Here is a 264006-nt window from a genome sequence, read left to right on the forward strand (position 1 = left end):
TCAGTGTGATGCTGGCCTTTTAAATGAGTTTGGAAGTGTTTCCCCCTCTTCAGTTTTTTTAATAGGACTTTGAACATTTGGTAGAACTCACTGCTGCTGCTAAGTCACTTCAGTCATGTCCAACTCTGTGCGACCCCGTAGACGGCAGCCCACCAGGCTCCCCCGTCCCTGGGATTCTCCAGGCAAGAACACTGGAGTGGGTTGCCATTTCCTTCTCCAATGCGTGAAAGTGGAGTCGTTCAGTCGTGTCCGACTCCTAGCGACCCCATGGACTACAGCCCACCAGGCTCCTCCGTCCATGGGATTCTCCACTCAAGAGTACTGGAGTGGGGTGCCATTGAAGTTATCTGACTGTATCTGGTTGTGGACTTGGTTTTTGGGAGGTTTTTGATTACTAATTCCATCTCTGTTGAGATTTTGTGTTTTTTCCTGATTCAGTTTTGTTAGGTTGCATGTTTCTAGCAATTTATCTGTTTCTTCTAGGTTGTATAATTTTTTGCTATGTAATTGTTCATACTAGTCTCTCATGATCCTTTGTATTTCTGTGGTATCAGTTGTAATGTCTTTTCTTTTCTTCCTTTTTTTAAAACCTGTTGTTTGCGGGGGAGGTTGTTTTTATTTATTTTTTGGTTGTGATGGGTCTTTGTTGCTGCATGTGGCATTTTTCTAGTTGCAACAAGCGGAAGCTACTCTTCATTGTGGTTTACAGGCTTCTCATTGAGCTGGCTTCTCTTGTTGCAGAGCACAGGCTGTAGGAAACGGGCTTCAGTAGTTGCAGAGCACAGGCTAGGGAGTTGGGGCGTGCAGGCTCGGTGGTTGTGGCTCACGGGTCCTCGAGCACTCAGGCTTCAGTAGTTGTGGTGCAGGCTCCGTAATTGCAATTCTTGAGCTCTAGATGGCAGGTTCAGTAATTGTGGCACATGGACTTCAGTTGCTGGTAAGCATGTGGAATCTTCCCAGACAAGGGACTGAACTCATGTCCCTGGCATTGGCAGGCATATTCCCATCCACTGCACCACCAGGGAAGTCCCTTTTCTTTTATTTCTGATTTTATTTGAGTTCTCTCTTCTTGCTGAGTCTAACTAAAGACTTACCAGTTTTGTTTAGTGTTAAGAACAAAAAACATCTCTTCAGTTAGTTCAGTTCAGTCACTCAGTCATGTCTGACTCTTTGCGACCCCATGAATCGCAGCACGCCAGGCCTCCCTGTCCATCACCAACTCCTGCAGTTCACTCAGACTCACGTCCATCAAGTCAGTGATGCCATCCAGCCATCTCATCCTCTGTTGTCCCTTTCTCCTCCTGCCCCCAATCCCTCCCAGCATCAGAGTCTTTTCCAATGAGTCAACTCTTCGCATGAGGTGGCCAAAGGACTGGAATTTCAGCTTTAGCATCATTCATTGCAAAGAAATCCCAGGGCTGATCTCCTTCAGAATGGACTGGTTGGATCTCCTTCAGTCCAAGGGACTCTCAAGAGTCTTCTCCAACACCACAGTTCAAAAGCATCAATTCTTTGGCGCTCAGCTTTCTTCATAGTGCAGCTCTCACATCCATACATGACCACTGGAAAAACCATAGCCTTAATTAGACGGACCTTTGTTGGAAAAGTAATGTCTCTGCTTTTCAATATGCTATCTAGGTTGGTCATAACTTTTCTTCCAAGGAGTAAGCGTCTTTTAATTTCATGGCTGCAGTCACCATCTGCAGTGATTTTGGAGCCCCCAAAAATAAAGTCTGACACTGTTTCCCCATCTATTTCCCATGAAGTGATGGGACCAGATGCCATGATCTTAGTTTTCTGAATGTTGAGCTTTAAGCCAACTTTTTCACTCTCCTCTTTCACTTTCATCAAGAGGCTCTTTAGTTCTTCTTTACTTTCTGCCATAAGAGTGGTGTCATCTGCATATCTGAGGTTCTTGATATTTCTCCTGGCAATCTTGATTCCAGCTTGTGCTTCTTCCAGCCCAGTGTTTCTCATGATATACTCTGCATAGAAGTTAAATAAGCAGGGTGACAATATATAGCCTTGTCGTACTCCTTTTCCTATTTGGAACCAGTCTGTTGTTCCATGTCCAGTTCTAACTGTTGCTTCCTGACCTGCATACAGATTTCTCAAGAGGCAGGTCAGGTGGTCTGGTATTCCCATCTCTTTCAGAATTTTCCACAGTTTATTGTGATCCACATAGTCAAAGGCTTTGGCATAGTCAATAAAGCAGAAATAGATGTTTTTTCTGGAACTCTTTTGCTTTTCCGATGATCCAGCGGATGTTGGCAATTTGATCTCTGGTTCCTCTGCCTTTTCTAAAACCAGCTTGAACATCTGGAAGTTCACGGTTCACATATTGCTGAAGCCTGGCTTGGAGAATTTTGAGCATTACTTTGCTAGCATGTGAGATGAGTGCAATTGTGCAGTAGTTTGAGCATTCTTTGGCATTGCCTTTCTTTGGGATTGGAATGAAAACTGCCCTTTTCCAGTCCTGTGGCCACTGCTAAGTTTTCCAAATTTGCTGGCATATTGAGTGCAGCACTTTCACAGCATCATCTTTTAGGATTTGAGATAGCTCCACTGAAATTCCTTCACCTCCACTAGCTTTGTTCGTAGTGATGCTTCCTAAGGCCCACTTGACTTCACATTCCAGGATGTCTGGCTCTAGGTGAGTGATCACACCATCATGATTATCTGGGTCATGAAGATCTTTTTTGTACAGTTCTTCTGTGTATTCTTGCTACCTCTTCTTAATATCTTGCTTTTTTTAGGTCCATACCGTTTGTGTCCTTTATCGTGCCCATCTTTGCATGAAGTGTTCCCTTGGTATCTCTAATTTTCTTGACGAGATCTCTAGTCTTTCCCATTCTGTTTTCCTCTATTTCTTTGCATTGATCGCTGAGGAAGGCTTTCTTGTCTCTCCTTGCTGTTCTTTGTAACCCTGCATTCAGATGGATGTATCTTTCCTTTTCTCCTTTGCTTTCTGCTTCTCTTCTTTTCACAGCTATTTGTAAGACCTCCTCAGACAGCCATGTTGCTTAAAGCATAGAGCTACGTTGTTTATTTGAGCACTTTCTTGCTTCTTCATGCAGGCATTTATTGCTTCTAAGGACTTCCCTCTTAAAACTGCTTTTGCTGTATCCCATAAAGTTTGGTATGTTGTATTTCCATTTTTGTTTGTCTCAAGATGCTTTTTAATTTCTCCTTTAATTCCTTCTTTGATCCATTGCTTGTTGAGGAAAGCATTGTTTAACTTCCATGTGTTCATGAAGTTTTCGGTTTTCACTTGTTATTGTTTTCTGCTCTCATGCCATTGTGGTCAGAGAAGATACCTGGTGTGATTTCAGTCTTCTTGAATATAGATAAGACTTATTTTTTTTGCCTAACATATGGTCTGTCCTAGAAAATGTTCTGAGAAGTGTTTGTATTCTGCTGTTGTCAGATAGAACGTTCTTTCTCTCTAATACATATGTGTGTATAATGTATTAGAGATATGTAAGATATAATGTATATAATATACATATGCTGCTGCTGCTAAGTCACTTCAGTCGTGTCCGACTCTGTGCGACCTCATAGATGGCAGCCCACCAGACTCCCCTGTCCCTGGGATTCTTCAGGCAAGAATACTGGAGTGGGTTGCCATTTCCTTCTCCAATGCATGCATGCATGCTAAGTCGCTTCAGGCATGTCTGACTCTGTGCGACCCTATGAACAGCAGCCCACCAGGCTCCTCTGTCCATAGGATTCTCCAGGCAAGAGTACTGGAGTGGGTTGCCATTTCCTTCTCCCTATATATAAGATATAATATACAATTATATGTAATATATAAATAATATATATGAGATATAATGTATAATGTATATATATAATACACACACACACATATATATATAGTATAATTAGGCAGGTTCATTTGATCCTATTTAAATCTACTGTCTCCTTATTGATTCTGTCTGGATGATCCATCCAATAATGAAAATGGAGTATTAAAGTCCCCTGCTATTTTCATATTGCTTTCCATTTTCTCCTTTTAGATCTGTTAATATTTGCTTTATATATTTAGGTACTCCAATTTTGGGTGCATCAGTTCAGTACAGTCACTCAGTCATGTCTGACTCTCTGCGACCCCATGGACTGAAGCATGCCAGGCTTCTCCGTCCATCACCAACTCCTGGAGCTTGCTCAAACTCATGTCCATCAAGTCAGTGATGCCATCCAACCATCTCATACTCTGTCATCCCCTTCTCCTCCTGCCTTCAAGGTCTTCAAAGCATCAGGGTCTTTTCCAGTGAGCCAGCTCTTCGCATCAGGTGACCAATGTATTGGCGCTTCAGCATCAGTTCTTCCAATAAATATTCAGGACTGATTTCCTTTAGGATTGACTAGTTTGATCTCCTTGAGGTCCAAGAGACTCTCAAGAGTTTTCTCCAGCACCACAGTTCAAAAGCATCAATTCTTTGGCTCTTAGCTTTCTTTATGGTCCAAATCTCACATCCATACATGACTACTGGAGAAACCATAGCTTTGACTAGACGGACCTTTGTTGGCAAAGTAATGTTTCTGCTTTTAAATATGCTGTCTAGGTTGGTCATAGCTTTTCTTCCAAGGACAGATGTATTTTAATTTCATGGCTGCAGTCACCATCTGCAGTGATTTTGGAGCCCAAGAAAATAAAGTCTGTCACTGTTTCCATTGTTTCCCCATCTATTTGCCATGAAGTGATGGGACAGAGGTCATCATCTTAGGTTTTTGAATGTTGAGTTTTAAGCCAGGTTTTTCACTCTCCTCTTTCACTTTCATCAAAAGACTCTTTAGTTCCTCTTCAGTTTTGCCATAAAGGGTGGTGTCATCTGCATATGTGAAGTTATTGGTATTTCTCCCAGCAATCTTGATTCCACCTTGTGCTTCATCCAGCCTGGCATTTTGCATAATGTACTCTGCATATAAATTAAATAAACAAGGTGACAATATACAGCCTTGATGTACTCCTTTCTCAATTAAGAACCAGTCTGTTGTTCCATGTGCAGTTCTAACTGTTGCTTCTTGACCTGCATACAAATTTCTCAGGAGGCAGGTAAGGTGGTCTGGTATTCCCATCTCTTTAAAAATTTTCCACAGTTTGTTGTAATCCTACAGTCAAAGACTTTAGCATAGTCAATGAAGCAGAAGTAGATGTTCTTCTGGAATTCTCTTGCTTTTTCTATGATCCAGCAGATGTTGTTAATTTGATCTCTGGTTCCTCTACCTTTTCTAAATCCAGCTTGAACATCTGCAGTTCTCAGTTCACATACTGTTGAAGCCTAGCTCGGAGAATTTTCAACATTACTTTGCTAGCGTGTGAGATGAGTGCGGTTGTGCAGTAGTTTTTGAACATTCTTTGGCATTGCCTTTCTTTGGGCTTGAAATGAATTTTGGGTGCTTAAATATTTACAAATGTGTCTTCTTTTGGATCAACCCCTTTATCATTATGCAGTGACCTTCTTTGTCTCATTACAGACTTTGTTTTGAAAGTTACCTTGTCAGATTTCAGTATAGCTGTCCTCTCTTTCTTTTGGTTTCCATTTGCAAGGAGCATCTTTTTCCATCCATTCGCTTTCAGTTTGTGTGTGTCCTTAAATCTGAAGAGAGTCTCTTATAGGCTGCTTAGATTGGTGTTGCTTTTTTATCTAATCAGCCACTGTCTGTTCTTTGGTTGGAAAATTTGGTTCATTTACATTCAAAGTAATTATTGATAGATATGTACTTAATGCCATTTTGTTAATCACATTCTGTCTTTTTAAAAAATTCTTCATTTTTTTCTTCTTCTCTTGCTCTCTTCTTTTGTGATTGGATGGTTTTCTGTAGTAGTGTGCTTAGATTCCTTTATCTTTGGTGTATCTACTATGGATTTTTGCTTCCTGGTTATCATTACTCTTACATAAAATAACTAATTTTATTAATGACAGTCTGTTTCAAGTTGATAGCAACTTACATTTGAATGTATTCTAAAGATCTACATTTTTATTCCCCCGTGATTTATGTTTTTGATGTCACAATTTGTACCTTTTTTCTTGTGTATCCCTTAGCAAGTTATTGTAGTTATAGTTCTTTTTACTGCTTTTGCCTTTTATCCTATACTAGCTTTATAAGTGATTAACCAACCACCTTTCCAAGAATAAGTTATTTTAAATTTTACTGAATATTTACCTTTGAGGTGAGGTTTATACTTTCTTATGTTTTCTTATTATTAATTATACTCTTTCATTTCAGCTTAAAGAAGTCCCTTTAATATTTCTTATAAAGTCAGTTTGGCGATTATGAATTCTTTTAACTTCTGCATATCTGGAAAACTCTTTCTGTCTTCAGTTCTAAATGAAGACTTTGCTGAGTAGAGTATTCTTGGTTTGGCAGGGTTTTGTTTTTTTATTTTTTCTTTAGCACCTTTGAATGTAATGTGCCACTCCTTTCTGGCTTACAAGGTTTGTGCTGGAAAATCTAGTCATAGTCTTATGAGGATTCTGTTGTATGTATCAAGTTTTTCTCTTGCTGCTTTTAAGATTCTTTCATTGTCTTTAGCTTTTCATACTAATTACGTGTCTTGATGTGAATCTCTTTGGGTTGTTGTTCTTTGAAACTCTCTGGTCTTCTTGGAACTTGATGTCTGTTTCCTTCCCCAGGTTAGAAAAGTTCTTGGTCAATATTTCTTCAAATAAGTTTTCTCCTACTTTCTCTCTTCTCCCTCTGAGATCCTTATAAGGCAAATGCTGATCTGCTTGATGTTGTCATGTTAGTCCCTTAACAACTTCTTAAAAGTTGTCTTCACTTCTTCATTCTTTTTCCCCCTGCTCTTACTAGGTGAGTTCTACTGCCCTATCTTCAGGCTCACTGATCCTTTCTTCTGCTTCATCTGGTCTGTTGTTGGTCTCCTCTAGTATGTTTTTCAGTTTAGTTATTGTATTCTTCAGCTCTGCAACTTCCATTTGATATCTTCTTATATTTTCTACCTCTTTGGTGAAATTCTTACTTTGTTCATCCATTCTTTGTTCATCCTGAGATCAGTGAGAATCTTTGTGACCATTACTTTGAACTCTTTATCAGGGAAATCACTTGTCTCCACTTCCTTAAGATCTTTTTCTAATGTTGTGATCTTATTCTTTTGCTTGGAATATAATATATTCCTCTGAATCTTCATTTTTATTTACCCTCTGTGTTTTCTTCCCTTATGCATTAGGTAAAACAGCTACCTCTGCCAGTCTTGAAGGAGTGGCCTTATGGAGAGATGAAATTCATTGTTCAACTTTTTGCTCAAGTTCTTGGCTATCTCCCCAAACATTTGTGGTTGTCCAAGCAACCTACATTATTTTTAGTGGCTTCCTGTAGTTGAGGGACCTGCCAAGACCTATAACTGTCTCACATGGTAGGATCTCAGCACTTGATTCAAGCTGATTGGAAGTCAGGCCCTCAGGCAGCAGCTTTTAAAGTATGCAAATATATGCCGTCCTTTGGGACTGTGATTATTAAACCCCACTTGCTGCCAGAGCCAGCTGATCTAGACATGTCCCTGGGCAAAAGCTGTAAAAATTAGGGCGCCAGACAAGTGTACAAGCTCCTTTCTGAGAGATACTGGTGACCTAAAGTGAGGGAGAGGGAGGACATAAAGATACTGCCAGGTCTTCTCTGGTGGCTCAGTGGTAAAGAATCCACCTGACAATGCAGGAGACATGGGCTTGATTCCTGATCCGGGAAGGTCCCACACGCCACAGAGCAACTAAGCCTGTGCTGTAGAGCCCGGGAACTGCAGCTGCTGAGCCTACGTGCCACAACTGTTCCTGCACACCCTGGAGCCCATGCTCAGCAACAAAAGAAGCCACTGTGATGAGAAGCCCTTGCCCTGCAACTAGAGCGTATCCCTTGCTCGCCACAGCTAGAGAAAAGCCTGTGCAGCAGTGAAGACCCAGCATAGTCATAAATAAATAAATAAAATAAAATACATAAAAAGATACTATCAGACTTCCCTGGTGGTCCAGTGATTAAGAATCTGCCTGCCAATGCAGGGGGCAAAAGTTTGATCCCTGGATTGGGAAGATTCCACATGCCACAGAGTGTGTTGGCCAGATCCTGTAATTTTCAAGGAAGACCAGGAATCAGACTTTTCTGTGGGATTTTCCAGTTTTTAAAAGTTGGTGGTGGACTCCTTTTGCTTCCCAGCCTGCTCCCCGTCGTGACGCACATACAGAATGAGGGTGTATAGCACACGGTGGGCTCAGTGCACGGAAAGGCTGCCTGTGATCAGAGGCAACAGGCTGAGGGGCTTCGAGCACCCCAGACCCCGTCTGGCCATCACGAGTGCCCAGGGGACACATGTCTTGGCACCCTTGTAACCCATCTGTAGCTTCAGCGCTTGGCTGAGTGTAAATTTAAGTTAAAGCTAATTTAAACTTTTGACAAAACATTTGTGTTAGCCACTCAGTCACGTGTGACTCTTTGCAATGCTATGGACTGTAGCCCACCAGGCTTCTCTGTCCGTGGGGGTTCTCCAGGCAAGGATACTGGAGCGGGTTGCCATGCCCTTCTCCAAGGGATCTTCCCAAACCAGGGATCAAACCCTGGTCCCCCGCATTGCAGGCAGATTCTTTACCATCTGAGCCACTGGGGAAACACATAAGAAGAGGAGCCACTGGCAGTGAAAAGCCCACGCACCACAACTTGGGAGTGTCCCCCACCTGCTGCAACTAGAGAAAGCCTGCATACAGCAACAAAGACCCAACACAGCCCCCAAATAAATAATTTTTAAAATACTGTCCACCAGCCTTCACCCCAAGAGAGCACCTCAGCTGGCTCGTAGACATTTGCCAAACCAGAAGGTGTCCCTCGGGCCAAAGCTTCAGGAGAAGCAAATAGGCCTCTCTTCACAGACTGAAACTGGAGGACTGTTTCATTCTGCTCTCTGCACTGTGCCCTGGAAATGGTAGCTGCTCAAGAACTGTGTCTGATTGTTACAGTCCCATGGGACCCAGAAGCACAAGCCCCACTCCACTGGCCACCACAGCCAGATGATCCAGGCAGCAGCACAAAAACAGGGCACCCAGTATAAAATCGGGATCACCAGATGCATGTACAAGCTCTCCTCTGGGAAATACTGGCCCTCTGGGCATGGCAGAGAGAGAGCAGGAAGATAGTGCCCACCCTTTATGGTCTCTGGAGAAAACTGCAGCCAACCCTTAGGTGTGTGTTTAATAAGAAACTTGTCTCTCAGGCTATGAAGATAAACTAATAGACCTCTTTCACAGAAGGACTAAGTGCCTCAGTCTGTTGCCTCTCTCCTATGCCTTGGGGTATAGCTGATTAAGAACTCTTTAATCTGTTGTTACAGTCCTGTGGGATCCATGAGCATAAATCCCACTGGCCATCAGAGCCAGGCAACCTAGAGGTAACGCCTGGGTGGCAGCAGCAAAAATCATGGCACCAAATGAGGACATAAGCTGCTTTCTGGGAGTTACAGGCAGGCTGGAGCAAGGCAGGGGGAGATTGCAGACATGGTGCCCACCAGCATCTCTCTCTCGAGAATGTCTTGGTAAACCCCTCCATGTGTGTGAAATTAGATGCCTTTCTCTCCAGCCAGTGCTTTAAGATAAGCAAATAAGCCTCTCTCACAGAGTGTCTGGGTACTTTTGAATCAGCTGCCTCTATTAGGCCCTGGGGTGGGGGAGTCTGTGAATGTGAGCCCTTCGGGAACAATTTCTCAGTTTACTAAAGACTTGTGAGTCTCATGAAGGCAAGCCCAGTTGGCTTTCAAATTTCAGATTTTTGAAGGGCTCATCTGTCAGGTGCAGGTCTTAAATAGTGGAGGTGTTAGATGAGGGCTTCAAACCCTTCACTCCTCAGGGAAAAACTTGGCATTTTGAGATGCCTCCCAACTGTGGATTGCCAAGCCAAGGGTGAGGTTTATGGTAAGATTGTATCTCAGCCCCCTCTCTGCTTTAATGTGGGTTTTTTCTTGTTCACTTGATGTGTAGCCATTGCTCAGCTAGTTTTGGCTTTTTCCAGAGGAAACCGTTCTTTGTGTAGCTGTAGAATTGGTATACCTGTGGGAAGACACGAGTGCCGGACCCTCCTGCACTGCTGTCTTTTTACTATTTCCTCTCTTATTTCTGGCTGCACCGAGTCTTAGTTGTGGCACACGGGTCTTCACTGCAGCATGTGGGATCTTTCGTTGCTGTATGCTAGCTCAGTAGTTGCGGTCCCCAGGCTTAGTTGTCCCGTGGCCTGTGGGATCTTAGTTCCCCAGCCAGGCATCCAACCTGCATCCCCTGCATTGGAAAGCAGATTCTTAACTGCTGGACCACCAGCGAAGTCCCCTGCATTGCCATCTGGAACCAAACTCCAGTCAGATCTCTTTTGGAGCTTCACTTCAACCCGCTCTGTGTTCTGGCCTCCACCTTTTCTGGCGAGGTTAGTACTCATTCAAGTTGTTGTTCTCCTGTATGTAATGTGTCACTTTTTCTCTGACTGCTTTCAAGAATTTTTTTTATCTTTATTCTCAGTAGTTTGGCTATGATATGCCTGGAGATGGTTTTCTTCATATTTATTTTGCTTAAGATCTGCTGGCCTTGAATCTTTAAATTTACATCCTTCCCCAAATTTAGGGCAATATCAATCATTTCTGCAAATATTTTTCTGCCCCATGTCTGTCACCTCCATCTGGATATTGTCCTACTGGTCCCTGAGTCTCTGTTCATTTTTTTCCCTCATCTTTTTTCTCTCTGTCTTATTGGGTCATTTCTTTTACTGAGTCTTTCCTCTATTACCTCCACTGTGCTATTAACTCTATCCAGTGAATTTTTTACCTCAAATATTGTATTTTTTCAATTCTAGAATTTCTTTTTTAAAAATACTCATATAGTTATGTATAAAAATATACATATGTAAGTATATGTAGCTTCTTATTTTCTGCTATATTCTCCTAACTTTTCATTCATTGCAAATCTGTTTTACTTTATACCATTAAGTATTATTATAATAAACACTTTAAAAATCTCTGCTTGCAAATTTCAACATCTGGTCATCTTAAAATTGATTTCAATGGACTGTCTTTTCTCCAGAGAGTGGGTCACATTTCCCTGTTTCTTTGTATGTTAAGTAATTTAGAGAAGTATCCTGGATGTTCTGAAGGTCATATTGTAGACTAGATTCTGTTATAGTCTTCTGAAGAGTGGTAGTGGTGGTTTTAAGCAGACAATTAATTTGGTTGAATTCAAACTGTAAATTCTGTCTCCTGGACATCAGCTTACATCTCAGTTCAGTTTTTTTTATTCTTAGCTGGGCTGCTATTGGTTGGCCCTGTGTGTGCATGGTTCAGGGGTCAGTTAGAGTTTCGGCGAAGCTTACACACACAATCTGGGGCTTCCCCTCTCTCACACATTCCTTTCTGGGATACCCCCCTCCCCTCACTTTGCAGTCCAAAGTTTGTTCCCTGGTTTTTAAGGCCAAAAGACAGAATTTTCTTTCAGAGTTTGAGCTGGCTTACATAGTACCAGCTGCACCCTACCATCAGGCTGAAAGTCAGAAAAATTGGAAACTCATCTCATGCTATTCGCTTCTTTCAAGTTTCAACTCCCCTCTGATATATACCAGCTTTTATTGACTCTCCAGTGTCTTCTATTTTTCAAATTGGTCCATTGTTTCCATGATGACAGTTGTTACCTGTGAGAACATCAGATTTACTTATCATTCAGGTATATCAGCATACCCAGATGTTTTCCTCCTCCATCAGCTGGTGTAGAGATCCCCTTCTCCCCATGGAGCCCTAGGTATCAACTGAAGGAGCAGCATTAATGGGGCACAAAACTTATAGCCAAATCACTCAATAATGGATTGGAGCAGTATTCTCAAGTACAGCATGTGCCATCTCTGACCATGGAAGAGGACTGGCAAACACGGTGCTTGTTTCTTAGTATTAGGAGTCGCAGTGATAAGGTGTGATAAATAATGATTCCTGTGCCCTAAAGGGGATGTCCTGGCATAACATGCCCCGGATCATTAAGTACTAAAGAACTGTGCTGGCATACTAAGACTCTTATCTCCCAGCCTCTTGGAGTACATGGTCTTACTGGGACATCTAGAGTAATCGCCCTTTCTTGCTCATAGGGTACAGTTAACACTATGTATCCACATAATGCCCCAGTGTGATGATATATGGAAGGTCCAGGAAATCAGGGTTCATTTGGATTGTGTTTTGACAGAGAACAGAGTTCACAGGAGAGCCCTAAGTAAGATGTCAATGTATACTGTTGTCCATCCTAGGCAGATGCTTAATTCTTTCTGATCTTTCATTCTGTTGGAATGTTAGGTCAGTAATGACATGCTGTGTAAGAGAGGCCATGTTGCTTCCTTCCAGTACAGGTACCATGTCTAGCGTAGCAGTCGCAGTGTGGCTGCCACTTAGTTAAGTTTGCAGTAGTCCACTGTCATCTGCCAGACCTTTCTGGTTTTTGAAGGGACTAGGGGGTGCATGCTTAGTCGTGTCTGATTCTGTGCAACCGCATGGGCTGTAACCCACCAGGCTCCTCTGTCCATGCAATTTCCCAGGCAAGGATCCTGTAATGGGAAAGGTTAGTTTTCATTCTAATCCCAAAGAAGAGCAATGCCAAAGAACACTCAAACTACCATACGATTGTACTTATTTCAGATGCTAGCAAGGTTATGCTCAAAATCCTTCAAGCTAGGCTTCAGCAGTATATGAACCCAGAACTTCCAGATGTACAAGCTGGGTTTAGAAAAGGCAGAGGAACCAGAGATCAAATTGCCAATATTCACTGGCTCCTAGAGAAAGCAAGGGAATTCCAGAAAAACATCTATTTCTGCTTCATTGACTACACTAAAGCCTTTGACTGTATGTATCACAACAAACTGTAGAAAGTTCTTTAAGAGATGTGAATACCAGCCCACCTTACCTGTCTAGTGAATGCAGGTCAAGAAGCAACAGTTAGAACTGGACATGGAACAACTGACTGATTCCAAATTGGGAAAGGAGTATGACAAGGCTGTATATTGTTACCCTGCTTATTTAACTTCTATGCAGAGTACATCATGCAAAATGCCAGGCTGGATGACTCACAAGCTGGAATCAAGATTGCTGGGAGAAATATCAACAACCTCAGATATGCAAGACGATACCACTCCAGTGGCAGAAAGTGAAGAGGAACTGAAGAACCTCTTGATGAAAGTGAAAGGAGAGTGAAAGCTAGCTTAAAACTCAACATTCAAAAAACTAAGATCATGGCATCCTGTCCCAAGACTTCATGGCAAATAGTAGGGGGAAAAGTGGAAGCAGTGACAGATTTTATTTTCTTGGGCTCTCAAATCACTGCAGACGATGACTGCAGCCATGAAATTAAAAGACACGTGTTCCTTGGAAGGAAAGCTATGGCAAACCTAGACAGCCTATTAAAAAGCAAAGATTAAAAATCACTTTGCCAATGTATCGCCAAAGCTATGGTTTTTCCAGTAGTCTTGTGTGGATGTGAGAGTTGGACCATAAAGAAAACTGAGTGCTGAAGAATTGATGCTTTTGAACTGTGGTGTTGGAGAAGACTCTTGAGAGTCCCTTGGACAGCATGGAGATGAAACCAGTCAATCCTAAAGGAAATCAACCCTGAATATTCAATGGAAGGGCTGAAGCTGAAGCTCCAATACTTTGGCCACCTGATGTGAAGAGCTGGCTCATTGGAAAAGACCCTGATGCTAGGAGTGGACGACAGAGGATGAGATGGTTGGATGGCATCACTGAATCAATGGACAGGAATTTGAGCAAACTCCAAGAGATAGTGGAAGATAAAGGAGGCTGGCATGCTACAGTCCATGGAGTTGCAAAGAGTTGGACATGACTGAGCAACTGAACAACAGTTACCACCCTTGCATCCTTTAAGTTTTTTAGGTTAGCACAGCATTCCACCAAAGAAGCAATATTGTTTGCTTGTTTTTTTAATTTTTAGTGGAGGGTAGTTGATTTACAATGTTGTATTAGGTATGCAACATAGTAATTCAGTTACACATATACATAAATCCACTCTTTTTAGCTTCTTTTCCCCTATAGACCATTACAGAGTATTGAGTAGAGTTCCCTGTGCTATACCATAGGTCCTTATTAGTTATCTATTTTTGTATAGTAGTCTAAAGGCTCCCCTTCTGAACACAGACTGTGTCACATCTTTTAACCAATATCAGGAATTCTACTAACTGGAACAAAAGTTTTTTGTGCCGTAGGCTTAAACATTCTTCAAAACAAAGGCAAATCACTAACTTGTGAGTTTGTCAGTTCTGATTGTAAACCCAAGTTTCGAGCACGTTGAGTTAGAGACGTTGAATGAACATTAGGACCTGTGAGCAATAGTAACAATGTTGGCTATCATGGATTCTCTGCTGAGGCTGTATTGTTTGTGATTTATTATCTTAGCTGGGCTTCCCTGGTGGCTCAAATGGTAAAGAACCTGCCTGCAATGTGGGAGACCTGGGTTCGATCCCTGGGTTTGGAAGATCCCCTGGAGGAAGGCATGGCAACCCACTCCAGTATTCTTGCCTGGAGAACCCCCATGGATGGAGGGCCCTGGTGGGCTACAGTCCATGGGGTCACAAAGAGTCAGACATGACATAGTGACTAAGCACAACACATCTTAGCCAGATTTGAGGCGGTGGGGAGGAAGATAGCAGTTCAGGGGCTTTCCTTTGGCCTTTTCTACTACCATAGTCATTATTACATAGGTCAAGGAACTAGTATGAGGGTTCTTCCAGGTGCTGAGTATATACAGCCTGATTATACATTTAGATGTCAAGGAAATGATTACCGGGTGTGCCAGTGAAGACTTGTGGCCCACTGTAAGAAAGTCCAGAGCCAGGACTACATATATTACCTGACTTCCAGAATCCCTGCTCTAATGATGAGTCTTTGATGTGCTTTAGTTTGGGAACTTTTCATTCCTTCCTGGTCTGTCATGGTGGTTCCATCATAGTTCCTCATGTAATGTGGATTGGCTTCTCCAAGTATCTAAACACTATCTTACTATTAGGATCAGTTCCAAGGCCTCTTGTCAGGATATTACATATTGAGTCCTGGAAGAGTATCTCCATGTCAACAGGCACTCCGTTAACCACAGTAATATTCCAATACCCCTGACCCTGGTTCAGCAACCTCAGGGTGTATTTGCAAGCAAGCACTCCTGGCTTTTGCTGCTCTGTATTAGCCTGGTCCTGTCACTCCTTTGGTGAATAATTCTTCTCCATCCTTAACTGGCCAGAACTTCCCTGTGTGGGTCGTGCCGAGACATAACCCTAGTTATTGGCCTAGTGTCCAGGAGGGGACATGGAGGAAGATTTTGAGTAAGGCAGGTATTGTTTTGCAGAGGACATCTTACTCAGTTCAGGTCTTTGTGTAGTTACTGCAAGGAGGGGGGCCATTGTTGTCTTCTTGCAAGGGGAAGGGGTTCAGTCTTGCATGCCCAAAATGTTCAAATGGGTCTTATGGTTAAATATTCTCAAGTGCATCTTTCTGGATGTTTCTATCCCAAGTCTCAGGGTCCCACTTCTTCCTTATCAGGGGCCTGACATTGGTGTAGGAGACTTATAAAGGCTGTGAACTTAGCCGTTGCTGAAGTTCTCCTATTCTTACAGTAGTCTTGTGCCTGGCCTTTAGCACAATAAACATTACAGCTACAGTAGATGACAGTCTTTTTTAAAAGTTCCTAGAGAGACTTTTTGACTTTTACATCTTGCCTAACTGTCTGCTCTGAGCTTGTCATTTTCTCTCTTCCATTCATCAATAACATCCAGCAATAATGAACTAATTCCGTAGTCTTTTAAGTTATCACTTGCTCTGTATTGCACAAGACCATGCAACCCCTTGCAGCTGTTTCTGATTCCAGTTTCCCACAGGTACATATTTTAGTAATAGTAATGTTAGGGTGTACCAGCTGCTAATCACACTGTACTTAGCATTAGTGATAGCATCTGTATTGTCACCTAACCAGCGAGTGATCAGATTCCAAACTCTCGACTTTGTTGTCTGTTTCCTATGACCACTACTGATTCCAAATGTCTTAGGGTTTTTCAGAAATAACTATGAAGTGGGACTTTGCATGTAAGTAATTTATTTAGGAAATGCTCCCAGGAGAAACTGGAAATGAGTAGGAGAAGCAGGATACAGGAGGGGAAAAGCAAAGCGAAAGTGTGACTTCAAACAAAGTCCCATGGAGGGTGGCTTCAGCCTGGGGCCACAGGGAAGCTTTGGAGTATAAACTGTGCCTCAGAGTTTGTCCAGACTTGTTGCCAGGGGGCTGGCTTTCATACTGCCACGCCGGTCACTGGCTAAGGCCCATCTCTGGGTGGGACGATGTTAATTCCTGAGCACTTCCGACTCTGCTGTGGGCACAGTGGCTCCAGTAGCCCTTGAATAGGCCTTTGAAAAGTCTCAGATATGGCCTGGTAGAAGGCAAAGACACAGAAGCTGGGGAAGGAGCAAAGAGGGGCCTTTAAGGGCATCTAGTGGAGCGCCAAGAGTATCCACTGTGAGTGTCTTACCTCTCCTTCCCTCCTTAACTCCTTCTTCTCTCCTCCAACCCTGGAGTGAGTGGGGAAGAAGAGAACAGAGTGGCAGAAATGAGGAGGCAGCAGATAAATTGGAATAGGCTAGGTTATACTATAGTAGTAAACACCCCTCAAATCTCAGCTGCTTATCACAGTAAGTAATCTGTTTAGCGGCTTATGCCCCCTGGCCTGTGTGGATTGACAGAAGGCTGTGCTCCACATGGTCATTGGAGGCTACCATCTTGTTCTGCAGTATCTTAAACACACAGCTTCCTGGGTGGATTTTTTTTCTCTTTTAACTGAAGCATAGTTGATGCATAATATTATATAGTTACAAGTGTATAATATAGTGACTCACAGTTTTTAAAGGTTATACTCCATTTATAGTTATTATAAAATATTTGCTATATTCTCCATGTTGTATGAGCTTCCCAGGTGTGCTAGTGGTAAAGAACCCACCTGCCAACGCAGGAGACCTAAGAGATGCATGTTCAGTCCCTGGGTAAGATCCCCTGGAAGAGGGCACGGCAACCCACCCCAGTATTCTTGCCTGGAGAATCCCATGGACAGAGGAGCATGCTGGGCTACAGTCCGTGAGGTCACAGAGTTGGACACGACTGAAGCGACTGAGCACACACACACCGTGTTGTACAGTACATCCTCAGAGCTTATTTTATTCCTGAGAGTTTGTACCTCTTAATCCCCTGACCCAATATTGCCCCTCCCCCGTTCCTTCTCCCCACTGGTAACTCCTGGTCTGTTTTCTGTGCCTGTGAGTCTGCCTCTTTTGCTATATTCTCTAGTTTGCTGTATTTTTAATCCCATATGCTGAGTCTGTTTCCCTCTGTCTGATCACTTCACTTTAGCATCGTGCCCTCCAAGTCCCTCCATGTTACTGCAAATGACAGATTTAATTCTTTTCCATGGTGTGTGTGTGTGTGTAATTATACATATTTATGTAATTATATTTCTTACTATATATAGTTACACACACACACATTTTCCTTATCCATTTTCTTTAGCCACTCTGACAGGTGTGAGGTGATATTTCATTGTGGTTTTGATTTGCATTTCCATGATCATCAGTAGTGTTACGCGTCTTTTCATGTGCCTGTTGGTCATCTACATTTCCTCTTTGGAAAAATGTCTATTCATTTCTTCTGCCCATTTTTCAATCAGGTTGGGGTTTCTTGACATTTTATTAGCTGTTTATATATGTTGGCTAATAACCCCTATTGGTCATATCACTTGAAAATATTTGAAATACAGAGAATCAAATGATGCAGTTGGTGAGTATCATCCCAGTCATGCCTGTCTTTTTCACTACACACGTCTTAGTCTAGTTCAAGGTTGATTTGGCTGAAAAAAGTTTCAATTAAATGTGAAAGTAAAACTTAGTAACTAGATTTGCCCCCAAAATTTTAGGACTTCCCTCATAGCTCAGTCAGTAAAGAATCTGCCTGCAATGCAGGAGACTCGGGTTTGATTCCTGGGTTGGGAAGATCCCCTGGAAAAGGAAATGGCAACCCACTCGAGTATTGTTGCCTGGAGAATCCCATGGACAGAGGAGCCTGGCAGGCTACAGTCCATGAGGTCGCAAGAGTCATATGTGACTTAATGACTACACCACCGCCAAATAATTTTAGAAAATCATTGATATTTCCCAGAGATTTTTATCATCAAGGCAGGGGGAAGTGGTTTTACATAGTACAGAAGATAAACATTTATGTGAAAGAATTAAGGTTCCTAACATAAAACTGAAAAAAAGCCAAAATGCCAAACTGTATAATAGTGGTTAAGTAGATTATGTATTGATACATTCACAGGTGGGTAGGTTATTTAGCCATCTAAAGCTGTATTTACAGAGACCTTTCAGTTGTTAAAATGCTCATGATATAAGGGGGAAAGTCAGGATATACAACTGTATATGAGAAGTTGCCTCCCTACGTGGGTTACCATAAAGACCCTACCCATCATCCTCTGCTCCAGTACTTTTTGTTGCAGCAGTCACCTGTCTCCAGCACGAAGCTGCTGTCACACATGACCTTCAGGGTGAAACCTCTGTTTCTTTTTTATAGTTTACATATATCTTTTGGGGCTTCCCAGGTGGCTCAGCGGTAAAGAATCTGCTTGCCAATGCAGGAGACTGCAAGAGATGGGAGTTTGATGCCTGGGTCAGGAAGAACCCCTGGAGAAAGAAATGGCAACCCACCCCAGTATTCTTGCCTGGAAAATTCCATGGATCACGGAGCCTGATGAGCTACAGCTCATGGGGTTGCAAACAGTCAGACATTACTGAATGAGCCCTTTGGTCATACCTGTCTCTCCTACTTAATTTCTGTCAGCTACCCACTTCATACTCAAATTTATATCCCCAGCCCAGACATTTCCTCTGAACTCCAGACCCCAAGGACTGCAGCCTGCCAGGCTCCTCTGTCCATGGAATTTCACAGGTAAGAATACTAGAGTAGCTTGCCATTTCCTCCTCCAGGGGACCTTCCTAACCCAAGAATTGAATCTATATCTCCTGCATTGGCAGGTGGATTCTTTACATCTGAGCTACCTGAGAAGCCCCCTCAGAATATACTAGCTCCTAATTTATTTAGCAAGTCTCTTCTGAGGAGCAGCACAGGGCATTCTGGCATATACAAAAAGGAGTGTGTAATAATAATGGACCTGATTCCACAGGCAGGAGGAGATGTAAATCGCCTTGCCTTTGGCTGTCCATCAGCTATTGTCATAGTACAGTCATGGTTGGAGAGACCAGCTGGCCAAGTCAGAGTAGAACAGGCGGCACCAGTGTCTACAAGAAATTCAGTTCTCCTACCTGCCACATTCAGGGTGACCTGAGGCTCTATTTGAGAAAGGAGGATGAATCCAGTAGCATCCGGAGCCAGGGAGGCTCTTGGGCCTCACGAGTCAGTATGCAGATGTTCACGAGGAACTGGAGCTGGTCGAGATTGCCCCTCTAGTGTCCCATAGGAGGGCAGTCAGGCCATTCCCCTTGCAGTGCCCCTCCTTCTGATAAAAGGCACACTCGTTCAGGCCCAGTCAACTTCTTGTCATTCTGTCTAGCCTCCTCAGCCCTCCAGGGTCCCCTTGAGGTGGTGGGTGAGTCAGAGCAGCCGAAAGCTGTGTTTTATTAGCCTCTTATCTCTGGTGGCTCAGTTGGTAAAGGGTCCGCCTGCAATGCAGGAAACCTGGATTCGATCCCTGGGTTGGGAAGATCCCCTAGAGGAGGGCATGGCAACCCGCTTCAGTATTCTTGCCTGGAGAATCCCATGGACAGAGGAGCCTGGTGGGCTACAGTCCGTGGGGTTGCAGAGTTGGACACAACTGAGCAGCTAAGCACATATCCTTATTGGCCTCTTCCATTTAAGTCTTGGTGGTTATAGACCTTGAAGGCCCCCTCTACCAAGGTTGACAATGGGGTTTGAGCCCAGCCTCCAGCTTTTGTAATTTTCTCCTGACATCCTGAGTAACCTGGGTTCTAAAATGCATGGCCAGTAGTGTCTTTCCTTCTGCAGGCTCAGGGTCTGAATTGGTATACTTCCTGACTGCCTCTGTCACCTGGCTCAGGAAGCCTGCCTGAAACAAGAGGTGGCCACTTGTCACCCATGGGGAAGCTGCATTTGGTGGTCCTGGAGGCACTCAGGTCCCCTCCCAGGAAGGGGACTACCGCCCCACACTGGGCACCGTGCATCTGTCACCAACCCTGGTTCTTGGCCTTCCTTAATCAACAGAAACTAAGAGGCCAAACAAACGCAGGCAAGCCTTTATTGGTGGAGGAACGAGAACAAGTAACAGGTTCCCGTGCTCACTCCCTGGGGCGGAGGGGCGGGTTTGTGATCTGTGGTGAGGGTAGGAGTGTGTCCAGAGATCAGGTCAGAGGGATAGTTTGCATGCTCCTTAGCTGCTGGTGTGCGCAGGGGGCATGCTCATTGCCCTGCTTTTGCTCCCATCTCTTCAGAAGTGAGAATTGGGGGTTTGGTTTTGTTTTTTACCTTTTTGAATCTTGTCCACGATTTGCCCCAACTGCTCCTGCATAGTTATTTTTAGTTCCTTACAGTTTCTCTGTATTCTGTTGCTGGAGGAAAGGTTTGTCCAGGAACAAGCACTGCAGCAGAGGCTTCCAGGCCCCAGCCTGCCTCATGTTTAGTTCTATCAGTGTCATTTTTAACTGAAGACATACATGTTAATCAGACCTAGTGAAAACCCATGGTAGCAGAGTGAATGTACATCCGGTCTATAGCCTACAACCCTGCTGCACACTTTTTAAACCCTTTATCACATCTAAGTCTCTGGGTATCTAGGGGTCAGCTAAAGTCTTCCTCCCTGCCCTTATGGAGCCTACAGTATGCCCTTTCCTTCGTAAAGCCTCCAAGCTTCATGGGCCGATATTCCCATTTGATATTGTCTGTTCTTGGCTGATCTCTTGAGTTACCACACTCATGATGTCAAGTGTCTTTCCTCTGAGAAAACTCTTCCTTATCCTTCCTGCTCTCGGGAAGCAAAGGTCCCTGAGCCTGGCTTGCAAGTCTGGCCCTGTTCTTCAGTCAGCCTCATGGCCCCACAAATCATTCACCCTCAACTACAGCCCAATCTCTGAATGTGTGTGTTTTGACTACATACAAGCTTGTTTTCCTAGATACAGCATCACCTCCACAGGAAAGTCTTCCCTGATTCTCCCAGGCTACATCAGCCTGAACGAACATTCTGCCTCACCAGGACTGTTTCTCTGCAGGACAAACATTTTGAAGCCAGTGTCAGCTGCAGACAGGAAGGGCCAAGGCATTCCACAGAGTAGAAACCCCTTCTCAGGGTAACATTCGCAAGTGCACAGTGTAGAGCACACAGATGACAAGTGAAACTAACCATCAGGAAGCAGAGGTGTCAAAATACTAGAAAATGTGTGTATTATGTAGATATATATATAATATGTATATTTGTATCTCATTAAATAACAAAATCTAGTGATAGGTCCAGTAACTACTATAATTTCAAAATGATGAACAAAAATGATAATTGAAGATGTCTGCAACATCTCTAATGTGAGATGAAGTATCTGTGATTCCTACTGCTGACATAGTCACAAGTACTGCTGATAATATTAGTTTGTTGCCTATACCCATAAAGAAAAGAAATGCTGAAATTCAGTTAGAGCTTGAAACTACCTATCTTTCTCATTCAGGTACAATGATACCCTGAATTTTACCCATGGATCCCTTGTGTGCGTATAACAGGGGTCCATGAACTCCAGGTTAAGGACCCCTGAATGAGATTTCAGAAGCATGGCCATCACTTTCTATACGGCAGAGAAGCCAGTGGTTAATTGTGTGTGTCTCTTGCTTGAGTGTAATGCGTGCAGCTGGTGGGAGAGGAGCTGTGGAGAAGACCGTGGAGTTCAGACTTCTGAATTCCATGGGCATCACCTGGGCTGTGAGCTTTCACCTGACCTGCCCCTTACCCAGCGTGTTTCCTCATCTATAAAATGACAGTGCCTTCCTCACAGGTTGTTGAAAGGATTCAGTAAGTTAATGTGTGAAAAACTCTTAGGGGCCAAATGTTTGCTGTTAACTGAGAATGATATAAATGTCTGTAGAGAAAATACATCAAATGTAACTTCTTCAAGAACAGAAACCCCGAAGTCTGACCTGCTATACACCCTGGGACGCACTCAGTGTACTCAGACAATAGTAAACCGTTTCCTGGGTAAGTCTGCCCTGCTTTCCCCACCCCAATCCAAGAGAAAAAACCCAAATGCAAAGAGTTTCTCACCTTGTTATTTTATTAAAAGCATATTTACATTCTTGCAGTTAACTTTGCAGAGAACACTTCACAAAAGTTTTTTATATAAAGTTTGGAAACTACATAAAAATAACTTCTCCATAAAAGGGAAAATATAAGTTAGTTCTATTTACTCTGCTAAAAACTGACTGAAGAGAAACAGTTCCGTCTGTCCCTTCCAGAGAAAACATTAGCACAGAACACGAAGAATACTGCATGGGCTTCCTCAGTGAGGGGCGTCATACTGGCTTAACGGTGAGCCTGGGAGACCCAAGCGGACCCCATCCAGAAAGGACGGGGGAGCTAGTAGGGCTCAGGCGGTGCTGAACAGAAAGCGGCAACTCCTTGAATGAGATTCCAACGTGAAGGACTTCCTCCTCAACCATGAGACGGGCCTCTCTCCTAACACTCTCTCTCATACCCCAGGCTACAGAAGGCAGTGTTGTAAACAAAGCCCCCCCCCCAAAAAAAAAAACAAAACAAAGCCCAAATCAGCCCTGCCATCGGCCAACGCGAGACCCTTTGCCACTGCTGGCCTCGCCCGGTGGGACTGCGTCCGTGTCCTGTCGTTACACTGCTGCTAGTTCATGTTTCCCCAGCGCCCGTGCACCAGAGAGAGGCAAAGGGGATCATCATTTCCCTTATCTCACCTGTGGGAGACCTGAAAACTGTCCTTCTGGGTCAAATACTGAAGCAGGCAAGCCGAGCGCTCACTAACCTAAGAGAACCAGTGCCTTCCCATGGGCCTCGGGCATCTTCACCGCGTGTGTAAGTCTGTGGAACCGCAAGTCCCTTTTTCTATTGAATGGTTACCCTCCTTTCCCAAAATCCAGTTACAAGAGTACCCAGAAAACTCCAGGGACTTGCTGTAGAAAGACAGAACATCTAACCTTAACCTATAGGAGAGGAAGAAAGAGGAACTCTTCCCAGAGTGTTAACCACCCATCACCAGCAAACTCATGCCCAGAATCAGTACGCCCATTTGACTCGTCTCAGTCACCTTCATATTTTTCTGTTGTTGTTGTTTTTTATTTTTTTTTTTTAAAAAGCAGATGTTTTCCTAAGGAAGACATTCATTTATATCAAGTTAGACATAAAGATGGGAAAAAAAAGGTTTTCTTTGTAGATGAGTCGAATGCTGGGTTGAGCATTCGCTTTACCGGGTTATATACGCTCTAGCCTGTGGGGAGTGGAACCTCTGGGGGGCCGGCTGAGGCATCAAGGCCCAGGACTCCATCTGAGAGACAGAAGCTTTGCTTCTGTCTGGTTCCTGGGGGCAAGAAGCACTCCATATTTCTCCCTTATGTTTTTTCTCCCTGAACAGAAGGTGCAGTGCCTGTGAGCCTCTGTCTGAAGTGTGAGGCTGGACCCTGAAGTAGGAGGGAAGTGGCCTTCCTGGATCACCTGCAGACAGGATGGGCAACGAGAGACAGAGTGACTGGGCGGGGGAAGTCTATTCCTGAACATAGGATCCCTCTGTGGGGCCAAAAAGGCATCACAGACTGGCAACTCAGCCGGTACCGTCTGTGCCTCTGGGGCCAACACCCAGCACCCCCACCCCATACCAATGGCTCACCCTAACATGCTTTGTGGCATGGGCTCAGCCGGCAAGTACCTTCCAACACACCCAGCACAAGAGGCCCAGGGCAGAGGCAAGCCTGCGTAGCACCAGCGGGCCCTGTTCTGTGTGCATGGGAAGGGGGCGGGGACGTGCGTGCAGAAAGGGGGACCACAAGATGGCATGAAACCCCTGAGATCAAAATAAAGCGTTCAGGTTCTTCCCGTTCCACCACTGTGGAGGTGGTCTCAAGAGGAAAGCGAGCTGGGGGAACGGGGGTACCCCAAGCATCCGGCTGCAGACCAGGCTCTGCTGGAGCCAAAATGGCTATTATGAGCCCTGGTTCTTGTCTTCCACCGCAGGGAACGGCTGAAAAGCCCCCGAGAATTACAGGATGAATGAACCCACGGGGACCTCGGCGGCAGTGCTTCGAGCTCACAGACAGCACAAGTGCTGCTTTGGCAACAGGAGGGGCCTCGCGGCCACAGAACACCTGTTCCTCCTGGTCTGCCGCCCCACCGACAGCCCAGCTCACTGGGGCCCAAGTGGAGCACGCACAAGAGTCAGGCAGCCCGTCACGAAACCTCGCCCTCCACAGCAAGCGAGCACTCAGGGATGCCAGGGCCGTCAGGCACAGCTGAGGTGGCCTCAGCAAGGGGCTGGATTCGAGTGGCATGGAAGCAAGAAGGAAGGGGGTCCTGAGTTACTTGTTCACAGAGCAGCCCTGAGGGGCTGTTAAGAAGCAGCATCCGCAGAGCTGTAGGGGAAGAACTTGGTGACCTTGTTTGGGGAGGTGGGATTCGCACACTCTGACTCCTCGTTCATCTTGAAGAACATCTCCTGCTCTCGCTTTTTCTGGTTCAGATCTTCTTCCAGAGCCTAGGACAGAGGGCAGATGGAGCTCAGTCACATCACTTACTTAGGACACAAGTTCCCCCAACCACTGGACCACCAAAATGGTCTTCTCTGGAAATTTCTGCCCCCCTACCCCCCAGGCCTCAGTGCTCAGGTACCTCGATCTTCCCTCTTTCCTTTCCCAGAGCCCACCACCCAGAAGGTAAGTACCACCTCCTCCTTCCTACTGCCCCAACCATGCAGGAGTTGCCGGTGGGCCAAGAGTTCTGCTTTGGGAAAATGCCAGTCTAGACAGGGCATGAGGGAACAGCAGAAGTGAGTCTGCTGGCAGGGAGCAGACAGATGACTGGAGAAAAACCTGAGGCACTAATAGAAGATGGAGGAAGAGCTTTAACAAGAGCTGTCTGAACTACACAGTGTTCCTAACCAGACTGCTGTCCTGCCAAGGCAGGGGCCTTTTCAAAATCTAAGCGCAGTCGTGCCACCCCGAGATTCTGATTCTGAAAATCTACTGTAGGACAGGGCTTCTTGACACTGTAAAAGCATATCATGTAGCTCCGAGGGGAGCATCAGGCAGCTGGACACACGCAAGTTTGACAAGATAAATAGTGTCCTACCAGAAAAATGTATTACGTTCTCCAAAAATACACATCCAGTTAAGAAAGGAAGCATGGAAACATATACACTAACATATGTAAAATAGGGGAGAAGGCGGTGGCACCCCACTCCAGTACTCTTGCCTGGAAAATCCCATGGATGGAGGAGCCTGGAAGGCTGCAGTCCATGGGGTCGCTAAGAGTCGGACACAACTGAGTGACTTCATTTTCACTTTTCACTTTCATGTATTGGAGAAGGAAATGGCAACCCACTCCAGTGTTCTTGCCTGGAGAATCCCAGGGACGGGGGAGCCTGGTGGGCTGCCGTCTCTGGGGTTGCACAGAGTCGGACACGACTGAAGCGACTTAGCAGCAGCAGCATGTAAAACAGATAAAATAGACAGCCAGTGGGAATTTGCTGTATGACTCAGGGAACTCAAACTAGGGCTCTGTGACAAGCTAGAGGGGTGGGATGAGGTGCGATGTGGAAGGGAGGCTCCAGAGAGAGGGGACATATGTATACCTATGGCTGATTCATGTTGATGTATGGCAGAAACCAACACAACATTGTAATTATCCTTCCATTAAAAATTTTAAAAAGTTCCTCTAAAACTATCCAAGTATAACATTGAAATAATATTGCTGTGAGAAATATCAATGACCTCAGACATGCAGATGACACCACCCTTACGGCAGAAAGCAAAGAAGAACTAAAGAGCCTCTTGATGAAAGTAAAAGAGGAGAGTGAAAAAGTTGGCTTAAAGCTCAACATTCAGAAAACTAAGATCATGGCATCTGGACCCATCACTTCATGGCAAATAGATGGGGAAACAATGGCTGACTTTATTTTTGGGGGCTCCAAAATCACTGCAGATGATGATTGCAGCCATGAAATTAAAAGACACTTACTCCTTGGAAGGAAAGTTATGGCCAACCTAGACAGCATATTAAAAAGCAGAGACATTACTTTGCCAACAAAGGTCTTATCTAGTCAAGGCTGTGGTTTATCCAGTAGTCACGTATGGATGTGAGGGTTCGACTATAAAGAAAGGTGAGCGCCGAAGAACTGATGCTTTTGAACTGTGGTATTGGAGAAGACTCAGTCCACCCTAAAGGAGATCAGTCCTGGGTGTTTATTGGAAGGACTGATGTTGAAGCTGAAACTCCAATACTTTGGCCACCTGATGCGAAGAGCTGACTCATTTGAAAAGACCCTGATGCTGGGAAAGATTGAGGGCAGGAGGAGAAGGGGACGACAGAGGATGAGATGGTTGGATGGCATCACTGACTCAGTGGACATGGGTTTGGGTATACTCCGGGAGTTGGTGATGGACAGGGAGGCCTGGCGTGCTGCGGTTCATGGGGTCACAAAGAGTCGGACACGACTGAATGACTGAACTGAACTGATTTACAAATAAAGGAAATCATACCAGAAGACCAAAAAAAGAAAAAAAAAGGAAGCAGAGTGCAGAGGAAAAAAGCAGGGGTTTTACAGTCAAATGGGATTCAGCTCCATTAGCAGCTGGGTGGGCCTCTGCGTGTTCCGTTTTCTCCCCAGGTCTGTTTCCTCTAGTGTAAAATGGCAATCTCACTGTCTTCCTGGCAGGGCACTTGCAAAGACTAAATTAAAAACCAATGGGCTGGGATTTCCGCCTCATTGTCCAGTGGATAGGACTTCGCCTTCCAGTGCGGTGGGTGCGGGTCCAATCCCTGGTTGGACTTGCACGAGATCTTATGTGCCTTGAGGCCAAAAAACCAAAGCATAAAACAGAAGCAATACTGTAACAGAGTCAGTAAAGACTTTAAAAATGGTACACATAAAAAATATATATATATATATTTTTTTTTTAAATGAATGGGCTGTAACTACTGAGTACTTCTTGCGTGTCACACACTATGCTAAGTGTATTACAGCTTATTTAATCTTCACTCTATGAGATAGATACTATTATCCCCATCTTATAGATGGAGAAACTGAGGCTCAGAGAGTTTAGGTCACTTGCCCAAGGTCATTCAGCTACGTGGGGGCAGAAGCAAGACGGGTCTAACTTTAGAGTTCAGGCTCTGAAACGCTCCGCAAAGTCAGGCACACATGTGTTACTCAGTAAATGTGGGTTCATTATTGCTTGCATTACAGAAGTAACCATTCACAGGAATGGACCAGCATTCTGTCTCTTAAAACTATTCTCTGATGCCCTGAAATAGTCTCAGCAAACTTACCCCCTTAAGCTCACATTCCTTCAACAGTACTAAATTCTAGTGAGTTCTACCTTAAAGGAAAGATGGGGAAAGGACACTGTCTTCCCAGCTCCAGCTGATGGCTGTCATGTGGTAGGACGGGCCCAGTGTTGCTAGAGCTCCTAAGTTTTCAAAAGAAACTGGAAATCCAGGTTTTTATGTAAAATTTCCTTATACTTAAAAAATTGGTAACTCAAAAAAGTCTTTAAATTGCTGTCTGTTGGCCAAACCTCTCTGTAAGCCAGTTCCAGCCTGTAAGCCGTCAGCTTCCACTTTTATTTTAGCACAGAAAGGTTTAGTAACTGCCTAGGGTCTCACAGCTAGTAATGGGGGAGCAAAGACTTTCTCCCGTGTTTGTCTTACTTCAGAACCTATCCTCTTAAGCACTCCTCTCTTTTACCCCTATAGAAACTCTATGTCCTCTGTATAACCCAGGGCAGTCAGCAGTCCTTCTGTAAAGGGCCAGACTGTAAATATTCCAGCTTTGCAAACATTAAGGTCTCTGGTAAAACTGCTCAACCGCTGTTGTAGTAGAAAATCACCCACAGAGGATATGTAAATGAACGCGCATGGCTGTGCTCCAGTAAAACTTTATTTACAAATACAGGTGGTGGGCCACATTTGGCCCATGGGAACAGGCCTTAAAACACCTGTTTTAAGGGAAGAAATGTTATCTTCATCTTATAGCCGTAAAAAGCAAGGTTCAGGAGGAAAGGCTTGTCTGAGGCCACATTCTATGTTAACTATGACCCAAGCAACACCTTATTGAATTCACCAGACATTCTATACTTACTGAAAGAAAAAAATCTGAATTTTTCTAAAAATACTCCACAAGGTACCGTCATCTCCCCTGGCTCCCCCAACATGGGCCACAGCTCAAAGCTGCTGATGGAAATCCAAGAGTGTAAAAACATTTATTCTAGAATGAAAATCATCACCTCTGGGTCAGTGTTCCACCAACAACCCAGGTAAATGAAAACAAATAAAAGTGAAAAAAAAGGAGAGAATGCATCTACAAAGAATTCAGGAAAAGAGGCAGCCACCACCAGCAAAGTCCAATACCAGCTCACCAAACACACACTTGGAATACCTCCCTAAGTCCAGGCACCCCCCTGAAGCAGTCTGGGAACTGATGCAGTTGCTGGAGGCAATGTCACCGTTCACTTTCAGATTCTCTCAGGATGTGCAAAGCATACAGAACCACTGGGTAAGAGAACCAGGCAAACATTTACTTCTGATACCAGAGGGAACCTATGTCAGCAGTATTATTGATGTGAGTGTCAAGTATCACAAGTCCCAGCAGACCACATGTGGTTACAAGTAAGTGTGGACCTTTTAATCGGAAGGTCTGGGGCCTTGGCCAGCTTCCAGCCAGAAATCTCCATTAGCACAGGGAGGGAGGCCTCAACTCAAGGACTTCCAAGGCCACTCTGAGGCAGAGGTGGGCAGCCGCCTCCTGGCCAGACCTCAGTTAGAGCGTGTAGAGCTGAAGATGCCCGCAGAACAGACCTCAGGGCTTAAGGACAGAGAATCAAGGACAGTTAGGGCAGCTTCATCCTCAGAGTTTAGAATGGAAGGAGATGAGTCTGTCCCTGGCCTATACTGTGGCCTAGGGACTTTCCACGTAACACTATATGATATTCCTATCTTCACTTTATAGATAACCACACTGAGGCCCTGTAGAGATTAATTTATCTGTCAACTTGCCAAAGCCATGGTAACCAGCTGTTTGGTCAAACACCAGTCCAGATGGCACTGTGAAGAAATTTTTTAGATGTGATTAACATGTAACTCAGTAGACTCTGAACAGAGCAGCTTACCTGCCATAATGAAGGTGGGCCTCGGTCAGTCAGCTGCAGGCCTTAAGAGGCAAGCCTGAAGCCCCACTGAGGAGAGGACTGTGCTCTGGACTGCCCTGGTGCTCAGGACCACAGCATCAACTCCCTCTGGCTCTCCAGCCTGCAGTCTGCCCTGCAGGTTTCAGACTGACCAGCCCCAACCATCGGGTGAGCCAGTTCCTTAAAATGAACCCCCAAGTCTGTATCTCATCCATATCTGTATCTCCACCCGCACCCTAGGCAGACACCAGTGGTCCAATGAAGCAGAGCCCTCCACAGGCCCAGCAGCCCAGACATGGTTACCTTTTTGCGTGGCCGGAGCTTGTCCCGCCATTCCTTCAGGTTCTGGTTATGGCTTTCGTCCAGGGCCTTCAGCTTCTGGGTTTCGTGCTCTATCAGGAGGTGACACTTTTCATTCTGGAACACATTCCAGGCAGGACAGGTAAGAGGCGCAGAGGGCTGAGTCATACCATGAGGCACCAGCACCATGCACTTATGTCTTCTTGATTATAAACCCCATTTATACAAAACTATACACATGAATACAAATGCACCAAAAGGTGCCTGGAAGAATAGTCCAGAATATTAACATTAATAGATTTTATTGTGTAATAGGATCTGTAGCAGTTTTGCAGCTTTCTTTGTGCTTCCTGCATTGTTTGAATTTTTCAACGTGAACATTATGTCATTTTAACAAAACAATAAAACCATTAACAATAAATATGTGCCCTAATTGTACCACACAGAGGCAACCACTACAGAATTTTAGATATATTTCCTGTCAGGTTCTGTGCTGTGTGGTATTCGGCTCACCCTGTATATAAAATTCTGAAACGTGCCTCCCTCTTAACATTAGAATGTAAACAGTTCTACAAAGAATTAACGTTTTTTATAATCATGATATTTGATTCCTACAGAGTATCTTACAGTATGGCTTTATCTAATTTAAACATTCCTGTATTTTTGGCCAGCTTGGGTTGCTCTTAATCTTCACTGTTATAAATAGCATTGTCTTAAACATCTGTGCCGTATACTGAATTGTTTCTCCCTAAAATTCATTATGTTGAAAGTGTAATGTCCAATGTGATGGTATTTGGAGATATGGGGCCTCTGGGAGAGAAGGAGGTTTAGTGAGGCCAGGAGGACAGGGCCCTCGTGGTGGGGTGAGTCAGGAAGAGACCAGAGAGCTCACATGCTAAGTGCTCCATCCTATCTCCATCCCTCTTTCCCCTCCCCTCTCTCCCTCCTTTCCTCTCCTGTCTCTCTGCCACGTGAGGACACAGCAAGAAGGCATCCACTCCCCCGGAACCCAACCATGCTGCCCAAGCTGATCTCTGGATCCCAGGCTCCAAAACTGTAAGAAAATAAGCTCCTGTTGTTTAAGCCAGCCGGTCTCTGGTATTTTGTTACGGCAGCGTGAGATAAGATAATCTGTATGTATAAACATTTTGTATCTATGTAAGTTATATACTTTCTGTGTCACATACCATCCCTCCAGGAGAGATCTGTGACAAGGGATAAGGGCTGTGGACCTGCCTGAGGCTTGCCAACATCACTGCTGTCTCTCTGAGGCAAGTTATCTGCCTCACAAAACTGAACCTGGAACCTCCCACAGGGACAATTCCCTGTTGGCTCCTCACAGAGAATCAACCCTGCGGTTTATCACGCGTTTATAAAGCAGGGGGAAGGTGCCTTTATCCAGATACCTCCACCCTCCTGGACTGGAGTAGAACTGCTGGGGGATTTTTACCTGGGGTTTCAAGCTCTAGGGTTCTAGGAATTTAGAAACCGCCTTGTGGGAACAATACTCATAGCTGCCCTGAGTACTTGTGGCCTGCCCAGAGCTGGCTGCTAGCTCTCTACAGCTTCTCTCAGTTGATCCTCACAGTAACCCCATGAGGCAGGGGTGGGAACATAAATACAGAAGGTGAGCAGGCTGGCTAAAATTCACACGGCAACACGCAGCAGAGCCCCTGCCTGCCAGGATTCAACACCTGCAGTATTTCCTCCACACCCCTCTGCCCTTCCAGAAATTGCTGGGTGGGTCTCACAGCCTCAAGAGTTTCCTGAGGTCACAGATGCTTGTGTCAGTGCATCTGTCAGGCAGAGCAATGCCTCGCTCCACCACAAGGGGGCTCCAAGTACCAACTCCTGGGCAAGGGCCCTTAGGGTGAGGCAAACTTGACTGGGATTCGAGAAACTTGAAGAGGTCAAGGATCTCCCCAAGGAAGGGGGTCACACAGGGGCTTGGCAATATCGGGATTCCTTTTCCTGACTTTATGGGAAAATTTTGAGCTTCTTACCATCAAGGATAATGGTAGCTGTAGGTTTCTGTAGATACTCTTTATCAAGTTAAGGAAGTTCCCTTCTGCTAATTAACATAAGCAGGTGTCAGCCTCTGTCAAATGCGTTTTCTGTATCTACTGATGATATGATCATGTGATTTTTCTTCTTTAGCCTTCTGATGTCATGGATTACATTAACTCATTTTTGTATACTGCACCAACCCTGGGGGGTAAATCCCACCTGGTCATGGTATATACTTCTTTTTATGTATTTTTAAATTCTGTTTGCTAACATTTCATCGGGGATTTGTGCATCTGTGCTCATGAGAGATACTGATCCTTGTAATATGTCTGGTTTTGGTATTAGGGTTATTGGGACACCTTTTCCAAAGACACAGTGATGACCAAGAAAGCCAGCAACATGCCCAATGCCATGTCCTGGGCGTAGCACTTTTGGCCCAGCTCTGCCATCTCATTCACAAAGCCTCACTCCAGTTCTACAAAATAGGAGTGATTACCTTGCCCCACACCTGTTTTATAAATGTGGAACCTATGGCATGGGAGGGGGACATGATGTGACCAACATCACAGAGAACAGCAGGATGGAAACAGCTCCACCCAGAGCTCCCCTGTCTGTAGGGTCCCCCCAGAGAGCTGCGTGCCCCCGGGGAGACGGGGGCGAGCACGGCGGGGCAGGGGGCGGTACCTGCAGCTGCTGCAGCTCACTCATGTTGCTGTCACACTGGGCCAACATGTCCCGCATCTGGTTCTCATGTTTCTGCTGCTGCTGCAGCCGCTCTGCCTTCTGCCTCTTTTCTTCCTGCTGGGAGAACTGCAACCGAGAACAAGTGAAGTCGCTCCCTCAGGAGATGCCCCGAGGGGCCAGGATGTACACAGGCACAGTGTCCTGCGCCACTCAGGCAGGGCCCCCTGTGCGAAGTCCTCCCAGCCCCCGCCTTCAAGGAGCCCACAGACGGGCAGGACACTGAGACGTGCTAGGACAGTGTGTGGAGGAGGCAGGAAGCACAGGACTCCAGGGTCACCGACTCCATGCGCCCGAGCCACCTGGGTGACTCGTGAGTGGGGGTCTCAGGAGATGAAAAGGGTAGAAGCAGCTGCAGAATAGAAGCCCAGGAGTGACGGGGAGCGTGCATCAGAAAGCAACGCCAAGCCTCCTTCCTACCCACCAGAGGGGGTCAACATGAGGCTTCCAGTCCACTCCTCTCTCCAAGACTGCTGCATCTTATATTTTATATTCCCCTAAATGTGTAAGATTCAGGCCCCACCACAACTGGGTCTGGCCCCACTCCAGGACACCCCAGGCCCCCGACCTGCTTGATCTTCTCACGCTGCTCAGCGGCACTGCCCCCTCCGTTGATGTGGAGGCTCTTCTTGTACATGGCCATGCGCGTCTTGCCCTCGCTTCTCTGAATCTTGGGCAGCCGCGCCTTCTCCTGCTGCTGCCGCACCTTCAGCTGCTCGATCATGCGCTGGTTGTAGCGCTGCATCTGCTCGCGCTCCTGAGAGGGACACCCAGAGGGGACAAGGTCAGCTGCTGCTCCACACACACAGGTGTAGTCAGAGGTCAGGGCTGCCACACGCCCCTCAGGAGCCCAAGACCTGCGTGGTTCAGAATGCTCAGAACAAGGCTCGGCGTCATTTGACTTCTCTCTTAAGTAACATTTTCTATTTTCAATTTTAAAATTACCATTAACAATGTTTTAGAGTCTTACCTTCTGAATGCCTTCTCATTTAACCAATTGGTAGCATGCTATCCTGAGCTATTATCTCAGAGCAAAATGTACATTAATGGGATGGTTCCTCATTATTGATAGGTGTCAATTCATATTTTTTAAAGTCTTGATAAATTTGAATATTTTCCTTCACCTAACACTTGTATTTCAAAACTTGGCACAGGCATCACTTCTCCCAAGAAGCCTCCCCTAACTTTCTAGCCAGGTAGGGCATGCCACAGCCTTGGGCTGACTTCCAACACTGTACTTAGGTTAGGAGCTGTAATAACCCACACCAGATCTCAGTTTAACCTGTCTCTGTCCCCACTAAAAGGACTGAACCAAGACAATTGCACAGAAGTAGAGTGCTCCAGCCACACAGAAGGGGCCCTTCTCTGGGCTGGGGAGGTTAGGGAAAGCTTTCTGGCAGAAGCGGTATTTAAGTTGAGACTTAAACATATTTTGAAAGACTTCAGACAACAGTAGAAAGCTACAGTAATCAAAACTGCATGGTGCTGGGAAATCTATGGCAGTCCAGTGGTTAGGACTCCTGAGATTTCACTGCCAAGGGCCCGGTTTGATCCTTGGTCAGGAAACTAAGATCCCACAGGCTGTGAGATAAATAATAAAATAAATAAATAAAAAAAAACAAGTCTATCCAAAAAATAAAAAGGACAGTGTGGTATTGGTACAAAAACAGATATATGGATCAATGGAACAGAATAGAGCCCAGAAATAAACCTACACACCTACAATCAATCTTCAGAAATGCAAATCAAAACTACCATGAGGTACTACCTCACATTTGTCAGAACGGCCGTCATTAAAATGTCCACAAATAACAAATGCTAGACATGATGTGGAGGAAAGGGAGCGGTCCTGCACTGCTGGTGGGAATGAAAGTCAGTACAGCCACTATGGAGATCAGTACGGAAGCGCCTCAGAAAACTAAGCGCTACCGTATGATCCGTCAATCCCACTCTTGGGGAGACAACACTATAATTCAAAAAGATACATGCACCCCTATGTTCATAGCACCATTCCAGTAGTGAAGACGTGGAAGCAGCCTGCGTGTCCACTGACAGAGAACGGATAAAGAGATGTGCACACGTGTCCAGTGGAATACTACTCAGCCATAAAACACAAAGGGATGCCTGCAGCATGGATACACCTAGAGACTGCCACAGTGAGCGGAGTGACAGACAGACACCAGATGATGTCACTGACCTGTGGAATCCAAAATAACGGCACAAGTGAACCTGTCTACAAAACAGAAACGAACTCACAGAGAACAGGCCAGCTGCCAAGAGCAGGGTGGGGGTGGGGGATGGAGAGGGACCGACTGGGGTTGGGGTGGCAGATGCTAACTCTCACATTTGGAGCGTATAAACAACAAGGTCCTGCTGTACAGCACACGGACCTATATCCAATCTCCTGGGAGAAGCCATAATGGGAAAGCCTATTGAAAAAAGACTGTATATGTGTGTATATGTGTGTGAGTCACTTTGCTGTACAGCAGAAATTAACACAACATTGTAAATCAATTGTAACAAAAAAAAGTAAAAAGTATTCTGAGAGAATGCATGGGAAAGACAAAGTGAAAATGGAAAGGAGGGCAGGACAAAAGAAAGGAAAAAGGGGGTAAAAGTGAGACATATACGTCAGGCGTCAGGGTCAGGGAGGGAGCTTCCATGATTCCTGGCCCCTGGATCTGAGGCAGGACGTTGCCGAGAACCTCTCGAGCCTCCCTGTGGCCAATCGGCTCCTCTCAGACGTGCGGGGTGGCCTCCCGGCCTCCCAGTGGCAGCCTGGGAACCGCGGGCTCGGAGCCTCACCTTCTCATGCTTGCGCAGCAGCTCATGCCGCTGGAGGAAGTACTGGTCTTTGAGCTGCTGCTTCACCAGCTGGTGCCTCTCCTGCAGGTGATGCTCCTCCATCTCCCACAGCGCCGCCTCCCGGTCTGCAGCGGACACAGCACCCAGTGAGGTGCAGATGGCCAGAGCCCCCAGGCCCTCCCCTCCACTCCCGAGCCCGGTCTCCACACCGCAGCTGGCGATGGCGCCGCCTCCTCAGACTATGCTGGCTGAGCCACCAGCTAGGAATTTCCTCAGCACCTCAGGAAGAGAGCCCCCCCCCGCAGCATGGTACAGCGGGAGGTGTTTGGAGTGTCAGGACGTCAGGAGCCAGAGAAACCAGAGACCTAGGCTAGAACCCAGCCAAAAAGTCTGCTCCAGGCCCCATCTTCCACCCCTGCCAAATGGCACACCATGGAGGGAGGAATACCCTTGGAAGACACTATTACATTCTATCCGCACTGCGCCTGCGCTTCCCTAAGGGGCAGATGGGAAGCGCTCATGTGGAAACCTATGGAGAAGGTATGACACTTGTCACTACATCCTACTTTGAAAAATGGGTGGGACCCTCCGCATCCCATCTGTGCGTTTTGGAACGATACCTGGCATTTTATCACTGGAAGTCCATTAGTGCTACAGGGCAGGGAGGTGGGGTCAGATGGAGAACCTCATGCCCTGCAAGACGTAGCTGGTCCTGCTCAGCCCACTGTGAAAGTTCCGTTTATTTTGCTTCCCTCCCATCCCATGAAAGCCAGCATCTACCCACAGGACACCGAAACAGTGATTTGGCTTCCAAACCAATCAGAACCACAGTCCCACAAGTAGGATGGTTCTTACAGACCATCACGTGATAAGCAAAGGTAACAAGGGAAACGAACTTTTCCCAAACACCCGTGGCTCTGTTCAGGATGTCGGAATACCAAGGACTCCGTTTTGCTTGGTCCACATTAAGTACTGGGCTCACACCGTTTAACTGCCCTGGCCATCGGAGTCCTGGCTGCAGTCCCCGGTATAATAATGAGCCAGAAACAGTACTTGGGTATCAGTCCTGTTTACATCTTTACGACAGACGGGGACCATTAGGTCCACAGCCCACAGGCACCAAAGTCCAGTTTTCACTCAGCCAGCTGCTGTAAATGGAGTTCAGACCACAGAGTTCTAGCCAGTTGGAGCCTGCTTGCTTTCCATACTCCATAAAATTGTACCCAACATCTGCTGCTGCTGCTGCTGCTGCTAAGTTGCTTCAGTCGTGTCCGACTCTATTTGACCCCATAGACGGCAGCGCACCAGGCTCCCCCGTCCCTGGGATTCTCCAGGCAAGAACACTGGAGTGGGTTGCCATTTCCTTCTCCAATGCGTGAAAGTGAAGTCGCTCAGTCGTGTCCGACTCTAGCGACCCCATGGACTGCAGCCTACCAGGCTCCTCTGTCCGTGGGATTTTCCAGGCAAGAGTACTAGAGTGGGGTGCCATTGCCTTCTCTGGCCATAAATAAGACAGCCTGGGGGCTATATAAAGACCCCAAGCCCTGCGTCCTCCAGAGCGCCCTACCCAGAGCCTCCCCAGCAGAGCTCCCCACGCTGAAGGCCTTCGCCCAGACACGCGAGCTTGCCCCGCCAAGGCCCGTCTTCCAGGCACCCCTCTGCCCGCCGCCCCCGCACTGTTGTCTCTGGACAGTCCCGAGCTGGGAGGGGCCTGCCAGCACCAAACCTGCCCCAAACCCCACCCGCCGGGGACTGAAGGGCGTGGCTTCCAGAGAAGGTCTGCATCCAAGGCCCACTCGGCCGCTCGCGAGCGGTGCAACTCTGGCCAAAGCACAGCCGCCCTCCAAGCCTCGGCTTCCTCATCTCTAAAAACGGGCGTGATGAAGGTACAAGATGAAGGCACACGGCTTGGCAGAGGAGGCGTTCAACATGTGATATGGCTGCTCTGATGGGCTCTGGATTCTGTCCGCACCTCACCACCCCACTGACCGGCTCACTGATTCTTTAATACAGTTTCCACCCATTCTACGTCACTTCTTTTTCTCCTTCCTTCCTTGACGTGTGCCAGCATGTTAAATCGTGTTATTGATAATGGTATCTCTGCCTCAGTCTTGACTTCAGTGGGGGTTTTCCTCCTGTTTCGCCACGAGGCTGATGTCTGGTCTTAGGGTGGAGAAGTCTCAGCGTCCGTCCCGCCCAGGGCTGGGCCGTCCACTCAGGCCCGACGTGCACCCCTGCTCTCAGGCACCCACCTCGAAGGAGCTCCTGCTTCCTCATGAGGCACTCGCGCTCCTTGTCGCAGATCTCCCGCCTGTTGTCGGCCGTGATCCTCTTCATGGCCAGCTCCAGGTCTTCCTTCTGCTTGGCCACGAAGTCCCGGTCCTGTTAAGGTTGAGTATTTACAATTTTAGGGGTGAAAATTCCCTGGCGGTCCAGTGGCTAGGACTCCACTCTTCTCTCTGCCCAGGGCCAGGGTTCAATCCTGCTCAGGGAACTGAAATCCCACAAGACACATGGCACAGCCAAAAAAAAATGTTTCAATAAAAAAATTTATAAAATTTTAAGTGTGTTTTTGGTTTTGTTGTTCTTTTCTTAGAGATACATATTGAGGTACTTACAGATGAAATGATATGAGGTCTGGGATTCAATTCAAAATAATACAGTAGAGTGGGGAAGTGAGCAGATAGGGGTTGATAATTGCTGAGGTCAGGTGATCTGTATATGGGGTGGTTGTTCAGCCACACAGTCATATCCAACTCTTTACAGTTATTATATTATTATACCTATTTGTGCCAATGTTTTTAATTTTCCTTAATAGTAAAAGCTAAAATTTAAATTTAAAATTTTAGCTACTATATATGACGTAGATAACCAACAAGGACCCACTGTCTAGCACAGAGAACGATACTCAATATTTTGTAATAACCTGCAAGGGAAAAGAATCTGAAAAAGAATATATATATACACACACATATATATATCTGAATCACTATGCTGTATACCTAAAACCAATACAACATTGTATACTTCAATAAAAAATACTAAATTAAAAAATTTAAAACTTTAGGAAACATGTTAAGAAACTAAAATTTGCACTAATCTTACCACTCATTGCTAGCAGCTGGTTTTGGTACATTTATACAAATGTATCTACACCTGTTGTTTCAAAAATTACTTTTAAAGACTTGAAGAGATATTTATACACCCATATTCATGGCCCTATTATTCACAACAGCCAAGGGATTGGAAACAACTCAAGTGTCCATAAACAAATACAGATAAACACAGTGTGGTGTACACATACAGTGAGATCTTATTCAGGCTTTAAACGGCAGGAAATCCTTATACACGCTACAATGCAGATGAACCTTGAGGACGCGGTAAGTGAAGTAAACCAGACACAAAAGGATAAGTAATGTATAATTCCATTTGTATGAGGTCAAATTTGTAGAGACAGAAAGTAGAATGGTGGTCGTCAGGGACTGGAGGGAGGGTGTCGTGGGGAGTTCTTGTTTAATGGGTACAGAGCTTCTGTTGTGAAAGATAAAGAGTTCTGGAGATGGATCGTGGAGATGGTAATGCACAATGATGTTAATGTACTTAGAATCATTTAAACGTGGGTAAGATATCAAATTTTATGTCAATTTTACCACAATTTGTAAAAATTATTAAAAAGACCTTTCCATGTCATAATGTAACCTTCTATCAAAAATATATTTTAATGGCTGAATATATTTCATGGTATAACTACACCCTAACTTATCAAACCAATACATAACAGGTTGCTTATAGATTTTCTTTTAGATACTGCTGCTCTTCACATTCTGGTAGCTAAATGTCCTTGAGCCTCTGTGATAACTCATCTGTAAGATGAGCCCTCGTAGCAGAAAATCTAGGCCAAAGGATGGATTTGGGGGCTCTTAATACATTTTTGAGGCTCTTGATGCAATTGCCAGGTTTCCAAGGGCCAATCTGCTCTTGCTCTCAGGGGAGGAGGGCCTGTCTCCCCGCCACTCCCCAGCACTGCATTCTTCCTCTAGTCACAGCATCGAGGACAGGTTGGAGGAAAGCAGGAGAGTCTGGAGTCAGATTCAGTTTGAGGCCTGGGACCCCACTGTTAACTGTGCACCGTCAACCCTCCAAGCCCTAGTTTCTTCCTCTGTGAAGGGAAAAACAAGCAGCACCTATCCTGGTAAGCTGTGAACACTGAACTAGATAATATATTAACACAAATACATTTGTAATGGCAGACTCTAATGTTCTTTGCATGTGGGGACAGAGGAAGTGGGAGAAGATGGGAGCACGAAGTGGGAAGAAGGCTGGTGAGGCTGCAGCAGAGGGGACTGCGTTCGGCTGGGAGAGGCGGACAGGAACCAGACCTCCAGGGCCTTGAAAGCACACGAGAAGGCTGAACTGGTCAGATGAGTAAAGTGAAGGTTTATCTGTACGAGGGCTTAAAGGCCGGGATTTGGGGGGAGGGTGTCATGATCAGATCTGATCAGATTTGGAATTCGTGTTGATCACACCAACTGGTGTGTGAGAAAGAGCTGCAAGAGCTTCAGGGAAACCAGCTGGGAGGTTACTGAAGTAGTCCAGGCAAAAGACAACAAGCTCAGGGGTCACAGAGATGCTGACAACTTGATGGATCCAGAGAGAGTTTGGAGATTAAAAAAAAAAAATCCAAACTCTGAGAAGCAGTGACGAACTAAGGGGAAAGAGGCGCCAGGAATGACAAGGCCTGTGGTCTCACAGCACAATGGAGGACAGTGACCCCTCGGAACTAAGGGAACAGGCCAAGGTCTGGGGGACCTGGGCCTGATGTCTTTGAGACTCCAAGCAGGCAGATGGATATACTGGGTTGGTCAAGGAGATGTGATGTACAAACAACCATAAAACAAGGCAGGAGGTGCTAAAGGCTTCGGGAGAGATGGAAATAAATGTCTGTGGTGTCTCGCAGAGATGGGAGAGCTCACTTCCAGCTGGAGTGAGGGCTATCAAGGAAGGCTGCGTGGGAGAGGTGATGAAGGATAACCAGGATGATCTGGTTTAGAGGTTCAGAATAAGGGATAGGGGGGTCTCCCTAGTGGCTCAGTGGTTAAGAATCTGCCTGCCAAAGCTGGAGACTCAGGTTCAATCCCTGGATCGGAAAGATCCCCTGAGGAAATGGCAACCCACTCCAGCATTCTGGGAAATCCCATGAACCGAGGAGCCTGGCGGGCTACAGTCTATGGGGTTGCAAAAGAGTTGGACATGACTGAACACAAGCAAGAATAAGAGATAGGTGAATATTCAAGGGGCAGGGCACGGACACAGAGAAGTACTTGGGGCACCATTCGGGGTCTCAAACCTGGGACTCCCCAACCCCTCCAACCCCCCAACTCAGGGACAAGGACTCACGAGAAGCTGCTTTTTCTGAGTGTGCTCCTCCATCTTCTGCTTCATGCTCTCCTTCCGCTGCTGCCGGGGGAGCTTCTCCACCTCATTCTTCACCTGCACCAGCAACAGCAGAGAATTGCGGGGTCAGGGTACCCTCTCACACTTCATATCAAACAACCCTTCAATCCCAGAACTCCTGGGCCAGGGAGACTGAAGACAAGGCTCAGCTTTCTAGGCACTAGCCCCCACCCTACTCTCCACCCCAGTGACAGAGGGCACCCCCGGCCACCATTCTGCTGCTGGCTCCAGTTTCCAAGGCTCCGCCAGAGCAGATAAGTGCTGTTTTTGCTGTTTGGTATCCATGCCCCTTCTTTTGACGACAGTACCTCAGTTTCATTTAGGGCAGTGTTTCTCAACCTCCTTTTAAACTGTTGTCCCCTCAGAAGCCCTTCTCAACATTTTTTCATAGTTACCAACCTCCATGAAATGTTAATCCCACAAATAACACTGTCAATCTGTTAAACTATATATTATCTAAGATGTTTTTAATTCCTTGGGGGTGATATCACCCTGGCTGAGAACGCATGTCTTAAGTAGCTCCCATTCCGTGTCTGAGATTCAGGTATAACTGATGTCTCAACCCCAACTGACCCCAGGCTGAGCATAAGATCAAGGCTGTCTGTCAACATGTTCCATGCCTTGGCATCAGAGACTGGTTCAGAGATGAGCAAGCGGTCCTTGCAGGGCTAGTGAAGGCTTCAAGATGTTTGCTAAACTACTGGGGAAAGCCACTCTCTGCCCTTCGGGGTTGCTGATCTGGGAGGATGTAGGTCATGGTGGACCACTCTGGAGGGATCCGCCCGAGACAGAATCAACTCAGGGAAGCAATGTTAAGAGATGAGGAAGGTGACATTTCTGGCTTCCTGGTCAGAGGCTAACAGTATTTTCAAGCCAACCAGAAGTGGGTTTCTGTCTTTGATAACACAAGAAAGAGAAGCGATTCATGACACTTCTCTGTAAGGAACCTAGATTTCCTCAGACAGTTTTCTGTGAATAACTTATATCTTTACAGGCACCTGATATCTCAAAACATACACTCACTGACAGGTTCCTTAGGAGCAGCAAGTGAGGGTAAAAATACTGTGATTAAAAAAAGAGCATTCCGGGAGAGTTCTGCTTCTGACATAATGAGGTAAGTCAATACAACCTCTCTTTCCTGCTGAATACAGTGAAAAACTCTGGATAAAATACAAAAAGCAACTACCTGAGGACTCTGAAAAGTAAACAAAAGAAGGCGACTATGAAAGGGAGTCAAGACTTAGAGAAGGGCTGGTACTGGGGGTGAGTTTCCCTTTTTTCTTTTTCCTTTTGCTCTCCTAGCTTTGCCCCAATCCTGGACAGTGATGCTCTGAAAAAGTAGGTAAAACCCTAACAAACCTCATGTTTCTGGCCAGAGAACCAGGCAACAGTCAGTAAAATTAACAAACCTTTAGCCAGATTGACAAAGGAGGAGGAGGACGAGGAGAGGGAAAAGGAGGCAGGAGAGAAAGAGGCTACGACAACACAAACCACCACATGAGGAGCGAAAGAGCAACCACCACAGACCCCACGGCCACGGAAAGGGCGCCAAGGGAGCACCAGCAGCAGCCCAGCCCATTCGGCGAAACAGACAAATCCCTGGAAGGAAAGCACCCAAGCACATTCAAGAAGAAATGAAGAAAACCAGAGCAACATTAAAATAAAACCACAGACCGATATATTTTCAATGAATACAGACTCAAAAATCCTCACCAAAATAACAGCAAATTCAATCTAGTAATATATCAAAAGGAAAATACATAATGAGCAAATGGGCTTTATCCCAGGAATGTAAAGCTCATTCAATATGTGAGAATCAGTCAATATAATTCACAATATCAGTACACTAAAGAAAAAAAACTATATGATCATATCAATATAGGAAAACCGTTTGCTAAAATTCAATATCCACTCATGACAAAATCTATTAGTGAACTAGAAATAGAAGGGAATGTCCTTAATCTGAAAGACAGCATCTACAAAAACCCTAATGCTAACATCATACTTTACTAATGTTTCCCCCTGAAGACTGGGAACAAGGCAAAGTCGTCCACTGCACTGCTCCTGTTTAACATCCACTACAGGTCCCTGCCAGCACGATAAAGCAAGAAAAATAAACAAAAAATATATAGATTAGAAAGAAAGAAATATGATAAACAATAAGGTCCCACTGCACAGCACAGGGAACTACATTCAATATCCTGTGATAAACCGTGATAGGAAAGAATATGGACTTCCCCGGTGGCTCGGCTGGTGAAGAATCCGCCTGCAATGCGGGAGACCTGGGTTTGACCCCTGGGTTGGGAAGATCCCCTGGAGAAGGGAAAGGCTACCCACTCCAGTATTCTGGCCTGGAGAATCCATGGACTGTATAGTCCATGGGGTTGCAAAGAATATGAAAGAGAATATATATTTATGTATAACTGAGTCACTTTTATGTACAGCAGAAATTAACACAACATGCTAAATCAACTATACTTCAATAAAAAATTTTAAAATAAAAAGGAAGAAATAAAACTGTTTGCAAAATTGTTGTCTATGTAGAAAAATCCCAAGTCGATTTTTTTTCAAAAGTCCTAGAACTGATGAGTTTAAGCGTGATCAATATACGGGGCTCAATATACCAATATTTTCCTATACTCTAGCTTTGACATTAGAAATTGACATTAAAAAATAGTATCTTGTACAACAGCACAAATGAACTAAATATAATTCTTACAAAATATATGCTGAATTTGTATGCTGAAAACTATAAAACACTAAGGAAGGATGTTAACGAAGACCTAAATGAATGGATATATTATGTTCATAGAAAGGAAGGTTCAATATTGTTCTGATTCCATTCTCCCTAAATTGATCCATGAATTCAACTCAATCTCAATCAAGTATTCCAGCAGATATTTTTACAGAAATCAATAAGCTTATTCTAAGATATATATAGATGGGCAAAGGAACTAGAATAACCAAACTAATTTTGGAAACAAGGAATAAAGTTGGAGGACTCACACCACCTGATTTACTGTAAAAATATATTTATCAAGACATTGCAGAATTGGTGAAAGGTAGACAAACAGATCAATGGAACTGCATATAGTCCAGGTATAGACACACACAAATATATGGTCAATTGATTTTGCATAAAGATGCAAAGGCAGATCAATGGAGAAAGGACAGTCCTTTCAGCAAATGGTGCTAGAAAAGTGGACATCCATAGGCAGAAACCACACTAATAATGGTGAACCTCACCCACACGTTACACATCTAACATAGAACTTAAAACTGTAAAACATCTGAAAGAAAGCATGACCTTGAGCTATGCAAAGATATCTCAGATATGCCACTAAACACACAATCCGTAAAAGAAACAGTGGTAAAGTAGACTTCATCAGAGTAAGTGCTTCTGCTTCACGTAAGACACTGTTAGAAGAACCAAAAGACAAGCCACAGATGGGCAGCAAACATTTGCAAAATATATAACTGACAAAGGACTGTATCCAGGATGTAAAAAGAACTGTCAGAATTCAGTAATAAAAAAATAAAGAAATCACCCAGCTAATAAATGAGCAAAAGATTTAGACAGCTACCTTGTCAAAAAAGATATACAGACAGCAAATAAACACATGAAAAGATATTCAACATTAGTCATTAATGAAATGCAAATAAAAGTCACAATGCAATTTCACTTCCTATCAGAATGGCAAAAATAGAAAACATCAAACTGATGATACCAAGCACTGGTGATGATGTGGAGCGACTGGAACTCACGCATTGTTCTGGAGATGTAGAATAATACAGACTGTTTTGGAAAAGGTTGGCAGCCTCTCCTAAAGTTAAACATACACTTAACATATGACCCCAAAACCTACCAGTTATCCTTTATCGTCTCTTCTTTCAGTTCTCGGGTGTTTTCTTTCATGGCTTTAGGTTTGTAATCCAAATCCTGCCCCTGTATTCTTTAGCCTTCTTTAGTCTTAGATTAGGGTTTCTCAACCTTGGCACTATTGACTTTTGGAGCCAAATAATTCTTTGTTGTGGGGGTTTCCTATGCACTATAGAATGTTAATAGCATCTCTGACCCCTACCTACTAGATGCTATAACCAGTCCTTCTCCCCAGTCATGACAACCAAAAATGTTTCTAGATACTGCCAAATATCTACATGGGGATGGACAAAAAGAGTCCCTGCTTGAGAACTACTGTCTTAGACATCCTCATAAGATATCTCAAAAATTGCATTTGTGCCACTTCACCCTCCATATCCAAGGGCTCCCCTAGATATATGGTACATAATGATAATTTAGCACCTGTCTAGAGTTTGTCAAAATGCCACTGCCAGCCCCACTCAAGGCATCATACAGTTGAAAAGACCCACTAGCTTAGAAGGGTGCTTTTCAAGCTTGATGAAGTAGTTTTCCAGGACAGATGAGAAGCAGCAGTTTAGAAAGGGTCTGGAGGTTTCTGCTAAAGGCACTGAACACTGTGAGAAGTGTTACACCGCTCAATGGAGGGAGAGAGGAAAAGGCCATCCAGAGTCGAGCCGCATGGGGCTTGGCAAAGGGGCATTTGGACCTTCTTGTAAGAAGCCGCTGAGGGCAGGGATGTACCAGCACCACTCTGACTGAGGGCTATAAAGACAGGCTACCTACTCAATGTCAGAAATCCTGCTTTCTCATCCAACTGCCCATCTTTGGAACAGTCCCTGGACTTGTTTCCCATTCTCTCATCAGAAAAACTCATCTGGCTTTTAACTAAAATTTCCAGGGTCCTTCCAGGAGTATAATTCTGTGGCATTATAGAGATCCAGACTATTTAAGAAGTAGTTAAATCATGTTTAATGAGTTTTGCCTAGGAAGGCAAGGAAACAGGGTTCTGGAAAGATTCCCTTTAAGACTGAATCTGTTTTCACATTTAGGGGATCTAAGAAGTAAGCTACAATCGTCAACTGAGTTTCTCACAGATATTAAATGTACCGTGTGTATGGGCAATGAGAAGCATACCATCAATTCCATCCTCACAAAATATATTTATTATATTTCTATGCACAGACATACACAGTACTGGGTTTAATTATGTGAAACAAAAACGAAGAATAAATTTGTCCCCATTCAACTAGCTTACTAATAATGATTTTTCCTATATGCATACCTTCTAAGTGCAGGAAGGTCATTAGCATGATAAATATTTCATAATAATTGCTGTAACCTTGAGAGTCCCTTGGACTGCAAGGAGATCCAACCAGTCCATCCTAAAGGAGACCAGTCCTGGGTGTTCATTGGAAGGACTGATGCTGAAGCTGAAACTCCAATACTTTGGCCACCTCATGCAAAGAGTTGACTCATTGGAAAAGACTCTGTTGCTGGGGGGGATCGGGGGCAGGAGGAGAAGGGGACGACAGAGGATGAGATGGCTGGATGGAATCACTGACTCGATGGACGTGAGTCTGAGTGAACTCCGGGAGTTGGTGATGGACAGGGAGGCCTGGCGTGCTGCGATTCATGGGGTTGCAAAGAGTCGGACACGACTGAGCGACTGAACTGAACTGAACCATGAAAGAGGCCCCAGGAGGCATCTCAAGTTTTACCCTCTGTTATTTTTGTATGTCTTCTATGCCTGAGATCAAATCATGACCAGCTTTCTCACAATCAATGTGTGGTAGGGAAATGGACAGGGTGAACCCTGCCTTGCTCTGAACTGGTTAAAGAAAACTCCACACTGGGACTTCTCTGGTGGTCCAGTGATAAAGAATCCACGTGCCAATGCAGATTTGATGCCCAGTCTGGGAAGATCCCACATGCCGCGGGGCAACGAAGCTCGTGTGCCACAACTATGGAGTTGGTTGTCTAGAGCCGTGAGCCACAGCCACTGAGCCCACACGGTGCAACCACGGAAGCCCGCGCACCTGGACCCTGTGCTCTGCAACCGAGAACCCGCCACAAAGAGAAGCCCGTGCACCCAACGAGAGAGGAGCCCCACTCGTTGCAACTACAGAAAGCCCACGCACAGCAGCAAAGACCCAGCCAAAAAGAAAAGAAAGATATAAACTTGTTTAAAAAGTCCACACAGATCTGAGTATGGTGCCCCTCGCCAGCACCCACGTGTGGATTTCTCTGGTGCAGCGCTGGGCTGGCTAATGCACCCGCCGATATTTAAGTCTGCTCACCTGGGCATCCTACCCATTCCCACTTTCGTCCCTCACCCCTGCTGGTGCATCCTAACACCAATCCAAGGGCCATGGGCAGGCGGTCTCTACCCAAGCCGGCCATTCCTACTGGGCTTCACCTGCACAGAGGTGACCTTAGCAGTCAAAGAAGGCCTCTGACTATGAAGTAGGCCGTGGCAGGATACGGAACCTTTGGACACTTTGGGGGGTGTTCCGTGAAGCAGAGCCCTTCACTGGTCCCACCAGCAGGAATCCTTAGATATAACACGGATAATGGTAAGCATGACCCGAGGGGCCACCGTGCAGTAAGTGCTTACGAGGTGCCAGGTGCCTGGCGGGCACTCTGTCATTTAGTCTGCATCTAGAACAGCCTCCCGGGCGATCCTGTCATTACCTGCTTTCACATGTAATGACAGAGGCTTGGTGAGTTTAAGCAGCTTGCCTGAGTTCAGAGTCAGCATTCAAACCTGGGTCTCTGACCCCAGGCTCCACATAAGCACTCCTCATAACGCCATTCTAACAGGACTTGCTTTTCTCTTTACAAGCTGAAGAAACCATCACTCTCCTTTACGCCCTCAGATAGACATGTAGCACGTTCTCAAACTTCTTAGAACCATGTAACTCTTCCCATGTTGACAGCCTCTTACAACAAGGGCAAGTCCGAGGACAGGGGCTGTACATGATTTGCTCATCATTGCCAAAGAGTAGAAGCTTTAAAGATATATACGGATGAACAAAACCTCAGCAATTAGCTCTGGAAACCAGAAGCAAACGCCAGCCTATGCTTTGCCTGGCTCCACCATGAAGCCAATTGAAGCCAGCAGCTCTGTTCCTGCAGGCCAGGTCCTGTCCACAAGAGCGCTTCATGGAAGGACAGGGATAGGATCACAGTCTTACTAAACAGCAGAGGCCAAAGGCACAAAGACGTCAAGCTTTTTCTTTCTGTGAAAACTTTTTGAAGAAGAACACCCAGGAAATAAGAAAATTAAAAAAACTGAACCTGAGCAGAAGTGCAAGTATCAGACCCCACACACGGCCTCAGAATTTACTGACATAGTGCAGGGAGCTCAGCTCGGTGCGCCTAGAGGGGTGGGTGGGGCGATGGCGGTGGGAGGGAGGGGGTAAATGCACATGTACAGCTGAGCCACCTCGATGTACAGGAGAAACTAAAACAGCATTGGAAAGCAACTCTACCTTGATTTAGAAAAGAAAAAGGAATTCACTGACAGGCTGAGACCGCACCCCACCCCCTCCACCAAAATCCTGGCAGCAACAAGAATTTTCAACTTTGTTAAACATCAGTGCCAGCAAAGGGAAGGAACTGTGGCAACCTCCCACTCCTTCCCATCCCAGGCCCTGCCTCCGCAGCCAGCTCTTTTTCCCACTCTTAAATCCCCATGACTCCTTCCCCACCCACACACACAAAGGGTGTGCATACAGGGCAGAGTGAGGAGCCAGGAGGAAACTGGAATTTACCTACTTCTCACCGAATGCTCACAGCATCTGTGAGAAATGCACGGTTAATAGCAATGAATCAAATGCAAACTCCCGCTTAGGAGTCACGTCTGTGCATGATTTGGCCCCTACCTGATTTTATCCCACAGTCATCTCCCCAGCACTTCCAAGTCTCCTACCACCCTGACCATTTTTCAGCTCTTCGCACACCCCAAGCTCTTTGCCATACCTCAGGGCCTTTGCATATACTATTCTACCCTCCTGGAAGCATCCTCTTAACCAGAGGATGCTGGTTAACCAGCCTATTTGCTCTCACAGCAAGTATTACTATGTAACGGGCAACGGTTTTATTTATTTAATATTGTACTTTGTTTCTCTAGCTTCCCTGGAAATTAACAAACTCCTTGAGGAACCCTATCTATTTTGTTCATCACAGTGTCCCTGGTACCCCATTCAGTGCCACACAGGTAGGTACTCAACACAACCGTCCCTGAATAATTCTCACAGTGACAGAAGACAGCCAGAACTCAGGCCAGAACTTGGGAATATCATTGGTTTGGTTCCAGACACCCACAATAAGGTGAAGATTGCAATGAAGCAAGTCCCGTGAATTTACACTATACTGTAGTCTGTTAAGTGTGTGAAAGTGAAGTTGTTCAGTCGTGTCCGACTATTTGCAACCCCATGGACTGTAGCCTACCAGGGATTTCCAGGCAAGAGTACTGGAGTGGGTTGCCATTTCCTTCTCCGGGAGATCTTCCCAACCCAGGGATTGAACCCAGGTCTCCCGCATTGTAGGCAGATGCTTTACTGTCTGAGCCACCAGGGAAGTCTTTAAGTGTGTTATTATATGCATGTCTTAAAAAACTGTATATAAGGGAAACATGTTTTATTGCTAAAAAATGCTAGTCATCATCTCAGCCTTCAGCAAATTGTAGTCCTCCTGCAAAAATAACCATCACCAATCACCATGGCAAATATAAAGTCTGAAATAGTCGAGCATTACCAAAATGTGACAGAGACAGGAAGTGAGCAAATGCTGTTGGAAAAAATGGTACAGAAAGACTTGCTCATGGGAGGGTTGCTACAAACCTGCAACTTGTAAAAAGAAAGCACAACATCTGCTAAAGTGCAATAAAACACGGTCTGCCTGTAGCTTGTCCAAAGCCTAGCAGTTAGCTTTGAGCCACAGTGCCAAAGACTTAGAAACAAGCCTGCCTCCCAAGCCTGTGCTCCCAGCACTGGAGCTGCGATGTGTTTAGTACCAGCCCCTCCCCTCCCAACCCCACATATCTCAGCCCACAAGCCCATCTCTCAGCAGGAGGTTCAGGACCAGGGTAAGTCAAGGCCTTTGGAAGGAAAGCTATGACAAACCCAGACGGTGTTAAAAAGCAGAGACATCACTTTGCCAACAAAGGCCCATATAGTTAAAGCTGTGGTTTTTCTAGTAGTCATGCATGGATGTGAGAATTAGACCATAAAGGAGGCTGAGCACTGAAGAACTGATGCTTTCATACTGCAGCGCTGGAGAAGACTCTTGAGAGTCCTTGGACAGCAAGGAGACCAAACCAGTCCATCCTAAAGGAAATCAGTCTCGAATGTTCACTGGAAGGACGGATGCTGAAGCTGAAGCTCCAATACTTTGGCCACCTGATGTAAAGAACCGACTCACTGGAAAAGACCCTGATGCTGGGGAAAGATTGAAGGCAGGAGAAGGGGACAATAAAGGATGCGATGGTTGGATGGCATCACCTACTCAATGGACGTGAATCTGAACAAACTCCGCGAGATCATGGAGGACAGAGAAGACTGGTGTGCTACAGTCTGTGGAGTTGCAAAGAGTCGGACATGACTTAGTGACTAAACAACTCAAAAAGTGGAGGCACTCACCTCAGACACAAAGGAGCATATATACAATTTTAGAAACTCAAAATTCATGCCAAAGAAACCATGAACAAAATAGCAAAAACAGACAGGATCAAGTCCTATACTTGCAGGGCTCAGCCTCATTGCCTCACACTAATCCTGGCTCTATCAGATCCTGCCTTTATTTTAAATAGCTGATAATCTGTTCATCGTGAATTTTTTTTATTTTTGACCCACCATGTGGCTTGTGGGATCTTAGTTCTCCAACCAGGGATTGAACCTGGGCCCTCAGCAGTAAAAGTGCAGAATCTCACCGCTGGACTCCCAGGGAGTAACCTGTGATTAATATTTTACACTAATTTCTATTTTAAAACATTGCATCAGAATATTATTTGTCTTGATTTAGGAGTTTTACTGTACCTCCTTAAGTTTTGTGCCCTAGGCAAGTTGTCTCATCACAGCCAGTGGCCCCGATTCCCACAGGCAGCCACTGGATTCAGCACATGTCATGTCCGACACAGTAAAGTCTGGGCCCTGGGCTCTGCAGGCCCCGAAAAGCACCATGGGCCGCCCCTAGAAGCTGCTCCTCCCATTCCCACCTGGAGATCAAGAGCAGCCTGGATTGGTATGCCCTGCCCTAGGTTCTACCCTCCTCGCTCCCATCCTTTCTTCTGAGGGCTCAGGAAAGAAAGTCTGGCCCAGCCTCCAAGTGTCTGGCTCCATGGGGGAGGCGTGGGCTGCTCTCTAGGACTCAAATGCCCTGCCCTGGGGCAGGCCTCCCTTCCCTTGTCTCAGGACCGTTACCTCTTTGCCACTTCCCTTTCCAGCTGGGGAAAGAGGGAGAAGAGGCACGTGTGTCCAAGCAAGGGAGCTACTCTTCTAGGAGAAGGGGGAGTCAGGCATGGAGGATGTGTGTGCACCCACCCAGGACTCAGCTCTCCTCCTGGTGACAGCATCTCAGGTTTCCCTAAGCCGCCATCCCTTCCCTCCTCTCTGCTTTCTTCCAGCTCAGGCTGCTAAGCTGGGGGGATATACAGGAAGTTGCCTGAGGCCACAAGACAAGGGCCTGCCTGGAGCCAAGTCCACGCAGAGGAAGGCAGAGTCCAAAAGACGGAGAAGGGGCTCCTGATGGCACGGCTAGGGGATGCAGATCCAGACATCCCTGGACATGCACTTTTCAGGTACATAAGCTCCTCCAAATTCCCTCTATGGCTGAGGCAAGGCTGAGCTGGAGTTTTGGTCATTTGCAACTGAGAGGGCCCTCATCCTCCCAGGACGCCCTGCTTCCGCCCAGCACGTGTTCACCTCCTTCTTCATCAGCTTGAGCTGCTCCTGGAACTTGGCATAGTCCCGCTCCTGCTCCAGGCGAATCCGCTTGGCCTCCTCCCGGCGGCGCACCGCGTGGTCTTGCTCCATCTTCTCTACTTGTTGCTTTTGCTGACGCTCCAGGTTCTCCAGCTCTATGTCAAAGAACTTCTTCTTGGCCTAGAAAGAGCAGAAAGGGAAAGTTAGAAAAGTCACCTGCGAGGGAGGTGGGGAAAGCCCAGAGGCTGTGCTCACACCTGGGCTTGAATCCCAGCTCTACTACCTCGCTGTGTGACCTGAGACAAGTCACCTAACCTCTCTGTTTCCTCAGGTGCAAAAGAAAGACCAGCGTTGTTGCGTGGGGCTCAATAAAGGCTATGTCCACTCTAGAGGCCCTCCCGTGTGGCTGAGAGCAGCACTGTGACCCGCAGGTGACACTGCGCTTACAAGTCAATAACTAATGGCATCAGGAAACCAGAGGAACTGGGAAACTGCTGTGAATCATTTTCCATGCCCAATCATCCTCACTCAGCAACTTCTGCTTAAAGAAAATAAGGAGGCAAGAAGCCCTCTGGGGGCCCATCTTTCCTCATACTCACGTTGATTTCTTGTTCAAAACGCTTATGCATTTGCTCCAGCTGCAGCTCATGCTTGCTGCTCAGTTGGGTTTGATTCCGATGTTCTTCTTTCTGGAGCAGCCGAAGCTCTCGGAGTTCCTGGCGCCTGAAGGGTAGAAAGATGTGGACATTCCAGTCAGAAAGTGTCCTCAGTGGTCACATATGTCATAGCTAAGGACGCGGAAGGCAGGGGCATAGTGAGGCATCACATGGTCCAGGACAGAGGCGAGACAAGAACTTACAACTCACACTTTATTTGATATTGATTGACAGGCAAAACATTAATAATCTTGGTATATAAAGAGTGCTTACAAATCAATATGAAAAACAGGAATATCCTAATTTTAAAAAGCAGCACAGAGCATGAACAGACATGAAGCAAAAGACAAAAAGAACATTTTAAATCATCTATATGGGTATGAAATTCAAATGAAAAACAAATACATTTTCATGAAATAGGTAAGAATATAGGGGAAATTGATTTCTTCCTACATTGCTGATATGTATAAATTGACACATTTCTGGAGGGCAATTTGTCAGTAAGGTATGTCTTTTGACATAGGTCTACTTCTGGATACTGATTCTAAAGAGAGATTCATAGATATGTCCATTTCTGGATACTGATTCTAAAGAGAGATTCATAGATACACAGCAAAACTGAATAAGGATATTCACCCACTCCAATATCCTTGCCAGGAAAACCCCATGGACAGAGGAGCCTGGCAGGCTACCGTCCATGGGGTCACAAGAGTCGGACACAACAGTGACTAAACCACCACCCCGACTCTTCATGACAACGCTATTTATAATAGTACAAAGTTGGAAGCAACTTATGTGTCTGTCAATATAGATGTAATTAAATAAAATGTCTATCTGATATAATTTTATTCAATCATTAAAAATGAATTTCTAGAAGGTATCAAATTACATGGGGGGAAAAAATCTATGAAAAACGCAGCAGTTCTTTATAAACAGATAGGGACTGATCTCTAAGTGAAAAAAGCAAGCTATTAAAGAGTGGGTCTATTATGCTACTGACCACCTGCTTGAAAAACAAAAAGGACCATATATTTGTGTGCACATGGGCCTGTGCAAGTTTACTTTCCTGTTTAAACACTGTTTCTGGAAGGACTGCACTGTGAAATATTAACACAAGGAAGGGAGCCGGCGGCCAGCAGAGAGTGAGTGAGGGAGGCGTTGTACTTTCACCCTCTTTTCCGTTTCGAGTCTTGAACCGTGGCATTATATTACCTACTCAAAAGGTAAATACAATAAAAATTTGACCCAAACCACACAGTGTACCTTAACTTTGTAACACACTTATTGTCAACGTGTGTATGAGTGTACACCCAAAAATATACTTGTGGCATGCACGCATGCTCAGTCGTGTCTGACTTTTTGCAATCCCACGGACTAGAGCCCACCAGGCTCCTCTCTCCGTGGGATTTTCCCAGCAAGAAAACTGGAGTGTGTTGCCATTTCCTCCTCCAGGGGATCTTCCTGACCCAGGGATCGAACCTGAGTCTCCTGCGTTTCCTTCACTGGCAGGCAGATTCTTTACTACTGAGTCACCTGGGAAGCCCCCTGGTAGGATAAAGCCCAACTACCGTGTTTCTTTCTGGGCAAGTCCATTAAAAATTGGTATGTATCCTTTATATAATCAGAAAAGAAATTAAAATGATGGCAGAAAGAGCGTGGGCCTCCTGGCAGGGAATGGGGATCCCTTGGCAGCCTGTGCTCTGCTCTGGTCCAGCATCTGTGGGCGCATCATGGTCACCCCCACTGCGGGCCCACCTCCCAGCTCTGAGCAGGCAGAGCTCCCCAGGAACTGCCCACAGCAGCTGCTGGAGGGGAGGCCTCCTGCTCTCAGAGGTCAGAGAGGCCTTGTCTGAATCTCAGCTCAGCTCGTTTTCCAGCCAGGTGCCCTCAGGCAGTCGCTCAGTCTTTGCACGCTCTTTCCCTGCATCTGTAAAATGGGGAGATAATCTCTTCCTCACAGGTTCTTTAAGGTTAAATGAGGTGATACATGTAGCATCAGGTGATACTGTCTGACACATGGCAACCACTCCCCAAGTGGCAACTTCTCGAATGATAACGAGGAAGAAGAAGCAAAGGCCGCCCAATCTCTGGGAAAAGCCAGAGACGCTTTATACAGGTGTGTAAGGAAGCATCTCTGGGAGCCTCTGCATTTCGGGAAGAGAGGAGGCAGGAGGCGATTTCTGAGACATGGAAATCCTGACACAAGAGGAGCTAAGGCTCAGACAGCAACTGAAAAAACAGACAGAGTAAGGTAAGCAGCCAGCTTCTGACATCACCTCCTTGACCCACCAGAGTTCTCACAAGGGAGAGGCAGGCAGAGACAGGTCAAGAACCAGCTCCAGGAACTTTAGGGGAAACCAGAAAGAACTCTGACCCAGCAGCCCCCACCTGCATGAGTGACTATCCGGTGATACTGTTCAAAACCCTACGTGGGATCCAAGCCTCCGGAAACGCTAGGACCCAGGTTCAACCAGGGACGCGGCAGAGTCTGACAGCCCGCAGCCCGGCCGGACTCACAGGGCCTTCAGACACGGCAGGCAAACAAGGGAAGTCTCGTTCTTTGCAAGCACCTCTTCTCCACCTCGGCTAAATCTCACCTTTCAAACCTGGGCAGCACCCGCTCCTCTGCTGAGGAGGCAGGTGGGGGTCCCACCTCGGGGCCACTTTCAGATGCAGTGTGGTGGAGCTGGAATTTCACGCCCAGGAACCCAAACTGCCCAGAGGAGAGAGGACAGAATGGAAACCCAGCCCCTGAGTCTGAAGCTCGAGGAGTGACCGTGAGAACAGAAGGCCATGTCTTCAGCCGAGAGCAACCACGACCACCCCTCCCCTGACCCGAGCCTCCCCAGCACACACGGAGGACGTGTGTGTGTGTGTGTGTGTGTGTGTGTGTGCGCGCGCACACCCATACGCGTGTACACAGAAACTGCAGCCACCGGACGCAAACAGCTGACTCACTAGAAAAGACTCTGATGCTGGGAAAGACTGAAGGCAACAGGAGGAGGGGGCGGAAGAGGATGAGATGATTAGATGGTATTACTGACTCAATAGACATGAATTTAAGCCAACTCTGAGAGCCAGTGAAAGACAGGGAAGGCTGGCGTGCTGTAGTCCATGGGGTCGCAAAGACTCGGACACGACTGAGCGACTGAACAACTGAACAAGTAACGTCACCAGTGCAAAGTCTGCCTGTCATCCCCCTGGCTTCAAGAGGGGAGACGTGCCCTGACATCCAAAACTCCTTCTATCAGGCTTTGGAATGTCTGTGCTTTTTTAAGATAAGAATGTGTTTGATGTTTCAGAAGTGTCCTCCAAGCCAGTCATGAGTTGTTCCAGCAAAGGCCTGGCCTCACGGCAGCTTCGTGGCTCTGAGGCCTCTCTCCCTAGCTGCTAAGCCCCCACCTCCACCCCCGGGGAGCCCCCCAGAAAGCTTCCGGGTCCAGTGGAAACTGGTAGAATTCTCACACAGATAGATCTTCTCACCTGGGTGACCTGAGGCAAGCAAGTTCCCACCAGGAAACACTGTTTCCTCATCAACAGAACAGCCGAAATAGGGTCTCCCGAGACCCTTGGACTGCAAGGAGATCCAACCAGTCCATCCTAAAGGAGACCAGTCCTGGGTGTTTATTAGAAGGACTGATGCTGAGGCTGAAACTCCAATACTTTGGCCACCTCATGCGAAGAGTTGACTCATTGGAAAAAACCCTGATGCTGGGAGGGATTGGGGGCAGGAGGAGAAGGGGATGTCAGAGGATGAGATGGCTGGATGGCATCACTCATCACATGAGTTTGGGTGAACTCCAGGAGTTGGTGATGGACAGGGAAGCCTGGCATGCTGCGATTCATGGGGTCACAAAGAGTCAGACACAACTGAGCCACTGAACTGACTGGGGAGGGCTGTCAGGGTGCCTGGACGCCTTAAGAATGCAAAGATGACTCCGTGCAAACAACTCTACCTCACACCCTCCTGCCCACACCAGCCCCTCCCGTCTTCAGCTTTGCCTCCAGAATGCATGCTGAACCCAACCTGTCCGGCCACGCCTTCCCTATGTCTGGCCACCGTCCTGGCCAGGGTGTCCCTGCATCCCTGCTTCAGTCCTGCCCCCTCTATAGCCCAGACTTGGATGACAGCAAAGTCGGCTTTTAAAAGGGACATTACAGCTGGTCACTCTCCAGATGCTTCATTCCAGTTGTTTTTTTGTTGTAGAATCGCTACAAAGAGTCGTGTCTGACTCTTTGCGACCCCATGGACTGCAGCACACCAGGCTTCCCTGTCCTTAACCGTTTTCCAGAGTTTGCTCAAACTCGTCCATTGAGTCCGTGATGCCATCCAACCATCTCATCCCCTGTCGTCCCCTTCTCCTCCTGCCCTCAATCTTTCCCAGCATCAGGGTCTTTTCCAATGAGTCAGCTCTTCGCATCAGGTAGCCAAAGTATTGGAGCTTCAGCATCAGTCCCTCCACTGGGGATGAAACCTACGTTTCTCCACCCCTGCCCGTGGACTGACGTGACCTGGACCCTGTGGGCCCTGGGGATGACTCCGCATCCTCTCCCTCCAACTCCACACTCCAGCTCCGCCCTCTCAGGTCCCTGAACAAGCCTTGGCTTTGGAGTTCCTGCCATGGTCTCCCGGCTCTGCCACTGGCTGGCTCCTCTGAACCCTCTGCTCTGCTCAGGGGATTTCCTGCCAGGCAAGGCCCCCCACCCCTAGCCCAGTGGCCACTGCCCCATCAGCCATTATTCCCTCCACAGCATGAACTACAGTTGGGAATTATCTTGAGTGCTATTTGTGGGCCTATGAGGTGTAAGTTCTACAACAGCCACACCTCCATTATCTGGGTCATCAATGTGTCCCCCAACCTGGTGAGGGGGTGTGGATATATCAGTGAATGGATGGCTGGCTAGCTGGAGGGGAGGCTGGAGGAATGCGTGGATAGGGAGCTGAGTGGGTGCGTAGGTGATGGGTGGGTGGGTGACTAGAAGGATGGGTTAGAGGATGGAGGGACAGGTGTGTGGATGGACGGATGAATGAATGAGTGGGTAGAGGGGTGGGCTGATGAGTGGACAAGTAAATGGAGGGGGAGGGAAATGGATGAAGAGGTGGGTGGGTATATGGAGGAGGGAGGTGAGTTAGGGAATACAGGGTCTCGGACAAAGCCAGCTTCTTTTAGTGTCCCTGATTCCACACTTAATGCTATAGACAGACAGACAGTTCTTTTTTGGCAGCGTAGCAGGTGAGATCTTAGGTCCCTGACCATGGATTGAATCTGTGCCCGTACAGTTGGAGCACAGAGCCCGAAACACTGGACTGCCAGGGAAGTCTCAGTTCTTGCACCAGAAAGACCCAAATCTCCCGTCTCATCCCTACCCTGTTACGGCCGTCAGCAGCCCCTCCCAGCCTCACCTGAGGAATCGCATCTCCTCGTCCTTCTTCTCATCCTCACTGATGATCTTGGAGGTGGTAATGCTCACCTCCACGCCATCCACAACAAACTTGCGTGTCCTCTTCAGGGTCTTATTGTGCAGCCTTGAGTCCTGGCCAGGGAAGATCATTAGGCAAAGCTCAGCATTACAGCCATGAATCCATGGGTGGCCCAGTCTCAGCCCAGTCCAGGAAGGAGGTGACTGTCCATGGTTCCCCGCGTGCCTCAAGCTTCTCAACCTGGAGGCCTGAGTCTCTGAGGTTAGGCCTCTTCCTCTCCCTGACCTCACCCTTCGGACACTGCCCAGCCTCTGCCTGCTGACCACCAGCATTCTCTCACACACAGGGCGCAGCAGCCAAGCGAACTGGGTTCCGACTCTCCTTCTACACCTCCTGGCCCTGTGACCCTGGGCAAGCCCCTTGTCCTGCCCAAGCCTCAGCTTCCTCAACCTGTCAGAGGAGACAAGCAGTGCTTGCCCCCCAGGTTGTTCTGAAGATGCAGTGAAGCAGGGGCGGGTGGAATGCAACAGCACCTGGGTCATGACAAGGGCTCAACACTTGATATTTATTTCTGACAGTTGCTATTGCAGACCACAATCGCTTATCTTCAATGCCAAAATCCAAGGAGCCTGGAAAACCAGAGTTCAGAACTCTGTTGGCAGCCAAGCCTAACCTGACCTGAACTCCACAGGAGGCCACAGCCCTCTGGAGCCACCCTGAGATTACTCGTATCTTTGTCTTTACCTTTCCTATGCATAATCATGCCCCTCACCTGTGATCGCTTACACAGTGCTGCCAGAACTCCTGGAGGCATTTAAACACCCTTTGAACATACTCTATCCTGACTTAGATGAGCCTGTGGGTCTGCACTGGAGTCCTCACGGCATCTCCTTCTCCAACTCCTCCCCTGGCTCCAGAGGCCCTTCCTGGTGGAGCCCAGCCTGGCCTTTCCAGCATCTCCCTACGGCAGTCCCTCCTGTGCCCCAGGACTCAATTCAGGATGAGTCAGACTAGCAACCAGGAAGAGGCTAGCCGGAGATGGCAAGGGAGAAAGGCCTGGGGTCCCGGTCACAGGGCCTCTGCAAGGGGGTAACAGACTCCCTGTGAAACCAAGGGCGCTGACGCAGCCAGGCGCTCTTATCAGAGCAGCTGTGTTCCCTGACTCACTGCCAGCCCTCCAGTAAAGGGATCCTCTCAACACCCTCGAGGAGAGGCGAGGTGGACCAGACTTAAAAAAAAAAATTATCTTTTTTTTCCTAACCCTTAGTGTCTTTCCAAGAAGAGAAGGGACAGAAACCGTGTCCTAAGGCCCTGATGCTTCTTACACCTAAAAGCTGCTGCCCTTTCTGCTAGTCCTGTTCTATTTGTCTGATATTCTCACTTTAAAAAGTTAGCTTTTAGTTTTGTGCTTGCCTTTAATGTACTAGCTTTAAATGTAATATGATCTAATCTATTCAATTTTTTGGTGTGATTTCTCTCCCCCACTCCACCCCACCCCCCAAAAGAAAAAAGAAACGCGCTTTCTTTCTGTTCCCAAAGGCAACTGCAACAGCTGGCTGCTTCTCCTTTTTCCTTCTTTCATTTGGGCCAAAATTTTTGAGTCTCTGCTGTGTGGTTTTCAAACAAAAAGGCTGCAAAACGTTTCCTAAATTCAGCCTTGGTTCGGGGTGAGGTTCTTGGGGCGGCCAATCAGGTGACCAAAGGTGAGTTCGCGAACATCTCATGATCTGTGGGAGCGGGCCGGGGAAGGGTCAGGCCTCCCTGAGAGAAAGAGGCCACACAGCCAGCAGCCAGGACACTGTGACACGCGGGGTCCAGAGCGCAGAGGCTGGGGTCTGCCCAGCTCCCCACCTGCCACCTGAGGCTCTGTTTGCCGGGCTGTACTCAGCGATACGGCTCCTTTTAGGCATTTTGCAGCACAGGCCTTGCGTTGAGCTCTGAAGTGCAGTGGCTAGAGTCGCTCATAACGCCGCTCCCCCTCAGAACAGCCATGAGCCCACTCCCTTCCGCTGACTCTATCAGCAAATGGACCACACAGCCGGTCCACAAGTCAGAGAGCTTTCACTTCCAGAATTCTCTCTCCCTAGTTTGACCAAGGCCTTTAACCAAACCCAATTTAAATAGAACCCCAAACTGAAATTAAAACCCAAACCTACAGCCTGACACGACTTAACCCCAGACTGAACTCAAGATATCTGGGGGATTAAACAGCGATTCAAACAAAGGGCTCCTAAGAAAGAGAAATCTCATGAACCACTTAAAATGCAAGGCAGCCACCGGATGCTCTCACAACCCAACATTGAGCAGCAGCAACTTCTGCAGAATGCCTGCCCCGAGCCCGCAGCGCAAGAGGTGAGGTTACCTTGATGGACAGAGAGCCCGACTCCTTGTTCACGGACATGTCTGCTGACAGGGAGGTGCCGAAGTCCGTGCTCCCAGAGGTGGAGACGCTGCCACAATCCGAGTCCCTCTTGGAAAGGCTCTGTGCCCCCGGGGTGGGGAGCTCCAGACTGCCATTGGTCAGCTCGCTGCGCAAGGTCTCCAGGGCGCTGCTGTTGGGACGGCTCTGGCTTGCTTTCTGGGACCTGCTGGCCGCTGGACTGAGGTCTCCACCCTGGTCAGCGGCTTGCTTCTCCTCGGACACCTGAATTCTGGCACCCATGGACACCGGTCGGAACTTCCGGAGGGGCACAGGCACCGCCTGGCCGTTCTCGTTTCCAGGGGCCACATCCAGGGGGCTGGTGGCCGGGAGAGCCCCGTGCCCAGGGGGCTCGCTGGGCCCATTCGCACCATCCTGAGGCTGGCTGGGAGGTGGCGGGGTGAAAGGTGATTCTTTGAGAAGTTTGTCCGCATCAATGCTCAGCTGACTCACCTCGGAGGAGTCTCGAGTGTGGTTCTCCAGAGGCTAGGAAAAAACAGACAGTCAAGGCCACAGGCCTGTGTGTCTGAGCAACAGTCAGAGACGCAGCGAGGCTGGACAGTCAGACACCCACAAGGTTCGGAAGAGGGCCAGGGAGGTCTCATAGGTGCCTCTCTAGTGAGCCACAGTCCTCCCCACTCCCTGCTGCCCAGCCAACAATAAAATTACCACTTGCTTTCAAGAACAGGTATTCCTCCTAGGAGTGGAGGCAACCGCGGCCAGCTAGATAGCTCGGGTCCTGTCTAAAGCGGGCAGCAGCTACCATGCTCCAGCCAATCATGAAAGCCTGGAAAAACTGGGTCCCCTGAGCCCAGACCTTCCAATTTTTCAAGACAAGCTGGAATCTGGAGTTTTACATGCCATCTCCCAATTTTTAGATGGCAACTAATTCAAATTTTTTAAAAGTCACAGAAAGGCCAAGCCAAACTAATCCAGAGGCTAGATTTCCGTCTATTAACCACTATGTTTTCTATGTTTTGTTTTTGTGTTTTAGAGCTTTTGTGGGGTAGAAGTACTGAAAATGTTGTTACTGTGAAACAGAACAAGGATTTCTGCAGAGGAAACATAAACGTCCCCCTTAATGAATAAAGTAAACACCCACGTAGCCACCTTCCAGGTCAAGAGTGGGACACATCCCAGACCTGAGACCCTCCCCTTGTCCAGGAGGGTCTCCCTGTGTCCAGACTCCCCTTGACATTGTCCTGACCTTGACCTCTAAGTGTTATAGGTTAGTTATAGGATTTACACACCAGCTCCGGCTCCTCCCAGGAATGAACTGCACTTGAGGAAGTGCTATATAATCCTTCCCAAACAGACAGGTCTGGACAAGCCTTGCTAGGTCCACAGCACCACCTGGACACTAAGTCTCCCCTCCTGGAGGAAGCTGTCCCCAAATGACTAGACCAGGGATCCGAAAGTGGCAGTTCAGGACAGAATCCAGCCCACAGATGAGTTTTGTTTGGCTCAAATGTTTTGTAAAAATTTAAATTAGCTTTACGGCTCCCTGGTGGCTCAGAGGGCAAAGTATCTGCCGGCAATGCAGGAGACTCGATTTCAGTCCCTAGGTTGGGAAGACTCCCTGGAGAAGCGAAAGGGCAGTCCACTCCAGTATTCTTGCCTGGAGAATCCCAGGGTCAGAGGAGTCTCAAGGGCTACAAGTCCATGGGACTGCAAAGAGTCGGACATGACTGAGTGGCTAACACAAATGTTTTGTAAAAAGTTTAAGTTAGCTTTAATTTAAATTTACACTCAGCCAAGTGCCGAAGCTGCAGATGGGTTACAAGCGTGCCAAGACATGGGTCCCCTGGGCCCTCGCGATGGCCAGACGGGGTCTGGGGTGCTCGGAGCCCCTCGGCCTGTTGCCTCTGATCACAGGCAGCCTTTCCATGCACTGAGCCCACCGTGTGCTACACACATCCTCATTCCGTATGTGCGTCACGACAGGGAGCAGGCTGGGAAGCAAAAGGAGTCCACCACCAACTTTTAAAACCTGGAAAATCCCACAGAAAATTCCAATTCCGGGTCTTCCCTGAAAATTATAGGATTTGGCCAACACACCCTGCAGCCTCATCCCGGCCCTTGTGCTGTCTTACGTAACCGGTGGTGTGGGAGCCTGTGACCTCTGAGCTGGGAAAGAACAGAAAGGAACCTCTCCTGCGCCTCCCGGTGCCCTTCCGCCCCAGCTGAGGGATGCGGGGACCCCATCCCTCCCCAGTGCTCCCCGGCACTCCCTGATCTCCTTACAGAGGCAGCCTCCACCGCATCCTCCTCATCCCCCTCATCTCGGCCGTCTTCAATCTCCTCCATCACTTCAGCCTTGGCCTCGGCCACCAGCTCCCGCAGGGCCTTGTTGCTGGTGACGCTGCTGACGAAGGGATGCTGAGAAGGGCAAGACAGCTGGGTGAGAATCACAGCGGGCGAGGGCGGGGGTGGTGAGGAGGGGCACCCAAGGCCGGGGAAGGCGATCCCCCAGGCAGAGGAGGCTGGCAGCATCCCTCAGGGAGATGTGAACTTGAACTTGGTCAGGCAGACCCAGAGGCAGCTCAGAAAGTCCTGTGTGTGGTAAAAGAGGGCAAATGCCAGCTCCGCTGCTCACTAGCTGTGTGACCCTGAGCAGGTCCCTTTCCCTCTCTGAGTTTCGGGATCCTCACCTCTGCATGGAGAAAATCATAGCAAACCCACAGGGATGGTATGAGGGTGGAAGGAGATCAAGCACAGAGAGGAGTTTAGCCCAAAGTGGGAGCAAAAAATAATGTTTCAGGAGGGTTATTTGTGTTTGTTAATTTATTTTTCTTTTTTATTTTTTTGGCCATGCCATGTGGCTTGTGGGATTTCAGTTCCCTGACTAGGGATTGAACCTGGGCCCTCAGCAGTGAATGCATGGAATCTTAACCACTGGACTGCAGGGAATTCCCTGTTAATTTACTTCTTAAAAAGATTTTAAAGGTGTAGTTTTAAAAATATTGGCTTCCCTGGTGGCTCAGTCAGTAAAGAACTGCCTGCAATGCAGGAGACTGCTTGTAATGCAAGAAACCCAGTATATGCACATACAGAGTATAATATATAATATCTAGTATGCACACACAGAGTACAATATATAATATCTAGTGTGCACACACAGAGTACGATATATAATATCTAGCGTGCACACACAGAGTATGATATACAATATCCAGCATGCACACACAGAATACCATATACAATATCCAGCGTGCACACACAGAGTACCATATACAATATCCAGCGTGCACACACAGAGTACCATATATAATATCTAGTGTGCACACACAGAGTATAATATGTAATATACAATATAATATATAGTATGTACATACATATACACACACACACTTTATTGAGGAATTACACACAGGAAAGTTCACAAATCATTAAGTTCAGTGACTTTTTCCATATATACAGACTTAGTATAACCACCACCCAGCTCAAGACACAGAACATTTCCATCACTTCAGGAAAGTCCCCATCCCCCTTGCAGTCAAACCCACTGCCCTCAGCTGTCAAGCTCCAGAGACTAGTTTTGCTTGTTATTTACCTCCATCTGAACAGAATCCCCAAATACGTAGTCTTTTGTAGTTGGCTTTCTTCACTCAACACAACTAAGCTGAGACTATGAGATTCCCCTACCTTGTTGCATGTTAGTAAACGGTTCCTTTTCTAATTTTTTTAAAACTAATTTTATTTTTTCAAATTTTGTGGCCATAGCACGTGGTATGCAGGATCTTAGTTCCCCAACCAGGGATCAAATTCACGCCCCCTACAAGGGAAGCAAGGATTCCTAACCACTGGGATGACTGCCAGGGAAGTCTGACTGTTCCTTTTGGATTCCTGGGCAGCATTCTATCGCATGACAATGGCACAGCCCTTTATTCTTTCTGCGGCTGATGGCCGCTTCTGTTTTAATAAAGCTGCTATGGAAATGCTTGTATAGGTCTTGGGTTTTGCAAAATCTTGAGGCCAAGTGGTATATGTTATATTCTGAGGCATTTTCAGAAACGTCACATCTCTAAAAAGTGAAAGTTATTTCATGGTCCGTGGGATACACCCAAGCTTTTAAGGCCTCAGTAGATGGTAAACGAGCCTGAAGATCTCCCTACTGCAAGTCTGCACTGCATCAGGGTGTGGAAAGGGACGCGGGAGTCCTCAATTTCCCACACTCACCCAGGGCCGCTGAGAAAGGCACAGTGGCTCCCTGTGGTCCATGGCTAAGTCTCTGAGCTCCCAAAGCAGGGGGCCCAGGTTCGACCCCTGGTCAGGGAACTAGGTCCCACATAACACAACTAAAGGCCTGGCGCGGCCCAATAAATAAAAATAATTTTTTTAAAAAAAGAAAGGCATGTTAGGAGTGGTCATTAAATTGGAATCCGCTCATTTGAAATTTGCAGGAAGGCTCCAATGAAACTCACCGTTCTTACTGTCAGAAAATTTATCACTGGAGCAACAGTGTCAACAGGATTGCAGGGTAGTATCTAAATGACTAAAGAGAATAAATTGTCTAGCACCCTGAAAACACATTCACCACAGATAGGTCTACTACAGACCATTCTTATCTGCTTATTCGCTTTTATCTGTTTAGTTCATTTGTGAACGGCCAGAAGCAATACCTGTTCACCCGGGGACCTGACCCTGCACACCAGAAACCAACGCCACTCACTCCTGTTAGAGAGCTCTGGCGTTCAGATTGCTCTAAACCAGCTGGACTTCCTCCAGTTAGTACCAGCTTTGAAAGGCATGAAGAATTTAATTTCTCATCCTTCTCTCCCACACCCCTCTTCATTCGTCGATTCACGCCTCGGTCCCATGTTGAGGCCAGCGACGTGCCAGGTGCTGAAAAAGGCCAAACAAGCAGACAGGCAAGGTCCGTGGCCTCGGGAAAGACGATGGGCATGTCACCAGATGACAAGAACATTTTTCAGATCAGGTAAGAGGACAGTGTGAGGCTGGAGGAACATGGGCCTGGGCTGGGGTGCTGGGGGTGGGGTGGAGTCTGCTTAGGTCAGAGGGGCCCCCTTGGGAGGGGACACTCAAGGTGAGACCTGAGGGGATGTAAACGGGCCGCCGACCAGGGAAAGATCTGGGCACAGAGAATTCCAGGCAGGAGCATAAGCGAGTACAAAGGTACAGCAAAACAGTGCTGTAAACAGGGACCCTTCAGAGGCGTCACTCCAGCAGCCGAGCGGCTCGGAAAGGTCTTGAGTTGGATGTTAATAAGAGCTGACTCATTTGAAAAGACCGGGATGCTGGGAAAGATTGAGGGCAGGAGGAGAAGGGGACGACAGAGGATGAGATGGTTGGATGGTATCACTGACTCAATGATGCCATGGTTGGATGGCATCACTGACTCAGTGGACATGGGTTTGGGTGGACTCTGGGAGTTGGTGATGGACAGGGAGGCCTGGCGTGCTGTGGTTCATGGTGTCGCAGAGTCGGACACAGCTGAGCAACTGAACTGAGCTGAGGGAAGCAGGAGAGTATAGCAGTGAACACTGTGGGCTCTACACTTGAGACCAGGATGCCTGGGGTAAAATCCCACTTCCAACAACTTGGACAAGTCAACCTCTCAGAGCCTCAGTTTGCTTATCTGTACCCTAGGAATAATAGTATGGATGTTCTAAGCATTGTAGTAAGAGCTCAAAATATGGCTCAAAAAATCATCTGCATAAGCATCACCACCATCATCCTCATCTCCAGCACCATCACCACCACCACCATCACCACCATCACCACTATCATCACCACCATCACCACCATCATCACCACCACCACCACCATCATCACCACCACCACCATCACCACCATCACCACTATCATCACCACCACCACCACCATCACCACCACCACCACCACCACCATCACCACCACCACCACCACCACCATCACCACCATCACCACCACCACCACCATCACCACCACAACCACCATCACCACCATCACCACCACCACCACCACCACCATCACCACCATCATCACCACCATCACCACCACCATCACCACCATCATCACCACCATCACCACCACCATCATCACCACCACCACCACCACCACCATCACCACCACCACCACCATCATCACCACCACCACCACCATCACCACCACAACCACCATCATCACCATCACCACCACCACCACCACCACCATCACCATCACCACCACCATCACCACCACAACCACCATCATCACCATCACCACCACCACCACCACCATCACCACCACCATCATCACCACCATCACCACCATCACCACCATCATCACCACCACCACCACCACCACCATCATCACCACCACCACCACCACCATCACCACCATCATCACCACCACCACCACCATCATCACCACTACCACCACCATCACCACCACAACCACCATCATCACCATCACCACCACCACCACCACCACCACCACCATCACCACCACCACCACCACCACCACCACCATCATCACCATCACCACCATCAGGAGAACTACAATCAGAGAAGCCTGTTAGCGCCAGTCTGCCCTCCCAGCCATTCCCGTTCCCTCCTGCATCCCCACAGAGCACAGTGCTTCAGAACTGAGGATGAGAATCAGATCCCAAATGTTCCCAAGCTTCACATTGCACAACCTCACACATGTGAACTTGAGCAAGAAGCCACGGGACACTTCCCTGCAGTGGCTGAAGCAGATGCAGCAGAAACAAATAACGCAGACACAGGCTTCTGGAAATACCAGGTTTTCATCAAGCCACATCACATATTGACCAAATTAGTGGTTCTTCAGCTTGGCCAGAAGCTGTGTTTTCTTGAGGCTGAACATCTGCTCCATGGCCTCCCTTGAGTACCCCGGAGTCTTTAGGAAGTGGAGGGGGAACTGTGGGGAAGAAAGCTTCTGATGAGGGGCAGGCGAGCAGGGCCACTCCCCTGGACCCCAAGCTCCTGGAATCCCCGGGCAAGCGAGGCTGGCAGACGGAGCAGGCCCTCCTGTCTGATGAGGCCCAGAAGACTGCTTTGTAAACTGCTCTGGGACACAAAGCACACACACACCCCCGCCACTGACCCAGCTCTGTCACCTCCGGGATGTGTTTAAAAGGAGAGACAGCATGCAGCACTGGAAGGCGTGGGACCTTCCCCGACGGCCAGCACGCTGTGCACCACCTGGGGACAGGCTCATCTGGGCACAGGGTCCCTGGAAAGGTGCTCAGGTGCCCCCGAGAAAGACCTGGACCAGAGGGGACGCAGCAGTCTGCTCCTTCAGGACGAGGACAGCTACTCTGTGCTATCTCTGAGGCGAGCCCCATGATGCCGCAAAGCTTACCAACTGGCACCCAGCATCCAGCCAGGACCTCTGTTGCCATCTGCATAGTCAACCTTCGAAGACATTGAGCCCAGTTTTCCTCTGTGTACTTAAAAGTCATCAGCCGGGAACTTCCCTGGTCCAAGGGTTAAGACTCTGCCTTCAATGTAGGCAGCGTGGGTTAGATGCCTGGTCAGGGAACTAAGATCTCATATGCCAAACAGTGTGACCAAATAAAAAAAGAAAATTAAAACAAAAAAAGAAACCACCAACCGGGATATCCCACACTCCAAGACTAGCTTTAAAAAATGTCTAATAATACTTCCAAGTTTTCAGGCGTCGGTATTTTTCCTTCATTCTCCTTTCCCCACCTCCTAACTTTCCTCCTTCTCTTCTCTCTCTCCTTCATTCGTTCAGAGAGGCAGCTTACTAGAGTGGTCAAATGAACAGGTTTGGAACCAGATGACCAGAAATCAGCTCTGTCGCTTACATGCTGTGTGACCTTCTGCAGGCTACTTGACCTCTCTGTGCCTCAGTTTCTTATCATCTGTTTGATGGAGATCCAAACAATACCTACTTCACAGAGTTGTTACAAAGATTAAATGAGTTAACATTCGTAAACATTTAGAATCGAACCTGGCATGGGAAAAAGCTTACATAACAGTTTACTAAGTAAAAATAAATATATTTAGCAAATATTTAGTTGAAAGCCCTCTCATACCAGGCACTGTTCTGGATGACTGGGGCACACTGGTGAAAAAAAAAAAAAAAAAGCTGCTGTTCCCAGGGAGCTGACACGCTGGTCAGGGTGACCAACAATAAACCTGATACACAAGTTATATACTCTAAGTGCTATGTGCCACGGAGAACTAAAGTGGTGCAGGAAGACTGCCCTGGTGGTCCAGTGACGAGAATCCGCCTTCTAATGCAGCAGACACAGGTTCAGTTCCTGGTTGGGGAACCAAGACCCCACGTGCCTCAACTAAGACCCAATGCAGCGCCCCCTCCAAAAAAAAGGTTAGGGCACAGGAAGGAGAGTTAGGAACGTGAAGGGTGCGGGTGGTTTGCAGTTTTAAATAGAACACTGGGGGAGGCCTCACTGAGAAGCTGCCATGTGAGCAATGATTTGAAGAAAGGAAAGAGGTGGGGGTGTCTACGGGAAGAGCAGCCCAGGCATAGCGGACAGCCAGCGCAAAGGCCCTGAGGCGGGAGGGCACCTGGAGTGTCAGCAAGGAGGCTGGTTGGCTGGGGAAGAGGGAGGGGGTAAGAGAGAGACAGATCCGAGGGATCAAGGTGAGATGGGCAGACCATGCAGGACCCTGCAGGTCACTGAGACTCGGGATTTTATCCTGAGTAAGATGGAGTCTCAAGCGGCGTGGACTCAGGAGGTATAGGAGTTCCCTTGTGCTTTTCCCTCAGCTACAATGGAGGTGGTGAGAAGTGGTTGGATTCTGGGCATGTTCAGAAGGCAGGGATGATGGGACTCCCTGGTAGAATGGATACAGAGTGTGTGAGAAAGACCGGGTAATCCCTCTGAGAAGATGACTGCAAGGTTTGGGGCCTGACTGGGGCTGCCATCAACCGGGGTGGGAAAATCACTGCTAGAGCACATGTGGGGAAAGATCAGTGGCGGACCTGTTAAGTTTGAGATGCCTGTGGACACCTAAGGCGGATAGAGAATACTAAGGGGGGTGGAGGGAAACAATCGGACACAAGGGTCTGGGGTTGAGCAGGGCAGTCCGGGCTGCAGGCAAACTAGGCGAACCCATCGAGGTGATGGAGATGGAGGAAAAGGCCCTGGCAAACCTCATGTGAATCAGCTGGAGAAAGAGAACAGCCAAAACAGACAGGCTAGTGACCAGTGAGAAGGAAGGAAACCAAGAGGGCGTGGAGACCTGACATCAGGAACCGACAGCAGGAAGACACAGGTCGCCTGCGACCGCTGCTGGGGCCCGCAAAACCAGCGCTGCAGCCTGAGCTGACCATGACATCCAGAGGTGCCGACAACCTTGAAAAGTACGCTGTGCTAGAGCAGAGTAGGTTTAAGAGCAAATTCAACAAGTGTATACTATGCACCAGTGATGCTCCAGACGTCAGGTGGCCACAGACCTGCATCCACTCACACGCTTCTGTGATGTGAGCACGACCCACCTCCTGCAGAGGAGGAAACTGAGGCTCAGGGTGGGGACCACTCACATTCCTGGCGGGTGAGCCTCATTTCAGAGCCTGGGGTACCACCAAGTGATGTCAGTCCCCAACTAACATCCAGGCAAGCGAATGAATGGACCACAAGCCAGCAGGGGCAGAAGTCAGTCAGCTGAAGGCAGGATGCAGGGAACGATGCGGGCCAGGAGGAAACAGCAGTCAGGCAAGGGCTGAGGCGGGGGCGTGATCAGCTCTGGAGGAGGCGCTGGCTGGCAGCACGAGATCTGGGCTCGCATCTGGCCACTCAAAGCCAGATGACCTCAGGGGGCCTGTTCTGTTCCCTGAGCCTTGGGACCTCACCTACAGGGGTAACAATGCCTCACCCTCCCTAACTCAAGAGATAAATAGGCACATGGAAAAAGCTGACGGTAGCCTAAGCTCTGCAAGCAGTTTTATTTATGCAGAAGGATCTCTCTTTTCTTCTGCAACCCTTCTGTCTTAGCAAAGAGTCCTCTGGCAGGAAGGTTTTTTCCCCCAACTATGGAAAGGAAATTCCCGGCCCAGGCTGAGGCTCCCGGGCTGCCATGTGGGATGAGAGACAGCTGGTCTCTTCACGGCAGCGTCCCGGAGGCCGGATGTTCCAGGCCGGGAGGTGACTGTTCACAGGAAACAATCGGCCTGAGGAGCCGGGAGCTCTCGCATCTGACAATGACAGCAGGCCCACCCCACCCCCACCGCCGGCTGCCCAGACCATCCCTGCCCAAGGCCTCCCCACCTGACGCGTGAGGCCACCGTCACTCCAGCCACGTGACTGCAAACACAGTGCAGAAACCCACAAGGAACAATCGTGACCCCAAGCAGATAACCCCAGTCTGCATCCCCGTTTCTTTCCACTTTTAAACAATTTAATTCAAGGCATCAAACAGTCACTGAGCATAGCACTGCACAGTTTAGCTAAGCACTTTCCAGGATCTTCCACTTAACCCTCACAATGACCCTGTAAGGGGAGGGGGGCTGACTATTATCCCCACTTCAGAGTGGGAACAGGGTCACGGCAGGATGAAGCCCCTCAAGCAGGGTGCCACAGCCAGGAAGCGGCAGAGCTGTGATCTGAACCCAGGCCTTCCCACCCCCAGGCCACACACTTCACCACTGTGCACAGAGCCCAGAGGGACGCCCTAAGCGCCAGCCCAGCCCCAGTGCCTGACTCACAGGAAGTCAGCGCTGGGAAAAAGCGGCTGCATGTGAAGAGAGCCTCCAGGGCGCGGTGGGGCGCGGCCCCCTCTCCTCCCACCGCAGTCACAGGCGGTCACACAGGGGGAAGCACCAGAGTGGTGGACGGGCTGGAGGGCCAGCCCCTGCCTGACCCCAGGCTCGCTTCCTCTCCCTCTCCCAGCAGTGTTGGTGCTCCCAGGAACAGTGGCCAGGCGACCTGGAGACGGCCGGGCGAGTGGTGTGTGCAGGTTTCCAAAAACAGCTGCCAAGGCTCCAACACTCACCCCATCAGTTGCGGACACCAGGGCCTGAGGCATCGGCTCTTGACAAGGGTAGCTCACAGCTACCTCCAGTATTTCAAACAGCTTCAAGGAAGCCACCATCCACTTCCCCACCCAAAGGTCATTCAGCCAGCTAAGGGGATGCTCCCCGAGTCACCTGTCACCCTGGCTGGTCTCCCAGATGCCACGTCCAACAGCCAGAGAGACCTTTGTAAGAGTAACTCAGTGTTTCCCTCCAAACCTCACAGGTGCCCTGTCCCAAACAGGGTGAAGTACACGTCCTCCCAAGGCCCTATGTTACCCCCCGTGACCTGGTCCAGCTCTCCTTTGGAAGGCTGCTCCCATCATTAGCCCTTTTCTGGGAGCCTGGACTTGGAGAGGGTTCCCACCGTGAACTGATAAGAGGGGCTGACTCGCCTGCACTGTGCAAACGATGGAGTCCATGCGGACCACCTGCCCAGCCTTCCGGAGCCTGGAACTCTGGTCCGTGCCAGCAGAGGCTGCCCATGTGGTCAGCTGCCAGTGAAACCCCAGGCCCCGAGTTCTCCAACATGCTTCCCAGGAAAACAACACTTCCCATGTGCCACCAGAGAATACAGCTGGGGAACTCGGTGTGTCATCTGTGACTCCACAGGGAGGGGACTCTAGGCACTTCTGCCTGCCTTTCCCATGCGCCTTTTTCTCTGCATCCTTTTGCTATAATAGTCACAGTGGAGAGACTGACTAGATGCTTCGTACCCAGAGTCCTCTTGGGGAAGCACTGAGCCTGGGACTGGGCACACTCCGTGCAGCTCTGACCTTGTCTCCAGCCCACCCACCTCCCACACCCCTGTGCTCACCCCAGCCCCCGCACCCAGGCCTCCTGCCTCTGCCAGCTGCACCCATCATGCCCCCATCCCAGGCCTCCACCTCCACTCTCGAGCACCACGTGTGGCCCCCTCGCCTCCTCTGGGTGTTGGCTCACAGAGCCCCTCACGTCCTCCTTTTATAGGAGAGCAGCCCCTCCCCTGTGCTGCTCATCGGCCGCCTGTCCCCCTCCCCCAGAAGGTTAGTCCCGTGCAGACAGGACTCTGGTCTCCCTTCGCCCTCCCTGCACAAGGGCTGGCGGGTATGGGTGCCCAGGGCATGCTGGCTGGTGACTGCACGGCTGTGCACGACGCCCCCAGGTCAGGGTGAGGACGAACCCAGCTTCTGGGTCAAGGCGGGCAGCCACCTGGGAGGGGGGATCACTCACCTCCAGGAGCTGCGCAGCGCTGGGCCGTGTCTCTGGGTTCTTATCCAGGGCTGTCTTCAGGAAATCTCGGAACTCTGCAGACCTGGGAGGACAGACAGGTGGGGGAAGTGAGCTGGGAGCGGGGAAGAGCCGAGAACACTCCCGCATCAGGGACTCCACTCTCCTGAGAGTCCCGTGCTTCCCAAACACGCCCCTCAAAGGACAAAGGGCGCCTTTATAAGCGAGGCAGCGGAGGCGACCTCAGGACTGCCCTCTGGTCACTGACAGAGGGGATGCAGAATCAGAGAGGGGGCTTGCCCAAGGCCACATAGCGGAACACAGCCGTACTGGAGCTTTGAGTCCCAACTCCGAGCCTAGGGTTGCGCCGTGTGGCTGCAAGGGCTCATATGGGCTCTTATTCCTGCAGCGGGATCCGGCTTATTTGGGTTCCGCGGTCTGCGTGGACGGAGAGCTGATGCTCAGAGCACAGAGGGAGGAAGGAGCTCTGAGGGCCCAGGAGCTCAGAAAAAGCCTGCCGACCCCCAGGCCTGACTGCTCCCCCGCTGTGGGGCCAAGCAGGGACAGCAGAGCCCGGCACCCCGCCTCCCCTCACCCCACCTGCCCCGCCACCCAGGGCCGCTGGCCGCCCTGCAAACACCCCCGGGCAGGCCTCCAGGCTCCTTACCACTTAGAGGGCGAGAGCAGTGTGGGAGGGTCGGACTTGGCGATCTTGAGCAGCACCCGCATGGGGTTGAGCTCGTGGTGCGGGGGCTCGATCTGGGCCATCTCAATCAGCGTGATGCCCAGCGACCAGATGTCCGCCTTGTAGTCGTACGGGGTGTCCTTCATGGTCTCACACATCACCACCTCGGGGGCCATCCTGAACCGACCAGGGGACAACAGAGCGCTAAGACCCTGGCCTCCACAGGCGCCTCCTGGAGGCTCAGGGTCAAGGACCAGCGCGAGCACTCCCAGGACCTGAAGTGCGTTCCTTCCCACCCACTGTATTCCTTGGGACGGTTTCCTCACAAAAGGACGCCTTCCAAGCAGCTTCACAGCCCAGTCCTGCTGCAGCTCCGATTCCTACCAGAAGAGGGCAGCAGCAATCCAGAACACAGGGTCCTGGGGAAGGGGCGGGTGGGAGCAGGGCGGAGGGGACCCGGGGAGATCGGGGGCGGGAGGGTGGGGGGAAGAATACATCAGCACAGAGAGGGGCGGGAGAGAAAAGGAGGAAGAGGAATAAAGGGGGGGAGAGAGAGAGAGTGAGTAATAAGCAGGCAAAAAAGGAACCCAACTCCATGATGGGACGGAGTAAAACAGAAAGCAGTTAGGTGTGAAACTGAGAGAGGCTTTTTCTTTTTGGAAAAGAAGGAACCAAAACGGACTGGAAGAGTCTAGGGAGATTTCATATAAGCATAGCAACAGAGCTCATACCGCTCATCTTCCTGGCCCCAGCTCTAGCTCTGGGTCTGCCTGTCAATCTACACTTGTTGAATTCATCAAGAACCATTCTCCAGGGAATGTCAGTTCTTATCCGTGGAGCACTTTCTATATGCACCACCCCATTTAAGCCTCACAATACCACATTATATAGGCACCATTATACCCCTCATTTCACAGATGAGTAAACTGAGGCACAAAAAGCTGGGCAATATGGCCAAGGTCTCGGCGGGCGCAGGCTCAGACCCAGCAGGCTGACTCAGGAGCCCCTGCCTGTCCTCTCCCCTCCAGCCCAGCCAGGGGTCACCAAGGGGACATGGAGGTGTGACGTTCAGTCCACCATCCCATTTCCAGAGGCTACACGACTCACCAGTAAGGCGTTCCTATGAAGGAATCTCGCTTCTGCAAAGTTTTCAGATTCTTGGCAGACACACCGAAGTCAGCTGCAAGGCAAGAATCTCAGATAGAGGACTGGATGGACATTCCTCCACCCACGGCCCTGGGGTGTGGACGCAGAGATTCGCGTTCCAAACGCGATGCCATTTTCTGTCTAGCAAATTAGTGATCATTAAAAAATAATAACACCCACTGCTGTAAGAGGTATGCACCTTCCTACTTGCCAATAAGAATATAAATTGAAGAGGCTTTCAGGAAAGCAGTTTGGCAATAAATAGCAAGAACTTCTGAAATACCCATACTTGGGACATCCCTAGTGGTCCTGTGGTTAAGACTTTGAGCTCCCAATGCAAGGCGCATGGGTTTGATCCATGATTGGAGAATTAAGATCCCACATGCCGCACGGTCAGACTAAAAAGATGAATTAAATAAGACACCCATACTCTTCTGGCGCAGTAATCCAAATCTAGGGGTCTACCTTAATGAAATAATTTTCTTTCTTTTTTTTGGCACCACCTTTCAGCTTGGGGGATCTTAGTTCCCCAACCAGGCAGGGACTGAACCCAGGCCCTCAGCAACGAAAGCACAGAGTCCTAACCATTGCACCACCAGGGAATTCCCTGAAATAATCTTAAATATAAAAACATTATGGGTAATGATTGTTCACCAAAATGCCATTATCATAGATACAACTTAAAAACAATCATCATTGCTTAGCTTTCATGGAGGGATGTTTAAAATTCTTATGTGCAGTATATAATACATTCTGTCTTTTCTAAAAAGGATTTAAGATTATGTATCATATATACAAACGTACACACAAGAAAAATGAACTAGGATGTGAAGAGCTGAAACGTTAGAAAAGACCCTGATGCTGGGAAAGATTGAAGGCAGGAGGAGAAAGGGATGACAGAGGATGAGATGGTTGGGTGGCATCACTGACCCAATGGACATGAGTTTGAGCAGCTCCGGGAGATGGTGAAGGACAGGGAAGCCTGGCGTGCTGCAGTCCATGGGGTCACAAAGAGTTGGACATGACTGAGCGACTGACAACAACAATAAGAAAGAAGTATGTTAGTTGCTCAGTCGTGTCCGACTCGTTGCAACCCCATGGACTGTATTTTCACCAGGTTCCTCTGTCCATGGAACTCTCCAGGCAAGAATACTGGAGTAGGTTGCCATTTCCTTCTCCAGGCAATCTTCCCAACCCAGGGATTAAACCCAGGTCTCCTGTACTGCAGGCAGATTCTTCAGCATCTGAGCCACCAGGAAAACCAAGAAAGAAGGTAAAGACTAAATAACTGAACAGATTAAGTGTGATACACACACATATGGTGGAATATTTTATAGTCATTAAAGTTTTAAAATATCTTATTCAATATTTCAATACTGAATTGTACATAATATTCAACTTTAATATACACTTAATAATGATAATAGATGAGGGAGACTAAGAGGTACAAATTTCCAGTTATAAAATAAATGACTCCTAGGAATGAAATGTACAGCGTAGGGAATACAGTCAGTAATAATGTAATATCTTTGTGCGGCAATAGATGGTCTTATAGCGGTGATCATTTTATAATGTGTAGAAAAATCAACTTACTACGTTTTACACCAGGAGTCAATATAGTGTTGTCAACAAACAAACAAACTCACAGAAAAAGAGATCGGATCTATGGGGGGTTGGGGGAAGGAGAATTAGATGAAATTAGTCAAAAGGTACAAACTTGCAGTTATAAGATAAATAAGTACTAGGAATGTACTTAAATATGCTTAAATATAATTAAGCACAATAAATATATATATAAATAAATATAACATTACTATATGTTATATATGAGAGTTGTTAAGAGAGTAAATCCTAAGAGTTCTCGTCATAAGGAAAAAATTTTTTTCTTTTACTTTGTAACCACACAAATGGATATTCACTAAATTTATCGTGATAATCATTTCATGGTGTATGTAAGTCCAATCGTTATGATGTAACCTTAAACTGACATAGTGCTGAATGTCAATTATATCTGAATAAAAATGTAGGGGAGAATAAATTAAAATTTTAAAACACCATGTGTGCTAAGCCACTTCAATAGTGTCCAACTCTGTGTGACTCTGTGGACTATAACCCACCAGGCTCCTCTGTCCATGGGGTTCTCCAGGCAAGAATACTGGAGTGGGTTGCCATGCCCTTCTCCAGGGGACCTTCCCGACCCAGGGATCACACCCACATTTCTTACGTCTCCTGCATAGGCAGGCAGGCTCCTTACCACCAGTGCCACCTGGGAAGTCCTAACAAATACTGAAATATTCAATGTTTAATAGAATATGAAAATATTTTATTGGTATATTTATATAGGCTCAACAGGAAAGGGAAAGGATGCATATTTGAATATATTGTATGGTTGGAATTATACCCTACCTCCCCCCAAAAGAGCAAAACTACAGTTTGAATTATTGGAGGAAATGTACTAGCTTGCTTAAATCGTTGTCCATGGGCAGAGAGACGAGATGAGGTTTCTTCCACTTTTCTGAAGTTTGCCATTACAAAAGCATTTGACTTTCAGGACTAACAAAATAATACAATTTCTCTTTACACACATCCATCACCACCACCCATTGCTAAGGGAAGAAGCCAGCACCACAAAGAGGAATTTTCTCCAGTGCTCCAGCCTTCCGACGCCAAGCTCCACCTGGATTAAAAGCTGAACTCAAGAGGAAGCAACACACTGAGGGAACCACTGGAGTGGCAACAGCCAGCCGCCCTGAGAGCCGCCACCTGGGTCTGGAAGCCACGCTCGGCAGTTTCACTCAGACTCACACTTTCAAACCAGGAGCGGGTACGGCGCTGAGCTCAGCTACATGCTGAGCGACAGGCCTGAGCACGAGAGAGCGGGGCTCCAGGTTCACCCCTTCTGTGTCACTGCCTTCTTTCATCTATTCATTTAAGTTCATCTGGAACCACCCATGAGCTGGAGCAGAGAACACAGTGGGGAAAAAGCAAACTAAGTCCGTGCCCTCTGGCAACTCGAAGTTTAGTGGTGGAGGCAGCTGGCAATCCCATGAACACCAACTGTGTCTGTTCACAATTGTGTGACATGATGGGGAGACGGGGGTGCAGGACTCAAGAGACAAGGAAGGCGGGACCTGGAAGAAGTCCAGCTAAGGAAAAACCCAGAAGATTATTCGGCGTGGCCATCTCACATGCTTATGCGTCCTACAAAAAGCTAAATATTCTAGCAGTGCTGTAATGAGACGTTACATCCTACTGTTGATATATGTATGCTCTGGTATACAGATGTCATTTTGTTGTCACAGCACTACAGTGAAACACACAAATAAAAACTTAAATTCATAAAAAAAAATTTTTTTTTCATTTCCAGGCAGTTCATTCATTCAACAAATATCTATTATGTGCCAGGCACTGTTGTAGGCACAGAGAGGAAACAAAACCTTCACCCTCATTGGCCTGTTTTTCTAGTGGTAGAAACAGGCCCTCCACACCATGGGACTCCTGGTAATGGGAAGGGCCATGCAGGGATAAGGCAGAGACAGGGCTGGTGCGTGCAGTTTAGACAGGTCAAGGGCTAGGGGAACGTATTTCCAGGCATAGGAAACAAGCTGGCTGGAGGGCCCAGGATGGGCAGGGCAGCATGGCTGGAAGGGGTGGTCTTAGATAAGGGGAGAGACAGGCAGGGGCCAGGACAGTTACCAAGCCTCCAAGCCTCAGTGTCCCCGCAGTGACACGGGGTGAGACTGTAGAACTCACTCTGCAGAGCTGCAGTGAGGATGAAACGACACACCAAGGCACTCAGCTCCAAGCCCAGCTCGTGGTAAGTGCTCCATCATGATAGTGAGTATTCCATGGGGTACTTGAGCTGTACTCCCGAGAGTCTGAGGCGGGGACGAGGACGAGGCTGTACTGAGACCTCCTCCTGGGAATGGTCAGGACTGCTGGCCTCTGAGCCTTAGTCAGTGCTAACTGGACAAGAGCTACTTGGTCAGCTGAGGGAAGTGCTCACAGGACAGGCTGGCTACTGGGGCTGGAGAGCTGCTGCCTTTCAGGGTGGGAGCAGCAGCAGCTACAGGGTGAGATGCAAAGCCCAGGAAACCCAGGTGAGGGGCCAGCTCTGCCCTGTTGGCCTGGACACGTCACCACCCTTCTGGACCCAGGGGTGAGGACGGGCACCCACGTGGGCCTGGCTCCCCATATAAACACCAACAACGGCTGACATGCCATCCCAGAACACCTCTGAGGAAGAGGGACTGCCTCTCAGACCCAGGATGAGGCTTCCAGGAGAGACACTGGAGCTGGCTACTCCCATATCTCAGCACCCACTGGTCCCTTCCAAAGAAGGGAGTGGAAAAGCAGAAACCACCAACTTTCAAAATGACACACAGCTGGTCCCCAGGGTCCTCCCTAAAACAAGCGCCTGCCAGCTTCTTGGGTGGTTGCTACTTCCGCTTCTGGGGCCCAGGCTGGGGCGGGGGGGGTCGGCCCCTCCCCGAAGCCCAGGAACCTTGGGCTGTCCCTGGGCAGGGGGCAGGGGCCCCCAGCTGTTTGCTCCCTGAATGGACTTTATAAGCCATGTCCCCCGACAGGTAGACGGCTGCTCTCAGACAGTTCAAAGGGGATTTTCACCAGGCAGTCTCTGTGGTTGAAAACATTCCTCTCTCCCCTTCTCCTATTTTAAAACAAGAATCAGAGACAAAGCAGCAGACATGTGGGGACTCTATACACTATCACTTCCATAAGGAAAGAGGCCATTTCTGCTTTGTCCACAGCTGTACCTGATGCTGCATCTGCCACGTGAAACACTCAACAGGGCTATCAAATGAACAAGATAAATGAAAAAACAGGAAAAAAAAGACAAAACTGGGCCTTAAGACATATGTTTGCGGGCCTTCCCCCCCCAGTCCACGGGTAAAGACTCCATGCTCCCTGCATGCTGCAGCCAAAAACAAACAATGGAAAAAGAAAACATGTTTGACAATAATTCTACCTCTGGAAATAAACCCCAAACCGGACTTCAAATACACATGGAAGCTTCTAAAGCATTATTCAAAAGAGGGAAAGACTGGAAGTGACCTGAGCTGCCGCTGAACCCTGACTGGCGGACAGTTCAGGAAACTGAGGCTCACTCAGACCGTGGGCGGAGGAGCCTCGTAGGCTGCAGTCCATGGGGTCACTAGAGTCGGACACGACTAAGCGACTTCCCTTTCACTTTTCACTGTCATGCATTGGAGAAGGAAATGGCAACCCACTCCAGTGTTCTTGCCTGGAGAATCCCAGGGATGGGGAGCCTGGTGGGCTGCCGTCTGTGGGGTCGCACAGAGTTGGACACGACTGAAGCGACTTAGCAGCAGCAGCAGCAGCAGACCATGAAATCACACGCAGTTCGTAAAAAGGACGAGCTTGCCTTTGTGCTAATTTGGAAGCTGGTCCATAACACGCTATTCCCTCCAGGGTGCTGACAGCCCAATGCACAGTGTGAAATGGACAGTGTGGACTCCAGTTATATCTTAAGAAGAACGGCACGTGCATACTGTGAACACACAGACGTCCGTAAGCACAGAAAACGGTCTGGGAGGCCATCAGACTTAGTCGTGACCACCTCCCCGGGAGTGGGACTTTGGTGGGGGCAGTGTACGCCATGAGACTTAGTCGTGACCACCTCCCCGGGAGCGGGACTTTGGCGGGGGCAGTGTACTGAGGTGGCCTTACGTTTTTTACTGTGTACACTTCATAGAGAGTGTGCATTGCTTTTATGGTTTGAAAAGCTGAAATACATGTGGTAAGTTGCGGGGGTTGTTTTTGTTTTTAAGTAAAACCCGGTGGGGGCCAGGATGTGGTGAAAGAACTTCACACTCTGCGGGGGGGTGTGAACCGGCGCATCCAGCGTGAAGGGCACTCTGGCCTCAGGAATCAACGCCGCCTGACACACCACACCCACCCAACAGTCCTGCTTCTGAGCAGCCCTCTAAACGGTGAGATTACAGACGGAGACCCACAGACACAGACAGGCATGCCCGTCGCCACACCACCCAGAGGGTCGTGCGAGAAACCTCACGAGACGCCCAAATAGCCAACTTCGGGGGATTCATAAGTTAATCATGGTTTGCACAAGCGATGGAATGAAAGAAAAACATGAAGTAACCATGTTTCTAAGGAACGTTTAAGGATATGAGAGGTTATCTGATATTATTCAATTTTTTTAAAAAGCTGACTGGAAAAAATATATATATATTAATATAGGTATATATACCATGATCTCACTTAAAAAAAAAAACAACTACATGTTGATCTAATAAAAACTACTATTTACTGACAACTTATTGGGTGTGCTGCTGCTGCTGCTGCTAAGTCGCTTCAGTTGTGTCCGACTCTGTGACCCCATAGATGGCAGCCCACCAGGCTCCCCCGTCCCTGGGATTCTCCAGGCAAGAACACTGGAGTGGGTTGCCATTTCCTTCCCCAATGCATGAAAGGGAAAAGTGAAAGTGAAGTCACTCAGTCGTGTGCGACTATTAGCAACCCCATGGACTGCAGCCCACCAGGCGCCTCCGCCCATGGGACTTTCCAGGCAAGAGCACTGGAGTGGGGTGCCACTGCCTTCTCCAGCTGGGTGTGCAGCACTACCCAAAGAGGCTGACGTGTTATCATTTGCCTTCCTCTACATATCACCTTGCATCTCATCAGCATATATATTACTATATATTTATCATTTGTATCTATGACCCTTTGGGACAGGGAAAATTATTATCCTTATTTTACAGATGAGGACAATGACGTTTAGAGAGATTAAGTAACTTGTGGATGGTCGCCCAACATGAAGGACAGATGTGCCTCTAAGTCTGTGTGCTTTACCACTCTCTGGTCCCACTTTTCTGAGCAGAGAAAAAAGACTGGAAGGAAGCTGACAGTGGTACATTCCGGCAAGATCAGAAGGGACTTTAATTTCCTTCTTTGTGGGTCTTATTCCTAATTGTCTATAGGGCTATATCTACCTATATAGTCATTCTTAAATATATTTACTTACTACCAAGGCAATGCTGATTATCAAAAATTCAGACATTCACACAATAAAAAGTGTCCATAATCCTGGCAGTGATAAACACTTATGAAATTGTTGCATCTAGCTCTAGACTTATTGATATAAATAAAAATCACATATGTAAATAAAATCATAAAAAATTGTGTGTGTGTGTGTGTATATACACACACACACACATGCTGCTGTATAGTTGCTTCAGTCCTGTCTGACTCTTTGCAATCCTATGGACTGTAGCCCACCAGGCTCCTCTGTTCATGGAATTCTCCAGGCAAGAGTACTAGAGTGGGCTGCCATGCTCTCCTCCAGAGGATCTTCCCAACTCAGGGATCGGACCTGGGCCTCCTGAATCACAGGCAGACTCTTCACCACTGAGCGACCAGGGAAGCCCATACATATATGTATATGTATGTATGGGAAATGGCAACCCACTCCAGTATTCTTGCCTGGAGAATCCCATGGACAGAGAAGCCTGGTGGGCTGCAGTCTTGGGGTCGCGAAGAGTCGGACACAACTGAGCGAGTAAGCACAAATATATACATATATATAAAATGTTCAGGTATTTGCTGCTTTTAAAAGAATGAAATCGGATTAAACATACTATTTTGCAACTTGTTTTTTTCCCTTTCACAGTATGTACATACATCTTAACAAAAGATTATCATTTTCTACAACTTCATTTTCAATAACTGAAAAAGATTCTACTGTATGACATACCATAACTTATTCAAATAATCCTCTACCGGAGTAAACTGGATCACTTCTGATTTCTTGCTGTTACTAATACTGCTGCAGTGAATACCATTGTACATATCTTTCCATACATGTGTAAATTGCACACATAACTTTTACAATCAGAAAACTACATAACAGTATACATGCATTACATATCACGCTCTGTGCACACAGGGAGGCAGTGAACAGCATGAAGTTATACAGGAGACTCTCTCATCTGTCCCCTTAACTGCAGGCGACCACAAGAATCCAATATAAGAGCAGCCTTTTCCCAGACAATGCCAGGCCAGCTAGAGCCAGCCGCTGCCCAGCAGCCCTCCTCTCCTGGACCCTCCACCCCATGCCCAGGGGGTCCACAGTCCAGCTAGGTCAGGGCTTACCTGAGAGCTTTCCCGGTAGGCTTCAACCCAGGGTGGTGCCACCTGCCCCAGGAAGCATTTGGAAATAAATGGGCAGTCAGGCTGCCACAGCAAAGAACTGCTGCCGTTTAGTGAGCAAGAGCCAGGGATGCTGCCCTTCCTTACGTGGCAAAAACTGTCCCATCGAAAACGCTGGCAGTGACCCTGCGGGCAAACACTAGCCACAGGCCTCACGGTGCAGACAGAACAGTGAAGCCTCACCGAGGGTTTAGGACCTGCTAAAACTGGGGTAGGGATGGGAGAATCAAAGGCTTCCAGCACCCAGCCCTGGGAGCCCAGGGGCCTCCTTCCTCTGGATCAGGGCAGCCAGAGGCATGCCTGGGCTCAAAAGAAGGAGGTGTCTACCAATAACCCATAATCTCTCTCATAATAACTACCAGGACATCTGTCTTCCTAGGAATATCACGGAAACAGTACCAAGCAGGGAAGTGAAAAGATTCTACAGTGATTTGAGACAAACTATTTCTTGTTTCTGAGCCTCATTTTCTTCATCTAGTAAATGGGGTCATATCTTTTAAACTAATTAATTTTTGGCTGCATTGGATCTTCGCTGCTATGCACGAGTTGCAATTACCGGCTACTCTTGGTTGCAACGCCCAGGCTTCTCTTGTTACAGAGCACAGGCTCTAGGCACGAGGCTTCAGGAGTTGCAACACTCGGGCTCAGTCGTGACTCACAGGCTTACTTGTCCCTTGGCATGTGGAATCTTCCCAGACCAGGGATCGAACCCGTGTCCCGTGTCTCATCCACAGTACCACCAGGAAAAGTCCAATGGGGTCATATTATACAACCAAGTGTGAGACCGAAAGAACTGCTCTATTTTTCTATTTCCATTTTTGTTTTGTTTTTCAGGCAACTAGATACAGGGGACCCCTAATAAGGGCTTTGTTTTCCCATTTAGTCCCCTCTGTCTTCGGCCTCCTGCTCCTACTGCCTTCATCCTCTCTTCTCTCCCATAACTCTTCATTTTTCTAGTCGTTTCCCTTTCTCAAGTCAATTGCAAATTCAGTCCTTTGTTTTCCATCCACTTCCACCTCACTCACTCCCTTTTCTGGGTCGCTATTACTCCAACAGGCTGTGTCAGTCTAGAGTAGACAGCAGTTGTTTTTTTAGCAACTCCAAATCTTTTCTGCTTCTGGAAAACCATGTCCCCCACCCACAACCACACTGTTCTATGGTGGCAAGGGAGACTGTCATATTGATACATACGCCGGCCCAATTCTCACAGAGTGACTACAAGCCGGGCCAGTCAGAGAAGCCTGCTTGCTAGGCCTCCCCAGTTGGACCGGGAATCTGCATCTGAGCCACGCTGGGCCCATCAGAACTCTTCACTGGGATTATTGACTCTGAGATGTGAAATGCTGTGGCTCAGCTCACTCTGCAGGAGGTGGTACTGGGAAAAGTGAACACTTAGCCAGAAGCTGCGGAGAAGGCAATGGCACCTCACTCCAGTACTCTTGCCTGGAAAATCCCATGGACGGAGGAGCCTGGTAGGCTGCAGTCCACGGGGTCGCTAAGAGTCGGACACAACTGAGCAACTTCACTTTCACTTTTCACTTTCATGCATCGGAGAAGGAAACGGCAACCCACTCCAGTGTTCTTGCCTGGAGAATCCCAGGGATGGGGGAGCCTGATGGGCTGCCGTCTATGGGGTCGCACAGAGTCGGACACGACTGAAGCGACTTAGCAGCAGCAGCAGCAGCCAGAAGCTGTGGGTGAGGGCTTACACTGAGAGCCTAACCAACATGCACAGAAAGGCAGAAACCAGGGACATTCAGGGCAGCAATGTTTTCCAGGGTCCAACCACACATCTCCAGCTGCAAATATACAACTCGTATCTGTCCCAACAAGGTTCCGTATACCCTATACACACATTATCCTGTCTGCCTTAAGTCACATGAGACCAGCTTCTATCATCTGCCACCAGGAGAGTCTAAGGAGGGTAGTGGTTAAGCACTTGGGCTCTGAAGCCAGTTGTTCCTCAGACTAGCTTTGCGACCTTGGGTAAGTTAATTAACCTCTCTAGGTGCCAAATCCTTCCTCTGTAGAATGTTAGCAGTCATCTGTGAGGATTCAGTGAGTTACATATTAAACACTGGCTCAGTGCCTGGTCGCCATCATAAAAGAACCAGGACTCCAGCCTGCTGGCAGCAGCAAAAAGGGATTTGGGGTTAGGGTCCAGGTGGGAGTGAGAGGCAGGTGACTGGTCCCTGCCAGGCCCACCTGCTAGGGCTCCTGAATATCAGGGCGCTTTTGGGAACTAGGGATCCTGCAGTGTCATAGGCTGCTAAAGGAACGGCAGTGCTCGTTTCTACTACTTACTGAGCACCCACTATGTGTCGGGCTCTGTGTCGGGCACTCTGGTTTTTAGGGCAGTTCAGACCTCATCTTGGAACTTGAAAGATCCAAAAAGTTGTGAAATTCCACTCCCATCTTCAGAGAAGCGCCTCTGGGGAGAGGAACACGATTCTCTGGAGAATGAGGACCACTCCTCCTCACGACAACACTGAGTCATTCCTCAGCCCAGGAAAAAACTCAGCGTATGATAGGCCTCTCTGATGGGCTGGGCACCTATAGATGCTTTGCGTGTAGTGTCTCATTAAATCACCATACCAACTCATGAGGTAAGAACTATCAGCCCAGTCTGTCTGAGGACACTGTGGTTCAAAAGGGTTAGCTGACTCATCCAAGGCCAAGGACAGATCCAGGACAAAAACACAGATCTTTGGACCTCAGAGTCCTTACCCTACTTTATATCTGAACTGTCTCAGACAGCAGACACTCTTCCTTTCTCTCTCTGCACAAACGGATCCCCACCAGCCAGGGAAAACTTCTTCACACCCATCCAGAGCTGGAATGCCTGCTCTGCTTGGCGACTATCCAGTGAATCTCAGAGGAAGTTTGAAATCCTAGACAGAAGTAAACACTTAACACGAGGAAGAAACCAAATGCCTAGCAGCAAGAGGAACATTACCCTTAGCTTCCCTGTGATAGTTACTTTGTGCTTTAGCTCACAGGTCACAACTCTGCAGGGAGATTCTGTTGTTACACCCATTGCACAGATGAGAAGACTGAGGCCTGAATGGTTAAATGTGTTTATTCAGCTCAGAAGTGGCAGAACCAGGATCTGAACCAGGCTTGTCTGTGTCTAGGGCCCACACTTTGCTCAGTTCACTGTGCTCCTTTCCATTTATTCCCGTTCCACTGAGAAGCACAAACAGTGTCTCCAGTGAGGCCACATCCTTGCCTGGGAGGCAGAGCTACTGAGCAATTCTCTAACACAGCCCTGGGTTGCATAAGGCCATGCAGGGGAGTGGGGGTGCCTCCAGGGGCCCAAGAAGAGGCAGACAGACTGCCACCCCACCTCCCAAGCTTCCTCCACTGCTTGCCAGGCTGCAGATTTCCGGCCCCAGGGGGAAGGATGATTTTCCAAAACAGAACATTAGGTCTCAGCAGGCGTCCACACCACAGCTCCCAGGGCCCAGTGGTAACTGTGTAAATACTCGCACACTCAACTCCCCCTGAACGGTTCTTCCTCCTTAGTTGGCTTCCTGGTTTTCTCAGCGGCCTCTGCCAAGTCACTAGGAAAGCTGACGCCCCCATCTGCTTACGTCCCATCTCTGCTGGGTTCCAGGTGGGATTCTGGAGTCTGCTCGGGAAGTCAGTGCCCCCACCCCCCGGACAGCGGGGCCGTGGTGGGGGAAACAGCATGGGAAATGAGGCCCCACCGGGCACATCCTTGCCTGCTGTCTCCACCCTGAGCTTCCCCGCTGACCCCTCAGGCTGCTGCAGACCCAGGCTCTGTGTGTCCTGCCTTCTCTGTTTGACACGTTCTTGAAGGCTGAGCCGAAGGTTTGCCTTGAGTTCCCCAGGGCACATGAGACTCTCCCGTCCCAAGACTCTGCCTGACCTGGCCCTTCCTGCCTTCCCTCCACCTTTGACAGAGCCGGTCCACTAGCAGCCGGAGCCAGAGGGACGCGAGTCCAAACTCCGCTGCTTCTCGCCTCCGTGGACCGACCCTGAGCATCTCACGCTAGCATGGGCTTCGGTGCCACACCATGATGGGTACAGTTCCCTCCCCTCTCCCAAGTGTCCCCTGGAGTGCTGAGTAAATGAGATCACATCTAGAAAGCACTCTGTCTAATGGCTGGTGTCTAGATGATGCTTCAGAGACCCAACACATATGTGTTATTATTTTTACCATCACTCCCCACAAAATATACTACCGGGCCTCCTTACTCGGCGCCTCTGCCCACAAGGCTGGACCTCTCTGCCCAAGCTGGTTTACCTGGCAAGTACCTACCTGCCTTTTCACAACCCAGCTCAAACTATCCTCTCACCAAGTCTCTAGAATCATAAACACCCAACCCTCAGGCCCAAGTAGGGGAACAGGCCACCCCTCCCTGCACACCCGCACCCCAGCACTGGCTCCTTCCCCAGTCCCGATGCTCCCGTGTCTCCCCACTGGCCTGGGAAGCCTGCAGGAGGAGGACGGGGGTCTCTGTCCTGCCGTCCCCAGAGCCCAGCACAGGACAGGGCTTGGCACACACCAGACACGACAAAACAGCAGGAATTACAGCTGGCTTTTCTGGAGAGCTTACTCTATCTTCTTATAACCAGTATCACAAAGCTCTGGATGAGCCTTCATTGTCACTTCAGTTATACAGATGAGGAAGTCCACAGGCAGCAGGTGAGGTGACATGCATATCCAAGGTCAAAGAGCTGGGCGCAGACTTGGATCTGAACCCAGGTCTCCCTGGCCTTCCCTGGTGGCTCAAACAGTGAGGAACACGCCTGCAATGCAGGAGAACTGGGATCGATCCCTGGGTCGGGAAGACCCCCTGGAGGAGGACATGGCCACCCACTCCAGTATTCTGGCCTGGAGAATCCCATGGACAGAGGAGCCTAGTGGGCTACAGTCCATGGTCGCAAAGAGTCAGACATGACAGCGACTAAGCACACACACACTCTCAGGCTCCAGGGTGCAAGCTCTTAGCCTCTCCAGCTAAGAGGATGAAACAGGAGGAAGGACAGCCATAGCACATGGGGGCTGGGCCTCAGGGTCCCAAGGAGCCGTGTCTCCAGGAACAGAACCGAGTGTGGCCTCGCTCATGCCTGGTTATGAGAAGCCCTCTCACACAGCTCACTTCAAGAGAGCACCAACCCTACCCTCTTGGGGACAGAGAACTTCTAACAAGCTCCCAGGTAACGTTGATGCTACCACTGACCAGGCTTTGGTTCCTGAGGGTTCAGAGCTGAGGTTCTCCAAGTGTGGTCCCTCGGATCGGCAGCATCAGCTGGGAGCTTATGAGAAACGCAGGTTCTTTGGCCCCCTCCACAGACAGAAACCCCAAGAGATGTACCCAGCAAGCTGAGACTCAGAAGCCCACCAGGTGACCAAGAAGCACTAAATCTGAGAACCCACTGGTCTCGCATCGCTCGTGTAAGACCTCCAGCTCTCGGCTCCCAGTGGCCTGGGCTCGGCCCGCCTCTGTCCTCAGCAGGTCTGCGGCAGGCCCTCCCGTCTCTGAGCTCCGGAGTCCTCAAAGCGGGGATGGAGGAGCCGTGCCGTGTCTGTGCCAGTCCTGATTATCGCTGCGGTTCTCTATCACAGGGGCTCGCTGGTGCTGCAGGTTCTTATGGACATAACTAAAATGTTCCTTCAAGAGACGAAGGTAGGGACTTCCCTGAGGGTACAGTGGTTAAGAATCTGCCTTCCAATGCAGGGAACATGAGTTCAACCCCTACTCAGGGAACTAAGATTTCACATAACCCGGGGCAACCAAGCCCAAGCACTCCAACTACCGAGCCTGCCCACCCTGTGGCCTGTGCAACTCAACTAGAGGAGCCCGCACACCGCAACGAACACCCTGTGAGCCACAGCCAAGCCCCAGCACAGCCAGAAACAAAGAAGGACACGGAGGGAGCTGCTAGAGAAACCGCACACAATGACGCTTCTGAGTGAAAAGCTCAGGGCTGAGGAAGAGGAGCGGCTGCAGGTGAATGAACTATTTACTCTCAGAGGAGGATGTCAGTAGAAAGTAGGGGCAAATGTAGTTAAACGATTAACAAGAGATTGCCATCTCTCTACTGTTAATATCACCCCCTAAATCCTCTCTATCCGCACATCCTTCTACGGACAAGGCAGGCAGAGGTAACTCAGAGCCAAGGTCTGGAGGGTGAGACTGCACGCACTTTCTGACTTTCCCTTTAAACCTTCCTGCACTGTGCGCATTTTCTATAACAAACACACAGAGCTTTTTCATCAAACAATGAAAATCATTGCTCCAAAAAATAGCATTATAGGCATTTATACAACAATGAAGGAATAGATGCGGGAGGAGTTAAAAGCTATTGTCTCAGCGGTGGGGACAGGGAAAGGAGGTAGTAAAAGCAGAGGACACAGACGTGTGTTATTTTGGTTTAAAAACGTATTAAAAATACAAAGAAGTTATGACACATGCTACCACATGGATGGACCTTGAGGACATTGTGCTAAGAGAAATAAGCCAGTTACGAGAACACAAATGATTGCACTTGTAGAGAGACCTGGAGGAGAACGGTGGCTGGCGGGAGCCGGGTCAGAGAACGGGGAGGGACGCTGCTTAATGGGCACAGTTCGGGCAGATGACGAAGTCCCAGAGACGGGTGACGGTGGCGGCTGCACAGCGGTGTGGATGCATTTTGTGCCCCTGAACTAGACACTGACAAATAGCTAAAATGATAAATTTTATGTTATGAGGATTTTGTGTGTGTGCTCAGTTGCTCAGTGGAGTCCAACTCTTTGTGACCCCATGGATTGCAGCCTGCCAGGCTCCTCTGTCCATGGGGTTTTCCAGGCAAGAATACGGGAGTGGGTTTGCCATTTCCTCCTCCAGGGGATTTTCCTGACCCAGGGGTTGAGCCCACATCTCCTGCACTGGCAGGTGGATTCTTTACCACTGTGTCATCTGGTAACCCTATGTATATTTCACCGCAGTTGGAAAAAAAACGAAGAGAGGGGATCCATAATGAAAAAAAAAAATAAGGTTTCGATATATGCCCCTGATGTACTATTTTCCACCTGCAAATGGACCTCCATCTGTCACTTTCCCTCAAATTCTATCAAAAGCAGGAGCACAAGGGGCTGGACCAGCGCCTCCTTGAGGCACTGCCAGCCCGCGGACGAGATCATGGTTGGCAGCGAGGGGCTGACTGTGTGCTACAGGGTGCTGGGCCCCCATCACCTCCACAGACCAGGTTCCAGGGGTCTCTCCCCACCCCTAGTTGCAACAATCAGAGATGTCTCCAGACACCGCCAGTGTCCCTGGGGGATAAACTCTCCCTCAGTTGAGAACCCTGGGTTAGATGCAGCCACAATGGGAACTGTGCCCCGCTGGACGCGGACAGACTAGAAGGACCTCAGCATCCCATGGGAGTGCGGACTCACACTCCCTCCTGTCCACAGAGGCTGGGCCCAAACCTCAGGTGGGTAGTGCGGGGCTCTGCCTTCCCACCTCGCCCGAGATGCCCCTTACCCAGCCTGATGTCCCCCTCGAGGGTCATGAGCACGTTGCCGGCTTTCAGGTCCCGGTGGATGATCTTCTTGCCATGCAGGAAGGTGAGGGCTTCCAGCATCTGGCGGCAAACCACCTGAATCTGGGGCTCAGTGAGGCCTCTGTCCAGCTCTGCAAACAGAGAGGAGAACATGTCAGTTCAGCAAGCGTTCAGTGCAGGCCACTGCAAGTCAGGCTCCCGCAGGCACAGAAGCACACCAGCCGCCAACGTGCTTGAGCCCTTACTGTACACCAGGTACCCTGCCAAGCACTTTTTACGCCACCTACTTTGGGCTCACAGTAACCCTATGGGACAGGCACAGCTGTTACCCCATTTCACAGGTGAGACTGATGCTCAGAGAAGTCAAGTCACTTGCTCAGGGTCACACAGTAGGGTCACAGATCTGAGACTGAAAACAGCCAGCTGGGCTTCAGAACTCAGGTTCACAAACACAACGCTTCTGAAGGGCAGAGACCCATTCCGTGAGCAGGTCCTGAGTGTCAGGCTCCGTGCTGTGTGCAGGGTCTCAGAGAGGCATGGAAATGATGAGCAGTGCTGGGAACACAGTGGGCGTGGGGGCGAGGGAGGGCAGCAACCCCTTCTACCTGGGGAGGCAGGAGGCTCCCCAGAGGAAGAGGCTCTGAAAAACGGTAAACAGGCTGCTGGCGATGGTGGGGCACGAGATGTGGGAGGAGAGGGGCCATCGCCAAAAGCCTCTGGGGCACTAGCTGGAGCCGCAGATGCACTCACAGACACAACACACACAGACACACACACTCCACATACAACACAGTGTCCACTGAGAGACGGCAGGGCTGTCTTCTCTGAGCAGGTGGGGAGCACAAACAAGACTATTCCTGCAGGGGCAACAGCAAGTGCAAAGGACCCCCCCCCCCGCATGGAGAAGTGGAGGATACAGGTCGGCAGGAGATGTGGAGGCTGCGTTTTCTTTGAAATCCAATGGGCAGTGCAGGAGAGGTTCTGAGAGGGACAGAGATACAACCTGAGCTTTGCATTAAAAAATTCCTCCTGGCACAGCAAGTGAAGAGCTTGCAGGGGAACAAGAGTGGGCAGGGGCTTAGCTGGCAGCCACACGGTAGTCCAGGAGGGCTACGTGGTGGCCAAGGCTTCACAGAGGAAGGATTCCTGACAGGGAGGTGGGAATGACAGGGTGTGCGACTAGTGGGTGCAGTGGGAGGAAGGGCATGAGAAGAGCCAAGGATGATATCCCATGCTCATTGCTTTGTGAGCCATCATGATTATTTATTTCTTTTAAAAATATTTTGGGCATGCCAAGGGGCAAGTGGGTTCATAGAAACCCACACTCCTGCATTGGAAGCTTGGACTCTACTGCAGAACCACCAGAGCAATTCAGTTCAGTCGCTCAGTTGTGTCCAATTCTTTGCAACCCCATGGACTGCAGCATGCCAGGCCTCCCTGTTCATCACCAACTCCCAAAGCTTGCTCAAACTCAAGTCCATCGAGTCAGTGATGCCATCCAACCATCTCATCCTCTGTCGTCCCCTTCTCCTCCTGCCCTCAATCTTTCCCAGCATCAGGGTCTTTTCAAATGAGTCAGCTCTTCGCATCAGGTGGCCAAAGTACTGGAGTTTCAGCTTCAACATCAGTCCTTCCAGTGAACACCCAGGACTGATCTCCTTTAGGATGGACTGGTTGGATCTCCTTGCAGTCCAAGGGACTCTCAAGAGTCTTCTCCAACACCACAGTTCAAAAGCATCAATTCTCTGGCACTCAGCTTTCTTTATAGTCCAACTCTCACATCCATACATGACTACTGGAAAAACCATAGCCTTGACTAGATGGACCTTTGTTGGCAAAGTAATGTCTCTGCTTTTTAATAGTTAGTCATGGCTTTCCTTCCAAGGAGCATCTTTTAATTTCACGGCTGCAGTCACCATCTGCAGTGATTTTAGAGTCCCCAAAAATAGTCTCTCACTGTTTCCATTGTTTCCCTACCCATTGGCCATGAACTGATGGGACCAGATGCCATGGTCTTAGTTTTCTGAATGTTGAATTTTAAGCCAACTTTTTCACTCTCCTCTTTCACTTTCATTAAGAGGCTCTTTAGTTCTTCTTCGCTTTCTGCCATAAGGGTGATGTCATCTGCATATCTGAGGTTATTGATATTTCTCCCGGCAATCTTGATTCCAGCTTGTGCTTCCTCCAGCCCAGCGTTTCTCATGATGTACTCTGCATAGAAGTTAAACAAGCAGGGTGGCAGTATACAGCCTTGACGTACTCCTTTCCCGATTTGGAACCAATCTGTTGTTCCATGTCCAGTTCTAACTGTTGCTTCCTGACCTGCATACAGATTTTTCAGGAGGCAGGTCAGGTGGTCTGGTATTCCTATCTCTTTAAGAAATTTCCAGTTTGTTGTGATCCACACAGTCAAAGGCTTTGGTGTAGTCAATAAAGCAGAAGTAGATGTTTTTTCTGGAACTCTCTTGCTTTATCGATGATCCAAAGCATGTTGGCAATTTGATCTCTGGTTCCTCTGCCTTTTCTAAATCCATCTTGAACATCTGGAAGTTCACGGTTCATATACTACTGAAGCCTGGCTTGGAGAATTTTGAACATTACTTTGCTAGTGTATGAGATGAGTGCAATTGTGCGGTAGTTGGAACATTCTTTGGCATTGTCTTTCTTTGGGATTGGAATGAAAACTGACCTTTTCCAGTCCTGTGGCCACTGCTGAGTTTTCCAAATTTGCTGGCATATTGAGTGCAGCACTTCATAGCGTCATCTTTTAGGATTTGAAATAGCTCAACTGGGATTCTATCACCTCCACTAGCTTTGTTCGTAGTGATGCTTCCCTAAGGCCCACCTGACTTCACATTCCAGGATGTCTGACTCTAGGTGAGTGATCACACCATTGTGGTTTTCTGGGTCATGAGGATCTTTTTTGTATAGTTCTTCTGTGTATTCTTGCCACCTCTTCTCAATATCTTTTGCTTCTGTTAGGTCCATACCATTTCTGTCCTTTATTGTGCCCAACTTTGCATGAAATGTTCCCTTGGTATCTCTAATTTTCTTGAAGAGATCTCTAGTCTTTCCTATTCTGTTGTTTTCCTCTATTTCTTTGCACTGATCACTGAGGAAGGCCTTCCTATCTCTCCTTGCTATTCTTTGGAACTCCGCATTCAAATGGGTATATCTTTCCTTTTCTCCTTTGCCTTTAGCTTCTCTTCTTTTCTCAGCTATTTGTAAAGCCTCCTCAGACAACCATTTTGCCTTTTTGCATTTCTTTTTCTTAGAGATGGTCTTGATCACTGCCTTCTGTACAATGTCACGAAACTCCATCCATAGTTCTTCAGGCACTCTATCAGATCTAATCCCTTGAATCTATTTGTCACTTCCACTGTATAATCATAAGGGATTTGATTTAGGTCATACCTGAATGGTCTAGTGGCTTTCCCTACTTTCTTCAATTTAAGTCTGAATTTGGCAATAAGGAGTTCATGATCTGAGCCACAGTCAGCTCCCAGTCTTGTTTTTGCTGATTCTATAGAGCTTCTCCATCTTTGGCTGCAAAGAATATTATCAATCTGATTTCGGTGTTGACCATCTGGTGATGTCCATGTGTAGAGTCTTCTCTTGTGTTGTTGGAAGAGTGTGTTTGCTATGACCAGTGCATTCTCTTGGCAGAACTCTTATTAGCCTTTGCCCTGGTTCATTCTGTACTCCAAGGCCAAAGTCCTGTTATTCCAGGTATCTCTTGACTTCCTACTTTTGGATTCCAGTCCCCTATAGTGAAAAGGACATCTTTTGGGGTGTTAGTTCTAGAAGGTTTGTAGGTCTTCATAGAACTGTTCAACTTCAGCATCTTCAGCGTTACTGGTCAGGCCATAGACTTGGACTGCTGTGATATTGAATGGTTTGCCTTGAAAATGAACAGAGATCATTCTGTCGTCTTTGAGATTGCATCCAAGTACTGCATTTCGGACTCTTCTGTTTACTACGATGGCTACTCCATTTCTTCTAAGGGATTCCTGCCCACAGTAGTAGATATAATGGTCATCTGAGTTAAATTCACCCATTCCAGTCCATCTTAGTTCACCGATTCCTAAAACATCGATGTTCACACTCCTGCCATCTCCTGTTTGACCACTTCCAATTTGCCTTGATTCATGGACCTAACATTCCAGGTTCCTATGCAATATTGCTCTTTACAGCATCACACTTTACTTCCATCACCAGTCACATCCACAACTGGGTGTTATTTTTGCTTTGGCTCTGTCTCTTCATTCTTTCTGGAGTTATTTCTCCACTGATCTTCAGGAGCATATTGGGCACCTACTGACCTGGGGAGTTCATCTTTCAGTATCCTATCTTTTTGCCTTTTCATGCGGTTCATGGGGTTCTCAAGGCAAGAATACTGAAGTGGTTTGCCATTCCCTTCTCCAGTGGACCACGTTTTGTCAGAAGTCTCCACCATGACTCACGGTGTAGGGCCACCCAAGACAGACCAGGGCAGTCTGTGATTACTTAGTTCTTGCTCCTGCCCAAGCTCCCTGGGCTGAGGTCAGCCCTCAGGCTGAAGGCTCCCATGCTGGTGGGCAAGGGCACTGCACTGAGGCCTCCCTCTGGTTGGGGCTTCCAGGGTCCCCTGCAGTGCCTGGAGGAATCCCCACAGTCAGATCCCTCAGGCTCAGTAAAAACAAACATGCAAGCCAGGGTGGAGGCGCTGCCTGCAGTGTCCTGGGAAGCCCGGCTCCAGAGCAGGGCTCCTGAACCAGGGATCATTCTGGGTCCGTATCTCCTTCCCTGCAGCCTCGTCCTCAACCCCTGCATCTCCTCCAGCCGCGGTCCAAGATCAGAGTCTGTGAGGACTTCAGGGCCACACAGACTGCGCCTGAACTTGGGCACTGCCTCTTACTGGCCATGTGATTTCTGGCAATTCACTCTATCTCCCTGCATCTTCATTACTGGTCTGTAAAATGGAATGAGGAGGACATGAAGGCAGGGCTCAGAGATAAAGCATGTTAATGTCTCAGCATGGAACACAATCAAGAAAAGGTGATGACTATTATGCTGGTCCTGAGATTATGCTGGACTGTCTGTAGCAAATTTTTAAATGTCAAAAGTGTACCTGGCTCATGTCTGATTTACTTACATAGATGAAACAGGAAAAATCAAAGTGAGGAGGAGGAGGAGGATGACCTCAACACCACCATTTATTGAGCCTTTACAATGCACCAGCACAAGGATAAAGTGTTGGGTGCATCATTTCATGAAAGCTTTATAATAATCCAAAGAGGTAGATAGACATAACACAATTTAAAAAATTTTTTTTTGTTTTGATGTGGACCATTTTTTAAAGCCTTGTTATTAAATTTGTTACAATATTGCTTCTGTTTTATGTTTTGGTGTTTTTGGCCAGGAGCCATGTGAGATCTTGACTCCCCAACCAGAGATTGAACCGGAAGGTGAAGTCTTAAGCACTAGATGGCCAGGAAAGTCCCTATGACACATTTTTAAAGTCCAGTTTATTAAGATACAATTTACATACAGTAAAATTCGCCTTTTGGGGGGTACAGTTCTGTGAATTTTGGCAACTGTATGTGGTCACACCAACAGTCCCACAGTTTAGATACTGAATACATACTTCTATCACTCCCCAAAATTCCCCACTGTCCCCCTTCCACCCCCCAACTCTAGCCACGAAGCAATCACTAATTAGATCTGTTCCTATAGTTTCATCTTTTTCTAGAAAGGCATATAATTGGAATCACACAGCATGGTGAATTTTTAAGGTAAATTTTTGATTACATAGCAATACATGAATACTTTCTTCCTAGTAAAATAAAAGTTGCAACATTGCAGATGAGCCTAAGTCCCCTTTGAAACCACATCCCAACCTGCGCCTCATCCTTCTGCTCTGCAGGAGGGCTGAGAGCCAAAAATGTGTAACAGCTAGCAAGTCACGGCCAGCAGGATCAGAACGAGCACTGGCCTTAACAAACTAAAGCGGCCATATAGTGATGTGCTGGATGCATGCTCCCCCCATGCTATAAAGGGGCCAGCCCAGTGCCCACAGCCACCAAGCCAAGGAACCTGGGATGGCCCTCAGGAACCCTGGGCCCCGAGCCCAGGCTCATCCCTCTACACAGCTCTGCAAGGCGATGGGCGACAACCTGGGGCAGAAAGGCCCTCTGAGCAGGGCAGGCATTTGTGGGAGAGTCAACCCCTGGCCACAGAGCTGCAGCTGCAACCTGGCTCTCACTGGGCCAGCTCTCCCCATGCCAGCTTCTCTTATCCCACCTGGATTTCTAAAATAGTAATGGCACTGTTTCTTCAAGCTGCCACCAACAGAGAGCAAACCGTCTGGGGCTGGACCAGTTAGTTCCATCAGGAGAACTGAGAGAAAATGGGTGGAGATCCCCGCTTTTCAAAGAACCTCCCTCAGGGGTCTCATTTTCACCTCCTACAAGTGCTGTGGGGTTCGGCAAGGGGGCAGCGCACCTGTCTTACATCCAGACAGCTTGAGGGAGCCAGTGATCCACTCAAGGACATGTGGCTCTTTGAACGAGAAGTTTTGGTCTTCTGAGTATCCTGCATCCTCTCCAGTAACCCAACCCCTGCTCCCAGATGCGGACAGAGTGGGAAGGTACTCAACCAGGCCATGGGCATTACTGGGGTAGGGACGTGATGGATCTCAGTGCTCGACAGAGCCAACCCCGGCACCACTGCCCTGTATCAAGGAGGACTCACCCAGGGGCTTCCCTGGCCGTCCAGTGGTTAGGACTCCATGCTTCCACTGCAGGGGACACAGGTTCAATCCCTAGTTAGGGAACCAAGATCCTGCAAGCCCCTCAGAGAGGCCAAAAAAAAAAAAGAAATGACTCACCCAGCATGATGGCATCCACAGCTCCCCCAGGACAGAACTCGATCATAATCTGCAGAAAATACAAGGCAAAGTAACATGAGCAGCAGTGCCCAGCCCACGAATCGGGAGCCCCTCCAGGGCCGGCCCTGATCAGACAGGTCTGCTAGCACCTGACGCATTTGCTCTTCGGCCCCTCTCCCTCCTGCCCAGGGGTTTGTCCAGTCTGCCCCCACACTCCTGAAACCTGACATCAGTTCTTACAGGAGGCTCTCACACCCAGGAATTACTTGGGCACTTCACTTTTCAGGGGAAAAAAAAAACAAAACAAGTCACCATGGAAACCCACAGCTTCAGTGAACAGCCTTTTCAGCCGAGCCCACATCCTTCCCTTCTCCTCTGATCGGCCCTGTCTGCTCACTCACCCCCACCCGCCAGCCACCCTGCTTCTTACAATCCAAAGCCAGGTCTCAGAGGACACCTCCCAGCCACACACAAGCTGGCCAAGTCCTCCTGGGACTCCAGCACCTGTCTGTTGACTCTTCTCCATCACCCAGAGCCTGGAGTATCAGAACATCAGGTCCTTGAAGCCCAGCTCAGGTAGAGAAATCAAAGCCCAGAAAGGAGCTGTAATTGACCAAGGCCACACAGGTTGCCTAGTGGCTCCTGAATGGAAAGCAGGTTTTCCTAACCTCCAGGTCATTCATTCATTCACTCAGCACACATCCAACAGGTAGCAGGCCCTGGGAGAACCACCTGATACGGGCCTTCAGGGGCCAGCCCAGTGCAGCAAGTTGGAAAAGCCAATTAGAGCCACAAGTGCCGGGGTGCTGACACAGGCCCCTCCCTGGTCTACTCGCATCTTCACTCTTTCTGGCCCACTCTGGGCTCCTATCATATACAGGAAGACGCTTTCTCTTTTTTTTAAAGTGCAGGTAGAGATGGGTGGGGAAGGCAGAAGGTGACACAAACTTCAAGGCACTCCCAGCATCTCCTCCAGCTCAGGGTCAGACACAGTGCCTGAGGGGCGCTCAAGAAGGCCTGCCGCTCTAAATAGAAAAGAAAACCTCAGCTGTGACCTCACTGGGCCAGAGCCAGCTCTCCAGCCATAGGAGGGAGGAGCTGCTTCAGTGTTTGGACGAGGCCTCCTAACTTGTAGTTGACTTTCCAGAGGCTTCCTGGCGCTGTAAATATGAGGATGCGGTGATGCCTGGTTGGACCCAAGTCCCAAGCCCACCGCTCACTAGTTGTGGCCTTGGGCAAGTCATTTCAACCTTGTGAGCCTGTTTTCTCAACTGTAAGACGGAGCTGCTGATGCTGTTCCTCTTAGCTGGGCCCCACCTCTGAGCTATATTTAGGGTACAGGCCACCCCTGGAGGTCAAGCAGGGAGCTCTAAGCTGGGCCAGGGACACCAGAGAAAAGGGTAAAAGGGAGGGGAAGGCTGTGGTGCCCTCCCTCAGCCCAGGGCAGCAGACAGGCCTGCCACATGCTGGACAAGGCTACACGCCACGGGAGGGGGCCGGACAAAGGAGTGCCCACCCGCTCACATACCACCACCCACCAGGGAGGAAGCACAGGGCCTCTGATGCTCCCACAGTCACTCTGGTCCTGCCTGGCCATGAGAACGTCAGGCCTGCCCCAGCTCCCCTGGACTACTCTTTACCACCGTGCTGACTATCGTCCTAAATAAAAGTCATCAGAGATGCGTTAACATGCTGCAACCCAGTACACGAGGAAGCGGTCCTTCTTTCTTCCACTCACTCACTCGCTCGTGTGTTCACTGAACCAACCACCAACCAACCAGGCTTGTTCCCAGGGTCAGAGTGACCTGGACATGGGCATCAACCTCTTGAAGCTCTGCCTTTTAATAATGCTTGGCACTACAAAAGAGAACCCCAAATCCTACTAATTGCTAGAAAAAGCCAAGCCACAAGAGGCAGCAGTGGAAGAGAAGCCCAGCTCAGTCACCACACAAGTCACTTACGAGTACGTGGCCTGTAAGATGGTGGAATGGCATGCCCAGAGCCCACAGGAGCGACAGAGTCATCCAGGCCTTGATGGGCGACACGTAAGACTCAGTCAGTATGGACTGTTTCTAGGACTTCTTTCTTGAGCTCAGGGGTTCAGGGTTTTTTCTCGTTTTGTCTTGTGTTTTGAGACCCCATGAAAGCCACCCTCTCACCCCTCATATAGAAAAATGCAAATACAAACAAATGTTCGTGTGCAATTTCACTGACTTCTTCCATGCCCTCAAGTCCCACCACCAAACCCAGGTCAATGTTTTCACCAGCTACTGACTATGCAGCCTTGGCAATGACCTACCTCTCTGTGAAATGGGACGACACTACAGACGCCCCCAGAACCACTCTAAGGATCCGATGAGGTGGCAGCAAGCCCGAGCCTCACGCACACAGAGGCTCAGGGCAGGCTCAGCTGTCTCTTCCTCTACTAGGGGCAGCTGAAAAGGGAAAAGTGGTGGGCTTGGCCTCGAGGCCTGGCATGCGTGTGCTCAGTCACTTAGTCCTATTCAACCCTTTGCGACCCTTTGGACTGCAGCCTGCCAGACTCCTCTGTCCATGGGATTCTCCAGGCAAGGATGCTGGAGTGGGCTGCCAAGGCCTCCTCCAGGGGATCTTCCCCACCCAGGGATCAAACCCACGTCTCTATGTCTCCTGTACTGACAGGCAGGTTCTTTACCACTAGCACCACCTGGGAAGCCCTTCAAGTCAGCTTCCTCATTAGCTATGTGAACCTAGGTAAGTCACTTAAGGTCCCCATGCCTCGATTTCTTCATCTGAAAATGGTACTAATATTTTCTGCCCCCAGTGTCATCAGACAGCCAATGACATGTCCAATACAAAAGCCACAACAACGAATATGCACTTGGTGAATCCAGCAAAGGAAATCTCTAGGAAGATCACGCTTCAGTTCAGTTCAGTTCAGGTCAGTTGCTCAGTTGTGTCCGACTCTTTGCGACCCCATGAATCGCAGCACACCAGGCCTCCCTGTCCCTATTTAGGCTTTCTACAAAAACATGCCTTCCCAGAATTACAGTTCATCAACACTCCCACTGCCAGTATCAAAAGTCAATATGAGAAGTGGTCAAACCTGGGCGGTTCCTGCATCTTTCAGTGAAACTGTTCCTTACACAAGGCCCTTACACAAGGCCCTTACACAAGGCCCCCATGACCCCTCCCCTCCCAGGTCAGCACTAGGAAAGTTGAAGCAGTCTCCTAATCTGGTTTGCTTCCTCTTCTGCAATTTGAGACCTCCATGATGCCTTGCACTTCCCATATTTTTTTACTTTTTATTTTCTTTGAGGCAAGGAATATGACCTTATTTGGAAAGCCAGCAGACAGAGAAGATGGCAGACTAATATCTCAAAATAGACATCTTCCATTATCATTATTATTCTGCGCCAGCTACTGGGAAGCTCTGAGTTTAGCTTTGGTTTTACTCCTATGAATAAATGTACCAACTTTTCATTCTAAACCAGGATTAAATCTACAATTTTCTACAATTTGCATATGGACCCTAATGAAGTGTCTTTAGAAGATGACTGTCCTGGAATCCACACTTCAAAATGTGAAGCTCTTTTTGAAACAGCAGTCCTCATTTGGAGTTAATCATAGCCTATGTCAGAGTGATATTCTGTTGTATTAACTTTCTGTAATTTTGCCCAACTGTACTTTCATATGTGGCAAAATACAGTTTGGTTTTTCTTCTTCTCCTTTTTTTTTTTTTTTTGAAAGTGGCTTTTTTCGGCCCTTTTAGTTTAAAAAGTTTCATGTCTTGGTGCCTTTTATATGATATAAAACAGAAAAATAATGTCTCTCATGACATGGTTCACACTGGGTTCCATTACATGGGTCTTAACACTTCACATTTCAGCTCTCAATCACAGGGAGCTTATAACATGAATTTCGTAGTACTTTTATAGAAATGCATGAGGTTCAATTAATAAAATGATTATCTCAATAAATGTAATAATGACAATAAATAAAAAGAAAACAATCATCTGAATGCCTTAGGATATTACTAAATAGCCTGTTTAGAAAAGAGAATGGAAAAATTACATCAATACCCACAGAAGGTTTCAGTTCAGTTCAGTTGCTCAGTCGTGTCCAACTCTTTGCGACCCCATGAACCGCAGCACACCAGGCCTCCTTGTCCATCACCAACTCCTGAAGTTTACCCAAACTCATGTCCATTGAGTCGGTGATGCCATCCAACCATCACATCCTCTGTCATCCCCTTCTCCTCCTGCCCTCAATCTTTCCCAGCATCAGGGTCTTTTCAAATGAGTCAGCTCTTCACATCAGGTGGCCAAAGTATTGGACTTTCAGCTGCAACATCAGTCCTTCCAATGCACACCCAGGACTGATCTCCTTTAGAATAGACTGGTTGGATCTCCTTGCAGTCCAAGGGACTCTCAAGAGTCTTCTCCAACACCACAGTTCAAAAGCATCAATTCTTTGGTGCTCGACTTTCTTTATGGTCCAACTCTCACATCCATACATGACTACTGGAAAAACGAGAGCCTTGACTAGATGGACCTTTGTTGGCAAAGTAATGTCTCTGCTTTTTAATATGCTATCTAGGTTGGCCATAACTTTCCTTTCAAAGAGTAAGCATCTTTTAATTTCATGGCTGCAATCACCATCTGCAGTGATTTTGGAGCCCCAAAAAATAAAGTCAGCCACTGTTTCCCCATCTTGGTCTATTCTTGTATTTTCTACATTTTATTCAACTAATATGGTATAAAATTTCATATTAGAAGTACTGTTAACAAAAAGTACTGGCCTAAAATCACCCATGGCTACAGATGCATCTATTCATCTGGAAGGGGATAGGGCTGTGCCTATCCACAGTGAAAGTCCCAGGAGGACCATGCCCAGAACACCCTCTTTAGGGTTTTCTATGTATAAGAGCTTGTCATCTGCAAACAGAAATAATTGTACTTCTTCTTTGCAATTTGCATTTCTTTTATTTCTTTTTTCATAATTGTGCTAACTAGCGCTTTCAATACTATGCTGAAGAGAAGTGATGAAGGTAGGCATCTTTGCCTTATCTCAAATCTTAGAGTTTTTAGACTCTTACCATTGAATATGTTCACTGTGAGTTGCTCATATATGACCTTTATCATGTTTAGATACTTTTCTTCTATTGGTTTGTTAAATGTTTTTCTCATGGGAGTGTTGAATTTTGTCAAATACTTTTTCTTCATTAGCTGAGATGATCATGTGTTCTCCCACTTTTATTCTGCTAATGCAGTTTGATATATTCATTGATTTTCATATATTAAACCATCCTTGCTTCCAAGAATAAATTCCACCGGTCATGGTGTATAATCCTTTTAATAGGCTGCAGTGTAGCCAAAAAACCAACAACAAAAGCACGCTGGGCTTCTAGACACGAACAATGGACAATTCAGTAAAAGAAAATTAGGGAAACAATTCCATTTATAATAGCATCAAGAAGAAAATACTTAGGACTATCTAGGAAAAGGGAATAAGATTAAACCAAGAAGGTGGAAGATTTGTACACTGAAAAGTGCAAAACACTGCTGAAAGACATTAAAGATGACACAAATAAATCTAAAGACATCCTCTATGCATGACTGAAAGACTTTGTTAAGACATCAATACTACCCAACACAATCTACAAATTGAATGCAATCTCTATCAAATCCCCATGGCATCTTTTATAGAAACTGAAAAAGTTCATACTAAAATTCATATGGAATATCAAGGGAACCCAAGCACCAAAAGAACCTTGAAAAAGGACAGTTGGAAAAAATTGTTCGAAGAAAGTTGAAAGTCTCATACTTCTTGATTTCAAAACTTACTACAAAGCTACAATAATCAAAACAGCAAGGCACTAGCATAAAGACAGACATACAGACCAATGGAAGGAGATCCCAGAAATAAACCCTTGCATATATAGTCAGATGATTTTTAACAAAGGGGCCAAGACCATTCAGTGGAAAAAAAATAGTCTTTTCAACAAATTTTGTTGGGAAAACGGAATTACCAACATGCAAGAGAATGAAGATGGTCCCTTACATCATGTACCAAAATTTATTAAAAATGGATCAAAGACATAAATAGAAGAGCTAAAACTACAAAATTCTTAGAAGAAAAAAAAATGAGGGAAAAGTCATGACATTGAATTTAGCTATGATTTCTTGGTTTTGACACCAAAAGCACTGGCATCAACAACAAAAAAATTAAACTGGACTTTATCAAATATAATAACCTTTGGACATCAAAAAACACTATCAACATAGTGAAGAAGCAACCCACAGAATGTAAGTATATATGACACTTACAAATCATATATCTGATAAGTGACTACATCAAGAATATATTAAAGAAAATACTTTTACAACTCAATCTTGAATAGACACTTACAGATATACAAATAGCCAATAAATGCATGAAAATATGCTCAGCATTACTAATTAGAGAAATGCAAACCAAAACCACAATTTAGACCTAGAGGGGCAGGATAGGGTGGGAAGTGAGAGGGAGGTTCAAGAGGGAGGGGACAAATGCATACTTCTGGCTGATTCATGTTGATGTATGACAGAAACTGATACAATATTGTAAAGCAATTATCTTCCAATTAAAAATAAATAGGTTTTAAAAAACCACAACTAGATATCACTTTTCACCCATTGGGCTGGCTACTTTTAAGAAAACAGAAAACAAGCAAGGATGTACAGAAATGGGAACACGTGTATTGCTGGTGGGAATGCAAAATGCTGTGGCCACTGCAGAAGACATTATGGCAGTTCCTCAAAAATTTAAAACTAAAATCTTAAAAATTAAAAACAGAATTAAAAATGGAATTGCCTTATGAACTGGTTTTCCACTTCTGATTATATACCCAAAGAAATGAAAAGCAGAGTATCAAACAGATGTTTGTATACCAAAGCAGCATTATTCACAATAGTTAAAACTTGGAAACAACCCAAGAATACATCAAGAGATGAACAGAGAAACAAAACGTGGCACATCCACACAACGGAATATTATCCAGTCATTACAAAGGAATGAAGCATTGACACATATGAATGAATCTTGAAAATAATATGCTAAGTGAAAAAAACATCAGCCACAAAAAGCCACACATCTCTGATTCCATTTCTATGAAATGTCCAGAACAGGCAAATCCATGGTAGACAGAAGGAGATCTAACCAGTTAATCCTAAAGGAAATCAACCCTCAATATTCACTGGAAGAAGTGATCCTGAAGCCGAAGCTACTTTGTCCACCTGATGCGAAGAGCCAACTCACTGGGAAAGACCCTGATGCTGGGAAAGATTGAGGGCAGGAGGAGAAGGGGATGACAGAGTATGAGATGGTTGGATAGCATCGCTGACTCAATGGACATGAGTCTGAGCAGCTCCAGGAGATGGTGAAGGACCTGGTATGCTGCAGTCCATCCAGACGCAAAAAGTCAGACATGACTGAGCAACTGAACGACAACAACAATAGAGACAGAAAGATCAGTGATTGCAGAGGCTGGGGGAAGGCTCCCAGGGTGATAGACTGTGGGTCTTAAAATATGACCTAAATGCTTTTCAGCTCAGAAAAGTGCTGACGCTATATGCGAAGCCCTGGCCAAGGTCACCTATTCAGTCTCTCATTTAATCCTTACACATTTCTTTAAGATGAATACTGTTATTATCTCCATTTTCTAGGTCAAGGATCTCCTAAGTTTATCTGTAAAGAGCGTGCATGCTTACTCACTCAGTAATGTCTGACTCTGCAACCCCATGGACTGTAGCTTACCAGACTCCCCTTCCATGGGGAGTAAGAATACTGGAGTAGATTGCCATTTCCTTCTCCACAGGATCTTCCTAACCCGGGAATCAAACCCTCATCTCTTATACTACAGGAGGACTCTTTACCACTGAGCCATCAGGGAAACCTTTCCATGAAGAACCAGATAGTAAATAATTTTGGCTCTGCGGGGCTTTGACTCTGATGCTCCATCCTGAAAGCAGTGGTGGACATGACCTGATCAAATGAGTGTGGCTGTGTCCCAGCAAATCCCATGGGCCACGGTGCTGGGACTTCAGGGTGTGCAAGAAGGTGGCAGGCCAGATGTGGCCCGTGGGTGGCTCCCTAACACCTCTGTTCCAGATGAGAAAACGGAAGCAGAGAGCATTTCAGTAACTTGTCAAGGTCTCCAACTAATAAGAGATGAGGCCAGGATTTGAACCCAGGTGCTCTGATTCATGAGCTCATAGTCTGTCCTTGGGCTAGAGTTCTTCCCCAGTCATTTGGAGGACACTTAACACGTCACACCCATCCCTCATGGCACCGGAATATCTTTTTCATGAGGATTTAACCCCACCGGCCAGGTCGGAACTGCCCTCCCACCCAGTCTTGAGACCCACAGCAGGTACAGGCCGAGCTGAGATTTGATCCCAGGCTGCTCACACTAGCTGCCCTGCATGAGGAAGACAGGTCTGCCTGAGCCTGAATACAGGGAGCACACTCTAGGGCAGGAGGCGTTTGCTTTTCCTGGGCCCTCTTGCCAGGTGAGTAACCTCGGCACAGCTGGTCTCCCTAGTCAGCACTCACGAGCTTTTTGTGTCCCTGGAGACCTCAGCCCATAAACATGCTCAGAGGACGCCCAATGGGAGACAGCCTGCAGTCACTGAATTGGGACTGCCTGGCGCCCAAAAGAAACTGGAAACCTGTGTTCACCTGGACCCCCTATCAGTTTAGATTAAGCAGCTGTCATGGAGTGGCTTAAGGGTCACGGCCTTGCTACATGATCCTGGAGGGCCAGCTCACCTCCCCGATCACGCGTGCATTCATTCATCCGTGGACTGATTAGGCACCTACTCTATTCCTGCACTATCTCAGCCATGGGAATTTGGCCCTGCACCTGTGCAGGTACTCTCTCCCCACATGGGCAGTGTCCTCTCAGAGTTGCCCTGGAACTGGTGACGATTAAAATCTTCCTCGAAGCTGTTGCAAATAGAGAATCAGCTCAATAATCCTTTAGGACTGAGAGAGCAGAATTTAAAAGCTCTCTCCTCCACCTGATCAACTCTTCAGGACGAAACACTGACACCAGAGTCCTGTGCCAAGCTGATTTCTGCCCCAGTAAGTAACATATACACAAAACCCACCGCCCCCCACCCCCCCCCCGAGTTCACTGTCCCCCGTCGCAGTTTCACTCCATGCCCTCAACTTCCTTAGGACGTAAGCGGTTGCCTGATCAATTAACACAGGTCGGCCTCAGTTTCCCCATCACGACAAGTAACAGGAACTGAGAGTCTTATTCTGTGCCCGGCCCTATGCCAAGTGCTTTGCATAAATTATCTTACCATTTGAAGTGGGTATTCTAAAGAATGCCTCTGCCTCACAGGATCTATCGTGAGGATTAAAGGTAACAGGGGTTAAGGTAACAGATGCCTGGCTCTCAAAACATTACCTGGCAAACAGTAAGTAACTGCTTGACAAACGCTACCCGTTATTATCAGTATCTGGTGATGCTTTATTCCCATTTTATGTATGAGAAAACTGAGGCTCAGAGAAATTAAAGTCACAGAAATAGTAAGCACCAGAGCCAGGACCTGAACTGGGACCTCTCTGGGTGTCAGGTCAGCTGCACTCACCACCATGAAGGAAGAGACCTAGTGACCCCATGCCCCCATCCTTGTGCTTCAGGAAGGAAGCCAAAAAAGCTTGGGACATAGCCTCCCGGCGGTGGGGGAAAAGGCGCCTCTGCCTCCCTGCTCCAGCACTCGCTGGGCCCCAGGGGTCAGCTCACACATACCAAGTGAGCTTGCTCACCCGGAGATAAAGGGGCCAAGATGTCACAGCCCAGATAAGAGCAGGCTTGAACCACCCACGGGGTTTCGGACATTACCAACATGTACAGCCCGCAGGCAGCAGGACCAAGCCTGACCATCCTCAAGAGACAACTGAGGCATGCTCAAGCCATGCCCTGGAGACCGCACGGCACTCGAGGCCTGGCTCTCCTCCTTTCCCTGGCCCTCCCCAAGGCCAGCAGGAGCTCTGGGTACACAGAGATGCTCAATGATTAAATGTTGGCAACACTCCTGCAACCAAAAGTAAATACAATTAAAGGGCAACTCTCTCCACTGTTCCTGCCTGGAGAGTTCTATGGACAGAGGATCCTGGAGGGCTACGGTCCACGGGGTCACAGAGTCAGACACGACTGAGCACACCTCTTGCGTAGGTCTGGACAGTCCCAGACCTCCCCTGTCCTGTGACTGTGCTATCCAAACCCCTTTCCTGCTTTGAGCCTTAGTTTCCCCACCTGGAAACTGAAGCCTCTAACAGCTGAAAGGTCATTTGCAACATTGACATTTGAGGGTCCAAGGTGACGGACATCACTTAATCATTAAATATTATTATATTTAATATTTATAAAAGTTCATTCACATCATACATTATAAGAGTCTGGACCTGATTTGTGGACAGTGTTTGCTGAATGAATTTATGAAGAACGAAGAAATATGAATGAAACATTTCAGTGGCCTTCAGATGCCCAGAAATCAGGGCAAAACTGCCAAAAAGATGACTCACACAGCTGATTCTGCAAAGAAAGCAAGCCAGTCCCTCCCTCTGCTGCTGCCCAAGAGAACAGAGATAATGACTGCCATTATTGAGTGCCTAAGGCATACCAGGCACTGTGCTGAGCATTATACAAGCATTCCTTTACTTACTTCTATAAGGAATTCTATTTCTCTCTGTTTTACAGATGCGGAAACTGAGGTTTGATGGGGAAAGAGCCTCCCCAAAGCCACTAACCTCCTAAGTCCACAGAACGAGGGTAGAAACCCAGGTCTGTCCGACTCCCAAGGTCCAAAGATAGCCGAAATGTACAGCCAAAGGCAAGCCTGTTCCCCTCTCGAGACTTGCTTCTTCTTGGGGAAGAGGGGTGGGTGCTGCCTCTTCACCCCTTCTTTCCCAGGTCTCTCTGCCCTGAGAGGCACAGGGACACCCCACCAGCACAGAAGACAGAGGCTCTGTTTACTCAACAGAGACCTGTAGAAAGAAGGTCCCCAAAACACAACAGTGAACCCAAAAATGTCTCCAGCTTCTCAGCAGCTGGTCCCTGGAGGTGGAGTCCGGAATCTCCACACCTCCGAGCTCCAGGCCATACAATGCGGCCATTGAGAGGGGTGGCCCACACCCACAAGGCCTCCCGGAGCGCCGGGCCTTGCTCCTCTGCCCCCAGCCGCACCCACCACGTTCACAGAGACTCGAGGAAGGAATTCGGGTTCCCCTCGAGACTAGCAACTTAGTGATCCCTGGCAAGAAGGAAGAGCACAGGGGATGACCTTGGGGTTCCTAAGGAGTGTGTGTGGGGGTTCCTGTCAATGCAAGGGGGAACCCCTAAGCACACCCCCCGGGTCGGGGTGGGAATTACTAGACGAGATAACCGAGACAGTGCCAAGTGTACCGGCCCCAGCCCCGGGGCACCCCTGGGATAGAACTGAGGTGATGCAAATTGGGGGTGCCTAAGTCCTTCTGGCACTGTCTGGCCCAGAAGTCAGGAGCACTGACTTCAGAGTCACGTCCTCTGAGCTTGAGTGCAAACACTGCCACTGTGTCTTCAGGCGACATGCTTCACCTCTCTGAGCCTCTAACAGTATGTGCTCCCCTGTAAATGGGGACACGTTCTCACCGTGATGGAGTCGTGGGAGAGTAAGTGAGCTGGCACATGCGAGAACAACAAGCACCAGGCCTGGCAGCTAGCAGAGCACAACAGACGACAGTCACCATCATCACGGGGACGACTACCACCATCGCCATGCATCACACCAGGAAATCAGGGCTGCGACCAGACTCCAGGCAGACACGAACTGGAGTTTCAGCCCCCAGGGGAGACACAAACAGATCTCTGTCTGCACAGATATTTTTGATCTCTTGACCATCTGTCCAGCCATCATTCCCGAAAACCAGGGGTGGCAGGGCTCCTGCCGCCAAAAAGAGGAGTAGTCCAGGGCCGTGCCCCTCAGAAAATGGACTCACAACCCACACGACCAGGAAATCAGGGTCACCCGAAGCACAGATACACCTCTGGGAGGCCTGCCTGCCTGGTAGGACATACATTCTTCAACTAAAATCATTTGAGATTTGTGGCATGTGAGACAGTCCTCAAGGGGCAAGCAGAACTGAAACCAAGGGGAGCGGGGTGGTGAGGTGGGCACGGCAGGCAGAGACGGGGCTGAGCGGCTCACAGCCAGGGAGACAGCACAGGCTGGGCGTCCACGGTGAGGTGGGCACGGCAGGCAGAGACGGGGCTGAGCTGCTCACAGGCAGGGAAACAGCACAGGCTGGGCGTCCATGGTGAGGTGGGCACGGCAGGCAGAGACAGGGCGGAGCTGATCACAGGCAGGGAGACAGCACAGGGTGGGCATCCATGTTCTATTACATCCCCAGGGCAACCCCCAGATCATCACCAAGGAACAAAAACCTGAGTAAATAAGGTGAGCCCAGGGTTTCGACCCTGGAGTCAGACACGCATGCATGCTCAGTCACTCAGTCATGCCCGACCCTGTGACCCCATGACTAGCCCGCCAGGCTCTTCCGTCCATGGTTCCCAGGCATACCTGGGTTCTAATTCTGGCCCTGATGCTAACTAACCCTGAACAAGGAATGACCTTGGAACAAGTAAGCGTAGAGCTCCGACCCTCAGTTGGAACTATAGCATCTGCCACCTGGGGAGTGAACAAATGGGAAGAGTTGGGGAAAGCCCAGGGCTCGGGACCTGGCTCTCAGTGAGCGTGCTCCAACCAGTAACAGCGGAGGCTGGACACACGTGGGAAACTGGCGTGACCAGCCCGCTCGCAGAGACAAGGCCCCAGCGCCAGCAGCTGCCCCAGGAAAAGGCGAAGGAACAGTCTGAGAGCAGCAGAGAGCAGAGCAACGACCCTGGGTGCCCTGGGCAAGTCCAGGCATCTATCCGGCTACACACTCTACAATTTTATTTTTTTGTCTGCCTCCTCACCCCCACCCCACTGCCCCACAGAATGTGAATCCCTGAAGGGCAGAGCTTTGTGTCTGTGCCCTTAAAGCTGCCTGGCACACAGCTGATACTCTGGAAACATTTGTTGGTGAACAAATAAACGCACGAGTGAGTCAGTGACTGAACAAGTGAATGAATGAACAGTGGCTGCCCCAGCTGCTGCGGTGGGGGGAGGGGGGCAGTCACACGGGAGCATGGATGCAGAATACCAGACACAGGTAGGAGTTACTGCGATGGGGACGCAGAGGCTCTGCCACGGCAGCAAGCACTGAAGGTCCCATCAGTGAGGACCCAGGTCTAAGGGCTCCAGAGACAGAGACTGGTGCGGGCACAGCCAGGAAGGAAGCAGCAGCCCCCGGGATCCAAGGAAGACATAAGACTGCCTGCCAGCCTCCGGCTCGTCCCTCTGCTTCCCCACTTCCCACGCAGGCCTACGGTTACCTACTCGCATCAGGGCCAGGCTGGGTTAAAGGCAGCGAGGCTGCCTGGGCAGAGGTGGCAGCGGCGGCAGCAGGTGGCTGCCTATGGGCGACCGCGCTCAGCCCAGCTCATAGATGCCATCGGGAGTATAAGCCCCTGTGGCTGGAGCTGCCGAACCTTCCAGTCAAGCCAGACACTTGGATTCTCACGCGAAAAACGCCATTTACAAAGGGTCACACTTCTGCAGAACTCTAGAGAAAGCCTGCCTTCGGTACAGCCTGTGGGCCAGGTCTGCACGTTTAACTGCCATCTAGACTTTGAACAACAGACATGACCTGTCTGCTGGGTGCCTGGCATGGGGCTCCTACTGTCTTGCCAGCTGGGACATACTGGGTTTCTAGCAAAGCCAACAGCATCGAGATCAGCGTCATCACCCTTAATGTCCAGATGGGGAAACTGAGGCTCAGAGACATAGCTGGGTCACACAATAGCACACAGGCAGCCAGGCTCCAGCCCACGTCTGGCTGACTCGGAGGCCGCTGCCTGATGGGCCGAGGGCAGGGAGGGTGTGTGTGAGGCTGGGGCGGGGCAGTGAGCAGTGAGCAGTGGGAGGGGCACACAGGAGTGCCCCGAAGGGCATGACGCCTGGCTGATGGCTCAGGGGGTGAACTAAGTGCTTGGGAATGTGACAGGCAGATCCCCGGACCACAGAGTCACCTTTGTGCCTGTGAATGTGACCCAGAGACCCCAGCCCAGCCATTGCAACAGCAAGATTCCAGACAAAACCCTATGTTACTTGAGCCTGGCCGTCCACAGCTACTCGGTTCTACCTGCTCAGGGCTGAGGGTCCACTGAGCCAAGGTAGAAGCTGGAGGGATTCCAAAGCCACAGGCCCCTCCCCACCAGACACTGCCAAGAAATGCTCTGCAGGAAAACAGCTCCTCAAGTGGAGGAGAGGGCCGCAGGCTGTGTCCTCTGAACAGTTCCCATTGGTTCCCAGGGCTGGTACCTGGGGTGCGGGGGCACCGCAGCAGTGGGAGTCTGGCTGATCTGGGTTGGAACCTGGCTGGGAGCCCTGAGCCAATCTCTCTCTCTCTCTCTCGCTCTCTCTCTCTCGCTCTCTCTCGCTCTCACCCTCAGTCTTCACACCCGTAAAATGGGTTGACGACATCGCAATCCCATATAAATGTGAGGATTTGGCAAGTTAATCACGACAGGGCCCAGCGCACGGAGGAAGTGTCCAGCAAAGGCCCGCTCTCTGTGCTCTTTTGCTGATCCCTCCCTCTCACCTCCACCCCCTGCCTCCTGCCTCCCTGCCTAGGCCGCAGAAGTGGTAAGGAGCGACAGCAGGCTTGCCCGGTGGGCTCAAGTGCCCACAGGCTCTCAAGCGCTCTGTGCTTCGCCGCTCGGTGGTGTCCGACTCTTTGAGTCCCCATGGACAGTAGTACTTTATGGAGTGCCATTACGATCACGTGTGTCCCCAAAGTGGACGCCCCTACAGGCCTGATGCAGAAGGACACAGAGGTCGGCAACTGCCAGGGAATGCCAGGAGCACCAGAATCCCATGGGAAGAGGTGCTGCCCTCAATTCTGCCGAGAAGCGACACCACAGGGCACCAAGCTGACCACAAACATGGAACTCAGACTTCAGAGATAACTGGGCAAGGGCAAAATGAGCCGACTCGGGCCAAAGGGCCTCCTTGAGATCACCCCTTCCGAGCCCCGGGCGCTGCGGGCCAGGAAGGAGCGGGGCAGGGAAGGGACGGTGCCTCCGAGGGTCACAGAGAGCTGGGCCCAGACCCAGGATCTCAGGTCCGACTCAGCCCTGCGCCCTTCGACTGCACTGGGCAGCTCTCTACACGCATGCCGCGCTGCTAGTGACTTTCTCGTGCCACATTCTCTTTACAGTTATTGGATTATTTTAAGGCCAGATATGCAATCTCTGTTGGTGACCAACGGCTAGCCTCAGAGCCCAAGGCGACAAGCCACAGAGACCCTGGCCGGGGACACAAGGTCACGTGAACATGTGTGGCCAGCAGGCCCCTCCCACCCACACCCTGCTCTGTGACCCGGGTCTGCACTTCCTCTCGGGAGGAGGCTCACTTTCAGACAAGCGGTCACATTCTGGAAAGCCTGCAGTCACTCCTTCAGACTCACCCGCACACACAACTCAGTGTACACGCACAGGAAGTTCACATATGCCTCACAAGCCTATTTTTGGATTCCTTACACCAGGAGCCCTGGTTTAAACACCACCAGATCTGGGAAGCTCAGTTATGGGCAAAGCAGCCCTGATTCTATGAAAAAACAGTCATCTTGCACAATTTTCTGGGAAAACACAGTCCTCTTAGTTATCTGTACTTTCCTCATTTGATAGAGACAGACGATGAGAAATAGACCCTCTCACTTCTACTTTAAGAAAAATAGTGACAGATACAGAGAACAGACTTACAGTTGCCAAGGTGGAGGGGGCCAGGGGAAGAAGGATTGGGGGTTTGGAATTAGCAGATGTGAACTATCACACACAGGATGGACACAAACAACAAGGCCCTACGGACAGCACAGGGGACTGTTAGTCAGTCAACACCCTGCGCTGAACCACAATAGGAGAGAGCATGGGAAAGACCGCATATATATACTACCCAGTCGTTCTGTACAGAAGAAATTAACACAACATTGTAAATCAGCTGCAGTTCGATCACTTTTTTAAAAAAACAAAGAAAACCAGGGGTGTGTGCCAGTGACAAACAGCCCCCGGGCTCAGCATTGGGGGACATTAGGGAGTAGTGAGGTCTGAGGCTAATTAGAGAGCAAATCTCCCCCTGAGGGGCCACTGCTGCCCAGCCTCAGGCAACTGCGGCCACATCTGCTGGTTGTTCTAAAAAAAAAAAAAAGTCCAAAGGCCAACAAAATGCTAGCCGAAAATTTCTAAAACCATCGTGTGTGCCAAACAAAATCTGCGTGGATCTGTTCTAGCCCGACATCCTCAGTTTGTGACCAAGCTCACAGCCTGACTGGCTCCTCCCAGCAACACAAGAGGCTGTGAGCGGGAGAGAGACAGTCCTCGACCGAGGGCGATGTGGTCCCCAGGGGACATCTGGCAACACAGAGGCCGCACACGTGTGCCCAGTCGTGTCCGACTATTATGACCCCATGGACTGTAACCCGCCAGGCTCCTCTGTCCATGGGGTTCTCCAGGGAAGGATACTGGAGTGGGTAGCCATTCCCTTCTCCAGGGGATCTTCCCGACCCAGGGATCAAACCCAGGTCTCCAGCACTTCCGGCAGATACCATCTAAGCCACCAGGGATAGAGACAGAGACATAGCTAAGCACCCTACAACATACAGGGCAGCTCCCCCTACACAGAAAATGATCCAAACCCTGATGCAGACCAGACAGAGTCCAAAAGGCCTGGAAGTTCCTCTGGGGGACATGACTGGAGTGGTGGGAAGCTTGCCCCTCCAGCCTAGGGCAGCTGCTGCTTTCTCTGTGGTTCCATTAGATTTCAACAGAGGGCTCCACAGCCAAAGATGCTAGGAAAGCGCAGGTGGAGATGATGCAAGTTGGGACATGAGCTGGGGTAACAAGACCACTGGCCTCCAGGTGGTGGCCTCCAGGGAGAGGTGGGTCCAAACCCAGTCTCTGTCCCGCAAGTGTTTCTGGACAAGCTGGGCCACCTCAGTAGTAAGAGGAACACCCCAACCTCTGGCCTTTTGGGCTTGGCCAGGCCCAAATGCACCAGCCAGACAGTGCCCAGGCCTGGGGCGTGTCCTCAAGTGGAGGTCCTGAGACTGGGGCACCGCACGGCCCTGGGGGAGAGAAGTCCCTCCCCTGCTCACCCTCCCTTCTGAGCCCAGTCACTGCTGGACACCGAAGAGGCCCACGGAGACAGCATCCCTTCTAACGTGGAGTGCAGGGCCAGGGTGGCAGGCTTTGGCAGGCAAAGGGATTGGGCCAGAATGGAGCAAACTGGTTTATTTTCCTTTATTTCTATTTATGGCAAGTGGGCCCTAGTTTTCCATTCAGGGTAGTGAGATGAAAGTTTCTTTTTCAATAAATATATTTAACTTCTAAAAAGTGAGTCACCTTAAACAAATACTAACTATTCCAGAGGTAGCAGAATGAATAAGGTCTAGGAGAGGCAGCCCTACCAAGAGTGTTACTACAGCTCTTTAAGTCTGAGAATGACAAGGTCATCCCTGGGGGAAGTGGGGTGGGGAAATCCAGGAAGGCTCCCCGACTGTGGAGGCCTTCCATGCTAAGCAAGAGTCACTGCTTTCTCTGGTGGTCAGCAAGGAGATTCCTGGGCTGATAAACGTGTGCAAAACTTTCTGCCCAGACAAAACTGGAGGGCAGAGGGGCTTCTGAACGTGACCTGTGCCAGTCTTCAGGAGTGGAGGCCAGCCCTGCCGTGTGCACACGAAAGGCCTTTCCTCCCCCTGTGCAGATTTCATCATCCACCCTGACATCGCTTTTCATCCTGTTGGCCAGCGGCACGATAAAGCCTCAGCAAGGTTCACTGAGTAAAAGACAGAGAAGCCAGAAGAGAAGAGGCTTCCAGAAACCCAGTATGAAGACGTAGTAGGAATGGAAAGAACCATGAGAGGAGGGCAGAGAGTCAAGGGCATTAATAAGCACCCACTCCGGGCCAGACACCGCTGCCTGTGCCCAACCTGCATACCTCACTCAATCCTTACAATGGGCTAGGTTTTGTTATCAGCATTCCCGTCTTAGCGGTAAAGAGCTAGAGACTCAGCAGTCAGCTAAGATCGCAACTGGCGCTTCAAGCCAGGACTGGTCCCCACTTCCTCCACCGCAGGGCAGCGAAGAGGACGATGCATGAGATACACGTGCAGAAGAATCAACCAATCGAAGACTCAGACTAATTAATCCCACTGATGTCTGAGGAAGAGGGCAGCCCTGGCCTGCCTGAAACCGCTGCCCCGTCAAGGCCTCCCGACACCCACAATAAGACCACAACCCTTACCTGCCTGTCCTCATCTCCTAGCACCCCACCCCAACCCAGGCACAGTGGCCCCTCGCCCCCTCTAAACGTGATAAGCACACTCACCTCAGGGGCCCTTGCTGACCCCTGGATCCTCCCTCAACTGGGTCCTTCTCGGACAGGCCTCCCGCTGACCATGCATGAAAGGCGGCTTGCCCTGTTCCAAGTCACACCTCTGATTTCATATCCATCATGGTCCTTATGGTTACCTGAATTATGTATTTATGCACTTATTGGCTGACTTCCTCACCAGACTGTAAGCTCCTTGAGCACAAGAACTGTATCTCTTGTTCACCACTGAATCCCCAGCCTGCAGAACAGGGCCTGGCACACAGCAGGTGCTTAGCAATGTGCTCAAGGCCAGAGAGAATCTGGTCTCCTTTCATGTGGGTCTCTGGCTCTCTTCCTTTGCCATCGTCCAGCCACAACTTTTGTCTGGTCCTTTACAGGCTCCACTGGGTCCTGTCTCAGAGCGTCTGAGAATACTTCCTATTCTCTCTACCTGGAAATTTCTGCTCTCTAAATTTCTGCAGGTCTGCCCTGCAGCCTGTCTTTGGGGCCTCAGCTAAAAGGTCACCTCGTGAGAAAGGCCTTCCTTATCTATCCCATTTGAAGCATCTGTCCCTGACCTGCCTGCCCCCCTCCCACCAAGAACTTCCATCACATTTCCCAGTCTATTTTTCTTTCACACACTTATCACTTGCTGAAGTCCTCTCGTTTACTTCTTTATCTGCTTCCATATTGCCTGCTTCTACCACCAGACTCTGAGCCCAGTGAGGCCAGGGATCTGGCTGGTCTTGATCATTTCCGTATCCTCTGGGGGGGATCAGGACTGGGCACAAGGAAGGAATTCAACAGACACTTGTTTACACGAATAAATGGAGAACCCTGTGATCTGAGGGCTACAGGCTTAATTCCTCCAAGATGACCCAAGCTTCTAGAGACAAGAGCCAGAGTCCCCTGGTGAACAGGTAAGATCTCGACAGCAGATTTGCTGTCCTGTAGAAAGGCTGAGAGAAACCCAGGCTCAGAAACCAATGAGGAGCTTTCAGAATCGTCACAGCTTGCCACGCAGGACTTTGCAGGCACCTTTACTTCCTGGCCAGATTCTGCACAAGAAAAGCTTCCACCCTGCAAGCGACTGAAAGCTACAGAATTGTTTTGGCCAAAAACAAGGGCAACATCGCCCCGAGGCTACGCTCTGTGGGCTGCAGGTACTCAACTGCCTTCACTCTCCCTAGGGCAGACCCCACAAGGGGAGGGGCGCCTGCCTGGACCTCCACTCCTGCCTCTGCTCTGGATCAGCACTGGGGGAGCCTGAAGGGTCCTGCCTACCAGAGGAGGGAGATACCAGGACCAACATCAGCACTAAAATGAGACGGTAGGACGAGCCACCACAAAGGAGCAGAGAGAAGAGGAAGAGGAGGTGCACTCCACCGAGAGGTGCCTGGGAGAACAGTGTGGAAGGAAAGGTCCTACTGACTCTGCAGATGACACTGTGGAGGGCTGCCTGGAGGAAGGCACGAGATGCAAAGACCTGGAGGTGCCACCGACAAGCAGCCCGAACGGCTGCAGGGGGAGGCCTGGGAAGATGCTGGCAGACTATAATTAGCCTACGTTCCAGGTAATGGGTTTGGAATATATTCTGGAGAACTGTGGAAGGGCTTTTCAAAGGGCAGTGTGACATGAGCAGGGTCTCTCATCCACAGTATCTGATGTCTGTATGTCTGGCCTTGTAACTAATTCACTGTGTGACTTTAGCTGAAATTCCAACACCTGATTTGAAGAACTGACTCATTGGAAAAGACACTGATGCTGGGAAAGATTGAAGGTGGGATGAGAAGGGGATGAGAGAGGATGAGATGGATGGATGGCATCACCAACTCAATGGACATGAGCTTGAGTAAACACCAAAAAGCTGAGTAAATACCAAAAAAGGAAACACCAAAAAGTTGGTGCACCTTTAACCTAGTATTTGAGAAGGAGACTCCTCTCTTCCATACTTCCATCCATGCTGCCCTTCAGACTGCCCTTCCTTCCCTTACCCCTTGGAGAACTCCTATGCATTCTTTAAGATCCGGTTCAAATGTTCCTTCCTCTAAACGCTTTTCTGACCAATGACGCTCCCCTCTCACGTCCTTGGACTTCTGGCCTAGTCCATTCTAACCATTTCCTGGGCAGCCTGGGTGCTCTCACTCTTGCCCCCTCAAACCTGATTTCTTTCTAAATGTGTGTCTCTCCCCCATGAGACTGCCGCTGGGTCCCTATTACCTTCAGCAATGGTTCTCAAACGTCAACAAGCATCAGAGTCACCTGGAAGGCTCCTTAAACAGATAGGAGGGCCCCTTCCCAGAGTTTCTGATTCAGCAGCTCTGAGCTGGGACCTAATATTCAGCATTTCTAACAAGGTCCGTGGTGCTGCTGTTACTACTGGTCTGAAAGGCTGTACTTTGAGAACCGCTGATCTAAAAGACCAAGTGTAAACCTTCACCTTGGCATTCAAGGCCCTCCACGACCCTGCCTCCAACGACCGCCCTCATTTTTTACGACATGCTGGTAGACCCACCAATCCTAGTATACCCAGGATCCCAACATGTCCCAGCTCTCCCACCTCCACACCTTGGCCCAGGCTGACACTGCTTGAAATCCTCTGCCCTTCTCGATCCACCCAGTGCCAGGGCCACCTGCCTTGATTTCACAATGTCTAAAACCCAAATCAAAAATGAGAGATAACACCTTTAAAGGTCTCAGTTCAGTGCAGTCACTCAATCGTGTCCAACTCTTTGCGACCCCATGAATAGCAGCACGCCAGGCCTCCCTGTCCATCACCAACTCCTGGAGTTCACTCAGATTCATGTCCATCGAGTCAGTGATGCCATCCAGCCATCTCATCCTCTGTCGTCCCCTTCTCCTCCTGCCCCCAATCGCTCCCAGCATCAGTCTTTTCCAATGAGTCAACTCTTCGCATGAGGTGGCCAAAATACTGGAGTTTCAGCTTTGGCATCATTTCTTCCAAAGAAATCCCAGGGCTGATCTCCTTCAGAATGGACTGGTTGGATCTCCTTGCAGTCCAAGGGACTCTCAAGAGTCTTCTCCAACACCACAGTTCAAAAGCATCAATTTTTCGGCACTCAGCCTTCTTCACAGTCCAATTCTCACATCCATACATGACCACTGGAAAAACCATAGCCTTGACTAGATGGACCTTTGTTGGCAAAGTAATGTCTCTGCTTTTCAATGTGCTTAAAGGTCTACAAAGTAACAAATGTAGGCTGTGGGGGCAGCTACAGAAGAGGGGGGTGAGAAATGATTTTGGCCACAGCAGCAGCCCTGGATAAGAAAGTACCAGCCTAAAGTGACAACCTTGGGACAGAAAATTCTAGTGTATCTATTTAACCAACTTCACCTCAGTCACTGTCCAGTTACAAACTGTCCTTTTCCTCCTGCGGGTTTTCTAACTCTGCCACTCTCCAGCTGTGTGGTGTGGCAGGGGAGGCGGGAGCCTGACTTAGCATCTTCCTCTCTCACTTTCGTCTGTAAGATGAAGATAAAGCAACAGCCTCAAAGAATATGATTAAATGACATAATGTGAGTCAAATGCACACAAAAGGCCCAGCACACAGTGAGTCTCCAATAAATATTAGCTGCTGTTGGCATCATCTCTCGACTTGGAAAAGCGATGAACTTGGTAAACAGCCACAAACAATAATGGGAACAGATAGATAACAGATGTTCTCCTCAACGCGTACGTCATGAGCAGTCCAATGAAGGCTGGCGGGATGCAGAGCTGGATGCAGAGCTGGACGGGCGTGTGTGTTGTGGGTAGGTGGTGAGATGGAAAAACTCAATTGTATGGTATCAAAAGTGGCTCTGTGAGGCCAGTATGGCGATAGATTTAAAAATCTTAAAAATTCTCCGAAAGAGATTCTCAAGCAAGAACATAAAAATTCAAAGCTGTCCATCACAGAGTTGTTTATAACAGCGATAAAAAACAAGAGCAACGGCCTAACTGCTTAATAGTCAGAAGATGGAATTCTACAGAAAAAGAAAAGAGGGAGACGCAGGTGTTTCCCTAAAACACGAAAAGTCATTCTTAATATATCTTAAACGAAAAGAGTAAGAGTGAAGTAGCAAGTCTGGTATAAGTTCATCTTTAAAAAAAACCTGTGTGTAGATACAGAAAAAGTCTAGAAAATTTTATTATATTATTAAAAATGATTATCTTTGGTACAAAGATTCAGGTGACATTAATCTTTTGCTTTTCTGTATACTCCCATTTTTCTGATAACCATGTATTTAAAATTTTAATTTCTTAAAAGAATAAAAACTTTCTAAAAAGCAGCTCCATGAATCAAGACAGAAGAAACACATCGGTGTCAGCTGTGTGACCATGAGCAAGCAGCCTGCTTCTCTGTGCCTCTGTTGCCTCCTCTTTGGAAAAGGGTGACCAGTCTCCCTGCCTGGGTCACCTTCCAAGGTGCCAGAGACAGTGAATGAGGAAGGGCTTTGAAATCTTCAGCTGATAGGCAGGTGATGGTGGTTTTATTGCCCCCAGTGATAACTAGAAGACTCCCCAAGGAGATGCTCAGAGAAGCAGAGCAGCCGGCCTCAGCTGGCGGGCAACCAGTTTAGTGGACAAAGGTGTGGGCCGGGTAGATGGCCAAGTTTCTCCTCCCCCTCGGACACTGGCTTTCCTCATTTCTCTGAAATGAGAGGGATGAACTTTGACAGTGGTTTCTAAACCACTCCTTTGGTTTTCTTAAATAACAGGATCCCTTTCTCAAATGAAACACAGATTTCCCCATTAAGCATCAGTAGCTCTGTTCCTAAAAAGCAGGCATTCTGACTCCAAGACTCAACTTGGTGTCTATTTCCCATTATTTCAAACGGGAAAAACTATAAAGTATGACACAGCAACTCAGACTGCCCAATAATTTCCTAAAATGTATCTAACACACAATGACACTCTCCCTATACATGATAAACTATCGTGACAGGAGGTCCAATGCTTAAAACAGCCCCTCCTGGGAATTCCCTGGTGGTCCAGTGGTCAAGACTCAGTATTGTCACTGCATTGGCCCAGGTTTCATGCTTGATTGGGGAAGTAAGATCCCACAAGATGTGCAACCAAAAAAAAAAAAAAATCCCCTCCTGACCACCAAATCATTACGGACAACCAGTAACTGTGGTGCCGTGAATCTGGACTGCTCACGCAGGTCTGGTTCACTCCCAGAGGCCCAGCCCCTCTGACACTTGCTCCCTTTGCAAACCATCTACCAGTGAGTCTGACAGCTTTCCAATTGCATCTATTAATTCATGAGATTTCCTGCACACCATTTCGTTACAAATGTTCGGCTGAGTTTGGGAGACATGAATATGATGTTTGATGGGTACGATACTGGCTGAAAATGCAGTATGGAAACACGTAGCTTCTAGGAAGTTTGGGTTTTATAAAGTGAGAGGCTGGAAGAATGTCCATGGGGGAGCCATTCTGCAGGGCAGGCTCTGAAAACCAGGGCACCCCAGAATTCCTCCAAGGGGGATGCTGAGTTGGGAAGGCGGGGCTTTGATGCATCTGCACTGTGCATCTTAAAATACGAGGTTGCAGCCAGAGAGTGGAGGCTATTACAGGGCCCCCTTTAGTGCTGCCATTGAAAGGAAGCCCCCTGGAGCAGCTGCCACAGTGGCAGTAACGATGCCACCAGAACAGATAATAAAATAGCTCACACTCAGTGAGCTCTGACATGGGCCAGCTATTCTTCCAAGCATGAATTAGCTCATTTCATCTCCAAAACAACTCAGTGCGCTAGGTACTGGCATCATCCCCATCTTACAGCTGGGGAAACTGAGGCAAGAAGTTAATAACTTGCCTACGGTTATCCAAGCACAGCTGCGATTTGAGGTTAGGCAGTAGAGCTTCTGAATTCCTTTCTGCTCCATAGCACTACACTCAGCCCCGAAGTGGAGATGCTCTGCAGAAAGGGGAGCACACTTTACCATGCCCCCAAAGCAGAAGTGGAGAAAGAGCCGCGGCCCTCAGAACCGCGCAGGGCCCGGTGGCATCGCCACGGGGCCGAGGCAGCCTTACCCACAGCTTCCCGTCATAGTAGTAGGCGCCTAGGAGCTTCACGATGTAGGGGTGGTCGCAGGTGGCCAGGATCTCGATCTCCACGATGTAGTCTTCCAGCTCCTCCTCGCTGTTGGTCTCGATTACTTTGGCCGCGGCCAGGGCACCCGTCTCCTTGTTCTTGGCCTGAAAAGCGGAGACACAGAAGGTCAGCAGGCCTGGTCGGCAGGAAGCTGACCCCTGGGGCTAGCTCAGAGAGGCCGCGCTGGGGGGACACAGGCGAGATGTCCAGATGCAAATAAGGGGCCGCAGCAGAAGGTCCGCTGCTCTGAACAATGGGCCAGTGCTCACTCCTGAAGTCAGCACAGTGGGCATGTGAGACAAACAATGGTCTATGGTTAGTAACAAAAATTTTAAGTACAAGACACCTGTACTATGGGATAAATAAAAATACAAGAACAGCATAGATCTACAAACAGCCTGGAAAGATTCCTGGCTGTTCTATAAAAGACCCAAGTCACTGAAATATAAAAAGTGGTATGATGCTTTTTATATTAAAAAAAAATGGAAAACTACTTTTTCATAAATGCTCACACGTGAAGTGTAAATGCATGGAAAACTCTGGAAAGATACTGCCTGACAGCAGGCTGGAGAGGAGCCTGAAATAGGGACAGAGACAAAGGACACTTTTACTCTCCCTGTATTGCTTTAAAGTGTTAAAGAATGTTTTGAGTATTTATTTGCATTATGTCACATATATTAAAAGCAAAATTAAAAGAGTTTTTCGTGGATGCACTTCACCTGGTCCTAAAAAAGGTTTCTTATTTGATGAAAAAGAGAGTGAGAGAATTTCAGATCTACAAGGATAGATATAATTCTCTCTAAAAACGGAAAATAAGTGTTGAGGACTTGGAAGAATTGGTACCTCTGTGCACTGCTAGTGGACAGAAAAGCAGTACAGCTTTTCTGGAAAAGAGCTTGGCGGTTTCTCAAAAGGTTAAACATAGAACTACCGCACAGCCCAGCAGTTCCACTCCTAGGCATATTTGCAAAAGACCGGCAAGCAGGAATTTCAGCGGTCTCTGCACACCAATGTTCATAGCAGGGCTATTCACAAGAGCCAGATGGTGGAAACAGCCCAAGTGTCTGCCAGCAGATGAATGAAGCGACAAAACCGGGCACAGTCAGTCCTCCTGGATCCCAAGTTCCACATCCTCAGAGTCAACCAACTCCAGATCAAAAATATTCAGGCAAAAGAATCAGAAAGCTCCAAAAAGCAAAGCTTGAATTTGCCACGTGCCTGGCAACTATTTACATATCATCTATATCATATTTACAACTATTTACATAGCATTTACATAGACTTCGGTATCAAATGTAATCTACAGATGTTTAAAGTATACAGGAGGATGTGCACAGCTTATATGGAAATATTACACCATTGATATAAGAGACTTGAACACCCATGGATTTTGGTATCTGCGGGGTTGTCCCAGAACCAGTCTTCCTGGGAGGATGATTTACACGTTCAGAGGAGTACTATTTAGTCTTACAAAGGAAGGAAGTTCTGGCACAAGCTACAACATGGATGAATCTGGAGGACATTATGCTAAGTAAGAAATAATACAGTCACAAAGGACAAATATCACATAATTCCACATAAATGAGGTACCTAGAATAGTCAGTAAACTACTTTCATAAGGAAAGAAAGTAGAATAGAGGCTGTCAGGGGCTGGTTACCAGCAGGAGTGAGGAATTAAGTGTTTAGTGGGTACCGAGTTTCTCTTGGGATGAGGCAAAAGTTCTAGAAATGGATAGAGGGGAAGGCAGCATGAACACTGTGAACAGATCTAATGCCAGTGAATTGTACAGCTAGAATCTGCTACAACAGTCTATTTTATGCTCTGCATATTTAACCACAGTTAAAACTGAGAGAGAGAGAAATAACCGTGTAAAGTAGTGCAAGCGATTTCACCCACAGTGAGCTAGTGCCCAGGAGAAGGGGCAGAGCCCAACCAGTCCCCGGAAGCCTTGGGGTGGGGGGCACTTCTGGGAGTGCCCACCCACTGTACCACTGGTCAGGGAAAAGGGGGTCCCCACTGAGAGAGAGCACACTGTCCTCCAACACAGGCCTAAAAGCCGGCGCTCGTCTGCAGCCTTTGAACAGCAGTCTGCTGGAAAGTGCATGGAAAACGGGCCACCCTAGACTTCACACCTCGGTGCTGCTCCGAGGACAGTGCCACACGGCACGTGCCTAACAGGACAGCTCCGCCACATGAGCCGATGGAAATGCTGACAGCTGCACCACCCAGCACCCTGCGGATGACAACGGGCACTCACGTCACCTCACACGGTAACCCATTCTACGGACTAGAGAGAGGGACAAGGCTGGAACCAGAGGGGCAGTCCCAGAATCTGAACCCAGGTCCTCTAACTTTCAGCATTCTAGCACTGCACACTACTCTCCAAGGTCCCCGTCGCCCGCAGAACGCAGAAGCCTCTGAAACCAGATGCCCTGCCCACGGTACCAGTGATGCAGACACATCCACCCCCACCCGGCCCCAAGCAGCTCAGCGGCCAGCTGGGGACACCCATCTCTGCCGTCAGCGGTGAGACAGCGTGCCTACGGGGGGTGGGCATGGAAACTGGGAGGAAGGAAGTGATGCCAATAGGCAACTTTTACGCTCATTTGTAAATTTATTCTCAGTTTAGGTAAACGTTTCCATTAACTGAGCCGCCAAGTCCGCAGGTTCCGCACAGTGACAATAACGCTTTCACGTTTCTCAAGGGCCCACTCCACACGGGACACTTGTCTACACTTCGACACGTGGTCATTCATTTATCTCCTCAACCATCCTGCCAGGTAGGTGCAACTGTTACCTCGGATGAGGAGACTGAGGCAGAGCCCCAGCAACCTGGGTGACGGGGCTGAATGGGAACACAGGCAGCCCCGCTCCCAGGTCTGCACTCCTGGTGGCCACGTGGTCTAGGGAACCTTCCACGTCTGGCCCAGGAGCTCAGTTCAGGGAACGGACTTTCGTGTGGGGCCGTTACCTGAGGCCATTGTGCATCCTAGACATCACCCTGCTCACCCGGCCCCCCCGGGTCAGGTCCTCCCCTGAACTCAGTTTTGAAAACTTGCTTGGAACGCCTTAGAAATTCATCAGTTAAGCAATCAGGCGCTCTCTCTCTCTCTCTCTTTCACACACACACACACACTTAACTGATGATGTGCCTGCCCTTTCATTTCTTGTAGAGCTGATTTTTTCTGTCCCACTAGAAGACCATCAACACACACACACACACACACACACACACACACTTAACTGGTGATGTGCCTGCCCCTTCATTTCTTGTAGAGCTGGTTTTTTCGGTCCCACTAGAAGACCATCAACGCACACACACACACACACACACACACACACACACACACACACACTTAACTGGTGATGTGCCTGCCCCCTCATTTCTTGTACAGCTGGTTTTTTCGGTCCCACTAGAAGACCATCAACGCATCCTTTCACAGTGCAGCACCCACGCTCCTCCTCCTGTCCAGATCCAGAAGCAAAGCTAAGGCCCACCCTGCTCATTTACAGAAGAGACAGTAGAGGGCTTCACAAGCAGCCACAGCGAGAGCCAGGTGACCGAGGCAACCCCCGTGGCCACGCCCTCCTGGTCCCCCGCCACAGCAGCACAGGGAGAGCTAAGCTAGCAAAGGCTGCCTTCATTCATCCATCTCTCACTCCTGAGAGCTGGCAAAGGAGGCTACAGTCACCTTTTCCTGGGTTTCCTTTAAAGGACTCTTCTCTCCTGCAGGTAGAAGAGGCCCAGGCAGGGGCTGTTTTCCGGGACAGCATTAAACCTGTCCTGCCCTCCACCTTGAAGGGCAGCACTGACCACAGGGTCCAGCCTCAGGTGGGGCACCAACATGGACACGGAGGAATGCCCGCCCTAGCACCTCTCTCTGATTTCACAGAGACCCAGAGCCTGCCAGGACGGGGCTGGCAACAACCATGGCACGCGAAGTGACCTGGCCAAATTAAATGCTCTAATAGCCTGGTTAAGGCAGTGTCATCTGAAAAAAATGCACAGCGTGGGGGTTGTGAGCTAAGTTTTATTTGAGGCAAAATGAGGACTATAGCCCGGGAGACAGCATTTCAGACAGCCCCAAGGAGGCTGGGGGAAGGCCAGTATGTATGTGATTTTGATGAAAGAGGAGTACGTGCAATCAAGCACATATTTTTGGCAGAAGATCTCTGCTAGTCACGAAAAACTGACATCACCATGAAAGATTTTAGTGCTTTTCTAGATATGAGAAGATGCAAGATTTTACTCTTAAAATTGTCTCTTGGAAACATCTACCTGAAGACCTGTTCTGCCAGTTGTTCCCAGCACACAGAGTGCCTGGTTTCTGATCTCCACTCTGCACTCCCCCAGGGGATGCTGAAGATCAGCAGCTCATAACTGAATCCTCATAGAGGCAGAGGGCAAGTGCCAGTGTGCAGACGGCAGCAGGAGTTTATCACCTGAAGGCCACAGAGGAGTAATGATCGCTGATCATAAAACAGTTAACACCGTCTGAGCACTCACTATGTGCTGGGACAGGCCTTAAGTAGGATTTCTCACTTCATCTTCAACACAGCCCTTAGAGACAAATACCGGCATTCCCAGTGTACAGATGAGGAAACAGATTCAGAGAGTCACAGTAAATGCCTCAGGTCACACAGCAGATGGGGGGTTGAAGGGTGAATCCAAATTCCAGCCTGACTATCTCAGAGAGCCTGAGCTCTACATCACTTCTCAGCATGCCCGTCCTGGCAAGGGCCCAGTGTTCCCTGTGCCACCTCCCTTTGCTAAAGATAAGCGACAACCACCGCCAATAGCAACCACTCATGGTCAGAGTGCTTGGTAGCTGCAGAGGACTAGAGAGCCAGGATATAATCTGCCCAGGAGTGAGGTATCAGCCATCACGCCCATTTCCCAGATGAGCACACTGAGGCTCAGAGAGATATCAGGACCCACCCAGGACTGGGAGCCGCAGTGGTCTTACTCCCAGTTCAGTGTTCTTTACTACACTAGGCTGGTGGGAATCAGTTTATTCCCCATTCATTCATTCAAGCATCATTTACGGAGTGCCTATTATTTGTGAGGCACTTTTCCACTGAAGAATTTCTTCCTAAAGGTTGGAATTATTGCCCTCCCATAACATAACTCACCCTCCCCTGATCTTTCTTCAGAGGAGCCAACCCATTCTCATTCCCCATCCCCAAGCTGTAATGGGGCTGATCCCATCACCATATCTAGAAGCAGGTAGATGATTTATGCCGTCCAGTCAGTACACTGCATTCCGTCTTACCACAGTGATTGGTTCAAGGACAGACATGTGATCAAGTCAGCCAATGAAATGCAATCTCAGAAGACTGCCCTAAGCTCTCTTTCACTGCTAGCCTCTGGCACTGCCTACCACAGTCAAGCTGCCAGGTCATCATGCTCCCAGGGGAGCCTGAAAGCGAAACTAACTCCAAAGTAGCAGAGCTTAGAGAGGGTCCAAGAAGACACTGCTAGATCCCCTCAATTAATTTTTACAAGAGCATTGTATTATTAAGAGCCTCTTTTTTCTTTCAGCAAAAATTGTTACTTTTAATCAAATAGGGTGAACAAGCAAGCAGTAGGAAAAAAGATATTTTGTAAACTCTTTCACCTAGAAAGAATTAAAGTATTCAAATATGCTGAGATACTAGTATACTAGCTATGTATATATATGTAGACATATACCATAAATGTGTACATATTAAATAATGCATAACATAGAATAAATCCATATAATAAAATACCTAACATTAAAACGATCCTGAATGTGATTTATTCCTTGTTTGACATTTCAAAATGCATTTCTGAACTTTGTATCTCCTTTTGGTAGACATTAGGGCCATTATTTATCATTGCATTGTGATTAAGTCTGTTCAGGTTCACAAAACTTGTAGAGAACACAGTGATGGACATTCAGGTTTCCTATTCAGTGAAGAAGACACAGTGACTGCCCTTAAGTTCTAACATGAGGTTGTAGGATGGAGCAGATGAAAGCAGCTTGGCTTCTCTTGGTCTGGAACTTGAGAATACATACATCTATAAGAGCCTCATTTTATATATGCAAGAAAACTGATGCCCAGAGAGGTGAAGTCATTTGCTCAAGGTCACAGAGCAGGTAAAACAGCAGGGCTGGAAGTTAAATAGAAGCCCACGTGACTTCAAAATCCATGTTCCTGACCATTTTGCCAGAGGTTCCTGTAAATTCTGCAGTAGGAGAAAGGGGACACGATAGCCAAGCTCTCTCCAGAGTCTGATGTGAGGGCAGCGTGGGGAGTGGGTGGGTACTGGAAAGCTAAAGGTTGTCCACGTGGATGGGACACAGTGGGAGTTGACAGACAAGAAGTCATACAAAGAACAAACGGCCATCTGTGGCCTCTGACGTCCGTCTCCCACCGACTGAAGCGAGACTGGGGTCCAGGGAAGGACGGACGGCAAGAGCCCCCACCCAGCCCTGCACTGCTGGCCAGCGGTGACTAGCGCCTCGCCCCACACCCTGAGAGCAGACACACAGTGGCCACTTGTGTTTCCCGCCCAGGCACCTCTCTGGGAACAATCCTCCCCCTTGTGCAGCACGGGCCCGGCCCCAAGGAGGCGGGAACCACCCTTCCAGCAGAAGCCCCGCCCAAGCCAAGGGGCCCAGCCAGGGGCTGAGGGCTTCCTGAAAGTCACCCACACAGCCGCCGCCAGCTGGGGACGGCCCCCAGGCCCTCCCTGCCCTCCTGGCTGCAGGCTGACCGCTGTGTCCCGCCCTCCCCCTCCTCCGGGGAAAGGACTGATATCACAGAACACAGCGACCAGAAAGAACATCAGTCGCCCCTCTCAAACCCCAGCTCCCAGTCCCCAGTCTGCAGCTGGGGAAACTGAGTTTGTGAAGGTTATGCAGTGCCCAGAGTGCAGTCTGCGGTGACTGTGTTATCTGCAGAACCAAACAGAGTAAACGAGAGCACAAAAGCTGAAGAGCCTGACTGGCGGGGGGTGGGGGGGGTTCCTGTTCCCGGGGCGCCACTCACTTCAGGCCTGGGAGCCCATGGAGCTGCCTGGAAATGAATCCTAAAGCGGGGCAGCAGGGGGACTGGCCTGCATCCGTTTTCCTCTGAGGACTCACAGCACCAGTTGCTTTTGGGAACTGCCTCTCTTTCACTCTTCGTGCAAGAGATTCATGAGGGGCTGAGCCCACCCAGTCCTGGCACACAGCCCAGCCCAGCCACTCAGTCTTGACCCTCTCAGTCACACCCAGTGGCAGACCAACAGGGTTGTACCCAAGTGGTCTTTTGTTTTTTGTTTTTTAATTTTTTGCTAAACTTATCGCCTTATACATCTTTTTTTCTTTCTCTTGGGTTGCTAAACTGTAAGATGGGAAGGCTAGAGGGTCTTGCAGCCCATCTGGCCACCCCTTTGGAGAGCCTGCCTGAGGATGAGGCCAAGACCAGAGAGGCCACAATGGAGGAAGACATACACTGAGGGTCTGTGGGACACCTGGAGCCAGCCGGTCCTGAAGCAGGCCCTGCCTTAGACTCCCTTTGGGATGACTGTCTTTTGCCACCAAAAAGGAAATGAGCCCCCAACTCTGGGGCTGTTCCAGCTGACAGTAGACACCTATGAAAATACTTCACCATGCAACACTTGTGTAATGAGAACCACCTTCACTCCCAACAGCACCATCATCTACAAAGTGACCTGTACTGAGGCTTCTCAGAGGGCCTGACGGATAAAATGGGATCAGCAACCCACGTGGGAAATGCAGTTGCTCACAGGCCCCAGGCAAACAGATTCTTCCGCCACAAGACTCTTCCTCCCCAAAAGCAGAGAAAGTCACATTACACTTTTAAATTAACAAAGAAGGAAAAATGACAACCTCCAATGCTGGTAAGCAAACAAATGGTAAAATAGGGAAATTCATTATTGATGAGAACATAGATTCAGTCTCATCAAGATCAAAACTGGCAACAGATTTTCAGAGCCTAGAAAATACCTTTTAAGCCAATTAGCACTCACTCCTGAGATGGTAAGGCCAGGAAATAATTCCGAAAAAGACAACAAAATAAGTGTACTAGGGTCCAATTCACATTAGCCCACAATAATCGCAAACAAAGAGGGAATAACCTAAATATTCAACCCAAGGATGATGGTTAAATTAACTTAGTGGGATATTAAGCAATCCTTTAAAATGATAAATAGGAAAATAATACAGTAATAAGAAAAAGATAATTAAGCCATAATAATAAGTAAATGAAGCTGGATGATAAAATTATAACTAAGCTATAACTGAATCTGCCTGTACTGCGGGAGACCCAGGTTCGATTCCCCGAAGAAGGGAACGGCAATCTACTCCAGTGTTCTTGCCTGGAGAACCCCATAGACAGAGGAGCTTGGCAGGCTACAGCCCATGGGGTCGCCAAGAGTTGGACACAACTGAGCGATTAACACTTTCACACTTCACTTTCTGGACCAGGAGGTTCTGAAACACAGATTAAGGAATCCAAGTGGTTTCTAAAGGTGATCTTCACTCAATGGACATCTAGCAATCAGCCACAGGGGTCTTGGTGAGGACTGACTGGGGTTGAGGCACAGAAAGTGGCCCTTTCATCCAGAACTTGCTTTAAATGCTTCCAGGGATGAGCACCTGTCCTCTCAGGAACCCCCGTGAACTGCACTATCAGGATGGTAGCTACTAGTCTCAGGTGCTGAAACTTAAAATGTAGTTTCCCGGTTACATTAACCCCAGTGAACAGTAGCTACCATACTGAACAGAGCAGATACAGAACAGCCTCATCACTGCAGAAAGTTCCAGTAAGTGGGCAGCTCTGCACTTGAGGCTGCGCCTGGCAGAAAAGGCATTCTCACAGAGGTGAGGGAGCATCCACCACACTCAAGTGTACCAGCTCCAGTCTCAAAAACACGCATTTCTTTTTCTAGGAAGGAACAAAAAGCTTGAGTGCAGAGAAGGGGAAGAAGAACCTTGGGTGGGGATCAGTTGTGAGGTTGCCTAGCAACCTGGCTGGGCGGCAGGCGTGAGCAAAGGCTCGAAGCTGACCTGTCAGATGAGCAGCCACGGCCAGCAGGTCAGAGCCAAAGAAAGGAACAGTCAAGGCGAAAGGTCTCTGTTTCCCTCGTCCCCTTGACTGACTCTGGACACCGAGCCAGGCCTGTGTCCAGAGAGGTTGAGGCCACTGGAGCCAAGGAGGGGCTGGTCTGCGCCCCACAGTGTCCAGCTGGGCTGTCCCTGCCTGCACACAGTCAATCTTTGCGTGGTGACAACGGTCACCAATCGTGGGGAAACCTTCAACTCTCAATTAAGGAAGGAGGAAGTTGGGCCCTGGAGGAAACCAGGGTCACAGTGAAACCCGCCACGTGTAAGGGAAGGGCTCAACATCAACTCGAGCAGGGTGGTCCACGGGCCGTGGACAGGATGGGTGGCAGTCGTGGCCTCGGGCTCAGACGCTGCCACCGCCCTGGGCTGGCAGGCATGAGTTGGGGGCAGAGTGGAGCCACAGCACCGCAGCCCCGCCTTCCCGAGGCTTGAGTCCTTAGGGGCCAAGATGCCAAAGGGCCTGCCGAGGCCTCCTATGGCCTCTTGAGGCAGGATAAGGAGTATCCCACCTTAGCCAGCATGGGTCCACAAGAGATGCAAAGCCCTGCCATCTCCTCCTGTTGAATAGGAAACAGGCCCAGGTAGGGAGGGTGACTTGGCCCAGGTCACACAGCTAGGAAGTGGCTGCCAGGACTCCGCTCAGGTCCAACCCTGTGCCTGGTGCGCTTTCCCCTCCAGAGGACACTCTCCAGGAGCTCCTGCCCAGCGGCTGTGTACACCAGTCCCTTTCTCCCCTCTCCCTTGCTGCCTTATACTGGAGACCCTCTTAGGATGAGCCCTCAATGGCTCCCTTCTGCCGACGTGATAAAGCCCAAATTCCGGGGCTTGGCATGATCTGCCCCTTCCACTCTTCCAGGACCCCATTGCTCCCCTGCAATCCCCTCCTGCGACAGCCAATGCCTGAGGCCCCCTACTTCCAGGCCTTGCTTGATGCTCCTTCCTCCATGGGGAGTGCCTTCGCCATACCTGTGTTTAACCACTCCACAAAGTCTAACTCAACCCCAGCCTGCTCCGTGAGATGTTCCCAGAACCCCAGCTCCCATCCCCTGCTAGAACTTCTTCACACCTTACTAGGGCTCTCATCACAGTCCACCTGGTGCCACAGTCCTTTTATCTGGGGTCTTTGTTGCTGTGCATGGGCTTTCTCTACTCCTGGTGAGTGGGGCTACTGTCTGGCTGCAGGGCCTCTCACTGCGGTGGCCTCTCTTGTTGCAGAGCACAGGCCCTAGAGCACGGGCTCAGCAGGCGTGGTGCACAGGCTTATTGCTCTGGGGCCTGTGGGGTCTTCCTGGACCAGGCATCAAACTTGTGTCCCCTGCATTGGCAGGTGGATTCTTAACCACCATACCACCACGGAAGTCCTCCACAGTCCTCTGTGTTCACAGATTCTCTCTCTGACCTGACTGTGAGTCCTGCAAAGCTAAAGCCCATCTCTGATTCGTCTTGTCCTATCCCATACAACCTGTTCCAGAACAGCCAGTGGGTGGATGGGAACATGGGTGGTGGGTATATGAGCAGATGAGAGAACAGCTGGGCAGATGGGAAAGTGGATGGACAAACAGGAAGCGGGTGGGTGTTAGGGGCGTAGGTATAGATGTATAGAATACTATACTGTGGATGGATGGATGGGTGGGAAAATGGGTAGGAGGGAGAGTGTATGAAAGGATGGGTGTGTGGGAGGATGGATGGATAGGTGGATGGGAAGATGAGCAAATGGGCTGACGGAGAGATGGACAGACTGACAGATGAATGACACACTGAGTAAGAGGGAAAATCAGTGGATGGGAGAAGAGACGTACGAGAGAGAGGGGTAAAGGAGTGAAGGTGTGTCTAGGGAGTAGACCGGCATCAGATCTTCCTCTCTTCCCAAAGGCACCAGAGACCACCTTGTTGCTGGCTCCTACGGACACCAGCCTGCTGGGTGTTACTGCCTTCACCTAGCACTGTGTATTTTTGGTTTTTAAAAGCCTAAAACCATGTTTATCTTGTTCACCAATGTATTATTAATAATGTTAATTATTAATAATATTATTAACGTTACTCTATCTGGCCAATATGTATTTTAAAATAATAGACAGATGGATGGGTAGATGAATGGATGGGTAGATGAATTGGTGTGTATCTCCTTGTAAACAGACAGAAGTAGGGCCCTCCAGGTAAGAAAGGAAAGTGACAAGAAGTCCACTGTCTCCTTAACACACTGAGATTCCTGAATCTAATCTGGTCTCTGGTTTTGGAAGATAGGCCCTCTTTACCTTGGGGGAGCCAAAGCCTTTGGCTGGGCCTGGACATACACAATTAATGACAGGAAACCACTTCCTGATCAATAATCGCCAGGCCAAGTTTCAGTTCAGTGAGAAACGAAACGGCTGAGTTTCAGAACAAGTGACACTTAAGGAGGGCCAAGAGCATGAAGCACAAAAGCAGAGAGTGACACGGCTTTAAAGACAGGCATTCAATCTCTCACTCCCTCGGGGAAGAGAACCCTGGCAGGCCATGCTGGCACAGCAGGGAAATGCCAAGCCTCAGAACCCTTCTGGGCCAGCAAATAAAACAGTAAAACCCAAACAGGATTGGCCCTGAAGATACCACACCAAGGCCTTGGCCAAAAACCCACGCAACCTGGCCAACTTGGCTAAGGATGTGGGAGCTTTCGGCTCTCAGATCTTCCAAAGTGCTAGGGAATCCAACCCCGTGGACCAGATAGAGGAAGTGGGACAGGTGACAGGGGGCTCTGCCTCCTGAGACTCCTGCTCCCACCTGTCTCAAGCTCCCTCTACTCAGAGGGCAGAGTGCTGAGTCACGGGCGGGGGCGGGCAGCCTGGGGTCACGAGCACAGGGGAAGGAAGCACCTTTATCCAGGCCCTGATGTGAAGAGCCGACTCACTGGAAAAGACCCTCATGTTGGGAAAGGCTGAGGGCAGGAGGAGAAGGGGATGACAGAGGATGAGACGATTGGATGGCACCGTCGACTCAATGGACATGAGTTTGAGCAAGCTCTGGCAGACAGCAAAGGACCAGGAAGTATGGCGGGCTGCAGTCCATGGGGTCGCAAAGAGCGGGACACAACTTAGCGACTGAGCAACAACATGCTCCCTGCACCAGGCCAGGCACTTCACTCAATCTTCACACGACCTGGGAGTCACGTACTCTTATCAACCCTGTTTTCCAGTCAGTCCCAAATCTCAGAGGAGTTGAGGCTGCCCTGTGGTTTCAATTAACAATACTGTGTGTGCTGGGTTTTTTTAATTATTATTATTCCAAAAGCATTATGTACCTTTTGGCTCTCTGAGCACCATGGCGGTCAACAAGAACAAGTGCCTTATGAAAGGAGGTAAAAAGGGAGCCAAGAGGAAAGTGGTTGACCTGTTTGCTAAGAAAGACTGCTATGACATGAAAGCACCAGCAATGCTGAATATAAGAAATGCTGGGGAGCATGAGTCACGAGAACTCAAGGAGACAAAATCGCACTGACAGCCTTAGGGGTTGTGTTTTGGGTTTTTTAACATTGATTTTTATTTATTTGACTGTGCTGGGTCTTAGTTGTAGCGTGTGGGATCTAGTTCCCTGATCAGGGCTCCTGGATTGAGAGCACGGAGTCTTAGCTACTGGACCACCAGAGAAGTTCCAAGACTTGTGTTTTTGAAGTGAGCTTGGCTGATCTGCAGAATCATGAAGCTGCATTTAGAAAATTCAAGCTACCTACTGAGGATGTTCAGAGCAAAAAAACTGCCTGCCTAATAGCCACGGCATGGATCTTACCCACTACAAAACGTGTTCCATGACCAAAACAGGGCAGACCGTGACTGGAGTTCACAGTGATGTCAAGACTACCGAGGTTATCTGCTTCACCTATCCTGTGTGGGTTTTACTAAAAGACGCAACAATCAGATTTGGAAGATCTCCTATGCCCAGCACCAGCAGGTCTGCCAGGTCCATAAGATGATGGAAATCATGACTCGAGAGGTGCAGACAAAACTTGAAAGATGTCATCAACAGACTGATTCCAGAAACACTGGAAAAGACACAGAAAAGGCCTGTAAATCTCTTTATCCACTCCATGATGTCTTTGTTAGAAAAGTAAAAATGCTGAAGAACAGCAGGTTTGAATTGGGAAAGCTCATGGAGAATCCACGGTGAATGCAAGAGTTCTGGAAAATGTCCCGGGGATGAAACAGGTGTTGAAGTTGAACAGGCTGATGGATATGACCCACCAGTCCAAGAATCTGTTTAAAAATCAAGACTTTTAATGGTGCCAAAACATCTTACCTGTTATTTTTTAAAAAAAGAATTATGTACTCGTTAAAGAACATCTTCAAAATATAATGGTACCAAGAAGGAAATCAAACAAGGCATCATCCCAGAGATAACCGCCTTCAGCAACTTGGAGCACCTCCTCCCAGGATTCCACAGTATGGATGTACCTAGATTTGTCTGGCAAGTCCACGCCAGCACTTCCCAGCTGTGTGGTCCCAGGGGACTTAGGTGACCACTCTGCCCCTCATTTCCTACTTAGAACAACAAAGATGTTAACAGTTGCGGCCTCATGGGCTGCTATGAGCATTCAGTGAGTTAATGCGTCAAAGACGCTAGGAGCAGAACTCAGTCATAGTGTGCATTCCACAGTAACTCACTCATGCTTTTTTTTTTTTCCTCCCCACTAATGTATTTTTGCATACTTCACAAAAATGGGATTTAACTGTATACACTGATATGGCATTCTCCTTTTTACTTGGCAATATGCCATGACCAGCTGTTCAGATCACAAAACACTCTTCCACAGCATCCTCTCCAACTACTGCAGACTGAATGGTGGGTCCACCACAGATCTAACCAATCCCGTCACTGGACTGTCTATCCTGGTCACATGTGCTGTGTTCAAAAGCCTGAGACGCGATCTACAGACAGCCAGACAGGTCTCCAAACAGCAGGGCCACTGCACCCCTCACAGGTCACACAGGCAGGGACCCTGGATAGGTCTGAGATGTGAAGCCACGCCTGGGTCAGTTCTGCTGAGTCCTGGCTGGGTGCCCTTGGGAACTGGTCTTATAAGATCACAGGTGCAAAGACTCTTTGGTCCTGCTTGTGAGAGGGACTGTATTCTCCCCATTTTCCAGAAGGAAAAGAAGCTTAGGATGCTCAGAGGGATAGCTTCACTAGCCCAAGTCACACAGCGAAGACAGCAGCCTTCCTGCGATTCACAGGGTGAAGAGTGTCCCCAAGTCCGGAGCCTCTGAGGAAGGCTCTTGCAGGAGGTACGGAGCGGTTCCAGGGCCTTCCGAAGTACACCCTGCTGGCCCCAGGAGTTGGTCCTGCATACAGACTGGAGACTCAGGACAAGTGACAGAGGCTGGCACTGGCACCTGGGGTCCAGATTCTTCATGAACAGAAGCACACCAGTCACTGCTCCTCAGCCCCAGCTGTCACCTCAGAGTGGGGCTAGGGATGTTAAGGGCACCCGAGGGAAAAGAAGGCTCGAGAAAGATCTAGGCCTCACCAGTCTGGCAGCAGAGCCGACCAAGAGGCAAATCGAAGGTAGAAGGAAACTCAAAGCCCAACAGAGAGGCATGCCAGCTCCGTCAGGGCCATTCCTCAGGGCGACAAAGCCAGCTCTGTGGGAACCTCCTCAGAGGGCCAAGAGTTGGGTCTGGGACGCCAGACACGCCAGGCCAGAGCTTTCCAGGAAGAAGGGCGAAGGGGAGCGAGGCAGTGGCGCCGGCTGCTCCCCAGGGCGTGACTGCCGCTCTTCCAGACACCCGGGGTGGCCTCGCCTGCGCTGGGCCAGCGGGCCGGGGGGCGGGCACAGAACTTGCCAGGCAGCAAACTTCCCCAAGGGGGCCAGTAAAGAGCCTCTTTACTGAATCACGTTCATCCTCACAGCCCAGCGGCAGGGGCTCACTGGGAAAGAGTTCACCTGCCAATGCAGGAGACATGGGTTCCGGCCCTGGTCCGGGAAGATCCCACATGCCACAGAGCAGCCAAGCCCACGCGCCTCAACTACCCAGCCTGTGCTCCAGAGCCCATGAGCTGCAACCACTGAGCCCACACGTCACCGCTCCTGAAGCCCGCAGCCCCTAGAGCCTGGGTCCACAAGAGGAGACCCCTCAGTAAGCACCCGGAGCACCGCAGCTGGAGAGCAGCCCCCACTCTCTGCAACGAGAGGAAAGCCCACATAGCAACAAAGACCCAACACAGCCAACGATAAATAAATAAAATTGTTTTTAAATAATAATAACCCAGCAGTAGATTTTAGGCTGATTCCCAAGACCTGAACACCAGCATCTACCCAGGAGCAGCCTCCAGTGTGACAGACAAGCGGAGCTGGACCAGGGGCCTCAGGGGACTCTGCCTTTGTTAATCCTCAGAGAGCTGGGCCAGGCAACCTGGTCAACCAGCAGAGAACCACAGTGATGACATTCCCATCCACCTCTTCTTCCTCCACGCTGGGCGCCGTGTTAGGGCTGGCCACACATCTCCATCCTCACAATCTCTGAGGGAAGCACTACTTTGATCCTCGTTTTACAGCTCAAGATACTGAGACTCAAAGAGCAGAGGTGACTTTCCCAAGGTCATACAGCACACAGCAGGGGAAGCCAGGAGAAAGCCTAGAACTGATTTCAGGGCCGGCACCCATCACAAGTGCTGGCTGGGGCGGGCGGGGAGCTAGGACTGGCCTTCACTATTCATCATTCACTTATGCAGCAGTTATTAACTCAGTATCTACTGCTACTACTAAGTCGTTTCAGTCATGTCCATAGACGGCAGCCTACCAGGCTCCCCCATCCCTGGGATTCTCCAGGCAAGAACTCTGGAGTGGGTTGCCATTTCCTTCTCCAATGCATGAAAGTGAAAAGTGAAAGTGAAGTCGCTCAGTCGTGTCCGACTCTGAGCAACCCCATGGGCTGCAGCCTACCAGGCCCCTCCATCCATGGGATTTGCCAGGCAAGAGTACTGGAGTGGAGTGCCACTGCCTTCTCCGAACTCAGTATCTACCACGTATCTATTATCCACGAAAGATGGATTGATTACTCCCTGCTCTCCAGGACTTTACATCCTCTGAAGAAAGAAAATAAATAACGTGACAGACAAGAAAATCCGTTTGTGACAGGGGCTCTGAAGGAAATCAGCAGGGAGCCATCACTGGTCAGGAGGGAACAGGGGAGTGGAGACCCACAGGACAAGAAGGAGCCAGCTGTGCAGCCACACAAGAGTGGCTGGCAGCATAACCAGCAAGTGCAAAGGCCCTGAGGCAGAGAGGCTGAGCTTCCTTCAGTTCCTCTCAGTGGCCCCCATCTTCCCTTAGATGGTGAGGTTGGCTCATGCTAAGTCTTCAGTCCCTCCACGCCCTCCACCCTTAGGGCCTGGATTCTGGTTCTGGTACAGCCTGTTATTAAAGAGGAAAAAAAAAAAACCTATAGGAGAAGGAAGAAAAAAAATGTAGTAAAGGGGAAAGCAGAAAGAAAGGGGAAGAGAAAGAAGAGTGAGCACGAGGCGGAGGGGCAGGAGGAGGCAGCCCTGTGACACGCCCCCCGCCCGCCCACAGGAGTGCTCAGCGCTTTCGGATCCTGGGGCACCAGCAGCCCACCCCCGCCAGGGCCCCAGGGGCACCCAGCTTCCCCCCACGCCAGCCCCTTCCCCTGCCACTTCCTCTGCTCACCCTGCCCGTGACTGTCACCACTTCCTCTGCATGAGAGGCCACCACCGCCGTCCTGGGGCTCAGATCCAGTGGAGGCTGAGGCAGGCCGGAAGAATGGCCCATTCCTGGGCTCACAAATGTCAGCGCTGCCAGAGATACCACAGTGAAGGCACCCTGGACCCTCTCCTCCCGATAAGCCCCCTTGTCTCCCCCTCCAAGCTGCACAGCAGAAAAGGCACAGGCTTCTGGCCAGAGATACCTGGGTTTAAGTCCCAACTTTGCCATGGAAGAGCTCTGTGATGCTGAGCAGGTCATTGTCCCTCTCTGGGCCTCTGCTTCATCAGGTGAGGCTACTCACAGGTCTAGTGGACTGTGAGAATAGTCTCCTAGAGTCCAGTAGAATAAACGATAGACAAGAAGGGAGGGGCACTTCCCTGGCAGTCCATGGTTAAGATTCTGCTTCCATTACAGGGGGCACGCGTTTGATCCCTGGTCAGGGAACTAGGATCCTATAATGACACGTAGCAGGGTCAAAAAAAAATCAACTCCCCACTCATTTATCTTGTTTACATGCTATCGGCCAATACCCACATGAGGTTTTCCAGCATCCCAGACTAAGTGGTTTACACGGGTTATTTCAGACAAAAAGCCCTATAGTGTAGCTAATGAAACCACGGCATAGGTAAGTACTTTTCTCCAGGACCACACAGCCTGCAAGGGAGAGGGCTGGGCTTCAACTCCAGGACCACACCCAAGTGCCCAGACCACCTCTGGTGCCTGGCAAACATGAGCTGCACTTCCCATCTCACCCTCTCTGCTCTCTCCTGACCCAGCTCTCTAGAACCCTCCATGCCCACATACATCTGCTTCTCGGGTTGGTCACCTTCCATCAGTCACTTCCCTGCCTGGGCTCTGACCTGGGCTCCAACCACTGCTCTGGCCTTCCCTCCCACACGTCCACCTACTACCCCTGGTTCCAGTCACCAGGCCGTGGCCACTCTGGCCCAGCCGCCACTCATCAGTGGTCACCTTGGCCTTGGGCAGCCAGGACATCTGGATCTGGCATCCCCCAATTGTGGGGGCCAACCACTCCCTATCCAGTAACTATCCAAAGATCACTCTCCTCTAACACTACACGAGGCTGATCTCAGGACGGGGTCAGACCCTGGCAAGGTAGGGCAGGCAGGACAGTAACCATGACGTCCACATTCCTGAACGTGCCATCCAAGGCGCTCTTCACTTGGCTCCCACGCACTACTCTAGACCTGGCTCGCACTGGCCAGCTGCCCAAAGCCAAGCCCAGCTCCCAAATAATACACTGAACACAGGACTTGAGGAGGCAAATGAAATACGTACAGTGGGTCAGGGAGGGCACACAGTGGTAGAAGCCAGTAGAAGCCAGATATATGCTGCCCAGTACCGAGCCAAGGCCACTACTGAGCATCTGAACCACAGCTGGACCACAGCAAGACGCAGTGTAAAAGCCAAATGCACAGATTTTAAAGGCTTTGCATGCAATGAGAACTTTAAATATCTCTTTCTCTGTTGATTACACGCTGAAATGACAGCACTTTGGATATATACTGGGGTAACCAAAATAGACTATCAAAATTCACTTCTGGTGTTTTTCCTTGTTGGAGTGCGTCTACTAGGACACTTTAAGTTGTGTGCGTGGCTCCTGTTACATTCCGCTTGGACATTCTCCTCACTTCCAGCAGACATGACCCCGCATGAGTGCATGCCGGGCCATATCAGCATATCTGATCGGGGCTTTTATGTGAATGCTCATGATGTCAAAATGCTGGCAATCACTTCAAATTTGGTTCAGCCACCATGCGAGTCACGCAAACCAGTCCACAAGCCCTATCACGCTCAAGGGCTACCGGGGGACAACCTGAGGCCTCACTGCCTGGCTCTCTCCTGGCCTGGGCTTCCTTCCCTCTATCTGTCTGTCCTGTCCCCATCTCACCCGCCCTGCCCAGTGGACGCTGTCCCCTCTCACCGCCAGTCCCATCGTGGTCCTGTGCTCTTGCCAGGGCAGAACCTTCCTTTCCTCCCCCGTGTGGCCTTGAAAGCATCAGGTTAGGTGGGTAGCTGGCTCATCCTGTGTGCCTACGAGCTACTGATCTGATTCTCCCAGCTGCTCAGTGGGGTGAGTGTTGGTCTCAGCCCCACCAAACACATGGGGAAACTGAGGCAAGCCACTCACCTGACTTCATACAGCGGCTAAGTAGGGCAGCCAGGATTCAAAGTCAGGTCTGCCTGGCTGCCAGGCCCAAGTCTTGTATCACACACCTGTGACAAACACAGGTGAGCATGGCTGTTTGCGGAGCTGAATCCAGGCACGTTTGTTTGTAGGAGGCAGCAGTGCTCCACAGGAGCGATCTTGCCCCCCAGGGGACATGTGGCCTTGTCCAGAGACAGTTTTGGCTGTCTTAGCTAGGGGCAGGAGAGGGAGGTGCTGGCAGTGGTGTCATTTTGTAGGTAGAAACCAGAGATACTGTTACATCCTATAACACACAGGCAGCCCCCATGACAAAGAAGGAGCTGCCCCAAATGTCAGTAGTACCAAGGTGGGGAGCCTGGCATAACAAACAAGCTCTTAACACTGAAGTCCTTCTGTTTGCCCCCAGCTTAGCTGCAGTAACTGGTCGGGACCTTCTTTGTTTCATAGCAAGAGCATCAGCAATAATGAACCATCTTCCTTTCCTGCCCACTTCCTGGGTGGGGATCAGGTGCTGAATGTATTACACCTTTCTAAGTATCTTATCTTTCAAATCATCGCCTTTGTTTTATAGATAAGAGTCTGGAGGCTCAGAAGGGGGAGTCACTTGTTTGGGGGTGCAATCCTGATCCTCCTGAGCCCCAACTGTGTCCTTTAACCTTCCTGCTCCACGCCCTTGGCAGCAGCTGGGCCTGGGAGTGACCCATCCCAGGCTCTTTTCTGGCGGCAGCCCCTGCAGGGAGCACAGGTTCAATCTCTGGTCAGGGAACTAGAATCCCTCATGCCGTGCACCAGGCTCAAAAAAAAACGGGGCGGGTGGGGGGGGCAGTCAACTCTCCACTCATTTATCTTATTTACATGCTAATGGATGACACCCATGCAAGCTTTTCCAGCATCCTGGACTAAGTGGTTTACACAAATTATTTCAGACCCAACAACAGAGATATTCCCCTAGTCCGAGTAACTTCAGGAAGCCAGGGGACACTGGGTGGAGGTGAGGGCTGGCTGAGCAATTGCTTAGCTGCTCTAGACCCAGACAGTGCGAGGTCAATGCAAAATCTGCCACTTTAGACCCCGTGGGCAGGCGACATCCCCAGGAAGCTCGGGTAACCTTGGTTTTCGGACCCAGCCAGGAACCCACTCACAATAGCAAGGACTTGTGTTTAAAAACACTAGGCTGAGCGGAAATAAGGTTACAGCCTGGGGGCAGAGCTCTTTCCGGAGGCGAAGGGGAGGTGCACAGGGATGAGGAGACCTGGGCAGCCCCCGGAGGAAGCGGAAACCCAGGCTTTAAATTCAGGCAGAGTCGAGGTGAAAGGAGCTGCCAGGCTGGGGAGGGCGGGAACCTCAGCTTTGTCTGAACTGGGCGGCGGGGCAGGATGTGGCCCCAGGGTTAACAATGGCTCTCTGAGCGGAGGGCACCTGAGGTTCCCACCCGGAGGGCAGCCGCTGCCAAGGCCCCGGGTTCCCAAAGGACTCGGGGGAATGGCCTTTAGTGAGGGCGAGGGGGCAAAGGGGCTGCTAGGAACTTATCTCATTTTCTTTTAAAAATCACGCTCAAAGAAGCATCACTCCTTCCACGGAATAATTCCCTTCCAGGAGTTAAGCCTAAAGGATGATTTAAAATACACAGTCAGTTTTGCTATAATGCTTACTTGTTAAAAATGTCAGTTTTGTTCCAATACCACTGATGTATCAGGGAACGATTTTATCAAAATGCTAAATTCACATCTGCTTATGTGTTGTCTGCCAGAAACACGAGGTAAACGCAGAAAACTTCACCCAAGTGAGCCAACGCAAACGAATACGCACAGAGGGCACAGGCCCCTCACGCCTGTCAGCAACCTTTGAGACACACCCGTCCGTCCCATACGGGGGTCCAATTTGCCACCTAACTTCAGAGCGCAGAGTCTTGGCCACTGAACCACCGTGGAAGTCCCCATAATTCTATATTTCTTATCCACAAAACTTGTATAAAACTCTGCTACTTGTTTTTTTAGGCAATCTTTATTTCTTCTAATTTGTTGGTGAAGTTTCTGAGTGTTGTACCCTTATCCCCATTTGCTCACAAGGCCTCTGATTTTTACTGCATGATTCTGCACAGTTTAGGGATTTTTAGGAAGGCATTTACATTACAGCAGAACTGACGGTATCGTGTAAAGGGTTTAGCACAGCGCCTGGCACATGATAAGCACTTAAATCAATTTAACTTGTTAACAGTAAAAAAAAAAAATTTACGAGGGGATTACTTAAATATCCAAAAAGATTAAGATCATGGGGGCACCGAACCATCCCAGAAAGTATGTATGAAGCATTTAGAATAACACATGAAGAGGTTTTAGGAATGAAAGATGGCATAAAACACCGTAGCTTTGTAGATTACAACCTTGCATTTTAACCAAAAATTTTTTTTTCTCCATAAAAATCAATTATGGGCTTCTCTGGTAGCTCAGCTAATAAAGGAGACCCCAGTTCGAATCCTGGGTCGGGAAGATCCACTGGAAAAGTGATAGGCTACTCACTCCAGTATTTTTAGGCTTTCCTGGTGGCTCAGCTGGTAAAGAATCCACCTGCAATGTGGGAGACCTGGGTTCAATCCCTGGGTTGGGAAGATCGCCTGAAGAAAGGAACAGCTGCCCACACCAGTATTCTGGCCTGGAGAATTCCATGGACTGTAATAGTATGTCCATATTTAAACAAATATTTTTTATCCATAAAAATCAATTAAGTCTGGAAGGAAATATATCAAAATGTTAACAGCAATTGATGGGACTTAGGGTAATGTTTTTCTTTTTAACTAAAAAAATTTTGTACTGTACTCCTAATTTTACAAATCATAAAACTTTTGAAAGCTTAAAGACAACATAAGATGACAACTAGAGCAATCTTCAGGAAGCAGAAGAAAAATCTCAGCCTGTTAACCCAACTCATCAGGTCCACGGGCTCCCTGCCTCTGTTCAGCATTTGAGGGCCTGCTTCACCCACAGCTATGAGAGTGGGCACACCCAGTAAAGGCAGATTGTTCCATTCAACATCACACCAAACGCTTCCCTTTCCATCCTGTCTTCAAAGATTATTTCCAAGGGCAAGAACTTTTAAACTATATAGCCTATGACTTTAACTTTGTATCTAGTAATAAACTAAAAACTGTTTCCCTCTGAAATCCATCTGAAATGGCTTAAGGAGTAGGTGAGAGTGAACTTGACTTTGCACAAAATCAATCTTACCTACCTCTTTTTCACCAGAGATAAACTGGTTGGTGGCTTACCAGGGAGAAAAGGGAAAAAGAGGCTCCATAGTAGCACTAGTGGTAAAGAACCCACCTGCTTATGCAGGAGAAATAAGAGCTGTGGGTTCAATCCCTGGGTTGGGAACATCCCCTGGAGGAGGGCATCGACAACCCACTCCAGCTTTCTTGCCTGGAGAATCCCATGGACAGAGGCGCCAAGAGGGCTACCACCTATGAGATCACAAAGAGTCGGACACAGCTGAGCAACTTAGCACGCATGCACGCACACATCTTGACTGCTAATGCTTAGGCTTTGAGCCTCAACAAGACACTCAACAGGAAATCTATAATTGGCATCCTCTTCTGACAAGTCTTTGACAAATTGGGATTCTCATGACTTCTTTTTTTTTTAATATTTATTTTATTTATTTGACTGTATCCGGTCTTAGTTGCAGCACACAGGACCTTAGATCTTAGTTGTGGCACGTGAAATCTGTTCCCTGACCAGGGCATGAACCTGGACCCCCTGCATTGGGAGCGTGGAGTCCTAGCCACTGGACCACCAGAAAAGCCCCTCTCGTGACTTCTTACACCAGAGAAATCCTCAGGAAGGCCATCATCACCTAGGCCAGAAGAAAAATCTGCTAGTTCTAGGACAGGAAGAGGAGATGCTGCTAGCTGGCTGTCACTTGCCCAGCTCACAGCCAGCTGGTTACCAAGGCACCGTGTCAAAGTAGAAGTTCTGCTCCGAGATAAAAAACCTAGATGGTACCTCTGTCCTGTGCTGCTGAGATGGCCATGCCAGGGGACAATGAAGTAGGGAGGAGTTACGGTCCCTGAATAGAATCTTTATTAAAGCAATAACTGCTTCAACTTCATATCTAAAGGGCTGAGTAAACAGCACTTCTCCAGGGAAGGAGATAGGGGTCACAGAGATCTCTGATCTAAGACAGATCTTCCGAAGCTGTTAACTAAGCCCAGAGCCTTGGTTCTAGTCCATTCCTTTCCCTGGGACCCAGCGTTCCTGCACATAACATGGGGATGGGTTGGATTGAACAGTCACACACTAAGGCCAGGCGTGGAATCTAACAAATTGTCCAGGTGTATCAGCCATCACACAGCTCTCCTGGTCCAGCTTTGCCTTCTCTTAATGAGGAGAAAACCAAGGGTTCAGAGGTGGTGGGGAGGGAGCTGGGGTACGGTCAGCTCACAGCTTTGAGCACTACACTTGCTTTTAAAAGGGTCCATGTGTTCTGGAGAACCAGCAGACAAAATAACTTGTGAATCAGATGGGCTCCTCTGTTTGGAACTTTCAGAGCAGTAGGGGAGTTTTACCCAGCTAAAGCAGGAGGAAATGACAATCGAAACTGACAAGGGGAAATCTTACCAGCCTAAAAGCAAAGTTCTACATTTAGATTTGAAAGAAAATGAACCATATGAAGCCAGGATCCATTAGGGGACAGGGAAAAGACTAATTGAAAGCCAACCCCAAACAGAACAAATATCTTCGAGAGCCAACAGCAAGCGTTGGAAACACCAGCTGAACCTTTTGGAGAAAGTGAGGGACATGGTGAGCTGCCCAAGGGTACAGCTGCCCTTGCAGGGGTCAGAGCACACCTGGAGAGCAGGCTGTGTCTGGGGGAGGCCAGAGCTTTGGTGGCGTGTCCAGGGGTGGGGTGTCCGGGGGTGGGGTGTCCGGGGGTGGGGTGTCCAGGGGAGGGCTGGGGAGGTGGGGGGCGCCAAGACTGAGGACAGTTTCCTGGTGCCCTAGAAGGAAATGGTACCCCACTCCAGTGTTCTTGCCTGGAGAATCCCAGGGACAGGGGAGCCTGGTGGGCTTCCGTCTATGGGGTCGCACAGAGTCGGACACAACTGAAGCGACTTAGCAGCAGCAGAGGGAATAGGGAGCTTTGAGAAGGGTAAAGAAAAGATGTGCCAGTGTAGAATGTGCTGGCTGCCCTTGCCTACACACAGAGCCCTCAGGCAGAGAAGCGCAGCAAGTCAAACAGCTGAGAGCCACGGGTGTGAGTGTCACAGCCTCTCCAACCACAGAACCTTTGCTCCAGTGGGGGTTCCACCCTGTAACAGGAAGTGCCTGCTTAGAAGGGAGGTGGTAACAAAATAGACACGGGGATGGGCCTGGGTGGCCTCAAAATTGCCTCCAGCCGGGTTTCTCAAAACTTAAAGTGCTTAGGGATCACCTGGGGATTTCTTACAACGCAGACCGTACTTGATCAGGTCTAGAGTGGGGCCTCAGACCCTGCATTTCTAATAAGCTCCCAGGTGATACTAATGCCACTCCTTCAGGGACCACAATTTGGTAATTCAGCTCACCACCACTTTCAGGTCAAAAAGAGCAAGTCTTGACCAGGAGGACTGAGAGAAGCCCTATCTGTGGTCCAAGCTCCTAAAAGGGAAGTCCTGGGATCAGAGTGGTCCACAAGCTAAAGGAATCCCATGAAGGTGACGGTGGCTCATGAAGGGGGTGTCCTCCTCGAGAACATGTGGGTTTCTCTAGGAGATAGGGGAAGGGTGGCGTCAAGCCCTAAGTGTTTTTTGGGTCCCCAGCAACACAGAATTTCTTCTCAGGACTAAGAACCAGACAATGCCTACAGCAAACGTGTCTAGAATTAATCAGCTCTGCCCCACCCACCCCTCCACAAAAGCTCTCTGGCCTCCTATTCCTCTAGGGGAAAGGTAACTACAGACTGGGAGACTCCCCAGCAGTGACTCATCCACACGCTCAAATCTGACCCCCGAAGCGCAGGATTCCAGAGGCCTTAACCTCCCGCTCTGCCGGCCCCAGCCTCCATCTCCAAGCCTAACCTCTCACTCCGAAACCCCCTACCCCCACCCCCGGTCTCTCTGTCTCTGGCTCATCTTCAGGTGTGTCCCTAATATCATCGGACCCAACCCTTCCAGACGCAGCCCAGTTGCTCTGTGCCCATCGCCTCGGCACCCTAACAGCATCTGGGTGGACTCCCCTAAAAAGTACGCCTAGTCTCGGACGCAAAAGTTCTATAAGCGCCCCTTTGTCTCCCCCTGCGGCGCCGAGAGCCGTGCGGGGCGCACAGGAAGTGCTCGGAAAAAGCTTGGCGGCAGCCGCCGGGCCGTCAGGGGCGCAAGGACTGAGCCAGGCTGAGTGAGGGTACCCCCCACCCCCGGCAAAGAAGAAGGGTCAGCGGGACGGGAGCCCGGGACTCCGAGTTCAGGACGGGGCAGCCCCTCTGCGTTCTCCCGAGCCGCGGCTGAGACTGACCAGGGCCAGTGCCCCTCCCTTCCGGAGCGGCTCCACGCGCCCCGAGTCCCTCTCAGCGCCCTCACCTTGTAAACCTTGCCGAAGGCACCGTCGCCCAGCTCGCCCACGATCTCCCACACCTCGTTGGGATCCAGGTCCCGGCGGACATGCTCATATTCGCGGGACTTTCTCTTCTCGAAGGTAGACAGGCGCAGGATGCGGCGGAAATTGGCGAAAGCCATGGCTGGGGGCACGCGAGCCGGGGGGCGAGGTGGCGCGGCTCCCGCGGCCGCGAGGCGGAGGGGCTGGAGGGCGCCGCGGCGCTCGGGGGCTCTCCGCAGACCGGCCCTTCCCCGCAGCCCGACACGGGTCAAGTGCGCCCCGGGCAGCTCGCGGCTGGAGCACCCGGAACCGCGCAGGCAGCCGCGGTCTCCGCCCCCGCTCGGTCCCTTCCCGGGGCCGCCTCCCGGTGCCGGCCCCGCTCGCGCCGCGCCCCCCGCCCAGCCGGCCAGCCTCGGGAGGCGTTCCGGGGACCCGGCTCCACCTGCCGCTCCCCGGCAACACCCGGAGACCCCCTAATTGGCTACGGGCGCTCCCCGGCTCCGCCCGTCGCCGCAGGGCACTCTGGAAACTGTAGTCCCCTGCGCGCCGCACGCCCGCAAGCAACAGACTAGGCTTTGGAGAGTTTAGGGGACCCTTCGGCGAGAGCGTCCCGGAGCTGGGAGACCCCCAGAGTCACGTGGCTCCCAATATTTCTGCCGGAGCGAAAGGGGAACCAAACTGGCTATTCGCGAGCGCCCACTGACTGTTGTCCAAAGACCAAGAGGGCGAACCGACATTAATCACTGAATCCGCCCTGTAACTTCCCGGCAAAGGGGCTCTGCCCCCGCTCACTTTTCAGGTGGGGGCGCCGGGCGGGCTAGGCACCAGCCCCCCGCTACACATCCTGTTGGCTGAGCCAGTGCGGTTTCCTCGGCGCGGTGCTGCCTCCTAGCGCGGGAGATGCCCGGTCCTTGCGGCAGTGGTCAGCCCTGGAGACCCAGGCTCCCCGGCTCGCTTCCCGCCTCCCAGGGCTCTGTCCACCGAGATCCACCAACCGGCCAGGATTACAGGGCTAGGAGAAAGAGCTCCTTGCCGACCTACGTATCCCATGCATCAGGATGGGTCTTCAAATATATTTGCATATTAAGTAAAAACTTTCTTATTCTTAAATTCCCAATTAAAAAAAAAATAAGCTCATTACACAGGGAGGCCTGGCGTGCTGCTGTCCTTGGGACTGCAGAGTTGGACACGACCGGGCGAACATACATAGAATTAAGTCTTCTTTGACTTAAGACCATCATTCTCGAACCTGGCCATTTTTTACTTGCCGCTGTTAACTGTCTCTAGGGCAGTTACACTTACATCTAAATCTAAGTGGGTTCCAAACGGTGGGCAGCATGTAAAGCTTATTATGGTAACTCTCCCTCATAAATAGAGCCTCAGCGAATGTCACACTCCAATAGTTCCCGTCCCTACGGAGAAAATTCCTGTTGAGGTGTTTTTACCACTCCGGAGCAGCAGGCAAACACCAATTTGGAAAGACAGCTGCAGAAGCCTGGGGTGCTGGTAGTGGTCTGCATAAGGGTACCCTGAGTAAAGATTGAAATGTCTCCACTAGTTAGTGAGTGGTTGCAACTGTAGAAAGTCTTAATCACCAGAAGAAGCAGACACAGCACAAGACTGGGCGCTCACCCACAAATAAACCTCCCAGAACAAGCCGGAAGGCAGGTCTTTCTCTGTTTCAGTCCACCTGACCAACTCTGTGAAGCGGATGGGAGGACAGTGGGGAGGCTCTCCCATTGGGAGGAAGGGGCTCTGACTTAGGCCAGTCTAGGGGTCTGGGAGTTGGAGGCCCAGGTTATCCCCAGGTCCAGCCAAACCACAAGGACTGTGTGAAAGCTCCAGAAAAAAATGAAGTAAGAAACAAAAATGGAGAGCTTCACTCAAAAATGTTATAAGTGAAAGAAACCAGACACAAAAGACCACATGTTACATGATTCCATTTATAAGAAATGTCTAGAAAAGGCAAATCCATGGGGACAGAAAGCAGGTTAACGGACTGAACTGAAATGGACATGAGGGGTCTTTTTGGAGTGATGAAAATATTCTAAAACTGGATTATGGTGATGATGTAATAACTTGGCAGATTTAGTAAAAATCACTGAATTGTATACTTGAAATGGGTGTACTTTATGATATGTAAATGATATTTAAGTAAAGTTGTGAGAAATCAAACAGAGAGGTTTAACAAAACAAGCTATATCTCTGAAATAGCGAATAGACAAGACTGGTCAAAGACACAAAATGAGTTACAGAAAGAAAAATAGTCCCCAAGACAATGAAAATGAACAGGGACATAGTATTAGGTACCATAGAGATTTTGAAATCACAAAATGACATTTTAAACAATTTTATGTGAATATAATTTGTATGAAATGGGTAATATGAAATAGGTAATCATGTAGAAGAAAATACAAATGATATACAAAATTATAAGTGATATATAAAAGATACATAATTTCAATAAGAAATAAAAGCCTAAATAAGCTAATAATGAATAAAGAATCAAAAATCTAACTCTGCCCCCACTGAAAGACATCATGTTATGTGGCTTTACAAATAATTTCTCCCTTTATATAAATACTTTAGGAAGATAAAGGAAATATTTCACTTTTCTAAGATGAGTTTTACTACAACTAAGTAGAGATAGTAAAAGAAACTTGTAGACTACTTTCCCTTAGGTAATAGATGGATTAAAAAAGATACTAGCAGGAGGAGACACATATATGCCTATGGCTGATTCATGTTGATGTATGGCAAAACCCATCACAATATTGTAAAGTAATTATCCTCCAATTAAAATAAATAAATTTAAAAAAAATAACAAAATACTTGCAAGATGAAACCCAAGGGGAATAAAAACACTATTACCAAGAAAGTTTTATCCAGGAATAAAAGAATGGTTCTATGCAGAAACAAAAGCAATTAAAGTAAGACACTGCATTGACAAAGAAAATCACATAGTCTCAGTAGTCACAGAAAAAGCATTTGACTGTTTTCTTAGGTTGGATTTTCCCAGAGACAAGGATCTGAATACAAATAGTTTATTTGGGAGGTGATGTTGAAGCCCGTAAAGGGAGCTGAATACTGCTATGGCTAACGGGGCTTAACCCACTTGGGTGTTCTGGGGATCAGGATACAGCATGCTGCAGACTCAGCCGAAGAGTCAAGGAAACTGGGGAATTTTTCTCTAAGCCTCATCTGTCCTTGACCAAGGGCTGCTCCCTAGGGCAGCGCTGCTAGCCTGCCATGCTTGAAAGCCCAGAGAGCATCTCTTAAGTTGAGAGATGTCATGGCACTTTGTACAGCTTCTGCTATAAAATCCTCACATTTCTTATTTCTTCTCCTTTTTCCTATGGCGTTTGCTAGAATCTTTAGCAAATGATTTTACTGTATGTTAAACAGTAACAGTGAAAGTAGGAATCCTTGTCTTGGTCCAGTATTTAATGGAAAAGGGTTTAAAGTTTCTCCTTTAAGTATGATATTTATGAAAGACTGTGGCAAAAGATCCTCACACGTGTGTGCTCAGTCACTTCAGTTCTGTCTGATTCTTTGCGACCCCATGGACTGTAGCCCACCAGGCTTCTCTGTCCGTAGGATTCTCCAGACAATACTGGAGTGGGTTGCCATGCCTCCTCCAAGGGATCTTCCTGACTCAGGGAGTGAACCCGCGTCTCCTGCATTGTAGGCAGTCTCTTTACCCACTGAGACACTTTCCTGCTATTTCTAATTTGCTAATAACTTTTTCTCATAGCTGTAGAACTTTATCAAATATTGTTTCTGCATTTACCATATACGTTTATCTTATGATTAATTACATGAGTTTTCTCACCCAGCCTATAGTCATGGTAGATTTCATTGACTAAATACTCTTGCATTCTTAGAGAATATTTTATCTTCCTCTAGAAAGGCTAAGTAACACAAGCCCAAGGTCACACAGCTTATCAGCGGCAGAGTTTGGATTTGAACCTAAGTAGTCTGATGCCACGGAGAAGGCAATGGCACCCCACTCCAGTACTTTTGCCTGGAAAATCCCATGGATGGAGGGGCCTGGTAGGCTGCAGTCCATGGGGTCGCTAAGAGTCGGACACGACTGAGAGACTTCACTTTCACTTTTCACTTTCATGCATTGGAGAAGGAAATGACAACCCACTCCAGTGTTCTTGCCTGGAGAATCCCAGGGATGGGGGAGCCTGGTGGGCTGCCGTCTATGGGGTCACACAGAGTCGGACACGACTGAAGCGACTTAGCAGCAGCAGCAGCAGCAGTCTGATGCCAAAGTCTCTGCATCTGTTTGTGTAACTACTGTGTCCAGTTGCCTCTTGGTCATAATGTATATTTATACACATAGCATTGACTTTGACGGCAAACTTCACACTTTACATAGACTTTTATGTCTATGTGCACAAACCAAAGCACCCATACTTTTCTTGTGCTGTCTCTATCTGGTTTCAAAATGAGAACATTTATTATTTTTTTTTAATTTTATGTAACAATTTAAGATAGGAATTATCTGTTCATTGTAAGTTTGATACAAAACCTAGTTTTAAATTTGCAAATTTCTACTTCTTAATTAGAGTTGGAGCATGTCTTCATAAGTTTGTTAGATGTTTGCATTTCAGGTTCTTTGCTGGTTCATGTTGCTGGTTCATATTCTTTGCCCATTTTCCTATTAGATTTCCTTTCTCACTTTTTGACTGTAAGATTTTAAAAAAATAGTTTCTTACTGAGTACAGATGTCTTTCCAATGTATCATATATCTGTTAACTTTCCAATGACTTTTGTTGAGCAAGAATGCTTAATACTGATGTCATTGAATTTTTTTGTCTTAAAAAAATTTTTAAGTCAACTTCATTGAGGTTTTTATATTTAATAAAACGAGTTCAAAGTTTTGACAAATATATACGCCCATGTAACCATCACCATGGGCTCCCCAGGTGGTGCTGGTGGTAAAGAACCCACTGCCAGTGCAGAAGATATGAGACTCGGGTTCAATCCCTGGACAGGGAAGATTTCCCTGGAAGAGGGTGTGGCAGCCCACTCCATTATTCTTGCCTGGGGAATCCCATGGACAGAGGAGCCTGGCTACAGTCCATAGTGTCACAAACAGTCGGACGTAACTGAAGCGACTTAGCATGCAACCATCACCAGAGTCAAGGTACAGAACTTTCCCCTCATCTCAGGAAATTCTTTTCCTTGATCATAAATTAATCCCCACTCACCATCCTCACCCCAGGCAACCACTAATCTGTTTTCTGTCACCATATACTGGAAATGTCTTTCCTAGTTCATCAGATGAATGGAACCATATGGTAGTGCTCTTTTAAGTTTGGTTTCTTTTCACTCAGCATAATATTTTGAAATTCATCATGTTGTTATATGTATTTGTGGTTCATTCTTCCTAAATGTTGAGTAGTATTCCAGTGTATGGATATACCACAATTTGTTTATCCATTCAGCTGTTGATGGACATTTGCAGTCTTATGTTATCATGAATAAAGATGCTACAAATGCTTATGAGGTTTTGCATGGATATGTATTTTCATTTTCCTAGATGCGCTTAGGAGTGCAATTGCTGGATCATACCCTAAGTATATGGTTAACTTCATAAGAGAGTATTCAAGTATTTTACAAAGGATTGTATCACTTTCAGTTCAGTTCAGTTCAGTTCAGTCGCTCAGTCGTGTCCGACTCTTTGCGACCCCATGAATCACAGCACGCCAGGCCTCCCTGTCCATCACCAACTCCCAAAGTTTACTCAAACTCACATCCATCGAGTCGGTGATGCCATCCAGCCATCTCATCCTCTGTCATCCCCTTCTCCTCCTGCCCCCAATCCCTCCCAGCATCAGAGTCTTTTCCAATGAGTCAACTCTTCGCATGAGGTGGCCAAAGTACTGGAGTTTCAGCTTTAGCCTCATTCCTTCCAAAGAACACCCAAGACCGATCTCCTTCAGAATGGGCTGGTTGGATCTTCTTGCAGTCCAAGGGACTCTCAAGAGTCTTCTCCAACATCACAGTTCAAAAGCATCAGTTCTTCGGTGCTCAGCTTTCTTCACAGTCCAACTCTCACATCCATACATGACCACTGAAAAAACCATAGCCTTGACTAGACGGACCTTTGTTGGCAAAGTAATGTCTCTGCTTTTAAATATGCTATCTAGGTTGGTCATAACTTTCCTTCCAAGGAGTAAGTGTCTTTTAATTTCATGGCTGCAATCACCATCTACAGTGATTTTGGAGCCCAAAATATAAGTCTGCCACTGTTTCCACTGTTTCCCCATCTATTTCCCATGAAGTGATGGGACTAGATGATCTTAGTTTTCTGAATGTTGAGCTTTAAGCCAACTTTTTCACTCTCCTGTTTCACTTTCATCAAGTACGTTCCCACAAATGATACTGCTCCAATCATATTGATATCATCAGTTCTTAAAACTCTAGCCATTCCAGTGAATATGTAATGGTACCTTACTCTAAGGTTTTGCCCTCAAGACATTTGCAAAATCCTAAAGTACATGGGAAAGAGGCCATGAAACCAAACAGAAAGCCAATAGGCTCATAAACTAAAAGGCTAAGGAGAGCCTTGTGGTCTCCAAATAAATTTTTCCATAAAATGGTACTATGGCTCTTTGGAGAAGTGCTTTCTAGATCTAAGACAGGAAATGTCTATCCTTACATCAGTATCTGTGCTCTGTCTTGAAAAAGAAAGTACAGACGGCAAATATGCACGTGTAAATGTGCTTCACATCATTAGTCATCAGGGAAATGCAGATAAAAACCAGCCTATCCATTTGAGTAGGCTAAGTTATGCTGCAGTAAAGCCTTCACACAATTCGGATGGATTTCTTACTGACTGTACAGAAAGCTACAAAGAATGTCGCGTCTATCCTCGTGAGAAAAAAAGATGGATGCTCTACAAAACTTTTCTTGAGAATATCAGAGGACTGAGGTCACGAGGCAACCAAGGAAACTGAAAGCCAAAAAGAACAAGCGAGGAGAGAGGGCACCCCACTATGGAACCTTTGGCAGAACACCACTGAAGACGGCAGTGGCCACACAAGTGGTAGAGAAGAAAGTAACTAAAGCTTGAGCAAATCATTAGAGGCAAAGTGTGGGCTACTGTGTCAGTGTGGGTTCGCTGGATTTCCTAGATACAAGGCATGATCACATGCATTGGCAAACTCCTTCCCATGTGTCTCCAATGGGTGCTTGTGAGAAGAATTGGGGGCAGGGCAGCAGACTGGAGAGTTCCGATTCTTGCTGAGGCAGGAGTAAGGGAGGAGGTTGGTGGCTGCCAGGAGATGAGTATAAAGTCTCATCTACTTCCTCAGAAGTAGCAAAATCCTTCAAAGCAATAGCTTTCTGCTGCTGGGAGAGGAGAATCTGTCACTCTCAAGCCCCAGATGAAAATCCATCGTTCTCACCTCCCAGGGCAAGGGAAGATCCTCTATCTTTTTGTGTAGTCACTGAGGAACTCAGGCTAATAGGGAACCATCATCTATTTTTAAATTTTTTTTTATAGGGGTAACTTTGGTTATGACCAACCTAGACAGCATATTAAAAAGCAGAGGCATTACTTTAGCAACAAAGGTCCATCTAGTCAAAGTTATGGTTTTTCCAGTAGCCATGGATGGATGTGAGAGTTGGACTAAAAAGAAAAGCTGAATGCCGAAGAGCTGATGCTTTTGAACCGTGATGTTGGAGAAGACTCTTGAGAGTCCCTTGGACTGCAAGGAGATCCAACCAGTCCATCCTAAAGGAAATCAGTCCTGAATATTCATTGGAAGGACTGATGCTGAAGCTGAAGCTCCAATACTTTGGCTACCTGATGCGAAGAACTGACTCCTTGGAAAAGACCCTGATGCTGGGAAAGATTGAGAGCAGGAGGAGAAGGGGACAACAGAGGATGAGATGGTTGGATGGCATCACCATTACTCAACTCAACAGACATGAGTTTGAATAAACTTCGGGAGTTAGTGATGGACAGGGAGGCCTGCTGTGCTGCAGTCCATGGGGTCGCAGAGTCAGACACAACTGAGCAACTGAACTGAACTTTGGTTTATAACATTAAATAAGTTTCATATGTACAACATTATATTCCTATTCTGTGTACACACAGCATGCTCAGGGCACCATCATCTTGAATGTTACTGGTTACTATGGCATTGGAAAAGACAGTTAGATCTGATATTTTGGGAATTGTTTGTTACAGTACCACAGTAGTTAGCAGTCCTTACCCTAATTAACACACTGGGAAAACGCAGTTAAATTTTACACCATTTTTTCTCCCGTCCTCTAGCAGCAACAGATCTTCCCCTATATAGCTCCTGGTGAGTTCTGACGGCACCCACAGCTAGCTTCTTCATATGACATTATTTTTAGCATTTTTTTACAGTGAATATTCATTTAGATCTACTCACACATATTCAATTTCTGGTACTTCTCATTCCTCCCTGAATGTCTGTGTTTTCATAAGGGATTATTTTTCTGTGTTTGAAGAGTTCCCTTATGGGTGTTAATTTTCTCAGTTTTTGTGTGTATGGGTTTATTTTGTTAGTTCCTTCCTTCTGTCATAATTATATTGCACTTAAATTTTATCATTTTGGGGACCTCTCTGGTGGTCCAGGGGAGAAGGCAATGGCACCCCACTCCAGTCCTGTTCCCTGGAAAATCCCACGGATGGAGGAGTCTGGTAGGCTGCAGTCCATGGGGTCGCACAGCGTCGGACACAACTGAAGCGACTTAGTAGTAGTAGTAGCTGGTGGTCCAGTGGTTAAGACTCCACGCTGCCAAGGCACAGGGGCACAGGTTCCATCCCTGGTCCCAGAACTAAGATTCCACATGCCGTGTGCCATGGCCAAAAGATAAATAATAATACTAAATTATATCATTTTTAAAGCCTTTAAAAAAATTTATGTATTTATTTGGTAGTGCTGGGTCTTAGCTGTTGCATGCAGGATCTTCAGCTCCTTGCAGCATGCGGAATCTTTAGCTGTTGTATGCAAATGAGTTTCAGTGTGTGGGATCAAGTTCCCTGACCAGGGCTTGAACCCAGGCCCCTGCACTGAGAGCGTGGAGTGTTAGCCAGTAGACGGTCAGGGAACTCCCTGCAGTTCTGACACTGTTATCACTTCACTCCACGTTGTTTACTTGGATTGACCCACGCATTCTTACTACTTCGTTGCTCTGTGTTCCTTCTTACATCTTGGATTTTCTCTCTGTGATCATTCTCTTACTATTTTAAGTTGATCCTTTATAATTTCTTTTGGGAGAGTCCGTTAGTGATCATTCTTAGTTGTTTGGGGGTTTTGTCTGTTTGTTTTTGCCTGAATACAGCTTTATCTCATCCTGTTTTTTTTTTTCTTTTCACTATAGAAAATTTCAAACATATTCAAAGTAGAAAGAATAGTGTAAGGTAGTACTAGTATATACTCATCAGTCATTTCATGTTCGAACAACCCTAGTATATGTATACGATTACCCATGAGCCTGAGTCATTTTGAAGCACATTCCAGCATCTTATCATTTTGTCTTTTTAAACAACCTCATCTGTTGTCACTTCTAATATTATATCCAATCAGTGTTCATAGTTCTCCATCATCTCATGCTTTTTGGTAAGTTGTTTATTTTTGTGGGTTTTCAAATGCACAATCTATATTAATAAGGGTCCTAATATGTCCATACACTGTAACTGGTGCGATCTGAAAGACTAATTAAACTGTTAGTCTACAGATCCCTCTTGCATCTCTTTTTCTTTTCTTGTAAGTTTTTACTGAAGCAGCGGAGTCCTTTTCTTTTAGAGCTTTCCGCAGTCTGGGCTTTGTTCATTGTGTCCCAACAGTGCCATTTAACATGGACCTCTGCTGTCTTCTCTATTTCCCTGATTTATATTTTCTGTAAAATGGTCAAATTCAGGTTTGATTTTTCTCCTCATTCTTTTGAGAAAGTAAAATTCACATAATATAAAATTAGCTATTTTAAAGCACACAGACACTTCCCCGGTGGTCCAGCGGTTAAGAATCCACCTGCCAGTGCAGGGGATACGGGTTCCATCCCTGGTCCAGGAAGATCCCACATGCCGAGGAGCAACCAAGCCCGTGTGCCACAACTACTGAGCCAGCACACCCTAGAGCCCATGCTCCGCAGCAAGAGAAGGCACCCCAATGAGGAGTCCACGCACCCAACCAGAGAGGGGCCCTGCTCGCCACAGCTAGAGAAAGCCCACGCAGCAACGACGACCCAGTGCAGCCAAAAATAAGTATTTTAATTTTTAAAAGTGTACAATTCAGTGGCACTTAGGACACTGACAGTGCTACTCATCTATCACCTCTGCGGGTTTGAAACGTTTTCATCAGCCCACTGGGAATCCAGAAGCTGTCACTTCCCGTTACCCTCCCCCCCAGCTCCTGGCAGTGGCTGATCTGCTTTTCTATGACTTTGCTTCTTCTGGATACTTAATATAAATGGAATCATATAACATGTGACTTTCTGGGCTCGGCTTCTTTCACTTACCATAAGGTTCATCTACATTGTAACGTGTATCCTTCCCTTTCATGACAGAATGATATTTCACTGTATGAATGTACTACGTTTCATTTGTCATCAGTTTATGAACATTGGGTTGTTTTCACCGTTTGCCTATTGTGAATAGTGCTGTTACAAACATTTTGTACAAGTGTTTATTTGAATACTTTTCATTTCTTTTGGATATATTATCTAGGAGTGAAATTGCTAGGTCATATGGCATGGGGTCGAAAAGAATCAGACACGACTGAGTGATTAATGCTAAAAATAATGGTAATTTCATGTTTAACTTTTTAAGGAACTTCCCTTCAGTCTTGAAAGATGATTTTACTGAAATCATCTTTTTTCTTGAAACCATAATTTTAGTTGGCTAGATTGTTTTTACACATTGAAACATAATTCTGTTATGTTTTGGTTTCCATGTTGTGAAGAAGTGGATTGTTAATCATCAGTCCTTTGAAAGTAATCTTTCTTCTCTGATTGCCTTTAAAATCTTTGTCTTTGGTAGAATATAGTTGCACTCTGATGTGTACAGATATGTATTTCTTCTTATTTCAGCTACTTAGGACTTCAAGGTTTTGAGAAGCAATATTGCATGGCTAAAAAGCAGTGATTATTGGCAGGCTATCTGGGTTCACATGCTGACTTCACCATTAACTAGCCTATTGACATTAGGAAAATTACTTAACTTTTCTGAGCTGGTTTCTTTTTTTAAGTTTTAATTGATATAGTTGATGTACAGTATTATATAACTTACAGGTATACAACATAGTGGTCCACAATTTTTAAAGGTTAGATTCTATTTACAGTCATTATAAAATATTGGCTAGGGAATTCCCTGGTGGTTCTGTGGATAGGAGTCTATGCTTTCACTACTAAGGGCGCAAGTTCAATCCCTGGTTAGAGAACTGAGATCCTGCAAGCTGTGAGGCAAAGCCAAATATATATATATGTATATTATGTATATATATAGACATGTAACATATAATATATCCTCCTTGTATAATATATCCTTGTAGCTTATTTTATACACCGCAGTTTGTGCCTTGAGCCTGTTTCTTAATCTGTAAAATAGGTATAATAATCTCTGCCTCTTAGGATTCTATGACTAGTCTGCAGACTAAATGAGTTAGTATATTAACACACTTAGAACAGTGCCTGGCGTGTAGTTACATAGCTGTTCACTTTGATAACGATAATGAGCACAGTCTGTGGATGGGTGTCTTTCACTGACTTTGGAAAATTCTCATTTTTTATTTTTGGCTACCCTGCTTGGCTTGTGGGATCATAGTTCCCCGACCAGGGATTGAACCCGGGCCTCCAAAGTGAAAGCGCCGAGTCCTCACCACTGGTCAGCCAGGAGAATTGCCGCAATTTTAAATTTTTATTGACTGCTTCCTGTGATGTCTGACCTAGGAAGATCTTTACTACCTGAGCTTTTCTCCACCCAACATTCTAGTTCTGAGGCAGAATTCTCTGTTCTACTTCAGGTTGCCAGAGTCTTCGGCTTAAAGGGCTCCATAATGAAACTGAAGCAGGGATCGTTTCTGTGGTACCTTTACCTGGACAAACTGTACTGCTTATTATCCGTGAGGAATGTGAAGGCCTTGGTGGAGTATTTTCACCTTCTTGACGTGCACCACAAGAAAACCTTGAATGGTCAGTACTTCCGTAAGTGCTTCTTCTGGTCATGACTTGGTTTTTAATGAATGTGCAGGAGAACTTACAGAGCCAGAAACTAGTTCATTAACATAGGTATTACATCTTCGAAATGAAGCACAGAGAGACCCCGCCAGCTGAGACTTGATGGCAGTTCAGTGAAGCAGATAAAACAACAGCTTTGGGATTAGATCTTGGTTCCACGCGTTATTCCTTGGTGACTTGCACAATGTCATCATCCTCTAAGTCTAATTTTCTTCATCCATAAGTGAGGCTTCTAATAATGGAGTCCACCTCATGGTTGGAAAAGAAAGATAACGAGGGACTTCCCTGGCAGTGCAGTGGTTAAGTCTCCGCACTTCCACTTCACAGGGCGTGGGTTCAGTCCTGTTTGGGAGCTCAGATGCTTCATGCTGCATGGTGCAGCCAAAAAAAAAGGTGATGAGATTAGATAACATACGGAAAGTGCTTAGCACGGTGCTCGGCAGGCTCTAAGGGTTTAATGTGTTCGTTACTGTTACAGCTATTCCTTGCGGCCGACCCCTCTCAGGCCTTAACCCTCAAGAGTCCCTTAGCAAAACTTGTCCATAGACTGGGAGAATTGAGTCAGATGATCGGCAAGCTCCCTTCTAATTCTTGGTACTTGTGATTGAAAAGTGTTGATGAGCTCAACCCTGCTGCTGAGTGCACAACACTTTAGGGCTTTCTGTTTGTTTGGCAATTTCTCTCTCTTTAGACCTGGATAGGGCTTCCCAGGTGGCGCTAGTGGTGAAGAGCTCACCTGCCACTGCAGGAGCTGCAAGAGATGTGGGTTTGATCCCTGGATCGGGAAGATACCCTGGAGAAGGGAATGATTAACTACTCCAGTATTCTTGCCTAGAGAATCCCATGGACAGAGGAGCCTGGTGGGCTACAGTCCATGGGGTCACTGAGAGTCAGACAGGACTGAAGAGACTTAGCATAAATAAGGTATCCTATTCACTCATTGTAACCTGAGGGAGAGAAGTATCATTTATCAACAAGGAGTTTCTTCCATAAAATTTTTTTAAAGAGTTCATTCAATCCTTATAAAATAATAAAGATACCTTCATTTATTCATACTTTCATGCCTCAGATTTATACACAGCATGTCACCAAATCTTCCCAATAACCCAGTCCTAGATAAGACAACTGTAGGGCACCTTGATGTAAACAGAAAAGCTGGCCCCAAAACCCAAGGGTTTCTAACTCTAAAGCCCATAGTCTCACCAGCGTTTGCTGAGCAGTCTGATCTCCCTGGTAACTAAGTCGCTCCCCGCTGATGCAACACCTGAGAGATGAAGTCATACTCGGGTCTTCTGGTCACCAAGGGACCGGATGGTGACCTGGAGGAAGGCACAGGCTTGAGCTTTGCCTGCCAGGGATGTGGTGACATCGAACCCTAGATGCTTGGCCTGGAGTCGGCCGACTGAATAATAGTATCTGTTGATTAGCTACTGAGCCTTACTGTAAAGCAATCCTCACGAGGCAAGGACACAGGCATCAGCATGTCTGCACATGGTGTGTTCCCAAGTGCTCACACCTGGTGGGACGTGGGAAACCCTCAGATCATGACACTGTGTTAACTGATTCATTGTACCCTTAGCCCACTTCAGCCAGGACTCCAAACCACCCAGACATGCTTTACAGATGTAGTGGAGCCATGTCTCGTGCAGGAGACACAAGACAACTAATGTAATTAATGTGTATGTGTGCGTGCTCAGTTGCTCAGTCGTGTCTGACTCTTTGCGATCCCATGGACTGTAGGCCACCAGGCTCCTCTGTCCATGAAATTTTTCATGCAACCATACTGGAGTGGGTTGCCATGCCCTCCTCTAGGAGATCTTCCGACCGAACATGGGTCTCTTGCGTCTCCTGCATTGGCATGTGGGTTCTTTAGGGCTTTAACACTTCAGGGCTTTTTCGTTTGTTCATTTGTCTTTTGATTTTTTTCTCTTTTAGGACTGGGTATAAATAAGGTAGGGCTTCCCAGGTGGTGCCAGTGGTAAGAAACCCACCTGCCAATGCAGGAGCTGCAAGAGATATGGGTTTAAAGCCCTCTGTAATCAGTGGGCAAGAAGAAATCACATGTAGACAAAGTTACACTTGAGAATCTCTGAAATCTTACGGGTGATCTGTACATACAACCTGTACAGCCATATACCACTGTGTGAACACATCACCATGTTTGTTTCTTCCATCTAACATCCCCCAAGACAGATGATGAGTGAGTGGAATTTCAGGCAAAAACCTTCCCTGTCCTTTAAATTACAGTGTTTTTTTTTTTTCCCCCTCCGATTGCATATGACTGCAGATGCATTAACTAATGTGCAAAAGATACAGCTTCACTGTAGAAAGAGCAAGGCTGTGGAGTCAGATGGACCACATATGAACTCCAGCTCTGCCACTCCAAGTGTGGTCCACAGAGCAGCAGAGGCCACATCACTTGGGAGCTTGTTAAGATGCAGACTCAGTAGTCCCAAGCCAGTTTCTAATCACAACCGCTGTGTTTACAAGATCCCCAAGTGACTGGTATGCCCATTACAGCTCGAGAAGCCCCAAGCCTAGTTATCACCCAAAGCTTATTGTAAAAGGCTCTGTAGCTGCCTGGGTTCCGAGACATGCAGCACTTAGAGTGCCCAGCACCTAAGGTGCCTGATGCTAGCTCCTTTCCCCAGTCAAAAGCATTTACGTTACGTAAGCATGAGGCACAGTGATACTTTTATAGAAGAGGAATGATTTTTAAATTTCTCTTTTTAATTCTCTCAAGTGAATGACCCAGGTGAAATGTCAGCTTTTCCAAGAGCATGTCCTAGGTCCCCAGTGAGAACTAAGCTCTTCTATGTACTAGGAGCACTTTGAGCCTTTTATTGGTTATGTATGCACATCGGTCTGTTCCATCGAGCACATGAGCTGCACTCAGGAACCAAGCCCTGTCCACTCCCCTTCTTCACAAGTCCAGGCGCAGTGGAATGTGTAGTGGCAAAGCCAGAAACAAAGTATTATCGTTTCTATTGCCGCGTCAACAAGCTTCCAACAGGACCACCATTTTGGTGGCCCCCAGATGTCGAACATTCTAGAACTGTTTCAGAATAACCTGTCTCATCTCCCTGCTGACAGATGTGCTGTTTTACCACTTCCTTCATCATGTGACTGACTTGACAAGGAACCAGATCACAGTTGTGTTCAACATGCTGGACTGGAACACGGTGGGCGAGATTGGTTTTGACCAGTTCTACATGCTGGTGTGCATACTGCTGGCACAAGAGGCAAGTAGCCAGCCAGGCTCTGGGGCCGAGGGGGCAGAGCTCAGCGGCTGCCACCATGTCGCTAACGGCGGCGCCAAATTAAGAGTGCGGCACAAGTTTTCTTCTTTTCACTGGAAACAGGAAGAAGAAACAGGGAGAGTACTACTTTTGGTTCCTAAATGGTCCATCTATAACCTAGGAGTTTCGAAGGGTTACCCAGCTTCCCTCCCACTTTGCCTTTATAAAGAACAAATCTCATCCTGTCACATCTCTCCTTGGCATGCCCTTCCTTGCTTGCCCCTTCTAGCTGGTGGGTCTTAAATAATCACCAGTAATCCCAGTTGCCTCTCTTCCTCAGTGATCCCTTTCCTCAGAGAATATTCTGAAGGGGATGAATGAGCAAGACAAGACCTGCTTGTCTTTGGGTACCCATCTCACCTTGCACACACTCCTAGAGTGTATTCACCTCTTTCCCTTTCCTTAAGGAAAGGCACCTCATGTCTTCATCATTTTATCGCCAGCGCTGACATTTTCTTACGTAGATTTTCACTGAACACAAGGAAATGCATTCTACTAATGAGAGTTCCATCTAGCAGAACTAATCACTACAGATAGCATCAGTTCCCCTTGAGGGCAGATGCTGAAGCAGGATCTGATACACTGACCACAGCACCCTTCCGGCCCTGAGCTGCTATGATTCTGCCCTTTGCTTTTAGCTCTCTAGGGAGTGGACTAGTGAATAGATGAGTCTTGATGTAACAAGTTTAGAAAGTAGCACCGACAATACTATTCCTTTCCTTATGTTTTTCTCTCAAAACAGAACCATTTGGAAGAGCAATTTATCTTCCGCCATTCCCGGCCTGTTTTTGAGTTGCTTGACCTGGATGGGGAGCTGAAAATTGGCCCAGACCACTTGCACATGTACAACTTTCTCTTTAATATTAAAAAGCAGCAACTCAGAGACCTCTACTATAACTTCGACATCACAGGTGACCGCGTAAGTGCAGGTCCCTAGCATGTGGCCTGGCAGTGTGCGTGCTCAGTTGTGTCCAACTCTTTGTGACCCCCTGGACTGTAGCTCACCAGGCTCCTCCATCCCTAGGATTTTCCAGGGAGCGGTCACCATTCCCTCCTCTAGAGAAGGATCTTCCTGACCCAGGGAGCGAACCTGCATCTCCTGCATTGGCAGGTAGACTCCTTACCCCTGAGCCACCTGGGAGGCTGTGGCCTGGCAGCCCCTCTGTCCAGAGCTAGAGGGCTGTGTCCTCTGCCTACAGTGGGACAGGGAAGGAGGAGGGAAGGAGAAACCTGCTGGAGCACTCTGTGCTGTGATCACCTGCTGTAATCCCAGTCACGGTACAGGGATCACAGAAAACCTGAGATGGACAGGCCTGTGGAAGACAGGGTTGTAACTGCTACATCATATAATGTGGATATAAAATTACAGAAGTTTAGAGAAGGAAATTCTGTTGGAAGTTTAGTTGAAAGAAGGAACTATTTTAATATGGCAGGAATTGGTCTTAAGAGGAAGGGTTATAGATTTTAATAAGTAGAAACAAAGAAATTCTTAGATGGGAACACATGAGTTAATCCCAAGAGAAAACAGTGCATACCTATTTCAAGTCCATTCGGTGAACGGCCTAGTCCAAGTCCATGCTGACTAGCAAGTGAGAGCTAAAGTCTAAGCTTTAAACAGATGGACCGCACTGTGAAGCAGCTCAGATGGCAGCCTGAACATGTGTGGACTTGAGGCAGCAGAAGTAAGAAAGTGGCCCTGGTGCCCTCTGAGCCCACAGTAGGCTGTCTCTGGCTCTAGACCACAAGCAGACAGGGATCAGTCCTCATTACTGGGCCTCTTTAATCAAGTTTCCAAGGTTTTAAATGAGAAGTGACTACAATCCTGCTCCCATCTGAAACAAAGTATCAAATCCCTTCTGAAATAACTTTCCTTTTTTCCTCCCCAACACAAGCTTCTTAATTACAAGGAATTTAAGCTGTTTACTATCTTCTCCATGGACAAGTATCAGGAGAGTCAAAAAGCAGAGAAAGAGAAGAAGAAAGAGAAAGCTGTACTCAAAAAGAAACTGTCACAAGTGAATGAGAGCCAGAGAGAGAGTCTTCTTGGAATACAACCATTTGAAAGTATAAGTAATTACAATTGTTAACAGGTCTTAAAAATAAACTTAGAACATCAAAGTGAGTATCTCTGATTTTTACACATGAGGGTTGAGTGTTCTTCAACCCACAGATTCTTAACCTTATTAACCTTGAGGCCTCACATGACTCATAGTCATGTAATCACTTCTCTTTTTTGACATGTCCCAGTTCTGCTGTTGCTTTTCAGACCAATCCTGTCTACCAGGTCCCTGTGTATCAATTACCAGCTCTTCCTGGAGCTAAGCAGTTGGAAGACGATGCTTTCCTAAGATTTGCCACAAGTAGTCCAATACTTTCAGAATTCTATTCTCCCAATCCTTAAGGCTAAAAACAAACTTCAGAATGGAAATGCGCCTCCACACGTAAGGAATATTGACTTTTAAGGATATGGGGACTGTGTTCTTCCTAGAACTTGAATTGCTCTTTGATGAGTTAGGTGCTTAAGCAATTATACCAAATCTACTAGGGTATGATAATTATTACATGTCCTTGTATAATTTTAATTTTTTGTGTAAGTAATGCCTTGAATAATTTTTAAGTGCTTTTAGCATGGGACTTGTGAATCCTCCCTACTGGACTGTACTGTGGTATTAAATATTAACTACCATTCAGTAAGTGCTTGCTATGGGTAAGGCATGGGGCTTTAGACACATGGCTTTTTTATCCTCCTAACCCTGTGAACTCTTACCTACCTAAGGTTCTTAATGACTCACAGTGGTAGGACCGGAGTTCAGACTCGAGGTCAGTTAGATGCCTATGCTTAGAACAACTGATCTAACTCACCTCAGTCCTAGCAGATCCTGTTTAAGTTTTAAGCTGACATTTCACTGGCTCAGAAACCCCTTCTGCATAATGGTAATTACCACATCTCCTTCGTCCATAGATTTGAGGGACAAGTTTGGTGACTGGAGGAATGCAGCCCATTTCCTATAAACCAAGGATTTCTTAAGGATACACCACGTAATATAACCGACCACAGCATTCAGAGTACTTAATAATCATCAACATTACTTTGTCAACATGCAACAGACAAGAGTACTGCTTATCAAAGACTGTCATTCATTAAGTCAAAGTTGTAATAGCTGAAATCATGTTAGTTACACTATGAACATCCTTTATATTTACTCTAATAGTCATGAGATGTTAATAACATACTGATGAGTCATGTTTGGAAACCAAACCTTCTCTCTTCCCCAAAATGGTACTATGAAAACGAAATGGAACTAGCAAAACACCAAGAAGTCCCCCGAAACACACATCTCTTGATTTCTGGTTTATACACGGGGATAATGGGATTGATCTCAAGAACCATTGTGAAGACCAGGAAGATGGAGAGCATCTCACTTAGAACAATGCTCTTCTCCTCTGATTTGGTGAACAGTTAATTCTCCAAGGAGAAGAGCCTCTGTAAATAGGTTTGGGTACTACTACACCTGTAAGAGTATTGTGCTGAGAGACTAGCAGTATCTGGCTGGGAAATGACAGCAAGAGACTAACCGTCATTTCAAAGGGCCTCGCCACACCACCAGGCTTACCTTGGATGGGTTTCTGCCTCTTCACGCAGCCTCAGTAGCTTTTGCTACCAGACAGCCTTACAACCTGGGTGCGGTTCTGGAAGGAGAAACTGCGGGGTCTGAGGAAGAGAAGTCTTCTCTTTCCCATTTTCCCAGGGGAGCACTCTTGGAATATATAAAGGGCAACTCAACAATGGTATATGTCTTTTTTTCCCCCAGGCATGGTCTCTAAATCAATGAAGATATCATACCTTTTATTGTTTTAGAATGGGGAGCAGGAAGAATGAGGGACAGCCAAATAATAGGGTATGCTGCTGCTGCTAAGTTGCTTCAGTCGTGTCCGACTCTGTGCAACCCCAGAGACGGCAGCCCACCCGTTCCTGGGATTCTCCAGCCAAGAGCACTGGAGTGGGTTGCCATTTCCCTCTCCAATGCATGAAAGTGAAAAGTCAAAGTGAAGTCGCTCAGTCATGTCTGACTCTTAGCTACCCCATGGACTGCAGCCCACCAGGCTCCTCCATCCATGGGATTTTCCAGGCAAGAGTACTGGACTGGGGTGCCATCGCCTTCTCCATGCCAAGGACTAGAAAAGACCAAATCAACTTGGCAAACACCTGCTGAGAGGGGCCATTATCCATATCCTGAAAATTCTTCTATAATCTCAGAGTGGGTAAGACCTTAGGAAGAAAACCAAGAAGCCATAAAATACAAGACTGATAGATCTGACCATGCAAAACAAAATTTTTACATGGTAAATTACACAAAAACAAATGATAATAGGTGATAGAAAACAACAAATCCTATATTAAGGGCATTATATCCTTAATATAGAAAAAATATTTACAAATTAAGAGGATAAAGACCAAAATGGATTAGGAAAATGGGAAACAGATAATTCATAGGAGGAAAAAAAATAACAAATAGCCTTAAAATATACAGTACAATGCTAAGTTTCATTCAAAGAAAAAACACATGACACAGGTTTCCACTTAGGCTGTCAAAGAGCAAAAAGTTGGTCAGGTTATAGGAAAATAAGAGCAGACATAGTCTACAGCACTAAACTGGTAAAAATCCATCTGGAGGGCCATTCAGCATCTGCTCTCTGTATGTATACAACGCTCTGCAATACCCCCTCTTCAGCAGTGTATTCCATGGTTGTACACAGACACAAGGATGTAACTACAGAAAAGGACATTTCACAGGAGCACCGTTTACAGTACCAAAGTCTAGAAAGACCTGTGGTACTCCAAACAATGGAATGCCACTCAGCTATAAAGGAATGAAGCAGATCTAGCTCAAGTTATAGGGAACAATCTCTAAGATTCACCAGAATCAAATGTCTAGAATAGCGTATGTTATTTATGAAAAAGACAAGGCAGGATGGGTGAATATACTCACACATGTCAGAGCAGTGCTTCTCACATTGGGAGCAGCAGTAGCAGCATCACCTGGGAACTCTCAGAAATGCAAATTTTGTACCTGCCCCCGACTCAGACCTACTAACTTGGAGCCTCTGGGAGAGGAGTCCAGCAATCTGTATGTTTTTTAAATCTGTGTTTTTAATAAGCCTTACAGGTAATTCTGATGTATGCTGAAGTGTCAGAACCACTGTGCTAGAATATCTCTAAAGATATCCAGAAAACTGTGAACAGCTGTTACCTCTGGAGAGAAGAAATGCGAGATGAAGCGCAGGAGTCGAAGAGAGACTTTTTTATGTTCGGATTTTTTTCCCATGTGAACGTACTGCTTATTTTAAATAAAAATTCAACAATCAAAACCTGCCACTTGGATCCAAAATGGATAATCCTTCTGAAAAACTGAATGATGGGTTTTGGTTTACAGCATGATTCTTAAAAAAACAACAACCTACTGAGCCCAAGGTTTCAAGGCAGCAAATAAAGTGTATCTATAAATGCCCATGTATGGTTTGATACAGCAGAGTCTAGGTTTGGTGATGATGAACTTGTTATTTACTGACCTGGAAGGGTTTTAAAAGGGGAAAAACCTTTTTAGAAGTTTTATCAGTAAGAAGCAGATTACCCTTACTGTGGACAGTAATAATAGTTAAACACCCAGAATAAAGGCAAAGACAAAGAGAAAAATTGAACTTTTTTTTTTAAAAAGCACAAAAACCCTACATACTAAAATTGTACACATCAAGTATTGGTCCAATCTTATATCAATCTATTTACAATTAAACAGCACCATGGTTTTCTCACCTAGGTTAGTTAAACATGCCCAGAAAATTGTTATTCAAGGTATATGTTCCTTTAAAATAAAATAAACTCTTAACAGAGCTCAAATCCTCAACAAACAAAAAAACTTTTATCAATCATAGATAATTATATCACCGAATTTACTTAAGAAAAATAGATTTGAACATTTTTTTCCCTCCAGTTGACAAACTTTGAGAGATGCTGCTGTTTAATGTGGCAAACAAATTAAGAAACATTTTGATGACGGGGCATTATTCTAAAACACCCTCATGTACCTCCACCTCCACATATAAAAATATTCCTTTGGAATTAATGTTGCTGTCCCCTCTTGAATTTAGATTCAATTATCAGCAAAGCTAAATTAAATGTAGCCACAATCTTTAAAATGATTGCATAAAAAAGAGAAACAGTTAAAGCTCTCAGAAACACGCTACATTACAATTATAGATATTGTATCTAATCAGGCTATAGGAAATTTAATAACATTTTAAACATAACATTTAAACTAAATAGCAGTTTCAGTCTGCCACTGAATTAATAATGGTGCTTCACATCCAAAATGAGTGTGGAGGTCTGATCATCTCCCATTTGAGAACCGAGTTAAGTGCCTGCTTGCCTCTGCTTCTCCATCTCATGGGTTCCTAGAGGTTCAGGGACATCGTATGTGCTAGCCCCCTTCTCACCTATGGAACCAACTTTGAAAAGGCTCCTCATTAAATACAATCCTTGGCAGCTTTATTCCATTGAGAAGCCATGGAATTTATACAGAAGAATCAGGTTATGCCATGGAATTTTTCAGTTTTATAATCTGCCGATGCTTCTTAATTTGCCTCTTTGCTATGAAAGATGAGAGAGGAAAATTCTCATCCACCACAACTACAGGTAACAGTGAGCTATTATGGTAAGCACTGAAGTATAAAGCAACGTATCATCATTAGGTCTCACTGCCAATGTTTAAGTGATGCCAGGAAATTTTTCACTAGTAAATTATGACTTGAAATTTTTTTTCTGAAAGATTGAAGACAGGCACAATTCTCCTAGGCACAGACAGAATGGGTTTTCCTTACACCCTTCCTGCAAACCGGGGGAGACAAGATAATTACTTTATTGATTCTGTGCATTCCCTGACCTAGTATGCATGCATTTGGGGCACAGCTAGCTCTGAAAGTTCTAAGCAGAGTAGGCAGATCAATGAAGGTATTATATAGTAGTGACCTTCTAAGCTTGGATATGAAAACAGCTTCTTATATAGACATTTCAGAATACTTATGCAGCAAGAGGACAATGGACTTTTCAACTAAGTATCAGTTGAAAATCAGAGATCTGAATGCACTGACGAAATTATTGCCTAGTGTTCCAGAAAGATGCCTGCCACCAACGCGCTAGAAAGGCACCAAAATTTAGTGTGAACGTAAATAAGGAGCTCAACCCATGAGAATGGGAGTAGCAATACTGAAGCACAACTTGCCAGTCTCTACGCCTTTATGGCTAAATATGACTTGAGCAAAGAACTAAGACCAGAAAAGTTATCGAACCTCAAGTACTGCTCTGTTAGTTTCCATTTCAAAAAGCTCAAGTTTTATAACTGTTATCGATGATTTCTGGAAATTATATTTGAGAACTCTGTATTCATAGGTGCTTGGTGCTGTTCTTCATGGGTGCAATCTTCTATTTACAGTCCAAATCATTTAAATACAGCCATTACATAGTTGTTGGGTGTTTTAAAATAAAAGGTTATCTATTTCTTAACTGCCTCTTGAATTAAAAATTGTAATTACATGAGTCTCAAAGGCTGGCTCTTTGTGTTTTATTAATTACTTTTGTTGGTCTCCATCACAGATGGAATTTTTCACTGATAATTCCTCAGAACTAAATCCATTCATATGGAATTCAGAGCAGTGAAAACAGATTTCACGCCATAGAGTAGGAAATGAGAACAATAAAAAGGGGCATGAAGGATCTGGGGACGGCCAACAGGACTAGGTCAGTTCTCAACTGGTGTTGGGTTCTGCAGAGGTTGGCTCATTATAACCTGTACGACATAGTCCTTTGGGATCTTCAGCTCTTCCAATCTCATTTTGTCAGTGAGAGGTCTGCCAGAAAAGAACCACCGCTGACTAGCTGGTTCCACTCCTTCCGCAGCATGCAGTCGTCTCTTCATGTGGTACACTGTGTCTGTGCTGCGGACCACAAGTTTGAGGTCTTTGCCAGTGGAGAGGCGCAAACGGAGCTGAGATTCATACCCAGAATTGGGCGGTGGCTCAGGAATATCCAGAGTCTCTATGTCGCTCTTTTCCTCTATCATGTTGATTGGTGGTGCCAAGCAATAGACTGGAAGCTGGTATCTATTCCCCAGTTCATCATAGCACTCTGTAAGTGCACCTTCAGAAAGAGAAGAAATGAAAAAGGGTTTAACCTAAATGAATGCATTTTTCTTTACATTGTGCAAATGCTCAAACATCTCCCTGGCTTGCCACTTAAAAGGGAAAAAAATGTAAAATAAGACCAATCTCTGTCAGTGGTCAACGACTGTTATCATGGATGGCCCATGACCAATTATCTGAAAAAGGGCAAGTGTCAGTTGCTCACTTGTGTCCGATTCTTTGCAACCCCGTGGACTGTAGCCTGCCAGGCTCCTCTGTCCATGGAATTCTCCAGGCAAGAACAGAGGAGTGGGTAGCTATTTCCTTCTCCAGGGGATCTTCCTGACCCAGGGATCAGACCTGGGTCTCCTGCGTGGCAGGCAAATTCTTTACTGTCTGAGCCACCAGGGAAGCCCCCAATTATCTTAGTGTTTATCAAATGAACCAGGACCCTAACTCCTTACCCTCACACTTCTAAGTCATTTTATACCTAATTTACGGTTTCATTAAAAAAGGAAAAAAAGCACACAAAATTCCAATTTACTAATATTTCAATGCTCAGACCAAATTAAGGGGAAATTCAAACTGCAGTGGGATATCTTTTAGGAAACGAATCAGTTAACCTTAAAAAACAAACAAACAAAAAAACCAGATCTCTAAGCCCAATTCACCACAATAGCATCCCAGAGTGGTTCTCTTAATGCCCAGACTTCCTTTGCCAGAAGACCTCAGTCCAAAGAAATCACAAACTAGAGATGACAAGCTTACCAGCTGCCACTGGCTCATGGCTTATATATGAATCTCATTAGCACAATTACCACAGAAGTGACTGAGGTGTTTTATTTACCCTAATTATTAGTCAATCTGTTACAGAGAAGCTACGGGTTAAAAAGGAAGAATAAAAGAAGTATGAAGTTTATAACCCACTGCTCAGGGGAGGGGATAAAAAGTGTTTGCTTTTTATCTTATGAGAAGATAAGTTGCTCACTTTTATCTTATCTTAAAAGAAGATATTCATGGTTAATTTCTTTATAAACTGCATTGTAATTACCAGAGCTTCCCTTGGGGAACTTGAGGGCATACTGAATGAATGCTTTATTGTAAGGTATTCATAATGTGTCCTTTGTTCAATATAGATAAAAACCAAAAACATCTATATTCAAAACACTACACACAGGCTAATGAACATGGGAAGTGGGACACTGAGAAATGGTTATCAATGAACAGGTGAGTTAATAACCTGGTCTCTGTGGTCACTATCAACAGGCGGAAAATACAAAGAATTCCACATGAGATTCGAACAGTCGCCAACGCACCAAGCGTTGACCTGGGCCTGCTTTCTAAGTTACGTACGATGGGCTGGGGTGAGACCTCAGCCACCAAGCATCAATACTCGTGAATCTCCCCTTCCTCTGTGTTTCATGTTCAGCCTCTGTGCTGTTCACTAATTAATCTGAACACTCCTATGAAACTGTAGAGATGGACATGTTTCAAGCCCAGCTGTGATCACCAGCAGTTTCCTAAACTAGCAGCCATCACACTGTAGAATGTTATTTATAAAATCAGTTGTGCAAACTTCACTGTGTACATACTTGATATAGGCTTGTTCTAAGGCAAAGAAACCTACCAGTGTCTTTCAGATGGCCTGACCATTAGGAAAACTAGCAAAGAAAAGGTGGAGAGTTCACTACAGACTCATCATCTCTCTCAGGAAAATAACTTCAGATACACATCCCACTGATACCAGCCTGACAGGTACAAGAGCATGTATTTACATGCGTGCATGCTAAGATCCTTCAGTCGTGTCTGACTCTGTGCAACTCCATGGACCGTAGCCCGCCAGGCTCCTCTGTCCATGGGATTCTCCAGGCAAGAAAACTGGAGTAGGTTGCAATGCCCTCCTCCAGGGGATCTTCCTGACCCAAGGATCAAACCAGAGTCTCCTGCATCTCCTGCACTGCAGGCGGATTCTTTACCACTGAGCCACCGGGGAAGCCCATATATTAACGTAACTATTCTATTAAAAAAAAAGTTCTCTTAGACAGGCACCATTCTACACCTTGTTTTTTGGTTGCCTTTTTTGCCCACGCAGTATGACATGCAGGATCTTAGTTCCCTGACCAGGATCAAATCCATGCACCCCCTGCAGTGGAAGCGGGAAGTCTTAAATGCCAGGGAAGTCCCAAGAGACCAAGCTAAATCACTACTTTTGCAATCAGGAGACCATGACGATACTCCCAGCCTTGTTATTAACTAGGTGTACAACCTCCAGCAGCATTCTTTAACCTCAAATACTTTTCTCAATTAGCTAAATGAGGCAGGATAAAAATGACCTGTAAATTGGTTTCCAGGTTTACACACACTGCTTCATATTCATGCACCACAAGAGATAGAGAACAGGAAAGCAAACCAAAGCTGTCAAACTGTGGGCAGAATCATGTCTTGACCAAAAGGCAGCCTGCATTTCCAGCCTCCCGAGAAAGGAGGGCGCAAGGCGCTGTGGCAGCGTCTTGTCCAGGGCTGAACAGCAGCGCAAGGCACCCTTACGACAGACACACAGCCTGCCAGGCACTGTGGTCTTCCCAGATCTGAATACTCACTTCTGCATCACAGTGTAAAGCTGAGTCTTTCCCCACCTGCCCTTCAGCCCAGAAAGTCAAGGGTTCAGTTTTCAGATTCAAATGGGTAAGAATAAAAGCCCCATGGAAGAGGTACAGCTGGATGGCACATCTTCTTGCTCCAGCTCAGGAAGCCTCACATCTATAATGCCGGAAATAAACTATCCAGACTCTACGGCTAAGAAGCTCCTATATTCCGATATTTTGGGGAAAGGTAACTTCAATTTATCTAACATGAAATTTTCTGGTTTACTCTGTTCTTCACTCCTGCCAGTCAAATTATATTGCAAACTGAATTATAAATATGTTCCAGTTTTAGATTAAACTAAAAAATAAATATGCCAAAAATTCAGGCCATGAAGTCAAATATTAATTATATTTTTAGACTAGTTTTATGGATTACCCTCTACCCACATTAAATATCTGAGTCCATAAGTATCAAAAAATTAATCAATATAGACCAGAGCTGAATACTACCCCAGAGTTACCTATACAGAGCAGAATGACTCCTCTGTAGGCTCAAACTGTTCTGAACAATATATTCCCAAATCCCCCACCGTTTTACGGCCCTGCGTCTTTTTATTAAAGACAAAACTAACGGTGGTCTCCATCACTTGGCAAACACCTGGAAGTGTTAGGGTGTGTCACTGGCACTGAGCACAGAGGGTTACAAGGAAGCAAAGGCTGCCCCTGATCCCCAGGAGCTTAGAGTCAAGGGAAGCAGACATAGTGTAACCACCAAGGGTTTAAATACAAATTGATACACTGAGAACCAGACAGAGGAGCCAAGGTATCACACAGCAGTGATGGGACTAGAGCTGGTAGAGCCAAGAAAGAAAAAACTCTATAAAAATAGTGTGCTCTAAGCATGACACAGGGAGCTTCTCTGGTGGCTCAGGCAGTAAAGAATCTGCCAACAATCCAAGAGACCTGGGCTCAATCCCTGGGTCAGGAAGATCCCCTGGAGAAGGGAATGGCTACCCACTCCAGTATTCCTGCCTGGAGAATCCCATGGACAGAGGAGCCTGGGAAGCTACATACAGTCCACGGGGTCACAAAGAGTCGGACACGACGGCACAGCTAACACTTTACTCCACTACAGGCATGACACAATACAAATAAAGGGCATCCCAAGAAATATGAATTATATGGAAATAAGAATTAATGTAAGTATGGAATAAAAAGTGGCTTTGCTGAGGTGAAATACAGAATCAACTGTGTGAAATTACTAAACAGCAACAGTGAAAATCTAATAGAAGGCTTAGGGAGACTTAATACTATAGAACATTTCTAAAGGTGGCTAATACCAGTCCATGAGTCACTCCTACAAATATTGAGTGCCTACTATATGCCAAGAAATATTATGCCAGGGAATAAGACAAAGCCTAAAGATTATTTTATTATTTGCATGAAACGAGAGTGACTGACTGGAATTAGGGGAACCAGCTAAAATGATTGCCTAACAATGGAAAGAAATGGATCTGAAAGAATTGGTGGTAATTAGCAGGACCTAATGATAGATTGTGTGTGTGCTCAGTCGTGTCCGACTCTCTGCAACCCCATGGATTATAGCCTGCCAGGATCCTCTGTCCATGGAGATTCTTCAGGCAAGAATCCTGGAGGGGGTTGCCATGCTCTCCTCCAGGGGATCTTCCCAACCCAGAGACTGAACCCAGGTCTCCTGCAATGCAGGCGGATTCTTTTACCATCTAAGCCACCAGGGAAGCCCAGTGATAGTTTAGGAAAGGCAAATCACCTAACTAGGAAATGAGAGTGATAAAGAATTCAGGGTTACAAGATTCTTTGCTTAGTCTTAACTGCTGCAGGTATGGGGAGATACTTCAATTGAGTTATCTGAAGGTAACTGAAGAGGCATATTTGGAAAAAGATAAAAGCAGTGTGTACAGTAATAATCTTGAATGTACAAGCTTAAACATAAAAGCAAACACTTAAAAAGAGGGCTTACTAGCTCTGTCTGAGCACTTCATATACAATGACATTTAATTCTCACAATGACCCAGTAAAGTAAGTTTATCATACTCATTTTACAAATGGGAAAACTGAAGAAGAGACAGGTAAGCTTGTCCCGGGTCAGAGAGTAACAGAGTACCATAATCTGATTCCTGAAGAAGTAAATGTATGACACACGGATAAGGCTTCAGGGCTTGTGATAGCTCTACTGGACTCTCAGGTTAATGATATGGCTAGTGGAAGGAAGAAATGCTCTTGGAAAAAGGCAGAGGACAAATACAAGAGGGATGAAAAGCCAAACGTGAATCACAAGGCACAGTGCAGCCCAAAATACATTTGCCAGTGCTGTTAGTGACCAAGCAAAGGAGGATACAGAAGAGGAGGCAAAAGGAAGTGGTGACTAAGAAGTTTCAGTGCTCTGAAGCCACCACATGTAGTGACAAAACGGACATATTGCTGTCAATGTTTCATCTACAATATTTGAGAGGAGAGTGTAAAAAACAGAGTATGGTGAGAAGATGGATAGCTTCCCTTAAAGAAACCCTGTGTATAAACACAAAAGGGAAGGGACCACTCTAAAAGTAGGTAAGATTAGGATTTTTTTTAACCTTTCCAAAAATTACTCCTAGCTGGGTTTGCATCTGCAATTTACAAAAGGTTTTAAATTATCACCCACTGACCACTGATGGTGCAGCTCATCTAACAATTCCCCACTCGTTCTAAAGATGTGCTAGCCAGGGTTGCTTAGATTGCTCACCAAACGTTCTTTGTGGAAGTACACCCGTCTTTTATTCCTCCTTCTCCTCACAACATCATTATAGGCCTCAACCGAGTCCTAGCAGAGAGACAGATGGCCACAGGGATAAATGCCGCCAGGCCACTGCTTCCCCTGGTCAGGAAGCCCTGAAAGCTCCCCAGGGCAGGAAGAAAGCTGCCAAGACTACCTTCTGTCCTGATTTCATACATAATTGTTTGAGGTTGTTTTTATTTATCTTCTATCTAGATGATTGGCTCCGATGTTAAATTTTCCTTGTTTTCTATGGCTGCTTTTAATTTGGCTGCAAAATATTTCACAAGAAAATTATAAAGACAGGACTAAATTAAAAACCAAATAATAAAAATAGCTTTCTTAAATGTCATAACATCTAACACTTTACTGTTTCTCAAGCAGTCTTTGAGATTAAAAAAAAGACATCTTTGTAAGCATTCAAAGGCCTCAGTGGTTTTCCTGTTTTGTTTTTTTTTTTAATTAATTTTATTCTATTCTCAAACTTTACATAATTGTATTAGTTCTGCCAAACATCAAAATGAATCCACCACGGGTATACATGTGTTCCCCATCCTGAACCCCCTCCCTCCTCCCTCCCCACACCATCCCTCTGGGTCGTCCCAGTGCACCAGCCCCAAGCATCCAGTATCGTGCATTGAACCTGGACTGGCATCTCGTTTCATACATGACATTTCACATGTTTCAATGCCATTCTCCCAAATCTTCCCACCCTCTCCCTCTCCCACAGAGTCCATAAGACTGTTCTATACGTCAGTGTCTCTTTTGCTGTCTCGTATACAGGGTTATCGTTACCAGCTTTCTAAATTCCATATATATGCGTTAGTATACTGTATTGGCGTTTTTCCTTCTGGCTTACTTCACTCTGTATAATAGGCTCCAGTTTCATCCACCTCATTAGAACTGATTCAAATGTATTCTTTTTAATGGCTGAGTAATACTCCATTGTGTATATGTACCACAGCTTTCTTAGCCATTCATCTGCTGATGGACATCTAGGTTGCTTCCATGTCCTGGCTATTATAAACAGTGCTGCAATGAACATTGGGGTACACGTGTCTCTTTCCCTTCTGGTTTCCTCAGTGTGTATGCCCAGCAGTGGGATTGCTGGATCATAAGGCAGTTCTATTTCCAGTTTTTTAAGGAATCTCCACACTGTTCTCCATAGTGGCTGTACTAGTTTGCATTCCCACCAACAGTGTAAGAGGGTTCCCTTTTCTCCACACCCTCTCCAGCATTTATTATTTGTAGACTTTTGGATCGCAGCCATTCTGACTGGTGTGAAATGGTACCTCATAGTGGTTTTGATTTGCATTTCTCTGATAATGAGTGATGTTGAGCATCTTTTCATGTGTTTGTTAGCCATCTGTATGTCTTCTTTGGAGAAATGTCTATTTAGATCTTTGGCCCATTTTTTGATTGGGTCATTTATTTTTCTGGAGTTGAGCTGTAGGAGTTGCTTGTATATTTTTGAGATTAGTTGTTTGTCGGTTGCTTCATTTGCTATTATTTTCTCCCATTCTGAAGGCTGTCTTTTCACCTTGCTAATAGTTTCCTTTGATGTGCAGAAGCTTTTAAGTTTAATTAGGTCCCATTTGTTTATTTTTGCTTTTATTTCCAATATTCTGGGAGGTGGGTCATAGAGGATCCTGCTGTGATGTATGTCAGAGAGTGTTTTGCCTATGTTCTCCTCTAGGAGTTTTATAGTTTCTGGTCTTACGTTGAGATCTTTAATCCATTTTGAGTTTATTTTTGTATATGGTGTTAGAAAGTGTTCTAGTTTCATTCTTTTACAAGTGGTTGACCAGATTTCCCAGCACCACTTGTTAAAGAGATTGTCTTTAATCCATTGTATATTCTTGCCTCCTTTGTCAAAGATAAGGTGTCCATATGTGCGTGGATTTATCTCTGGGCTTTCTATTTTGTTCCATTGATCTATATTTCTGTCTTTGTGCCAGTACCATACTGTCTTGATAACTGTGGCTTTGTAGTAGAGCCTGAAGTCAGGTAGGTTGATTCCTCCAGTTCCATTTTTCTTTCTCAAGATCGCTTTGGCTATTCGAGGTTTTTTGTATTTCCATACAAATTATGAAATTATTTGTTCTAGCTCTGTGAAGAATACTGTTGGTAGCTTGATAGGGATTGCATTGAATCTATAAATTGCTTTGGGTAGTATACTCATTTTCACTATATTGATTCTTCCAATCCATGAACATGGTATATTTCTCCATCTATTCGTGTCCTCTTTGATTTCTTTCACCAGTGTTTTATAGTTTTCTATATATAGGTCTTTAGTTTCTTTAGGTAGATATATTCCTAAGCATTTTATTCTTTTCGTTGCAATGGTGAATGGAATTGTTTCCTTAATTTCTCTTTCTGTTTTCTCATTATTAGTGTATAGGAATGCAAGGGATTTCTGTGTGTTGATTTTATATCCTGCAACTTTACTATAATCATTGATTAGTTCTAGTAATTTTCTGGTGGAGTCTTTAGGGTTTTCTATGTAGAGGATCATGTCATCTGCAAATAGTGAGAGTTTTACTTCTTCTTTTCCAATTTGGATTCCTTTTATTTCTTTTTCTGCTCTGATTGCTGTGGCCAAAACTTCCAAAACTATGTTGAATAGTAATGGTGAAAGTGGGCACCCTTGTCTTGTTCCTGACTTTAGAGGAAATGCTTTCAATTTTTCACCATTGAGGGTAATGTTTGCTGTGGGTTTGTCATATATAGCTTTTATTATGTTGAGGTATGTTCCTTCTATTCCTGCTTTCTGGAGAGTTTTTATCATAAATGGGTGTTGAATTTTGTCAAAGGCTTTCTCTGCATCTATTGAGATAATCATATGGTTTTTATTTTTCAATTTGTTAATGTGGTGTATTACATTGATTGATTTGCGGATATTGAAGAATCCTTGCATCCCTGGGATAAAGCCCACTTGGTCATGGTGTATGATCTTTTTAATGTGTTGTTGGATTCTGATTGCTAGAATTTTGTTTAGGATTTTTGCATCTATGTTCATCAGTGATATTGGCCTGTAGTTTTCTTTTTTTGTGGGATCTTTGTCAGGTTTTGGTATTAGGGTGATGGTGGCCTCATAGAATGAGTTTGGAAGTTTACCTTCCTCTGCAATTTTCTGGAAGAGTTTGAGCAGGATAGGTGTTAGCTCTTCTCTAAAGTTTTGGTAGAATTCAGCTGTGAAGCCGTCTGGACCTGGGCTTTTGTTTGCTGGAAGATTTTTGATTACAGTTTCAATTTCCGTGCTTGTGATGGGTCTGTTAAGGTTTTCTATTTCTTCCTGGTCGAGTTTTGGAAAGTTGTACTTTTCTAAGAATTTGTCCATTTCTTCCTCATTGTCCATTTTATTGGCATATAATTGTTGATAATAGTCTCTTATGATCCTTTGTATTTCTGTGTTGTCTGTTGTGATCTCTCCATTTTCGTTTCTAATTTTATTGATTTGATTTTTCTCTCTTTGTTTCTTGATGAGTCTGGCTAATGGTTTGTCAATTTTATTTATCCTTTCAAAGAACCAGCTTTTGGCTTTGTTGATTTTTGCTATGGTCTCTCTTGTTTCTTTTGCATTTATTTCTGCTCTAATTTTTAAGATTTCTTTCCTTCTACTAACCCTGGGGTTCTTCATTTCTTCCTTTTCTAGTTGCTTTAGGTGTAGAGTTAGGTTATTTATTTGACTTTTTTCTTGTTTCTTGAGGTGTGCCTGTATTGCTATGAACTTTCCCCTTAGGACTGCTTTTACTGTGTCCCACAGGTTTTGGGTTGTTGTGTTTTCATTTTCATTCGTTTCTATGCAAATTTTGATTTCTTTTTTGATTTCTTCTGTGATTTGTTGGTTATTCAGCAGCGTGTTGTTCAGCCTCCATATGTTGGAATTTTTAATAGTTTTTCTCCTGTAATTGAGATCTAATCTTACTGCATTATGGTCAGAAAAGACGCTTGGAATGATTTCTATTTTTTTGAATTTACCAAGGCTAGCTTTATGGCCCAGGATGTGATCTATCCTGGAGAAGGTTCCATGTGCGCTTGAGAAAAAGGTGAAATTCATTGTTTTGGGATGAAATGTCCTATAGATATCAATTAGGTCTAACTGGTCTATTGTATCATTTAAAGTTTGCGTTTCCTTGTTAATTTTCTGTTTAGTTGATCTATCCATAGGTGTGAGTGGGGTGTTAAAGTCTCCCACTATTATTGTGTTATTGTTAATTTCTCCTTTCATACTTGTTAGCATTTGTCTTACATACTGCGGTGCTCCTGTGTTGGGTGCATATATATTTATAATTGTTATATCTTCTTCTTGGATTGATCCTTTGATCATTATGTAGTGACCTTCTTTGTCTCTTTTCACAGCCTTTGTTTTAAAGTCTATTTTATCTGATATGAGTATTGCTACTCCTGCTTTTTTTGGGTCCCTATTTGCATGGAAAATCTTTTTCCAGCCCTTCACTTTCAGTCTGTATGTGTCCCCTGTTTTGAGGTGGGTCTCCTGTAGACAACATATGTAGGGGTCTTGTTTTTGTATCCATTCAGCCAGTCTTTGTCTTTTGGTTGGGGCATTCAACCCATTTACGTTTAAGATAATTACTGATAAGTATGATCCTGTTGCCATTTACTTTATTGTTTTGGGTTCGAATTTATACACCATTTTTGTGTTTCCTGTCTAGAGAATATCCTTTAGTATTTGTTGGAGAGCTGGTTTGGTGGTGCAGAATTCTCTCAGCTTTTGCTTGTCTGAGAAGCTTTTGATTTCTCCTTCATACTTGAATGAAATCCTTGCTGGGTACAATAATCTGGGCTGTAGGTTATTTTCTTTCATCATTTTAAGTATGTCTTGCCATTCCCTCCTGGCTTGAAGAGTTTCTATTGAAAGATCAGCTGTTATCCTTATGGGGATTCCCTTGTGTGTTATTTGTTGTTTTTCCCTTGCTGCTTTTAATATTTGTTCTTTGTGTTTGATCTTTGTTAATTTGATTAGTATGTGTCTTGGGGTGTTTCGCCTTGGGTTTATCCTGTTTGGGATTCTCTGGGTTTCTTGGACTTGGGTGATTATTTCCTTCCCCAGTTTAGGGAAGTTTTCAACTATTATCTCCTCAAGCATTTTCTCATGGTCTTTCTTTTTGTCTTCTTCTTCTGGAACCCCTATGATTCGAATGTTGTAGCGTTTAATATTGTCCTGGAGGTCTCTGAGATTGTCCTCATTTCTTTTAATTCGTTTTTCTTTTATTCTCTCTGATTCATTTATTTCTACCATTCTATCTTCTAATTCACTAATCCTATCTTCTGCCTCTGTTATTCTACTATTTGTTGCCTCCAGAGTGTTTTTAATTTCATTTATTGCATTATTCATTATATATTGACTTTTTTATTTCTTCTAGGTCCTTGTTAAACCTTTCTTGCATCTTCTCAATCCTTGTCTCCACGCTATTTATCTGTGATTCCATTTTAATTTCAAGATTTTGGATCAATTTCACTATCATTATTCGGAATTCTTTATCAGGTAGATTCCCTATCTCTTCCTCTTTTGTTTGGTTTGGTGGGCATTTATCCTGTTCCTTTATCTGCTGGCTATTCCTCTGTCTCTTCATCTTGTTTAAATTGCTGAGTTTGGGGTGTCCTTTCTGTATTCTGGCAGTCTGTGGAGTTCTCTTTATTGTGGCTTTTCCTCGCTGTGTGTGGGTTTGTACAGGTGGCTTGTCAAGGTTTCCTGGTTAGGGAAGCTTGTGTCGGTGTTCTGATGGATGGAGCTGTATTTCTTCTCTTTGTTCAGTCGCGCTGTGGGGAGGGAGGGAGGGATGCTGCAAACAAATAACACTAGCGTGCGCTCGCAGTGCCTCAGCCACACTGGGTCTGCCCCCGCTCACGGCGCGTGTAGCCTCCCTGCCCACACTGCTCGGGCTCTAGGTTGTTCCGCCAGGAACAATCCAAGGCTGGCCCTGGGCTGCATGTACCTCCCAGGTCCAAGCCGCTCAGGTTCAGGCACTCGGGCAGTCCTCAGAGGTGCAGACTCAGTTGGGCCTGAGTTTTGTGCTCTTCCCAGGTCCGAGCAGCTCAAGTGATGAGGTGTTTGGCGAGCGCCAATGCTGCGACTTATCGCCTCCCCGCCACTCGGTTATCTGGGTGTAAAACCGGCGCACCTTCTCAGGCAGATGTTAACCGTCCAGACCCCCAAGAAGTTTTAGTTAGCAAAGAAGCCTGCTTACAGTTTTATAGATAATGTCTCTCTGGGGCTGCGATTGCCTCCTTCCGGCTCTGGCTGCCTGTCACCGGAGGGGGAAGGTCAGCAGCCAGCTATCTCTGTTCAGTTCTTTGTTCCGTGCGCGGGCCTGGCGGTGTCTTAGGTTGGGGCTGGCTTTTCGCGTGGTAGATATCCCACAGTCTGGTTTGCTAGCCCAAATTATTTCGCTCAGATAGTGCTCAGGGTATTCAGGCCAGATTCTTACTCTAAGCGATGCAGCCTGCGCTGCGCCTCCCTGCCCAGCCCCCGCTTGCTAATGGCGCATGCAGGCGTCTGCGCTGCTTCTCCGCTGGGGGAGTTACCGTAGGACTTGCAGTCTTCGAGTTTTAATTGTTTATTTATTTTTTCTCCCCGTTATGTTGGCCTCTGTGCTTCCAAAGCTCGGCACAGATTCGGCAGTGAGAAGGTTTCCTGGTGTTTGGAAACTGCTCTCTTTTTAAGACTCCCTTCCCGGGACGGAACTCCGTCCCTCCCTCTTTTGTCTCTTTTTTTGTCTTTTATATTTTTTCCTACCTCCTTTCGAAGAGTTGGATTGCTTTTCTGGGTGCCTGATGTCCTCTGCCGGCATTCAGAAGTTGTTTTGTGGAATTTACTCGACGTTTAAATGCTCTTTTGATGAGTTTGTGGGGGAGAAAGTGTTCTCCCCGTCCTACTCCTCCGCCATCTTCAATCTTATGGTTTTCCTCTATGTTTAAGACCAACTAGGTCTTCAAACTTTTACCATGTGAGACTTGCAGTGTTACATGATCAAATTTGAAAATCAAAGTTGAAAATCAATTTTATGTAAGGACGCTTTTGAGGATATTAAAATTTTTGTCAGTCATGGGTGTTTACATGTCAAAGCTGATCAAACTGTATACTTCAAATATGTGTTCTTCAATATACCTTAATAGTGTTGAAAACATTTATCAATAATATTGAAAACATACTGGCAATCTGATAGAAGAAATCTCCCTCCCAAAATTAATCATGAAAGCTGTACGCTAGAATTGCAAGGCTTGTATCACACTTGGGGTTTCTTCCAAGGATGAGAAAGGATGTCTTTATTTTTGACTTCACTTTTCAAACTGACCAAGAAAGCATGAACTCTTCAAAAACCATGACTTCCTAAAGCAACAGAAGACCGACACACAAGTGACCTGGACACAGTTAAAAAGGAAAAGAATCTGAAGTAACAAAGAATGGGAAGGAGAGAATACTGGGTTAGACCTGTGGCTCAGGCAGCCCACTGTTCAGTCTGTCAGAGGAACAGAAGTTGGAAAAGCAGTGATATCTGACAGAATGAACAGTGGCTTTGAGCTGTCACACCAAAATTTTAATTTGGATTCTAATCTTAGACATAGTCAGTCTGTTTCCTCAAGGACTACAGTATCTACCTCACAAAGTTGTTTTAAGGATTAAATAATAAAACACACGCAAAATTGACTGGTACATATAATGAATTCATAGAAACACTCAATAATGTCAGTTCCCTCCTCAAGAAGTTTTAAATCTCAAAACTAGACTTATGGCGGGGGGCGGGGGGGGGGGGGGCGTAGCTCACCAATAGCAGTATCACAAAGGATGAAACAATTTCATCATGTTTGAGTCCACTGCTTTAGGCTTCACAAGGTTCTCTGTAAACACCACAATGTCAAAAGGGCCATCAAAATTACCCTTCATCTAGATATTATGAGCAGTCTTTCAAAACTAACAGGTTACAGGCTCCCTCATGCAAACTCTTTAGTGGGAATTAAATTAAGCTTATGTCTGGTAATCAGGCTCTAGGAGAAGCAGGTTCTGGTATCTTATCCCACCAAATTAGCTATTAAGACCGGGATTCAGAAGCACCAAGACTATCATCTCTTCTAGCAAGCACAGGTGAAAAGTGACTTAGTCTGGATGCATTACCAAAGTCGTATGAAGGTTAGACCATGACTAAGAGCTTGTGGAACATTTGGCCACATTTCTAAGAAGACACTGATCTTTTAAGTCCAGATCCTTAAAAGGACAGAGGGATAGATCAGCAGCACTTGTATCTGGTTTATTTAGCTGACCCAGCTTTACAGAAGTAGAAGTTGAGGCAATATATGTCTTGAGACCACATTAGAAATCCTTCTTTCCCTCCATTCTTACCACCCAGAATGGAAGAAAGGAGGTCTTCTTCAGAGACAAGCCTACTGAGTAAGGGACAAACTCCCACCTCAGCTATTTTAGGGACTTTGTTGCTTTATTTGAAGAAAACAAGGGTGACAGCAGCGGAGGAGCAGATGAAGCTACGTTGCGTAACTCCAAATCGTTTTTGTCTTTTTGAAGATAAAGAGAAGAAAAGGATACAACATTTAATTATGATAAATCAGCCATCAGATCCTTTATTAAGACCCTGTTTCATTTCCAGATACAAGTCTGGTAAAAATTCCCTCTCTCCTGTATGTACAGGAGGTTCATGCTTCTGTTCTTAAACTTTTATCTTCATGAATTAAGTTTATTAAATGACAAATTCTTATAGGGACCTTTAAAGGACTCAGAATTCATGACTTGCTTCTTAACGGGCCTCTAATACACTAACGCATTTCCTGCCTGTCCATGTCTTAGAGAATCCACTCGTTTCTCTTTACTAGTAATAGAACTATGTCATTTTAAAGTACTCTGTATAGTGTGGGAGGGACTTAAAATGGTAGATATGGAATTAACACTGGAGATTACTTGTGCAGTAACTTCATAGAAAACACAGATGAAATGACTTGACCTTGTAATTTAACTGCTTTAGTTAGTTAGATCTAGGACTGGAGTTTAAAACCCAATTTCATGACTTCTACCTCGGAAAAATGACATAACCTCCCTGTACTTCAGTTTTCTCAGCTGTTTAAAATAGGGACTGTTGCAGGTGATTATCACAGGATGAAAATTAAATAATATCAATTCAAAACATGAATTGGTAGTATTTTATTATTTCTGATTCTCAGTCCACGATTTTTTATCATGTTGGTTTCCTAAATACAGAAATGCTCCATTAATGATACTTATAAACTCCTTGGTTTTTAAAAATTTAAACTACATTATATGTAATTTAATTTATTCACATTTGATATATTTTGCAGTAAGAAAGACCAGGAAAAAAAAAAAAAACAAAAACTGGACAATTCCTCTTCTACCTGTATTTTAAAGGTGATTAAAAAAGAGGTATGTTTTAAAGAATACCATTTTCTTTTTTTTTTTTAATTTTATTTTATTTTTAAACTTTACAATATTGTATTAGTTTTGCCAAATATCAAAATGAATCCGCCACAGGTATACCCGCGTTCCCCATCCTGAACCCTCTTCCTTCCTCCCTCCCCTACCCTCCCTACTTCTCATATCCTGAAGCATGAAAAAGGACAAAAGAAATTGGCCTTCAAATGTTCATCTGAAGAACTGGTAATGTTTAGTGATGAGAAAGAAGTAAGAATAATGTTGGGGTTAAGTCTTTAAATATGAGAAAAGTGTTTGGGGAGTGGTGAACAGCTCCTCTTCCTACAGAAGGATGGTTAAGAAGGGAGCTTTTACATGTGAATTGCAGGGAGTTGGAAAACATACTAATTGTAGATGCCAAAGAAAAAAAAACCTTTCTAGAAGTCAGGGAACCTTCCATGGAAGGCAGGGAAAGGAAGCAGGCAATTTTAAAAATCCCTGTAAATCTTCTAAATAGTAATTTAAGAAAGAGCATTAAATCCTCCTTGTTACAAGATAAACATATATTGTTTCTGAACAAGCTTTCACTGAAAATATCTGAATAACCCACTATGAACCAGACTCTGTGAAAAATGAAAATAAAACCACCTCCCTTTCTTTCACCCTGTTTATGCTAATTTGGGCAAGCCACTTAATCTATAATCTGGTTTCACAGGCAAAATACTGTTTGGGGGAATTTCAGGTAGTGAAAAAACAGTACTCAACTAGAAAAAGAAAATAAGCTGTAAGAAACGTAAGACCATGAGTAAAAAATGCTGTGTCAATAATGAAAAATAAAGCTCTTCTAGAATGGGGAGGCTATGGAAAAGAAGCACCAGACATTAGAATCATCCAGGGAGCTTTTCCACAACAGTACACTATTGCACATGTTCATACCACCCTCTACCTGAGTCATAATTTCCACAGTGAAAACACACCTTCATGTATAAAATCCCCAGGTAGTTTTAGGACACCAACTTCCCTCTTCACAATCGCTACCGCCTTTTAAGAAAAAAAACTAAAGACTTCTCACTGACAGTAACAGAGGAAGACAATTTAAAAGCATAGACTCATTTTATGCTTGCACAAGGCAGGAATATAATGAATATGACCTGCTGACTGGAATTAAGATAAAACAAATGTAGTTATGAAGGGAACCACTGTTAGAAAAAGAAACGAAAGAGAAAATACAGGGAAAAGGTTTTTTGTTGTTTCCTTGAAACACAAAAATAAAGGCCATGGAAAAACACATAATTTTTATGCACACAACACTGACACTAAATACAACAAACCAAAACAGCACAATCCTTGCTTATTTACAAACACATTTACAAAGACATTTTCATACGGCTTTCAAACTTTAAAGAACTTTTATATTTACACTGGGAAGATAATATGAGTACAGGTGAGATAACAAAAAGATTATGGGAAGAGAAGAGAGGATGAGATGAAAACAAAAAAGGAGATGATTTAGAAAGAAGCATATATCCTAGGATCTCTTCAGGTTGTCAGTCTATGATCAGTTCAGTAACCGTGTGAGTAACACCGACAGCTACAGACAAAGGGGACAGGCATGAGTCAGGTGTGAGATGACGCTAAACTAATAATGTCCTCACTGCTTGGTGTCTGAGTAATAAATCTGTTGCTGCTTGCTACTGAATCAAGGTCAACCTCAAAACTCCATTAGGCATATGCCCAAGAGAAGGGTATTCTAAAAAACCAAAGAAAGATGTCACCAGTAAATATTACATCCAGAAAATGATTGAAATCTATAATTTAAGATTTTGGTGCAAGGAGTTTACTTGTTAATGTCAGAGGTTAAGAAATACAATCATCCGCACTACTATTTATTAAGTGTGTTTTGGACCAGGTAAGCAACTTACACGTGTTATCATCACATTTAATCAATACAACCACACTCCAAGGCAGGCACTTATATCCGTATTTTATAGATGAGAGGACTGAAGCTTACAGAAGTGATTTGCCCAAAGGCACATAGCTATAAGTAATACAGTAAAGACAAGAAATAAGGCTAGGTCGCATACCAAAGCCTGAGCTGAACAAGAGCTAAAGCCGATGCAATATTTTAAACTCAAAATATGAAGTGCTGAACACTTTAAGACTTTATGGTTTAACATAACAAAATGTGTCAAAGATAAAATTTCAATTACATAATTACATCTAAAAGATGGAAGGGATTTCACCAATACCACTGAGGAGGTCTAGGTAAAAACATGTAACAACATCCTCTGGATCATGGAAAAAGCAAGAGAGTTCCAGAAAAACATCTATTTCTGCTTTATTGACTATGCCAAAGCCTTTGACTGTGTGGATCACAATAAACTGTGGGAAATTCTGAAAGAGATGGGAATACCAGACCACCTGACCTGCCTCTTGAGAAATCTGTATGCAGGTCAGGAAGCAACAGTTAGAACTGGACATGGAACAACAGACTGGTTCCAAATAGCAAAAGGAGTACATCAAGGCTGTATATTGTCACCCTACTTATTTAACTTATATGCAGAGTACATCATGAGAAATGCTGGACTGGAAGAAACACAAGCTGGAATCAAGATTGCTGGGAGAAATATCAATAACCTCAGATATACAGATGACACCACCCTTATGGCAGAAAGTGAAGAAGAACTAAAGAGTTTCTTGATGAAAGTAACAGAGGAGAGTGAAAAAGTTGGCTTAAAGCTCAACATTCAGAAAACGAAGATCACGGCATCCGGTCCCATCACTTCCTGGGAAATAGATGGGGAAACAGTGGAAACAGTGGCAGACTTTATTTTTTGGGGCTCCAAAATCACTGCAGATGGTGACTGCAGCCATGAAATTAAAAGACGTTTACTCCTTGGAAGGAAAGTTATGTCCAACCTAGATAGCATATTCAAAAGCAGAGATATTACTTTGCCAAAAAAGGTCTGTCTAGTCAAGGCTATGGTTTTTCCTGTGGTCATGTATGGATGTGAGAGTTGGACCGTGAAGAAGGCTGAGTGCCGAAGAATTGATGCTTTTGAACTGTGGTGTTGGAGAAGACTCTTGAGAGTCCCTTGGACTGCAAGGAGATCCAACCAGTCCATCCTAAAGGAGATCAGTCCTGGGTGTTCAATGGAAAGACTGATGCTGAAGCTGAAACTCCAGTACTTTGGCCACCTCATGCGGAGAGTTGACTCATTGGAAAAGACTCTGACGCTGGGAGGGATTGGGGGCAGGAGGAGAAGGGGATGACAGAGGATGAGATGGTTGGATGGCATCACTGACTCGATGGATGTGAGTCTGAGTGAACAATGGGAGTTTGTGATGGACAGGGAGGCCTGGTGTGCTGCGATTCATGGGGTCACAAAGAGTCAGACACGACTGAGCGACTGAACTGAACTGAAGGTTTTAGAAAAGGCAGAGGAACAAGACATCAAATTGCCAACATCTGCTGGATCATCAAAAAAGCAAGAGAGTTCCAGAAAAACATCTATTTCTGCTTTATTGACTATGCCAAAGCCTTTGACTGTGTGGATCACAATAAACTGTGGAAAATTCTCAAAGAGATGGGCAACCAGACCACCTGATCTGCCTCTTGAGAGACCTGTATGCAGATCAGGAAGCAACAATTAGAACTGGACATGGAACAACAGACTGGTTCCAAATAGCAAAAGGAGTACATCAAGGCTGTATATTGTCACCCTACTTATTTAACTTATATGCAGAGTACATCATGAGAAACACTGGGCTGGAGGAAGCACAAGCTGGAATCAAGATTGCCGGGAGAAATATCAATAACTTCAGATATGCAGATGACACCACCCTTATGGCAGAAAGTGAAGAAGAACTAAAGAGTTTCTTGATGAAAGTAACAGAGGAGAGTGAAAAAGTTGGCTTAAAGCTCAACATTCCGAAAACGAAGATCATGGCCTCCGGTCCCATTACTTCATGGGAAATAGATGGGGAAACAGTGGAAACAGTGTCAGACTTTATTTTTCTGGGCTCCAAAATCACTGCAGATGGTGACTGCAGCCATGAAATTAAAAGATGCTTACTCCTTGGAAGGAAAGTTATGACCAACCTAGACAGCATATTAAAAAGCAGAGACATTACTTTGCCAACAAAGGTCTGTCTAGTCAAGGCTATGGTTTTTCCTGTGGTCATGTATGGATGTGAGATTTGGACTAAAAAGAAGGCTGAGTGCCGAAGAACTGATGCTTTTGAACTGTGGTGTTGGAGAAGACTCTTGAGAGTCCCCTGGACTGCAAGGAGATCCAACCAGTCCATCCTAAAGGAGATCAGTCCTGGGTGTTCATTGGAAGGACTGATGTTGAAGCTGAAACTCCAATATTTTGGCCACCTTATGCGAAGAGCTGACTCATTGGAAAAGACCCTGATGCTGGGAGGGATTGAGGGCAGGAGGAGAAGGGGACGACAGAGGATGAGATGGTTGGATGGCATCACCGACTCAATGGACATGGGTTTGAGTGGACTCCGGGAGTTGGTGATGGACAGGGAGGCCTGGCATGCTGCGATTCATGGGGTCTCAAAGAGTCCAACACAACTGAGCAACTGAACTGAAGTAGCTAAGCTATAAACTGATGGTGAGTTAGAGTATATGACAAAACATAATTTAAAAGTCCATTCAACAAACATTATTGGTAAGTTTCAGATATGAACAAGGGAAATCAATCAAGGGTACCAATGATAATAATACACAGGAAGTTATTATAGAACTTTCAAACAGAAAGCTTAAGAAAGTCTATTTGATTCTTTCATGCTAAAGTGGAAAATATTCCTTAACATAGAGGGGAAGAGTAGAAGCTCATTTAATATTCTCAAATTTCCCAGAATAATTCTCCTTAATCTGTCAGTTGCTGGAGCTGCCAGGATCATGTCTCTTCAGTTCACACAGATAAAAGCAGAAGTGGGAGACTTGAGTTTTTAGAGATTGAGCCCATGTGTAGGCCCCACTTTAAATGAAACAGAACTATGATACCTCCATGAACTTGTAAACAAGGCCATAATTTATTGAATGAAATCAGATTTTCCCATAGGTAACTATGATAAGTACAAAGTAAGGAAGTTAAAGTTCTAAGGTTCTGGGTCTTGAGCTTCTAAATTAAGACAATCACAGATAAACAACACCCCCAACTCCACTTGTAGGCCTTAGAAATACAAATATATTCTGCTTTAAATAGAAGATAAAGGGCTTCCCTGATAGCTCAGTTGGTAAAGAATCTGCCTGTAATGAAAGAGACCACGGTTTGATTCCTGGGTTGGGAGGATCCGCTGGAAAAGGGATAGGCTACCCACTCCAGTATTCTTGGGGTCCCTTGTGGCTCAGCTGGTAAAGAATCCACCTGCAATGTGGGAGATCTGGGTTCAGTCCCTGGGTTGGGAAGAGCCGCTGCAGAAGGGAAAGGCTACCTACTCCAGAATTCTGGCCTGGAGAATTCCATGAACTATATATATAGTCCATGGGGCCACAAAGAGTCGGACACGACTGAGCAACTTTCACTCACTCACTCACAAGCATTAAAAAGAGGATGATAAAATCAATTATAAAGGAAAGCCCTTCGCTTTATATTATATAAAGATAGTATCTGAAGACAAATTATAGAACTAAAAAAAGTAATGGAGCAAAATGATGTGTACTTCAGTCACGTAAGAGGTAAAGAATTCAGAGATTATCCATGAAAATAGCAACTTAAGAGTCATATTAAAATAGCATTCTATTATAAATTTTTAAAAAATAGAAGGGATCATTTTTATACCTGTGTAGAAAAAGTGATCTATATATAGTGGGTGCCAATGTTACTAACCCAAGACAATCCTAATAAGCTTTCATTAATAAAAGAATAAGATAGCTATGGAATATATATAAGGGGATCCAAACAGTCCATTCTGAAGGAGATCAGCCCTGGGATTTCTTTGGAAGGAATGATGCTAAAGCTGAAACTCCAGTACTTTGGCCACTTCATGCGAAGAGTTGACTCATTGGAAAAGACTCTGATGCTGGGAGGGATTGGGGGCAGGAGGAGAAGGGGACGACAGAGGATGAGATGGCTGGATGGCATCACTGACTCGATGGACGTGAGTCTCAGTGAACTCCAGGAGTTGGTGATGGACAGGGAGGCCTGGCGTGCTGCGATTCGTGGGGTCGCAAAGAGTCGGACACAAATGAGCGACTGATCTGATCTGATCTATTTTTAAAAAGTTTCTTAGATATACAATTAATTCAAAAAAATTAATGGAGATTTGGAAAACTGGGAAGGTTACTAAGTTGAACATCCTTTATTTGAAAAGGAATCAAAGGACATAAAGCAGATAAACAGTGGAAAGCACTGCTCCTTTCAAAATGTAGACAAATAAAGGAAGATACTGATCCATAGCTGTGTTTCTCTTCAGATTATATGAATCTTTTCCCTTTTACTAAAGATTCCTGGGGAGGTGAGGGAGGGGAGAAAAAAATAGGAGGATACTGAAAAAGAAACAACCAATAAAAGTATAACCAAAAACAGAAATAGAAAACTACACAAAAGAGTATATAGGAGCAAGATAGACAACTTAGAAAAATATTAACTTGAAAAAGTGACAAGAAAAATTTATAAATACAGTAAACAGAACAAGATTATAATATAAAATTAACATCTAAATCTTAGTATAGCATGAAATTTGTTTCTAATCCAGGAGACTAAATATGAGGATATGCATGTGTCCAGGATATATGTGTCCCTGGAAACATTCAAAGCTTATGGTGGTTCTTAGAGTCACATTCCTAAGCAAAGGAGAGAGGTTTCTAATAATGCTCAGGGATACAATCATAGAACTGTCCTTAAAAATACATGAGACTCACTTCCAAGTTTAGGTTTGCTCATTATGCTGAAAACAGGCCTCGATGAAGAAGGCTAACGACTAAAGGTGAGTTCACTGACTCTCTATGGCTTCTGAGATGTAATCTGAGATTACTTCTCTAGTGCAAGCAGGAAATCAGTGAAGTAGAACCTCCAGAAGACTGGGGCAGGGGGAAGCCTTGATGGAGAGCTAGATTATATGGAAGTTAGAAAATACAGGTTTAGGGACTTCCCTGGCGGTCCAGTGGCTAAGACTCCATGCTCCCAATGCAGGGGGCCCGGGTTCGATCCCTGGTCAGGGAACTAGATCCCACATGCCACAACTAAAAGATTCTGCATGCCACAGCTGCTAAGTCACTTCAGTCGTGTCCGACTCTGTGTGACCCCATAGACGTCAGCCCATCAGGCTCCCCCGTCCCTGGGATTCTCCAGGCAAGGTTCCTTCTCCAATGCCACAGCTAAGTGCTGCTAAATAAATAATAAATATATATAAAAAAGAAAATACAGGTTTATTGAGTGTTCTCTTTCTTGAGACCAACACACACACACACACACACACACATAGAGTAAACCTATCTCCAGCTAAAAGAAGCAAAGAGGAATGCTCCTCTTCACTACACTGAAGAAAAACAGTTAGAATAACGCATACTAGGAAAATGACCACTTTCTATTTGGTTTATGGCCATTGGAAAGGAGCTGATGACGCTCTGCTTTGTTCTGGAAGATAACTAGACCTACCGTGTGGCAACGTTATGTTTGCACCATCAATGATCGCTTGTGCCAGTTCATGATCATTGCTTTCAAAAGCATGTGCTGCAGCCTTCAAGGCATCCCAAATCTCTTTACGGCCTTCAAAAGCTGGTGCAGTATCCCAAAATTCATCTCTCTTGCTGCGCAGCTGTCCATCTGTCATGGGATAATCGCTTTTCCATTTAGGTTTCTCCTTTTTCAAAGGCTGGTTACGACCTAAAGCAACTGAAGAAAAATAAAAGGCTGACATCAAAACCAAAATTTATAAAAGATGTATTAATAGTTATCTGGTCATTCTTCTTTGATTCTTTCATCAAAATTATAGCTAGAAGCTGGCCTACTGGCTAATTCTTACATTCTGAAATTCCTCTAACCTATTTTGTTTTAGATCTACAAGGCCAAATGGAGACATTAGGTCAAATCTTCCAGGGCAAGTTAGTACCTCTTTTTCATTCAATCTGTCTCCTCCAAAGGATGATTTTTAAACTTACCTAGAGAAACAGTAGTAAGTGTTCCATCAGTCCATCAATGGTGGCAGGATTTGAAAAGAGTCAAAGGAGGGACTTGCCTGGTGGTCCAGTGGCTAAGACTCCATGCTATTAGATGCATGGGGCCTGGGTTTGATCCCTGGTCAGGGAACTAGATCCTGCATGCTCCAACTAAGTTCACACATCGCAACTAAAGATACTCCATGTGGCAACTAAAAAGACCCTGTGTGCAGCGACTAAGACTTGGTGTAGCCAAAAAACATTTAAAAATTAAAATAAAAAAATAAAAAGTTAAAGGGTGCCATAAAAGAGAGGTGAGGTTCTAGGAGAAACCAAATCACAGCAGTGGACTGAATCTCAGGATCCTGTGAAGCCATAGAGCAGGAACTGAGAAATCTCGCAGCGGGAAAAGACTGCTCTGTGGTGTCCAAACGAAGGACAGCCGAACCACGAGATCCACAAGGAAGCCTGACCCTAGAAAAGCTTCCTCTAGGAACCTGTTCTGGACTTGAGTCTAGGAACTGTTAAAACCCTTCTCTGAGACTCAAATACTGAAGCTAATTTAGAAAGGGATGAGGGAGAGAGGTAGGTAGTGCTTTACTTTCTGGAGGGACGAGGGCTGAACCGGCGATCCTTGATACTGCGCCAAGGGAGAAACCCCCCACTACAAGGAGAAGAACTACAACACTCCAGTTTCAGTTCAGGAGGAGAAGAAAACAGAGGGTAGGAGCCCACTCCTTTTCCTGCTCTCGGTGGCAGCAAGGCTCCTTCGAGAAAAGCAGCAGTGCTACCATAATGCTAGAGTGAGTCTGAAGCAGCTCTTCACACCCAGAAACTTACCTGGCATGTGATCACTGATCGCAAACTGACATACAGAGACACTCTTATCTTATACAGTGCCATAGCTGAGAAGTTGTTCAACAGATGGAACAACAGGTAAAAAGAAAACTGAGGCTCCATGGAGTACTGGGTAAGAGTGGGTTTGAAATAAATGACAGAGGGTAGGAAGCAGAGGGTGTATGTCAAAATTCAATGTTCTATATTTAATTACAGGAAGACTAATAATTTAAAAGATATTACTCTCAAAATGATTCTAAAGAATCCCAGAAATTAACCACTCCCTCACTGGCCCAGGGCCAAATGAAATTTGGGTTATTCATAAAAGAAATAAAACGACTCTAGCCCCTAGGCAATCTCTACGTCCTATACCAGGCTATATTCCCAGATGACAGAACCATTTCTTGCTGCACAATGTCCCTGGTTCGACACTTGGACTAAACCATGATCTCTCCACACCCTATCTGGCCAGCGTATCCCAAAGCAGCACATCAGGTCTCGCCCTCCCCCCTTCAGAGTAGCACACTGTGCCAGTACCAGCTGTTTTCCTTTAAAACATTCAGTATTTTCGTTTTTAATGTTTTAATTCAAGGATAACTGCTTTACAGAATTTTGTGGCTTTCTGTCATACATCAACAAGAATCAGCCATAGGTACACCCATGTCCCCTCCCTCCCTGCCCCCCACCCTTCAGCACGTCACAGAGGCCCTGTTTGACTTCCCTGAATCACACAGCAAATTCCCACTGGCTATCTGTTTTACACACGGTGCTGTAAATTTCTATGTTACTCTCTCCATACATCTCCCTTCTCCCTCCTCTCCTCCCCCCAGGTCTACAGGTCTGTTCTCTATGTCTGTTTCTCCTTTGCCATCCTGAAAGTAAATTCACCAGTGCCATCTCTTTAGATTCCATATATATGAAAACACTCAGTATTTTGACCCATTGTATTATTTGGCTCTCTAATTTGTCTTAGTGAGATGCAAACCAGTTGAGTTCTAAAAGAGTATGTACAGAAGAAGGAAAACTGTCTATTAAGTGGCAGAGCTGAATACAGAACCCGTCTCCTTACTTAATGAACGAGTATTTACTGAGTGCCCACTAAGGATAACACTATATATGTTATATCAGGTGTTCATATCAGGTTCAACTCAAATGTGAGAAACATAATCTATACTATTGACTTTTCCCTGTATCTTCTCAATAATACAGACAGATGCAGATTAAGTATTATTCCCCAAAAGGTGTTCAAAATATGTCAGATAATGACATTCCACCCCTGAATCATTCCACAAGGTAAAATTGAAGATAAATTTTATTTTCTGCTACATTAACCTTTAGATGAGTCAGAAACAGTTTAGAGATAACACTATTAGTTTACTGAGCAGAGAGTGGAAGATAAGGCATCATAGATACCTAACTCAATGCTCAAATACTTATTTGAGTAAAATTTCATGTCTACTTGAATAGTTCCAGAGAACTGTCTAATATCATATGTATTAAATGTACCAGAGGGAAAATCGGTATAACTCTATCACTGTGAGAGAAGAGCAAGGCAAAAGTAAAGACAAGAAACCTCCACAATCTTGGTACTTAAATGAAGGAAACAAAAAGGCTCTCAAAGAGAGGAACTCAACAGAAAAACTATCTTGTAATAAAGGTGGAAAACAGTTTGCAAAAAGAAAGTAAAATGCCTTCCTTACAAATATAGGGCTTTATTTTACCTCCCCCTATCTGTAGAAGACATACGAATAAAGCCAAATAAAAAGGACAGATGATACATTATGCTGCTTAGGGATAATCACTGTTGTAAATGCATTTTCAAATCTATGCTGTCAACAGTTTCAAAGTAATTACTTTAGGCAAAAGTAAATCACCGAAAATAAATGCTTGTGACATGTAAGTTTACTTTTATTTCCATCTAGGTCTCTGCTTTTCCTGTATCTCAAACGTAAGTAATAAAGAATATCTGTCTATCAAATGGGCTTCCCTGGTGGCTCAGATGGTAAAGCGTCTGCCTGCAATGCGGGAGACCCGGGTTTGATTCCTGGGTCGGGAAGATCCCCTGGAGAAGGAAATGGCAATCCACTCCAGCACTCTTGCCTGGAAAATCCCATGGACAGAGAAGCCTGATAGGCTACAGTCCATGAGGTCACAAAGAGTCAGACACGACTGAGCGACTGACTGCCTATCAAATGTCCACTTATAACACAGAAATCGACTTAGCAACTAAGCATGTTTGCACCAAGTCAACCATTTTCAATTATTAAGAAATAAGACATCAAATATATGTATTCAATTAGATTACATTTTATACTCTGAACCTTTCAAATTTATCTTGCTTCCCACAACTTCAAACTCCTGATGCCAAGAGAGAGATGCTCAGTATCAGTTACAGTATCTGGAACTAAGCACTGTGCTCCAACAATACATTTAAAGACAGGAAACAACTTATTCCCCAAATCTTTGTTTCTAAACCTTTAAATTATAGGCAACCAATGATACTAAGTTTATTTAATCCCATGGTTTAACATACAAGATCCCAAAGATTAATAAAGAAATCTAATTTTTTAAAAATCTAGGTTATTTTAGGAAACATCCTTTTTTCCCTATCATTGCACATTTACTTTCAAAACTTTGCCAAAAATTCACCTTCTCAGCAGTCTTTTCATCTACTCCTTATCTTTCCTTGCAACCTTTCAACATTTCTTCCCACGATGTGACAAATAAATAGATCTAACATGTAAAACCCCAAGAAAGATTTGCTTCTCAGAGCTAAACAGCAATATAATCTTAAATATTTTTATCAACTGAATGCATTTTGCAAGTCATCTGGATACTTTATTGGCAAAAAAACAATGACATCCAGAGTGAAACATGTTTATAATTGTTTGCCTGCTTTTGGTTCCTTTCTGAAAACTGATTTAATATTGGGACTCTTCAAATAAAGGAAGGAGAGGCCATAAAGCATAGGTACTGTAGATATCAAGATATGACTCAAGAAATAATAGCTTTAAAGGCTGTAAACCTAAAGAATCAGTTTTCCTAGCACAACAGGCTGAGGGAAAAAACTGAATATTTAAAAAGATCACCATCAAAGGGAAAAATGTTGTTTAAAAGAATTCTGAAGACTTTAAAGCAGCATGGAACAGAACTAGGATAATGTACCTATTTTAGATTGATTAGTCTTAACACCATGAAAATGAAGGAAAATTTCCCCTCACTTTAAGAATTAAGAATAGATCCTACAGAACCTTCTGTAACAGACTGTGCTAGCCTAAGAGGACAGTTGTAAAATATTTTATTCTCATTTAAATTTAGAATACTCTATATATACACATACACACACACATATATTCCCTAAAGTAACTAACTGTCAAAATAAAAATAGGGATATGGGGCTTAAAATGCCTCAAATAAGAGCATCAACAAGCCAACAGTCAACATCATACCCGTATCTGCTCTACTGGTCTTGAGGATTTAGAGGTGGAAGAGATCTCAGACGGTTATAAGCTCAGCTTACTATTAACATTTGACAGAAAACCTAACAAGGATAAATACACTGCTGAGGGTCAAAAAGAGCTAAGACTAGAATCCAGATGACTAGATTCAAAAGCCAGAGCTCTTTTCATTACGGCACTCCATGTCTTACCAGAGATGACAAGTATGCTTGCTTTTACAGAAGTACCATATCAATTATGAAGGTTCACTCAAAATAAAGCATGTGCCAAGCTGTTTTTCTAGTAGCATGCATCCATCTCTTCCAAGCTTCACTATGACCAATGCAATGGCTCTGGTAGGACAAAGGAAAAGCTAACCAAGAAACTCCACCTCTACAAAAGAGAATCCCACAGGGGAAGAGGCAGTACAGTTTTCTGGTCTGTCAGTTTCAATTTACAAAGTACTCAGTACCTATACAAGATCAGGCACTGAAGATCACATGCGTGCATACTTAAGTTAGATACACCACTTTCTATGCTGCAATTTTATAATAAATAAAAATGAGAACTGTGAGTATGTTTCTATCCTAAAGATTATAAAAATTAAGCATCTGGAGCATAATTTTAAAGGCATATATGATCATTTCTAATGTTTGAGCTACCTTTATTGAGGGGGAAAATATCAACATAATTTTTGATTTATCAATCAAAAAATAGAGAAGTCTATGAGTCATATAGACTTCTCTGTGCTGTTTCTCAGAGTTTAAGCCTCCTTACAATAGCCTGAGCACACAAACAGGCAGCAGGAAAGTCTAATACAGTGAAAGCCGCTCAGTCATGTCCAGGTATTTGCGACCTCATAGACTATACAGTCCATGGAATTCTCCAGGCCAGAATACTGGAGTGGGCAGCCTTTCCCTTCTCTGGGGGATCTTCCCGACCCAGGGATCGAACCCAGGTCTCCCGCATTGAGGTGGATTCTTTACCAGCTGAGCCACCAGGGAAGCCCACAGGAAAGCCTAACCACAACATCATGTTTCAAGGACTTTTTAAATGAATCATTAAAGATGTTGTAAAAGCATACAATTAAATCTCTCTCTCTCTCTCTCTCACACACACACACACACACACACCTGTAAAAAGGGGTAACATTACACAAAGTTGGGGAAAGAATATGGTCACCTAACACCAGCACACTGTAGCTTTTATGTGATACTGACACTTTCAGATGGTTCATTCTACTCGGGGATGGGGATGGCTTCATCCAGTATTACATTCTTCAGAATGCAGGGACCTTCTCTTCCCTTACTTTATGGACAGTTTGAGGGAGGGAAGCAAACACAAGTCAAGGATGCCCACAATGTCCACTACTATTTAACACTGTATTGAAGTGCTAGCCAACACAATCAGGCAAAACGAAACAGAAGCATAAGGGCCAGAATGGGAGAAAATCACCTCTAATTGCAGATGATATGATGGTACGACTGGAAAATACGAGAAAGTTGGTGCTAAAAAGAAATAGAAACTAACATGGTGGCAGAACATAAAATGCAGGCCTTCTTATATACATAAAACGTCCAGCTAGGAGACGCAGTGGGCGAAAAGGCCCTGTTTATAACAGAAACATAAAAGATATAATACTTGGAATGCAACACCTCAGGAAAGCTTTTAAAACTACTGAAAGATAAAAGTAGACTTGAAACAATGAAAACAATCTCTTGTACTTGGACATGAACATTACAAGGATATCAATTCTTCTAAAGTTAATATCCACATTTAGTACAATTCCAGTGAAAATAATTTTTTAAAACTTTTTCTCATACTAGATGAATTGATTCTAAAACACATATGGAAAAACAAGGAGGAACAGTTAAAAGAATCCTGAAAAATAAACATAAGTGAGTTAGTCCTATAAATATAAAGCACATTATAAAAGCATTACAATTAGAAGCATGTAAAGCACATGACTATTTAGATCAATGGAACAGAATAAAGTTCAAAAAAACCATGTATGCAATGGATATTTAGTATACGATAAATATTTTATTTTAAATCATTGGAGAAAAATGGGAATTTTAATAAATAGTGTCAGAACTGGACAGCTTTTTACAAAAAGATAAAATTGGGTCAATAGTTTAAATTGCACACCAAAATAAACTCCACAGGAATCGACATGTAAAAATTAATTACAAGTACTAGAAGAAAATACAGATAAGTTTCTCTATAACCTAGGAATAGTGAATGCTTTTCAAAAGAAATGAAAAAAGACTGACAGATTTAATCTTATATAAATTTTTGTATGGGGGCAGGAAGAGTCAAAACACAAATGACAAGCCTAGAGAAAATAACTGCAACTTTCTATCACAAAAGGCTGGTTTCCCTCATAGTGAAACTCTTAAAAATGAAGGAAAAAAGGGAAAACTCTGTGACAGAAAAATGGGCAACAGATGTGACCTTATATTTGAAAGGAAAATAGGAAATGACATATGAAAAAATTTCTAACCTCAGTTATGCTGTGTGCTTAGGTGCTCAGTCGTGTCCGACTCTTTGTGATCCCACGGACTATAGCCCACCAGGTTCCTCTGTCCATGGGATTCTCCAGGCAATAATACTGGAGTGGGTTGCCATGCCTTCCTCCAGGGGATCTCCCCAACCCAGGGATTGAATCCAGGTCTCCTGAACTGTGGGCAGACTTTATCACCAGGGAAGCCCAAGAATACTGGAGTGGGTAGCCTATCCCTTCTCCAGTGGATCTTCCTGACCCAGGAATTGAACCAGGGTCTCCTGCATTGCAGGCAGATTCCTTACTAGCTGAACTGCCAGGGAAGCCCTCCAAGCCTCAGATATAAGAGAAAGCAAAGTGAAAACTATGCTAGAATTATTTCTCTGGCTCTTAGAAAGGAAATAATCAGGAATCTGACAACACATTATGCTACTGAGTTGTGCAGAAATAGATATGCTTCTACACATGCTAAGAGTCTAAGATCCCATAGGATTATCACTTAAAGGAATCCTAGATGGAGGGGGACTCTGACAACATCTAAGAAAATCACTTATTCATTCACTCATTGAGCCAGCAACCCTGGTTTTAGGATTCTACTTTCAAGATATACTTCCATAAATATGAAACATAAAAGGTTATATCCTACAGGCTTATTTGTATTAGAAACAATCTAATAGATACTATCATACATCCACACGATGAAGTACAATGCAACTGTACAGAAAAAGGAAAAGCCCTATGAACTCAAATGGAGAGATCTCTAGAATATATAAGTAAAAGCAAGACAGAGAGCAGTACATATATACATTTTGTTTAGGAAATATATATATATATGTATGTGTGTGTGTGGTAGAAGCAACAGAGATAAGAGCAAGACTCTTTATATAGATCTGACTTTTGAAAAATTTTAAGTATTTTACATTCGCAAAACAAAAGCAAACCAAAAACACAAGCAGCAAACCCAAACACTGAACAGAGAAACTAATCTAACTGTATCACGTATTTAAAGTACCATACAAAGAATACAGTGATTTCCAGCTCATTTTGAACACGATACCATGACCATACATCTTTCGTGGGACAAATCCTAAGGAACAAGAGACACACCACAAAGACGTCTTAAACCTTTGGGGAGGTGTCATGCCACGCAGCTTGTGGAACCTTAGTTTCCCGAAGGGACTGAAACCAGGCCCATGTCAGGGAAAGCCCAGAGTCCCAGTCACTGGGCCACCAGAGGATTCCCAAGACACCTTAACCTTTATTCTAGAGACTAAAGGAAACCAAGAATTGATGAAGAATACCAATTACTATAATTTTAAAACATATGATGCTTACTGCAGGATGAAGCAAGTAAGGAACAGTATTATTATCAATAGAAAGCAAGATTTTTTATTAAAGAGAAAATAAAATATAAAAGAAAAAGAAAAAACTTAGGTTAATTTTGAATTGGAAATACCAATAGGAACTTACAATTTAACAATAAAAAGTATTTTATAGTTCTGTTGACTAAAGGGACTTACAAACAAGGACAACCCAGTAGCAATGAGCATACCCAGCTCCCAGATCTTAGTTTTAAACACCATTCCCCCCTAAAAAGGCCCTCTTTAGAGAAATAAAAAGGGCTATTTAGAGAAATGGCTAGTTCCATGGCCAGAGCTGGGAAAATTTAAAGCAAAACTGGTGATTCATTTCTTATATGATATTATACATGTTTCAATGCCATTCTCCAGGTTCGATGCAGGATACAGGATGCTTGGCGCTGGTGCACTGGGATGACCCAGAGGGATGGTATGGGGAGGGAGGTGGGAAAGGGGTTCAGGAAGGGGAACATGTGTACACCTGTGGCAGATTCATGTTGATGTATGGCAAAACCAATACAATATTGTAAAGTAAAAAATAATAATAATAATAATGAAATGATAAATGGGTAAAAACATAAACAAAGCAAAACTGGGACAGCTGGCTGTTAAGAAGGCAAGAAAGTCCTCAAAAAACTAGTATATTAATGAGATCACGTCAAAGGCACAAAGGAGAGGGTCTGAAGGAGACAACATCTGCGTCAGTTTTGGAGCATCAAGAACAATGACTGCGGGACTTCCCTGGTGGTCCAGAGGCTAAGACTGCACTCCCAATGCAGAGGGCCCAGGTTCGATCCCTAGTCAGGGAACTAGACCCTACATGCCGCAACTGAGAGTTTCACATGCCACAACTACAACAGATGCCACCATGAAGACCACAATGCCACCATCAGACCCGGGACTGCCACAGTGAACGCCACAGGAAGACCCGGTGCAGACAAAAACAAATAAACAGTTTTCAAAACGACTGAAACAGACTTTAAAATACTAAATCAGGGACTTGCCTGGCGGTCTAGTGGTTAAGCCCCCTGCCCTGCCCCCACTTCCAGTGGAGGACACAGGTTCAATCCCTAGTCAGGGAATTAAGATCTTGCATTTTTTCGGCACAGCCCAAAAATAAAATAATTTTTTAAATACTGAGTAAATAAAAATTCTAATACTAACACTAAACAGGAAAAATAAGAGGAAAAAAAAAAGAGAAATACTAAAAGGGAAAAATAAGAGGAGAAAGACTCTTTCTTACCGAAGAATGCTGGTAATAAAGGAAGAAAAGAATGACATATTTAAAAGAATCATTCTTTACAATTCCTTACCTGACTCAGGTAAGGATTGTTACTAAATATACTAAAACATCATGGCAGGACATACAAGGTGTCAGAGGACCACCACCAATATTGTAAACTGCTAAGAAGAAATTAGACAGTAGACATCTGACATTTGTTACCTTAACCAAGCGACCAGACCTGGTAGCTTCCTGAGGCGCCACAATATGAAGTATACAAAGATGAAGGATTCTTATCCAAAACGTGTAACTTGAATCTAATTAAACTTCTAAACCTAACTTCTCATTTACAGGAAATGAAAAGACTAAAGCAGTAAGTTAAAACATCTTCAGACACTGCCAAACATTTCCTGGAGGGTAAAACTGTCCCCTGTTGAGAACCACTGGTCTACACCAAATGAGACGAAATATGAACTTTGGTTGGAACCCAGTATGGAAAAAAGCTGTAAAAGACAATATGGGACAACTACATAAATCTAAATAAGGCTAGATAACAGATGTCATTAAGAAATTACTTTCAAATTTTCTTAGGAATGATATTATAATGACACAAGAAAATAGTCTTATTCATAAAGCAGAGGCATGATGGAGTTTTCAGGAAGTGTTACGTGTTATGATGCCTACAACTTTCAATTGGTTCAGCTATTAAAATGGAGAGTGAGCATGTCTATACATATACATACATACAGAAGAGGAAAATGTGTATATAGCAAGAAGCACTAAATTTACATGGGGAGTATATGTGTATTCATTGTATTATTTTTTCATGTTTGAATACATTCACAATAAAAATTCAGGGGAAAAAACACAAACCCTGAAAAACAGAAAGACCTGAACACAACACTCCAGGCACTTCAGCTCTCAGCCTGGTATCGCACCTTCTGGATGCTCCTCATTATGCTCACACAGCTGTTGAATCTCCCCGTATTTTATTTATCTCAGTTTTATTTATTTATTTTACTTTACAATACTGTATTGGTTTTGCCATACACCCATATTTGATTTTAATAAAAGATACAGGAATTATATATTTAAGATGCTAAGCATATAATTCAGAAGCTGAATCCTTGCGCCCCAGCTTCCGAGTTCTACCAGGGCAAGGCTTTTAGGCACATGCCTAGTCCTCTTATACAGTCCCATGTTCAGATTCCAACGCCTGTCCCTGAGCACTGGGACCATCCACAAAACTCAAAAGCAACAGAAGCACTGAACAGTTGTTTTCTTAAATTTTCATCTATGGGTTAGTGCTTATTTAGAACAAGGAGTTAATAACTGAGCAATATTTGAAAGAACATTAAATAATAATGAGAGAGTCAATTTACCAGGAAAATACAGCAATAAATGAGTATGCACCTAACAACAGGACTTCAAAGTACATGAAGAAAAAACTGAATTAAAGGAGACAGACCATCCTACAATCACACGTAAACACATTAACAGTTTCTATTAGTGACAGATAGATCAAGGAGCCAGAAAATCAGCAAGAACACAGGAGACCTGAACATTATCAACAAACTGGACTCAAATGACATTGTAGGACGTCCCACCCAACAAAGAGAGAACATACATTCTTGTCAAGCGCATATACAGACCACTCACCAACACAGATCACACAAAGCTGAAAAGAGCAGAAGTCATACAAAGTGTGTTCTATAACTACAATGAAATTAAATTAGAAATCAGTAACATGAAGATACCTGGAAAAATCCCCAAATAACTAGAAATTAAATAATACACATAAGTCATGAGTCAAAGGGAAATTAGAAAATAATTTCAACAGAGTGAAAATGAAAATACATCAAAACTTATGATGCTGCTAAAACATACTGCTTGGATGAAAAATTAGAGCATTAACATGTTTCTATTAGAAAAGTTTCAAATCAGTGAAGCAGGCTTCCACCTTAAGACTAAAAGAACAAATTAAACTCAAAGAAAAAAATAAAAAGCAAAAACCAAAGAAACTGAAAACAGAAAAACAGAAAAATCATAAAAGCAAAATCTGGTTCTTTAAAATATTAAACTGATAAATCTCTCAGGCTGATCAAGAAAAAAAGACAAATACTACCAATATCAGGAGTGAAAGAGGTCATCTCACTATAGACTCAGCAGACATTAAAGGGATAATAAAGGAATATCCATTCATGAAGAAAAGGATAATTGGGTTAAGACTTCCCTGGTGGCTCAGATGGTAAAGCATCTGTCTACAATTCGGGAGACCCGGGTTCAATCCCTGGGTCGGGAAGATCCGCTGGAGAAGGAAATGGCAATCCACTCCAGTACTATTGCCTGGAAAGTCCCACGAACAGAGGAGTCGCACAGTAGGAAAGAAGTCACAAAGAGCTAATTTGGTTAGCTCTCTATATATTGTCTATATGATAAAGATACTACATTTATTTTTCTTTAAAAACCCCCAACAAAGAAAATTTCAGGTTCAAATGGTTTCATTACTGAATTCTATCAATATACAAGGAAGAGATGATACTAATTATTCCAAGTAACTTTCAGAAAACAAAAGAGCTCAGGAGGATTTCCCTAGTGATACAGTGGATGAGAATCCACTTGCCAACACAGGGACACAGGTTCGATCCCTGGTCTGGGAAGCTTTGGCATGCATGGAACAACTAAGCCTGTGAGCTACAACTGCTGAAGCCTGTGTATCCCAGAGCCCGCATGCTGCAACTGCTGAAGCTCGGAGCCTAGCGCCTGTGCTCAGCCACAGGAGAAACCACTGCAATGAGAAGCCCACACCCGGCAATGAAGACACTCTTATTCATGAGATCTAAACTGCACTGACGACAAAGCCAGACAAATATAAGAAAATTATCAACTATCAACAAAACCAAAAGTACTGTAGACACAGAGATGACATAAAGACCTTATCAGTCGTAACAGGGCTCAAAGAATTCATCATCTACATACCTGTACTAAAGGAAACATTAAAAAGTCTTTGGGCAGAAATAAAATGATAACAGATGGAAACCTTAATCTACATAAAGGAATAGAGAGCACCAGAAATGGATAACTACATGGATAAAAATAAAAGACATTTAAAATTATTATTCATACTTCATTATGAGTGATATCATCGGAAAAGGCACAGTAAGGACTTCCAAAAATCTTCTCCATTAATGCAATGAGAACATTGGCAATAACTCAAACTTAAGTACTCTGGAAATTAACCAAAGACTTGCAACAATCCAGGGAACATTTATTTTTTCTTATTCAAGGAAAACAGCTACTGTATGTCGTGTTTTCGCATGTATTATACCCATCCTCCTCTCCCCAGCTCAGGGGCAGCCTTGAAAATCAACAGATAGCAATTACAATGAAAGCCACCAGTTCAGCAGCCACAGGAGGGGTCAAAACAGGGTTGGCATGCATTAAAAGCCCCATTTGTAGAGAACTGTCATTTTTTGGCCTGTCTGAAAGTTCTTGTCCTTATTTGACCTGACATGAGATAACCCAGTATGAACACCCTTTTCCTGGGTTCATTTGTCAAAAACAATCAGCAGCAATTGCTTAACCATGAACTTGCATGGGGCAGTGAAAAATTTGGAACAAGAAACTAATCAAAGCTGGGAAATGAGATGTGCAGAAAATCTGACATCTTACTGTGAATCTAAAAGGGTACATATATGTATATAACTGTGTACATACAGGGCTGAACATACATACGTTCAGGAAATATCTGAAAAGGTCCTCAGCTCTCAATCCTGACTGATATTGAGGCTCTGAGCACATGGGAAGTAGGAGTTAAGGAAACTGCCTGAGTTTTGAAAGTAAGCCCTAATATGAACACAGAGCCACTTAGCAAAGAACAAGAGACTTACTTGTTCTAGACTATTAAGGAAATCTGTCTAATCATTAGCTCACCACTAAGCTCATTAAGCAGATTTCAGTGGCTACACCTAACAGAGAATATAAACTTTACAGAATAAGTTCAAGGAAAGTCAGTAAACAAAAGGCAACAACAATAACAAACCCTAAGGGAGAAGGGAGACTGATTTCCAGGGTTGCCAAATATTAAGTGTCCAAAATTTATTAGGCATGCAAACAAACAAGAAAGCATGGCCCACACACAACGAGAAAAAAAGCAAATACAAACCGTCACTGAGGAAGCCCAGACATTGGACTTACTAGGCAAAAATTTTAAATTAGATAGTTTAAATATGTTCAAAAACCTGAATGAAACTGCATGTAAAGAACTAAAGCAATGAGAATTATGTTCCAATAAAAAGAAATTATTTGTAAAATTGTGGAATTGTAAAAACAAATGAAAAATTCACTAGAAAGGCTCAATAATATATCTGAACAGGCAGAAGGAAGAATAAGTTAACTTTAAGAAAGGTCAACTGAGATGACCTAGTCTGAGGAACACGAAAGAAAACGAACACAGCCTCAAGTGGGGTACCATCAAGATTACCAATATACACAAAATGAGAGCCCTAGAGGGGACAGAAAGGAGTAGAGAGAACACTGAAAGAAGTCATGGCTGAACTCATTTGATGAAAAACCAATCCACACATGCAAGAGGCTCAACAAACTCAGAGATCACTACCTGGACACATCATAATTAAGCTGTCAAAAGTCAAAGACTAAGAATCTTGAAAGAACAAGAAGCAACTCAAGATATACAAGGCACCCTCAAAAAGTTTAACAGCTGATTTCCCATCAGAAGGCATGGAGAACAGAAGGCAGTGGGGCAACACAGACAAACTAATGAAAGGAAGAGTGTGTCAATCAAGAATTCTATATCCAGAAGAGAGTATCCTTTGAAAATTACAGAGAAAATAAAATATTCCCAGGTAAACAAAAACCGAAAGGACTTGCTGGCATCACTCGCTGCAAAAAATTCTATAGGGAGTCTTCAGGTATTAAATAAAGGATACTAGACAATAACTTGAATATACATTAAGAAATAAAGACCATCAGTAACATTACACAAGTCCACGTAAAAGGCAGCATATGTTTATTTTTTCTTTGTAACTCTGCTTCCTATTTGATTTTAAATACAAATGCATAAATAATAATTAAAATTTTGTGTTGATGAACATACAATGCTTAAAGATGTGATCTGTATATTAATAACAGTCCAAAGAAGGGAGGGAGGGAATGGAGCTGTATAAGTAGCATTTTATATGCTACTAAAATTAGGTTAGTTTCAATTAGAACTGAAATATTATAAATTAAGATATTAATTATAACCTCCAGAGCAATCATTAGGACAATGACTCAAAAATATATAGCAAAAAAAATGAAAAGAGAATTAAAATGATACACTAGAAAATATCTAAGACAAAAGAAGGCACTAATGGAAGGATGAAAGTAAAAAAAGAATAAGACATACAGCAATAAACAGCAAAATGGCAGGTGTAAATCCTAAACTACTAGTAATTACATTAAATGTAAAGTATTCCAATCAAAGTGCTAAAATTTGCAGAATGGACCAAAATATACAATCCAACTACATGCTATCTACAAAAGAGACATTTTAGATTAAAAGACATATTTAAGTTGAAAGCAAAAGGATGAAAAAGATATACCAAGCAACCTGTCATCAAAAGTGGAATGGCCATGCTTATATCAGACAAAATAGACTTTAAGACAAAACTTTTTACTAGAGACAAAGGACATTTATAATAAATGGATCAATTCATCGGGAAGACCTAACAATTAAACACATATATGCACCTAACAACAGAGCCCTAGAATATATGAAGGAAATACTGACAGAACTAAGGGAGAAATAGTTCTACAATAACAGAAACTTCAATAGTCTATTTTCAATAACGGATAGAATACCTAGACAGCATATCAGTACAAAATCAGAGGACTTAAACAACAACATGAACCAATCTAATCTACAGACAGACAGTTAACCCTTGAACAACATGGGTTTGTACTGCTCAGGTCTACATACACACAGATGCTTTTCAACAGTACTATATGGCTTGAGGTTGGCTGAATCCACAGACATGGAGAAGTCACAGATGCAGAGGATCAACTATAAGTTATACACAGATTAAGCACAATTTGTTCAACACTTGTACATATATAGAACACTCCACCCAGACTAACAAGTTAGGCCACAAAACAAGTCTCAGTAAACTTTAGACGAACTCATACAACATATCTTCTCTGACCATAATGGAATAAAGTGAGGAATTACTAACAGAAAGAAAACTGGAACATCCACAAGTAAATGGAAATTAAACAACACACTCTTATACAACAAATGGACCAAGTAAGAAATCAAAAATAAAATGAGAAAATACATTAAGACAAATGAAAACAAAAACACAAATAACTCATGGGATACAGCAAAAGCAGTGCTCAAAGGAAAATTTGGAACTCTAAACATCTACATTAAAATAGACAGCAGATCTTACTCAGTTACCCAAGTTTATACCTTAAGGAACTAAAAACAGAAAAGCAAAGTAAACCCAAAGCCAGCAGAAAGAAGGTATAAATAAAGACTAGAGTGGAGATGAACAAAGGACAGCAAACAGATTTAACAAAACCAAATGCTAGTCCTTCTAACACCCCACTCCAATACTCTTGCCTGGAAAATCCCGTGGATGGAGGAGCCTGGTAGGCTGCAGTCCATGGGGTCGCTGAGGGTCGGACACGACTGAGCGATTTCACTTTCACTTTTCACTTTCATGCATTGGAGAAGGAAATGGCAACCCAGTCCAGTGTTCTTGCCTGGAGAATCCCAGGGACGGGGGAGCCTGGTGGGCTGCCGTCTATGGGTCGCACAGAGTCGGACACGACTGAAGTGACTTAGCAGTAGCAGTCCTTCTAAAAGATGAACAAACTCAACAAACATCTAGCTAGACTTTTTTGTTCTGTTCTGTTCTTACAAAACAGAAGTTTCAAATAACTAAAATCAAAAAGAGCAAACATTACTACTGATCTTACAGATACAAAAAGACAGAATATTAGAATACTATGAATTGTTGTACACTAACAAATTAAATAATCTAGGTGAAATGAACAAGTTCCTAGAAACACAAAATTATTAAAACTGGCTTAAGAAGAAACAGAAAATCTCCACAGATTTATAACAAGCGATTGAATCATTAAGCAAAATCCTTCCAACAAAGAAAAGCCCAGGACCAGATGGCTTCACTGGGGCATTTTACCAAACATTTAAAGAAGAATTAAGACCAACTCTCAAATGCTTCCCAAAAAAATAGAACAGGAAGGAACACTTTCTAACTCATTCTATAAAGCCATCATTCCCTAGCCAAAATGAGACAAATATAAAAACACTACAGACCAATACCCCTTAAGAAGATAAATGCAAAAATGCTCAATATAATTCTTGCAAACTGAATCCAACAGTACACTAAAAAGATTATGCACTAAGACCAAGTGAGATTTATCCCAGGAATGCAAGACTAATTCAGCATAGGAAAATCAAAATAATATGCCATATTAATAAAAACAAAGGAGAAAATCCTCCACACAATCATCTCCACGACTGCAGAAAAAGCACATGACAAAACCCAATACTCTTTCATGATAAAAACATGTAAAGCTAGGAATAAACAATAAATTCTATGACATGATAAAGGGTCTTTATGAAAAACTCACAGCTAACATCACACTCAGTGAAAGCACACACACTGAAAGCACCCTCCCCACACCAAGATCAAGAAGACAAGCTGACATTCTTATTGTTGCTGTGAGTGTGGGAGAGAGCAAGCGAGCGAGAGAGAGAGAGACACTAAGTACCGGTGTGCTTCATCATACAACCAGGCAAAAAAAAAAGTTAACTATTCTTTGGGAACTTAAAACTTTTTATTTCAGCCATGTTTAAACTACCTAAGAGAATGTACAAAAACACATTTAAATATCTGCAATGATGACAATCATTAAATATCTGCACTACATACAATGGAAAGAAACTAGCCTTATTTCAAACAAGGAATTCTACGAGAAATTAAAAATGTTACAGCGTAGTTATCACTGTGCAAGATGGTGTAACTATAAAGTAATGAGACTGCACACCAAAGGTGCGCAAGCATGAGTGCTCAGTCGTGTCTGACTCTGCAACCCCAGGGACTGTAGCCCGCCAGGCTCTTCTGTCCATGGAACTGTCCAGGCAAGATTCCTGGAGTGGGTTGCCATTTCCTATTCCAGGGGATCTTCCCAACGCAGGGATTGAACTCGCGTCTCTTGCATCCCCTGAATTGGCTGATGGATTCTTTACCAACTGCGTCACCTGGGAAGCCGTATACCAAACACAACACCTAAATCAAGTTATGTATAATCACTATGTGTTTATACAGATGTACTGAGTAGGTACATGTTGATGAGTCACTGTAAGGCCAAAAAATAGACTGAAAGGTATAATATCCCTACTGGAGAACCAAATACTCACTATACATAGGAAGTCCTACAAATAGAAAAAGAAAGGAAAGCAGACAGACATGTACGCCCAGCTCATTAGTACAAAAGAAAACAGAAGGATAAACCAGAAACCAGGCATACTAGTCACTTACAGAGGGTGGGTAAAAAGGAATGGGAACAATGGAAGGATGGGTAAGAGGCAGCAGTGAGTAAGGGTTACACTTCTCAGTATACCTTTTTGCCTAGTTCTAACCTTTAGAACTACGTTACCATCACACAGCTTGTCAGGTGGCTCAAACAGTAAAGAATCTGTTAAGTAAAGACCTGGGTTTGATCTCTGGATTGGGAAGATCCCCTGGAGAATGACATGGCAACCCACTCCAGTATTCTTGCCTGGAGAATTCCATGGACAGAGGAGCCTGGTGGGCTACAGTCCATGGGGTTGCAAAGGGTCAGACACGACTGAGTGACTAATACTACCATCACACATACTCAAATAAGCAAACAAAATCAAAAAGGGGGAAAACTAAAAAAGAACACAACTAGAAATAAATGAACTTAACTGTATTTCAAAGGGTTAACAAACTACATTAAAAGGGCGTGTACCTAACATTTGAACACAGTATTTTTTTTAGTAATTTTATCCTTAGGCTACAGATATAAAGAACTGTAAATGAATACTGAACTCTAGTTAGTAGTTTTGTTTCCACAATGAAATAAATTAGTGAATCCAAACTATTTTATGTGTATCCTCAGATTGAGTAAATAAGTAAATATTTGTGGAAATTAGGAGTCACATTTCTTTACTTTTAGAAAGAGAATTGTAAATATATGAACAGGCAAAGTCTAGAATAAATCTTGTATTAATACTATTAGACTGGAATGAGAGCTATCAGTATGAACTCATTTTTAATATGTAAAAATATATAGACGCATGGCCCTGGGCTCAGCTGGTAAAGAATCCACCTGCAGTGTGGGAGACCTGGGTTTGATCCCTGGGTTGGGAAGATCTCCTGCAGAAGGGAAAAGCTTCTTTCCCTTCCGGCTCTACTTCTTCCAGTATTCTGGCCTGGACCATGGGATCGAGACTTTCACTCACCATGTAGATATCATATATACCCGTATCTTCTATATAGCTGAGGGCTGCTGCTGCTAAGTCACTTCAGTCGTGTCCAACTCTGTGCGACCCCATAGACGGCAGCCCACCAGGCTCCCCTGTCCCTGGGATTCTCCAGGCAAGAACACTGGACTGGGTTGCCGTTTCCTTCTCCAATGCACGAAAGTGAAAAGTGAAAGTGAAGTCGCTCAGTCGTGTCCGACCTTCAGCGACCCCATGGACTGCAGCCTTCCAGGCTCCTCCATCCACGGGATTTTCCAGGCAAGAGTACTGGAGTGGGGTGCCATTGCCTTCTCCGAGCTGAGGGCTACACAGGGGATATATGTATTCAAGCTCTTTCCACTTAGACGACCTACAGGCAATGTTACTCCAGTACCATCAAACACACTGGAGTCTAGATTTTTACTTCTGAATATCACTCTCCACTAAAAGGAACTAGGGGTCCCTAGCTGATTTCAGGACTCTGACAGGTAAAATATAATATGAGCCTGGAACAACTTGTTATGCCAGAAAACAAAGTATTCAAAGAATAACAAAGTCATGTCAAAAGAACACAGAGATCAGTCTGGAGGAGCTCCCGCTGGCCAATGTGGTACAATTTGAGCATCAAAGTAAGTAACAATAGCAACAGATTATACACAGAAAACCATGGAAAAACACAGAAAACCATGAGTCCATACCAATATAAATCAGCAAACACACAGTTGAGATGAGAGAGCTCTTTCTTAAATTAAATTATATAAAAGAAATAGTGAAATTAGAAAAATCACCATTTGACAACCACCATAATTATTTCAGGCAAGAACTACCAATGGATGCTAAAGCTAGTACCTGTTTGATAATAAAAAAAAATATTTACATAGATCCAGTCTTCATACTAAATACTTATTATTTGCAGAGGAAAAAATAGTAACTTTGCAAGGAAGAAACTTGGTTGGCACCATACGTGATTAAAGTTAACATCAACAAAAATAGGAAAAAAGATACTATATGACTCTCGACATGATACACTAGGGACACAAACTCACTTCTGCGGTGCGCTTGCCCAGACTACACAATCATGGAGGAACCTACACATGAGAACACAGCAGACAGAGTGCAACTGATGAACACTCTGCAAAATAACTGGCACATACTTTTCAAAATGCCAAGGTCACAAAAGACAAAACGTCTCCAGAACTGTGCTAGATTACAGCAGGCTAAAGAGCTATGACAACATAATGCATGATCCTAGACGATTTTCTTGGAATATTAATGAAGACGATGAAATCTGAATAAAAGCTGTAAAAATTAGCATTATATCAATACTCATTTCTTGATTTTGATTACTGAATTGTGGGTAGGTGAGAGAAAGTCCTTATTCTTAGGAAATACACACTCAAGTATTTCAGGGTAAAAGGGTTTACTCTGTGCAACTTTTTCGAATGGCTCAGGAAAGTTTAAGTATTTACATACATGTATGTATATATATAAAGGACTTCCCCGGCGGCTCAGTGGTAAAGAATCTGCCTGACAAAGCAGGAGCCATGGGTTTGATCCCTGGGTTGGGAAGAACCCCTGGAGAAAAAAATGGCAACCCACTCCAGTATACTTGCCTGGGAAACCTTATGGACAGAGGAGCCTGCCAGGCTACAGTCCATGGGGTCGCAAAGAGTCAGACACAACCTAGTAAACAAACAATAACAACAACAATATGTACATATAAAGAAAATATAACAAAGCAGATGTGATAAAATATTAACATTTGGGGAAACTGGAATGAAGGGTATCAGAACTTCGTACTGTTTCTGCAACTTTTCCGTAAGTTTGATATTATTTTGAAATAAAGTTAAAAAAAAAAAAAGGACTTGTGACCCTTCAATAATCCCTTGGATACAGGTTTGGATTTGGCAGAGCAGCCATGGTAACTCAGACCTCACCCGTGCATGCCCAGCTGGCTCAGTCATGTCTGGCTCTTAACCACCGCATCAATTACAGCCTGCCAAACTAATTCAGATCTCACCTGGCCCCAAAGACACAGGACACCCAACGGTGCTGATCATGTCTAGAGAGAATTAGATGCTCTGAGACTTTACTTGACCAACTCAAAAATTCTTCAGGGAAAGGAAAGTTCCTGTAAGCATTTAGAAAACCCTGCAGGGAAGGATTCCTACTAGTCTAACCATTACATTACTGGTGAAGGTAGCAGTTTGCCAAAAATGTTGCTTTTCTCAGAAAAAATAATAGTCAACAGAGAATGCACACTGTCGTGGTCCAGCCACTGTGCACTGTGCTCTCTATATACAGTCCCACTCATCCTCTCAATAACTCTAGTGTAACCTCCACCTTAAAATGGAGAAACCACCTAGGGGGAGCATAAGGGAGACCACAGTAATAATATCTCATAGGACTGTTAGGAAGATTTAATAAGGTAATATTTCTCACACAATTACAACAGTTTCTGGAACATAAAAAACTATATCTGTGTCTGTTAGATGAATAATAATAAAAAATCCCAAAGATCATATAGCTAAATGGTACAGCTGGGATTCAAACCTAGACAAACTCCAAGGTTTATATTCTCAGCCACTAGGATTATACTGGAGAAGGCAATGGCAACCCACTCCAGTACTCTTGCCTGGAAAGTCCCATGGGCAGAGGAGCCTGGTGGGCTGCAGTCCATGGGGTTGTAAAGAGTTGGACCAGACTGAGCAACTTCACTTTCACTTTCATGCACTGGAGACGGAAATGGCAACCCACTCCAGTGTTCTTGCCTGGAGAATCCCAGGGACGGCGGAGCCTGGTGGGCTGCTGTCTATGGGGTCGCACAGAGTCAGACAGGATTGAAGCGATTTAGCAGCGGCAGCAGGACTATACTGCCTCATGGCTTTAAGAATTACTAGAATAAATGTTCAACCTGGTCTCAGACTTTCACCTACAAAGTAAAACTACATGATCAATCCATCTCTAAGGTCTTGGGCTTCCATGAGGTTTCAAAGGTGTGAACCAGTGCTTAAGATAGCATAGCAAGTCGACACTGACCTGAAGTGCCCAAACAATACATTATTTCCTAATCAGCATATACCAATTACCAAAAGCAGGCTGGTACCTGTTCCAAGCCCAGTTCCAAAATTAGTACTGTTTCGTGAGAAAAGACATCAGCAGTTCATACAACTCTTTACTCAAGATTCAATCTGATAAGTTTCCTTTGCTTAATGTTTATAAGAGCCTGGCAAAAATATGGGTAAACACACTTCACTTGAAATTGTGTTCATTTGCAAAGTCCTTCTCCTTGAATGGGTTTCTAAGTGTAGTCAAAGCACTCATGCTTCTAAGTACATATAAGAACACAAGAGTGGGTGCCACAGAGCCATAAAACAATATTTTGGCTTGTCCAAGATTTTGCCACAAAAGCCATAAAGCAGAACCGGTGCTTAAACATCAATTCTATCCATGTATAAAGAAAATAATACTCAAAATAACAGAAAAACTACTAGAAAATGTATTGCCTCTGGGTTAGATTCTTGGGAAAATAGATATTATCTTGGATGTCACTTAATCCTTTTAAAACTGCATCTATGGCTATCACCATTACAAAATCCCAAGCTTTATTTTCATCTTATTTAACTGAACTGTTCAGAAGGAAGTACTGTCAACAGAAAAAAATACTATATTCTTGCAAATGCCCCTACAAGAGACTTGAGAAACTTGCCCAGTTATATCAGAGTATTCCTTTGCTACAGTTTACACTGCATCTCCTCACATTACATTCCCAGTACATCCCATGACTTAAATTCATAGTCACTATGGAGAATAGTATGGAGGTTCCTGAAAAAAACTAAAAACAGAACTACCATATGACCCAGCAAATCCCACTCTTGGGCATATACCCAGAGAAAATCATAATTCAAAAGATGCGTGCACCCAGTGCTCACTGCAGCGCTATTTACAACAGCCACCTAAACGTCCACAACAGAGGAACGAATAAAGAAGATATGGTACATATACACAATGGGCTATTACTCAGCCATAAAAGTGAATGAAATTGGGTCATCTGTAGAGACATGGATGGAACTACAGACTGTCATACAGACTAAAGTAACTCAGAAAGAGAAAAACAAATATCACATAATATCACTTATATGTGGAATCTAGAAAAATGATACGAGCTTATTTTCAAATCAGAAATAAAGACAGTGATGTAGAGAAAAAAATAGAATGCATGGATACCAAGGGGAGTAGGGGGGTTTTAAACTGGGAGATTGGGACTGACATGTATACTACTGTGTACAAAACAGAAAACCAATGAGAACCTACTGTAGAGCACAGGGAACTCTACTCAATGCTCTGTGATGACTTAAATGGGAAGAAAATCCAAAAAAAGAAGGGATGTATGTATACATATGGCTGACTGACTGCGTGTTAGCAGAAAGTAACACAACATTGTAAAGCAACTACACTCCAATAAAAATCTTTTTTTTTAAAAGTCCTGGGATGTGCACCTCTCACATCCTTGTGATGACTCTACTAAATCCTAACTTTTAAACCAGCAAGCTCAATTTTAGAAAAAATACTGACAATCCTTCCTAAATGAAAAGCTAACGACACTCACTTTAACCCAAAGCTAAAACATCAATAAAGTTAAATTCTAGAAGTTGTAGCTGACCTCATGAAGCACGTCACAATTTCTCTCAACATACATGAATCCATTTTTATTTCACTCTCTCTCTTGACTCATAGCCATATACTCTGAGTCTGATGCGATGTACAGCAAAATACTTACAGTAGGTCATTGAATAAATTTTTCTCTTAGATATGCTTTTTGACACTTAAAATTTTTTTCAGTTTTTAAAAAGATTTAATAATGACCACAAATTAGCAATGTTATAAGTAGCTTTTAGATTGTGTCAGGAGCAAATTTAAAGATACTGTAAATCAATTTTTTTTTTTGCTAAGTCACTTCAGTCATGTCCGACTCTGTGTGACCCCAAAGACGGCAGCCCACCAGGCTCCCCCGTCCCTGGGATTCTCCAGGCAAGAACACTGGAGTGGCTTGCCATTTCCTTCTCCAATGCATGAAAGTGAAAAGTGAAAGTGAAGTTGCTCAGTCGTGTCAGACCCTCAGTGACCCCATGGACTGCAGCCTTCCAGGCTCCTCCATCCATGGGATTTTCCAGGCAAGAGTACTGGAGTGGGGTGCCACTGCCTTCTCCAAATCAATACTTAACTATATTAAAATTGTGTAGCATTTCCCCCCAAGATTTTATCACAAAAATAACTTGCCAATGATGTTCATACTTCCTATTTTTTATTATTATTATTTTTTAATTTATTTACTTATTTCTTTGGCTGTGTCGGGTCTTAGTTTGGCACTTGGGATCTTTGGTCTTCGTTGCAGCAGGCAGATCTTAGTTGCAGCAGGCAGCTCTCTTACTTGCAGCATGTGGGATCTCTTGTTCCCTGACCAGGGATCAAACCCAGGCCCCCTGCATTTGGGAGCCTGGAGTCTTAGCCACTGGACCACCAGGGAAGTCCCATATACTTCCTATTTATTATTAAATTAGAATAATTTCTCAATGCAAATGGAATTTTACTCTACATCTAAATTTTCTTTAATCCTCCTCAATGTTTCATCTGAAAATGTCTTCTTTCCCCCTTCTTTAATAAACGGTGAAACTTTACTTTCATACACGTAAGACTTTCAGTACACATCCCTGTCCCAAATTGAAAAACCTACCTCTATCACCGAAATGTAAGTTCTGTCCCTATTTATATTCCCTCCTTAAAATGGTTAAGGATCATCTGTGACAGAAAAAACAGAAACTTTTATCCCAGTCATTTGCTTGCCCTATGCAGTTATGTTGTAATTTCTAGACAGTAGATTTAGTGCTGGTATACAGAAAATGAAAATACACACAAAAATCTGTTTTCAAAAAGATAGTATCCTTCTTGCTTCCAGGAGTATTCATTACATTTTATTACAGGTAAACAATTTTCCCAATTCTCAAAACTCCTGTTATAGCTTAAATATCTTATTCAACATTCATTCCAGAAATACTGGGCATCATTTTATTGTTTTCTCAAGTTTCTTATGTCCTACTTATTATATGTAGTGACACACCTCAATTTTTCACTTCATAATTATGAGGGACTAAAGGGCATATAAACTATTCCGAGTCATTTGGGAAGAGAGACGTATTCACACAAGACGCAATCATCACAAACCAAGAATCAAAAAAGCCAAATTCACAGAAGGGTTTGTTCAACAGGCCATATATGTTAATTTTTGGCAACAAAACAATGATCAAAGGCCCAAAGCTTTTTAATCACCACCAAGTTAAAATTTTTATTTCCAGGGTAACTGAAGTCCAAGGCAAATTGGTGACTGTCAGAAAAAGTACAAGCTGTGATAATGAAGCTGTATTACTGGACCACAGGTCCCCTCCTCCCCACTTTTAAATGAGACACTCCTGGTGGTAGATGGCCTCAGTTCCTTTTATCGGCTATAAACCATGTGTGTGAGTTCAGTCATGTCCAGCTCTTTGAGACTCCTTGGACTACAGCCTGCTAGGCTCCTGTGTCCATGGGGATTCTCCAGGTAAGAACACTGGAGTGGGTTGCCATGCCCTCCTCCAGGGGATCTTCCCAGCCCAGGAATAGAACCCATGTCTCCTGTATTGCAGGTGGTTTCTTTACTGCTGAGCCACCGGGGCTTCCCAGGAGGTGGTTCCAAATATCCATACACTGATATTGTAAGTACAGATAGTCATTAACATATGGGTTCCAATCTTCATCCTTAAATTGCTGGATATGCCAATCAGAATGAACTTTCATGACACCTCCTTCAACTCACCCCTCAGGAGAATCACCACTCTGATTTGAAACAGATAGATATTTTAATACTCCACTAATGGTGATTTAAAATCACAGGCCTAGAAAGACTTTATTATGCTTTCTATAATTAGACAAAGTCTTCTTTTTCTTGTACTTTAAGGACCTCAAGGTAAGTGGTTTCCCCACAAAGCTCAACTGCTAAACTCAAGTCAAGCTTAAGTAAAACTGAATATTAAGCTGAAAACATTCAGTCTGGGATAGCAAGCAGAGGTAATGATGAAAAGGAAGATAACTGAGTAAATGGGCACAAAAGAATTTTAGAAAAGATGATCACTTTTTTCCATTTGATCCTGTTAGATAATTAAGATTTTAGTTTGAAATTTCTATCTTGTGAGATGCAATATAATTTGTTGACTAAAACTAAAGGCAATTTCTCAACTCGTTTTTCACTGCTGCGATCTCCATTTTGGAGTATGAACATGAGAGTCCTTAAGAACCATGTTTCATTAACTTCCCTAAACTGTGTTCTTGCCTGGAGAATCCCAGAGATGGGGCAGCCTGGGGGCTGCCGCCTATGGGGTAAGTGACTCAGCAGCAAACTGTGTTTACTGCCATGAAAGAGAACGCTCACACATACACTTCTGCGGCAAGGAAAGAAGAGTCAACCAAAACCCTCACCTTCAGTGGAGAGAATACTGAATTAGAAAACAGAAGACAAAACTTACAGTTTGGGCTACTCTTTTTATTCCTTAATCAGATTAAAACTTCCGTGTGCCTCAGTTTTCTCTCTTCTAAAATGGAAATATTAATATCAGACTTCCTCGAAGTCAAAGCTTCCTTTTAAGAATCAAGAAAATGTATATGAAGATTTTTAAAAAAACAAAATTACACCAAAGAATGTGTTGAAATCATGGGTCTTCTCGATAGTTGTTGTCTCTGTAAACCTTAAACCATTGAAAAACCATTATTTTAATGACTTCAGTAAGATCTACTCATTCAACATTACAAACCAACAACCTATGAACCCCTGTGCCAGACCCTGTTGAGATACTTACATACAAATTCAAGTATGTCACACAGTATACTCAATGCATGTTTGCTGTGCAAATAACATAGTCAGGAAGGGAGATTTTAATAAGTAAAAAACAGGACAACAGGCTTCCCTGGAGATCCAGTGGTTAAGAATCCACCTTGCGATGCAGGTGGGACACCATTCTATCCACGGTCGGGGAAGACTGCACATCCTGTGCAGCAACTAAGCCCCTGCACCACAAGTACTGAGCCTGTGCTCTAGAGCCCATGAGCTGCAACTACTGAACTCAGCACTCCTACAGTCTGTGCTCTGCAACTAGAGTTGCCCTTGCTCACCACAACTAGAGAAAGCCTGCATGCAGCAACGAAGACCCATGACAGTCAAAAAATAAAATAAATAAATCTAAAAATTTAGGACAAAAAGCTAAAAGCTGTTAGCATTGCTAAAAAAAAAAGTATTTGCATTGCTAAATATCTCAAAATATCAGGCATGTGTTACAAAATTATACGTTATAAAGTTATATTTACATTAATGACTATCTCTACCCCAAACACAATACTCTTTATTTACAGTTTTTATATGGAGGAATGTGGTTTAGAAAGTAAATAAAGGACACACAGTTCCAACTTTCAGAGTGCAATCAGTCTTTAATAAAGTACATTAAGGAACGTCCACTGGCTCAGCAGTCAAGAATCCACCTGCAATGCAAGAGATGCAGGTTCGATCCTTGGGTTGGGAAGATCCCTTGGAGAAGGAAATGGCAACCCACTCCAGTATTCTTGCCTAGGAAATCCCATGAACTGAGGAGCCTGATGGGCTACAGTCCATGGGATCGCAAGAGTCAGACACGACTAAACCATCAACACTACAACCTCAGTAAGTGACTGCAACTTTCTTTTGGCTTACCCAGTGGTTCAGTGGTAAAGAATTCACCTGTCATAGAGGACACGCGGGTTCGATCCCTGGGTTGGGAAGATTCTGTGGAGGAGCACATGGCAATCCACTCCAGTATTCTTGTCTAGAGAATCCCATGGACTGAGGAGCCTAGTAGGCTACAGTCCACAGAGTCGTAAAGAGTCAGACATGACTGAAGCAACTGAGCATGAGCAAAGTACTGTAAAGAGCACTTCTATCTTACAATTTGTTCCTAGGCTCTGCCCTCCTCCAACATCCTCCAAAATACCTGCTTCAAAACCCCCCAACACCTAAATTCAGAGAATTCTTAAAAGGCATCTTCATTATTTCCTGTTATACTTTATAGGCTGCATGCAAAACCTGGATTTCTGCTGCATTCAATATAAGCACAGAATCAGCTCAAGAACAACCTAACATAATACCACTGGTCTGGGTGGCTTTAAATACAATTAACCCTCTTTTCATATACAAAGCAATTCAACTCACCACTAAGTTTGCGAAGGATGACAGAATAATACATTAATAAACACTTGGGGAGATTTTAACAAGCAAATTAGATCACTCCCTCCTTTTACCAAATAGCCAAATAAGAATCTATCCCAGAATTATGAGTAAAGTCTCTAAAGATAATGGAAAATAATTGTACAACATTACAATAGTTTTTACTATAAATTTCACCCCCAAAAGCAAATAACTAAAGCCAAGTAGAAAAAAATTTCATCCTCCAAATGATAAAGCAATTGGTAACTATTCATTCATTATTTCACTTATTCATTCAGTCAGCAGCTACTGAATGCACAGGTACCAGGAACCACACAAGCAACTAGGCATACAGTAAAGAAGAATCAGAAAAGGCCTGGGCCTCAGAGCTTACGACATTGTGGGAGAACAAAGAAATAAGTAAACAAATAATTTCCAAAAGCAGTATTAAAAAATGAGGGAGATCATGCTACTTTTAAGAACTGTAATAAAAACACCACAAAGCAAATATTTACATTAAAGCAAAGGCCCTAGGTGGGCTTCCCTCATAGTTCAGTTGGTAAAGAATCCACCTGCAATGCAGGAGATCCCAGTTCGATTCCTGGCGTGGGAAGATCAGCTGGAGAAGGGATAGGCTTCCCACTCCAGTATTCTTGGGCTTCCCTTGTGGCTCAGCTGGTGAAGAATCTGCCTGCAGTGTGGGAGACCTGGGTTCAATCCCTGGGCTGGGAAGATCTCCTGGAGAGGGGAAGGGGTACCCACTCCAGTATTCTGGCTTAGAGAATTCCATGGACCGTATCAAGTCCATGGGGTCACAGAGCTGGACACGACTGAGCAACTTTCACTTCACTTCAAGCTTTATTTACTAGATACAGAGATCCGCTGCCATGCCCACTAGGATTCATCTCAATCCAGTCCATTTTTCATAAGCAGGAGTCAGACTCTCACAAGCATGGCAGACACCAGACCTCACCTACCAGGTCCTTCTCAGCGTCTCTTTTTATTCTAGTTCCTCCTGCATAAACCCCAAATACAAGATCTCATCCAACAATCCCTTTTCTATGAAGCACTCACTGTCTTGAACTTCCAAAAGTTAAATATAATACTAGATTGCCCCAACTGTAGGCAGAGTTGGAATATTTTATACCCGAGAGAAAAAAGAGAAGTGAAGCCACGTCAAAGACAGGGAGAAGCAAAGGCCTAACAGTACCAAGGTGCACTCTCAGCTTCAAATGAACTGAGAGGTCAAGTTCACACCTTACATGATCAATATCTTCACTTACAGAGTGCATTCTAAGCCAACAGTTGCTCCAGAAAAGAAAGACCACCCTGAGGGCTTGTTCCCGACCCTTTTAATTCCAGGTGAAGGCCAATCAGTTAGTGGGAGTAAGTGAACCAACTTCCAGATCTGTAACCAGATGGTAGTTAGTGGTATAGCTACAACAGACACCATCTCCTTCATCCCTTCACTATTTTAATGTTTTATCCTGCCTTTGTTTTCTCTCAAAGTTAGCATCAAAATTAACTTGGATAGCACTGCATTCTTAATACAGTACTATTCTTTCAGTATAGAAGGCAGTGAGAAGGCGATGGCACCCCACTCCAGTACTCTTGCCTGGAAACTCCCATGGATGGAAGAGCCTGGTGGGCTGCAGTCCATGGGGTCGCTAAGAGTCCGACGTGACTGAGCGACTTCACTTTCACTTTTCACCTTCATGCACTGGAGAAGGAACTGGCAACCCACTCCAGTGTTCTTGCCTGGAGAATCCAAGGACGGGGGAGCCTGGTGGGCTACCGTCTACGGGGTCGCACAGAGTCGGACACGACTGAAGCGACATAGCAGCAGCATTCTTTCAGTAATCCTATGAAACTTCAAATATGTAATACAATGCCCAACACAGTGCACCTATCCTGAGAGTAGATAAAAATTGAAATTACATGTGTCATGTAAAGATTTTTTCTAGGATCTAGTCACATGACTTTTTAAATTGGTCCCAAAAAACTCAAGAGACAGAAACAAACAACTGTTTCAGCATTCCAAAATGTAATTTAAACTATCTTGTAAAATATTTTTTTTTTACTATTTTTTAAGAACCCTAACAAAAAGTATCACACATTTCAAACATAAAGACCCATCATGAAACATGTTAGCTTATGCTGCTGGGTCAAACTCATCTTAGAGTCATTGGAATGCTTCTCTTGTCTACTCTATGCATATATGAACTTAAGGAAATTTTTCTAACTGTGTCACTGACTGGGAAAACCACAGCTCTGAATGTGCCTTTTATTAATACATGCACATACATGTTCACTCATGTAACACAGCTTTTGAACTGTGGTGTTGGAGAAGACTCTTGAGAGTCTCTTAGACAGAAAGGAGATCAAACCAGTCAATCCTAAAGGAAATCAATCCTGAATATTCATTGGAAGGACTAATGCTAAAGCTCCAATACTTTGGCCACCTGATGTGAAGGGCTGACTCGTTAGAAAAGTCCCTGATGCTGGGAAAGACTGAAGGCAGGAGAAGGAGATGACAGAGGATGAGATGGCTGGATGGCATCACCAACTCGATGGACATGAGTTTGAGCAAGCTCCGGGAGATTGTGATGGACAAGGAGGCCTGGCATGCTGCAGTCCATGGGGTTGCAAAGAGTCGGACGCGACTGAGCTGACGAGGGAACTGAGGGAGCTGAACTGAACTGACGGAGGGAACACACTAATACAGTACATGGATGTCTAGGCTTCGTTAAATGTCACAGCAATCTCATCTGTTCCGTATATGCTCTTATCAAGTTAACTGAAGAATGCTCAGTGAAAATAAAACATAAACTGTAATACTGTGTGACATGTTATCGTCTGAGTTCTGAGCACAGTTGCTGATAGTGTTAGTGAGTCAAACTTTAAAAAAATCTTCTACAGAACTTTATGAGACTCTAAATTATTTATTTTTATTTTTTAGAGACTATATACAATCAAAATAAAAAGAAATCAAATGCTGAGACTGATGTTACTGTTCAATGTAAGATATACCTAAAAAGAAGATTCAACTGTTTAAAATGCTGGAGCCTACTGATTTCATTAACATGCTCATTTAAAGGTAGCAGATACAAAGAGCAGAAGTGGAACCAGAACTAAAGAATTCTGACTCCTAAATCTTTTTATTACATGACATGGTCTTATTTAACAAGGTTCTTGCTCTAGAATTAAGTGAGCCTACTATTAAGACAGTTATCATTTTCTCCCTAAAACTGTTATAAAGTCAAAGATGTGCTTCACACAATTGTTAACTAAACCTAAAGTACTATGAGAAAACTGAGGTCGCTGTCCCCAGGTCCAACATGGCTTATGCTCTGAGGAGATAAGTAAATGTACAAAAATAACCAGGACAGATTTTTGGGAAAAAGGGAGGGGGGGAGGTGGATTTAGTACCATTTATTTATTTATTTAGTACAATAATTTAGTATTATTTATTTAGTACAATCTTGCAGTTTTAAGAAGCACAAGTTATAAAGATCTAATGTTCAGTATGGTTATTGTCAATAATACAGTACTTTATACTTGAAAGTTGCTGAGAGGAGATCTTAAAGAGTCTCACAACAAGAATGTGTTCATCATTCTGATTCTGGTAACTGTTTCACAAGGTATATGTATATTATATCATGACATTGTATACTATATCTGTCAACAAACAGTTGTCAACCAGTCCTCAATAAAGTTGAGGGAAAGGAGGAGGGAGGAGAATAAGCACTGAAGAACAGTGCTACGATGTTCAGGATGGCAGGATTAGTCCTGGGTGGAAAAGAAAAGGCTCATACTTATTCACTGATGAAAGATTATCCCAACGTTGGAAGTGAAGACAGCAGAAAAGCAGGAAAAGCTTGGACTTTGGATCTACTATAGCCTAGGAAGTAAAGAATCATACATATTCCGTTAGAATTAGATCTAATTTCCAGTTCCTCTTTCCCTGTGATACTTTTGTCACACAGACCACAAGCATGGAAACTATCTGAACAAATGCAAAGGAGCAGTCTGGCCTTGCTTATACCTGCAAGTCAATTATAACAAATGCAAAAGCTACCTGAAGGGCTTCTGGTGATGTTAAAATTTAATCAGAAAGGCCCGAGAGTCATTAATTCATTATTTTTTAAAGTTGTGAGCAAATGTATCATTAACACTTCACATTCAAGTAAAAGTTACATAAAATTATCCCCCACATGTAAATATTTCTTGTTCTCAGATAACTCCAATAGAAATTTGATTTCTAAAAACTGAGCTATAATGGAAACTTCTACAAGTTTTACTGCAAACATGCAAAAGTATGGCATTACAATATCCAATGTATACTCAGCAATATTTAACCTCTCGGGTCAATATATGGAGTATATTGCAAACCAAATTTGATTCTTGCTAGCTCCAAGTCAAAGGAGCTGATGCAAAATGGAATATATGCTTGACTGTTCTTGCCAACCACATGCATCTTTAAGTACATACGCGTTAGTAAAGTCTCAACCTATGGTTCTTGAACTACCAGTGAATCATGAGGACCTTGCTGGCAGCCTAGTACTGCCCAATAAGCAGAAGCAGAAAGCTGGGTAGGGATGGTGAGGGGCGGCGGGAAGAATCAGGTGCAGTGGTCCACCAAATGAAGATAAACCATTCAGGTGGTCTGCAGTAAGGAAAAATGAGAGAATCACTACATCAGCAAACTGATCATCACGCCCAATTAATATGATCATATTGCTTAACAAAACCAACCTAATGCTCTCTTGCAACAAGAGAAGATTGTGTTTCAGTCAAAAATCATGAGATAACTAACTCATTACATAAAAGCAAAAGTTCCTTACTACTGTTATTAACACTCAATAATTATTCTCACTGGAAGACTCACCTGGATATAGTACTACTAGCAAGGTGCTGCCAAAGCTTTGCATTTATAGTAAGAAAATTAGATTTAAAAATCCACTGATTCAAATTTCTCCCTAAGAAAGACAGGTGTCATAGACTAGGGCTATCAAAAATCAAAGGAATAACAATTCCTGTATTTCTAATGGCTTAAATCTTCTGTTCATACTATGTAACTCTAGCCACTGATTCCTAAATATAAAATCAGAGATGAAAAGGACAGCTCATTTAATAGCCATAAATAAGACTCTTCATTTAAAATGTCTTTCCAACGTAAGGTCCCAGAGAATCTTATCTGCGAAAAAACTTCAACCCTCTACTTAGTAGAAAATTGAAAACGAGTGGGACAAGCCCAATGGGAGGAAGCAAATGAGGGAGGGGCTACCACATACCACAGCAGTTTTTAATGTAAACTGAAGTGCTTAACTCTCTTCTCAAAGAAGATTCAGCTTGCCCCATATGGCAGTATTTTCCAACTGTCGCTTCCCATCTAATTTCAGTTCTCATACCTACTGAACCTATGGAGCTACCCAAAGTACCACTGTATTTCCAACCTACATTTTCTTGCTGTATATTTTCCTTTTGATTCTTTCCACACAACTCCATTCCTCCTAGCAAAATCAGCCCCCTTCTGCTTTACATCAAGTAAATGCCTCCTATTTCACAGTACGTCTCTCTCCAATTGGTATGAAATTTTATGCATCCTCTCGTGAAGCCCCAGAGCTCACCAACCCAGAAAAACATGAAAGATTTTTACTTCTACTGTCACACTAGGGAGAAAACGAGGAGACTTAATCTTTAGTCCCAGTCATGTTCGATTCGCTTCTTCTTCTTTTTTTTTTTTTTTTTACCATAGGCACAGCCCTAAGAGAAGCAGCAAAAGAAAATTCAATGAAGCACCTAGTGAGATGACAAGTGTAAAACACTGGAAATATATAAAGAATAGATGTCCGTGATATTCTTGAAGAAAGTAACTGATGTCTTGTAGAGAATGCATCTGTTCTGAAGTACACCAATCTCAAATGGGCTGTTGCTATATTCTGGAGTTGGACGCCCAAGAAGTCTGTCTTATATTAGGATATGAGTACCAAACTACAACTAGAATTTCCACAACCACACTAGAATGAAAAGTTCAAATGCAATTAGATCTATCAGTTTCACAGGCAGACCTGTTTCCCAGCAACTCAACAAAATTCAGTATACTAAGTACTCACTACAGTCAGGTCCTGAGAAGTGATTTCTCATTTCTCTACTTTGTGAAAACTTCATGACTCAATTCTTCGTACTTTCCTCCTCTTTTCACTTAACTTGCAAGGAGATCCAACCAGTCCATTCTAAAGGAGATCAGTCCTGGGTGTTCATTGGAAGGACTGATGCTAAAGCTGAAACTCCAATACTTTGGCCACCTCATGCAAAGAGCTGACTCATTGGAAAAGTCTCTGATGCTGGGAGGGATTGGGGGCAAGAGGAGAAGGGGACAACAGAGGATGAGATGGCTGGATGGCACTACCGACTTGATGGACATGAGTTTGAGTGAACTCTGGGAGTTGGTGATGAACAGGGAGGCCTGGCATGCTGCGATTCATGGGGTCGAAAGAAGTCGGACACGACTGAGCGACTGAACTGTACTGATAGCCTTCATTCCAGAGAAGGCAACGGCACCCCACTCCAGTACTCTTGCCTGGAAAATCCTGTGAATGGAGGAGCCTGGTGGGCTGCAGTCCATGGGGTCACTAAGAGTCGGGACACGACTGAGCGACTTCACTTTCACTTTTCCTTTTCATGCATTGGAGAAGGAAATGGTAAACCACTCTAGTGTTCTTGCCTGAAGAATCCCAGGGACGGGGGAGCCTGGTGGGCTATCGTCTATGGGGTCACACAGAGTCAGACACGACTGAAGCGACTTAGCAGCAGCAGCAGCAGCATAGCCTTCATTGACTTTTACACCTCCAGCCAATTTAGCCAGCTGACTCCAAAATCCACATTCATAATCCTGAACATTTAGGAGTTCCATATCTAAACTTCAAAATGATGTCTCAACTTAAAAATTCTTCTGTCAATTGAACTTTAACATACTGAAAGGTTGCTTTCTCCAGACAGCTCTTTCTTATTCCCCAAAATCTGACATGCCACTTCAGTATTCTTGGTTTACCCAGGTTCACAAATATGGGATTATTTTCTATATCCCCACATCCAAAAAACCAACTCTTGACATTTTTCCCCCTAATGTATTCCTCTCTCGTCTCTTCCCACTGTAAGCAATCCTTTACCAATGCTTCTTGAACTTGAACGTGCACGGCAACTGTTGGAGAACACTATTAAAATGCAGATTCTGATTCAGCAGTTTACGGCCAGGGCCCGAGAGTCTGCATTTCTAACATGATGTCTCCCACCTGATGACAGTGCTGCTGGTTGAGGAACCACACCTCCTAGCAGCAGAGGTCACTTCGTGTTCCGTTGCTCTCTCAGCACTTGCACAATTTATTCAGTGGTGTTTTTTATCTGTTTAAATAGTGCTTTTCAGTTGCCTCATACATGCACATTATGCTTTCCTAAAAAAGGATTCTGACATACACAAGAAATAGGATAATGATTCCTTTTTTTGGAACAACAGCAACCAATACAAAGTTGGGCATACTGTGGGTACTCAATGGTTGTTGATTGTAAAATGCTTCCCCAGAAAAGACAATACTCATCTCTTGATTAAGAAACTGAAATGGCTTTATGGATCACCTGTCAAATTTAAAAAACAATTTCATTGCCTATCAACCTTTTCATCAGATCTGACAGAGGAAATAAGCTTAAAACAGCTTTCTATTCATAGTTAAAACAAATGTTAGTTATCAGATTTGTAAATTATTGTTATATATTTATTCTTTATCCATCAACAATTAAAAATAAATTTAAAACTGAAACTATAAGCACAGGCAACAAAGATACAAATAGATACACTGAACTTCATTAAACTTTTGTGAATCAAAAGACACCATCAAGAGCATGAAAAGACAACCTATAGAATGTGAGAAAATATCTCCAAGTCATGTATCTTGTTGTTGTTCAGCCGCTCAGTCATGTCCAACTCTTTGTGATCCCATGGACCACAGCATGCCAGGCTTCCCTGTTCTTCACCAACTCCTGGAGCTTGCTCAAACTCATGTCCTTTGAGACGGTGATGCCATCCAACCATCACATCCTCTGTCATCCCCTTCTCCTCCTGCCTTCAATCTTTCCCATTATCAAGGCCTTTTCTAGTGAGTTGGCTCTTCGCATCAGGTGGCCAAAGTATTCAAGTTTCAGCTTCAGTATCAGTCCTTTCAATGAATATTCAGGACTGATTTCCTTTAGGATTGACTAGTTGGATCTCTTTGCAGTCCAAGGGACTCTCAAGAGTCTTCTCCAACACCACAGTTAAAAAGCATCAATTCTTTGGTGTCCACCTTCTTTATGGTCCAACTCTCACATCCATAAATGACCACTGGAAAAACCATAGCTTTGACTAGACAGACCTTTGCTGGTAAAGTAATGGCTCTGCTCTTTAATACGCTGTCTAGGTTGGTCATAGCTTTTCTTCCAAGGAGCAAGCGTCTTTTAATTTCATGGCTGCAGTCACCATCCGCAGTGATTTTGGAGCCCAAAAAAATAGTCACTGTTTTTATTGTTTCCCCATCTATTTGCCATGAAGTGATGGGACCAGATGCCATGATCTTCGTTTTCTGAATGTTGAGCTTTAAGCCAACTTTTTCACTCTCCTCTTTCACTTTCATCAAGAGGCTCTTTAGTTCCTCTTCACTTTCTGCCATAAGGGTGGTGTCATCTGCATATCTGAGGTTATTGATACTTCTCCTGGCAATCTTGATTCCTGCTTGTTCTTCATCCAGCCTGGGATTTCGCATGATGTACTCTGCATACAAGTTAAATAAGCAGAGTGACAATATATAGTCTTGACGTACTCCTGTCCCAAACTGGAACCAGTCCGTTGTTCCATGTCTGATTCTAACTGTTGCTTCTTGACCTGCATACAGGTTTCTCAGGAGGAAGGTAAGGTGGTCTAGTAATCCCATCTCTTTAAGAATTTTCCAGTTTGTTGTGATCCACACAGTCAAAGGCTTTGGCATAGTCAATGAAGCAGAAGCAGATAAACGTTTTTCTGGAATTCTCTTGCTTTTTCTATGATCCAACGTTGGCATGGATGTTGGCAACTTGATCTCTGGTTCCTCTGCCTTTTCTAAATCCAGTTTGAACATCCGGAAGTTCTCGGTTCATGCACTGCTGAAGCCTGGCTTGGAGAATTTTGAGCATTACTTTGCTAGCATGTGAGATTGTTCAATTGTGCAGTAGTTTGCACATTCTTTGGCATTCCCCTTCTTTGGGATTGGAATGAAAACTGACCTCTTCCAGTCCTGTGGCCACTGCTGAGTTACCCAAATCTGCTGGCATATTGAGTGCAGCACTTTCACAGCATCATCTTTTAGGATTTGAAATAGCTCAGCTGGAATTCCACCACCTCCACTAGCTTTGTTCGTAGTGACGCTTCCTAAGGCCCACTTGACTTCTCATTCCAGGATGTCTGGCTCTAGGTGAGTGATCACACCATCGTGGTTACCTAGGTCATGAAGATCTTTTGGTATAGTTCTACTGTGTATTCTTGCCACCTCTTTTTAACATCTTCTGTTTCTATTAGGTCTATACTGTATGTCCTTTACTGTGTCCATCTTTGCATGAATTTCTCTAATTTTCTATGATTTCTAATTTGCATGATTCCTCTAATTTTCTTGAAGAGATCTCTAGTCTTTCCCATTCTACTGTTTTCCTCTATTTCTTTGCAGTGATCACTTCGGAAGGTTTTCTTATCTCTCCGTGCAATTCTTTGGAATGTATCTTGATAAGGCTTTAATATACAGAATAAAGATTAACATAATCCTACAACTCAGTAGCAAAAACAAAGCCCAAGCTCAATTAAAAACAAACAGGCAAAGGACTTAGATATTTCTATTAAAAGAAGATATTCAAATGCCAAATGAGCACATTAACATCACTATTACAAAATGCAAGCTGAAACCATAAGATGTCCCTCACTTCACACCCGCTATAAAAGCTACAATTTTTAAAATGGGAAATAACAAGCATTGGTGAAAATGTGAAGAAACTAGAACCCTTGTATGCTGCTAGAAGAAATGTAAAATGGTGCAATCACTGTGGGAAAATTTACCTCTAAGAAGTAAACATAGAATTAACATGATCTCTCAATTCCTACGTTCTCCTAGGTATATATCCCAAAGCACTGAAAACTGGGATTTACTCTCTGTACACTAAAGTTCATAGCTGCATTATTCCCAATAGCCAAAAAGTGGAGACAATCCAAACGTCCTTCAACGGATGAAGGGATAATCAAAATATGGCATGTACACACAATAGCTATAAAAAGGATCACTGATACTTGGTACAACAGGATAAACCTTAAGACCTGTTAAGTAAAATATACTACCAACAAAACAATAAATATTGTATGATTCTACTTATATGAGATATCTAGAATAGGCAAATTCAGAGACAAATCATAGACTAGAGGTTACTAGGGGTTAGGAGGAGAGGGGAGAAAAGATATTGCTTAACAGATCCAGAGTCTGTCTGGAGTGATGAAAAACTCTGTAAATACATAGTGATGTATTGCATGCTGTGGATATAATTAATGCCATTGAAGTATACACTTAAAAGTGATTAAAATAACAAGTTTTATATGTATTTTACTAAAATTAAAAAAAAATTAAACTAGAGGAAAAGGAAAAAAAGTCAGCATTCTTTATTTTAGCCCCAGTTTAAGCTCTGACTCTGCCATGTTAAGCAAGTTATTTAATTTCTCCCAGCATCAATCCATCTATAAAATAGATACTATCCACCTCCCAGAGTTGTTGAAGACTAAGTGAGAACATAATCACCATACCTGCTACACAATAAATACTGGATTAAATGGTAGCTGTTATTACTCAAAAAGCATTGTTCTCATCAAGTAGGTGTTAAGGCTGCTATAAATGGATATCCAAAAGAACTCCACGATATTCTCAAGACACTCTGAAATAAAGAAGTCAATGTTTGAGATTTCCCTGGCTGTCCAGTAGTTAAGAATTTGCATTTCCACTGCAGGGGCATGGGTGGGTTGGATACCTAGTTGGGGAACTAAAATCCCATATGCTGAATGCAGCAGCCAAAAAAAAAAAAAAACCCAAACAAGTCAATATTCAGTATTCAGAGTTCTCCTCCTGTAAACCTAGAAACTGGTGAGCACCTTGGTCAGTACTCTTGGGATATCACTGAAGGTACAGAATAAATGACTTACCCAGAGGTGAGAACCTACTTTCCACTGACACATCACTACTTTCACTAAAGGATTGAAATATGAAAAGGGAATCGGCTGTCTTCAATGAATTTCATTTTATTGTTTTTTTATTCATGTATTTCTTATTTTTAAAACTCATCAGAGATTTAATTACTTAGTAAATGCCACGGGCCACATTCTTGTCTAGAGGACCTAAGTGCCAACCTCAGCATCACAATGTCATCATAATAAGGTGGAGAACTATACAAAATATGCTGTCTGAAAATGTCACAACAGCTGGAAATTCTAGGAGTGTGGAAGCTTGGAGAGCATTGTTAAATAATCTTGCATAAGTTCTATAATATAACTTTCTTGATTAAAATTAGGCATTTAAAAAATGGTCAAAAAAGCTAAAACTCAAAAATTGAATTCTAGGCAAGGTATACCAGAAGATACAGCAACTGATTCCAAAACAATACATAACACAAATCTTACAACATTAAGCCATTTCCATATTCTAAAAATTCTTACAAAAATTTTCCAAATTTCTTCAAAGTACTGCACCTAGAATGGAAGTTATTCTCAATATACACATTTATTTGCATACTTAAGAGACTTAAGATTCAGAGGGAAAGGGAAAGTACAGTACCTCAAATGGCCAAAAAAGTTTTTTAAGTCATTTTACTAAGTCTGCTGATATTCAGAAAGTGAAGCCATCCTAAAATGATGATGTTTGCACAACACTGTGGACGTAATTAAATCTGTCATGAAAATCTTAAATCTGTCATGAAAAACATTGGGAAACTGTGTTTTACTCCATGCTGAAAAAAATTTTTTCATAGCCCAATATGTCCAGATTAAAACTACTACTGTACATCGGAAAAGTGACGGATCTGTGCCAACACCCTTAGGGAAAAGTCTCTCCCTCCCAAACAAAAATCTACTATAATAAGCTAGTAACTATTTAACAAGTTAACCTGAAACACTCACCTGGGCTAATTCCTTTAAATCACAATTAACTCTTTAACTTTCATGACAATAATGGAGAATAAAGGCCTCCACAAATTAAATTCTAGAAATAATCCTTTTATCCCACACAGCTCACTCCTTCACCCCAGTTACATCAGGGTCATGCCTTCTCTCCAGAAATAAAACGAAGGTTTCACAACAATTTTTCTAAACTTTACTCTGGAAAGGTAAAGCACAGCTTAAAACCCAGAGAACTCAGTTCACAAAGAAGCTGACACTATAACTATCTAACTAGGTACCACTGATAATAATAAAATACCAAAAGCTAATACTTCTTGCTTTTAAAAGCCCGTGCTAATAACGTCTGGCTGGTCACAAGTCACACCACCAAAAGGCCTTAAAACCATAAATTAGTTCAAGTGCACTACCAACAACAGAAAAATGTTGAATCAAAATGTTAAAACGAGTGTGAAAAAACTTAAACTACATATAACAAGCACACTATCTATACTTACCAAAAAGTAATTGTACCTGTATAGTTTGGTACCATTAATGATCACCTCACCCACAGGATTTTGACCCTCAGTTTGATCTTAACCCAAGGTTATTTTAAACCACGCCCCCTTTTATCTTCCTGCTTTGTTTTTACTGCAAATCTCATTGTTAACGTGCCACTGAGTAATTATGCTATGACTTGAAATGCACTACAAAGTACCGCTTTCCGTGGACAGTTTTTTTTTTCAAGACGCTTTGCTGAGCTCTCAATTTGCCCAGGATTTAGTCATACAGGATGACCATACATTTTAATGAAGTAGCATGGCTAAACATCATGTAATCAGGACATTTATAAGTCAAAAGTTAGGTGTACATGGAGTTTAACGAGGCAAGCAACTGGTCCAAATGCTAGCACGATAAGAAAAAAGTTGTAAACCCACCCACCCCAACGACTTAGTTTAGGAACTTACACCCCACATTTCTGTGACATCTAACATAAGGTTGGAACAAAACCAACACTGTCATTTTTGCTATTCCTAAAAGCTGTTTCTTCTTTAACTAAAACATTCTGTCCTCTACACAAGGTATAGAATGGGCCCAGCAAGAGGTCATATAACTAAAAGCAGAATTAACTGGATTACTCTTCTCCTATACTACAACATTGATTGAATTAAAATACCTCTCCTCAGCAAACATATTTACAATAAAGTACAAGTGCGTTCCGTGTCACAGAAACTTTTAAACTACGGATCCTACTGGGGTAACAGCATTTGTACTTTTATCCTACATATTTTCCTTTACGTAAGATGGATAGGAATTTGACTAGCCCACCCCAACAGTGCACTGGCCCAATAACCCCAGGCTGCAGAAAGAAGCCACGTTTTACTCCGGCAGACCATTTACCCACCCCTCGTTAAAATAATGCTTGAGGCCACTTGAGACTTCCCCAGCCGAGTTCCAGAAACTTGCAGGTTTAAATGGCCAAATTGGAACCAACCAGGGCAGCTGTCATCTGAAACTCAGGAAAGCGGAGACCAGCCAACTCTGCTCAACAAGGCCGGGTTCGGAGAGATGTGGCGGGGCCCGTCGGAGGGAATACATTAGGCTCCCCTCCCCACCTCCCCCCCCCCAACCCCCATCAGTTCGCTTTCCTGCAACCCCAGCGCCGCCATCCTGTTCCTGAATAATTAAACGGGCTGGAGAGGGAGCGAGGGAGCCAGAGGCAGTTTCTGGTCCGAGTTTCCCCAGCCGAGGCGGTGGGGTCGAGAGGCCGTGGGCTACCTTCCCGGAGCGCGGAGTGCTTTTCTGGGGCGGGGGGCTGGGGGGTCAGGGAAAAAAGGGGGCGACCCGGCGGCCGGCCGGAAGCGGAGCGCGGGGAGTGACGTGGAAGAGGGGATGACAAAGGGGCGCGGGGGCCCCGGCCGCGAGGCCCGCAGGGGCCGGGACAGGTGGCCAGGCCCGGCCGGGAACAATGGGGGGCCGAGGCTGCCCCCTGGCGCTCACCTACCTCCGGTGCCCTCCGAGTTCTCGTTGAGGCTGCCCGAGGAGTCGTGCTGGGCGCCCACACACCCGCCCATGGGGGCCCCCGGCGCCTCGTCCGCCACCTCCGGGCGCTCGTCCGGGCCCGCCGCCGCCTCCGCTTCCTCAGGCGCCGCCGCCGCCGAGCTCCGGACCAGCGCTCCGCTCCGTTCGCCCGCCGCGGCCCAGCCTCCGCCCCCCTCTCCGCTCCACCCACCGCCTTGGCTCGGCCCCTTCCTCCGCGCCCACTTCTACCTCAGTCCCCGGGCCGCCCGCCCAGCAGGCCTGGCCCGCGCGCCGCCCTCGCCTCCGGCTCGGCCCCGCCAGGCTGGGGCTGGCCCATCCCGGGCGGGCCGCGGCGCCCACCTCACGCCTTCACAGCCCCGCGCTCCCGCGTGCAGGCGAGCCCCGCGCCGGAGCCCTGCGTCCGTCAGACCCCATCGGCCCCCGCCCCACGGCGCCGCCCTCCGCATCCAGGCCTGGGCTCAGCGGAGCCCTCCCGGAAAGGCCGGGGGGCGGGGCCGTGGGAGGCCGCGCGCTGATTGGCTGCGGGCGTGGCCGCGGGCGGAGGGGCGGGGCAGGAGGCGGGGAGGCGCCGAGGGGATGCGAGGCGGGCGAGAGGGGAGGGGGCCCCCCAACCAAACCCGAGGGAAGGAGGCGCCTGGGGGTTCCGTCCCCGGGAAGAGGCTGAGAAAGCGGGAGAGGAGGAGGGAGAGGGAAAGACGGGAATGAGCCAAGAAAGCGATGGAGGGGGAGAGAGCAGGACAGACGGAGTAAAAGTGAATAGGAAAAGTGGAAAGGGGAGAAATAGAGTTTCTGACTCCTCGGGCGCCCCTCCTTCTGGTAGAAGCGGGTCGGGGGCGGGCGGGGGTTGCGCACGGAGAAGTAGCGATGGAAGGCTCGCGGGCGGGGTCCCACTTACCCGGCGGAGGGGTGCTCCTGGCTGAAGATTGAAGTCCCAGCACCTTTTGGATTTGTGTAGAGTCCAATGGGTTGCTATCCTAAGTCCTGGCTTCTCCTTGCCTGCCCCATCCCCCTGCCCCCCTGCAATCTCGGTGCCCCATTACTAGACGTAGAGGCTGTCTTTGTGGTTGCAAACTGGACTGAGATTACAGAGGCAAGGCATCCGGGGCTGCGAGAGATAAGCGTGGACCGTAGTTCAGGGGGGCGTGGGTTTGTTTCCTTCTCGATTATTCAGACACAATGCTACTTCTCAAGATCCTGCTTTTAAGGGTTCTAAATCGTCCTTAGAACAAATTGAAATATAAATAAGTAAAATACCCCGCTTTTTCTAAACTAGAATTTGGTACACTGACCACGCCCGACATTCTTGGCCGCTGCTCTTCCAGTCTGAAGCCAAATTGTTAATGGTCCCTTTAGAATTGTGCTTTTTGCCAGGATGCCTTAAAATTTTTTATCACCTGGCTTGGGTCTTTCTAAAGCTTACTTCTGCCTAAGAGCTGTTTTAACTATCTGCTCCATTTTTATAATCAGATTTCTTTTTTTAACGTCCTGGGTCAGCTTTTGCTTAGCATTAAAGAAAAATTTTCAAGTAAAATACCTAGGAAAGTGGCTCTATGCCGCTTGGAATTTGCATTTAAATATATTTTCATACACTGCTGGTGGGAGTGTAAATTGGTTCAGTCTTTTTGCAAAGCAATTTGGATTGCAGATCAAGAGACTTAAAAATGTTCATACCCTTTGACTCAGGATGGGAATGTAGCTCACAGAAACAGTCCAAAATGGAGGCAAAGGTTTCAGTCCTTGTATTCATTTGACAATCAGATTAAAACAAATGTCCAATAAACAAACGAAACCCTATGCATACATGAAAACAAAGTGCCTTGTGAAAAATAGAAGTCTGCTATATTAAATTTATACTGACTGACAAATGAGTGTTGTCCTAGCTACTCATGAACATTCAAAGAGCTTATATACAAGTGATATCTTTATGAGTTTTCAGAGGGTGCTCTGATATTCAGGTACTGTGTCATAAAGTCTTCTATTTGATCATCCTCAGCTAAGTATTCGCATAGCCAGACAGACATCACTTCATCACTTCCTGGAAGGAAAGAAGCTGCATACTGATAGCTTCAAAGGGATTGCTTTGTCCTAAATTTTGGTCTAAACCAAGAAACCAAGTCCTGTCGGACTCTGCAGCCCCATGCACCATAGAGTCCATGGAATTCTCCAGGTCAGAATACTGGAGTGGGTAGCCTTCCCCTCCTCCAGGGGATATTCCCAACCCAGGGATTGAACCCAGGTCTCCCACATTGCAGGCAGATTCTTTACCAGCTGAGCTGCAAAGGAAGCCCAAGAATACTGGAGTGGGTAGGCTATCCCTTCTCCAGCAGATCTTCCCACCCCAGGAATCGAGCTGGGGTGTCCTGCATTGCAGGCGGATTCTTTACCAACTGAGTTATCAAGGAAGCCCAAGGAGCACCGAGGATTTGGCAGCTGAGAGGAGAGAGCAATGCCATTGAGAAATCCTTAGCTGTGGATGTTCTCCACCTTGCTTTTATCTTAAAACAGAGACACAGATTCTCAGGAGATAGTAATAGGGCTGCTAACGGCTGGATCATCGAAAAAGCAAGAGAGTTCCAGAAAAACATCTATTTCAACTTTATTGACTATGCCAAAGCCTTTGACTGTGTGGATCACAATAAACTGTGGAAAATTATGAAAGAGATGGGAATACCAGACCACCTGACCTGCCTCTTGAGAAACCGATATGCAGGTCAGGAAGCAACAGTTAGAACTGGACATGGAACAACAGACTGGTTCCAAATAGGAAAAGGAGTACGTCAAGGCTGTATATTGTCACCCTGCTTATTTAACTTCTATGCAGAGTACATCATGAGAAATGCTGGGCTGGAAGAAAGACAAGCTGGAATCAAGATTGCTGGGAGAAATATCAAGAACCTCAGATATGCAGATGACACCACCCTTATGGCAGAAAGTGAAGAGGAACTAAAAAGCCTCTTGATGAAAGTGAAAGAGGAGAGTGAAAAAGTTGGCTTAAAGCTCAACATTCAGAAAACGAAGATCATGGCATCTGGTCCCATCACTTCATGGCAAATAGATGGAGAAACAGTGGAAACAGTGTCAGACTTTATTTGGGGGGGCTCTAAAATCACTGCGGATGGTGATTGCAGCCATGAAATTAAAAGACGCTTACTCCTTGGAAGGAAAGTTATGACCAACCTAGATAGCATATTCAAAAGCAGAGACATTACTTTGCCAACAAAGGTCCGTCTAGTCAAGGCTATGGTTTTTCCAGTGGTCATGTATAGATGTGAGAGTTGGACTGTGAAGAAAGCTGAGCGCGAGGAATTGATGCTTTTGAGCTGTGGTGTTGGAGAAGACTCTTGAGAGTCCCTTGGACTGCAAGGAGATCCAGCCAGTCCATTCTGAAGGAGATCGGTCTTGGGTGTTCTTTGGAAGGAATGAGGCTAAAGCTGAAACTCCAGTACTTTGGCCACCTCATGCGAAGAGTTGAATCATTGCAAAAGACTCTGACGCTGGGAGGGATTAGGGGCAGGAGGAGAAGGGGATGACAGAGGATGAGATGGCTGGATGGCATCACCGACTTGATGGACGTGAGTTTGAGTGAACTCCGGGAATTGGTGATGGACAGGGAGAACTAGCGTGCTGCAATTCATGGGGTCGCAAAGAGTTGGACACAACTGAGCGACTGAACTGAACTGAAGGGCCCCACAGAATCTGATTTCTGACCCGTACTAGCTATATGACCATAAATTTCTGTAGAGCTCAGTTTCCTCACCTGTAAAACAGGGCCAGTAACAATGCTGTAAATGCTGTGGGAACTCATTAACTCTCCTCTTTACTCTGCTCTAGCATGACCTGTCTAAACTTACTGCATGAACCAATCCACTTAAGAAGATATTCTATAGAAACAGGCCTTCTGTGTGTGTGTGAGTGCTTTTCTAGTTTTTAATAACATCTTTATTAAGATATAATTCACATCCTATGCTGCTGCTACTGCTAAGTCGCTTCAGTCAGGTCCGACTCTGTGCGACCCCATAGACAGCAGCCCACCAGGCTCCTCTGTCCCTGGGATTCTCTAGGCAAGAACACTGGAGTGGGTTGCCATTTCCTTCTCCAATGCATGAAAGTGAAAAGTGAAAGTGAAGTCGCTCAGTCATGTCTGACTCTTAGCGACCCCATGGACTGGAGCCTACCAGGCTCCTCCATCCATGGGATTTTCCAGGCAAGAATACTGGAGTGGGGTGCCCATATATTTCACCAATTTAGAGGGTAGGATTCAAGTAAACAGTGGTGCCGCTGTGGAAAACAGTATGGAGATTCCTCAAAAAATTAAGAATAAAATTGCCATATAATGCAGAAATTCTACTTCTAGGTATGTATCTAAAGAAAATTAAAAACACTGACTTGAAAAGATATATGTACCCACATGTTCGTTGCAGCACTATTTACAATAGCCAAGGTATGGAAACAACCATAGTGTCATCAATGGATGAATAGATACAGAAAATGTGGTGTGTATATACACTGGAATATTATCCAGCCATTAAAAAAAGATTTTGTCATCTGTGATAACATGGGGCTTGAGGGCATTTGCTATGTGAAATAAGTCAGACGGAAAGATAAATACCATATGATCTTATTTATATGTGAAACCTAAAAAAAAAAAAAGTCAAACTCATGGAACAGATAGGTGGTTGCCAGAGGCAGCAAGTAGGGTGTTAGCACAACGGGTGAAGAAGTCAAACAATACAAACTTCAAGATATAAAATAAATAAATCATAGTGATGTAAGTCACCATAAATCATGCATGATGGCTTTAATTAATACCATATTGCATATTTGAAAGTTGCTAACGGACCTTTCATACAAATGGAATCATAGGAAGTTTTTTGTGACTGGTTTCCTTCATGTAGCATAATGTTTTCAAAGTTCATGTTGCAGCATATATCAGTACTTCTTTCTTTTATGACTGAATAATATTCCATTGTGTGGATACTACATTCTGTTTCTCTATACATCAGTTGATGAGCATTTAGGCTCTTTCCACTTTTGGCTATTATGAATAAAGTTGTTATGACACTCATGTACAAGTTTTTGTGTGAATGTAGGTTTTCAATTGTTCTGGGCATATACCTAGCAGTGAAATTGCTTGCTCATATGGTAACTCTAAGTTTCTGAGGAATTGGCAAATTGTATTTTCCAAGAAGGTTATACCATTTTATATTTTCATTAGCAATTTATAAGAGGATATAAAATGGTGCAGCCATTTTGGGTATGTAGAATATCTCATTGAGATTTTAACTTGTATTTCTCCAATGACTAATAATTGCTTACAAAGGTCCATAGAGGCAAAGCTATGGTTTTTCCAGTAGTCATGTGTGGATGTGAGAGGTGGACAATAAAAAAGGCTGAGCACCTTTTTTATTAATGCCTTCAAACTGTGGTGTTGGAGAAAACTCTTGAGAGTCCCTTGGACGGCAAGGAGGGAATCCTAAACCAGTCAATCCTAAAGGAAATCAACCCTTGGATTGGACTGATTCATTGGAAGCACTGATACTGAAGCTGAAACTCCAATACTTTGGCCACCTGATGTGAAGAGTTGACTCATTTGAAAAGACCCTGATGCTGGGAAAGATTGAGGGCAGAAGAAGAAGGGGACAACAGAGGAGGAGATGGTTGGATGGTATCACCGACTCGACAGATATGAATTTGAGCAAGCTCCAGGAGTTGATGAAGGACAGGGAAGCCTGGCATGCTGCAATCCATAGGGTCACAAAGAGTCAGACAGGACTGAGTGAACAACACCAAGAATATCTCATTGAGTTAGTTGCATTTCCCCAATGACTAATAATGTTGAGTGTCTTTTCATGTACTTATTGATGATTTGTATATCTGCTTTGGGGAAAATGTCTACTGAGATCATTTGCCCATTTAAAAATAGGATTATTTGTCTTTTTATATTGAGTAATAAGGGTTTGTCATACATTCTGATAACACATCCCTTAGCAGATACATGATTTGCAAATATTTTCTCCCATTGTGAATTATTTCCTAATTTTGTTTATAGTGCCCTTTGAAGCATGAGAGTTTTAAATTTTGATTAAAAGTGTATGTTACTGGGATTTCCCTGGCTTGGGTTGGATCCCTGGTCAGGGAACTAGATCCCAGATGCTGCAACTAAGAGTTCGAATGCCACAACTAAAGATCCTTTATGCCATAAAGAAGACTGAAGATCTTGCATGCTGCAACTAAGACCTGGCATAACCAAATAAATACATTTTTTAAAAATCACAATTCCTCAGAAATTCTGATTCAGTAGGTCTGTGGTGGAGTCATGGAACCAGCATTTTTAATGCAGGCATCAGGCATTTCCTGAGGCAGTTTGGTCCACAGATGGAATTTCAGAGAACACATGTTCTTGACAAAACTTGATTCTCCATATCCCCTGCCAAACTGTTTTTACTTTTAGTCTTTTTCATCCTCTAGAAATGGCACTATAGTCCATCCAATTTTTCAAGTCTCGAACTTAAGAGTTATTCGTGATTCCCCCATGTTCCTCACCTCTTGCACCCAGCCCATTATCAAATCCTTTATACTCTATCCATTAAATATATTCTGAATCTCTGCTCCTTTTCTCTGTATCTGTTGCCACCATCATCTCTCACTTTGGCTACTACAATATTCTCCCAACTTGCCTTCCTGCACTCTTTCTTGCCTCCTCCTATAATTCATTCTCTAGTCAGCAGCCAGCATGATCAAAAAAAATCTTAACAACAAACCTGCATGTACTTTAAGTGTCTACGTTTATAAGTTTAACAAATATACGCACCTGTGAAACCATCACCACAATCAATATATTCATTCATCACCCCCAAGTTTCTTCATATCTCTTGGTAATCCCTGGGTGCAAGAGGTGAGGAAGATGGAGGAATCACTAATAACTCTTAGGTTTGAGACTTGAAAAACTGGATGGACTATAGTGCCATTTCTATAGTCCAATTTCTGTACAGAGAAGGCAATGGCACCCTCACTCCAGTACTCTTGCCTGGAAAATCCCATGGATGGAGGAGCCTGGAAGGCTGCAGTCCATGGGGTCACTGAGGGTTGGACACGACTGAGCAAACTTCACTTTCATTTTTCACTTTCATGCATTGGGGAAGGAAATGGCAACCCACTCCAGTGTTCTTGCCTGGAGAATCCCAGAGACGGGGGAGCCTGGTGGGCTGCCGTCTATGGGGTCGCACAGAGTCGGACACGACTGAAGCGACTTAGCAGCAGCAGCAGCAATTTCTGTAATCCTTGTTTACTGTATCTCCCAAGTCACCTGTCCCCAGGCAACTACTGATCTGCTGTATGTCACTACAGATTACTTTGCATTTTCCAAAAGTTTCTGTAAATGAAACCATACAATATGTACTCTCTGTTGTCTGGCTTCTTTCATTCAGCATAATTACGTTGAGATTCATCCAGATTTTAGGGTTTATTCCCCTTTTTTTTTCATCCTTGCTCAGCGTGTATGCTAAGGTGCTACAGTCGTGTCCAGGTCTTTGCAACTCAATGGACTGTAGGCTCCTCCTCTGTCCATGGGACTAGATTAGGACTCTGCACATTCACCACCAAGGGCCCAGGTTCAATCCTTGTTCAGGGAAATAAGATCCCAGAAGCTGCCTGGTGCAGCCAGTTAAAAAGAGAGATGAAGAGAGAGTAAAAATAAAAAGCAGAGTCCCACCCAAGGATCCAACCCAAGTCTCTGATGTCCCCTGCATTGGCAGCTGGGTTCTTTACCACTAGTGCCACCGGGGAAGCCATCTCCTTGTGCAGGGGCCATGCTAATCTTCTTTGCAACATTCCAGTTTTAGTACATGTGCTGCTGAAGCAAGCACTGGGGTTTATTCCTTTCAAATACTGAGTGGTTTCCTGTGGTAGGGAAATGCCAGTTTGTCCAATCCCTTGTTGAACTTTTGGGATGTTTCCAGCGTTTCATGATTACAAGTAAAGTTGTAAAGTCTATGTATAGACACATCTTTTTCTTTTTACTGGCTAAGTGCCTAGTAGTAGAATGAATGGAACATACAGTCATGTTTGTGTGCTGTTGTTGTTTTTTTTAAAGAAGCTACCAAACTACTTTCCAAAGTGGCCTTATCATTTAGATTCCCATTAGTATTATATGAAAACTCCAGTTCCTCTATATCATCACCAACACTTGGTTTGGGTCAGGTCTAATAGCTCAGTTGGTAAAGAATCTGCCTGCAGTGCAGGAGACCTGTGTTCGATTCCTGGGTCAGGAAGATCACCTGGAGAAGGAAATGGCAACCCACTCCAGTATTCTTGCCTGGAGAATCCCATGAACAGAGGAGTCTGGCGGGCTATAGTCCATGGGGTCACAAAAGTTGGACACGACTGAGAGACTAAACCACCACCACCACCAATAAGTGTTTAGTGAGTATCTCCCTGTAGCTTTAGTTTTTGCTTCCCTAATGACTAACGATGTTGAACATCTTCTCCTGTTATTATTTACCATTTGTGTATCTTTTTTTGTAAAGTGTATGGTCAAATCTTTTGCCCATTAATGGCACCCCACTCCAGTACACTTGCCTGAAAAATCCCATGGGTGGAGGAGCCTGGTAGGCTGCAGTCCATGGGGTCGCTGAGGGTCGGACAGGACTGAGCGACTTCATTTTCACTTTTCACTTTCCTGCATTGGAGAAGGAAATGGCAACCCACTCCAGTGTTCTTGCCTGGAGAATCCCAGGGACGGGGGAGCCTGGTGGGCTGCTGTCTATGGGGTCGCACAGAGTCGGACACGACTGAAGTGACTCAGCAGCAGCAGATGCTGAGTTTCTTATTCTTGAGCTTTGAAAGTTCTCTATATTTTCTGGATACAACTCTTTTATCAAATATTTAATTTGCAAATTAGTCTTTGCTTTATATTTTTACTGTCTCTCCATCTCTTTTTCAACTGGCTGCTCCATGAAGCTTCTGGAATCTTACTTAGTTCCCTGACCAAGGATTTAACCTGAGCCCTTGGTGGTGAATGTTCAGAGTTTTAATCGCTGGACCTCCAGGTAATTCTCTTTATTCTCTTAAGAATGTCTTTTGAAAAAACAATTTAAACATTTTGATGAAGTACAGTTTATCAATGTGTTCTTTTGTAGATCATGTTTTTGGTGTTATATAAAAAAAATTTGCCTAAATCAAAGTCAAAAAAACTTTCTCCTTTTTTTTCTTCTTGGCCCTTTATAGTCTGGGGTTTTACATTTAGGTCTATTATCCATTTTGAATTAATTTTTGCATATGATGTGAGATATGGATCAAAGTGTGTTTTTTTGTGACTTTGGTTTTGAATATAAATATACATCTATCAATATTTAGCAACATTTGTTGAAAGACTCTTTTCTCTGCTCAACTGCCTTTGTAGCTTTAAAAAAAAAATCTATCCAGTTTCTAATAGTTAAAACATGGAAGCAACCTAAATGTCCATTGACAGATGAATGGATAAAGAAGATATATAGATATATATGTGTGTGTGTATATATATATATTACATATATATACACACAATGGAATACTTCTTGTTATTTAGTCACTAAGTCACCTCTGACTCTTTGGTGACCCCATGGACTTGTAGCTTGCCAGGCTACTCTGAGCATGGGATTTTGCAGGCAAGAACACTGGAGTGGGTTGCCATTTCCTTCTCCAGGGGATCTTCCCAACCCAGGGATTAACCCTCCTCTCCTGCATTGGCAAGCAGTTTCTTTACCACTGAGCCATCAGGGAAGCCCACAGTGGAATACTACTCGGACTTTATGCCGTTGGCAGCAACATGAATGGACCTAGAGATTATCATATTAAGTGAAATAAGTCAGAAAGATATCATATGATATCACTTACATGTGGAATCTAAAATATGATACCAATTAATTTATTTATAAAATGCAAGAAGACTCAAAGACATAGAAAACAAGCTTACAGTTACCAAAGGGGAAAGACGGGGAGGGATAGATTAGGAGTTTGGGATTAGCAGATACAAACTATCATATATAGAATAAGTAATCAACAAGATCCTACTGTACAGCACAGGAAACTATATTCAATATCCTACAATAAATCATAATGGAAAATAATATACACACATATATGTATATGTACATACATGTAACTGAATCACTTTGCCATATACCAGAAACTAATACAACATTGTAAATCAACTGTACTTCAATTTTTTAAAAAAGATTTATCCATATATGTGTAAGTCTATGTCTGGACTCTCTACCCTGTTTCATTGATCTATTTGATGCTGATGACAAGATCACCTTCTGCCTATTATGTAATAAGTCTTGAAATCAGATTGTATTAATCCTTCAACTTTGTTTTTTCCTTTCAAAGTAGTTTTGACTATTCTTTGTTCCTTGCATTTCCATGCTAATTTTGGAATCATCTCTTCAATGATTTTTTTAAAGCAAACAATACCCTGTAGTGATTTTGATTGGATTAACATTGACTCTATAAATAGACTGGGAAAACTGACACATGAACAATACAGAATCGTTTGAAGCACGAACACAGTATATATATTTTTTGTTTATGTCATTTTTATTCTTTAATTTCTCTCAATAATGCTCTGTAATTTTAAGTGTACAGGCCTTTTTCTTTTTTTTCGGCTGTGCCACACCACTTGTAGAATCTTAGTTCCCTCACTGGGGACTGAACCCAGGCTCACAACAGTGAAGGCACCGGGTCCTAACCACTGGACTGCCAGAGAACTCCACAAATGCACAACACTTGTATATCTTGTGTCAGATGTATCCCTAAGGACTTCATTTTCTGATGTTATCAATAACAATAGTGTTTTTATAGCTCCAATTACTACACGTTTAGAGAAGACTCTTGAGAGTCCCTTGGATTGCAAGGAGATCCAACCAGTCCATTCTAAAGGAGATCAGTCCTGGGTGTTCATTGGAAGGACTGATGCTGAAGCTGAAACTCCAATACTTTGGCCACCTCATGCGAAGAGCTGACTCATTGGAAAAGACCCTGATGCTGGGAGGGATTGGAAGCAGGAGGAGAAGGGGACGACAGAGGATGAGATGGCTGGATGGCATCACCAACTCGACGGACATGAGTTTGAGTGAACTCTGGGAGCTGGTGATGGACAAGGCGGCCTGGCGTGCTGCGATTCATGGGGTGGCAAAGAGTTGGACACGACTGAGCAACTGAACTGAACTGAACTGAACTGCATGTTTGTTGCTAGCATATAGATATACAATTGATTTTTGGATGTTGATATTGTGCAATCTTGCTAAATCATTTGTCAGTTCTAGTAGTTCTTTACAGATTCCATTGGATTTACTAAATGGACGCTCAGGTTACCTGTGGATAAAGAGAACTTTACTTCTTTTCCAGTTGGTATATGATTTTGTTCCTTGACTAATTTTATTGGTTAGTAGGCATGACAATCTACAAATATCCTTACTTGTTCCATTCAACTTCACCATTAAGTATGATGCTAGCTCTAGGATTATTTTTAAGTAGTCTGAAAAAATATACATAACATGCTATTTATCATTTTAAAGTGTACAATTCAGTGGCATTAAGAGCATTCATGTTTTACAAACATTATTATGATTTGGTTCCAGAACTTTTTGAAGTGAAGTCGCTCAGTCGTGTCTGACCATATGCAACCCCATGGACTGTAGCCTACCAGGCTTTTCCATCCATGGTATTTTCCAGGCAAGAGTACTGGAGTGGCTTCCATTTCCTTCTCCAGGGGATCTTCCTGACCCAGGGATTGAACCCAGGTCTTCTGCATTGCAGGCAGACGCAAAAGGAAACCTGATGACCGTTAAGTAGCCACTACCCATTCCTCTTCCTCCAAGCTCCTAGAAACCTCTACAATGCCACCCATCTCTATGTTTTTTTTAAGTTGGCTTTTCTTTTTGTTGCTGAGTTGTAAGAGTTAGCTGTAGGTTTTTAATAGATGCCCTTTATAGATTGAAGAAGTTCCTTTCCATTCATCAGTTCAGTTCAGTTCAGTCACTCACTCGTGTCCAATTCTTTGTGACCCAATGAACTGCAGCATGCTAGGCCTCCCTGTCCATCACCAACTCCCAGAGACCACCCAAACCCATATCCATTGTGTCGGTGATGCCATCCAAGCATCTCATCCTCCATTGTCCCCTTCTCCTCCTGCCTTCAATCTTTCCCAGCATCAGGGTATTTTCAAATGAGTCAACTCTTTACATCAGGTGGCCAAAGTATTGGAGTTTCAGTTTCAACATCAGTCCTTCCAATGAACACCGAGGACTGATCTCCTTTAGAATGGACTGGTTGGCTCTCCTTGCAGTGCAAGGGACTCTCAAGAATCTTCTCCAACACCACAGTTCAAAAGCATCAATTCTTCGGTGCTCAGCTTTCTTTATAGTACAACTCTCACATCCATACATGACCACTGGAAAAACCATAGCCTTGACTAGATGGACCTTTGTTGGCAAAGTGATGTCTCTGCTTTTGAATATGCTGTCTAGGTTGGTCATAACTTTCCTTCCAAGGAGTAAGCGTCTTTTAATTTCATGGTTCCAATCACCATCTGCAGTGATTTTGGAGCCCAGAAAAATAAAGTCTGTCACTGTTTCCACTGTGTCCCCATCTATTTCCCATGAAGTGATGGGACCAGATGCCATGATCTTCGTTTTCTGAATGTTGAACTTTAGGCCAACTTTTTCACTCTCCTCTTTCACTTTCATCAAGAGGCTTTTTAGTTCCTCTTCACTTTCTGCCATAAGGGTGGTGTCATCTGCATATCTGAGGTTCTTGATATTTCTCCTGGCAATCTTGATTCCAGCTTGTGCTTCTTCCAGCCCAGCGTTTCTCATGATGTACTCTGCATAGAAGTTAAATAAGCAGGGTGACGATATACAGCCTTGACATACTCCTTTTCCTATTTGGAACCACTCTGTTGTTCCATATCCAGTTGTAACTGTTGCTTTCTGACCTGCATATAGGTTTCTCAAAAGAGAGGTCAGGTGGTCTGATATTCCCATCTCTTTCAGAATTTTCCACAGTTTATTGTGATCCACATAGTCAAAGGCTTTGGCACAGTCAATAAAGCAGAAATAGATGTTTTTCTGGAACTCTCTTGCTTTTTCGACGATCCAGCAGATGTTGGCAATTTGATCTCTGGTTCCTCTGCCTTTTCTAAAACCAGCTTGAACATCTGAAAGTTCACAGTTCACATATTGCTGAAGCCTGGCTTGGAGAACTTTGAGCATTACTTTACTAGCGTGTGAGATGAGTGCAATTGTGCAGTAGTTTGAGCATTCTTTGGCATTGCCTTTCTTTGGGATTGGAATGAAAACTGATCTTTTCCAGTCCTGTGGCCACTGCTGAGTTTTCCAAATTTGCTGGCATATTGAGTGCAGCACTTTCACAGCATCATCTTTCAGGATTTGAAATAGCTCAACTGGAATTCCATCACCTCCACTAGCTTTGTTCATAGTGATGCTTTCTAAGGCCCACTTGACTTCACATTCCAGGATGTCCGGCTCTAGGTAAGTGATCACACCATCATGATTATCTGGGTTATTATCTGAAGATCTTTTTTGTACAGTTCTTCTGTGTATTCTTGCCACCTCTTCTTAATATCTTCTGCTTCTGTTAGGTCCATACCATTTCTGTCCTGTATTGAGCCCATCTTTGCATGAAATGTTCCCTTGGTATCTCTAATTTTCTTGAAGAGATCTCTAGTCTTTCCCAATCTGTTGTTTTCCTCTATTTTTTTGCATGGATCACTGAGAAAGGCTTTCTTATCTCTCCTTGCTATTGTTTGGAACTCTGCATTCAGATGCTTATATCTTTTCTTTTCTCCTTTGCTTTTCACTTCTCTTCTTTTCACAGCTATTTGTAAGGCCTCCTCAGACAGCCATTTTGCTTTTTTGCATTTCTTTCTCTTGGGGATGGTCTTGCTCCCTGACTCCTGTACAATGTCATGAACCTCCATCCATAGTTCATCAGGCATTCTATCAGATCTGTCAATCTGTCTTAGTCCCTTAAATCTATTTCTCAATTCCACTGTATAGTCATAAGGGATTTGATTTGGGTCATACCTGAATGGTCTAGAGGTTTTCTCCACTTTCTTCAATTTAAGTCTGAATTTGGCAATAAGGAGCTCATGGTCTGAGCCACAGTCCACTGCCGGTCTAGTTTTTGCTGATTGTATAGAGCTTCTCCATCTTTGGCTGCAAAGGATATAATCAATCTGATTTCAGTGTTGACCTTCTGGTGATGTCCATGTGTAGAGTCTTCTCTTGTGTTGTTGGAAGAGGGTGTTTGCTATGACCAGTGCATTCTCTTGGCAGAACTTTGTAAGCCTTTGCCCTGCTTCATTCTGTACTCCAAGACCAAATTTGCCTGTTACTCCAGGTGTTTCTTGACTTCCTACTTTTGCATTCCAGTTCTCTATAATGAAAAGGACATATTTTCTGGGTGTTAGTTCTAGAAGGTCTTGTATGTCTTCACAGAACTGTTCAACTTCAGCTTCTTCAACATTACTGGTTGGGGCATAGACTTGGATTACTGTGATACTGAATGGTTTGCCTTGGAAACAAACAGAGATCATTCTGTCATTTTTGAGATTGCATCCAAGTACTGCATTTCGGACTCTTTTGTTGACCATGATGGCTACTCCATTTCTTCTAAGGGATTCCTGCCCACAGTAGTAGATATAATGGTCATCTGAGTTAAATTCACCCATTACAGTCCATCTTAGTTTGCTGATTCCTAGAATGTCGATGTTCACTCTTGCCATCTCCTGTTTGACTACTTCCATTCATAGTTTACAGCTTTTATTTTTAATCAAAAATGGTTTGCTAAATGCTTTGGGATGGTTACATGGCTTTTCATTTTTAGTTTATTGGAGAAGGAAATGGTAACCAACTCCAGTACTCTTGCCTGGAGAATTCCACGGACAGAGGAGCCTGGTGGGTGACAGTCCATGGGATTGCAAAGAGCTGGACACAACCGAGTGACTACCACTTTATGATGGATTATATTGATTAATTTTCAAATATTAAACCTTTGCTAAATCTGACTTAATTATGATGTTTGTCCTCTTTATATACTATTGGATTCACCTTGCTAAAATTATGTTTGGAATTTTTGCATCTATGTTTGTGAGGGATATATGTCTATATTTATTTCTCTTAACATTTTTGTTTAGTTTTGGTATCAATGTGTGCATGCATGCTGTTGTTGCTCAGTCATGTCTGGCTCTTTGCAACCCCATAGACTGTAGCCTATCAGGCTCCTCTGTCCATGTGATTTCCCAGGCAAGGACCCTGGAGTGGGTTGCCATTCCCTTCTCCAGGGGATCCTCCTGACCCAGGGATTGAACTTGCTTCTCCCCCACTGGCAGGCAGATTCTTTACCACCGTGCCACCTGGTATCAATAGCATTTCAATTTTTTGGAAAAAATTTTCTATATTCTTACCTGGAGAATCCCCGTGGACAAAGGAGCCTAGCAAGCTATATAGTCCATGCGGTCACAAAGAGCTGGACACAACTGAAGAGACTTAGCATGCATGCATGCAGAGTGGTTACTGTTGGATTACACCAGTGGAATTGCTGGAAATCCACTCCCCAGGACTGGCTAGAAATCCATCCTATAGGGTGCTAGGAATTGTCTCACCAGAGCCATTCTGCTCTGAATACCTGAGAGGGAGTGCCTGGGGAAGTTGTTGCTTGCTAGGTGTTGGGTTCTGTGTGTTGCAGGAGCCGGATCTTGGGGAAGCTGCTGCCATTGCAGGAACCTGGTGTTGAAGCAATTGTGTATCCTAAAGGAGCTGCATGAGAGAAGCTGTCTGTGCTACGGGAGCTAGGCAATGCACAGGCTGCGCACATCATGGGAACCTGGCCCTAAAGTTACCCATGTTATAGCCACCAAAGGGAATTCCTCCTGCGGTGTCTGCCCTCTACCCTTAAAGCTAAACATCGTGCTTACTGGCAAAGGCACAATATTTAAAGGGCCCACATCCATTTTCACAAAGTAGGCAATGAAGAGTGATTTTAGATTTGAGATGCAGTAATTTGATAATTGGCATAATTTTCTAATGGAAACCTTAAAACCTTATATTTAACAATGCTTGGGTATAAGAAAATCACGTAAATTACAGAATTGCTATATGTTTAGAATCTATGGTATATTCCCAAGGAAAATACATAGAGCCAATGAAAATTTATAGTCCTAAAATCTATATCAATACAATTAAACAATAAACTGAATTAAACTAATTATTTAAATTTCCCATTTAAGTTAGAAAAAGAACAAAAGAAACCACAAAGAAAAAAATAATAAAGATAAAAGCAAGAAGTAATGAAGTACAGAACTAGAAAACAGTAGATCAAAATAAACAAAAATTCAGTTTTTTCGAATAAAGTCAGAACATAGACAAACCACTAGGAAATTTAATTTTTAAAGCGTGTAGGAGGGAGAAGGCAAAAATATGTAAGAGTAAGAAATAATAAGAGAAAAGTAGCTGTTAACACAGAGGAAGTCAAAAGGTCATAAAACAGTTCTTTTAGTTCCATAGTGCCATGCAAAAATTGTAAACCTAATAAAATGAATAATGTCTTATGACAGTATAGTAGACCAAAATTGACCACCCCTTGAAGATAAAAAGTTTAACAAATCAACTTGAAGGATGAAATATAGAATGCTACAAAAAAAAAAAACAACTATCCCATATCAAAATACCAAGCTGAGATGTTTTCACAAGAGAATTCTACCAGATATTTAAAAGACTGTCCTATTCTATATAAATCATTTCAGAGTACAGAGAAATGAAGGTCAACTTCTAAATTCTTTTTGTGATGCAGGTTAACATTGATACTACTAGTTGATTAAATGCCACACACAAGATAAAATTATAGACTAATGTTGTTTACAAATATTGATTTAAAAGTCCAAACTTTAGAACACAGAAAATTAAGAAAATTATAAACCACAGTCAAGTAGTGTTTAAAATAATGCAAGTATGGTTTGCTGCTGCATCGATTCAGTCGTGTCCGACTCTGTGCGACCCCATAGACAGCAGCCCACCAGGCTTCCCGTCCCTGGGATTCTCCAGGCAAGAACACTGGAGTGGGTTGCCATTTCCTTCTCCAATGCAGGAAAGTGAAAGTGAAGTCGCTCAGTCGTGTCCGACTCTAGTGACCCCATGGACTGCAGCCTACCAGGCTCCTCTGTCCATGGGATTTTCCAGGCAAGAGTACGGGAGTGGGGTGCCATTGCCTTCTCCGCAAGTATGGTTTAACATTAAGAAATCTGTTAATATAATTTGACATATTTGTGTCTAGGAAGAAAAATCATATTGTTATTCCCATAAGAACTAAGAAGAAAAACCATGTAATTATATACTTTAACCATATGTGATTTAAAAACTTTAACAAAATTCAATTTTGTTGAATTCCAAACAACAAACAAAAACTAATGAAACAACAAAAACCTCTTAAGGAAATAAGAATGGACACTGCCCTAACGTGATAGAGCGTGTACATATACCTTAGTCCTAAAGTCAGCATCTTAAATGGAAAACACTAAAGATCAGGAGTGAGGCAAGGATACCCACTAACTCACTAATGTTTAACATTGCCTTGAAGGTATGCTGCTGCTGCTGCTAAGTTGATTCAGTCGTGTCCGACTCTGTTTGACCCCATAGATGGCAGCCCACCAGGCCCCCCTATCCCTGGGATTCTCCAGGCAAGAACACTGGAGTGGGTTGCCATTTCTCTGCCTCTTCGCGACCCCATGGACTGCAGCCTACCAGGCTCCTCCATTCATGGGATTTTCTAGGCAAGAGTACTGGAGTGGGGTGCCATCGCCTTCTCCGAATTGAAGGTATAGGCCAATGCAGTTAGACAAGGAAAGTCAAGATAGGCATAAGAATTGAAAATATATATATATATAATTGAAAAAAAATCAAATATAATTAGTTCTATCTGCCAAAGACGTGATAGTGTACCTGTAAACCCTAGGAAATCAATGATAATATTAAATCAAACAGTAATTCTGAAGGGTTCAGCAAATAAAATTAACACACAAGGAGGTAAGTGATCAAGATGGCAGAGTGGGAAGACCCTGAGCTCACGTTCTCCCATGGGCACACCAAAATTACAACCTACAATGAGATCGAACTGAAGACTAGCAGAAAAGACCTCCCACAGCTAAAGATATAAAAAACAACCACAATGAGACAGGTAGAAGGGCTGGAAACATGGTTTAGTCAAGACCCACACCCACAGGTAGATGACTCACAAATGGGAGGATAATCACAATTGCAAAGGTTATCTCCAAGGAGCGAGAGGTCTGAGCCTCACACTGGGTACCCCAGCCCAGGACTCGTGCACCCAAAGGCCCAGACCATCTGGTTTTGGAGGCCAGTGGGACTTATGTATGGGAGAGCTGTGAGGCTGTGGGAAACAGAGACTCTGTCCCTAAAGGGTGCAAACAAAATCTCACAGATTACTGTAGAAGCAGTAATCTGAAAAGATCCTGAATCAGGCCCACTTGCTGATCTTAGGGAGCCTCCTATGCTAGAGAGGCAGGAGGCAAGTGGGAACTCCCCCTGGGCACACACGTGCTGGCAGAAGACATTTTTGGGAGCTCGATACACCACGAAGAGGCTGATTTCAACAAGAGCCATATTGGAGTCTTCCTCCTGTCCTGTTAGCATTGGGAGCTTATTCACCCACCAGCTGGTTGGCAACAATCCTGGGACAACCCAAGCCAAGCAGCCTGCTAGTGGAAATCCAGCCCTACCCACCAGAAGGTCCAGAACCTGGCCACCAGGAGGTCAGCACCAGCCCCAAAACCCACTGGGCCCCACGGCCAGTCACCAGGAGCCAGCCCTGTTCACCGGTGGGCCAGTGCCAAAATGGGACCCCGCCCCGGCCTCCCCAGACCCACCTGCCAGTCCTGTGGGAACTCAGCCCCACCTAATCAGAGACTCCACCCGAGGCAGGACCCAGTAGCCAAAGAGAAATTAAGGAAACAATTCCATTTATAATTTGCAGCAAAAAGGATAATACCTCGGAATAAATCTAACCAAGGAGGTAAAAGACCTGTACCCGGAAAACTATTAAGATACTGATGAAAGAAAATGAAGACAACATAAACAAATGGAAAGATATACTGTGCCCATGGATTGGGCAAATTAATGTGCTAAAATGACCCTATGACCCAAACAATCCACAGACTCAGTACAATCCCTATCAAAATGCCAATGGCATTTATCACAGAACTCGAACAAGTAATTCTGAAATTTGTATGGAAATTCAAAAGACCCTGAAAGCTTTAAAAAAAAAATCTTGAGAAATTGATATGGATGAAAACATTACCTTTCCTGTTTTGTTTTTTTTCCCCTTAAAAGGGCATGTTGTAGCAAGGAGAGAGACTAGTTCCTCCAGCCTGCCTGACTGAGACATCATCTCTACTTCCTGAGGGTTTCTAACCCCAGGTACCTGATTTTATCTTTTCATGGAGGGTGAAAGTTCAGGGAAATGCAAGGAATAGATAATGTGATGGAGTGCCATATTATTCATTTATACCTGGGAAGATAATTATCCAGTCCTGGTCATTTGTGCCAGTCTCCCGCCTAGTGTCACAGGTGGGTCCTTTATAGAGACCAAATTCAGAAGGTTGCTTGTTAAGCAAATAATTGAAGCTTAAGTTGGATCCTTAGGAAGATCCAAGGCCAAGGATCTTCCTAAGGAATATTTCTGTTAACCTGTTTTCTTTCTTTTCTTCCTCTAGTCTGCAAATAAGCAGATACACTTTTCTCTGGATAAATGGAATCAATTCTGAAAACCAGAATATCCTGTCCCTTCAAAAGTGTGGAAGAGACCTGATTAAAATCTTGTTCTTTAATTCAATTTTCTGGACTCTATCCCGAACTCTCTGTATTATGACTAGACAATGGACTTATTGCAATAGCTGAATGAAGGTTAGATTTGAGTACGTGTAGTTTGCGCTTGCCGACTGAGCACCAAAGAATTGATGCTTTTGAACTGTGGTGTTGAAGAAGACTCTTGAGAGTCCCTTGGACTGCAAGGAGATCCAACCAGTCCATTCTGAAGGAGATCAGCCCTGGGATTTCTTTGGAAGGAGTGATGCTAAAGCTGAAACTCCAGTCCTTTGGTCACCTCATGTGAAGAGTTGACTCATTGGAAAAGACTCTGATGCTGGGAGGGATTGGGGGCAGGAGGAGAAGGGGACGCCAGAGGATGAGATGGCTGGATGGCATCACTGACTCGATGGACGTGAGTCTGAGTGAACTCCAGGAGTTGGTGATGGACAGGGAGGCCTGGCGTGCTGCAATTCATGGGGTCGCAAAGAGCTGGACACGACTGAGCGACTGAACTGAACTGAACTGAGTATTCATTCATTCTTCTCCTAGTAACAGTGCAAGACCATCCCCATGGAAAAGAAATGCAAAAAAGAAAAATGGGTGGGGAGGCCTTACAAATAGCTGTGAAAAGAAGAAAAGCGAAAAGCAAAGGAGAAAAGGAAAGATATAAGCATCTGAATGCAGAGTTCCAAACAATAGCAAGGAGAGATAAGAAAGCCTTCCTCAGCGATCAATGCAAAGAAATAGAGGAAAACAACAGTATGGGAAAGACTAGAGATCTCTTCAAGAAAATTAGAGATACCAAGGGAACATTTCATGCAAAGATGCACTCAATACAGGACAGAAATGGTATGGACCTAACAGAAGCAGAAGATATTAAGAAGAGGTGGCAAGAATACACAGAAGAACTGTACAAAAAAGATCTTATCTGACCCAGATAATCGCAAAGGTGTGATCACTCACACTCACCTAGAGCCAGACATCCTGGAATGTGAAGTCAAGTGGGCCTTAGAAAGCATCACTATGAACAAAGCTAGTGGAGGTGATGGAATTCCAGTTGAGCTATTTCAAATCCTGAAAGATGATGCTGTGAAAGTGCTGCACTCAATATGCCAGCAAATTTGGAAAACTCAGCAGTGGCCACAGGACTGGAAAAGGTCAGTTTTCATTCCAATCCCAAAGAAAGGCAATGCCAAAGAATGCTCAAACTACCACACAATTGCACTCGTCTCACACGCTAGTAAAGTAATGCTCAAAATTCTCCAAGCCAGGCTTCAGCAATATGTGAACCGTGAACTTTCAGATGTTCAAACTAGTTTTAGAAAAGGCAGAGGAACCAGAGATCAAATTGCCAACATCTGCTGGATCATGGAAAAAGCAAGAGAGTTCCAGAAAAACATCTATTTCTGTTTTATTGACTGTGCCAAAGCCTTTGACTATGTGGATCACAATAAACTGTGGAAAATTCTGAAAGAGATGGGAATATCAGACCACCTGACCTCTTTCTTGAGAAACCTGTATGCAGGTCAGGAAGCAACAGTTAAAACTGGACATGGAACAACAGACTGGTTCCAAATAGGAAAAGGAGTATGTCAAGGCTGTATATTGTCACCCTGCTTATTTAACTTCTATGCAGAGTACATCATGAGAAACACTGGGCTGGAAGAAGCACAAGCTGGAATCAAGATTGCCAGGAGAAATATCAAGAACCTCAGATATGCAGATGACACCACCCTTATGGCAGAAAGTGAAGAGGAACTAAAAAGCCTCTTGATGAAAGTGAAAGAGGAGAGTGAAAAAGTTGGCCTAAAGCTCAACATTCAGAAAACGAAGATCATGGCATCTGGTCCCATCACTTCATGGCAAATAGATGGGGAAACAGTGGAAACAGTGGCTGACTTTATTTTTCTGGGCTCCAAAATCACTGTGGATGGTGACTGCAGCCATGAAATTAAAAGACGCTTACTCCTTGGAAGGAAAGTTATGACCAACCTAGACAGCATATTCAAAAGCAGAGACATTACTTTGTCAACAAAGGTCCATCTAGTCAAGGCTATGGTTTTTCCAGTGGTCATGTATAGATGTGAGAGTTGGACTGTGAAGAAGGCTGAGCGCCGAAGAATTGATGCTTTTGAACTGTGGTGTTGGAGAAGACTCTTGAGAGTCCCTTGGACTGCAAGGAGAGCCAACCAGTCCAATCTGAAGGAGATCAGCCCTGGGATTTCTTTGGAAGGAATGAGGCTAAAGCTGACACTCCAGTCCTTTGGCCACCTCATGCGAAGAGTTGACTCATTGGAAAAGACTCTGATGCTGGGAGGGATGGGGGGCAGGAGGAGAAGGGGACAACAGAGGATGAGATGGTTGGATGGCATCACTGACTCAATGGACAGGAGTTTGGGTGAACTCCGGGAGTCGGTGATGGACAGGGAGGCCTACTACTGCTACTGCTAAGTCGCTTCAGTCGTGTCCAACTCTTATCGACCCCATGGACTGCAGCCCACCAGGCTCCTCCACCCATGGGAATTTCCAGGCAAGAGTACTTCTCCGTTGCCTTCTCTGACAGGGAGGCCTGGCATGCTGCAGTTCATGGGGTCACAAAGAGTCTGACATGACTGAGCGACTGAACTGAACTGAACTGAACTGAACAGTGCCCTGAGTTCACTTTGAGGAAAAAATTGCTCCTAGCCATGAGTCAGTCCATTCCATCCCCCTCTCCAGGATAATCCCAAGACCCAGACTTAGCCAATCAGTGCATTTGAAAACCATGAAGGGGTGGTTGTGTCCATGAAGGGATGGACATGTGACCCATTTTGGAAAAATTAGAATCAGATTCAAGACGTTTTTCTCACAATTGTTTAGAAGAAAGAATCTTTTTCTTTTTCTTTTTTTTTTCTGAACATGAATTTGGAGGACATAAACTTGGAGCTACCTGGAGCCTACATCAGGGGAAAGATTGGGGCCACTTTCCAATAGGAGAAAGCCTACCCAAACAGGCAAGCCAAGACTGAGGAAAATACAGCTGAGAAGCCAAGCCCTGAAGGCGATCTGAGCAGGATCCGTGTGTGCGAGCTAAGTCGCTTCAGTTGTGTCTGACCCTTTGCGATCCTATCAACTGTAGCCCACCAGGCCCCTCTGTCCATGGGATTCTGCAGGCAGGAATATTAGAGTGGACTGCCATTTTGAGCTAGATCTACTGCCTGAAATTTTCAGATCCATAAGTCAATTCATTTTTCATTGTATTCCCTGTAAGTCTGTTTGAGTTGGGATTCCTTTGCTTGAGAATAGGAACTAGAGTTTATCTCTCTTTGTCTCTGAAGCATCTAAAGCAATCCCTGCTGGCACCCTCATGAAGAACCTTCCTTGTGTTTCAAGGTAAAAGGGTTTAGACCTTATCTTGGACAGGTTGAGGAACCACTGAAGGACCTTCAGCAGCAGACACATGCGGTATTTTGTGTATTGGAGCCACAGGTGGAAAGAGTCTGGCGTTTTGGCTGCTTGCAAAAGCAAGTAGTGATGAACATGACACTCTTACCTCGTAGCCCACCTAGCTGAAATTACACGCCTGCTGATGACGGGAGGCTGGAGCCCTACCTGAGTTATAAGCCCCTTCTAGCGCTATGTGAGCAATAGGGGTTCTGTTTGGTAATTCTCCCAAATGCCTCCCCTTTTACCAACTCTGGCTACTCCCACAAGGAGACTTTGAGGTGTCCACAAGGCAGGACTGCACACATCGAGAGCCAGCAGTAAAGCACGCTTCACTCTGCAGGGCAACATCAGGCACTCATTAAAGGGATGCGCTAGCTGTGGGTGATTAAAATCTAATTGAAACAAGCATCCTGTGAATGGCTTCCAGAATTCAGGCAAGAGAAGACTGTTAAATGTTTGAAAACTATTTTATGATCAAACATCCCCACTCCCTTTTCTCCCAGACAATCCTGTGGCAGACTGATGTTTATCCTCTATTCTTCTTTTACTCTCACCGTTTCTCAATTACCAGTTGTATTATGGTATGACTGTAACGGACCAGTTTATATTCTTTCTAGATGTGATCCTTGAGAGCAGACAGTCTTATTCAGGTTTCTTTTTCCAGCTCTCCCCACACTCTCCACGGTGTCCTTAATGCCAGTTTGCTGAATTGAATTGGTGAAACTCAGTCTCTAAATAAATCTGATCCAAAAAAAATGATCAAAGATATGCGTGTTCTCTGACTCCCTATGACCACTGCCAGAAGCTCAAACTGAACAAAGCAAAATTCAAAAACCAGTCATCAGTTGCCTTTAGGAACAGTTGGATCCAGATTTTCAGTGTCCCCCACACTCTCTTTCTCTGTGTCTTTTGCCTCAGCTTTCCTTTGCTTTAGGCTTCATTCTTAGGCGAGCTCTGTGCAGATGACAAGGATGGTCACCAGCATCTACGGGCTAAATTCTGCCAGCTTAACAAGACCAGTAGGAAAAAGTTTCTCTTTTTCAATATCTCTGGCAAAGGTCCTGAGATCAAATCTCATTGGCTTGGCTTGGGTCATGTGACCATTACTAAGCCACTTGTAGCCTGGAGACTGGATTACACTGATTAGCCTGGTCTGAGTCACATGGCCATTCTTGGCACCAAGGAGTGAAGCTTCATCCAAATCACATGGATCGAGAGTAGAGGAAAGAGTTCCCCAGAGAAAAATGAGGGTCATATTAACTGAAGAAAGGAAAATAGCTAAACCTCACAATGTGAATTATATACAAACATTTGATAATTCCTGTGTGCGGTTATAACGGTAACAATAATAATGATAGCTACCACCAACTAAGTATTTACTATATCCTAGCACTGTTCTGGGGACTTCCCAGGTGGCTCAGTGGTAAAGAATCCACCTGCCAATGCAGGAGACTCGGTTTGACCCCTGGGTCGATCCAGGAACGATCCCCTGGAGAAGGAAATGGCAACCCACTCCAGTATTCTTGCCTGGAAAATCCCATGGACAGAGGAGCCTGGCAGGCTACGATCCATGGGGTCTCAAAAGAGCTGGACACAACTAAACAAAACACGACGAAAACAACACCAGCACTGTTCTAATCGTCTTACGTCTAGTGACTCATTTAATTCTTACCCCAGTACCATGAGGCAGGTGCTATTGCTATCCTCACTTAACAGGCAAGAGTTCAAGTCTGTCTAAACTCAAATTAATTATCAGGTTACATTGTCTCCAATTAAGACAACACAGGTCAGAAGTATAGGAGAGTATTTGATATTTTTTCCCCCTTATACCACCCAATCTGGCCCTTCATTCAGCAAACACTGAGCTCTGCAACAGTCTGAGTCTTCTACCAGATACTCAAAAAAAGTAACAGGAGATCCCTGGCCCAGAGGGGTGCCGGTCTTGTCAGGGAGACAGACACATAAACACAAGATTGTCTCCCTGTGGCTCAGACAGCAAAGAATCTGCCTGCAAAGCAGGAGACCTGGGGTGATCCCAAGGTCGGGAAGATCCCCTGGAGTAGGAAATGGCAACCCACTCCAGTATTCTCGCCTGGAGAGCTCCACAGACAGAGGAGCCTGGCAGGCTACAGTCCGCGGGGTCACGAAAGAGCTGGAGGCGCCTGAGCAACTAGCCCTTTCACTTCCACAATGCACAGTGTGCTAAGTGTCTGAGCAACATTCTCTAGAATGAATTTTTCTTTTGTTTCCTTCCACACAAAGGGGTTTTAAAATCTTATTATAACTCAGTAGTGTTATGAAAAGAGGCTCAAAGAATTTCAATTAGAATCAAAATTATTTGTACCATGTACCTCAACAAACATTCTTAGATCCAGAAAAGAGTGATCAGATGGGGGTGATCCCGGTCAAATAAGGAAAATGCTGCTCCCCTGCTGTCCGCTTCAGAGTGCTTTGTCCACCTTGATGTGTCCACCTCTCCCCAAACGTCTAGTCCATGTTCTGGCTAGATTGTCCTGTTTCCCCTAATCACAAAAGCATCCTGATTAATCCAGTGTCATTTAAGTGTAGGAAATGGCTTGTGGGGTAGTAGTCTCATATATGTGAAATGACATCAAAATTAGTGTACAATTATTACCATTTCCAGTATTCTTACAATTCTGTTTTTTTTTTTTTTTATTGAAATAGAGTTGATTTAGTAATCCTCCTGTATATACATCTTCATATAGTTCTTTTAATGGAGTATACAAATCTCATTTTGATGTTAACTTGTCTTTAACACCTCCTTGAAAGAGTGAAAACTGAAACTTGCTCAGTCATGTCAGATTCTTTGCAACCCCGTGGACACTAGCCCGCCAGACTCCTTTGTCCATGGAATTCTCCAGGCAAGAATACTAGTGTGGGCAGCCATTCCCTTCTCCAGGGGATCTTCCTGACCCAGGGATTGAACCTGGATCTTCCACATTGCAGGCAGATTCTTTACCATCTGAGCCAGCAGGGAAGCCCCAATACCTCCTCAACACATGCTAATCTCCTTTTAGCAGAGAGAGACACAGAGAGAGAAATCCTCAGGACCCAGCTGGAGCTAAATGACACTATTTTGCTTTTACTGTGTTTACTTTTGTTTTATTTTATTTTAAAAATATTTATTTATTTAGCTGCACAGGGTCTTAGTCGAAGCACGTGGGATCATTAGTTGCAGCATGTAGGATCTAGTTCCCTGACCAAGGATCGAAACTGGCACCCCTGTGTTGGGAGCGTGGAGTCTTAACCATTGGACTACCAGGGAAGTCCCTCATTGTGTTTCCTTTTAGAGTTCGCTTTTATGAATGGAGAACTGTATAGGCTTTCCAACTGTCATGTTATAGCTTCCCTTTAAAGAAACATATTTGACTTTTGAGTTTATCAACTTCAAGTAAATTATGAAGAAAATGCTGATACGGGGGATGTGGACAGAGCAACATTCGTGAGGGTGCTGCTCAGCTCAAGTGCGGGGAACAATGTCCTTATCTACTGAGTCTGCTGCTGCTACTGCTAAGTCACTTCAGCCGTGTCCGACTCTGCGACCCCATAGACGGCCTCCTACCAGGCTCCTCTGTCCCTGGGATTCTCCAGGCAAGAACACTGGAGTGGGTTGCCATTTCCTTCTCCAGTGCATGAAAGTGAAAAGTAAAAGTCGCTCAGTCGTGTCCGACTCTTCATGACCCCATGGACTGCAGCCCACCAGGCTCCTCCATCCATGGGATTCTCCAGGCAAGAGCACTGGAGTGGGGTGCCATTGCGTTAGTTTTGGCTTTTTGGGCAGTTTTTGATAATCATCGCCCAAGGCAGGTTTCCCTTCCCACTCTGTGCAAAATTCTCTTGTAATTCTCCCCACAGTTACCTGTAGTTAACTGTGGTTAGTTAACTGTGGTTTGTTAACTGTCTACAGGGCAGTCTTTCCGGCTAGACTATAATTTGCCTTATTCATTGCTTTGTCCTCAGCTCCCAGAGCAGGTCCTGGACTAGGCTGGTTATTCCTGTGCTCTTGTTTGTGAAGATGGAGGTTGCAGGTTTGTCCCGATGGGATCAAGACTCAGCTGCCTCATGTCAAGGCAGCCCCGCCATTTGGCAATCTCTGTCATGAATCTGCTGGAGTCAGTGGGGACATGTAGCAAGGAACTTCAGCAGGGCACACTGGATCCCGAGCGGTAAGGGAACCACAGCCCAGAGTGTGTTCTTGGCTGATGTTACGGACCCACTATTAGAGGGGAGGGGCAGACTTGGACTCCGAAGGGGACGCATTGGCCCCATAGACTGGATGAGAGCAGTCTGTAACGGGGTGTGGCTCTCCTTTCTCCTCGCCACCAAGCCACTTGCTAGCGTGCCCCTGGGCAGCTGTCTTTCAGCTCATCTAGAAGGGACACTTTGGTTGATGTGGGAACACCCAGCTTTCAGTGAGCGATGAATTAGGAATTCTTATCCGGCGTGTGTGTGTAAGGGAGGGCAGGAGATGAGGAGGGAGCACCTGAACATCAAACCTTGGTCTTGCATGAGTCCCTAGTTCCCAATTCTGAAAAGCACTTTGGGGAATCCAGGCATTTTCTTTCCACCCCACCCCCACCCCAAACTTTCATCCCTTGGCTGAAAAACTACCGAGTATTTTTTTTTAAGGTAATTAAATACAGGCAGAACTTAATCGAAGCGCTACCCATCACATGACCAGAACTAAAAGACTTCTGAAAAGCTGGAGGCTCTTGGAGGTATTTGCTTTTATAAACAAACCCTTTCTGCCTACCCTAGATCACTAGCATGGAGTGTGTTTCTGAGAACCTCTGCAGCGCATCCCCCGTGGCACATCTGGTTTTGATTGATAATAAGCCCATGAGCAGAGAGGCACCTGGAAAAAGGAAGTCTCCTAATTGGCTTTGACCCACTTGCCAGTGGCAGGAGTGATTAATCACTTTGTTTCTCCAACTCTGCTTACTCAAATTCTCTCAAGGGGCCTGGGGCCTGGCCCAAAGGAGGCCATTGAAGCCAACATTTCTTTGACGTCTGCGGGTTTATCTTAAAAATGCAGGTGA

General features: G+C 45.3%; 3 protein-coding genes and 2 pseudogenes across 6 annotated transcripts; 2 read left to right on the forward strand and 3 right to left on the reverse strand.

The window, feature by feature from the left end:
• Positions 1-22312: 22312 nt before the first annotated feature.
• On the reverse strand, positions 22313-147090 carry STK10 (serine/threonine kinase 10). 2 transcript variants are annotated; one of them, XM_070774519.1, is made up of 20 exons: positions 146680-147090; positions 121107-121271; positions 96588-96636; positions 89701-89850; positions 73955-74027; positions 72830-73024; positions 72166-72247; positions 62248-62382; positions 59947-60489; positions 57567-57697; positions 52106-52229; positions 51507-51686; positions 40665-40757; positions 37520-37649; positions 35268-35392; positions 33031-33219; positions 32406-32531; positions 29718-29831; positions 29284-29331; positions 22313-24766 (listed from the first exon to the last, which is right to left on the reverse strand). In XM_070774519.1, the coding sequence occupies exons 1-20, from the start codon at positions 146833-146835 to the stop codon at positions 24623-24625; spliced, it is 2952 nt and encodes a 983-aa protein (XP_070630620.1). In that variant the 5' UTR covers positions 146836-147090; the 3' UTR covers positions 22313-24622. The 2 variants fall into 2 exon arrangements, with proteins under 2 accessions (XP_070630620.1, XP_019838382.2); XM_019982823.2 differs by lacking the exon at positions 29284-29331 and having other exon boundaries at positions 146680-147089.
• LOC109574842 (small ribosomal subunit protein eS1-like) lies at positions 133527-134500 on the forward strand (annotated as a pseudogene).
• On the forward strand, positions 144786-164410 carry EFCAB9 (EF-hand calcium binding domain 9). Of its 2 annotated transcripts, none has more exons than XM_070774521.1 (5): positions 144786-144925; positions 158710-158890; positions 162017-162165; positions 162965-163141; positions 164115-164410. In XM_070774521.1, the coding sequence occupies exons 1-5, from the start codon at positions 144923-144925 to the stop codon at positions 164307-164309; spliced, it is 705 nt and encodes a 234-aa protein (XP_070630622.1). In that variant the 5' UTR covers positions 144786-144922; the 3' UTR covers positions 164310-164410. The 2 variants fall into 2 exon arrangements, with proteins under 2 accessions (XP_070630622.1, XP_070630623.1); XM_070774522.1 differs by having other exon boundaries at positions 158710-158878; positions 164115-164407.
• A 3503-nt stretch (positions 164411-167913) lies between these two features.
• On the reverse strand, positions 167914-236089 carry UBTD2 (ubiquitin domain containing 2). 2 transcript variants are annotated; one of them, XM_019982824.2, is made up of 3 exons: positions 235603-236089; positions 192784-193020; positions 167914-170413 (listed from the first exon to the last, which is right to left on the reverse strand). In XM_019982824.2, exons 1-3 carry the CDS (start codon positions 235670-235672, stop codon positions 170016-170018), a joined length of 705 nt encoding a protein of 234 aa, XP_019838383.1. In that variant the 5' UTR covers positions 235673-236089; the 3' UTR covers positions 167914-170015. The 2 variants fall into 2 exon arrangements, with proteins under 2 accessions (XP_019838383.1, XP_070630621.1); XM_070774520.1 differs by lacking the exon at positions 235603-236089 and adding an exon at positions 193287-194761.
• A 7343-nt stretch (positions 236090-243432) lies between these two features.
• Positions 243433-243505, reverse strand: LOC139178109 (U6 spliceosomal RNA; annotated as a pseudogene).
• Between the last annotated feature and the right edge of the window lie 20501 nt (positions 243506-264006).

Source organism: Bos indicus, chromosome 20, assembly GCF_029378745.1.
Source record: "Bos indicus isolate NIAB-ARS_2022 breed Sahiwal x Tharparkar chromosome 20, NIAB-ARS_B.indTharparkar_mat_pri_1.0, whole genome shotgun sequence".
NCBI classification, from domain to species: domain Eukaryota; kingdom Metazoa; phylum Chordata; class Mammalia; order Artiodactyla; family Bovidae; genus Bos; species Bos indicus.

Bases quoted from the DNA above. Each gene is read 5' to 3' on its own strand.
- UBTD2 (XM_019982824.2), bottom strand. From the start codon at position 235,672: ATGGGCGGGTGTGTGGGCGCCCAGCACGACTCCTCGGGCAGCCTCAAC. The intron at 193,021-235,602 runs GTAGGTGAGCGC...ATTTTTCTTCAG, and splicing joins GAACTCGGAGGGCACCGGAG to TTGCTTTAGGTCGTAACCAG. The intron at 170,414-192,783 runs GTAGGTCTAGTT...CTCTTTCTGAAG, and splicing joins AAACATAACGTTGCCACACG to GTGCACTTACAGAGTGCTAT.
- STK10 (XM_070774519.1), bottom strand. From the start codon at position 146,835: ATGGCTTTCGCCAATTTCCGCCGCATCCTGCGCCTGTCTACCTTCGAG. The intron at 37,650-40,664 runs GTGAGTCCTTGT...CAACCTTAACAG, and splicing joins CTCAGAAAAAGCAGCTTCTC to GACCGGGACTTCGTGGCCAA. The intron at 32,532-33,030 runs GTCGGGGGCCTG...TCTCGGTTGCAG, and splicing joins AGCGTGAGAAGATCAAGCAG to TTCTCCCAGCAGGAAGAAAA.
- EFCAB9 (XM_070774521.1), top strand. The intron at 158,891-162,016 runs GTAAGTGCTTCT...CCCTGCTGACAG, and splicing joins CTTGAATGGTCAGTACTTCC to ATGTGCTGTTTTACCACTTC. The intron at 163,142-164,114 runs GTAAGTGCAGGT...CCCCAACACAAG, and splicing joins TCGACATCACAGGTGACCGC to CTTCTTAATTACAAGGAATT.